Source organism: Rhinatrema bivittatum, chromosome 3 (assembly GCF_901001135.1).
Source record: "Rhinatrema bivittatum chromosome 3, aRhiBiv1.1, whole genome shotgun sequence".
In the NCBI taxonomy this organism is placed as follows: Eukaryota; Metazoa; Chordata; class Amphibia; order Gymnophiona; family Rhinatrematidae; genus Rhinatrema; species Rhinatrema bivittatum.
The window spans coordinates 318,501,405-318,765,700 of NC_042617.1; the positions used below are offsets into that span (position 1 = coordinate 318,501,405).

General features: G+C 47.4%; 1 protein-coding gene across 3 annotated transcripts; it reads left to right on the plus strand.

The window, feature by feature from the left end:
- Positions 1-9,827: 9,827 nt before the first annotated feature.
- LAMA4 (laminin subunit alpha 4) lies at positions 9,828-232,575 on the plus strand. 3 transcript variants are annotated; one of them, XM_029595241.1, is made up of 40 exons: positions 9,828-10,174; positions 61,645-61,749; positions 66,329-66,456; positions 70,228-70,308; positions 70,940-71,154; positions 72,059-72,159; positions 83,994-84,174; positions 89,068-89,163; positions 89,808-89,959; positions 99,214-99,324; positions 113,053-113,164; positions 113,830-113,994; positions 115,376-115,572; positions 124,414-124,530; positions 136,850-136,998; positions 138,377-138,518; positions 139,419-139,515; positions 140,038-140,154; positions 140,922-141,107; positions 144,647-144,786; positions 152,610-152,777; positions 153,528-153,673; positions 166,986-167,148; positions 181,866-181,999; positions 183,249-183,420; positions 184,403-184,534; positions 188,654-188,793; positions 191,042-191,177; positions 194,376-194,513; positions 197,991-198,124; positions 200,855-201,013; positions 202,634-202,787; positions 205,645-205,841; positions 209,676-209,865; positions 210,471-210,626; positions 218,410-218,569; positions 222,171-222,295; positions 222,750-222,843; positions 230,715-230,828; positions 232,153-232,575. In XM_029595241.1, the coding sequence occupies exons 1-40, from the start codon at positions 10,028-10,030 to the stop codon at positions 232,296-232,298; spliced, it is 5,697 nt and encodes a 1,898-aa protein (XP_029451101.1). In that variant the 5' UTR covers positions 9,828-10,027; the 3' UTR covers positions 232,299-232,575. The 3 variants fall into 3 exon arrangements, with proteins under 3 accessions (XP_029451101.1, XP_029451103.1, XP_029451102.1); XM_029595243.1 differs by having other exon boundaries at positions 89,068-89,142; XM_029595242.1 differs by having other exon boundaries at positions 61,648-61,749.
- The last annotated feature ends 31,721 nt before the right edge of the window (positions 232,576-264,296 follow it).

Here is a 264,296-nt window from a genome sequence, read left to right on the forward strand (position 1 = left end):
AGGACAGAAAACGCAGAGCACAGTTACCCCTCATAAGTGCAGGCAATGCACAAGGCCATGTGGAAAATCCATTTCAGATAAAGCAAGGGAGGAAGATGAGAAGTTGCCACACCCGCTCCTGATTTTCAAGGGTGAAAAACACCAGGGCAAAAGTGCAGTAATCTGCCCAGGAAACTGAATGGCCAAACCATAGTCCAAGAGACAGGGAGCGGGAGAAGGAGCCCGAGGGGGAGACCCCTTTCTGTGTCTACATTCTGGGGAAGGGGATGGCTTCCGGTTGCTGAATATCAGATTTAATCTTTCAACAGATTACAAGAGGCAAAGTGACAGAGAGGAAGGACACCATGTCCCCAGGCCTTCCTTACTATTGGTTTGGGCTCTGCTTGCACCTCTGGATCCCTGCTGAAGCCGGTCATCCTGCACTCTTCTGCTCACAGTGTGCTGGTTCTGCAGCCGCGGAGCAGCAGTGTTGGGAGACATGGCAGCAGGTGGCCGGGATGAGGAGCAGCCTGGAAGAGGAAGGCTTTATTGATAGTTTATGCACAAAGACCTCCGTATCTATGATTAAGAGTCAGCATGTCCAAATTCCTCTCAGATCAGCGGGACAAGCTGTCCTGTGCCATCTTGGGGCTGACAACGCAAAGAAAGACTACAAGATCCAGCATGCAATGGGGCAGAACCTGGCCTGGCCTCCTGCATACCTGGAGGTATCTGGGCCCATGACAGAGGCTGCTGTCTGAACGATGACATTCAGTTCCACTCCTTCTGCTCTTGCTCTAATCCCAGCCACCTCCCGTCCCATCTCAGTGCAAAGTTATTTAATGGTAATGATTGTGCATCCGAGGCACACGTCACGGGGGAGAGAGGAGCCCAGCAACTGCTCTGCCTTCAGGTCTCTTGGCTTAGGCCCAATGTCTGGGAAAAGGTTTCAGGGGGGAAGTGCGGGTCAGCTGCGGACAGTGTGCCCTGTGTGCATGCATTACACCGCCTGCCTTGTCTGCCTCTGCCTCACAAAGCCTCTCTCTTAAAGCTCCACAAGACGCCCTTTGTAGATAAAGTTTGCGGGTTTCACTCATGAGGTCACTCTTGGAAGGCGCCAGCGAAGCATATTCTGTTTGCTGAGGAGGATTTCCAGCTCGCCCCGTTAGTGCACTGGAAATTGTCTCAGGCCGGAGACCAGAGATTCAGGGGACTGCGGGAGCTGTGACACAGGAGGAGAGGCGGTCTCCATCTCCCAGGAACTTGTGCAGGAGGAAGGGACATTCAAGGAGGTGGACGGCATCTGTCCGGATGAGGCTAAGGGTTCCCCTCACCCAGTGCCGTGCATGCCGGGGCTCAGAGGGGAGTGTGTGGCGCTCTCCCGGTCTCCAGCACTCATTGTTAAGGACTACACGGCGTGCAGGGTGGCTCCCCTCGTCCTTATGTTAAACACCCTGAACTCCATATTCAAAAGCATCTAGCCGGATAACTCAGAAGTAATCCCACTAAATGAAGGCTTGGGTACTTCTCCGGTTAAATCCTAGCCAGACAATAAGTTAGGGTGTAGCCGGGAAGGGTTGACTATCTGGCTAACTCTGATGTTTAAAGTTAGCCGGCTAAGTCTGGACAAGCCAAAGTGCTGTCCTGAAGTTGGGCAGCTATAGTTATCTGGCTAACTTTAAAACAGCCAGCTATATTTAACGGTACGGCTGCACCACTGAATATCACTCCGAAGTTAGCTGGAGAAGTTTATCGGGCTAACTTTGCTCTGCGGACAGTGACTGAATAAGGACCTCCCTGTGATTAGTCTATCTGCCATAAATATATCTGATCCTTTCCTAAAAGCAATTAGTGTAGCGGGCTTTAAAGAAGGCTTGGACAAGTTCCTAGAGGAAAAGTCAGACAGCTAAGCTTGAGAAAGCCACTGCTTATTCCTGGTTATAAGCAAGAAGGACTGGGATTCTACTGAGTACCTGTGACCTGGATGGGCCAATGTCAGAAACCCAGTGCGCATTTCCTTATCTTTCTTATTTGCTTTCAATGACACGAGGTGAGTGGAACATTATTGACTAAGCAATTTATTCAGGCAGGACCTTTCGGCATGCATCTGACGAAGTGGGCTCTGTCCTGGAAAGCTCCTCCCTCAATTGCTTAGTCTCTAAGGTGCCAGCCGCCTGGTGTCCGTTACATGTGATGAAGTGGGCTCTGTCCTGGAAAGCTCCTCCCTCAATAAATTGCTTAGTCTCTAAGGTGCCAGCCGCCTGGTGTCCGTTACATGTGATGAAGTGGGCTCTGTCCTGGAAAGCTCCTCCCTCAATAAATTGCTTAGTCTCTAAGGTGCCAGCCGCCTGGTGTCCGTTACATGTGATGAAGTGGGCTCTGTCCTGGAAAGCTCCTCCCTCAATAAATTGCTTAGTCTCTAAGGTGCCACCTGCCTGGTGTGTGTTATATGTGATGAAGTGGGCTCTGTCTTGGAAAGCTCCTACCTCAATAAATTGCTGTATTTGTGTGGAAGGGACAGTTGTCCCTTTGTGTTTTGTGTGTGTGAAAGAAACTATGTGTCCATGTGGAGTGAGTATTGCTGTTGGATTTCGTGGACCCTTGAGCCGGCTAGGACAGGTGATGGCGCACTGTGTGAGGACCCTCAGTGGAGGTCGAAGAAGGGAGGCGGCACAGGGGAGGAGACCGGATGAATCTTCACCACTGGAAGCCCGAGGTCCCCCCGGGAGGAGCTGGGCCGCTTGGACTTACGTGCGGTCTCCTGTGGGTGAGTCTTGAAGAGGAATCCTGGAATCCTGAGGAGTATCGAAGCTGCAGCCAGGAGGCCAACTGGAACTTCACCACTGGAAGCCTGAGGTCCCCCAGGAGGAGCCCGTGAGGACCCGAGCCACTTGGACCTAGGCGGGGCCTCCTGGACGTCACGGACCAGGATACCAAGAGCAAGTAGAAGTCACGGACCAGGAACCGAAGCTGAAGTCAGAAGCCAGTGGACGAGCTGAAGTCAGAAGCCGAAGTCAGGAACCAGGAACAGCAACTAGCAACTCAGGAAGAGTGAACCTCATTGCAAGGCAAGAAGAAGATCTAGTTGCAGGGTTATATACCCTGAGAGCGTCTGACATCATCCCAGGGCAGTGCTGTAGTTTCCCGCGCTGGCCCCTTTAAATGTCGAGTCCATGCGTCCGCGCGCCTGCCTAGGGGGTAGGGCCAGCTGTGGAGCATCGGCGGCGTCTCCCTCAAGGAGGGAGCACTGCGGCAGGAGCCAAGCAGGCCCGTAAAGGCGTCGCAGAGGCCCGGACCGTCCCCGAGGTAGGTGGAGGGACCGGGGCATGGCCCGGGACCGCAACAAGTGCTTTGTGCATGTTGTGTACTGTGTTTGTGTGTGTGTGTGTGTGTGTGTGTGTGTATGAGAGGAGCTGTGTGTGGATGTCTGCATGCATGTGTAATGTGTGGCATGGGAGAGAGCCCTCTTAGGCTAACTTTCGAAGCCTACACCGACTGCTGGTGAACGCACTCTGAAGTGGGACTGGCTGAAGCTTCACTTATATCAGCCATTTCCCCCTCAGGTTGAGCCCTTGGGTTCTGGTGGCCAACAGATCTTAGATGGATGCCTAGGTTAGTAGTGTGAGCAAGAGTCCAAGAGCAGGTCAGGGTAAGGACACACAGCAGACTGGAGATACCGGGAAGCATGGGAGTGAGCACCAAGGTGGTGGCGTGGATTACAAACCGGTTGACGGATAGAAGACAGTGTGTGTGATGGTAAATGTAAATGAAACCTACTCTGAAGAGAGAGCCTTGTTAAGTGGACTGCTACAAGGATCGGTGTTGGGACCAGTTCTGTTCAATATCTTTGTGATCGACATTGCAGAAGGGATAGAAGGTAAAGTTTGTCTACTTGCAGATGATACTAAGATCTGTAACCGAGTGGACACGCTGGAAGGAGTAGAGAGAATGAAAAGTGATTTAAGAAAGTTTGAACAGTGGTCGAATATTTGGCAGCTGGGATTCAATGCCAAGAAGTGTAGAGTCATGCAGCTGGGTTGTGGCAATCCAAAAGAGCTGTATGTGATGGGGGTGTAAGACTGTTCTGCATGGACCAAGAGAGGGATGTGGGATGATAGTGTCTGGCGATCTGAAGGTGGCGAAGTAATGTCATCATCATCTGCTTTGTGTTCCTGCTTGTGTTGGCCATGTTACCAGCCCTCGGGCCTCTCTATTTGGAGTCGGGCTGCCTCTTGTTGCTTCCACTGTACCAGCTGTGCTCGGCGTGAGCTCCTCCCTCCCTCTTACCACAATTTCCAGGGGTGCTGAGCACTTAAGTGGACAGCAAATGCAGAAGGCACTTGTGCCAACAGTGCGTGCACCTTGTCACATGCACACCTTGTCACATGCACATAGAAAGAAGCTGGCCCCCCTGTGCACCAGTTCATGCATTATCTGAGTGCCCACTCTATCAGGCCAATACAGTACAGTGTTCTCGCCGAGCACACCGTTTAGCATGCGATTGGCCATGCATTTTCGATCCACGTCTATTACCCCTTATACAGTGAGGGGTTTAGTGCATTGAAAACGCGTGGCTAACCCCCCTCCCCCCCCTACCGAAAACTAATAGCCTCATCAACATGCATTTCCATGTGATGAGCTAGTCCCCGGGATACTGAAAGTAAAATGTGCGGCCAAGCTTTTCTGTACACCCTCCGACTTAATATCCTAGCGATATTAAGTTGGAGGAACCAAAACTTTAAAAAAAAAAAAAAAAGTAAAAAAAATCTGCCCGCTGGTCAGCAGTTAGCAAAATGGACACTCAGTTTTACCGGTGTCCATTTTCCTAACCCGTGGCTGTCAGCGGGTTCGGAAACTGACACCGGTAAAAGAGAGCACGGGTTGTTGGACCCGCTGACATTCATCCCTAACGCTAATAAGGAGACGCTAGGGATGCACTATTGTCCCTAGCACCTCCTTATTAAAGCACCACCTCATTTAAATACTGAATTGCGCGCCCAGGAGAGGTGGCAGTGGCGCACATCTGGAGAGTGGGTGCTCAACACGGAGCGCCCACTCTCCCGCATTTCTATCTGTATCAGCCTGTCTGTCTACATCCTCTCTGAAGATGGCTCTCACCTCAGATCCATCCTCTCTCACCGTTCCTATTATTGGACACGGATGCTGTGGTGCTGTTGTCGCCCTCAGAAGACTGTGCCGGACTGTATGCAGATCAGCTCTACTCCCTCTATCTCTACAATCTCCTCAGTTCATGGCTCTTACTACTGCGCTTACTGTGTTGCTATTTAATACTCAGGCAACCTGGAAGAAGACTCTTATCTTTGATTTACTTTCTTGACAACCAACTGATCTTCTCTGAATTGTGGAAACCTGGATACCAGACAGGGATGCACCTCTCCTCAAAAAATGCTGTTGTCCTGGCTATATTTTCATTTCCCAGCCACAGTTACTGAAATGGAGGTGGTTTGCTGCTCATTCATAAGGACTCTCTTCAATTTAAATTGCATCCTAATTCTAATTATTTCCATTTGAATTTTTGTTACTTATCTCTAATGACTTAAAGGTTTGCTTGGTCTATTTTCCTCCTGGTCCTGTTTAGTCCATAATATCTCCCCTTTCTTTGAATTTCTTCTTTCCCAGAATATTGATCTCTCCAAAACCATAATTTTGAGTGAGTTTAATGTTCATGTTTATGTTACACAATACTGGGAGACTTTTACGTGAAACTATGGAGACTAGATCCTTTCTGGCCCCACCCACAAGACAGATCATACTGTAAATTTGGTATTCATTAACCAACTTGTTTTCTCCGCCAATTTTTCTAATATTTATATTCAAGCTATCTCCTGGACTGATCATTATCTCCTCTTCTATGCATTCTCTTATTAGACCATACTCTATCTCTAGGAGTGGACATAGATATCCCTCCCACTTCAAAGACATGTTAGTACTCCTTCTGAAAATCTTGACCCGCTTATCACTGACTGGCAACATTCTATTTCACATGTCGCTGATACTCTGGCCCCCATTAAAGCTTGGTATCCTAAATGTACAAAACATACCCCTTGGTTTTCACAAAGATTAAAAAATCAGAAACGTCTGCTAAGCCAATTTGAGTCCTCTTGGTCGAAACATAAGATCGCATTCTGCCTTGCTCTCTTATAGACAATGTCTATGGTCTTATCATAATACTGTTAATTCTGCTAAGTGTCTAAACTATAATAAGAGAATCATGGCTTCTGTCAATAATTCCCGTGAGCTCTTCTATATATATTGTAAAGTCTCTCACTTTCAGTAGTTCATGCACTTCTTTTCCTAATCCATCTGATCCAAATCAAGCAACCAGATAGCTTTGCTCTCTTTTTTATATCTAAGACTGATACGCTTTGTTCTGCATTTGTCACTGCCACCCCTTTGCCCTCATCAGTTTCCTCTACGGTCTTATCCCTATGGGATACCTTTTCTGAATTTTCTCATCTTGAAATAAGGGCCCTGACTTTTTTGGTCTGGGGAACTGATAAGCATGGAGGTAACTTGCACAGAAGGCATGGGATTACTACTTTTAGCCAATAAGGCTTGATGCTTTTGATGGAGCTGCAACTTTGCTCTCTGCTTTGATGGCAATGGGGGGTGGAAGAGGAACTGGATTCAGACAACCAATACAGGTCCCATCTTTTATGATCTGGGGATAGTGATATGCAAACATAAGTGAAAAAGCACAGGACTGCTTCAACGGCCAAATTCATAAGCAAAGCTCATCAAGCAGCACCGTCTGAATTTTCAGGAAGGCTCAGCACCCAGTAAAAATGTAACTAGCAGTAATTTATTATAGGTTATCATAAGCCTTGGGGATAACTGAACGGAGCGGCAATCGCTACCCTTAAGAAAAAACATGGCGGTAACCTGCACAGTGCAGCAGATACTTCCATAAGAAGCTTGCTGGGCAGACTGGATGGGACATTTGGTACTTTTCTTCCATCATTACTATGTTACTAGGTGTGTCTGCATGCTGTGTGTGTGGTGGAGGGAGCAGTGCTGTGTGTGTGTTGTGTGTATATGTGTAGGGAACATTTCTTTGAATGTGTGTGTGTGTGTGTAGGCAGGAATGCTTTGTGCTTATTGTGTATGTTTGTGTGTGTGTGTGTGTGTGTGTGTGTGTGTGTGAAGGGAGCAATGCTTTGTGCATTTTGTGTTTTGTGTGTCTGTTTAGACATGCAGGGAGCAGTTCTTGGTGTGCATATGTTGTATATGTGGGTGTCTGTGTGCATGCAGAGAGCAGTTCTCATAAGAACATAAGAACATGCCATACTGGATCAGTCCAAGGGCCCATCAAGCCCAGCATCCTGTTTCCAACAGTGGCCAATCCAGGCCATAAGAACCTGGCAAGTACCCAAAAACTAAGTCTATTCCATGTTACCAATGCTAGTAATAGCAGTGGTTATTATCTAAGTCAACTTAATAGCAGGTAATGGACTTCTCCAAGAACTTATCCAATCCTTTTTTAAACACAGCTATACTAACTGCACTAACCACATCTTTTGGCAATAAATTCCAGAGTTTAATTGTGCATTGAGTGAAAAAGAACTTTCTCCGATTAGTTTTAAATGTGCCACATGCTAACTTCATGGAGTGCCCCCTAGTCTTTCTATTATCCGAAAGAGTAAAAAACCGATTCACATCTACCAGTTCTAGACCTCTCATGATTTTAAACACCTCTATCATATCCCCCCTCAGCCGTCTCTTCTCCAAGCTTAAAAGTCTTAACCGCTGTAGTCTTTCCTCCTAGGGGAGCTGTTCCATTCCCTTTATCATTTTGGTCGCCCTTCTCTGTACCTTCTCCATCGCAATTATATCTCTTCATGTTGTGTTTTGTGTATGTATGTGTGTGTGCACATGAAGTGAGCTCTATTTGTGTTGTGTTATGTTGTGTTTGTATTCGTTTGTGTGCATGCAAGTACCAATTCTCTCTTTGTGTTGTGTTGTGTGTGTGCATGCAAACAGGGAGCAGTTCTCTGTACATGTGGGGTTGTGTACATATGTGTGTGAATATGTGAGAATGTGTGTATGCAGAGAACATTTCTCTCTTCATGCTGTGTTATGTGCATCAGGATGTGTATTTATTTATTTATTTATTTAGACTTTTTCTATACCGACCTTCATGGTTAAATACCATATCAGAGCAGTTCTCTATTAATGTGTTATGTTGTGAGTATTGTGAGCTATTAATTGCATCAGTAGCATGGAATCTTCTTAGTGTTTGGGTAAATTGCCAGGTTCTTGTGGCCTGGTTTGGCCTCTGTTGGAAACAGGATGCTGGGTTTGATGGACCCTTGGTCTGACCCAGCATGGCAATTTCTTATGTTCTTATGTTCTTATGAGTATGCAAGCTTGTGTGCATGCAGGGAGTGCTCGCTTCATGTTGTGTTGTATGTAAATTAATACACACAGGGAGCAGTTCTCTGTGCATGTTGTGTTGTGTGTGGGTGTGAAGGAAGCAGTGCTCTGAATGTGTGTTTGTATGTGTTAAAGAAGCAATGTTTTGTATGTGTATATTGTGTGTGTTTGTGTGTGTATGTGTGAAGGAAGCAGTTATCTGTAGTGTATTGTCATGTGTGTGTGAAGTAAGCAGTGCTCTGTATGTGTTTTGTGTGTGTGTGAAGGAAGCAGTGTTCTGTAGGTGTATTGTGTGTGTATGTATGTGATTGTGAAAAAAGCAGTGCTCTGAGCATGTATATTGTGTGTGTGTGTGCATGCTCTGTACATGTGTGTGTGCATGTGTGTTTGTGACGGAAGCAGTGTTCTGTGCATGTATATTGTGTGTGTGTGTGTGTGTGTGTGTGTATGTGAAGGAAGCAGTGTTCTATAAGTGTACTGTGTGTCTGTGTGTGTATGCTGTGTACATGTATGTGTGTGTGTGTATGAAGGAAGCAGTGCTCTGTGCATGTATATTGTGTGTGTGACTGTGTGTGTATACTTTTCATGTGTGTGTGTGTGTGCTTGTGAAGTAAGCTGTGCTCTGTATGTGTTTTGTATGTGTATGTGTGTGTGAAGGAAGCAGTGTTCTGTAGGTGCACTGTGTGTCTGTGTGTGTATGCTCTGTAGATGTGTGTGTGTGCGCGTGATGTAAGCTGTGCTCTGTATGTGTGTGTGTGTGTGTGTGTGTGTGTGTGAAGGAAGCAGTGTTCTGTAGGTGCACTGTGTGTCTGTGTGTGTATGCTCTGTAGATGTGTGTGTGTGTGTGTGTGTGTGTGTGTGAAGGAAGCAGTGTTCGGTAGGTGCACTGTGTGTGTATGCTCTGTAGATGTGTGTGTGTGTGTGTGTGTGTGTGTGTGTGTGTGAAGGAAGCAGTGTTCGGTAGGTGCACTGTGTGTCTGTGTGTGTATGCTCTGTAGATGTGTGTGTGTGTGCGTCTCTGTGTGTGAAGGAAGCAGTGTTCGGTAGGTGCACTGTGTGTCTGTGTGTGTATGCTCTGTAGATGTGTGTGTGTGTGTGTGTGTGTGAAGGAAGCAGTGTTCGGTAGGTGCACTGTGTGTCTGTGTGTGTATGCTCTGTAGATGTGTGTGTGTGTGTGTGTGTGAAGGAAGCAGTGTTCGGTAGGTGCACTGTGTGTCTGTGTGTGTATGCTCTGTAGATGTGTGTGTGTGTGTGTGTGCGCGCGTGTCTGTGTGTGAAGGAAGCAGTGTTTGGTAGGGATGACGAGTGCGTGTGTGTGTGGAGGGAGCCTGAGCTGAGAGGAGAGCCGCAGCCTGTGTCCTGTATCCTGACAGATCCAGACTGGTGATAAGGCAGCTGGGGAGCTTCCTGCTCAGAGCGCACACTGCAGGCTCTCCCGCTGGGGGGGAGGAGGCCGGACAGGGGCTGGGTTTGGGCTGTGTTTTTTTTCCCATGCTTGAAGCTGCCTTGAAGTGTCACATCTGGAGTGAAAGCGAAGAGAAAGTTATTCGAGCCGAAGCGCCACCAGTCCCGAGGGAGGGGCCAGGCTTGGGGGAAGCAGATTCTGAAGGGGCTTGGAAGCCAGAAGACCAGCGCTGGGCACGAAGGCGAGCAAATGGCTCTGATCCCAGCCGGACCCTCGTTCCTCCTGTTTGTCGTCCTCTCGGGCCGGGTCTCCCTGGGCACTGCCTCCAGCGAGGGCAGTGCTGAGGACAGCGAGAGCGAGCAGCAGTGGCAGCAAACCCTGCTGCCCGTCCCCAAGGTAAGGCGTGCACATCTGCCCAGGACTCTGTAAATGTGATGGTTGCTCCGTGGCCGGAGACTTAGGGAGTGTCCGGAGCAGAAACCCCCATTCATTGCTCCTGCTGGACAGGGAGGCTCAGAGCTCGCAGGACCCTCTGGGCTGTCAGGACGGCAGCCTCTCTGCTGCTCTTGGCAGCCTTGTAACTGGACCGGCAGAAGGAATTAGGGCAGGGATGAAGCTGGGGGCTTAGGAGACCGTCACAAAGGAAAGGGAATTCTGCTGGCGAGGAGAGGGGACGGGAGGCTGACAGTCCCTCTCCCTTCTCTGCCCCCTTGCTGGTGGCGATGACAGCTTGCCAGCACCGCTCTTAATTCTGATCGGCAGCTGGACCGTTGCGCCCCAGGACCCCAGCAGACCACTAATTTTAATTCCAAAAATGAGTTCTAGCTTTTCCTGTCCATGACATTCGTCATGGAAAGGCTGAACAGGAAGGAAGAAAAAAAAGAACGAGGCAGTGTGAAGTCTGGAACAGAGGAAAAGGAGACCGTGAGGGGGAGGGAGAGGGAAGAAGAAGAGGAAGTGGGAAGGAAAGGAGGGAGAGAGAAAGAAAGAAAGGGGGAGAGGGAGGAGGAAGACAGAGGGGAGAAAGAAAAAGAGGGAAGAGAAAGGCAAAGAATGAGAGAAGAGAGACTGAAGAGAGGGGAGAAATGAGGAAGAAAAAGATGGAGGAGATAGAGAAAATGGGGATAAGGGAGGATGGGGAGGATGGGGAGGGAAAAGGGGGAAAGAAAGATTGAGAAGAAGGAAGAGAATGGAAAAGTGAGGGGGAGAGAAAGAAAGAATACTAGGGAGAAAGAGAAATAGGGAAGAGAAGAAGCAGAAGAGAAAAAAGAAAGATGGAGAGGGAGAAAAGAAAGGAGAACACAGAGAAAGAAAGAAGAGGAGGAGAAGTGGAAGAGAAATGAAGAGAAAGATGAGAAGGGGAAAGAAAAATGAACACTGAAGGAGAAAGAAAAAGAGGGGAAAGGAGGGGAAACTGAAGCAAAAGGAAGAGAGAAAGATGTAAAGCGGGAAGAGAAAGAAGAACAATAAGGGAGAAAGAAAAAAGGGAAGAGAAGAGGAAAAGGATGAGAAGGGGAGAGAGAAAGATGGTAGGAAGAGAGGTGGAAAGTGAGAGGGAAAGAAAGAAGACTGAGGGAGAAAGAAAAAGAGGGAGAAAGAGGGAGAGGCAGAAACAAAAGAGGGAGGGAGGGAAAGGGGAGGAGGCAGGAGAAGGAGGGAAGAGGGAGGTTGTGAAGAAGGCAGAGGGAGGAGGGAGAGAAATGGACAGTAACACAAAACACCAGAAAGACCTCACTCAGCTCCTATGTAACAAACCTATCCTACCAGCCCAGCACTAACACCCAGAACTCAAACTACAACCCAGCATTAACACCCGGAACTCAGACAACTGCAACCCAGCACTAACATCCAGAACTCAAACTACAACCCAGCACTAACACCCGGAACTCAAACTGCAACCCAGCACTAACACCCGGAACTCAGACAATTGCAACCCAGCACTAACATCCAGAACTCAAACTACAACCCAGCACTAACACCCAGAACTCAGACAACTGCAACCCAGCACTAACACCCGGAACTCAAACTGTAACCCAGCACTAACATCCAGAACTCAAACTGTAACCCAGCACTAACACCCAGAACTCAGACAACTGCAACCCAGCACTAACACCCGGAACTCAAACTGTAACCCAGCACTAACATCCAGAACTCAAACTGTAACCCAGCACTAACACCCAGAATTCAAACTGTAACCCAGCACTAACATCCAGAATTCAAACTGTAACCCAGCACTAACATCCGGAACTCAAACTGTAACCCAGCACTAACACCCGGAATTCAAACTGTAACCCAGCACTAACACCCAGAATTCAAACTGCAACCCAGCACTAACACCTGGAACTCAGACAACTGCAACCCAGCACTAACACCCGGAACTCAAACTGTAACCCAGCACTAACATCCAGAATTCAAACTGCAACCCAGCACTAACACCCGGAACTCAAACTGTAACCCAGCACTAACACCTGAAACTCAAACAACTGCAACCCAGCACTAACACCTGGAATTCAAACAACTGCAACCCAGCACCAACACCTGGAACTCAAACAACTGCAACCCAGCACTAACATCTAAAACTCAAACTGTAACCCAGCACTAACTGCTGGAAATCAAACAACTGTAACCCAGCACTAACACCCAGAACTCAAACTGCAACCCAGCACTAACACCTGGAACTCAAATACAACTCAGAACTAACACCTGGAACTCAAACTATAACCCAGCACTAACACCCAGAACTCAAAGAACTGTACCCCAGCACTAACACCCGGAACTCAAACTGTAACCCAGCACCATCACCTGGAACTCAAACAACTGAAACCCATCACTAACACCCGGAACTCAAACTACAACTCCACCCTATCACCCAGAACTCAAACTGCAACCCAGCACTAACACCTGGAACTCAAATAACTACAACTTAGCACTAACACCCAAAACTCAAACTATAACCCAGCACTATTACCTGGAACTCAAACTACACCCAGAACTAACACCTGGTACTCAAACAACTATAGCCCATCACTAACACCCAGAACTGAAACTACAATCCAGCATTAACACCCAGAACTCAAACAATTGCAACCCAGCACTAACACCCAGAACTCAAACAACTGCAACTCAATACTAATACCCAGAACTCAAACTACAACCTAGCACTAACACCCGGAGCTCAAACTGAAACCCAACACTAATACCTGGAACTCAAACAACTGTAAGCCAGCACTAACACCCAAAACTGAAACTGTAACCCAGCACTAACATCTGAAACTCAAGCAACTGCAACCCAGCACTAACATCCAAAACTCAAACTACAACCCAGCACTTACACCCGAAACCCAAACTACAACCCAGTATTTACACCCAAAACTCATAGCACAACCCAGCACTTACACCTGAAACTCAAACTACAACCCAGCAATAACACCCAGAACTCAAAAAACTGTAACCCAGCACTAACACCTGGAACTCAAACAACTGTAACCCAGCACTAACACCTGGAACTCAAACTACAACCCAGCAATAACACCCAGAACTCAAACAACTGTAACCCAGCACTAACACCTGGAACTCAAACTACAAACCAGCACTTACACCTGAAACTCAAACTACAACCCGACATACAAAAAGATGGCAATGCAAATATTGTAATCTTCCCAGAACACCAATACATCTCCTACTGAGAGGAACAAATTGGAAAACAAAACAAGTTGAACTGTTACAGATTCCTAACAGAAAATACACACCAGCAGAATATACCTCATCTCCGTCACATAGAAACATAACAGTAGAAACAGAGCATACTGTGTCTGTTCATTCACACAATTACTCAGCTCTACAATCTATTCCAACCCCTCAGAGAGCCCCTGTGCTTATGCCATTCTTTCTTAAGTCCAGATACTGCTTTTGTCTCCACCTCCTCCACTGGGAGGCTGTTCCACACATCCACTACCCTCTCTGTAAAGAAATATTTCCTAAGATTACTCCTGAGTCTACCCCCTTTCACTCTCATCCCATGACCCCTTGTGCTAGAGCCTCCTTTCCATTGAAAAAGACTCCCCTTCTGTGCATGGAAACCTTTGAGATATTTGAATGTCTCTATCATATCTTAAACCTTAGACCATTCATAAGAACATAAGAAATTGCCATGCTGGGTCAGACCAAGGATCCATCAAGCCCAGCATCCTGTTTCCAACAGAGGTCAAACCAGGCCACAAGAACCTGGCAAGTACCCAAACACCAAGAAGATCCCATGCTACTGATGCGATTAAAAGCAGTGGCTATTAGCTAAACTTGATTAATAGCAGTTAATGGACTTCTCCTGCAAGAACTTATCCAAACCTTTTTTGAACGCAGCTACACTAACTGCACTAACCACATCCTCTGGCACCCCCTTGCGCGCGCCGACCCCAGATTTTATAACATGTGCGTGGCTGGGCGCGCATGTTATAAAATCGGGCGTAGATTTGTTCGCTCCGGGTTGCGCAAACAAATCTACACCCGTGCATAAGTTTAAAAATCTGGCCCTATGTATAGTGCTCTGCCTTGATCCAACTCTCTGGTCACCCAATCAAAGAAATTGATCAGATTAATCTGATGAGATCTACTTTTGGTAAAACCCTGTTGCCTCAGATCTTGCAACCCATTGGATTCCAGAAGCAGCAGTATGTTCTGTTATATCAGCGACTCCATTAGTTTGCTCACCACAGAGGTCAGACTAACTGCCCTGTAGTTCCCAGCCTCCTCCTCACTTCCACTTTTATGAATAGAAACCACATCCGTCCTTTTCCAGATCTCTGGGACTACTCAAGACTCTAAGAAAGCATTGCAAAGGTCACCAGCAGAGCTGCCAGGACATCTCTAAGTTCCCTTTGTACCCTCGGATGTATCCCATCCGGCCCCATCGCCTTATCTACTTTAAGTTTAGTTAGCTTCTCATGAACACACTGCTCTGAGAATCGATGGAGGTTTACCTCACTGCCAGTCTTATTTGTGTTTGCCTTATGTGGTCCAGCTCCCCTGAAGAGAAATATTTGTTAAGCAATTTTGCTTTTTCCTCATCAGTCTCTACATATTCCTCCTCTTCACTTCTGAGTCTTACAATACCACATTTGCACTTCCTTCAATCCCTAATATATGTAAAAAAAAAGTCTTGTCCCCCAGTTTTACCATGTTTGCTATCTTTACTTCTATTTGAATTTTTGCATTCCTGACTACCTTCCCAGCTTCTCTTAGCTTTTCCAGATATCGTCGCCTGTCGTCCTCTGTTTGTGATCTCTTGTAGTTTATGAATGCAAACCTTTTCTCCCTTTCCTTTTCAGTGACTTCTTTAGAAAACCACAGCAGTCTCTATTTCCTCTTCCCTTTACTTTCCTAACAGAAAGGTTAGTTGCCCTTATATCATCTCCTTTTGGTTTTGCCCACTGCCCTTCTACTTCCCCTAGATTTTCTCATCCAGCTAACGACTCCTTGAGATACTCCGCCACTTTAACAAAGTTAGTTCTCCTGAAGTCTAGGACCCTCGCCTTAGAATTAATCTTCTTGTTTTGCATTCTAATATTGAACCACACCATCCGGTGATCACTCTTCCCCAGATGATCATGCACTGCAATATAAGAGATTCTGACCCTGTTGGTAAGCACCAGGCCCAGTATTGCCCAATCCTGTGTGGGTTTTGTTATCAGTTGACAGAAAAGTTCTCTTTGCAGAGTATCCAAGATCTCTCGGCTTCTCAAAGCACCACAGTTGTAATGTCCCAGTCAGCATCCAACAGATGTTGATTGGCACATCCCAAATAAAAAAAACCAGACAGACCCTCACCAAATGCAGGATAAGTGTAAGTGATCAGAGACCAGAAATAGAATGATGCAGATGAACTGGAAACCCCAAGAAGCCCGACTCTGCATGCAGTGCAACACCAGAGAAATAGAAACAGAAATGCATTTTCTCCTGTTCTGTGCAAAATACAAAGAGATCAGACATACACATTTCCCAGGGCTGAGACAGAAAATACAAGACTTCCCACAACAGAATGAGCGGGGAAAACTATTCATAATTCTGAGGAAAAAGGAACGCGCAGCGAGAGCAGCAAAATATGTCTTATCCTGCCAGCAATCTAGAGATGTAACCTGAGCAGGGACAATCTGGACCTGCACCAGAACCTGAAACCTGTCCCTGATATTGTACTTTATTAGAATTATGAGTGGTTTGTAATTATAATTCTGTATATTAATTTTAGAATGCCAGTAAAGTGATCAGAAACCTGAGAGAACGAGAATGCTGTTCTCAGAGGCAGATTGGCTTTTCGGGGATTTGGGCTTAAAAACATAAGAACATAAGAAAATGGCATACTAGGGTCAGACAAAGGGTCAATCAAGCCCAGCATCCTGTTTCCAACAGTGGCCAATTCAGGCCACAAGAACCTGGCAAGTACCCAAAAACTAAGTCTGTCCCCTGCTACTGTGGCTAGTGATAGCAGGGCCATTTTCTAAGCCAAATTGATTAATAGCAGTTAATAGTCTTCTCCTCAAGAACTTATCCAAACCTTTTTTAAACCCAGCTACACTAACTGTACTAACCACATCATCTGGCAACAAATTCCAGAGCTTAATTGTGCATTAAGTGAAATATTATTTTCTCCAATTAGTTTTAAATGTGTTACATACTAACTTCATGGAGTGCCCCCTAGTCCTTCTATTATCTGAAAGAGTAAATTATTACCTGGCAGCCCACCCATTCTCCTGCGCCTCCTGTGCCTGGCTCCCCCATCACCACCAATGTAAGCAAAAAATATCTTTTTTTAACTTATGTCAGTGAGTGACTGAACTGTGTGAGAGGGAGTGTATATGTGAGCTAGCATATGTACTTGTGACTGTGTGTAAAAGCAAGTGTGTATAAGAGTGTGTCAGTGTGCATGGGTATGAGCAAGTATGTATCTGTCAGCATTCGTGTGAGCATGTGTATGCATGAATGAGTGTGAGCAAGAATGTGTGTTAGCATGTGGGAGAGCGAGTGTATGTGAGAGTGTATTGTGCACAGGAGTGAGCAAGCACATGTGTTTCTATCAGAATGTCTGTGAACGTGTGCATGTTTTTCTGTAAGCATGTGTGAGAGCAAGTGTGTGAGAGACTGTCAGGGTGCATGTGTGAGAGCAAACATATGTGAGAGCATGTAAGTGTACATAGGTGTGAACAAGTGTGTTATGTCAGTGTGCATGGGTGTAATCAAGCACCTGTGTGCATGGGTGTGAGCATGTGAGTGTATATCTGTAAACTTGTGTGAGAGCGAGTGTAAGACTGTCATTGTGTGAGAGCATGTGTATGAGCAAGCGTGCGTGTGTCTATGTGTGTGTATGTGCATGAGCGAGAATGTGTGAGTGTGCGAGTGCACGACTATGAATGTCGCAGTGTGGATGGATGTGAGTGAGCATGTGTGTATCTGTGAATGTGCGTATGAGCACATGTGTCTGTGAGTGAGCATGTCAGCAAGAGTGTGTGTGTGTCTGTGAAAATGTGTGAGAGCAAATGAATATAATAATGTGTCACTGAGCATGGGTATGAGTGTGTCTGTGTCTCTGTTTGAATATAAGCGAGCGTGTGAAACTGAGTGTCCATGAACGATTGTGAGTGTGTGTCTGTAAGTGATCATGTGTGTCTGAGCGAGAGTGTGTTTGTGTCTTTGAATGACCATGTGAGTGAGAATGTATATATGGGTATCTGTGAGCATGTGTGAGAACAAGCATGTATGAAAAGGGTGTCAGTGTGCGTGAGTGTGAGCATGTGTGTGTGTGTGTGTGTGTGTTTGTGAGCGAGTGTGTGAGCAAGCATGTGTGTTTCTATGAGCATGCATGTGAGCAAGTGTATGTGTACAGGAGAGAGAGAAAAGGAAGTCTCTGCATTTCCCCTATCCCCGACTAATCCATGAGAATCTCAGGTTGTCTAGATTCAAAAGTTCCCAGGTACAGAGAGTAGGAATTTTTAATTCTTATTAATTTTAACTATTATTTGCTGTGTCTGCTGTTTGGAAATATTTATTGACATTTGGGAACTTTCAAAAATGTTTATGTGAGTTTTTATTTATTAGATATTGATATTATTCATCAGCTGTTTTGAGATATTTATTCTTTTTATTAGTATGGTTTTGCTATTATGATTGATATTTTATATTTCTTGATTTTATTATTTGATATTTTATGAGGAATGGTGATGTTTCTGTTTTTCCATTGTTGCACTGCATACAGTCTGGCATATTGTGGTTTTTGTCTGCACATTTCTGTTTTAATTTAAAAGTCTCTTTATTCTGTATTTGGTGCGGGTCTATGTGTTCTGCATGTGTGATATAGGTGCAGTATTCTGCTAGAGTGTAGTGTCTTTTTAGGGATCTGCACAATCTGGCTTATTCTCTTTTCCTGGTAGGAGGCATATTGGTGTTTTGGGGCCTGGTATAATATTTGCAGTGTTGCCTTTTCATAGGTATGGTTGTTACTGTTTGTGTACTAGCAGTTAGTGCTGTTTTGTTATGGGAGGTCAGTATATTGTAATTGTAATTCACATTACTCAAGGCTTTTTGAAGGCCTGTCCACACTCAGCTTGTGTTACAATAGGCCGAGAAGTGGAGGCAAGCTATTGTCACAGAAAGAGAGGGTCAGTTTGAGTATTTGGCACCTTAGGCAAACCTTCGGTCATACACCCTCACCCCCAGCTTACCTACTGGTGGGAGCTACAGTACAGCTCTCCCTCCTACCAAGAGCAGTGGCTCCAACACAGTGTTCCCTTCTTTGAGACAGCATCCCTCTGGGAACAGTGTTATCAAGATTTTGCTGCCCCCAAAACTTCGGCACTCTAGGTAACCACCTAGGTTGCCTAATGGAAGCACTGGCCCTGGAGTCAGGAGGTTGTGCCTCTGCAGTGTAAGTGAAGCTTCTGTCTCAGGTGGAGGGACTGAGCTCTGAGAGGAGCAGTTGCTTTGGAACCAGTGAGTCTGCTGGAGAGTGGGAATGGAAAAAGGAGGGGGCTGCTGCAGTCTGGGGAAGGGCTGGCTGTAAGCAAAACCTTTTACATAATGATGCAGCAGTGATGGAGTGGGGGCACTCATTGAGTGAGCACATGAGCAGCAGCACAACAGCAGAATGTGTATGTGTGTGTGCATGTGTGCGTCTGGCAGCTGGTTCGAGAGCTGATTGGCTGACAAGAGATTTTAAAACAAGGCCAGGAATCCAGGCTATATCTATATCTATATATGAGAGAATTAGCCAAATTTTTCGTAAGAGGGCCAATCAATTGAATGGATGGAAATAGAACTACAGCTCAGTTTTCTCACCTGAAGTCTAGAGTATTGTATTTAGTTATATAGGAAAAATGTGAAATTTATGTTGGAGATATTTTGGCTCAGTTCACTTTGGGCCGTATTTTAAATGCCCTGCGCGCCGGAGCGCCTATTTTGCATAGGCTGCCGGCGTGCGCAGAGCCCCGGGACGTGCGTAAGACCCGGGGCTTTGTAAAAGGGGCGTGTTGGGGGCGTGTCCTAAATGACTCGGCGTTGCGGGGGCGTGATGCGGCGTTGTGGGGGCGTGGCGCGACATTGCAGGGCGGGCCTGGGGGCGTGGTGCCGGGCCAGGGGCATGGTCAAGACCTCCGGACCAGCCCCCGGGTCGGGTGATGGCGCGCCAGCAGCTCGCTGGTGTGCGCAGATTTACGTCTGCTTTTAGCAGGCATAAATCGTGCAACCAAGGTAAGGGGGGGGGGTTTAGATAGGGCCAGGAGGGTGGGTTAGGTAGGGGAAGGGAGGGGAAGGTGGGGGGAGGGCGAAGGAAAGTTCCCTCCAAGGCCGCTCCGAAATCGAAGCGGCCTCGGAGGGAACAGGCAGCGCGCGCTGGGCTCGGCACGCGCAGGTTGCACAAATGTGCACCCCCTTGCGTGCGCCGACCCCGGATTTTATAAGATACGCGCGTATCTTATAAAATCCAGCATACTTTTGTTCGCGCCTGGTGCGCAAACAAAAGTATGTGCTCGCGCAAAATTATAAAATCTACCCCATTATGCACCTGTCAAAGTTTGGCTTGACGTGCTTTCCGGAGCTGTTGAAGCATATGCTACACAGAAAGTATATGAGGGAGCCAGACAGGTGATGTGTGGGCTGGTTTTTGAAAGTATCCTTGGGTTGATACTATCAACTTGATAGTTTTCTACAATCTGCCCCTGCTTCACACTCACACATACACACAACTTTGAAGTTAAGATTCAGTGCCAAAAAAGTGCACAGTCATTTACTTGAAAATATCTATGCGAGCGGTACATGTAAGGAGGTGAATAACTGATGGACACGGATCAGGAGATAGACCTGGGGTGAGAGTATCTGATGAGTTCAAGGCAATGAAGCAGTGTAACATGGTGGTGGCCGGAAGCAGAGAGATGCTGGGCTGCATACAGAGAGGCAATGCCCTCAAGGAAAAGGAAGGGATAATGCCTCTGCACCGGGCATTGATGAAATTTCACCTCCTAACCAGAAGCCATATTCAAAAAGGATAGAAAACAGCTAGATGCTTTTCAGAGAAAGGCAAAAAACTGCTGCAGGATCTGCATCACAAGCTCTATAAAAAAGAGAATGAAGGACAGGAGGGACTTTTAAATACCTGAAAGGTATTAAAAATACACTAGAAATAAACATTTTCCAATGGAAAGGAAGGTGTAGAACTAGAGGTCATGATATGAAGCTTCAAAAGGAAGACTCAGGAATAGCATCAGGAAATATTGTTTCACAGAGAGGATGGTAGATGCATGGAATACCCACCCAGAAGAGGTGGTGAGGATAAAAACAGTAACAAAATTCAGTAGGGCGTGGGATAAACACAAAGGATCCCTGGAGAGAGAAAAAATGAAAATTAAATACTGAAGTAAGATGTGGTAACATTTCTGTAAGGGATAACCTGCATGGAGCAGCAATTACAATCCTACACAGAAGGTGAGGGGTTAACCTGCATGGAGCGGCAGTTACAGCCCTAAACAGAAGCTGAGGGGGTGACCTGCATGGAGCAGCAGTTACAACCCTAAACAGAAGGTGAGGGGGTAACCTGCATGGAGCAGCAGTTACAACCCTAAACAGAAGGGGAGGGGGTGACCTGCATGGAGCAGCAGTTACAGCCCTAAACAGAAGGTGAGGGGGTAACCTCCATGGAGCAGCAGTTAGAATCCTAAACAGAAGGTGAGGGGGTAACCTGCATGGAGCGGCAGTTACAATCCTAAACAGAAGGGGAGGGAGTAACCTGCATGGAGCAACAGTTACAACCCTAAACAGAAGGTGAGGGGGTAACCTGCATGGAGCAGCAGTTAGAATCCTAAACAGAAGGTGAGGGGGTAACCTGCATGGAGCAGCAGTTAGAATCCTAAACAGAAGGTGAGGGGGTAACCTGCATGGAGCGGCAGTTACAATCCTAAATAGAAGGTGAGGGGGTGACCTGCATGGAGCAGCAGTTACAACCCTAAACAGAAGGTGAGGGGGTAACCTGCATGGAGCAGCAGTTACAACCCTAAACAGAAGGGGAGGGGGTAACCTGCATGGAGCAACAGTTACAATCCTAAACAGAAGGGGAGGGGGTAACCTGCATGGAGCGGCAGTTACAATCCTAAACAGAAGGGGAGGGGGTAACCTGCATGGAGCAGCAGTTACAACCCTAAACAGAAGGGGAGGGGGTAACCTGCATGGAGCAACAGTTACAACCCTAAACAGAAGGGGAGGGGGTGACCTGCATGGAGCAGCAGTTACAACCCTAAACAGAAGGGGAGGGGGTAACCTGCATGGAGCAACAGTTACAGCCCTAAACAGAAGGGGAGGGGGTGACCTGCATGGAGCAGCAGTTACAACCCTAAACAGAAGGGGAGGGGGTAACCTGCATGGAGCGGCAGTTACAGCCCTAAACAGAAGCTGAGGGGGTGACCTGCATGGAGCAGCAGTTAGAATCCTAAACAGAAGGTGAGGGGGTAACCTGCATGGAGCAGCAGTTACAACCCTAAACAGAAGGGGAGGGGGTAACCTGCATGGAGCAGCAGTTACAATCCTAAACAGAAGGGGAGGGGGTGACCTGCATGGAGCAGCAGTTACAACCCTAAACAGAAGGTGAGGGGGTAACCTGCATGGAGCAGCAGTTACAACCCTAAACAGAAGGGGAGGGGGTAACCTGCATGGAGCAACAGTTACAATCCTAAACAGAAGGTGAGGGGGTAACCTGCATGGAGCGGCAGTTACAATCCTAAACAGAAGGGGAGGGGGTAACCTGCATGGAGCAGCAGTTACAACCCTAAACAGAAGGGGAGGGGGTAACCTGCATGGAGCAACAGTTACAACCCTAAACAGAAGGGGAGGGGGTAACCTGCATGGAGCAACAGTTACAGCCCTAAACAGAAGGGGAGGGGGTAACCCTCAACACCTGCCTTCAGTTGTTATGCTCCAAATATCTGGAAGAAGGTAGTGCTACCTGTATGGCTCGAGCCATGTTATCTCACTTTCAGGAGAAAAGCTATGGTACGCCTCTTTCCCACACCTTCCCTTAGAGTCCACTCGGTGGCGACACGCAGTCTTTCAGACCTTTCTGCCTGAACTGTCAAGTAAGAACTGTAACTTAATATACACCCCTGGACTCTCAGTACTAAGCACTTTAAATTGAATTTAGTTGTGACTGAATGACCTTGCACCATTTTTCTGTAATTTGTTGAGTTAAAAACTTGATTGTAACCCAGCTTCAGACCACTCATGGAGGAAAGCGGGATATTAAGAGGTCCATATTCAATAGGCTGGGTAGTGGACGTTATCTGGCTAAAGTTAGGCAGATAACTTGTCCTGTATATTCAGCGGGATAAAGGTCAGGCTGAATATATTGGTATTAAGTTATTCGATTACTTATAGCTGGATATCTTAACAATGTATAACTGGCTAAGTCTGAGTGTACCCTTTTAGGTTGTTAAGTTATCCAGCTTTGTGTGCTACTTATCAGGATATCTTCAAGTAAGTAAATAGCACTGGGAAAGTCAATTAAATAAAAAAGTTACCTGATCCCCCCCCCCCCCCACACACACACACACACTCCACCACCAAATTTCACTGCTACGTCTTGCACAGCCTGTCTTAAATCTCAGAAATGATCCAAGGTCCGCTGCTGACTTTCCCCCAACCCAAGTCCCTTCCCCGGATTGAGATTAACTGCTGCCACCAGGCACGCCCAACCTCCATACCATCTGAATAAGCTTCCCTCATCCCCCACAACCCAAGAGATCCAAAGTTACCCGTGCCTGGGGATCTCCAGTGCAGCTTCTTCAATGCCGAGATGGAAACAAACGGTGCACACGGTTCATGCATCCAGTGCGGAGCCAGCGGCAAGTTCACAACGAAGCAGGTTTGGATTTACAGGCCGGAGTCCAGTGGGAACTGCCCTGCCGTGCTCTTAAACCTAGCACAAGTGGAAATTAGACGCAGTCCTCCTGCCCCCAGAGGATTTTGCCCTGGTGGTGAAGCTGAGAAGCCCTGGCTGGAGTATGGCGTGGTATTGTCCTCCTTCCGAGGGCCTAAACCCAAGCTGCGGAGCAGGACGCGCCAGGAGGTGAAGGAACTCTACTCAAGAAAGGTTAACTCGCACTGAAGTGTGTCCCAAGGTATCCTTCCCGGTGTCACGTCCGGGGAAAGCAGCATGGAAAGATGGCAATGGGGCTGCAGAAGAAAGAGATCCATGACCTCCCTGGGGTGTGAGCGGGGGTCAAGGGAAAAGTGCTGTCCTGGAATGAGGGCGATTGTGGATTTGTGTGTCCACAGGATAAGAATTTTGATATGGATATGCCTGAAGAGCAGAAACACCCAGTCCTCCCGTAGGGGTGAAGGAGAGAAACGGCAGTGAAGAGAAAATGGCAGGAGTTGAGTGGCACCTTAGAGACTTAAGTCATTTATTAAAGCATGAGCTTTTGAGGACAGATGCAGTGAAGAGGGGTAGCAAGGTGACCCTCAAAGTCAGCAGCGATGCTATATATTCACTCTTAGGAAGCCCATGATTTTTCAGCAGTTAAATGTAAATAAATATCTCATGCATATACATACGTTTTGAAGCTGGCTGGTTATACCAGGGAATAAAATTGCCGTTTGATATTATGAGGACAAGTTTAAAAGTGTTGCTCATGCAAAAATGCAACACGGGTTCAGTACGCACCTATATACCCATAGGCATGTGAAAAATAAGAAAGCAGAAGATGGGCAGGGCATGGGCGGAGCATGGGCGCTCCAGAGCGGGGCCAACAGTTACACACATAAGTCCATATTTTAAAACTGGAGGCCGCAGCGCACGTCGACTTGTTCTCCATGTAACTTCACTGCTGCTCCAGATGAGAAGCAAGTCTGTAGATCTCGAGCTGAAGGGCTTACAGGGCAGAGTGAGGGGACTGGGTTAACGGGGGGGCGTGTAGGATGAAGAACCAGAGGGGCCTGGAAGACCTCGATATTAACTGGGCAAGCTGGTGGACTCACTGGAAAAAAGAATTAAAGGGGCACAGGATAAGCACTGTGGATATCTACAGGCTAGAGCAGTGGTCCCCCAACCCTGTCCTGGGGGCCCACCAGCCAGTCGGGTTTTCAGGATATCCACAATGAATATGCATGAGAGAAGATTTGCATGTTATGGAGGCAGTGCATGCAAATTTTCTCTCATGCATATTCATTGTGGATATCCTGAAAACCCGACTGGCTGGTGGGCCCCCAGGACAGGGTTGGGGACCACTGTTGTAGAGGACGGAAATGAGATAAGCATGCAGGGGCACGGCGGCTACTGCCCTTACCCGAAGGCATGGAGATTACTGCCCTTAACCAATAAGCTATGAGGCTTTTAATGTGACTGCAACATTGCCCCCTGCTTAGACGGCAGGGGGAAGAGAGGAATTGGATTCAGACAACCGAGGGCCCTAACGTCTGTGGTCTGGGATACTGATACGCAGATATAAGGGGAAATCACAGGACTGTTTCTATGGCCAAGTCCTAAAGGAAACAAAGAAAGCGTGCCTGGGGGTAACTTGCTGGTGTGGCGGTTACTACCCTGAACCAAGAAGCCTTCATGCTTTTGATGCAATTCCAACATTTGTTTCGGCTTCAGTGGCAGGGGGATTGGATCTAGACAGCAACCAACGAGGGCCTCAACTTTTACAGTCTGGGGAACTGATGCTCATGGGGGTAACCTGCACAGAGCAGCAGTTACTACCCTTAACAGAAGGCATGGGATTACGACCCTTAACCAATAAGCCTTGATGCTTTTGATGCAACTGCAACATCGCTCTCTGCTTCAAAGGAGGAGGAGAAATTTGGATTCAGGGACAACCAACACGAGCCATGACTTTTTAACAGTCTGGGGTACTGATGCACAAGACATTAAGGAAAAAAACACAGGACTGCTTCTACGGCCAAGCCAGTAAGCAAAGCCTTGTCAAGGAAAACTGATTGATACATGGGGGTAACCTGCACAGCACGGCAGATGCTACCATGGGAAGCTTGCTGGGCAGATTAGATGGACCATCGGTCCTTTCTGCCGTCGTTTCTGTGTTTATGTTTATGTTTTAAAATCTGCCTAGGAATGCGGGCAAAAGCCAGCAAAGTCCTAGAAAAGATACACAACATATGTTTTCTCGAGCAGTTGCTTAAGATTAGGCGCATACTTACATTTAGTTTCTGTATTTTAAAATATGCGCGCACGATTTAAAACTGCACATATCGGCTCACAGCCGATATGTTCATTGTAAACCGGTACGATAAGACCTGGTCTTGAGCATAGGTATATTAAAAGAATTTAAATAAATAAATAAAATGTGCAGTTCTGGATAAACATGCACTTGTTTTAAAATGAGCCTGTATGTATGTGAGGATGCTGGCTGCAGTGTGGTCCTCCTGCCAGCAGGGGCGCTCTGGGGGCTATGTTCCATGCTGCCTCATGCCTGTGGCTTGGAGGTCCTGCTGGCAGCCATGTTGGCAATTACTCAGCACTTCCCCTCCCATTTTAAGCCTGACAGGCCCTCAGTCAGCACTCTGCCTCAGCTGAGTCCCTCTGCTCCTAGTTCTGGCCCTCCGTTGTTCCACTTGGGCATTTGGTCTTCTTGCTCTGTGTATTCAGGTTGCTTGTTCTTGTCTTATTATATTCTGCTTGGCTTGAGGCCTTAGTCTGTTGCTTCCTATTTCCTTAGTGTTTGTGTCTCCTTGGCTTGTGGGCTCCTTGTTCTCTTATATGTTGTTCCTGCAGTTAGCCGTGCTCCCAGGGCCATCTCTAGGCTAACTAGTGCCCTGTGTGAAAACTGAAATTAGCCATCACCACCACCACCAAAAACACAAGGGCTCTCAAGGCCAGCTCTAGGGCAATGGCGCCCTGGGTGAAAATCATCAATGGTTCCTCCTCCCCTGCAACTGATCCCTGCTCTTCGGGGAAGAGGGTAAGGTAGGCAGAGTGGGAGGGCGGAGGGAAAAGGGTGAACAACCCCCCCACCCACCACCACCACCATCTCATATTGACATGAATTAGCAGCAGTGGACACGCTTTCTCTCTCCCCCTGACCTCAGCACTCTCCCCACTACTCCAATGATGGCCTTAGAGATATAGGACTGCACATTCTCTACATACAGAAATGCTGCATCTTCAGAAAAAAAAGGAATTTTTTAAATTTTCTATCAATCACATACCCTGGATTGTAACCGTCTCTTTTTAGTCAGTAAGGAGGTCCAGACAACTGATCCGTAAAGATAGACTTTTATTGCCAGCAAGATGCAGCTAAGACAAAGGCTCAGTACAACTGCATGCCACGCCCCCTTAGGAGCAAACTTTTATGCACTTTACAACTCTTATCTTTCACACATGCGTTCTGGTTTTTGCTGAACAAACATTTCACAAATTGCTGAACAAGCATTAGCTAGCGTGGTCCTCTAGTAGGTGTAGCTTAAGATCAGACTATTGTTTCGTCATTTAATTGACGTGTTAGACATTTTACATTGTCATTCGTATTAATACAATACAAAGTATTATTCCAAAATGGAGTTACGTTATGTTACGCTAAAAATTAGTATGTCACTGCGTCACTACGCATTACGTATCATTTGCGTTGCAAATATTAGTATGTTCAAGATGGCTGTGCGTTTCACTGCTGGCATGATTAGTCGGAAGATGTTCAGTTGCTCTTTCGTACTTCAGGGGGGGTCCCGAAATTGAACCTCTTCATTCCCCCCTTTGATACTTCAACTTTGAAGAGAAGGCAGAAGTATCACTTTATATCTGAAGAGGAACTGAAACGACAATGAGAGTTAATACCAGTGACATTGAATGTGAGCCCTAATATGTTGTTAGGTCGTTGGTTTCTTCACGGGTTTGAGACGGGTGGACCATATTGGTGTCACCCCCCTTTGTAGCCCGACTTACCCCAACAACACGTTGGCTCCATTATGGCAATGCTTAGTGGTTAGAGTTTTTCAGACTTATAAGTTAGTAGTTAAGTACTCTTTATCAGAATCAGTATCTGAATCATTGGTAGTGTCGTAGTCAGAAGAATCAGATGAAGGAAATGTGGAGACAGACACATACTTATTAATCATCATGACGTGAGCAGCTGCTCGCCGATCAGCAATATGTTCAATCATGGATCGGAGATGCCTAAAAATAAGAGGGAGACAAATAGGAAACAGAATGCATGTAAAAACAAGAAGTATCAGAGGAAAGAGGAGTTCTTTAAGGCCAGGAATGGAAGTGAGCCAGTTGGGCAAAGACCCTGTCCAGTCAAGGATTCCAGTCCACGTCTGCACTGGTACATGGGCCAGGCGAATCATTCGATCAGTGATCTCCTCAATGATTTTACTCTTGTCATCTACCTGTAAACAACAGTTAGAAAGATTAAATTTGCCACATACACCACCTTCCTGGGCTAGGAGGTAGTCTAAAGCCAATCGGTTTTGGTAGACAGCTGTTAGAATTTTAGTGTTTTGCTTGGCTAAGATGTTGAGAGCCAAGGCAGAATCATTTGTCAGGAGTTCCAGTACAGCTTGGAGTCTTATAATTCGATTGAGCATATAGATAGGTGTTCTATATCCATAAGAACCATCCTCAGCCCAGGTGGCCGGACCATAGTATTGTACAATTCGTTCAGGAGGCCACTCTTGATCTTTCCAATCTCCTATGGATACTTTAGGAGTGCTGCGACGTTTGTTGGGTCTCATGGGACTGTATACTGGAACTCCTAAGGTTTCTCCAGCAGTAATGGGAAGTAGGAAGAAGCTTGGCCGAATTGTAGCCAAGAAGCAAGTTCCATACCAGTTTGTTGGTAACTGTTCATAAGCTCTTCGTCCACATACATAATAATAACCATCTGGAGCATTGAAAACGGTAGTAGCAACACCTGCAGCTGTCCATGTCTTGTTCAAAGTCGAGTCAGTCCAGATGGGAGTTGGCATGGTAGAATTTTCAGTCTGCCACCATGTCTGGGTGGTAAGGTTGGCAGTAAGAACTCCTGTGCATGGAGAATTTCCAACAGGCACGGTATAGATGCGTGAATGTTGTCGAGAGATACATAGTCTGCCAATAACATCAGTCTGTAGTGCCCACTCATATGGATGAGATTTACGGTTATAGGTTACAGTGGTATTCAAGGTGTTAAGATCGGATTGGAAGGTTTCCTTGGCTTCCCATGGCCATTGCTCTCCTGTATCTGTTCCTCCACATACAAAACAGTTCTTGACTTCGAGAGAGAGAGCTATGTTTTCCGCCAAATTGACAAACAGGTTTTTTACTTGTTGAGAAATTGTATGTTTCTTTAATCCCTCAGTGGCATGAGATATTTCATCGAAAAAGGATTGATAACCCACCACAGTAGTCTGGTGAATAATTGGACGAGGTTTGTCTTTTCGCTGAGTGATGGTAATGTAGGTCATGGGGTCTTTTCCAGTTCCGTCGATACCAAATCCCCAAGTATCTTGCCAAGGGATTCCTTCGCTTCTTAGAGGCCATTGTATCGATACTGTATTACCATTTACTGCAGTTAATCGTCCTATCCCGTGGCAGCCATGGTAACCTCCACCGGTGTAATCACAAACTAGAGCCCATCCTGACAATGTCAGGTCCCCTCCGCATGGCAGCCATCTGGATGGATTAGCTACCCGGTTGTATGGGCAGAGGTATTTGTGATTGTAGACATAGGAATTTCTCCAGGCTTGAGACCCACAGTGAAGTGCATTTGGGTGTTTATCAATGGCTTCGCAGGCATCGAACGTTATTGTGACAATCGTTTCACTTCCCATAAGAACCTTAGTGGAGTTGATGTAGTACAAGATGCCTTTTCCTTCTGGGACAATACTTGATGTGTAGCTCTTTGGTAGACCTACAGTGAGGGTGATGTTGTAGTACTTAGGAGTGGTTGGGGTATGACATATGACTTTGCCAGTTTCTAAACATCGATGGAAGGACTGATAGCCTTGAGTAGTATTCAGGGCGCAAGCAGGTAGTGTGGCACAGGAAGTTGGTGGTTGAGATTGGTGGATGATTGTTGAGACAACTTGAAATCCAGTTTGAGTGGTAGTACGAATTAGCTTGATACATTCAGTGCAATTCTTGCTCAAGGACAGGAAAACAGAGGTAGTCGGGTTACAGAAGAATATTAAGTGAATGCAGAAGATGGATGCAACGTAGATCTTGGAAGTCGTAATCTGTGACATTGCTTTATGACGTAGATGGTTGCATTCATAAGTAATGGATTCTGAAAGGAAGGAAAGAAATGGACACATTAATATTCAGTTGTAGTTACTGATACTTTTTTACTCAGGACTAGCACTGGGCCTGCCGCGGGTGAATCTTAATTTGTGGTCTCCAATCCTGGAAACCTGCCAGTTGGCTGAAGCTGGTTTGAGACGTGTCCAATGAATCCATGAAGAACATCCAAAAACTTTGACAGCTGTTGGAGTAGTTAGCAATACAGTGTACGGCCCTTTCCATCGGGGCTGGAGGGAATCAGACTCATCCCAGTCTTTTATCCACACCGAATTTCCTATCTGGTATGGATGAATCGGGTTTAGCAGGACCAATGGTTCAGTGTCACAGGTGTATTTTTGAATCGCAATAACTGTGTTATATAGTCCTTTGAGTTGGTTACTGAGAGACATTTCCCCTTGTATTTGCAGCGATTCAGGAAAAGATGGAAGAGGTGGAGGCCTTGCGTACATCATTTCATACGGAGTTAACCCCGACTTCCGTGGGGTACATCGGACGTGTAGTAGAGCTAATGGCAGGATGTCTGGCCATTTAGTCTTTGTTTCCTGACACAATTTAGCGAGCTGATTTTTTAGTGTCCTGTTAGCTCGTTCAACTGCTCCACTACTTTGAGGTCTCCAGGCGCAGTGCAGGTGCCATTGGATGCCCAGAATTTGACTTAGACGTCGCGTGACTTCACTGGTGAAGGCTGGTCCATTATCTGAATTTATCTGTCGAGGTAATCCGTATCGTGGTAAAATTTTGTGGAGAAGCAATGTTACTACTTCCTTGGCAGTCTCAGTTCGAGTGGGTATGGCTTCGATCCATCCGGTATAAGTACAGACAGCTACCAGCATTGCTTTGTATCTTTTTGAAGCAGTCATGTGGGTGAAGTCGATTTGGCAAACTTGAAACGGAGTTGTTCCTCGCAATATATGTCCAGGGGCTGGACCAGGTCCATTTCTGGGATTGTTCCTTGCACAGGTAACACATTGATTAACAGCATATTTAGTTAGTTGAAAGAGTCTATTAATGTAGTAAGTTTTTGCCAACAGTGTTGCTAATGCATCTCGGCCGAGATGGGTTTTATTATGGGCTTCCCTGACAACAGTCCATGCCAGGGCGTCGGGTATCCATACCCTATCTTCTTGTACAATCCACCACCCATCCTGCTGATGAAATTGTTCGGTTTGTGCCCAATCATTTTCTTCCGCTGAATAAATGGGGGTTTCATTCGTGAACTGTAGAAGTGGGCAAGTGGGAGTTGATGTATGTGGTGATTGCACACGTGCTGCTTCTTTCGCAGTCTTATCTGCCCATTGGTTTCCTTTGGCAATGGGATCAGTTCTCCCTGTATGGGCTTTACAATGCATGACAGCTACCTTCTTTGGTGCCCATACAGAGTCTAGCAATTGATGTATCTCCGATGCATTAGCTATTTGTTTCCCTTCCGCAGTTAGGAATCCTCGTTCCTTGTATAAAGCTCCATGCACTTGGATTGTAAGGAAAGCGTATTTTGAATCAGTATAAATATTTACAGTTTCTCCTTCTGCCAACTGCAGAGCCCTTGTGAGCGCAATTAGTTCAGCTTTTTGCGCTGATGTCCCTGGGGGCAGGGGTTCAGCTTCAACAATGTCGTCTTCGGAGACTACAGCATACCCAGCGACCCTGACTCCATTTATAACCTGGCTGCTTCCATCAGTGAATAAAGTCCATGCTCCTTGCCAGGGTTGGTCGCGTAAGTCGGGTCGGCTGGAATGTACTGTTGCCATAATTTCCCCACATTCATGAGAAACTGGAGTGGGGATTGGGAGTAGAGTTGCAGGATTCAAGTTTTTACTGTCCTGTATTTGAATCTCTGGAGTTTCACATAATAACGCTTGGTACTTTACAAGACGTGAATTTGTCATCCATTTTGGCCCATGGGTCTCTAGCAGTCCTTGGATAGTATGAGGAGTTGTTACTTGTAAAATCTGTCCAAATGTTAGCTTAACTGCTTCGGGTATCAGTAGACATGCAGCAGCAATGCTTCGGAGGCATCCCGGCCATCCTTTTGACACATTGTCCATTCCTTTTGACAGATATGCAACAGGTCGTTCCCATGAGCCTAAGGTTTGAGTCAATACCCCTATGGCCATGCCTTTTTTCTCGTCGACGAATAGATGGAATGGTTTCATCACATCTGGCAACCCCAAGGCAGGTGGTTCAATTAAGGCTTCTTTTAGTTGTCGTAAGCTTGCCAGTTCGTTTCCTTCCCATTGGAAGGGTTGAGATTCTGCCTCTTTACCCCGCAGCTTGTCGTACAGGGGTTGAGCAATAACTGCATAGTTAGCAATCCACAGCCTACAGTATCCTGCAGCTCCCAGGAACGCCCGGAGCTCTTTCTTACAAGTGGGTACAGGTTGATCTCTTATAGAACTGGTGCGAGAAATCCCCAGACATCGGGTTCCTCCACGTATTTGGAAGCCTAAATACTCTACTTCCAATTCACAGATTTGCGCTTTCTTTTTACTTGCACGATACCCTTTTGAGTACAACGTCTTTAGCAGCTGAAGAGTGGATACCGCACATTCGAGGTACGTCTCTCGAAACAACAGAAGATCATCCACGTATTGTATGACTGGCCCATACTTTACTTGATACATCTTTAAATCGTTTGCCAGTTGCTCACCGAACAGCGTAGGTGAGTGCCTATACCCTTGAGGCAACCTAGTCCATGTGTACTGCTGCTTTACTCCAGTATCTGCATTTTCCCATGTGAAAGCAAAAATCTTTTGACATTCCTCCGCCACCGGGACGGAGAAGAAGGCATCTTTGAGATCAATGACACTGTACCACTTTGATGCAGGAGAGACTTGAGCCAGGATTGAGTACGGATTTGGCACGAGGGCTACTAGATCTGCTACTTGACTATTCACTTTTCTTAAGTCTTGTACTGGTCGATAGTCATTTGATCCAGGCTTCTTTACTGGCAACAGAGGGGTGTTCCAAGCAGATCGGATTCGCCGGAGAATGCCCAAATCATACAATCTTTGCAGGTGTATCTGAATTCCTTGTCTGGCCATATAAGGAATGGGGTATTGAGATTGATTTATCACCTGTGCATTCTGTTTCATCTCGATCCAAATAGGGGTAGCGTTGATGGCTATTCCTCCTGGATTTTGTTCAGCCCATACTTTAGGTATACTGTCCATTAGCTGTCTGCGCTTTTCGTTGAGGACGGTGTTTTCTCCATATCGGTGCGTAGTGGTATGTTTGACTATGGGGAGATGTAATCTCCATTCTTCTTGGAGTGGACAGATGAGAGAGACTGGGTTATCAGCGAAGGATGCTCTTATTTCTCCTGTCGATTCGAATTGTAAGTTGGCTCTTAACTTACAAAGAAGGTCTCTCCCTATGAGGGGAACTGGGCATCCCGGGACGTAGAGAAACTGATGAGATACTAATTGTCCTCCCACCCGGACTTGTCGTTTCTGAAGAAAGGGAGCGATAAGTGGCTTTCCAGAGGCCCCTACAATAGAAATGTTTTTCGAAGTGGGTGTGGTAATAGCGGTAGTCATGACTGATCTTTGTGCCCCGGTATCTAACAATCCCTTAAATGTCTCAGTTCCTACTTTAATTTCTACTAAGGGATCGAATGGAAGAATTCCCTTCTCTAGTCATGCTTCACTGCTGTCTTCGCTAGAGGTTTCTCCGACAGTCATCTGCCATTCAGCTTCCTTTGGTTTGGACGGAGTATATCCTTCCTGCTTCATTTGCAGGGACTCTGGGCATTCAGACTTCCAGTGTCCTTCTTGTCTACAGAATGCACATTGATTGGCTCCCAACGGCACCCTTCCCCCCCTAAACGATCCTCCTCTGCTAGCTCGTCCTCTGGGCGGTCCCCTCGAGGGTGACCTGCCCCTTCCTCTCGGCCCAGGATATCCCTGATAGTGCCTAGCCGAGTTTCCGAAATTCGTTTCTTCCAGCGCTGCAGCTAACAAACTAACACTTTCTCTTAACTTTCTACTTTCTTTCTTTTCTTTCTTGTCTCCGTCCGGCTCTCGGTTTACATAAACTCTGTCAGCCATGGCTTTTAAGTGGCTAATAGTCATTCCCTCAAATCCTTCTGATTTCTGTAGCTTCCGGCGGATATCGGGACAGGATTGTCCGACAAAGCTCATTACTATGACGGACTGACTTTTGGGGTCCTCTGGGTCGAACGGACTGTATTGCCGATATGCATCCATCAATCTCTCCAAAAAGATTCCAGGAGTTTCGTCTTTTCCTTGCACCACGTCGCGGATCTTTCCCATATTCATGACTTTCTGCTTTCCTTTCTTTAAAGCTCCGAGAAAGGCGACTTGGTATGCAGCAATGCTGGCTCGCCCTGCAGCCGTCTGGAAATCCCAGTTGGGATCGGCGACAGGGGCATGCTCTCTCACTACTTCATCTGGATTACCGTCTGACCCGGCTCCCAGCCGAGCTGCTTCTTCCATGTTTAATTGTATTTGTCGGCGTTCTTCGGTGGTAAAAAGGATGGAGGCGAGGTGCCGAATGTCAGCCCAGTTGGGGTTATGGGCTGCAAAAATTCCTCGTAAAAAATCTAGCATCTGATCTGGATTATCAGCGTAAGAGGGGCCGAGCTGTTTCCAGTTAAAAAGATCGCTGGAAGTGAAAGGTATGTAAGTAAACAACTTTATAGTTTGCGTAGTATTATACTCGTTTTCTTCAGTAGGGACCACGGGAACTACGGTGGTTGTTTCTCTAATTGGTAGTTGTAAACTTGCGGCTTGGGTTTTACTGCGAGTGCCGCCGGATACGGACGACTCGCCGCCGTCCTCAACTTTTGCCGCCGCCGCTTCCGCTTCAAGCCGTACTTCGGGAATCGGCATTATTTCATGATCAACTTGGGCAGCGGCGGGAGCTGGGGGATCTGGTGGCGCATTATACGATTGAGGGCAGCTAGGGGCATAGGGTGGCGGCAGAAGATCTTCTGCGTCAGGCAGTACTGCAGGCGGCAGGGGTTTAACTTTTTTTTCTTGAGTCCGTGTGTTCCCTTGCACTACAAACATGGCCGCCGCAGATGACGCATGGTCCTTTATTCCTAAGATGGCCGCCCTTCCCTTTCTTTTCCGGTTTGAGGACTTCCGGTCACCCATTTTGTTTACTTGCGCCACCATTACGAGGGCGGCTCCCTCCACTAACTTCTTTGCCCACTTCGGAGGATTCTCGATAACTGCAATCCAAGCAGTTATGTATGGCTTATCCTCAGGGCAACCCGGATTTTCTTCTTTCTCAACTATTTTCAAGACCCTTGTGGCCGTTTGGAAATTGAAAGTTCCTTCCGGAGGCCAATTTACACACAAACCGGGCCACCTATGGGTGCATCGCTGAACCATTCCGGGCTTAGTACATTTACGTTTATCGAACACTTCACTATAGTGTTCTGTCATAACTTTTAGTGGAGTTGAATAGCCCCCTCCCATTAGGATAGAATTCACAGACAAAGGAGGGAAGGGAAGACGGATAGGTAAGGGGTCCGTACCCGTCAGACACAAAAGGGTCACAATCGCCTCGACTAGGACGCGGTCAGCCCGGCCTAGAACTGCGAGGCCATTCACTCTCTTTCACACAACAAGAAACCTATTCCCACTATCGTACGCGTTACTTCTTTTTCCTCTTTTTATGCGCGTGGTTTTCGGAATGCAATTCCTACCAAACCACCGCTTGGGGTGTGATCAAAGCCCCCTCGGTCCCCTCACGGATGGACCGGTTATTTGCTACTCTTTTAGCTATTCTTCTTTTTTTTCCATCATTCCCATAATACTCGCCTGCAGGATTCTTCCGATCGTCACGAAAGCCTTCTTTCCAGATCACCAGCCCAGAGGTCTCAGAAGAATTTCTGTGGAACGGTCCCCTCAGAAACCCGATCGCTGAACTCAGCGGTGGCCACTCACCAGGTGCGTCTGGGGGATCGCTCCGCCACCAAACTACCGGACCAACTGGGGGGCTAAAATAGCGTCCCCGGCACCTCCTGGCTGAGGCTCGCCAAATGTAACCGTCTCTTTTTAGTCAGTAAGGAGGTCCAGACAACTGATCCGTAAAGATAGACTTTTATTGCCAGCAAGATGCAGCTAAGACAAAGGCTCAGTACAACTGCATGCCACGCCCCCTTAGGAGCAAACTTTTATGCACTTTACAACTCTTATCTTTCACACATGCGTTCTGGTTTTTGCTGAACAAACATTTCACAAATTGCTGAACAAGCATTAGCTAGCGTGGTCCTCTAGTAGGTGTAGCTTAAGATCAGACTATTGTTTCGTCATTTAATTGACGTGTTAGACATTTTACATTGTCATTCGTATTAATACAATACAAAGTATTATTCCAAAATGGAGTTACGTTATGTTACGCTAAAAATTAGTATGTCACTGCGTCACTACGCATTACGTATCATTTGCGTTGCAAATATTAGTATGTTCAAGATGGCTGTGCGTTTCACTGCTGGCATGATTAGTCGGAAGATGTTCAGTTGCTCTTTCGTACTTCAGGGGGGGTCCCGAAATTGAACCTCTTCAGGATCACACATCACCAGCAGAACTGAGCCAAAAAATCTCCAATACTAATTTCAAATTTTGTCTAAATAACCAAGAAATAGAGCACATCCCTAGACAATGCATAGTGTGGCCTGACATTAACTGCATCTGGCAACTTGAATATAAGATATTACAAGAAGAAGTCCTAAGGGACCTATTTGAAATAAAGAAAGCCTTGGCCAGTTCTACCCACCCAGCAAAACTATTTTTACAGTCATTTGACAGCACTGAATCAACAATTTAAGAAAAAGATCTTATTCAGATGGTATTTAAGACCTGAGAGACTACACAAAATATACCCACAGGTGTCACTTAACTGTTGGAGTCAAATACAGAATAAAGAGATCATAAAGCATAATTAGAAATCTGCAGACAAAATCTGACTGGGAACCACAGCAAGTCAGACACTATGCAGAGCAACAATAATGGAAAAACAGAAGCATTACCATTGCTCATAAAATATCAAACAATAAAATCAAGAAATATAAATCAGGAATCATAATCATAAAACCATACTATTAAAAAGAATAAATATTTCAAAACATCTGATGAATACAACATCCAATAATTTAAATCATGTTATACATTTCCCAAAACACCAATAAAATATTTCAAAACAGCAAAAACATCAAACAGCACCTAATAATTAAAACTAAGGTTTTAAATATTCCCTGCTCTCCATACCTGGGATCTTTTGATTTCCAGTCACCTTTAGGTTGTCATGGATTGGAGGAGGCAGCTACACAAGCCTTATCCTCTCTTACACACACACACACAGACACTTTCATTCTCTCACATGCAGGCTCTTACACCCACACACAGGCTCTTACACACACACACACACACACACACACACATTATGTGTGTGTATGTGACAAATACACATACATGCTGTTTCTGTCTCACACCCTCTCTCTTACACACATATCCACACATATACACAATACATGTATGTCTGTGTGAGCCTATGTGCATATGTGTGTGTGTGTGAGAGAGAGCTTGTGTGTGATACATAGGATCACACACACACAGGCTCTCTCACACTCCCTCTCTCATTCACACAGCCATGCTCTCACACACACACTCCCTCTCTCTCCTTCACACACCCACACATTATGTGTGAGAGAGCCTACGTGTGTGTACATGCATGTGAGAGCCTATGTGTAACACATAGGTACTCATAAACATACAACACATGTGCAGGCTCTGTCCTTCATACATACACATGTTTTGTCTCGCCCACACACATAGGCTCTGTCTCTCGCACACACTCAGACTCACAGACATGCAAGCTCTGTCTCACACACAGACACACAGACATACACACATATGCAGAATCTGTCTCACACAAAAACACATATATACACACATGTAGACTCTGTCTCTCTCACACATACACGCAGGCTTTCCCTCTCTCACACAGACACACATATTCACACATGCAGATACTGTCTGTCATAGACACACACACACACACAGGCTCTGTCTCTATCATACAAACACATACAGGCTCTATCTCACACATGAGGGCTCTATCTCACATACACACACACATGTGCAGGCACTGTCTCTCACACACACACACACATGCTGTCTCCCACACACCTGCAAGTACTGTCTCTCTCACACACACGCAGGCAGGCTTTGTCTCTCACACATACATATATGCTCTCTCTCACACATGTACATGTACACAGGCTCAGTCTCACTCACACATGCATGCAAGCTCTGTCTCTCACAGACAATCATGCAAGCAAGCTCTGTTTCACACACATGCAGGCTGTCTCACACAAACACACAAGCACAGGCAGGCAGTCACACATGCAGGCAGGCTCTGTCTCTTTCACACACACACACACATACATACACATGTTGCAGGTCTGTCTCTCTCACACACGCGCGCACACACACACGCACACAAACTCACAAGTGTATGTACACGCAGGCTGAGGGCCTTCCTTTCTCCATTGGCCTCTTCATCAGCCACCAGCTAGATGGGCTCCACTAGCAGCCACAGGGTCCTTTGTTCTTTCTGCTGGCCTCCTTCCTTCAGCAGGATGTGCTCTGCTGGTGGTTGTCAGGTTGCGGCCCAGGTCCTTTTACTTTTTTTTTTAAGTGAGTAGTAAGTAGTAGCGGGAATTGTGTTTAATCAACATTATCTCCTGTTGCCATGGGGGTTGATCTCATGGCAATTACTGTAAGATCAGCCCCATGGCTGCAAGAGATGATGTTCCCTTAAACACAACTCCTGCTGCCAGCTTGGGGTGGTGGGAAGTGGATGGAAGCCAGTGATCACTCGGGGGATGGCTGCATCTAATCCAATCTATAAAATTTGCCCCCTATAGCGTCACTCCCTTAGACTCAGAGTCCTGTGCGGTTGCACGGGTCGCACACCGCTCTGCCTGCTCCCGTGGGTGTCCTTTTGCCTTTGTACTATCCAAGTCATGTCGGCCACCAGATCGCAAGGGTTCAACCCGAGAAGGAGGTGGCTGTTACAGGTGAAGACTCCCCCTGCCCTGTCCCTGAATACAGCCAGTCCGCCACTCCTGTCCTGGGGGTTACCCTTTTACCGGCCAGAGTGGTCCTAACAGTGTGTCAGTGTCCATCTTTGAGCCTGCATATGTCATGGATGTGGTCTGAGATCATGGAGTGGAGGGTGGGGTTGCCCTCCCTGCCTTAACAGAGTTGTGTTGTGGTGGGCTGCCTCCATCAGGTCAACTAGAGGAACCCACACAGAAGATGGGAGACATGACCCTTAAACAATAGGGAATTCACACACACACACACACCCCCCCCCCATCATTTTATGTACCTCAAAAGGGTATGTTTATTGAATCAAAATGTATGTTTATTGATGTCCATCATGAACACTGGAATGGTGAGCTTTAAATTATCTATATAAATAAAAATGTAAGCGTTTGTTTGTTCAAAATCTTAAATCTCCGAAAGTTCTTCACCGATTGCTTTCAAATTTTGACACAACGTTGCATTCCAATACGCGCGTGTTTTTATATCCCTAGATCATATATATGTCACACCCTTGACAGGTAAAAACATGCTTTTTGGGAAAAACAGCACCATCTATCTAGATAAATGAAGCTTGACCGAGGTGCCGCAAATGCGCAGTAGGGAGCAGCTCTACTGCGCATGCGCGGGCGGGAGAGCACGTTGGTCACAGCGGAGCCAAGATGGAGCTGGGAGGAGCAGCGGCGGCGAGATCGGGTGTAGCAGCGGCCGTATGGGAGTGTCGGGCGGCCGAGCTACAATAGCTGGGAGGAGTGACAGCGGCAATATTGGGAGGAAATGCAGCGGCAGGAAGGAGCAGCTGAGGTTCGCGACAGGGAGGGATCCCCAGAGACCTCCCGTCTCCGTGAGCGGGCCGCGCTGAACAGCACAAGAGGGAGAGGGAAGGGGGTGTGGATGAACTGGGAGGGTATTGAGAGAGGGAGGGGATGAGAGAGTGAGGGAATGGGATTGAGAGAGGATGGGGAGTGACTGAGGGAAGGGGAGGGAGAATGAGAGGGGAGGTGAGAGTGAGGGAAGGGGAGGGAGAATGAGGGGGAGGTGAGAGTGAAGGGAGGGGAGGAAGTGGGAGGGAGAATGAGGGGGGAGGGAGAATGAGGGGGAGGTGAGAGTGAGGGGAGGGAGAATGAGGGGGTGGTGAGAGTGAGGGGAGGGAGAATGAGGGGAGAGGTGAATGTGAGGGAAGGGAGTTTGAGTGGGGGCAGAGGAGGGAAGGGAGGGTGAGTGACCAAGGGGGAGGAGGATGAGTGACTGAAGTGAATGAGCAAGGGGAAGGTGGAGTGAGGGAAAAGAACCAGACTGAGTCACAGCAACGCGTGGCCAGGTACAGCTAATTGTAAATAAATGTCTTGCATGTAGCTGTGGAGTTTGTTTGTATACAGGTGCTAGGTTATAGTGTATATTTTGCAATTGTACTGTCTTGGATATAAATTTATTAAATTATATTCACTCTCCAGAATCCAAAACCAATGTGTGTGAGTGTGTGAGTATGAGTGTTTCGTGTTTGTGTGTGTGAGAGTTTAGTGTGTATGTGTGTGTGTGTGAGAGTTTCATGTGTGTGTGTGTGTGTGTGCATGGTGGCAGGAAGGATGAAAGGCTTGTGCACTTAATGGTCAGCACAGCTATTTACATACTCACCAAATAAATGTGTGTCTATCTTCTGTAGTTCCCACGTTTGCATGATGATGTTTTCTGTGATGTAATGACAGTCCAGATGGGACTGGGGCATCCCAGCCCTGAATTTGCTCCTGTTTATGCATTTATCTGAGATTCATAACCTGCCTCTTCCTCGGCCAGAGTTGAGGGTAACCTCAGTGGTGGAGGAAGTCTTCTCCCCTCTGATGTGGACGTCCCTTGGGGCCCCCACGTCAGCAGCTCCCCTTCCGGAACTAGTTTCATTGTGGTTGTCTGTTACATGATGTTTCTGAATATTCTGGTGCCTTTCGCTTTCCCACGGTGCTTGGCTTGAGCTCTGGCTGAGAAACGAGCCTCCCTAAATGCCGTGGAAGCCGCAGGATTGTGGCCTGAGAGGAATATCACTTAGAAACTGGCGCCCTACATTGGCCCCCAGCTGCCCCTCTCATTTTGGAGTGCGACTCCCTGTTTTACTTGCTGTAAATCTGGATAAAGTCTGTCTGCCTGCCTGCACAGGCCCAAGCCCAGGCTGCGCTCCATACTGTGCGCTCAGAGCAGAATCTATATATATGAGCAATACGAGTGATTTTATCCATCGCCTGTACCTAGTAATTTCATGCTGGCAGCCTTCCTAGCCTACTGACTTCCAAACGAGGCTGATTTTGTTATGATCGGTGAAGTGGACCCTTAGTCCAACGATGACTGATTAGGCCACCGTCGGTAGGCGAGGCCGGTCCTCGGAGTTGCAGGTAGAAACAATGAAGATCTGGATGCAGGCGCCCCCTGCAGGTCGTGTAATCCAGATGCTGGCGCCTCCAGCAGGTCGAGGAGCAAACCCCGAGGATCTCTTAAGGAAGTACAGTCCAATATTCAAGAGCCAGAGGTGTCCACAGCCAGGCCAAGGGTCGAAAGCCAGAAGGGTTCACAGCCAGTCCAGGTGTCAAGAGCCAGAGGTATCCGCAGCCAGTCCAAGGGTCGAAAGCCAGAAGGGTTAACAGCCAGTCCAGGGGTCAAGAGCCAGAGGTATCCGCAGCCAGTCCAAGGATCGAAAGCCAGAAGGGTTAACAGCCAGTCCAGGGGTCAAGAGCCAGAGAAGGTACGTTGCCAAGCCAGGGATCGAGGAACCAGAAGTAACGTTAGCCGGACCAGGAATCAGCGCAGACAGACGAACAGGAATCAGGAACCAAGCAACTCAGGAGCCAAGAAGTCAAGGCAAGGTCTGAGGGCACAGACCTTGCTTAAATAGTCCCAGCCAATCAGGAAGCCGCAGGAAGACGCTGACTCACATCCTGTGAGTATTCCTTTAAGGCAGAGCCAGAGCCGCCCGCGCGGCCCTAGCAGCAGGTCAGGGGGCGGAGCCAAGCCGCGCGGAGAAGACGCCGCGGCCATGTTGGGGAAGCTGCTGCTGACGAACCCCGTCAGCGTCGACGCTCCGTTCGGCCCCTGGGGACAGCGGTAGGTCCCGGTCGCGGCAAGCCGCGGCCGGTATTCATAACAGTACCCCCTCCTTTAGGCCTCCCCCTAGAAGGACTGGGCTTCTCCGGGTGGTCGGCGTGAAAAGCACGGAGAAGATCCTTGTCCAGAACATTAGCAGCAGGTTCCCAGGAGTTCTCCTCCGGCCCAAATCCGTCCCATGCCAGAAGGTACTCCCATCGGCGGCCACGTCTCCGAACATTGAGGACTTCCCGGACTTGATACGTCGCGTCGGGCTCCAGCTGGACGCGGGAGGACACAGGAACCTTCCGAGAAGGCCAGCTGAGGAGCAGCGGTTTCAACAGGGAGACATGAAATCTGTTGTGGATGCGAAGAGAAGGAGGTAAGCGGAGCTGGTAAGTGACGGGCCCAACTTGCTTAGTCACAGGAAAAGGACCGAGATACCGAGGTGCCAAGCGCATAGAAGGAACCTTCAAACGAATATGTCTGGTGCTAAGCCACACCTTATCGCCAGGACCAAAGTGAGGAGCCGGTCTCCGATGCCGATCCGCAAAGTCCTTAGCCTTCCGTGCAGCAGAGCAGAGCATGTGGCGAGTGCGGACCCATAGGCGTCGGAACTGGGAGGCGGTGAGCTGAGCCGCCGGGGAGGGTACCGCCAGGGGCAGAGGCACCGGCGGCGTGGGTTGATAGCCAAAAACAACTTGAAAAGGAGAGGATCCAGTGGAGGAGCAGGAATGGAAGTTATGGGAAAACTCCGCCCACGGCAACAAGGCGGCCCAGTCATCCTGGCGGGCATTGACATACGACCGTAGAAACTGCTTGAGAGAGCGATTGGTACGCTCAACCTGGCCATTGGCTTGAGGATGGAAGGCGGTGGTGAAATCCAGCGCGATACGAAATTTGGCACACAGACTCCGCCAATAACGAGCGGTGAATTGGGGACCGCGATCGGAGGCAATGTGCAGAGGTAGGCCATGAAGGCGGAAGATATGAGACATAAACAGCTGAGCCAGACGAGGAGCAGAGGGGAGGGCGGGCAGGGGTGTGAAATGAGCCATCTTAGAGAACCTATCAATCACCACCCAGATAACCGTGTGTCCATCAGAAGCAGGCAGGTCAACCACAAAGTCGGTGGAGAGATGAGTCCAAGGTTTGGTTGGTACTGGTAGCGGTTGTAGTTGTCCCCACGGCTTCCCCACATGACTTTTATGCTGGGCACAAACGGGACAGGAATCTACATATGCTCGAATGTCTTTGCACATCCCCGGCCACCAGTAAAAGCGTCGAAGGAGGTCCTGTGTTCTCTTACGGCCCGGATGTCCAGCAAATTGGGAATCATGACCCCATTTCAGTACCCGGTTGCGGAGTCTGCTGGGAACCACGGTTTTCCCCATTGGAACCGAAAAGGTAGCTGCAAGAACAATACGGGCCGGGTCGATGATATGCTGTAGGACGTCCTCTCCATCCTCACAGATGAAAGACCGGGATAGCGCGTCCGCCTTGATATTCTTGCTTGCAGGTCGATACCGGAGTTCAAAATCAAAGCGAGAAAAAAAAAGTGCCCAGCGAGCTTGTCGCGGGTTAAGACGTTGGGCTTGTTGTAGGTAAGTCAGATTCTTATGGTCCGTAAAGATAGTGGTTCTGTGCTGGGCCCCCTCCAGCCATTGTCGCCATTCTTCCAAAGCAAGTTTAATGGCTAGTAATTCTTTGTCGCCAATAGCATAGTTGCGCTCCGCAGAAGAGAATTTTCTAGAAAAATACGAGCAGGGATGAGACGTACCTTTGGCATCTGTCTGGCTTAAAACTGCTCCGACTCCCTCGGTGGAGGCATCGACTTCAACTGTAAATGAGCGACTTGGGTCAGGATGGCGAAGACAGGGTTGCCGTAAGAAGGAATCCTTAAGAGCCTGAAAAGCGTCTACTGCTGCAGTGGGCCAATTAGTGATATTAGCTCCTTTACGTGTGAGTGCAGTGAGTGGTGCAGATAATTGTGAAAAGTTCTTAATAAAATGACGGTAGTAATTGGCAAAACCAAGAAATCTCTGCAAGGCTTTAAGCCCCTTCGGTTGAGCCCAGTCCTGTATGCTTTTTATTTTTGTAGGGTCCATTTGGAAACCTCGGTTAGAAATAATGTAACCCAGGAACGGCAAAGACTTAGTTTCAAATGTACATTTTTCCAGTTTAGCATACAACTGATGGTCCCGGAGTCTTTGTAATACTTGCAGCACGTGTTGACGATGAGTAGGTAAGTCCTTGGAGAAAATCAAAATATCATCAAGATATACCACCACGCAAGTATGTAACAGGTCTCTGAAAATTTCATTAATAAAATTTTGAAAAACTGCAGGAGCATTAGTTAACCCAAACGGCATTACCAAATATTCATAATGTCCGTCTCTGGTGTTGAACGCGGTTTTCCATTCATCCCCTTCTAGTATTCGAACCAAATTGTACGCACCACGGAGATCCAGTTTGGAAAAAACTTGAGCTCCTTGCAGACGGTCAAATAATTCCGCAATGAGAGGCAAGGGATACCGATCTTTAATAGTAATAGCATTGAGACCCCTATAATCGATGCAAGGGCGTAAAGTCCCGTCTTTTTTTTCCACAAAGAAAAAACCAGCCCCCGCAGGCGAGGTGGATCGTCGAATAAATCCTTTTTGCAGATTGTCCTGAATATATTCAGTCATAGCTCGAGTTTCGGCAACAGACAGAGGATAGACGCGCCCACGCGGTGGGGTGGAACCAGGCACCAACTTGATTGCGCAGTCGAACGTCCGGTGAGGAGGCAAGGTATCGGCTGCCTTTTTAGAGAATACATCTGCAAATTGTTTATATGGAGGGGGCAGTTCCCCCAGAGTCGAGGCACAGATATAGTTGGAAGCGGAACTAGGGTCCTTCAAACAAGTCCCGGGACATTCAGGGCCCCATTGTGTTAGTCGTAAGGAAGTCCAATCAAATTGGGGATTGTGGCGTTGTAACCAAGGTATGCCTAATACCACAGGATGGATAGCTCTCTCCAAGACATAGAACGTGATTTGTTCAGAATGGTCCGGTGCAATGAAACAATCCATAGGCTCTGTTTGATGCGTAATCCTGCCGGGTAAAGGTTCCCCGTGAATGGAGGAAATGACTAGAGGCGTTTGACAAAGTCGGACTGGAATCCGGAGTTCATCCACCAGATTTTGCAGGATGAAATCTCCTCCGGCTCCAGAATCCACCAGAGCCAAGGTGGTAAATCCACGTCCGTTTATATGAAGCGTTACTGGTAGAGTGAGTGGGGGTTTTGGAGAGGAAATGCCCAGGGAAACGCCCCCCAAAGTCCCTAGGCCTTGAAGTTTCCCGGACGAATAGGGCAGGTAGCTAGACGATGTCCGGAACCACCACAGTACAGGCAGAGCCCGGATCTACGTCGTCTCAGACGTTCCTCCGGAGTCAACGGGCCCCTTCCGAGCTGCATAGGTTCGTCCCTGGGAACCTCACAGGTAGGAGTCTCTCGAGGAGTTGAAGTGTGGGGTGGCAGGGCCTGGGAAAATGTAGGCCGTCTTCTCCAGTTACCACCCTCACGTGCTCTTTCTTGAAGTCTACGGTCGATCCTCGTGGCCAATTCAATGGTGCTATTCAAAGAAGCCGGAAGTTCTCGGGCGGCCAACTCGTCTTTGATCTTAGCAGACAGTCCTTCTAAATAAATGGTCCGAAGAACACTCTCATCCCAATGGAGTTCATTGGCTAACGTGCGGAAATCAATATTGTAATCCGTGAGAGACTTCCCTCCTTGACGTAGATGGAGTAGATCAGTGGCGGCAGCAGCTTGTTTCCCAGGTTCCTCGAAGGTAGTCCGAAATAGCTCCATGAATTGAGGGTAATTCTGCAACACTGGATCTGATCGTTGCCATAAAGGAGAAGCCCAGGTGAGGGCCTTGCCTTCCAACAGGGACAGAATGTAAGTGGTCTTGGTGATATCATCCGGAAAGAAAGGTGACTGCAGTCGGAAATGCATCGTGCATTGGTCTAAAAACCCCAGACAAAGACGAGGATCTCCGGCGTATCTTGGAGGTGCAGGAAGTGGAAGGACTGGACGGAGGTTGCTCGGTACTGGAGGTGAAGCAGGTGTGACCCGTGAGGCTGTGGCGGATACACCAGGCTGGCTGGCCACCACCGCATCAAGCCGGGCGTTGAGCCGCTCCATGGAGGCAGCCATGGATTCGAGCATACTCTGTTGCTCCATAATTTTCTGAGCCAGGCCGGGAATGGCTCGTAAGGCTGAGGCCTCTGCCGGGTCCATGGCCTTGACTTACTGTTATGATCGGTGAAGTGGACCCTTAGTCCAACGATGACTGATTAGGCCACCGTCGGTAGGCGAGGCCGGTCCTCGGAGTTGCAGGTAGAAACAATGAAGATCTGGATGCAGGCGCCCCCTGCAGGTCGTGTAATCCAGATGCTGGCGCCTCCAGCAGGTCGAGGAGCAAACCCCGAGGATCTCTTAAGGAAGTACAGTCCAATATTCAAGAGCCAGAGGTGTCCACAGCCAGGCCAAGGGTCGAAAGCCAGAAGGGTTCACAGCCAGTCCAGGTGTCAAGAGCCAGAGGTATCCGCAGCCAGTCCAAGGGTCGAAAGCCAGAAGGGTTAACAGCCAGTCCAGGGGTCAAGAGCCAGAGGTATCCGCAGCCAGTCCAAGGATCGAAAGCCAGAAGGGTTAACAGCCAGTCCAGGGGTCAAGAGCCAGAGAAGGTACGTTGCCAAGCCAGGGATCGAGGAACCAGAAGTAACGTTAGCCGGACCAGGAATCAGCGCAGACAGACGAACAGGAATCAGGAACCAAGCAACTCAGGAGCCAAGAAGTCAAGGCAAGGTCTGAGGGCACAGACCTTGCTTAAATAGTCCCAGCCAATCAGGAAGCCGCAGGAAGACGCTGACTCACATCCTGTGAGTATTCCTTTAAGGCAGAGCCAGAGCCGCCCGCGCGGCCCTAGCAGCAGGTCAGGGGGCGGAGCCAAGCCGCGCGGAGAAGACGCCGCGGCCATGTTGGGGAAGCTGCTGCTGACGAACCCCGTCAGCGTCGACGCTCCGTTCGGCCCCTGGGGACAGCGGTAGGTCCCGGTCGCGGCAAGCCGCGGCCGGTATTCATAACAGATTTTGTCTTTTGTCAGAGGAAAAAGTTGAAACTTCATCCTAGTTATGTAATAATCTTGATATTTGTGAGTCTGGGGAGGTACATTAATGAGGGCAAGTTGCAGGATATTACGTGGAGAATGCTGGGAGCTTTCTTTCACATTTGTCAGGTTTTCACGTCTATTAGCAGAGAGGAAAGCTAAGCCAGATGTCCGAAATGTCGGTCTCACCAGATGTTTCAGGTCCAGGCCTAAGAGTTACTGCCGGTGCTAATGAGATTCAGCTGCCGGAAAGCCTGGGCCTGTGAGAAGCGGGAGGGAGGTCCATGGGATTGCGTTTAGCAGCTTAAGAGATGGGATTCTGCAGGAAGCAAAAGGCGACGGCCAGTTCCAGAGGAATGTTGCAGTGCACAAGGAGAGGCATAAACAGTAGAAAGAAATGGTTAATAACTCTGTACAGGTCTTCAGTGAGGCCGCACTCGGAGCTCTGCAGTCTTCCAAAGAGACAGAGAGAGAGAGAGAAGTACCAGACAGTGCAGGGCCTGCACCAAAAGTCTTAGGAGAGGAGAGTTAAGAGCCTAACTCTGTACAGCCGAGAAGAGGACAGGACACAGAAACGAGACTTTCAGATACCTCCAGTTATAAATAATGCACTGCCACATTTATTACATTTTATATTTTCATTTTTACACATTCACTTAAAAAGCCAATCAGGAAAACTTTGCAGAATATCCCCAGAGGAGACCACAGGAAGAGAAAGACGTAAATGCCAAGCCAAAATAAGGAAAAAGTAAGAAGGAAGGAAGGAAGGAAGAAAAAGCTGTCATGTGCGCTCTGATATCCCTTGTGTTTCCTCCCCAGAGAGCTCACTTCCTCTCTGCTGGCCTGCAGGCGCTGTTTTACCCCTGCAAGAGGCCAGCGATGCTGCCTTGGGCCAGGAGGAGGCTTGGGCAGCCTACACAACCCAGCAGCCCTGTGGAAAGTCAAGACTCAAACATTCTGCATTGCCATTGGCCAGAAAGCTGCTGGCAGTCAGGAGGCCATTGGTCAGGGAGCTCTTGTAAGTACTGTGTGCCCTGATTGGCCCTTCAGATGGAGGCCTGGCCATGGACAGTCTGGAACTTTCCGGTCTGGCCTGGGAGTACAGAGGGAGCAGATCTCTCTGCTGAGGTCCTCCTCAGTCCAGATGCACAGCCTTTTTCTTAATATCTCCAGGCACTAAATAAATAGGGGAAACTGTTGACTTAACTTTTCCTGTTTAATATTTGTTGTTTTACCTGTTCGGCTTTGCAGATTTAATCTTTTTTCCAATCATGCCTGTCTTGGACGTACCAACAATCCCGGAATTGGGTGTTTTTCAAGCAACTGTATGACCCAGCCCACGTGTTGTCTGGGGTCTCAGTGCCCCTAGAAACCAGTAGCGGATAGCTTGCAGGCAAAATTCTTGCCCACAGGTCAGTGGGACCCAGTTGGCAGGTGGGAGGTTACTAGTATAGGCGCATGTGCATAGATGCAGATGGGCCTGGGCAACGTTTGGCAGGACCTTCCAAATAGCCAACCCTGAGTAGGTGTTAGAGAGAGTCCTGAGGTGTTATGGGACAGTACTAAAGCATGGGAGTAGTAAAGACGATCTTTTACCCCTCATTCACCCTCAGCTAAGGATCCTCTGTGCTCCTCCCAGGCTTTACCCCTCACTCCCCCACAGCTAAGGATCCTCTGTGCTCCTCCCAGGCTTTACCCCTCACTCCCTCACAGCTAAGGATCCTCTGTGCTTCTCCCAGGTTTTACCCCTCACAGCTAAGGATCCTCTGTGCTCCTCCCAGGCTTTACCCCTCACTCCCCCACAGCTAAGGATCCTCTGTGCTTATCCCAGTCTTTATACCTCATTCCCCCATAGCTAAGGTTCCTCTGTGCTTCTCCCAGGTTTTACCCCTCACAGCTAAGGATCCTCTGTGCTCCTCCCAGGCTTTACCCCTCACTCACCCACAGCTAAGGATCCTCTGTGCTTATCCCAGGCTTTAACCCTCACTCCCCCGCAGCTAAGGATCCTCTGTGCTTATCCCAGGCTTTACCCCTCACTCCCCCACAGCTAAGGATCCTCTGTGCATATCCCAGGCTTTACCCCTCACTCCCCCACAGCTAAGGATCCTCTGTGCTTATCCCAGGCTTTACCCCTCACTCCCCCGCAGCTAAGGATCCTCTGTGCTTATCCCAGGCTTTACCCCTCACTCCCCCACAGCTAAGGATCCTCTGTGCTTATCCCAGGCTTTACCCCTCACTCCCCCACAGCTAAGGATCCTCTGTGCTTATCCCAGGCTTTACCCCTCACTCCCCCGCAGCTAAGGATCCTATGTGCATATCCCAGGCTTTACCCCTCACTCCCCCACAGCTAAGGATCCTATGTGCTTATCCCAGGCTTTACCCCTCACTCCCCCACAGCTAAGGATCCTCTGTGCTTATCCCAGGCTTTTTTGAATTCTGTTGGTGTCTTACTTCAGCAGCTGCCTGGGTGGCCGTTCCATTCATCCACCACCTTTTCTGTGGAGAAAGCTTAAATACAAAGTTGTTATAAAAGCAACAAAAGTCTGTTCCGCCTTGTCAGCTCTTAGATTAAATGTTCCCCTCTGAATTTTACTGATGCTCCTTGTGCGAGATAGAGAGCTGCTGTCCAGTGCAGCCCAGGTCAACGCCTGGCGGGTTACGAGTGGGAACCTGCCTTTAAAGCTCAGCTTTTTTCCTTGTCCATGTATGGAAAAATTGAGGCTGTGTTTTGTGGTGAGCGCCTCACTGGGAAGTGTTTATACTGGAACCGACCTCTGCTGACTGATGGAGAGGAATCTTGTTTTCCCGTTTGACTCAGGGTGGGGTTAGGAACGGTCTGCAAACATTTGCATCTGGAGAGAATTTCCGAAGTGAACACAATTACTGCTGTGTCACTCAGAGGATCAGAAATACCCTCACCCCAGAATGAAGGTCACAACTGTTAAGCAGTTGCTGTTTTGCGCAGTGTTCAGCCTGGGTTGGATCTGGTGCAATAATGAAGTGCAAACACTTTGCTAGATGCACACTTACGCACGCGGCCTCACAGCAGGTGACATATGTGTCTTGCGTTCTTGGTTCCAGAGCCCTTTCAGAGCTATGGGAGTTGTTAAGGTAACAGAGCTATCAGAGGGTGGAGCAGGCCTCAGGTGGTGTTTGTACCCACTGGGGCTTTCCTTGGTGATAAAGTTCATGCAGAACTGCCAGTGTGTCCTCAAGCCTGGCACAGCACACATAACTGGTGGTCCCAGTTTGGCTATCTTTTATTCACAGAATTCATGAAGAGGCTTTCATGATTCGCTTTCACTGGGGAAAAAAAGATCTTGGGCTACCTTCCCTGGCAGGTTCCCTAGAGCGGTGCTTCTTCTCTAAAAGAATGCTCTGGCCAGGGTCCAGCGCCTCCCCCGCTGAGTCCCGACTTTACCAACTCATGAACCTGGGGCTCCTATTTCAAGATGCTCCTGCCAGTGTGCATTCTCCTCCCCTTTGGCGCAGACACTCCTGATAGGGAATTACTTGGTTCTGAATCTCTGCATGCAGCGAGCAGGCTGAACCCAGACTGTAAAGACAGATTTGGATACTTTGGGTGCTGGGGCTGTGGATGGAACAGTAAAAAGAAAGAGAAGGCCTGTATCTATCCATGGCAGGAAATAGGATCCTAAGCGAGAAATTCACGTCTTATCATAAAACATTTAAACAAAGTGATGGGGTGGCAGAATGAAGCTGGAATGTCGACCCCAACAAATACAGGAAAAATGAACAAAAATCAGCTCAATAGCCCCCGGACCGCCGCCCCCGCCCCCGCCCCGCTGCCCAGCCCCTTTCCCAAAGCCCCGGGACATACGCGTGTCCCGGGGCTTGCTCGCCTATGCAAAATAGGTTCGGCGCGCGCAGGGGTAGGTTTTAAAGGGTTACACGCGTAACCCTTTGAAAATCTACCCCTCGGTGCATGGACGGGTTAAGGGCTCTGGGGAACAGACAGAGACCCACAGTATGAGAAGACTTAGGTTTAGGGATTGAGAGTGACAGTAAATTAAAGACCTGCTTTGTTTAGGAGTGGGACTTGCCTGATGTCAAGGTCAGCTGCCTGCATTGTTTGTTTTGCTTTGCACTATCCTGTGTTAATTGGGAGACACCTGAATTCCAAGGTGAGCTGCCCCTTTCATTTGTTTTGCTGTGCACTTGAATTGCATTTAAGGAACAACCAGCATCTGTCTCCTTTTTTCCTCTGGCAGTTCCTAAGCCACTACCAGTCAAGTATTCCCACCCCAGTTTTCAGAGAGATAAAGGTACCAAGCATTATTGGGGATATAAGGTGGTCCACATCACAATGAGGAATCCAAACAGCCTCTGATTTAATGCAATTAATATTAATTTATGATTGTGGAGCTAACTTGCAACATGATCAAGACTTATTAAATTCTGAAAGCAAAATCTAAGGTTTAGTAATCTGAATATCGTCTGAATAGAGTGAAGATTTAAAGCCTTAATCTTGAATCAAAGTTGATAAAGGTAAGAGAAAAATATTAACTAGAAGAGGGAACAGAATAAACCCCTGAGGACCACTACAGGATTAGAGAGCAGATTATTCCATTCATCCTGAAAAGAATGATCTTATAAGTAAGAATGGAAAGAGGTCAAGGTGAGAAAATTCAGAGCAATTTCCCTAAAATGCAGGTGGAGGAGTTCATGGCTGAAGGTGTCAAAGGCCATGCTCATGTCCAATAGGGTAATGAGTACATTCTTACCACCATTGGCTTAAATCCTGACATCATTAACTAGAGTCAGCAGAGCAGATTCTGTGCTATGTCCCCTCCAAAAGCCAGATCGTGAAGGATGCATCAAATTCGTTTTTGAGATAAAATCATGAGTTGATAAAAAAAAACTTTCAGTGGAAGAGTAGAAATGATTGATAAGTTAACTAAAACAGGGTTCATACATTTCTTTTTAATCAAGGGATGAATTCTTGCAATTTTAAGTTGATTAGGAATAATAGCATTTAACAGAGAGGAATTAACAATTACAGAAATGGACTTGGCTAAACCTAGGAATGAAGTCTTCAAAAATTGCAGAGGCATGGTGTCAATAGAAGACGTGGTAAGATGATGCAGCATGCTGAGTAAGACATTAATACCAGCAAGAGTGCGTGCATTTAAGGCAAACAAAGTACTCCTCGATAAAGGAGAAGCCGACACTTCACGAGTGAGTAGATGATGAAACAGACTCAAAGTCTTTATGAATATCACTGATCTTATAGAAACATAGAAATGACAGCAGAAAAAGATCTATCCATCCAGTCTGCCCAGCAAGCTCCCACACTTATTTTCCCATACTTATCTGTTTCACTGATCACCAAGTTCAGGGCCCTTATTGGTAACTGTTTGATTCGAATTTCCTGCCACCCTAAAGGCTTAACTGGTTTAGGGTAGTAACCAGTGCAATAAACAAGCTACCCCCATGCTTATTTGTTTACCCATACTGTGTAGTTTAGTCCTTGTTGGTTGTTGTCTGAATGCAAATCCTCTTTTCCACATTTCATCTTGCCTTGAAGCAGAGAGCAATGTTGGAGTTGCATTAACCATGTGAAGGCTTATTGAGTAAGGGTAGTAATGACCAGGTAGGAGCCACCATTCCAGCAAGCCACCCCATGGCTCTTCTCTTCATTCCCATCCTCTAGCCTTTATGGAACCATGGGGGTAGATTTTAAAAAACTGCACCCGCGCGTTCTTTTGTTCGCGCGACCGGCGCAAACAAAAGTACGCCGGATTTTAATAGATACGCTCATAGCCGCGCATATCTTTTAAAATCCGGGGTCGGTGCACGCAAGGCTGCGCAAAATCAGCAGCCTGCACATGCCGAGCCGTGCAGCCGTGCAGCCTGCCTCCGCTCCCTCCGAGGCCACTCCGAAATCGGAACTTTCCTTCCACCCCCCTGCACCTTCTCCTCCCTTCCCCTACCTAACCCACCCCCCAGCCCTATCTAACCCCCCCCCCTACCTTTGTTGGCAAAGTTACGCCCGCCTGTGAACTTAGAAAATCCAGCCCATAGATTGTTCAATAAGTCTCTAGAAGGTCTTGCAATGGGGCTTGTAAAGAGGCAGCATGAGCCCCTTTGGCTTGTGCCGGATCAAACAGGAGATAAAAACCCTACCCCCCAGAATGCCGCAGGAACACACAGAAACTAAATGCCAGCAGAAAACCTTACCTCAGTCACATTTGCAGAACATAGATGGACTGATACCAAAACCAGAATAAAATATAAACAGAAATGTGCAGACAAAAACTCAACTGGAAACTGAAAGAAGCCAGACTCTGTATGCAGTACAACAATGGAAAATGAGAAACACCATCATTCTTCATAAAACAATAATAAAATCAGAGATAGAGCAGCTTTTAAACTAAATCAAGGGGGAAAGCCCATAGACACTCAGCAGTGCATGGTTCAGAGGAAGGTATCCTTGAAGGAAACTAATGAAACAGGAGTGCTAGGGCATCCCAAAAGAGAGGTTCCAATAAAAGCAATGTAGTCCATGTGCCTATATGTAAAAAATCACCTGAGCTAAAGTCCAAATTATCCCTATCAGCTGAAAAGCAGGTTGTTAATACATACCATATCTACTGAAAAGCAGGTTGTTAATACAAACAAACACACTTTGAAATGTCTGTATGTCAATGCCAGACGTCTTAAGAAGTAAGGGGGTCATTTATCAAAGGTTTATCGCACGCGATATGGCCGTATTACATGCGATAAGCCTCTATCGCATGCGAAAAGGGCCTTTCCGCGTGTGATAGAATGCAAATTAGGGGGAGGGACAGAGTCGGCGGTGTCTTCACTGCCAGCGATAACATTACTAACATTGTCATCGGCAGTAGCGCGCCGAATAGCGCCACCTTTCATGGTGGCGCTATTCGGTGTGAAAGCCGGCAGCCGGTGCACCGCCGTGGTGCGAAGGCTGCGGGCTTTCGCAGGCCAGCCCCCACTTCTCCCCATCGCCCCCCATTTTCACAGGATTCATCATTCTGTGAGGAATGATGAATCCAAGCCTAAGATGTTAGAGTTAGAATATATAACAGTAAATAATGAGATATAATTGGCACACCAGAGACCTGGTGGAAAGAAGATAATCAATGGGACAATGCTATATCAGGGTACAAATTATACCACAACATTGGGAGGATCAACTTGGTGGGGGTGTAGCACTTTATGACCAGGAGGGTACAGAGTCCAACAGGATAAAGATCATGCAAGAGACTAAATGCTCAGTAGAATCTATATGGGTAGAAATCCCATGTGTGTTGGGTAAGAGTATAGTGATAGGAGTGTACTACCATCCACCTGGACAAAATGGTCAGAGAGATGATGAAATGCTAAAATAAATCAGGGAAGCTAATGTAAATAGTATAAATAAACAAAAAAGAATAGATGCCTTAATCTTTTCCAAATATTTATTAAAGTAGAGACGTATCCTTAAAAATGCCCGACTCAGGCAGAGCTTTGCAGCTCAACAGCCGCTGCCTCAGGGGCTTGAACAATCAAGAATCTCAGGTGAATTAGACTGATGTAAAACCATCAAAGGAGGTCAATGTGAACCCACGCTGAAAGATAACTTGTTAAAGGATTATAAGGGATCACTACACGTCCCCCCGAATAAAGTGGTACACAGATTAAACATCAGAGATCGAGCATTTTCAACAGCAGGTCCCTCCATCTGGAATGCCTTGCCCCCGGACCTCCGACAGGAAACCTGCCTTCTGACCTTTAAAAAAAAACTCAAGACATGGTTATTCGGTCGAGCCTTTCCGTGCGCCTAGACCAACATTTACATCACTGAACTTTAATGTACTGTTTCGTTACGCTTCACATAATCAATCATTAATTCACATAAATGTCATAATTTTCAGAAGTAATCTTAGAGATAGGCTATCCTAGCCACCCTCACTCTCTCTGTATATAGTATCCTATTGTATTTCCCCCCTCGTCTTTTCCAATACCCAGTTGCTCGCCCTTGTTACAATGTAACTTTTGCCTCCGCCAATATCTATCTCATATTAATTTGTTTGTTGGCTATGTTATTGTTAAAACTTTGTTCTATGTAAACTGAGTTGATTTGATCTGTAACAAGAAATTCGGTATAAAAAAAGCCTTAAATAAATAAAATAAATAAATAAATAAATAAATAAATGCTGTCATGTATTCAGTCTCTACTCGCAGACTGATTGTTCAAGCCCCTGAGGCAGCGGCTGTTGAGCTGCGAAACTCGGCCTGAGTCGGGCATTTTTATGGATACGTCTCTACTTTAATAAATATTTGGAAAAGATTAAGGCATCTATTCTTTTTTGTTTACCTGACAGTCAATATAGATCGCCTACCTCTTTGTTTTCTGGAATAGTATAAATAAATAAATAAATAAAAAATAGAATTACCTGGAAACAAGAAAAGCTGGGAACCAGTGTTGTTAAAAAAATATATATAAAGGGAAAGTAAAAGACTATAACAAAAGCATAATACTGTACTTACCTGAATACAAAGATGAGAAAAAATACTGGACCTATAAAAAAAAAAAAGAAAAGAAAAAGAAACACAAATAATCAATTTTCTTTTAGTCAGAAGAAACAACATATATGGAACATTAATGTTAATATTAAAGAAAGAAGAAGAAATTTAACTTTAGTACTTATCTAATAAGTAATTGAGTTAGAAGTATCTTGAACATTTTCTTTTGTAATTTCATGTTTATTTATAGTTGATAATCTGTTGTAGGAAAAAGGAAAAGGGAATATATATATTGAAGTTTATTAAGAGAATTGTTATTTTAATGTGCACAATAGGGATGTGAATCGTTTTTTGACGATTTAAAATATCGTCCGATATATTTTAAATCGTCAAAAATCGTTAGAGCTGCGATACAATAACAATTCCCCCGATTTATCGTCAAAAAATCATAAATCGGGGGAAGGGGGAGGGGAAGGGGGAGGGCGGGAAAATCGGCACACTAAAACAACCCTAAAACCCACCCCGACCCTTTAAAATAAATCCCGAACCCCCCCAAAATGCCTTAAATTACCTGGGGTCCAGAGGAAGGGTCCCGGTGTGATCTTTTACTCTCGGACCTCCGGTGCTTGTAGAAATGGCGCCGGCGCTACCTTTGGTTTTTCCGTACGGAAAAACGATTTGCGGCAGGAGATCGCTCCCGGACCCCCGCTGGACCCCCAGGGACTTTTGGCCAGCTTGGGGGGGCCTCCTGACCCCCACAAGACTTGCCAAAAGTCCAGCGGGGGTCCGGAACGACCTCCTGCAGTCGAATCGTGTTGTCTACGGCCGGCGCCATTTTGCGCAAAATGGCACCTGCCGTAGACAACACGATTCGACTGCAGGAGGTCATTCCGGACCCCCGCTGGACTTTTGGCAAGTCTTGTGGGGGTCAGGAGGCCCCCCCAAGCTGGCCAAAATTTCCTGGGGGTCCAGCGGGGGTCCGGGAGCGATCTCCTACGCTCCTGACCTCGGGGGACAAAAAACAAAATGGCGCCGGCACTACCTTTGACCTGTCATATGACAAGGCAAAGGTAGCGCCGGCGCCATTTCTACAAGCACCGGAGGTCCGAGAGTAAAAGATCACACCGGGACCCTTCCTCTGGACCCCAGGTAATTTAAGGCATTTTGGGGGGGGGTTCGGGAGGGTGGGGGATTTATTTTAAAGGGTCGGGGTGGGTTTTAGGGATGTTTTAGTTTGCCGGTTTTCGATTTTCACGATTTTCACGATATTTAAAAAACCCAAACGGCGATGATCCGATTCCCTCCCCCTCCCAGCCGAAATCGATCGTTAAGACGATCGATCACACGATTCACATCTCTAGTGCACAATAGTATTAAGAAATAGTACGAAGACTTTAAAGAAGTGTTTTAAAATAAAATTATAAAAATTTACAATATTATCTTATTTATCCTTGCCTCCCCTCTTTACCGGCAAGAGACTGCACTGGATGGGTGGTAGCAATTCGAATCCCTACGCACCCCATTCCTAAGGGAGACCTAGTAGGGAGGAAGGCCTTGTACTATACTCTCTTGTGGGCAACATCAGAGAATTTGCTGCCTAATTTGATGACTACATTTTTAATATCATTCACATCAATACCGGTCACGACGGTCTTCTTATCCCACGAGTGAGGCGGTTTACACTAACCAATTTGGCAGTGCAGTAATAATGGGAGATTTCAATAACCCAAGTATTGAATGGGTAAAAGTAACATCAGGACTTGCTAGAGACATAAAGTTCCTGGATGGAATAAATGACTGCTTCATGGAGCAATTGGTTCAGGAACCAACGAGAGAGGGAGCTATTTTAGATTTAATTCTTAGTGGAATGCAGGATTTGGTGAGAGAGGTAACGGTGGTGGGGCCACTTGGCAATGGTGATCATAACATGATCAAATTTAAACTAATAACTGGAAGGGGGACAATAAGTAAATCTATAGCTCTAACACTAAGGGGTAGATCTTAAAAAAGTACACGCGCGCGTACTTTTGTTTGCGCAACCGGCGCAAACAAAAGTAAGCCGGATTTTATGAGATACGCGCGTAGCCGCGCGTATCTTATAAAATCCGGGGTCGGTGCGCACAAGGCTGCGCAAAATCGGCAGCCTCCGATGCCGCTCCGAAATCAGAGCGGTCTCAGAGGGAACTTTCCTTCTGCGTCCTTCCATCTTCCCCTCCCTTCCCCTATCTAACCCACCCCCCAGCCCTACCTAAACCCCCCCTACCTTTGTTGTACAATTTACGCCTTCTTGAGGCAGGCGTAACTTGCGCGTGCCACCTCGCCATCCCCGGCACAGGCCGCAGTGCCGGGGGTCTCGGGACTGCCCTCCCAGCCCACCCCGAACCGTGGCCACTCCCCGGACCTACCTCGGACTGCCCCCTGACCCCGGACATGCCCCTGGACACACCCCAGGACTGCCCCCCCGGACACGCCCCCTCCCACCCCTTTTACGAAGCCCCAGGACTTACGCGCGTCCCGGGGCTTTGCGCACGCCAGAGGCCTATGCAAAATAGGCATGCCGGCGCGCAGGGCTTTTAAAATCTACCCCTAAAGTTTCAAAAGGGAAACTTTGATAAAATGAGGAAAATAGAAAAAAACTGAAAGGTGCAGCTGCAAAGGTTAAAAGTGTAAAACAGTTGTGGACACTGTTTAAAAATAGAATCTTAGATGCGCAGTCCAGAAGTATTCCACGCATTAAGAAAGGTGAGAGGAAGGCAAAATGATTACCGGCATCGTTAAAAGGTGAGGTGAAAAAGGCTATTGTATTCAAAAAAACATTCTTCAAAAATTTGAAAAAGGATCCATCTGAAGAAAACAGGAAAAACCATAAGCATTGTCAAGTTAAGTGTAAAACACTGATAAGGCAGGCTAAGAGAGAATTTAAAATTAAGTTGGCCATAGAGGAAAAAACTCATAATAACATCTTTTTAAAATATATCCGAAGCAAGAACCCTGTGAGGGAGTCGGTTGGACCATTAGATGACCGAGGGGTTAAAGGGACTCATAGGGAAGATAAGACCATTGCAGAAAGACTAAATTAATTCTTTCCTTCCGTATTTACTAATGAGGATGTTGGGGAGATACCAGTTCCGGAGATGGTTTTCAAGGGTGATGAGTCAGACGAACTGAACCAAATCACTGTGAACCTGGAAGAAGTAGTAGGCCAGATTGCCAAACTAAAGAGTAGCAGATCACCTGGACCGGATGGCTGAAGGAACTGAAAAATGAAATTTCACATTTATTATTAAAAATTTGTAACCCATCATTAAAATCATCCATTGTATCTGAAGACTGGAGGGTAGCCAATGTAACCCCAATATTTAAAAAGGGCTCCAGGGGTGATCCAGGAAACTATAGACCGGTGATCCTGATTTCAGTGCCAGTAAAAATAGTGGAAACAATTCTAAAGATCAAAATCACAGTGCATATAGAAAGACATGGTTTAATGGAACACAGACAGCATGGATTTACCCAAGGGAAGGCTTGCCTAACAAATCTGCTTCATTTTTTTGAAGGGATTAATAAACATGTGGATAAAGGATACTCACCCCAATTTTAGGCTGCTTAAAAAGCTGCTCCAGAGCTGCGGAAGCAAAATATCGAGACTACTGGTCATGGCTGCAAGCCAGTGTGGGCAAAAGCGCATGCCATGATTCAAGTCTTAAACACCCCCCCCCCCCCCCATACCAGTGAATGTGTTCACCCTCCAGTGCCACCCATGCCATGTTTCAAGTCTCACTTCTTCACTCTCTAAGCAGCGAAACCACCTGCTATCTGGTGTAACAAATGCATTTGAAACAGGCCCTGTCCACGTTAAGCACTTCCTGGCAAGCTCTCTGCCCTGCACAAAAGCAGAAATATAGTGCTGCAGAGTAGAGTTTCAGTAAGCTGCTGCTGCTGAGTGAGAGAGAAGCCTGGAGCCACCACCGGTAAGGATGAATAGTGCTGCAGAGTGAGGGAGCCTCAGTAAGCTGCTGCTGAGGGAGAGAGAGAAGCCTGGAGCCACCACTGCTAATGATGAATAGTGCTGCAGAGCAAGGGAGTCTACGTGAGCTGTGCTAAGGGAGAGGAGAAGCCTGGAGCCAGCACTGGTAAGGATGAATAGTGCAGCAGTGTGGGGGAGTCTCAATACGCTGCTGCTGAGGGAGAGGAGAAACCTGGAGCCAGTATCGGTAAGGATGAATAGTGCTGCAGAGTGAGGGAGCCTCAATACGCTGCTGCTGAGGGAGAGGAGAAACCTGGAGCCAGTATCGGTAAGGATGAATAGTGCTGCAGAGTGAGGGAGCCTCAATACGCTGCTGCTGAGGGAGAGGAGAAACCTGGAGCCAGTATCGGTAAGGATGAATAGTGCTGCAGAGTGAGGGAGCCTCAGTGAGCTGTGCTGAGGGAGAGAGAAGCCTGGAGCCAGCACCAATAAGGATGAATAGTGCTGCAGTGTGGGGGAGAGGGAGATTCTCAGCAGGGAAGGGGTGTGGAGAGAGTGGGACATTCTAGGCAGGGGATGGTGGTAGAGGTGAGGATGCTGCTGAGCATTTGGGTGAGAGAATCTGCCTAACGTTGTTCTATTGGCCTGGCTTCTGTCCACCAAAATAAACTCTGATATTTACCCAGAAACATAATGAGTCATTTTTTCCCTCTGATTTTCTCCTGTGCTTTTTCTCGTCATAATAAATCCCGATAAATTCCTGGGAAAAATTAAACAACAACAACAATGAAGGTCCTTCTGTACATAGCTTTCCAAATATTGCCTTTTTTTCTCTTATTTCCTTTTCTATACGAGTATTTAATGTTTTACTTACCTTAGGATTTTGTTCACCCATCCCCGATGATTCTAGATGGTCCGGGACATAGTGAAATGCGATCTTGACATGACTCCAGTACATTCAGATTCAAATTACTTCATTGGCATAACCATTTTACTTGTGTGTTTGTGTGTGTGTGTGTGTGTGTGTGTGTGTGTGTATATATATATGTATAGTGATTAAAATAATAAAAAGTAACATATTACAAAATGATGATAAGTCAAATAAAGGTACAGGTTACAGAAAGTACAGCATCAGGGACACTTCTCGGATTCTGGTGCCAGTCCAGATTGTCCCTGCTCAGGTTTCGCCTCCCGACTGCTGGCAGGATAAGACATATTTTGCTGCTCTGGCTGCAGCATTCCTCTTTCCTCAGGATTATGAATAGTTTTCCCTGCTCATTCTGTTGTGGGAAATCTTGGATATTCTCTCTCAGCTCTGTGAAATGTGTATATATGATCTCTTTGTATTTTACACAGCACAGGAGAAAATGCATTTCCGTTTCTAATCTCTGGTAATCCAGTGCATGCAAGTCGGGCTTCTTGGGGTTTTCAGTTTAGTTTTTGTCTGCATCTTTCTATTTCTGGTCTCTGATCACTTATCCTTTATTTGGTGAGGATCTGTCTTTTTTTTGCATTTGTCACTGAGGTTAGGTATCTGCTACCGTGAATTTTCTGTGTAGGGATCTGTAGCAGTCCAGCTTATGTATTTATTTATCTAATTTCTATACCACTTGTCAACATTTCCAAGCAGTGTACAGTAAAACATTCATATTAAATATACATAAAACATTACATAAAATAATAAAAGCAATACAAATAAAATAAAATCACATACAAACAAAATACATCAATAGTGCCCTCTGCTTTAAGAACACCGAAAAGTAAAACTACTACTTCTTCTGTTTTCCAATTTCCTCCTCCAATAGGAGGTATGCTGGTGTTCTAGGGCATGTTGCAATATTTGCATTTCTGCCTTTTCGTAGTTGTGTGAGTTCTGGGTGTTGGTGCTGGATTCATGTGCGAGGTTTACTATGTAGGTGGTGAGTGTTTTTTGCAGAGTTTTATGTACCAGTTTGAATTTCCTAGATCCTACCAGTGCTGGTGCCAGGTGAAGTACTGTCTATCTACTCTAGGAGGGAATTTTTACAGAAATATTGTGTCTTTCAAGCTGGATGAGAGATTGGCAGGGCTGTGGAGAATAGTCATTGCCAAGCAGTAGCCTTTTCAGAACTTTAGATAGCCATGGAGGGCTGGAACCCAGCAGCGCTTAACTGCACTTTTAAGACTTCTTATCAGACAGTATCTAAAGAATATTTATTTTTATGTTTTCTTATTTTTATCCTGCCCAATTACCAGACATCTGTTCAGAAGTCCAAATATGCACCAGGGCATGAGGCATACACAGGTCCTGACAGAGGTGGGGACCCAAGCTGGTGATGCCACTTAAATTCACATTTCTATTCTGTGTTTCCTCCCAGCAGAGATGCAGTGTGGGATATTTTTACTCCACATCTGGCAGATGCCTACCCTGTAACTGCAATGGAAATTCAGACAAATGCTTGGATGGCTCTGGAGCTTGTGTGGTAAGTTCAGCTCTACCTCCCCATCCTTTGACCCACACACACTGTACTTGTGCACTCACACACATACCCACAGTGCACTTGAATACTCACAGACACTACTGTGCATGCTCACATATATACTGCTTGTACACTCACAGACACTACATGTTCATACTCAAACTCTATACTTGTACACTCACAAGTACTGCATGTTCACATTCATACTGTGCTTATACATTCACAGGCATTGCATGTTTACACTCACTCTGTGCTTGTACACTCACAGGTACTTCATGCTCACACTCACTCTGTGCTTGTAGACTCATAGGTACTGCATGTTCACATTCATACTGCGCTTATATATTCACAGGCACTGCATGTACACACACTCTGTGCCTGTAAACTCAAAGGTACTTCATGTTCACATTTACACTGCACTTGTCAATCACAGGCACTGCTTGTTCGCATAGACTTTTAGACTGAGACACAGTTGTACATTCATGCACCATGATTATATATGAATTTTCACAAAGTGGTGTCCTTACTGGAAATAAATTACTATACTGGTGGGCTGCCACCTAACTCAATTCAACCCAAACAGGTTGATCCAGTCCTGGTTGGCCCTATTGCATGCTTGATGTTACAATTCTAATTTCCCTATGAAAAGCAGGGTCTGTTTTAGATCAGTTTCTGTCTAAAACCCCCTGGTGGTAGAATCAGAGCAGTACATCTGTAACTCAGTTCCTGTCAGAAGGACTCTGCTCCGATAGAACTTCTCTCCTTAGTATCCTCGCTGAACTGGGGTCCATGTTTAGTTTATGCCCCTCCTGGCTGAATGTCTTTGCATCTCTCTCTCTGTTTCTGTGGGCAGCCTTTTGCTATCCAAAGCTGATCTTAGCAATACTATTTTCCTGGGGGATTTTAATCTTCCTCTCCTTCTGCGATTTGTAGAGAGTTTCTATCTGTGATGCATTCTCCAGGGTGCTCCCAGCTCATTCACTCGCCCACGCACAGGAAAGGGCATACTCTGGACCTAGTTTTTATTGGTAGTAATTGGCTTTCTGTCAAGTCCTGTCCTCTTTCATGCACTGCAGTACCTTGGTTGGATCACTGTCTAGTTGCCTGCTCGACTTGGCAACCTAGGCTTTCCTTTCATGAAGCTGTTCCTCCCTCTCCGAACCTCAGGAGGCTGCCGAGCGAGGCTGATCAGTTACTCTCTCTGTGGCTTCCTGCTTTGGCCAGTGTTTCAATGCTTGTTGCTAGCGGTCAGGTGGAGAGCTGGCAAAGGTCACTGCATTCTTCCCTGCACTCTCTTGGCCCAGTAAAGCCACTCCTTGTGAGGCACCAAAAATCTGCTCCTTGGTATTCTTTGTTTGGCACACAGGACTCTAAAGCATTGTCTTCCAGCTGCCAAATGCGGTTGGCGCAGGAACAAATCCGAGGATAATTTTGCTAGCTATCAGTCTAAGCTAAAAATCTACAAAGAGTCTATTGATCAGACCAAGCATTCGTGGTCCTCTACCCCAATCGCTTCAGCAGCTTCTCGCCCTCAAGAGCTGTTTGGTGTAGTTCACGCTTTGAAAGTGCCTCCAGTTAGTCGTCCTTTAACGGCCTCACAGGCCTTGTGCGACTCCTCTTTGAAGAGGCAGCCTCTGTAGTCAAGTCTCTTTTGCCAGATTTGGCTGGTATCTCCTTCCCACCACACCCTGTCTCTCATGTTTGGCAAGCATTCACCCCCACAACATGCAGCAAAGTAGTCTCTCTTCTGAGCAAGATGAAAGACAATTTCTGTGGTTTTAATTCTTGTTCTTCAGATTAAGGTTCTGCGTGCGGACGTTGGTCCTTTTGTTACCTCGCTGACTGGAGGCTTACTGCCAGCTCCACTGAAAGTGGCAGCAGTATATCCTCTGCTTAAAAAGGCTAATCTAGACCCTTCAGATTTGCTAAACTATCGCCCTATATCTACCTTACCGCTCTTAACTAAGGTCATTGAGAAAATTGTCTTAGGCCAGCTACAAGGCTACCTAGAGGACAACAACTTTCTGGATGAGACCTTCATAGCACAGAATCATTGCTGCTTACAAGCTTTGATAGCATTCGTCTGGGATTTGACACGGGAAATAAATATTTTGTGGTTCTATTAGTCCTGTGGTCAGCTTTTGACACACTCAACCCTTAGATTTTACTTGGGCGGCTGGAAGATTTAGGTATTTCCTGTACTGTACTGTGTAGGTGTTCCTCTTTCCTCTCAGCTCGATCCTTTAAGGTCACGGCATCCCATAGGGTTCCTCACTATCTCCCACCTTGTTCAATCTCTATCTGGCCCCTTTACGCTCTGTTCATTCCCGTCTGGATGTCTTCCCCAAGTTGTTCGCAGATGACCTCCAGTTCTTTTTCCCGGTTTCCCTCACATTGGAATCTGCATTAGAAAAATGAAGGACCTGCTTATTCCGGATTGAGGAGTGGCTGTCCTGTAACTTGCTTGCCCTGAATATCAAGGAAGCTGAAATAGTCATGTTATCCAGACTGAAATGGTTAATGGCCCTGTATGATGGGCATGTTACATCTATTCTATCAAAGGCTCGCGACCTGGGGGTATTAATAGACTTCTCTCTTTCCATGCAATCCCATACTGATTCTTTAGTCCAGTCATCTTACTACAAGCTGCGGCTCCTGTTTATGCCTTCCTTATCTCACTCAGATTTTCAGACTGTAACTCAGTCATTTATTCTGTCTTCACTGGACTCCTGCAATGTTCTGTTCTTGGGGATCCCCAATACCTGTTTACAGGCATTCCAACTTATACAGAATTCTGCAGCGCATCTCATTTCAGGGACCAGAATGTATGGCCATATTTCTCGACTATAGCTTGTCTTCACTGGCTTCCGATAGCCTGGCGGGTGAAGTTTAAAGTCATAAGAACATAAGAAATTGCTATAATGGGTCAGACCAAGTGTCCATCAAGCCCACTAGCCCAGTATCCTGTTTTCAACAGTGGCCAATCCAGGCTATAAGTCTGGAAAATTCCCAGCAAATACCCAAACATTAAATAGATCACAAGCTACTATTGCTTATTAATTACTGTCATAGCAGTTTATGAATTTATCCTCTAGGAACTTATCCAAACCTTTTTTAAATCCAGTTTCACTAACTGCTGTAACCACATCCTCTGGCAATGAATTCCAGAGCTTAACTATGCGCTGAGTGAAAAAGAATTTTCTTTGATTTGTTTTAAATGAGCTACTTCCTAACTTCATGGAGTGCCTGCCCCCTGGTCCTTCTATTATCTGAGAGAATAAATAACTGAGTTACATTAACATGTTCAAATCCTTTCATGATTTTGTAGATCTCTATCATATCCCCCCCTCAGTCGTCTCTTCTCCAAGCTGAACAGCCCTAACCTCTCCAGCCTTTCCTCATAGGGGAGCCGTTCCATGCCCCTTTATCATTTTGGTCGCCCTTCTCTGCACTTTCTCCAGTGCAACTATATCCTTTTTGAGATGCGGTGATCCTTTTGATGCTTAAACCTCTCCACGGTCTGGCCCCTCCAGCCATTGTGGCTTCTATAAGCAGACACCGCCCCACCTGCTGCCTCCGCTCCTCATCTCAGCATTTGGTTGTGATTCCCTCGCTCTCCCATGCCCGATCTTTTGTATCACAGGCTCTGCTTTCTGGAACAGCCTTCCTGTAGCTCTTACAGCAGAGAGTGATCTTTCTCAGTTTAGGAAGAACTTAGATATCTCTCTTTTTTCTCGAGCCTTTCCAGGCTCACTCTTTTTAAGATATGTTTTTCCCCAAGAGAAGTATAGCAATGTTGCTTTTTAGTTGTTTTGGCATGTTTGTTTTGAGTTGTGTAAGGTTTTGTTCTGCATTACTGTGTATGCTGACTGTAATCCATGGAACAGAAATTGTGGAAATAAAACAAATAATTAAATAAACTAAGAAAAAAGGACCAATCGAAAGCAAGATTCAGTGTAAATTGCTATAACCTGCCTGTAAATCAGAAATGAGATACAGTGCACAGGGTGAAATATTACAGATTCAGAACAAAATCCGGGGAGCCAGGGGGTGAGCAGAGCACATCATTCAGTGCCCCCTGATTGGCGAAGGTGGCCACCGAGCCAGGAGACTCTGCGCCACAGGGCTGTACTCAGAGGCGGGAGCTCACTGCTGCTCCGAACAGGATCTCACAGTCTGGGAGGGAGGTAAAATGGGGGAAGGGAGCGGCTGCAGTTAGGATAAAGGGAAAAGGCCAAAATCTGCCTTTCCCCAACAAGCAAATGAACTGAAACTCTTAAGAAAAGCAAATAAAGGTGAGAACTAGGCCCCAGCGGAAACAGGTGAAATTGAAACGAGAGGTTTTGAAGCCAGAGTTTGGGAGCCTCTCGGGGTAGAGCTCCAGGCCTGGATTAGCCTGGATGGGATGGCCTCAATCCTGCATTGATCCTGAGGCCCACAAATGGCAGAGCGTCTGCAGGCACTTGGGCTGGAGAGGGGTGGCACAGGACAGAAGTTAGGCAGAGTGACCCTTGCGTGCTGTGGCAGGGGATTAGGGACGGCTTCACCCTGAAGTGCTGAGGACTCGCGACTCTCATTGCAGGAGTGCCGGCACAACACGATGGGGCAGCATTGTGAACGGTGTCCGGATGGCTACATTGGCGATGCCACCAGGGGAGTGCCCAGGTTCTGCCAGCCCTGCCCATGCCCCCTGCCTTTCAGCTCCAACAAGTAGGTGTCATGTCTTGTGATTTACAGTTAGGAACCTTCATTTTCAGTTTTTATTTTATTTTATTTTTCCTGAGAATTTCAATGTTAAAACCAAAAAAATATCAGAGGAAAAATGACTTTTCCACTAATGTTTCTCCTGATTTTTTTAAATTTATTTATAATTACATTGAAATTCCCAGGACAAATAAAATAAGAAGTGTAACCAAAGGACCCTATTTTATATTTATACTGCTTGTAAAGTCGTAAGAAACCAGACACATATTGAACTGTGCATGCATCTAATCATCAGTTCGTTAAATACACCCTGAGCCAGACCTCTCCACTATCTCTCATCCACTGTGGACACCCTGGGCCAGACCCCTCCCCTAACTCCTATCTATCAGAGACCCCCTGAGCTTGACCCCTCCTCTATCTCTCATCCACTGTGGACACCCTGATCTAGACCCTTCCCCTAACTCCTATCAGAGACACCCTGAGCCAGACCCCTCCCCTAACGTCTATCAGAGACCCCTGAGCCAGACCCTTTCCTTAACTCCTATCTATCAGAGACCCCCTGAGCCAGACCCTTCCTCTATCTCTCATCCACTGGGGACACCCTGAGCCAGACCCCTCCCCTAACTCCTATCTAACAGAGACCCCCCTGAGCTAGACCTCTCCTCTATCTCTCAACAATTGGAGACCCCCTGAGCCATAGCACCCCAGTCATCAAAATTAATCCATCATGAATCCAGAAATTGGGTCCAACAAAAGTTCATTTGCTAGATGATAGTTGATCGCAGATTTCATCATGTTGATGAATAAATCCGAGTTGAAAAAAGTTCATTGACAAATTAGTTGACATTCACTAAATAAGGAAGGGTACAAAACATCCATGCATACTTGCAATTCCTTGAATGATTGAAGACTTTTAATACCACCCAAAGTAATTTGGAAAGGGACACAACAGGGACACTATATATCTGCTCAGGCTTCTTCATGGGATCTTTATTGTCCCATAAGCCTCAAACTATGTCCAACTAGAATAAAACATAAATAATTATGAACACATACCATGTCATAAAAACATGAACTAATCCCAAATAAACCCAAAAAAAGAGCTTTCCCTTATAGAGACGACATTACAAACAAATGAAAGGTTCATCGATCTTAGTGTCATGTCTTCAAAGCCAGTTGTTGTGATGGCCTCGGTTCAAGGGTCCACATCGCAACACCAGTGTCTTGATCAATATCAACCAATCAAGAGATATTTTTATCAAATTTAACTAACTCAGCTGACACACTTTGAACCAATCATTCACTAGCTGACCTATGTTCTATTACACAGACATAGTCCATTCAACATTTACATTCAAACCATTTGGACTAACAGTATTTAATTCAACATTGTGGCCATGCTCTAACCAGTGCTGGGTCAATGGATCCTCTAAATAACCACTTTGGATGATCCATGCTTTTACTAAATGCATTGTCTTGTCCACATATAATAAACAACATGGCCATTGTATCACATGAATTACCTGACAGATTCATATGTAGAGACTGATCATAAAGGATAATATTTTCCAGTGACAGCATGCATAAAGTTTTTCAAATTCATAGAGTACAGACAAGCTGTACAATGGCCACCTCTATGATGTCTCTTCATGATGAAATTAACAGGAAAAAAAACTAATGGAGGCAAATGAGATGAGATCAAATTATCCTATAGATTGCATGAATAGTTGAAAGCAAGCTTTGGCAATTTCTCAAAAAATAGTATGATACCGTAAAAAAGACCAATGCTGTTTTATAATGCCCATCACCTTCCTAATATAAAATATATAAGGAAGGACACAAACCAAATGATCCTGTGTCTGCATATCCCTATTATGTAAAAGAAGAACTCAGTTTATATATAGCGCTCTTGTATATGCTCCACAGACCACAGATCTAGGATATCTCTGTGGTAAAATAACAATCCATCTTTACTATCAATTTTTTTTTTTAAATCCACCAATGAGAAACAAATCCAATGCAAGTAAAAAAAACTGCCCAAATAGATTGTTCTGTCTCATATGCCTTGGATGAAAACTCCCAAACCGAAGTGAACCCTTTCTGTCAGTGGGTTTCCTGAAGATGATACTCTCAAAACGACCATCTTCTAACCAAACCCACATATCAAGAAGGGAAACCCATTTACGATCCATGTCAAAAGCAAAACACGAATTGGGAACACAGGTATTCAAAAAATCAAGATCTTCAAAGGAATAGGCATGTTAGTCTTGTGTAGCAAAAATGACACACGGCAAATGGCACCTTAGAGACCAACCAATTTATTGAGGATTGAGCTTTCAAGGACAGAGTCCATGCATCTGAATATGTGGACTGTGTCCTCAAAAGCTCATGCCTCAATAAATTGCTTAGTCTATAAGGTGCACCCAGTTCTTGTCAAACAATGAAGAAACACACAAAAATTATCCTCCATGCTCTGCCAAATCAAGAAAATGTGTTCATTATACCTTACCAACTCAGGAAAGTCCAACTTGAACACTCAATCAAGGTAATCCACAAAACAGCCTTTAAACCTTATAACTTTTCTTCTTATAAGGCTTTATTCGTATTATGATAGAGGACTGTCATACAAATAGATGAATCATTTACAATGTACTGTATATTATATTCAACATATATAATCATAGATCCCACCTATTTTCAAATTTTTGAAAATTGCATTTAAATATTGCAAACATGAGTACTTCCCTTTACTTTTAAGCAGCCTGCCATGATGTCACGTTTCAAGATTGAAATTCTCTGCTTCAGGGGTACCTATTTTCTCAAAGTCACTCATGTACAATGAATGTGAACCTCGTCTCAGAGGAGGAGACACACAGGCAAGTGATATCAGGGGCCGTCGTGGCCCTCATCACTCTGCCCTTGATCTGCTGAAAGAATTCTTCACCAAACCGAAAATAGTTTCTAGTTGTTGCCAAATTAACCCAAAAAAGATGTCTCTGCCCTCGCCTGTCCTAAATGCACATCCAAACATTCCCAAACCGCCTCTATAGATTCTTTATGTGGAATATTCAAATACAACGACTCAGGGACCAAATGAGCCAACAAAACCTCTTCCAGTATAAATGAAGCATTATTCAAGCCCAAATCCTCACGTTTGCCCTGGGCAGCTGCTGCTGCTGAATCATAGGCCCAAGGGGTCCTGTGCGACTCGCCATTGTGGATCGGGCTTTTCGGCGCACGCAGGATCAGAAAGTCTGTAGGAAGTGTGCATGAGACCCTGGCAGCACATCCACCAGTGGGAAAGGCCTAGGAACAAGATAGCAGAGGAGGAAAGTAACACGGCACAGGAGTAGCAACTTACAACTGTTAAGGACCATTGGCCCCACCCATTTTGCCCAGTAGGTCCCAAACTACATTACTCTAGCTCTGGCCACCACCTAGCTCTTACCATCCCCCCCCCCCCCCCCCCCCCCGCACTAAGGAGATCTCCCAGTTTTCACCTGTACAAGCTTGACCACCTGCAGAATGTCGCTCCTTCTCCTTTTGTGCTTCGCTGGGGAGTTTAGCCAAGACAGTCCTACGTAACCTGCCATCTGTTCCCAAATATCCCTGAGAGCATCCCAAATCCTAAATCTGCTCTGTGTTAATGTTGTCGTTCCCCCCCCTGAGATCTTGATGCTCCTCAGCCCTCCAGCATTGTGGTAAGGAAAGACGCTGTGTGGAGGTGCCATCACTGCAGTCTCTGGTCCGTACTGATGTTTTCTGTTTAAATTGCAGTTTCGCCATCGCCTGTATCAGGAAAAGTGGCGCCGTACGCTGCGTTTGTAAAGAAAACTACGCAGGAACCAGCTGCGAAAGGTAAAGGGGGGGAGGGGTGGATTTACTGAGAGTGGTGCCTTCCCTACCGAAAGAGCCAGCTCCATCCTGGAAACCCGCCCGCCCCTACGGCTATCACAGAGGCTCAGACGAGAAGTCTCTTCCTGCTCGGTCAGCCGTAGCAGGGGCGCCCCCGATCTCTCACGGCAGTGACCCCCGAACTCCAGCAGGTGTGAGGCATGGGGAGCCGGTCAGGGGGATTAAACACCAGATAAGGCAGAAGTAGCTGGTTAATTCCATCCCTTTTCAGATCTCTATGAGCAGGGCTCTACTTGTCAGTGAGTTATTCCCCCCCACTGCCCTCCCCCTGCAACCCTGATCAATTTAACACATGGGATAACCCAACCAAAGTCACATCCTGCTGGAAAGGTTTGGACATAGAACATGAGATCGTGCAGAGGCTCCAGCTCCGCTCTGTCAGATGAAGCAGAGTTGGCTGTGGCTGAGCCGCTGGAGGGACGGCTCTTCTGACCATATCCTAAAATACAGGTCTTCTAGGGGGGGGCTCGTCTTTACTGAATCTCAGGTAAATCTCTTTGTTTTCTCCTGCCTGCCTCCTGTGCCGGGAAGATCCGCCGACGATAATCGTAACTCTGCCTGCTCCCCCTCTCAGGTGTGCTCCTGGTTATTACGGGAACCCCTTACTGACCGGCAGCACCTGCAGGAAGTGTGACTGCAGCGGCAACTCGGACCCTAACCTGATTTTTGAGGACTGCGACGAGGTGACGGGACAGTGCCGCAACTGCCTGCACAATACCACCGGCTTCAAGTGCGAGCGCTGCGCACCGGGCTACTACGGTGATGCCAGAGTCTCCAAGAACTGCACAGGTAATGTGAGAGGTGCACTGTAGAGTCCAGAGCTTGGCTGTGCGCTGCGCTGGAGGAGACGGGGGCTGTGGTTCATCAGACTGGCTGGGGGCCGGAGACGCTGCGGAGGTAGCACTCACGGTCCCCAGGGAGAAGTGAGTCCCAGCCACCGCTCAGCAGAGGCAGCTGCTGAGAAGGTTTTGAGTGCCCATCTGCCAGGTTCTCCTGGAAGCCACAGTCCGAATCCCCTGGCTCAGGACTGCCTACGAGGCAAGGGGGAGAATCCTCCAGGCAGCTACAAATGAAGGGCCGGGACATATGAGCTTTTGACCGCCCTCACCCCTGCCTATATCAGAAATGGCAGTGAGTGGGGCTGGGCCACGGGAATGGAGGAAGGAGAACTCGGCCAGCTGAGGAAGGAAATGGCTCACAGTAACAGTCACATGATTTTTGCAGAACCGGGCATGGCAGTGGCAGATTTAAGAGCCATACAATTTCCATCTTAAAAGCCTTTTTAGGAAGGGTGGTGGGGTGGGGTGAAGGTGGGGAGCGAGCTCCACTGAGCAAATGAATCATATGCATGGGTGGGGGGTCAGATATTGGTGTAGGGCCGGTGCTGGAACTCACAGGATAATCTATTCATTTATTTGAAATTGCTTTCACAGCGCTTATTTTGAAATAAATCAGTGCTAAGCAGTGCAGCAGAACAAGCAATTAAAAATATAAAGCCGGGCATAAACATTCAAGGTGCAGAGCTGCGGCTCAGGGCATGCATGGCATGCTCTGCGTGCTGAAGCTGCAGTACACCCTGGGTGCACTGAATGTTTGCTGACTGTTTAAAGCAAGGCTACTCCTCCTGCATCCCTGGGGTAGGCTTCCCCCTGTCCTTCTCCACCCTGATGCAGTGTTTTCTGTCTCCCTGCAGTGTGCCGGTGCGCGATGTGTGGCACGGAGGCGTGCGATGGCATCTCCGGACGCTGCCACTGCAAGGCAGGCGTAACTGGGCCTTTGTGCAGCCGCTGTGAGGTGAGCGCTGTGTCAGAGCAGAACCAGGGAGATGGGCCACAGAGAGGCCTGAGATTTGATGGGGAGATCATTTAGTTTAGTTTATTTGCTTGATTACCGTAATTGCTATTTCTTACATCAGCAAAACAAAGCAATGTACAGATATTACATATAAAACTAGAAATAATAAGAAATGGAATTTTCCAGTAATAAAATGAAATAAAGCATAAAATTCACAAAGTAGAATAAATGTTAAGTTAAACAACATAAAATACATAAAACCAAGAAAAAAATCAGCTTAAAAAGTAATCAGAACTATTAGTCGGAAAAGCTAAATCACAAATAACATGACCACAGGGAATATGAACAAGAAATTATAACCAAACGTGAATCAAAATAATACATAATCTATGTCAGATAAAAGGGTTAAATCAGGGGGAAAAACAACTTTCAACACTTTCCTGAGTTTTAGACAACTTTTTTTCCAGTCGTGAGACTCAAGTCAGAGAATTGACATGAGAAACAAGTTTCTCTTTTGATTTCAAACCTAATCTTTCTGTGATGGCACACTCCGTAATTCACGTAGGGAGGAAGGAATCATACAACTAGGACTACATGGTTTGAGAAGTTTAGCAGGATATAGAGCTGCACCCCATCTAAAGGCTTTAAATGTTGTAAGATACCACTGACTAGGCACCCCTGGCTCGCGATCCAGGTCCTCCAGCATGGCTCCCAGCATCTGCCTTCTGCTCTACATTCCCTTTCCTGGGGTGCTCAGTTACTTCCGGGTTTTATAGGCCTGACTTCCTGAGGCACTGGCCGATGATGTCAGCATTACTCCGGTGTATATGGAAGCCAATTCCATTCACCGGGTCCCTCAGCAACAGATCTTCTGACTGTTCCTTGTGACCTGGCCTTGTTCCTGACCTCGTGCTGCTCGCTGCCTGCCCTGACCTCACCTCCACCTTCTACCACAACACGATGCCTTGGGTCCTGCTCGTTAGCTGTGACCAGTGGGAGCCTACCTAAGCCTGTCAGAGATTGCCCTGTGATATGAACCTTCTCTGCAGCCCTAGACCCTCCCTCTACACACGTGATGGCTGTGACATACATGCTGACACCGGCAACCAGTGAACCTCATGAAGAAGAGAAGTCACATGATTATATAGCTTTTTTTTTTTACTGTGTTTTGTAATCTTCCATTTTGAATAAAGGACAGTCTATGAAAAAGAACATTACAATAATGTAATGTACTAAGAATGAGCAAATGAGTGAGAGTCTTCAAATAATTTTCATTAAAAATAGGTCTCAAATGTTGAATGAAGCGAAGAAAAATATAAGGTGTCTGTAGTAAGTAGGAACTGTGTGCCAAAAAGTTTAAAGAAGAACCTAACTGGCTCAAAGTGGTAACTGCCTCTTTTACTTACATGGATTTACCATCCATTCCTGGGGAAGGAAGTTATATCTACCAAGCACAAAGCTGCAGATTTACCAAGATTTGCTTTAAGTTTGAAGGCTTTTAATCATCATGCAATTTCTGTCAGACAATTATTGAAATGTGCAAGAGAAACAGAAGTTTTTGAGTCAAAAAACTGGCTATGACCTGACTGTTGTCAGCATGAAAATTGGAGTTGAAACTCATACTCTGTATGAAAGCTGCTAAAGAGGTAAATATTCAGTAAATTGAATAAGGTAGGGGACAAAACTGAGCCCTGTGGGACTCCACAATCGAGTTACCTATTCCAGAACACCTGCTATGCTCTGCCTCCAAGAAAGGTCTTAAACTTCGAAGCTGAAGGTTTGCTTGTAGAAATGTCCCTGTCCTTTGAGGATGATGGCAAGACGAGTCTGGGGTAGAATCTGAAACAAATTGGAGACGAATGCTTGAGTAAAATCATCAGTTGTTAAATCTTCGGTATCTAAAGTTAAAACATTGTTACATTTTAACCTATACTATCTTTTTAACCTATGTAACCATTGTTACATTTGATAGATCCTAAAACTTAAGGTTGCTCCTTGTTATACTCTAAATTATACTGTTATAGACTACACAAATTTACAATAAGAACATAAGAAATTGCCATGCTCGGTCAGACCAAGGGTCCATCAAGCCCAGCATCCTGTTTCCAACAGAGGCCAAACCAGGCCACAAGAACCTGGCAATTACCCAAACACTAAGAAGATCCCATGCCACTGATGCAATTAATAGCAGTGGCTATTCCCTAAGTAAATAGTCGTTAATGGATTTCTCCTCCAAGAACTTATCCAAACCTTTTTTGAACCCAGCTACACTAATTGCACTAACCACATCCTCTGGCAACAAATTCCAGAGCTTTATTGTGCGTTGAGAGAAAAAGAATTTTCTCCGATTAGTCTTAAATGTGTTACTTGCTAACTTCATGAAATGCCCCCTAGTCCTTCTATTATTCGAAAGTATAAATAACCGATTCACATCTACTCGTTCAATACCTCTCATGATCTTAAAGATCTCTATCATATCCCCCCTCAGCCATCTCTTCTCCAAGCTGAACAGCCCTAACCTCTTCAGCCTTTCCTCATAGGGGAGCTGTTCCATCCCCTTTATCATTTTGGTTGCCCTTCTCTGTACCTTCTCCATCGCAACTATATCTTTTTTGAGATGCGGCGACCAGAATTGTACACAGTATTCCAGGTGCGGTCTCACCATGCAGCGATATAGAGGCATTATGACATTTTCCGTTTTATTAACCATTCCCTTCCTAATAATTCCTAACATTCTGGTTGCTTTTTTGACTGCTGCAGCACACTGAGCCGATGATTTTAAAGTATTATCCACTATGATGCCTAGATCTTTTTCCTGGGTGGTAGCTCCTATTATAGAACCTTTTGTAATTAGTTTCATATCTCCAATTTGTTGTATTAGTTTCAGTTTTTTACAATTTGCCGTTTGATTTGTTTATTCTCTCTGTCTTCGCAATCCTGCACTTTTGTTGCCCTGTTGGCCTTGTTTCTCCCCTCCCCAGCTCCTTATTCTATTGTATTTTCCGCTCTTTTTGTTAAAATGTGAACCGGCATGATGTCTCGCACTAATGCCAGTATATAAAAGCTATTAAATAAATAAATAAATAAATAAATAAATAAATAACCTAACATTGTGTAACCACAGCAAGGGTTATTTTTCCCTATATGCAACACCTTGCACTTGTCCACATTAAATTTCATCTGCCATTTGGATGCCCAATCTTCCAGTCTTGCAAGGTCCTCCTATAATGTATCACAATCCGCTTGTGATTTAACTACTCTGAATAATTTTGTATCATCTGCAAATTTGATAACTTCACTCATCGTTTTCCTTTCCAAATCATTTATATATATATTGAAAAGCACCAGTCCAAGAACAGATCCCTGAGGCACTCCACTGTTTACCCTTATCCACTGAGAAAATTGACCATTTAATCCTACTTTTTGTTTCCTGTCTTTTAACCAGTTTGTAATCCACAAAAGGATATCGGCTCTTACCTCATGACTTTTTAGCTTTCTTAGACTCATGAGGGACTTTGTCAAACGCCTTCTGAAAATCCAAATACACTACATTTACCGGTTCACCTTTATCCACATGTTTATTAACCCCTTAAAAAAAATGAAGCAGATTTGTTAGGCAAGACTTCCCTTGGGTAAATCCATGTTGACTGTGTTCCATCAAACCAAGTCTTTCTATATGCTCTACGATTTTGATCTTGAGAATAGTTTCCACTATTTTTCCTGGCACTGAAGTCAGGCTCACTGGTCTACAGTTACCCGGATCGCCCCTGGAGCCTTTTTTAAATATTGGGGTTACATTGGCCTCCCTCCAGCCTTTCCCTTCTTAGAACCTCTGTTATACTGTGAACCGATGTGATATGCCTGATCGAACACTGGTATATAAAAATAAATAAATAAATAAAATCAGAAATTTAGGAATCATTTCCAGTCAGTTTGTGGCTTTATCAAGTATGTTTTTATCAGATAGTACTTGAATTGGTTTTTAAGCTTGAGCTTCTCTTCCAGTAACTTGTGTTTTTTGCCATTTCCTCTTAAGTTTTCCTATCTGCAATTTAAGGATTTTTAGGCCATGCTAATACCATAAAGGGCCATTTTTGATCTTGCTTATTGCTCTGCGGATTGGGGCCGCTAAGTCTAGAGTCGTACTAAGCTCTCTGTTCCAGGCCAAGATCATTTGGTCCACTTAAAATCAGATGGAAAATTTCTCTGCTGTACTAAATCTTCTGCTTGCAAGTGTTTTGTCTTCCTGATTTGAATTTCCTTTCTGACTGATGTGTGTGTCCTGAGGCACTGAGACACAGAAGGAAAGCAATCAAAGCATGGTCAGCCATGTAAAAGAAGGGTAAGTTACAGTGCTGATAACAGCTGTACCTTTTCACTGAACGTTTTGACTACCTAGCAAAGGAAGATGTGATGTTATCCAGCTAATGAGAGAGAAAAACCATTCAGGGAAGGGGAAAATCATCTGAGCTTTGCACAAATTCACACCTTCCTTTGCTTTGAGAATTGTGCTTTGAAATCTGCACAGGTTGTATGGTGCATGCGATCACTTGCACCAGATTCTTCTACAAGTACGCTTTGGGGCAAAAAAGTGTGCAGAGAGTTGAAAATACAATCTCTGCACATTCATTTCCTTCCCTGGACTGGAATGGGTGCCCTAGAACACCGTAGCTGCTTTAGCTGTCCTGAGGAAAGGCAGACAGCCAAGTTTCACCTGTGACTTCCTATTTACCTGTGTATGTGGCCTTGAAAGGTTTCCTCATGCTGGGGGATTTTAAAAGAAGTTGAATTATGAAAAATATCTTTTTCTATCTTGTCCTGCTCCACACGTGATGTTGATGGCTAAGAAGGATCTCACTCTGAGAGGGCTTAAAACAAGAATCTCGCCCATGGCTTCTAGGCAGAGACACTGGAGACCCTCAGCTGCATAAAGAGGCTCCTTGTTCTCTCCAAAACCAGTCCTCTGCCTCCATTCACAGATACCAAGCCTGGGTAGAACAAGCTTCAAAGGCATTTCCATGGGGAAAAGCAATTTACACATAGAAATGGCTTCCTCTCTGTGTGTTTGTGTGCAGTTTCAGTACAAGAGTACTTTTACATGCAGGGCGAGGAGGCATTCCTGAGGATGCAGATGGGGCAGGGTCTCTCCACTCTCTCTGTGCGTTTGTGTGCCGTGTGAGTACACGAGTACTTTTACATGCAGAGTGAGGAGGAGGTCCCGAGGGTGCAGATGGGGCAGGGTCTCTCCACTCTCTCTGTGTGTTTGTGCACAGTGTGAGTACATGAGTACTTTTACATGCAGAGTGAGGAGGAGGTCCCGAGGGTGCAGATGGGGCAGGGTCTCTCCACTCTCTCTGTGTGTTTGTGCACAGTGTGAGTACATGAGTACTTTTACATGCAGAGTGAGGAGGAGGTCCCGAGGGTGCAGATGGGGCAGGGTCTCTCCACTCTCTCTGTGTGCTTGAGTGCAGTGCCAGTACACGAGTACTTTTACATGCAGAGCGAGGAGACGTTCCTGAGGCAGCAGAGTGGGCACAGTCTGTCCACCCTCTCTGTGTGTTTGTGCATAGTGCAAGTACACAAGTACTTTTACATTTAGTGTGAGGAGGTGTTCACGAGGGTGCGGATGGGAAGGGGTCTCTCCACCCTCTCTGTGTGTTTGTGCGCAGTGCCAGTACATGAGTACTTTTACATGCAGTGTGAAGAGGCATTCTTGATGGTGCAGATGAGGAGGAGCACAACAATAAAGACAGGTAAAAAGAGAGTTATTCTGCAAGGCTAGGCCAAATTAGTTGCTGACATTCACACATCAACCAGGGCTAACTGGCCACACAGGAGGAAAAAACACAGGATCTTCTGCTTCTAATTCAGAGCATAACCCTTCAGAGCCAGTGAATGTGCAGGCTGACCGCCAGCTGCCAGTATAATGGAAAATACAGAAACTTCATGTAGAATTAAAGCACAAACATAGCATTAGCAAACAGAAACAGACAAAGCTGCTGTGGAAGCAGGACACCGAGAAAGCAATGTAACAGTGACCAAACAGAAAAGCAGCTGTGGAGACAGGACAGAGCGAGGAAGTGTTCTGGGGATGGAGCTGAGAGGAGTTCACCCTCTCTGGGTGTAAAAGTATCTATGTAGCATCTGTACTCGTGTGAGGAGGCTGGGGGAAGGGTTAGTGTACACGTGCGTTTTTCCTGATAAAGTCCCTGTACAAATAGCAGGGACAATTCTCTATGCACACTTTTTCCCAACCCAGTTCTCCCTTTGAAAATTGATGGAAAGGCTGTGCGTAAAAAGTGCCAGTACACTTTACACTTCTGCGCGCAGTCTGAAAGCTTCCTCCTTTAGGATTTGAGTGCAGGATGGTATCATCGGTGTCTTAGCATTTCTTTCCTGGATGCAAGCTCCAGTTTTCCTCAGCTGGAGTTCAGATTTTCAGAAGAAAAAGAAAAAAAAAAAGATTCTGTTGTTGGAGTTCATTACTCGCCTTTCCAAACGGTTAGGGTTCAGGTACTGCGTGCATTTCATAGCCCCCGAGGGCTTACAATGAAAGAGACTCTTTCACAAAGGCGCTGTAAATGACCCAACGCAAGGTATTTAAAATTCCTTGTGTTATTTAGTTCCTTGCGTCATGCAAATTAAAATGAGATGATTACCATGCAAATCCACCCTAATCAGCTCATCCATACCCTAAGCTAAGCAAATCAAATAGCGCAGCATGCCTGAAAAATTGCAAGCCTCTTTATTTATTTATTTATTTATTTATTTATTTAAGGCTTTTATATACCGAATTTCTTGATACAAATCAAATCAACTCGGTTTACATCGAACTAAGCAATTAACAGAAACAAGTAACAAGAGACAAAATTTGAGGAAGCAAAAAGTTACATTGTAACACAGGGCACGTAAACTGGGGAAAAGAAATAAAGAGGGGAGAACAAAGACAGTTTACTATATACAAATGAAGATGTAGGAGGGAGGTAGAGGATCTAGCCTCATTGTGATGTATTTGTATGCTTTAATATTTGTTCATTTACAGAGGCGGTGAGAATAATTCTGAGTTAAGCTGTAGGGCTAGGAATAGGGAAGGCTCGACCAAAAAGCCATGTTTTAAGTTTCTTTTTAAATGTTAGTAGACCTGTTTCCTGCCTGAGGTCCGGGGGCATGGCGTTCCAGATGGAGGGACCTGTTGTTGAGAATGCATGGTCTCTGATGTTTGCGTGGTGCACCGCTTTGATTATCTGAATGGTAGACAACTGCAACTGATGAACTGCATTAACTTCTCATTAAGACACTAATGCACGTCACGGTGCTCTCGGTGCCATGGTTTAAAGGGCTGCTGAACATCGACTCACCACCAAACCCCAGGGATTTGCATAGACCCCCTCTCCCAACTTAACCCCCCCTCCCCCCCCGCTCTACCACCTCTACAGGCAGCTGTAGTAAAAGAAATACAAATATTATTGTTAATGCTGTAGTCCAAGCCCTGCCCCTACCCCCAACCGCCAATTTCAGTAAAAACTAAGGACCCTGGAGACCCGCCCCACCCCGCCCTCCAACCCACACTTTGGACTTCCAAAGTAGCTATAAATTTTGCCCTGGTGGTCTCTTGTGCACCCCGAGCACCCCCTTAGCCTTCAGGAGCATTGGAAACCATTTTTCAAAATGGCGTCCACTGGCCCCATGTTGCTAACCTCCTCCTCCTCCTGCAAGCCAAACCAGCATGTTGGGGCTGCCAGAATGTACGGCAAAGAAGTTAATATGAAATGTTAGAAATCCTAGCACATGGGTGTCTGACACTGGTCCTCCAGAGCTGCAAACAGGCCAGGTTTTCAGGAAATCCGCAATGAATATATATGAGATTTGCATGCACTGCCGCCATTGTATGCAAACCTTTCTCATACATATTCATTGAGGATATCCTGTGAACCTGGTCTGTTTTTGCCTCTTGAGGACTAGAGTTGGCCATCCCTGGATTAGCAGTATCAAGGCATCCTGACCTTATGTCCATGTTATCTAACAGGCTACAATGGTAGTGCTGCGCTCGATGGACCACAGGTTTGTCCCGTGGCCCTCCGCTCTTACCTTCAGCCCAGACCTGTCCTGGCAGCCTCCCCACAGCACAACAATCCTTTCGGCTGAAATGTGGCTGCCCGCCGCAGTGCGGCTAGGCCAGCGCCAATGCTGTTGCGGATCTTTCTGCTGAGCTTCCCTAGGCGCGTGCACGTCTGACTTGCCAGGACTTAAAGGGTCAACAGCAGGAAATCCTCAACAGTGCCCTCTGATGACATCATGTGGCCTCCTATGTAAAAAGGCTGCCTGGACCCCCCTCCAACGCCTCGGCAATAGGTCAACTTCGTTGAAGAAGTGCTTTGCCTCTGCTTTCCTGCGTTCCTGGTTCCTGATTCCACTATGTGTCCTGTTCCTGGTTCCTGGCAGTCTGGTTTGTCTCCTGAGTTCCTGTCTTTGTGGTCAGTCTTCCCTTCATCTGTCTTCAGCATCTCATCTTGCTCCTGTGGCCGCTCATCCTCTCTTCTCCTCTTCATTCCTCATCTCATTGGATTGGACTTCTGGTTTTGATTTTGAATTGGAATTCTAGCTTGACCTTGGATTGGACCTCGACACTGCTTGACCTCCGCCTACCCCTGACCACTGCCTGAACCATGACACTGACTGAACTCTGCCTGCCATTGACCACAGCTTGAATCTGTCTCCGTTGCCTCCTGACTATTTCAACCACTGCTCGTCCTGACTCTGCTTTCTTCACTGTGCTGGCCCACAACCTCTTTTACATAATGGATCTTCACATCCACAGAGGCCCACACCAGCTTGCTGTGGCACCTGAGGGCTCAGCCTAAGGGGAATGAGGGTTGGTATTGGTGACGCTTCTGTTGGGCTTCTTCTCCAGCCAGCTCCTGGTGGGCACCTGCATGGCTCCTCTCTGTGGATTACACCAACTTCCCCTCAGCCTAAGGGTCCACTTCCGCAACAGGTAGATGAATTAGTGGCTGAGTCTGTCTGGCAGGCTATATGTTTATTTATTTATTTACTTATCTATTTATTTATTTATTTATTTATTTGAAAGTTTTTATATACCGCACCATGGGGTAGTAGTCTATCCGTCTAGGCAGTTTACATAATAAAACACACACAATATCTTAGCTTACATCATTTATAATACAATATAGTTACAGTACAATAATAACAGGTGCTAATGTTATAGAAATCAGAACTGAGAATTCATTGAGGTAGGTTGTATACGCATGTGAATAAATACGTTTTCAGTGCTTTTTTGAACTCGTTACGGTTTACTATTAAACGAATGTATTCTGGAATTGAGTTCCATAATATAGGGCCTGCAACTGAAAAGGCTCGTTTTCTTGTCAATGCCAAACTTGCAGATTTTATTGATGGGATTTCCAAAATGCATTTATGCATGGATCGGAGCTGTCTGGTAGGTTTGTATATTCTCAATAAAGAGCATAACCAGATTGAATTAGGATTATGTAATAGGTTATGGATCATGGACAAAACTTTATATGAGATACGGTACGATATTGGAAGCCAATGTAGGTGGTACAATATAGGTGTAATATGGTCTCTGTGCGATGCGTTGTATAGCATTCGAGCTGTGGCATTTTGCACAAGCTGCAGTGGTTGTATAGAAGAGAGAGGTAGTCCAAGATATATATACAGTAACCCAGCGTAGTGAGAATCAAGGCTTGGGTAACAACACGAAAATCATTTGGTAGTAATAACGGCTTAAGTTTCTTCAATATGTGTATTTTGAAAAAAGATTTTTTTACTACTTCTGAAATGTTATTAGATAATGATCGGGAATCTATGATCATTCCTAAGTTTTTTGCGTAAAATTTAATATGGATATGTTGATTTTCGAATATGAAAGATTGAGGTGGTTGGTGATTTGAATCTGGAACTGTAGATAAATAAACTAATTCTGTTTTGTTTGTGTTTAATTTTAATCTGTTATGGGATAACCATGTTTTTATTGTTGCTAAGTAGAGTTGTAGCAGGGAAAATGTTTTGGACCAAGAATCAGTAAATGGAGCTGTAAATTGTATGTCGTCCGCGTATATTTTGAAGTTTAGACTTAAGCCAGTGAGGAGACGGCATAAGGGTAATAGGTATATGTTAAATAATAATGCAGAAAGTGCTGAGAAGTCCTGGTGGAAATGCTAATGCTCATGGTCTGTCTGGCAGGTTACATGTTCTGTTTATAACAAGAAGTCCTGGTGGAAACGCAGACGCTCATGCAGCTGGGTCGTCTGGCAGGCTAGATGTTCTGTTAGTAACTGACTAACTGTCACTAGCTGTCGCTCCTTGTGATCTTGGGCAAGTCACTTTACCCTCCATTGTCTCAGGTACAAACTTAGGGGAGCTATCGCACAGCGATAACACCGATAGGTATTTGTATCCCTATGGTAGGCCCACCTAGTAACTCGAGGTGGGGTTTAGGTATGAGTGTAGGGGTTAGGGGCCACGTTGACATTCTACGTGACACCTACGAACAGAACAGTGGTCTCTTGTGAAGGCCTTCGGAGTGAGGAAACTCACTCCAAGATGAGATTTGGGCAACCTAGCTTGATGGAACATCAAAGTGGCCCCTAACCCCCTACACTCATACCTAATCCCCACCTCGAGTTATTAGGTGGGCCTACCATAGTGATACAAATACCTACCTATGGGCCATGATGTTATGGCTAGGTGCTCTCTCTCTCTTTCTCTCTCTCTCTCTCTCCCCCCTCTCCCCCTCCATTAACAATGGTCCCTGGTGGTTGAATGAAGGAAATACAACAGGGCAGCTAACTTAGCTCTTCGCACAGGTAATTAGCGCAAATTGCAAAAAATGCTATATTAGCATAAAACATGCCCTTTTTGCTATCTCATGCGGTACTTACTGCATTTTGATAAATCCACCCCTTAGATTGTAAGCCCTCTGGGGATAGGGAAATACCTATAGTACCTGAATGTAAACCGATGTGATATCTCAGATCGAATGTCGGTATATAAAAAAATAAATAAATAAATAATAAATAAATAACGAGAAGTCCTGGTGGAAATGCAGACGCTCATGCAGCCGGGTCTGTCTGGCAGGCTACATGTTCAGTTGATAACAAGAAGTCTTGGTAGAAATGCAGATGTTCATGCAGCCGGGTCTGTCTGTCTGGCAGGCTGTACATGGCACCTATGTCTGAGCAAGAACCACACACGTATTGCTGGCTACTGAGATTATTACAGAGCTTTGTGGTTAGGCATGGGAATGGATGGAGCTGGAGGGAACTAAGTGGGATTTTGAATGCACTTCTAATCAAGATGTAGAGTACAAAGGAAGAAAACAAAAATGCCAGTCCTGGGTAAGGAGAAATCTTGCAGGTGGCCACAATCTATAGCTGGCAGCTGGGATGTATCCTTAGTAATGTGGAGAGGATAACTGGGCGCACTCAATGGCCAGATGGCCTTTTCCTGCTGTGAGTAGTTTGAAAGCTCAGATCCCTTCCCCAGGTCAGTCCAGGGAGCAGAGACCTGCAAAGTGACTCACAGATGTACTGAGTCAGTCTCACTTACAGCCTGTTTCTTGTCCTTTCTTTCTACATTTTCAAGTGGACTGCCACAGAAACTGTAATAGGTTGGGGTGTGATGTGAACACCAGCTGTAAAAGACTGCCTATAAGTACCGAGTCCCCCAGATGAGGCTGTGATTTCACCTGTTAGTTTAGTCTTCCCCTGGCATCCCTGCACACGTGTTCTATAAGAGCAGGAGACCTGCGCTCCAGCACAGCTGACTCGGTCTCCTTTCTCTCTTTCCCCCAGGTTGGTTATTACGGATATGACTCCTGTGCCGGCTGCCAAAAGTGTGCGTGTGGTCTGGCCTCCCACGATGGCAGCTGTGACCCTGTAACCCAGCAGTGTCGGTGCCGGCTGGGGGCAGGCGGACTGAAATGTGAGCACTGCCAGCCTGGCTTCTGGAATTATGGGCCCTACGGCTGCCAAAGTAAGTGCTGGGACCACCAATGGCGCTACCATCTTACCATTTGCCAAAAACAGGGAGCTTCGCCATCCTGAAAGGAAAAGACCAAGCCAAGGGGGAATGCATGAGGGGAGAAGAGTCTTACCATCCAAGCAGAGACAGGCAGGGAGGGGCTGATATAATTACTGACTACCAAGGGCAACATGTGAACGTGCTAAATAATCACTTTCAACATACACTGGGTCCTGTGCATCAGAGAAGAGGAAAGACTTTGAAATCTGGATGATTACAACATCCAACCAGGGGAGGTGATAGAGGGCTAAACAGTAATAGAAAATTCAAGAAAGCCTGGGAGAAGCACAGAGGATCCTTAGCTGTGGGGGAGAGAGAGGTAAAGCCTGGGATAAGCACAGAGGATCCTTAGCTGTGGGTGAGTGAGGGGTAAAGCCTGGGATAAGCAAAGAGGATCCTTAGCTGTGGGGGGAGGGGTAAAGCCTGGGATAAGCACAGAGGATCCTTAGCTGTGGGGGGAGGGGTAAAGCCTGGGATAAGCAAAGAGGATCCTTAGCTGTCAGGGAGTGAGGGGTAAAGCCTGGGATAAGCACAGAGGATCCTTAGCTGTCAGGGAGTGAGGGGTAAAGCCTGGGATAAGCACAGAGGATCCTTAGCTGTAAGGGAGTGAGGGGAAAAGCCTGGGATAAGCACAGATGATCCTTAGCTGTGGGGGAGTGAGGGATAAAGCCTGGGATAAGCACAGAGGATCCTTAGCTGTGGGGGAGTGAGGGGTAAAGCCTGGGATGAGCACAGAGGATCCTTAGCTGTGGGGGAGTGAGGGATAAAGCCTGGGATAAGCACAGAGGATCCTTAGCTGTGGGGGAGTGAGGGGTAAAGCCTGGGATGAGCACAGAGGATCCTTAGCTGTGGGGGAGTGAGGGGTAAAGCCTGGGATAAGCACAGATGATCCTTAGCTATGGGGGAGTGAGGGATAAAGTTTGGGATAAGCACAGAGGATCATGCTCTCTCTCATAGACACACGCACTGTATCACAAACTCTTTCACACTCTTGCTCACACATATGCTCAGCTCACTGGCTCACTCATTCTCTCTTGCTCACTGGCTCATTCATTTTTGCTGTGCCACTGAATATGTCTATCTTTAGTTAGCAGGATAAGTATATCTGGCTAACTTTAGTACAGCCCTGTGATGCGACTACAGTTAGCTGCAGAACTTATTCGGCTAACTCTGCTCCTCTCCAAAATGTCTCCCGCCCACCCCAGGATGTCCTCTACTTAAGCGGCTAGATTTTAACATCGCCAGTTCACCATTTAGATGGAGAAATTTCAGTTATCTGTCTAAATGGCTTTTGAATATTGACCTCCTAATAATTTAAGAAGTCATATAAATTTCTTCTAATATTTCCCAAACACCAATAAAATATTTCAAAACAGCAGACACATCAAGTAACATGCCACAATTTAAAATAATAGATTAAAAAATCCTCAGCTGTCCATATCATAAAATAAATAAATAAATACCTGGGATCTTCTGATTTCCCAGAGATTGTTGTGGATTTGGAGGAAGTGGGCCACACTTTCTTTATCTTCTCTCTCTACCTTTCACACACACATAGGCATGTGCTCTCTCTCTCCCCATACACATGCAGGCTCTCCCACACACATGTAGGCTCTCTTGCTCTCATACGCACATGCAGGTGATCTCTCTCTCATAAGCATGTGGCTCTCACACATACACAGGCTCTCTCTCATGTAAACATACAGGCTCTCTCTCTCATATACATGCAGCCTCTCTCTCTCTCTCATACACTCAAGCATGTGCTCTCTCATACACATAAAGGCTCTCACATACAAATGAAGGCTCTCTGTCATATACACATCGAGACTCTTGCTTTCTCTAATATGTTCCTTGTAAACCGGTGCGATATGTATTCTTTACAGGAACATCAGTATATAAAAATTAAAAAGAAATAAAGAAATAAAGAAATATGCATACAGACACTTTTTCTCATTCATATGCAGGCACTCTCTCTCTCTCATACAAATGCAGGCATGCTGTCTCTCATGCACACATGAAGTCTCTTTATCTCATACACTCATGCATATACTCATGCATGCACTCTCTCTGATACATATACTTGCTCTAACATACACACAAAGGCTCTCTCTCATACACACACAGGCATGCTGTCTCTCTCATACACTCATGCAGACTCTCTCTCTCATACACTCATGCATGTGCTCTCTCTCTCTCATACACATACAGGCTCTCTCACACACATGAAGGCTCTCTGTCATATACACATTGAGACTCTTGCTTACTCTCTCATACACATGCAAGCACTCATGTACATATGCAGACTCTCATGCACTCATGCAGCTGCTCTCTCATATATACATGCAACTGTGCTATCTCTCATATACCATGCAGGTGATCTCTCTCTCATACACACATGCAGATTCTGCCTCTCTCATATATACATGCAGGCTCTCTTTCTCTCATATACATGCAGAGCTCTCTCTCATGCACACAGTCATATAGATGCTCTCTCTCATACAAAACACACTCACCTGTCAGGCCTCCTCCTTTCTTCTGGGCCTTGGCCGCTCTGCTCTTTATTTACTGCCAGAGAGGAGGTGGGAGAAGGCCATTGCTTCTGGACCTGCAACCTCCACATGCTTCCTTCCAGCCCCATAGGCATTTCTTCGGGCTGCAATGGGTTGGGTTCCACAGCGGCCCTGCCAAGACCACCTTTGGGCTGCCGAGACTTACTTCCATGGTGGCCCCTCTCAGCAGGAGCTGAGATGAAGTGCAACTGGCCCACCGGGGGATACCCAATCCCCTGATGGGTCAATCCACCCCTGGTAACAACTGCCACTCCATGCAGGCTACCCCCAAGCCTTTTGTTAAGGGCAGTAGCAACTGATGCTTCATGCAGGTTACCCCCAAGCCTTCTGTTAAGGGTAATAGTAACTGCCTCTCCATGCAGGCTACTCCCAAGCCTTCTGTTAAGGGTAATAGTAACTGCCTCTCCATGCAGGCTACTCCCAAGCCTTCTGTTAAGGGTAATAGTAACTGTCTCTCCATTCAGGCTACTCCCAAGCCTTCTGTTAAGGGTAATAGTAACTGTCTCTCCATTCAGGCTATCTCCAAGACTTCTGTTAAGGGCAGTGGAAACTGCTGCTTCGTGCAGGTTACCCCCAAGCCATCTGTTAAGGGCAGTAGCAACTGCCGCTCCATGCAGACTTCCCCCAAGCCTTATGTTAAGGTATAGTAGCACCTGCCGCTCCATACAGGTTACCCCCAAGCCTTCTGTTAAGGGTAATAGTAACTGCCTCTCCATGCAGGCTACTCCCAAGCCTTCTGTTAAGGGTAATAGTAACTGCCTCTCCATGCAGGCTACTCCCAAGCCTTCTGTTAAGGGTAATAGTAACTGCCTCTCCATGCAGGCTACTCCCAAGCCTTCTGTTAAGGGTAATAGTAACTGCCTCTCCATTCAGGCTATCCCCAAGACTTCTGTTAAGGGCAGTGGAAACTGCTGCTTCGTGCAGGTTACCCCCAAGCCATCTGTTAAGGGTAATAGTAAATGCCTCTCCATGCAGGCTACTCCCAAGCCTTCTGTTAAGGGTAGTAGCAACTGCTACTCCATGCAGGATACCCCTAGCCTTCTGTTAAGGGCAGTAGCAACTGCTGCTCCATGCAGGTTACCCCCAAGCCTTCTGTTATGGGCAGTAGCAACTGCCACTCCATGCAGACTTCCCCCAAGCCTTATGTTAAGGGCAGTACAACCACCATTCTGTGCAGGTGTAATAGAAAGGTTACTCCATTTCTTCATGTCCATTCTCAAACCAGCAGGGATCCTCTGTGTTTTCCCCATGCCCTTTTTTGATCCAGGAGGACATTTCTTGCCTCCACGACCTATTCCCAGCTCATATAAGCTTACTGATAACAACTTGTGATCAATGAGATCAAAGGCAGCACTGTTAACGATGAATACAAGTAAAACCTTCTTCCCTTTGTTCAAATTTAGTCTGTCTGCTTTCTGTACTGTAGTAGTCCCTTGTAAAACCAGACTGCCTTTTACCCTTTCAGTGAAGGACTGTTTGGATAATTTGCTTCTGCCTATGATTTTCTGCTATTTTGTGACCTGTGCTTTCCAGCCAGTGGCAGTTCTGCAGTCACTTGATTTTGAGTCACCAGGCCCATATCCCAGATTAGGGGAGGAGGCTACAGAAAGATGAGAGAAGGAGTGTCCTGGGTGGGGGTTGTGCTGTCCCATAGGGGACACTGGTGTTAGAGTCGGATATAGCAGCATCTCTGGTGATTTATTCTTATGGTTGCCGACCAGACAATATTCAGTCTGAACAGTTTTAGTGAAGGGAAGCTGGTGGTCAATGAGATCTTAAAAGTGAGAACTGAGCAATCCTCTGCCTGCTGCCTTCCTGAGAGCTGACACTCCCTCCTCCCGGATCAGCTCTCCTGGCAGCCGGATGGACTTGAGCACAGGTGGAGAGGTCCAGCAGGTGACGCGCTGACTCTTCTCAGAGAGTCTTCTTGGTGAGCGCAGGTCGAAGGTCCTTGAGGATGTCTGTGAGTGATGATGGATGAACTTCAGGAATACAGGCAGGGACCAATCTTTTTTTTTCTCTGTATTAAAGAAGGTTTTTTCTGCATCTCTTTCTTTCCATAATTCTTATGCTGGTGCAAAAAGCCATCCTGACATGCAGAGAAACCAGATTTATCTAGGACTGATAGGGCTGCCTTACCTCTGCACTAGGAAGAGTTCATAATCTGCTGACTATGCGTGCTGTTAGCAGACATAGGATCCTCCCCATGCAAGCCTTTCCTCTGTTTTCTGTAATTAGGAGGAGCAGTAATATGTTGGCATATCTTCTCTCCTAGGATGTAACTGTGAAGGAGGACCTTGTGACAGTCGATCTGGAGCATGTGTGGCAGAAGACCTAGATTCACCAGCAGGTACCCACTGCACCTTGATCAGTAAGTGCACTGCTCGGGGCTGCGGCCTTATCTAGACCATGTGTGCCTGCCACGCCCCCTGCGCAGACACTCGCTGGGTATCCTTGCCTCCTCCTGCCGTGCAGGCAGTCACAAGGTATCCCTGCCTCACAAAGCCAGCCCTGGAGCCTCAGTATCACGGCAGCGCAGCAGCTATAACCTGCTTCCTCATGAGATTAATGAATAGAAGCTTAAAGACATGCAAAATAGAATATTAAGGCATACCCTGTGTATCACGCAGGACTTTAAAAAGAACACACCACGCTTGCTGGTTTTCAATCCGAGGAATTTCTGTTTCTTCAACTTCGGTAGAGTTCATATTTTTAGCACTAGTTTTATTCTAAGATGCCAAATTGCAAAAGTGTACATGTACACAAAAACTCACACCAAACAAGACAATTTTCAATTACAAGGCACCCACACACACTGAATCTGGCCTAAAGGAATTCACAAAGCAACACGGGTGTAAAGTGAGTCTTGCTAGCAGAGTTTGAAAATGTTAGGATGTTGTGTAATGTAATCTGCAAAGCCTCCTACCCCTGCTTGCTGAGAACATTTAGTCAGACCTAGAATTATGCAGCTTATCCTGGTGCTAAAGGATTCCACCCTCTCTTGCTTTTTTCCAGCCTGTGATAAATGCATTTGGGATTTAATAGATGACCTCAGGTTATCGGGTGTGTCACTGGAGGAATCCCGGCTCAGTCTGCTGAGTGTTTCCACTGGAGTTGCTGCTCACAGACGCCTCAATGATGTGAACGCCACCATCTCTCTCCTTCTGGTACAGTCTTTCACTTGGACCCATATTACTGCTTCACTGTGTGCTTGCAGCAAGACGCAAGCTTAGAATCCCCAGGCAGCTCCCCTGGCGAGATCCATTCCTGCACAGACACAAGGTCAGTAGGCCCCAGGCAGCTCCCCTGGCGAGATCCATTCCCTCACAGACACAAGGTCAGTAGGCCCCAGGCAGCTCCCCTGGAGAAATCCATTCCCTCACAGACACAAGGTCAGTAGGCCCCAGGCAGCTTCCCTGGCAAGATCCATTCCCTCAGACACAAGGTCAGTAGGCCCCAGGCAGTTCCCCTGGAGAAATCCATTCCCTCACAGACACAAGGTCAGTAGGCCCCAGGCAGCTCCCCTGGAGAAATCCATTCCCTCACAGACACAAGGTCAGTAGGCCCCAGGCAGCTTCCCTGGCGAGATCCATTCCCTCACAGACACAAGGTCAGTAAGCCCCGGGCAGCTCCCCTGGCGAGATCCATCCCTCCCAGACAGAAGATCGGTAAGCAATGCCATACTTCCCTCTCTCTGTTGTCACAAGAGCCCAGAAGAGCACCATGGCTCGGTTGCTTCTAATTGTTCAGGATTGCAAAAAATATTGCCTCCCTCAGTTATACCCCACTTTCCCAGTTTTCAGAGACTGCATAAAGTTTTCTCAAAACAACTGGCTTTTCCATTATTCTGCACATCTGCTGTTTATCTCTTCCTTTCCCACCCTTGTTATATTCATGTGATCTGTGTCAATGTGAGAACCCTGACTTCATGAAGGCCTAGCCTCTGAGACATCCTCAGCCAGAGCAATTCCATTATAACCCATTTCATCATTCTTTGAAGGATGCTCCTTGCCCATCTTCCTGTTCCTCACCTCTCCTGTGTGGATGCTCCAAAGTCCACTGTTACACAAAGAAAACGAGGCAGGAACTGCACATCATCGTGTGTAGGAAGTGCAGGCAAGAGGGGAGATGCAGATCACTTTAGTGCAGGTGGTGCAGAAATGGATGGAACAGCAGGTCACTGTGTACAGGAAGTGTAGGCAGGAAGGGAGCTGCAGGTCACTGTGTGCAGAAAGCACAGGGGGATGAAGCTGCAGGTCACTTAGTTTAGGAAGCAAAGGAAGGAGTAAGTGAAAAAAATCTAGGGCAACATGGGTATTTAAATGAGCTTATTTGCATGAAAATATATGTAAATATATGCCAATCAGATCAATTATAGGAAAATGGTATGCAAATAAAATAAAGCAGCTTGCCTTTAAATTTGCAAGCTGTGTTATGAGATGAAAGTTAGCTAAACCTCAAAAGATGTAGCTATATTTCTCCCAGGACCATAAGAATGCTAACATGGGCCCGAATGCTCTTAGGGTCAGATCTTAAAGAGGCCATGAGGCCCAGGCCCATTCCCTGCTGGAGAAGTAAAATCTGAAACACAGTAACAATGGCATAAAAGGACCAAATGGTCCATCCAGTCTGCCCAGCAAGCTTCTTATATTAGTATCTGTTGCACCATGCAGGTTACCTCCATGTTTCTCATAAGGGGAGCGACTGGAGCTTCACCAATACCAGACCTCGTTCCCCGCAGGTTGAGCCCTTGAGAACTGGGGCCGGTTGGTCTTAGGCGGGCCTCCACATGGTTGATCATGAGAGAGATGTTCAAGGCAGGGAGCCAGGAAGCAACAGAGACACAGGGTCACAAGGAGCTGAGTTCAAGACAGGGCCTGGATCCAGAAGCCCGGACAGACTGAGGCATGCTAGAGAACAAGAATAGATTAAGTCCGGGCTTGTAAGTAGGCAAGAGCCTAAGAAAGGCCAAGTCCAAGCAGTCAGCTGGAGGCAAAGTCAGGTTCAAGCTGGATTAAAGGCAGGCGGCTGGAGACAAGGGTCAAAGCCAGGAATCCATCCAAAGCGTGGTCAGGAACAAGCGAGGGTCAAAGCCAGGAATCCGTCCAAAAGGTAATCAGGAACAAGCGAAGGTCAGGAACAGGAAATTGGTACTGGAATTCGGGAACTGGAACAGGAACACAGGACTGGAACAAACAAGCACAGGAACAGGAACACGAAGGAGTAGCAACTAAGTACACACAAGAAGCGTGGAGACCTATTGCCAAGGCAAAGACCGGATGGCAGGATCTGCCTTAAGTAGCAGGGCCTGGCAACATCATCATCCAGGGCCACGGGAAGGTTTCCCACCATGGCCCCTTTAGTGTAAAATAATTTTTATTCAGTCAACAACCCAGAGAGTGACATGTTCCTGAGACACTCTCTGAGATCAAACCAAACAATAGAAATGGAAGACTGCTACATATCAAACTTCCCCCCTCCCCCCCCCCCCCCCCCCCCATTACCTGAAACAAAAATTTGTCCATAAGAGCTGAAGTAAAAGCTGACCAGATTAAACAGTATGTGAATCGCCATCCGACGCACTGTCACTCATTAATGATCAAACTGCGGGAACGATGCGGAAGACGCTGGAGATATGCAAAGTTACTGGAACTACGTGGTGGTGGCGTCTTCCCTCTGCGCACGTGGGGATACCCGACTGGGACCAGAGGAAGCTGAGGAGCAGCCGGAGGAACCTGGAAAAATGGTAGGAACGCGAGCGCATAGGCGGCTGCCTACCGCTGCCAAAGAGGAAGGGCCAGGTCCGGGACCCGGGTGTCGGGGGTGAGTAGGGCCAGTCACGGGCCTGCCGTGGCTGGGACACTCATCAGTATCCCCCTTTACGCCCCTCTCTTGGAGGTCTGGGTTTGCCAGGATGGGCTTGGTGGAACCACTGAAGAAGCCCTTTATCCAAGATGTTACACGCTGGGTTCCAGGAGTTTTCTTCGGTGCCGTACTCCTCCCAAGAGAGGAGGTATTCCCAATAGCAGCTTCTCCTACGGATGTCTAGAACATCTTGAACTCAGTAAATTGTGTCAGTCTCCGAGATGACTTGAGAAGGATCAGGAGCCTTACACGAAGGCCAAGAGAGTACGAGAGGCTTGAGTAGCGAGAAGTGGAAGGAATTGTGTACTCCCAGCATAGGTGGCAGACTGAGCTGGTAGGTTACTGGGCCAATGCATCGAGTGACCGGGAAAGGCCCAATATACCTGGGAGTGAACCGCTCAAATGATTCTGGTGGGTGCTCAGCCATACTCTGTTACCAGGTTGAAATTCTGGGGCAGGTTTGTGAAGGGTGTCTGAGGATTTCTTGGCACATGTGGCTGCTTGGCGCAAACGTTGGTTAGTGCACGTCAAAAGGGCTTGGAGGGCGTCTGCAGTTGCCTGAGCTGCTGGAGAAGGCACTGAAAGAGGACTCAGCAAAGGAGGCCATGGCTGTCTGCCGTACACCAGAGAGAAAGGGGAGACTCCTGTGGCTGCCGCGATGTGCAAATTATGAGAAAAGTCGGCCCATGGAAGTAGTTGAGCCCAGTTGTCTTGCTGGTTGTTGGATTAAGCACGGAGAAAGCACTTGAGGGAGCGGTTCCTTTACTCAGCTTGGCTGTTGGCCTGGGGATGATAGGCAGTGGTCAGACTGATGGAAATCCTGAATTTTCTGCACAAAGAGCGCCAGTAGCGGGCGACAAACTGAGGCCCCCTATCGGAGGCCATGTCTATGGGTAACCCATGGAGGCGGAAAACATGGAGGAAGAACAGACGTGCGAGTTCAGGTGCTGAAGGTAAGGCGGGAAGTGACACAAAATGATCCATCTTGTAGAACCTGTCCATGATCATCCAGGTGACAGTGTTCCCCTTAGACACCGGAAGGTCCACCACGAAGTCGGTGGACAAGTGAGTCCAGGCTTCTTCAGGAGCAGGTAGAGGTTGTAGCAGGCCCCACAGTCGACCTACCGGAGGCTTTTGTTGGGTGCACGTAGGACAGGAGTCTAGGTACACATGCATATCAGAGGACATGGTGGGCCACCAATTGTAGCTCTGTAAGAGGGACAAAGTCCAAGCGCGTCCAGGATGGCCAGCTACTATGGAATCATGTGCCCACTGTAGCACCTTTTCACGAAGCTTGCAGAGCACCACCATTTTCCCTGCTGGTACAGTCATGATGGCGGACAGAGAAATATGAGCAGGATCGATTATGTGATGGGGCTCTTCTTGGGAGTCTTCGGGTTTGAAGGAACGAGACAGGGCATCAGCCTGGAGGTTCTTCTCGCAGGACGGTATCAAAAGTCGAAGTCAAATTGAGTGAAGAATAGCACCCAGCGGGCCTGGCAAGCATTTAAACGCTGGGCGTGCCAGAGATGCTCAAGGTTCTTGTGGTCAGTGAAGATTGTAAATCGATGTTGGGCGCCCTCCAGCCAAGGGCACCATTCTTCGAGAGCAAGCTTAATTGGAAGGAGTTCTCGATCCCCAATGCTATAATTTCGCTCTGCGGGGGAGAACTTGTGGGAGTAGAAGAAACAAGGACGCAGAACCCCTTTTGGGGAATGCTGACTCAGCACCGCCCTAGCTCCAATGGCAGACATCCACTTCAACAATGAAGGGGCGGTTCGGGTCCAGGTGACATAAGCAGGGCCCCAACAAGAAGGCATCTTTCAGGGCTTGCAAGGCTGTAATTGCCTCTGGAGTCCAATTCTTCGTATCGCTACCCTTACGGGTAAGGGCCATAAGAAGTGCAGCAACCAGGGAATAATTGGCTATGAAGTGGCAGTAGTAGTTGGTAAAACTAAGGAACTGCTGGAGTGCTTGAAGGCCCGTGGGTCGGGGCCAGTCTTGGATGCTTCGTAGGTTACTGGAATCCATGGAGAAGCCATGTTGGCAAACAATGTAGCCCAGGAAGGGTAGGATTTGCTTCTCAATTTAGCACTTATCGAGCTTGGCAAATAGGTGGCTCTCCCGCAGGCGCTGCAGTACCATGCGGACATCCAAACAATGGGTGGCAAGATCCTTTGAAAAAATAAGGATGTCATTACAAAGGCCAAATGGCATCTCAAGGTATTCATAATGTCCATCCCTGGTATTAAACGCTGTCTTCTAGACATCCTCGAAATGGATACGAACCAGATTGTAGGCACCTCGCAAGTCCAGCTTGGTAAAGATGGTCGCCCCTTAGAGGCAATCAAACAATTCATTAATCAAGAGCAGAGGGTACTTATCCTTGCAGGTGATGGCATTCAAGCCATGATAGTCTATGCATGGTTGTAATGACCCATCCTTCTTGGTGACAAAGAAGAAGCCTGCACCAGCAGGCGAGGTGGAGAGACAGATAAAACCTTTAGCCAAGTTTTCATGGATGTAGTCCAACATAGCTCAGGTCTCTGGTACAGACAAAGGGTACAAGGTACAAAGGGTACAAGACAAAGGGTACAAGATCCTTGGCACTCTTCCTCCTGAAAATGGACACTAGCATTTCCAGGTTAAAGCATAAGCTTTAACCCGTTAAATTAATCGTATCACTTTATATTTATTCTACCTGCCTTCATCTTCCTTCCAGCTTGTTTTAAGCTTCCAAGTTTATTCTATTCCTTGTTGATTGTAACTTTGACTTACTCCTTTTTCCATTGTTATCTATTGTTTACCAGAATTGTTACCTCAGTTTACCCTTGTTAAATGTAAACCGATCCGATATGGTTATTTACCATGAAGGTCGGTATAAAAAACTGTTAAATAAATAAATAAATAAATAGGTTCTGCCCCTAGGGGGTGTAGTACCCGGGAGAAGATCAATTGGGCAGTCGTACTCACGATGAGGTGGAAGGATATAAGCCTTCTGTTTCGAAAACACATCCCCAAAATCAGCATAGGGTGCAGGAAGGCCTGAGACAGTAACCTCTAGCGGTATCACTGAAGGCGGTTCTACTCTCCTGAGGCAAGTGCGATGACAAGCAGGGCTCCATTTGGCGAGTTGTAGGGTCTCCCAATCAAAGTGGGGTGAGTGGCGCTGAAGCCATAGTAACCCTAACACCACTGGATGGATGGATTTATCCAGGATGAAGAATTCTACTTCCTCCTCTTAGCAAAGTTCCAGTGAAGAGGTGGACAGGAATGGTAACTTGGGAAATTCTTCCTGGTAGAGGGTCACCATGGATGGAGGCAATAAGTAGTGGTTTCTTGACAGGATGAGTAGAAATGCCTAGGAGTTGGACCAAATCCTTCACAAGAAAGTTTCTGCCGGCTCCTGAATCAACCAAAGCCAAGGTAGGGAAGGAACAGGAATTCCAGGTCAAGGTAACAGGTAATGTTAACTGGGGGACGGAGTAGTAGCACCCAAGTTCAGGACCCCTACTGAACTTAGACCAGAGAGTTTCTTGGACGGACAGGACAAGATGACAGGCGGTGACCTGCAGCTCCGCAATACAAGCACAGACCCGAATGCCTCCACCTAAGGTGCTCCTCGGGGGGTAAGGCACCCACACCCCAGCTGCATGGGTCTTCCAACTTGGTGGACAATGGGACTCCATTGGATGCGGGGTTCGCCGCAGGTGGAGATCGAGAAGAGTCATCAGTGGGATGCCGGGGTACCCGGACCTCCCGGTGGCGCACCTGGAGGCAATGGTCTATGCGACCTGTAAGGTCGATGAGGTCCTCGAGAGAGGATAGTTCACAGGCTGCAAGTTCATCTTTGAGTTGAGGTGACAGGCCATCTAGGTAAATGGCTCAGAGGCAGTTCTCCTGCCAGCCTAACTCTGTAGCGAGAGTCTGGAATTCTGTGGGTATTCATTGAGTGCTCGGTGAACTTGCCGCAAACGTAGAAGATTCGAATTAGCCGTAGCCTGCCTCCCTGGATCATCAAAAGTCCAATGAAAGGACTTTCATCTATCACAAAGCGTGACTTTCAACTATCACAAAGCGTGATATTTCTTGGAGAAGAGAGTCCGCACGCTCCCACAAGGGAGATGCCCATGCTAACGCCTTGCCCTCTAGGCGTGAAAGGGTGAATGCTACCTTTGTCAGGTTGTCCTGGAAGATGGAGGGCTGCAGAGCATAATGCATGTAGCATTGATTGATGAAGCTTCTGCAGAGCTTCGGGTCCCCATTGAAACGGGGTGGAGCGGGCAGGGCGAGCAGAGCTCTGGTTGGAGTAGTCGGTGCCTGAGAACTGAGTGGTGTGGTTGTAGAAGCCACGGAACCAGCATGAGAGTCCAAACGGGCATTGAGGCATTCAATGGAAGTAGCCAATGCCTCCAAGAACCGCTGCTGTTCCTGGATCTTCAAGTGTGAAAAAACAAAGCAAGACCGGAGCCTTGGAAAGAAGAAGATTTATTGATTGATTATATATGGCCCGACTCTGGCCCCAAAGTTTCGCCTTTTAAGGCTGCATCAGGGGCTCTAGGAATAAAAATGTTTTAATATTAGAAATAGATAATAATAAATATAAAAACAAAACCCAATATGGAATAACAATTAAGAGGTGATTTATACATCAATAGGTTAAATAAAATGAAATACAGTTAAAAATAATGAGCAGAGAGGCTGACAGGTTATTTAGTAAAGTCATGAACAGAGAAAAGACCTTATGTATATAAAAGTTACCTTAATTCAAGCTAGATGAAGACTACATCTCCAGGCACCATATATAAATATGGAAATGTTTACTATAAAAATAAGAGAGTTAAAATATACAATAAGGGATAAAAATAAAAAACTTAAAATACAATTTAAAAAATTTCTAAAAAAGAATGATCTTTGTTTTGATGTGATTTACAGTGACTACAAAGATAATCTTGAAAAATTCACAAAAGACTTGAAACGTATGGAATTAGAGAAATTCAAAAGAGATAAATTAGACTACAAAAAAATAATGTGTATACTTGGAATCAACAATCAAGACAGTCATTTAATTATAAAAAAACAGAAAAGTAATTCAACAAATAACACCAAACATGAGGCAAAACAAAGAAGGCACAATGCAGAAGAAGTAAAAAGCCCAGTAACTGAAAGAAATATCAAACGTATGAGACAAGCGTCAGGACATATACCTGACCCATCACTATCCTTATTTACATCACCACCAAATAACACACAACAACCCAATATGTTTCCAAAAAACAAGCGAGTGATACAACTAGGGAAATTATGGAGAAGAGATCTCTCCTTTCATCCATTTGCACCCCTCTCTCTCTCCTTCAACATTTTCTCACTCTTCTCCCCTTCTCTCCCCCTTCTACCCCCCCCCCCCCCCTCTAAGCATTCTTTCCCTCTATCCCCATCTCCCCTCCTTTTTGGCATTCTTTCCTCCCTCTCTCAAGGCATTCCCTCCCCCTCCATCCTGCCCGTCCAGGTCCAGGTGCTCCACACCTCACCCAAGCTGTATGTGACTTGGATTGGCCACTGTTGGAAACAGGATGCTGGGCTTGATGGACCCTTGGTCTGACCCAGTATGGCATGTTCTTATGTTCTTAACGGTTTTTGTTGGGGCACCTTTTGCCCTAGAGTTCGTGCTTTGGTGTCATTTCCAAAAATGTTGCTGGCCAGCCTCATGTGCCCCTTTGCCCCTGGTTGGGGGGGGGGGGGGAGGGAGGGGCTTCAGGACTTGGGAGTGCAGTTAACACTGTTTTATATTTTCTGAACACCTGACTGCTTCAGGGTGCAGTAGCGAGAGAGGGACAGGGAATCTGACTGGACGCCCAGTGATTTCGGCTCTTTGGCCGGAGGACTGTCTGGGGGCCACATGGCCCCTGTAAAAGATGGGATGGTGCCCTTGCATTGCTGCTGTATTTTTCCTTGAGGGGGGGATTTATTGACTGCAGGTTAGTGATTCCTGTGACATTTTTCCCTCCGGGAAAAGCACCGCGGCTTAGTAAATCTTTCCTAGAACTTGAAGTTAGATAAAAGGAGACATTATTAGCGGCACAGGACTGGATTTAGGGCTCAGGCCACATATATCTCCCTCAGAAGGAAAGAGGAAAAACCCTGACAATCTTTGGGAGTCGGAATGTGCTGGACGGATACGAGCATCCTGGGAAATGTAGTTCATGTTTCCTGGGATGTGTGGTTTTGAATTTACCCTTCCAATGATGATTTTCCTTCCTTCCTGCTGAAGGAGCTTCTCAGTGGCTTCCCCCAGAGAAGGGAAAATTTGTCACAAAGTGCCTGACAGGCTAAAACTTTTCTCCAATTCTGTGCTTATGGGGAAAATGCTGGGTGCATCCAATCCCATCTTTTATATTGGGTATTCAAACAATTTAAAATATTGCCCATCCCTTTCAAACAAGTCCATCCTGTCAATCAACACACAAGCACACGCATGCACCTGCAGCTCTACCCTTTCCCTGAAGGTCTAGGGCTGATGCATACATACCCCCTAATGCAATATTGTGTTTTACAGATGAAGCTTACAGAGAAACAGCATCACCTGGCACAGAGCAGACTTGAGATCGCAAACGCAGAGACCAAAGTCAGCAGTGTGCGGGCAGAGGTGGATACAGTGCAACAAAAGGTCAGTGCTGCAGTGAGAGTGTGGACAGAGATGGACGCAGCATGGGGTGAGGCTAGTACTACAGTGAGAGTGTGGACAGAGATGGACATAGTGTGAGGTCAGGCCTGTACTGCAATGAGAGGGTGGACAGAAATGGACGCAGTGTGGGGTCAGGCCAGTATTGCAGTGAGAGTGTGGACAGAGATGGATGCAGCGTGGGATCAGGCCATTGCTGCAGTGAGAGTGTGGGCAGAGATGGACTCAGTGTGGGGGTCAAGCCAATACTGCAGTGAGAGTGTGGACAGAGATGAAAGCACGTGGGGTCAGGCCAGTACTTCAGTAAGAGCGTGGACAGAGCTGGATTCAGCATGGGGGTCAAGCCAGTACTGCAGTGAGAGTGTGGACAGAGATGGACACACGTGGGGTCAGGCCAGAACTGCAGTGAGCAGTGTGTGGTCATCAGAGGACGCTGTGTGGGGTCTGGTTAGTATTGTATTGAGCAGTGTGTGGACAAGTTTAGATGCTGAATGGCTTAAAGATCTCTGAAACTGTAGTCCACTGTATCTCACTCACATACGGATACAGTCATAGTCACCTGCACACAGAATGGTACATTCCTTATCATCCCTCCAGACGAGTTTTGCTCCCAATCAGCAGATGGAGGTAGAGAAAAAACACTGCAGATGTCATCGATCACAGGGAAGTATTCCCCTGCAGTTTCTCAGTATTTCTCTGTCTCCAGCTGAGGGTAGCGGTGCAGTTCTCCAGTTGGTCATGTGCTTATACTAAATTGCTCCTAGAAAGGTGTGAGCTTTGCCACTTCTGTCCTGGTAGTACTGCTACTACTTAACACTTATATAGCGCTACCCAATGTATGCAGCAAATTGCAAAAACATATAAGAGACAGTTCCTTCTCGGTAGAACTTACAATCTAATCAAGACAAACATACAGGGCAAAAGAGACTTGTGGAATTTCATTTATTAAGACAATGGTTAAAAATTAATGAGGCTGTAAGTGGGGCAATGAGGGGTTAAGATTTAAAAGCAGCTTCAGGTAGGTGGGTTTTTAGATGGGATTTAAATAAGGTGAAAGAGGGAAAATGGTGCACCAGCTCAGGAAGTCTATTCTAAGCACACGGTGTAGCCAGATAGAAAGCACAGAGTTTGGAATTGGCAGTAGAGGAGAAGGGCATAGGTGGAAGTGATTTGATTGATGAGCGGAGTGCACAAGGAGGGGTTTAGAGAGAGAGAAATAAGAGAGGAGAGGTAGCGAGGAACTGAAGAGTGAAAGCTTGTTTAGGTAAGTAAGAGGAGTGTAAAATAGTGGCCCTACAATCCTTCTTTAACCTGTGTGGGATCAGGCATCTGACCTATTCCACCTTAAAAGCCATAGAGAGAAAACTGTGTGGGCAGGTCCCCTGGAAGGAGGAATAAGAATGTGAGCTCATCTGGGAACAGGAGGACCTGTGTCTCCAGGAGAAGGCAGGTCCTGAAACATCTCTGTTCTGAAGTGAAGCTGTGAGTACACTGCTGGAGATAAGCAGTCTACAGATTGTGAATGCTGGTGTGATTAATAAAGTGGAATCTTTAAGAAAGAAGACTGGAGTCAGTGTGGTACATGCTTCCAGCCTGAGAGATTTACTTGGCTGTCCTACATATGGTGTCAGTATGGGGATTTCTGCACTATGTGACTGCACAGGCTGAACACCAAGTCTCCAGGGTGTAACACCAACAGGGAACGTGGACCCTTGTCACTGTGGTGTGGTTGACTCAGCCTAATGAGCGAACCTGCTAAGCCCACACCGGCAGCAGGAGAAAAAGCCCATAGGTGGGACCAACTTGAGCTTCGCCTGTACCAGCCACCTCCCCCACAGGTTGAGACCTTGGGTCTTGGTGGCCGGCAGGACTTAGGTGGCTCCCTGGGGCTATCCAGATTGAGTGTCCAATCTAATCAAGGGCCGTGGAAGACAGCAGACAACAGAGCAGATACAAGGAAGAGATTGTGTGTTTTCTAAGGCAGGCCCAAAACTCTCTCTCTAGCTGAGAGATTACGTTTGATACCATATAGAAAGAGATTTAAAAGTGAGCTAAAAACTTGGCTTTTCAAAAATGCATACAACCTAACCTAAAGACATCAAAAAGTAAGAAAACCAAAAAAAAGCAAGAAGGATTGAAGCAAAAGGAATACAATTTAATGCAAGAATCTCAATACAGTGTACTGACAGTTATGAGATATTGTTGTAGTATTTTCCTGAGCAACTCACCTTATGTTGGAGATCTTTAGAAAGTGGTTTAAGATGTACTGGAACATTTCATTTGATTTATGTTAACTCCCTCTGAACACTACCTCTGTAAAATGTCAATATTTGTTGATTTATAGTTATGAATGTTACTTTTGTAAACCATTGTGATCTTTATTTGGAACGACAGTATATAAAATGTCTAAATAAAATAAATAAATAAAATACCAAACTTGAGGTCAGGGTAGGCAGCAGACAGGAAAGGTCAGGAACCAAACCAAGATCAGAATCCAGAGAATCAATCTGAGATGAACATGACAGACAAGACAAACAAGTCAACCAGGACTAAAGAGAAAAGCAAGGTAGGGCACAGGCAGGGACAGGAAACCAGAACCAAATGGGTGAGGAGCAGGGCAATGAGAAGACAACCAAGGATACAGGGAAACAAGACAGGAACAGATAAGGCCCGATTAAAGCACAAAACATAACTAGCAAATACGCACTGGGAACAAGAGCACCAGGGGACCTGTTGCTGAGGCACTGGCTGGTTGCAAAGGACTTCCTTATTTACTCATGGAGGATGCGATGTCATCAGCTAGTGCCACAGGAAGTCCCGGTTAGGGGACCTATAAAAGGAAGCCCAATGTTACAGGAAATTCTATTCCAGATCCTTGGAACAACATGCTGCCAGAGTCGCTTTGGATCAGAGGTGAGGGGCGTGACATTGTTGTGTCCGTCGCTGTCCAACGTCTCTGTTCCGCCCACCTTACCTCGTGACTCCCTCCGGGGTTGATGGATGGCTAGCTGCTGCGTGTCTCCAAGCTGTCCACCTCCAGCGTTCCCGGACTGGCTCAACGCTGCAAGCCGCCATGTTGACCAGATTCCTAAGGGCGCGCACCCTTAGGCATCTGGTCAACATGGCGGCTTGCAGCATCGAGCCGGTCCGGGAATGCTAGAGGAGGACGGCATGGAGACGCCGCAACAGCTAACCTTCCATCAACCCCAAAGGGAGTCGCCAACAATATAAGGTGGGCGGAGCAGAGATGTCGGACAGCGACGGACACAACACATTCAGTCATAAAAGATGTTTACACTTTAGAATTTTCAAGGAGACTGCCAGATGCCTTTATGATTTCCCCTTATCATTTGTTAGTAAAGGAGGCGTAAAGATTATACTGATCGTCTTCTTCAGTTAGAGGCCACAGTTACAGTTCGGAAGCAAGAGTAGGCTCAAAGAAGATATTCCATGTTCTTCATGGTTCCCAAAAAGGAGGATTCCTTTAGACCTATTATGACCTGAAGCAGTAAACAAGGCTCTAAGAGTGTCTCACTTCTAGATGGAAACTCTCTGTTCAGTGATTGCAGCAGTCAGAAAGGGAGAATTTCTCTCTTCACTAGATCTGTCCAAGGCCTATCTCCATATTCCCATTCACCAGGAGCATCAAATGTTTTTCAGATTTGCAGTCCTGGGAGGTCATTTTCAGTTTTGAGTGCTCCCATTCAATCTAGCAACTGCTCCAAGGACGTTTTTCAAAGCAATGGTGCTAGTTGAGGCTACTCATTGCAAGGAAGGAGTGTTCGTTCATCCCTATCTGGACAATTGGTTGATTCGAGTAAAATCAGCAGAGGAATGCCAATTGGCAATCTCCAGGGTGGTTCAGGTCTTACAAAACCTGTGATGGGTGACCAGCCATAGAAAGATCAAGCTGGAACCCTTGCAAGAGATAAATTATCTAGGAGCACACTTCAATATGCAGATGGACAAGGTTTTTATGACCTTTGAGAGGATACACAAGATGCAGGGTCAGGTGTGCCCTGTGCAGGGATCTGTATCCAGTGTAGTAGAATGACTAGGAGACATGCAATGAATGTTGAGCGCCCTGTCTGCACCCGGCCCACACACAGGCCTGCTCACCTCGCTAGCTCCTCTGCAGGTCATGGGTCGGCCTCCCCAGCAGCAGCCATGAGCTCCTCCAGGCTTCGGCATCCTGCGGTGACGGTCACCTGCACACCAGGCCTCACGCCAGAGTTTGTTTATTTATTTATTTATAACTTTTTATATACCGAGGTTCAATTAACAAGATTAATTATCACTTCGGTTTACAATACAACCAGCAAAAAATAACAGAGACAAAGTCTTGTTTTACAATGAACAGGGTAGAAGTAACCTGGATAAACATAAAATGGGTGAAGCAAGTATAGAGAATTGGGTCTGTATAACTTGGGCGAAAAGCAGGGACATTAAATAGGGGAGGACTATGAAGGCCTCAAGTTGGATAGAGTACTCATGATGCGGATAAGAACCAAGGCTGAAGTGAGTAGTTATGGGAAGGCTTGTTCGAATAACAAAGTCTTAAGTCTCTTCTTAAAGGTGATTGGACATCGTTCCAGCCTCAGTTCAGGAGGGAGCAGGTTCCATTGCTTGGGGCCCGAGGCGGATATAGCTCTCTTACTGAGGGAGGTCTTGATGGAGGGTGCTTGAAGAGTGCCTCTCTGGGCCAGTCTAATTGGATGGACCGAGGTGTGGAGTTGCAAAGGTATTGTAAGATCCAGAGGAGTAATGTTGTGTATGGCTTTGTGAGTGATTGTTAATAGTTTATGAAGGATTGTTAATAGTTTATGAAGTTTGGTGTCCCCAGTGGCATTGGCCACGCCCTTAAGCGTGTGGGCGCGGACTGCCCAGCCTCTTGTAGGGCCAGGGGCAGGTCCTAGCTCCGCAGCGCATCCTGATTGAACGTACGATATAAGGAAGTCCCTGCCTGCACTTCCTTGCCTTGGCAATCCGGTAGGCACTATATGTAAACTAGTTTGCCTCCGCGTTCACAGTCTTGTTCCAGTCTTGTTCCAGTCTTGTTCCAGCCTTGTTCCAGCATCCTACTGTTCCAACCTTGTCCAGCGTCCTTCTGTTCCAGCGTCCTTCTGTTCTAGCATCTGTCTTTCCTGTCTCCCCAGGTGGTACCCTCGGACTGTCTCTCCAGTACTGACCTAGGCTTGCTCCTTGGCCATTCTGTTCGCTGCCTGGATCCTGACCTCTGCCTGCCTTGTGACCTCGTCTGACCTCTGGAACCTGACCCCTGCTTCGTTGACTACTCCTCGGACTGATCCTTGGATTCTAACCTCGGCTGCCTTGACCACGTCTCCTGATTCTGGCTTTCTCCCTTGCCTTGTCATCGCCTACGCTGTACTGGCCTTCCTTGTCCTCCAGACCTACAGCCTAGAGACCAACCACACTCCCTTGCTGCTCATGGGCACACCTCTCTACTACCTCTCTGGGAGACCCTGCGAGGCCCACCTAAGTCCAAGCAGCCCGGGTCCCTAGGGGCTCCACCCGGGCGGGACCGCGGGCTTCCAGTGGTGAAGCTCATCCTAGCCTCTGTCTCCTCCTGTGCTCCACCCCCTGGGGGCAGGTGCTTCCTGGTCCCTACCAGTGATCCGTTCTCCACTGCTCCAGGACAAGGGTCCACCTCCAAGCGCATCAGGTTGCCAAGGCCATGAACTCAACGGAGTCTCCCGCCTCCAGGCCCTACCGGGTTTGGCCTCTACAGTCCAAGAACATCGCAGGGCTTTGGAATCGCTCGCCTCTTCGATGGAAGAGTTTCATTCCCAGCTGTGAGATACAGCTCTGGCCAATCCCCTGGACCTAGCGGCCTCTATGCTACCAAAAGCATCGTTGTCGCTCCCTGCACCTACACTATACAACGGGGACCCATGCTCCTGTTGTGGTTTCCTCAACCAGTGCTTCATACAATTCGCACTGCAGCCCTCCTTGTTTCCGGAAGGAAACAACCAAAGTGACCTTCATTCTTTCCCGCCTGGATGGGAAGGCTCTTGCATGGGCCTCTTCATTGTGGGAGTGCTCCAATCCCATGCTTTCCAAGCTATCCGAGTTTGTTGCTCTCTTCAAGCAGACCTTCGGAGACCCAGGCCGCCAAGCTGTAGCCAGCCATAATCTACTCCACCTCCGTCAAGGGTCACGGACCCTCTCTGAGTATATATTGGAGTTCAGGACCCTGGCTACTGATCTCAAGTGGCAAGAAGATTGTCTGCAAGCCATCTTCCTAGATGGACTCTCCAGCACTCTCAAAGATGAACTCTCCGTCCGTAAGGCTCCCTCACCGGGAAGATCGACCATCGTCTTCAGCAAAGGCACCTAGAAGTAAAGGCTTCCCGCTCTCCTACACCGCGTCCCATGCATGTTTAGAGTCCTCCAGCCAAGACTCCATCACCACCACCTCCTCCCGTGGTGGAACATATGGAGGTGAACCATGGGTGACTGTCTCCGACCAAACGTCTCCGTCGGAAGAAGGAGGGTCTTTGCCTTTACTGTGCCACTTTCGGACATCTTCGGCAGTCCTTTCCAGTCCGTCCAGAAAACTGCAACGCTTGAGCCCGGCAGGGTCCTGAGCTTAGGCGCTACAGTCACCGGCCCCCAACTCCTGCTTCCAGTCTCTCTGGACATCGAGGCCCACTTATTCACCACCACTGCTCTTGTTGATACAGGAGCAAGCGGCAGCTTCATCATGAATGACATTGACAAGCTTCTGAACATTCCTCTTCAGCCATTAGATGTGAGCATCCGCATCACCTCCATTCAAGGAGAACATCTTCCAGGGCTCATCACCCATCGAACAGTGGCTGTCCATCTTACCATGGGCACTCATCACGAGGAGGAGATGTCCTATGTGTTAAAACATTCTACATATCCAGTCATCCTGGGGCTGCCCTGGCTCCAGGTCCAAAAACCTCAGTTCGATTGGCATTCCCCTCAGTTGGTGCAGTGGGGTTCCAAATGCCAGAAGACATGTCTACGTCAAGTATCTCCAGTAGTCTCTGTCTTGAAGTCTACCACTCTATCTGGTTTGCCTACTCAGAATGTTGAGTTCGAAGACGTCTTCTCGAAGCAGAAGGCGGATACCTTACCTCCGTTACGCAAGTTCAATTGCTCCATAGAACTTCTGCCGGGCACGACGCCTCCCAAGAACAGAATGTATCCATTGTCTCATCCAGAAACCCTAGCCATGTCTTAGAAAAAGGGTTCATTTGTCCCTCTGATTCTCCCGCTGGACGGCAGTTTTCGCCCTTGTATTGACTACAGAGGGCTCAATGCCATAACCCACAAAGATCAGTACCCCCTGCCCCTTATCAGCGAGCTGTTTGACTGCCTTCAAGGGGCACGGATCTTCACCAAGTTGGATCTGAGGGGTGCGTACAATATGGTACGCATCCAACCTGAAGTTATCTAGAAAACCGCATTCAACATGAGGGATGGTCACTATGAATATACTGTGATGCCCTTTGGGCTATGCAATGCCCCAGCGGTCTTTCAACGCCTTATGAATGAAATACTCCGAGACTTCGACATCCTGATCTTTTCCAAAGACCTTGAATCCCATCGAGATCATGTTAGGATCGTCCTCCAATGTGTAAGAGAAAATCATCTTTATGCCAAATTAGAAAAGTGCCTCTTCGAGCGAAATCGCTTACCCTTCCTAGGGTACATCATATCTGATCGAGGTTTCTCCATGGATCCAGATAAAGTCCAGGGGATCCGAGACTGGCCCCAGCCAGTAGGCCTACGAGCCTTACAATGTTTCATTGGCTTTACTAATTATTACAGGAGCTTCATTGCCAATTATTCTACCCTAGCTGCTCTGCTCATCGCCATGACCAAGAAAGGGGCTAACACTCGTGTGTGGACACCCAAAGCACAAGCCGCCTTTCAGACGCTAAAAGAAGCTTTCTGCTCTGGTCCTTGTCTTCAGCATCCAGACCGAAGATGCCCATTTGTCGTCGAAGTCGACGCCTCTGCAATTGGAGCAGGAGTCGTCTTAAGTCAGTTTTCTCTAAAGGGTAAATTGTTACCTTCTTCATTCTCCTACAGAGCAGCAGTACACCATTGGTGACCGAGAACTTTTCGCCGACAAGTTGGCGCTCCAAGAGTGGCGCCCCTGGTTGGAAGGAGCGCAACTTAAATTTACCATTTTCACCAACCATAAGAATCTTGAGCACCTTAAAGAAGCTCAACTCTTGAATCCTAGACAAGCCTGATGGGTGCTCTTCTTTGAACGGTTCAATTTCATTCTATGCTATCGACCAGCTTCCAAGAACTGATGTGCTGATGCACTATCAAGATCCTTCGAACCAGAGGATGTTCCTGATGTTCCCAGACACATCATAGATCCTGCCTACGTATCCCTTGCCATGACCACTACAGTTTCAGTTGGGAAAACCGTCGTTCCACGTAGATTACATGAACGAGTTCTGAAATGGGCCCATGATTCCAAGTTGGCAGGACACCCAGGTCATACCAGGACCCTAGAGATGTTGCGGAGATATTACTGGTGGCTCAACATGGTGCAAGACTCTCGTAACTATGTAGATTCATGTCCCGTGTGCGCCCAACAAAAGCCACCTACTGGACGGCCTTGGGGCCTACTCCAACCGCTTCCAGCTACTACCGAGCCATGGTCCAGCATCTCAACGGACTTCATCACAGACCTGCCCCTGTCCCAGAACAATACCGTAATCTGGGTCACTATCGACCATTTTCGAAAATGGGTCACTTCATTCCCCTGCCAGGCCTCCCATTGGCCCCAGAACTAGCCAAGTTGTTTCTGAAACACATTTTCCGTCTCCATGGACTCTCAAAGGAAATTATATCCAACCGAGGACCACAGTTTGCCACCAGGTACTGGCGCTCTCTATGCAAAAAGTTCAAAATTGTCTTGAATTTCATGTCGGCCTATCACCTACAGGCCAATGGTCAAGCTGAAAGGACCAACCGGACCTTGAAAACATTCCTTCATTCCTACATGGACAACTGGTCCGATTTGTTACCCTGGGCTGAGTTGTCGCATAAAACCCACGTCGCTGCTGCCACCAATGTCTCTCCATTCTCCGTGGTATTTGGACGACAACCTCGGCTGCCTCTTCCAGTTCCTCTGACTGTTCCTTCTCCAGCTCTGCAATTCATGGCCCACACCATTCACCAGGTGTGGAATCAAGTCAAAGAACGCGTTACCCAGGCCGCTGAGCGCTCCAAGCGCACTTCCGATGCCCATAGACGTCCCGCTCCACTCTTCCGTCCTGGTCAGAAAATGTGGTTAAGCACCCGACACATAAGGTTGAGACTCCCTTCTCATCGCCTGGCTCCCAAGTACATTGGCCCATTTCCAGTGCTTCGAAGAGTGGGAGCAGTGTCTTATCAACTTCAGCTACCTCGTGATATGGGCATCCACAACACATTCCATGTCTCTCTGTTGAAGCCTTTGATCCTCTCCTGGCCTTCTCGTAGAGATCCTTCACCTCCGCGGATCTCTACCGAACCAGATTCATCACTCTAGGTAAGAGAGGTCCTCGACGTCCGTCAGTGTCGAAGCAGATGGGAATACCTCTTAGCCTGGGAGGGTTATGGGGCCGAGGAGAACTCATGGGAACCTTCCCACAACATTCTCGACAAAGAGCTCCTCAGGACTTTCCAGCCACGGCCGCGTAGAGGGAGGCCTAGAAGGGGGGGTACTGTTGCGCGCCCCGTCCGCGCCCGGCCCACGCACAGGCCTGCTTTCCTCGCTAGCTCCTCTGCAGGTCATGGGTTGGCCTCCCCAGCAGCAACCGCAAGCTCCTCCAGGCCTCGGAGTCCCGCAGCGGCAGTTGCCAGGCCTTCCACTGCCCACCAGGCCTCATGCCGGAGTTCGGCGTCCCCAGTGGCATTGGCTACGCCCCTATGCGTGCGTTTGTGGACCGCCCGGTCTCTTGTAGAGCCAGGGGCGAGTCCTAGCTCCACGGCGCGTCCTGATTGAACGTACGATATAAGGAAGTCCCTGCCTGCACTTCCTTGCCTTGGCAATCAGGTAGGCACTATATGTGTACTAGTTTGCCTCCGCGTTCACAGTCTTGTTCCAGTCTTGTTCCAGTCTTGTTCCAGCCTTATTCCAGCATCCTACTGTTCCAGTCTTGTCCAGCGTCCTTCTGTTCCAGCGTCCTTCTATTCTAGCGTCTGTCTGTCCTGTCTCCCCAGGTGGTACCCTCAGACTGTCTCTCTGGTACTGACCTCGGCTTGCTCCTTGACCATTCTGTTTGCTGCCTGGATCCTGACCTCTGCCTGTCTTGTGACCTCGTCTGACCACTGTAACCTGACCTCTGCTTCGTTGACTACTCCTCAGACTGATCCTCGGATTCTGACCTCGGCTGCCTTGACCACGTCTCCTGATTCTGGCTTTGTCTCTTGCCTTGTCATCACCTACGCTGTACTGGCCTTCCTTGCTCCTCCAGACCTACAGCCTAGAGTCCGACCACGCTCCCTTGCTGCTCGTGGGCACACCTCTCTACTACCTCTCCGGGAGAGTGGGCACGCCTCTCTACTACCTCTCCGGGAGACCCTGCAAGACCCCAATTGCAGAGTTTCCACCCGGGAAGACCGCGGGCTTCCAGTGGTGAAGCTCATCCTAGCCTCTGTCTCCTCCTGAGCTCCGCCCCCTGGGGGCAGATGCTTCCTGGTCTCTACCAGGGAGCCGTTCTCCACTGCTCCAGGACAAGGGTCCACCTCCAAATGCAGCAATGAAGTTCTTAGTAGATTTAAAACAAATAGAATATATTTTTTACTCAATGCATAAATGAGCTCTGGAATTCATTGCCAGATGACGTGGTAAAAGCTGTTAGTGTACCTGTGATTTAAAAAGGTTTAGATAAGTTCCTGGAGGAAAAGTCCATAAACCATTATTAAGGTGGATTTGGGGAAATCCACTGCTTATCCCTGGGATAAGCAGCATGGAATCTATCGACCTTTTGAGATCCTACCATATACTTGTGACCCGGATTGGCCACTGCTGGAAACAAGATACTGGGTTTGATGGACTTTTGGTCTGACCCAGTATGGCAAATCTAATATTCTTATATCTGCAAGTGCTAGGTTCAATGGCACCAATTTTGGATCTTGTGTTTTGGGCTGGAGTGCATATGTGTCCCCTTCAGAGTGCTCTCCTGTCCCCTTTCGCAGGATTATGAAAGGATATTGTTGCTTACAAGGTTAGAAGCAGTCTGGATTGGTGTTTGCCAATGTAGCATCTGGTCAGAGGGATGGACTTAGAATCCCCAGATTGGATCATGGTAACCACCGAGGCCAGTCTCGGAGGATGAAGGGTGCTAGAGATCTACGGAGGCAACGTGGTCCGTCAACTACTAGAGACCAGGGCAAAAAGGAGAGCCCTCCAGGAATTCCTGCTATTGCTCAAAGGGAATTCAGTAAGGATGTTTTCAGACAACAGAATGACAGTAGCCTTTGTAAAAGGTCAAGGGAGAACCAAAAGTCAAGTAAAATCCCAGTAAATGAATCTGCTGTTCAAATGGACAGAGCATCGTCTTCAGGCTCCCTCAGTGTCTCAAGTTGCAGGGTCAACAATGTACAATCAGATTTTCTGAGCCATCATATCCTGGATCCCCATAGAGTGGAAATTAGCGGAGTCTTCCTTCAAGATGATTCAGGATAGGTGGGGAATGCCTGTCATGGATCTCTTGGCAACAAGAAAAAATGCCAAAGTGCCTAAAGGAGAAAGATAGGAGCCGAGAGTAATTCAGAAAATAGAACAACATCAGGGAATGGTGTTCCTGGTCATCCCAGTCTGGCTCAGGTGTCCCTGGTATACAGATCTCATGAGGTACAAATGGGATGCACCACTAAGTTTCACACTGACTTACAGGCTTTTCAACAGGCCAGTTGTGATGAAGGACATGGTCTCCTTTTATCTCGTGGTCTGACTCTTGAAAGGAAAAGGTTAAGAAGCAAAGGTTATTTGGAGGAGGTGATAGCAACTCTTCTTCAGGCATGTAAGAAATCTGCTTCACAGAGCCTATATCAGAGCCTGGAAAGTTTTTGAGGGATGGGGCGAGCAGACAAAGGTTCCTCCTCTCAAGGCTCCGGTTCTGTTGGTTCTTTCTTTTCTGCAGAAGGGATTTGAGAAGGGGCTGGCATTGAATTCCCTCAAGGTGCAAGTGGAAGCCATTTCCTGTTATTGAGGTAAGGTATAGGGTGTTTCCCTGTCAGGTCACCTGGATGTTTTGTGTTTTTTAAAGGGAGTGAAGCATCTTTATCCGCCATCTCATAATGCCTTTCCATTTTGGGACCTGGACCTGTTCTTGCCTTCTTTATGTAAGCCTCTCTTTGAACCCATAAGGGCCTGTATAGTGAAGGACTTGACTCTTAAAGCAGTATTTTTGGGAGCAATCTGTTTGATGAGATGGATTTCAGAACTACAGGTATTATCTTATTGGTAACCCTTTTTGAAGTTTTTGGAGGTGGGGGTTTTGATTCATATAGTCCTGTCTTTTTTGCCAAAGATAGTTTTGCCTTTCCATTTGGATCAGTTATTAGAACTGCCTTCCTTCAGAAAGTCAAGTTTGGGAGAGTTGCATCGCCTAGAAGTTCATAGAGTCCTTCTCAGATATTTGAAGGTTATCAATTCTTTTGTAAGTCTGATCATTTGTTCATCCTTTTTCTGGTACAAAGGAAGGGAGAAGTGAATTCCAAGGCCACTTTGTCTAGATGGGTCAAAGAAGCTATTGCGACAGCGTGTCTCCTGAAGGGATTGTCTGTTCTCAAGGGGCTTAACGTGCCTTCTACCAGGGCGTAAGCTGCCTCTTGAGTGAAACTTCATTGGGTCCATCCAGAAGAGATTTGCAAGGCAGCAACTTGCGTCACCTGACACTTCTTTTCCAAACATTACAGACATCCTAAAGCCCACCCTCCAGGCACAGCGGCCATTTGCTGCTGTGCCAGGGATCGCGTGCCGGCAGTTGGCCGGCGCGCGCAACTTACTTCAGCCCCAGGGCTGAAGTAAGTTTTGAAATAAAAGAAAATTCGGCAAAAAGGTAGGGGGGAAAGGGCGAGGGAGGTAGGGGAAGGGAAGGGAATGTGGGGTGATGGGGAAGGGAAGTTCCCTCCAAGACCCTCCGATTTTGGAGCGGCCTGGGAGGGAATGGGGAAAGGCCGCGCGACTCGGCACAGGCTCGGCGTGCGCAAGGTGCACAACTGTGCACCCCCTTGCACGCACCGACTCCTGATTTTATAACTTGCCTCTGACCTCGCCATGCCCCCTCCCCACCCCTTTTTGCAAGCCCTGGGACTTACACGTGTCCCGGGGCTTTACGCGCGTCGCCGGGCCTTTTTTAAATAGGCCCAGCGCGTGTAACCTCTTGAAAATCTGCCCCTATATGCGCTATGGTATTTTGTTTTTAATGATTAAGTACGTTTCATTGTACCCTGCTCCGAACTATTAGGAGGGACGGGTAACAAACACTTTTAAATAAATAAATATTCATCAGCACTTTTATCCAGAAAATTCCCCGGCTCAGAGGGTTTTGAATACTGCTGTAATTCAGCAACTAAATTTAGGGACTCTGCTGTTTTTTTATTTTTTTAACCTTGTCCTCACGATGACAGACAGAGACAGACTGACACACAGACACACGCAGACACAATGAAAACTTCTAATCGTGTGTCCCTGATTTCTCCTAGGGAGATGAGTTAAGTAGCCAAGGACTGCAAGTTCAGCGGCGAACCCTAGAAAACCTGGAGCGTGCCAAGGATACTACGAGACTGGTCGATGATGTGTGGGACAGCATCCAAGGTAAGGAGCTCTTAGGCCCTGGGGATGCTGCCAGGGCTGCCAATCCTCGTGAAAAAAAGCAGACAAACAATGGGAAATGGCTGTAAGGCCAGTACAAAGTATTTCATGTCTATAAAAGAGAGGCCTGGTGTCCTGCTGTCTCGTACTTTTATACTCTGAGCACATAGTAAGAAACGATGGCCGCTCTGCCTTCAACAAGCTGATGTTTATACACTGTGCAGAAAGAGCAGGGGATCTAGCAGTGAGATGGGCTGCAGAGCAGCATCAGGTGCTTTTATGTTACTTAATGGTGCATCCACAAAGGGGCTAGGCCAGCAGTAAGAATCTGGCAAAAAAAGATTTTCATGAGCCAGCAGCCTTGGATGTTACTGACCGAGCTGCGGGAGAAGTCCCCGCAGGACAGCAGGGAACAGTAAGTGGGGACATGGTCTGCTTTCCTTAGAAAAGGAGAAAATCAGGATAAGATCAGGGCTGGCAAATCTTATCCCCCTGAACACGGATCTGCATGGTCACCCTACTTAAATATGACCTTGGGCTGACCTTCTGCTTGGCTGCGAGCTTGACCGGGTGGGAGGAGGAGGAGGGGGCAGAAACACTGAGGTCACCCAGCACACAAATAAGTCTGGGTATTCAGCTTTAGTGAAGTCCCAGCTTTTTCTTCTCAGAGACCCTGGACAAGCTACAATACTATGAGACCCTGGAAGAGGTGAGCCCGGGAGACATCCTGCCCAAGCTGGCCCAAGCACAGCAGATTCTAGAAGAGATGAAAGCACTTGAGCTCACATACCAGGGGAAGCTCGCACAGGAGGAGGCTGATCAAGCACAAGAGTGTAAGTAATACCTGGGCCACTCCCACATTTCTTGAAGCTGCTAATGCCTCTCAATTCTCACTCTCAAGGCACGTGGGATCCTGAGGCTCCTAATGCTGCTCATCTCTTACTCTCATTGCACGTGGGATCCTGAGGCTCCTAATGCTGCTCATCTTTCACTCTCACTGCACGTGGGATCCTGAGGCTCCTAATGCTGCTCATCTTTCACTCTCACTGCACGTGGGATCCTGAGGCTCCTAATGCTGCTCCCTCCTGCTCTCACTGCACGTGGGATCCTGAGACTCCTAATGCTGCTCATCTCTTACTCTCATTGCACGTGGGATCCTGAGACTCCTAATGCTGCTCATCTCTTACTCTCATTGCACATGGGATCCTGAGGCTCCTAATGCTGCTCATCTCTTACTCTCATTGCACTTGAGATCCTGAGGCTTCTATTGCTCCTCATCTCTTACTCTCATTGCACGTGGGATCCTGAGACTCCTAATGCTGCTCATCTCTTACTCTCATTGCACGTGGGATCCTGAGGCTCCTAATGCTGCTCATCTTTCACTCTCACTGCACGTGGGATCCTGAGGCTTCTAATGCTCCTCATCTCTTACTCTCATTGCACGTGGGATCCTGAGGCTTCTAATGCTCCTCATCTCTTACTCTCACTGCACGTGGGATCCTGAAGCTCCTAATGCTGCTCATTTCTTACTCTCACTGCATGTTGGATCCTGAGGCTCCTAATGCTGCTCATCTCTGACTTTCACTGCACATGGGATCCTGAGGCTCCTAATGCTGCTCATTTCTCACTCTCACTGCACGTGGGATCCTGAGGCTCCTATGCTGCTCATCTCTTACTCTCACTGCATGTGGGATCCTAAGGCTTCTAATGCCACTCCTTCTTCTCACTTGCCAGATTCTTATGGCCTGGATTGGCCACTGTTGGAAACAGGATGCTGGGCTTGATGGACCCAGTATGGCATGGTCTTATGTTCATGTGTTATCCTGGAGCTTCCAATGCAAGTCCCTCTCTCACTACACATGGGATGCTGTGGCTCATAATGCCACTCCTTCTCTCACTGTATGTGGGTGTCTGTGGCTTCTATTGACCCTCCCTTTCTTTCTCTCATTGCACGTAGGATTCTGAGACTCATATTGGTGCTCCCACTCTCTCTGTAGGCAGGATTTTGAGATTGCTAGTGCTACTCTGTCCCTGCACCTGCGAGTGTGATCTTCTAATCTTTTTGCCTCTGTCTGTGGTCTGTGGCTCTTGCTACTCCCTCTTACATTAGGTGGAAGCCCATGGCTCCTAATGCCTTTAACACCCTGTCTTATCTGTCTCTCTGTGTGCTGCCCTGGCCTTACATGTACCTGGTATTTGTTTTTATGCTTCCAGTATTACTTCGTGTGTCAGAGGATTTTCAGCTGGTGCAGAACGAAACGCTGGCTTTTTTCCCACTGATTCAGGAGGAATTTGACAAACTGAGTGCCAAACTGAGGGATCTGCAGGATGCCTTGGAGCAGGCGCTGACTCGTATTGAGGAGACCCAGGAGAAGAATCTGGAAAATGCCGGCATACTGGAGGAGATGGAGGTGCATGCAGGGTGCGAGGGAGGCAGTGCAGGAGGAACATGCTTAGATTGCAGTCATACCACAAAATAGCCATCCACAGATCTTTATTTTCCCCAGATCCCGCTAACCCATTTCAGTCATATCTTGTGATGTAAAAGACCCTGTCCCCGGAAGGTACTCAGAAAGTGCTGCCTCCTATCCCTACATTCTTCTGTATCTAAGAACTGCATCTGTACCATTTCAGAAGTGGGCCTATTGTGGGCTTATCCATCTTCAGCCTAGTTACGTGCTCTCCCTCTCCGTACATTGTTCCTGCCATGGGTACCTGCAGTCCTTTTCCTTCTGGACATTGGGGTCCCTCATGGAAGAGCTTTGGGTTTCAGAGAGGGGAATGAAAAGCAGCAGCTCATGGGTTGTGTATGCCAGCCAGCAGATGGAGACAGAGATTTACAGGCTCAGTGATGTCCTTCCTCACACAGCCCTGTGCTGACGCCAGCCCGCCAGGTGCTGTACATGCTGAATGCATGCTCTGGCAGTTTTTGAGGCCTAGCTGAGCTTAGAAAGTGGGCGCCTGAGGTGACAGACTGGACCTCACTCCTTCAGTCGAAGGTTGGGTAGCTTTGACCCTGGCACCTTTAGCGTACCAAAGGTGACATTTGATGTTCTCTCCCTCTGCGGTAAGAAATCTTGTTAGGACAGGCAAGGTAAGGTACCTTTGACACTTTCTTCCCTCTCCTAACCTTGTGGCTGGAGACAATATTTGACTTCTCGCTTTCATAGGCCTCCCTTCTTGAGGCAATATAATTCCTGAAGGGATGAAGTTAAGGGAATAATAAAGTTTCACAAAAAAAAAATAAACAATAAGGAGAGAGCTTTGGGTGGGAAAGTATAACATAATAGCATAGTAATGATGGCAGAAAAAGATCAGATGGTCCATCCAGTCTGCCCAGCAAGCTTCTTATGGTAGTAACTGCCGCTCCACGCAGGTTGCCCCCATGTTTCTCTTAAAGGTAGTAACTGCTGCTCCATGCATGTTACGTCTATGTTTCTGTTAAGGGTAGTAACTGTCTCTCTGTACAGGTTACTCCCATGAGTCTGTTAAGGGTAGTAACTGCCATTCCATGCAGGTTACCCCATGTTTCTGTAAAGGATAGTAACTGCCGCTCTATGCAGGTTGCCCCCATGCTTCTGTTAAGGGTAATAACTGCCGCTCCGTGCAGGTTGCCCTCATGTTTCTGTTAAGGGTAGTAACTGCCACTCCATGCAGGTTACTCCCATGCTTTCTGTTAAAGATAGTAACTGCCGCTCCATGCAGGTTACCCCTATGTTTCTGTTAAGGGTAGTAAATGCTGCTCCATGCAGGTTACCCCATATTTACAATCAAAATTAAGCAACTGTTAAACCTAAAACAAAATAACTGCTTGCATAATTTTCATGGAGTGAGCAGCCTTCCTGAAAATTCAGACAATGCTGATGCTTGACGAGCTTTGCTTTTGGACTTGGCCATAGAAGCAGTCCTGTTCTTTTTCCCTAATGTCTGAATATCAATACTTTGGACCCAAAAGTCGGGACCCAACATGGGCTATCATCTGAATCCAGTCCCCCTTCCCTCCCCCTCCTGCAGTGAAAGCAGAGAGCGATGTTGCGTTTGTATCACAAGAATCAAGGCTTATTGGTTAAGGGTAGTAATCCCCGTGCCTTCTGTGAAGGGTGGTACTTTAACTGCTGCAGGTTATCCTCCCGATGGCCCAGGGGCAGTGAGAGCCAGCCAGTGTGGTAGGTACAGGAGAGGCCCCTTTTCGGCTGTGTCAGCCCTGAGAAGTGAGGGTGGAACAGCAGACAAGCACTGGATGAGTGCAAAGGTATTTATTTTCTTTATCCTGCAGCCGAAGGGGAAGTTTCCAACCAGGAATTCTTGCAGGCCGGGAGCTCCGGGTAATCATCGTAGGTTCCTTCCCCTATCAGAGAGCAGGGTCTTGATGAAACAGACAGCAGCCAGAGGAGAGAGGTGGGTCCTCATCTCCTCATCCCTGAACCCAGTCAGGAGTCTGGGAGTACCTTCCTTCCCATGAACTTGCTAGGACCATTGGCCCAGGAGATGGATGGCTCGTCCCTTTCCTGGGTAGAGTTTTCTAGGGGGCTACAGACCTTTTGCATAGAACAGGGCTCTACCAAGGCTCCAAATTCCTCAGCCCCTCAGGGTGCCCATAAGGGCAATCAGGTTAGCCGGGAACTGGTAAAACAGTCTCACCAGAAGGTGGAGCCAGATGATGTTGGAGAGGATCCTTATTTGTCAGGAGATTCTTGGATGAGGGGTTCGAGCCTCTGGAAGAGGGGGAGATTCCTCCTGATAGGGAGTCCACAGGACTATGCTGAGGCTTTTTCTCAGGGAAGAGTTACCTGCTTTAATTGCCCAATTCTTGCATACTTTGCAGTTGGATGAGGACACAGGGGTGGGCATTAAGCCCAGAAGAACCCTTATTATGGTCAGTCTCTGGAAATATTCCTTTTTCTTGCCCTTTCATGAGACAGTGCAGGACTTAGTGGACTTGGAATGGAGTTTGCCGGAAGCTAACTTTAAAGGGGGAAGCCAGGAATGGTTACTATTTAGAGAAGAACTGGAGAAAATGGCTAAGGTATGGGGTGACTTCAAGTTTCTAGGCTACTGGAAGATAGGAGCAGGCCTGATAATCATTTGTTTATCTTTTGGGCTGGGCATATGATACCAAGTGGTTTCGTCAGCTCCGAGATTTTTCAGGGTAGAAACCTCATACCTTTTTGCGTTACCAGTCCTTTCATACTAAGAACATCAAGGAAGGTTCATTGGAGGCTGCCATCTCCAGATCCACACAATGGGATTTTGGGGGCCCTCCTGCTGATATCGGAGATAGGTGGACATCTTTCACTATTTTATCAAGGCTGGACCTACGTCACCACGGACCGGAGGATCCTCAAATTTGTGCAACAGGGTTATGCTCTGGAAATTCAAGCATTTCATTTCCGATGCTTTTATAGTTTCTCCGTGTCGATCCCCCGAGAAGAAGGCCATGGTATTGGACACTATTTGCAGGCTGATGGTGTTAAAGGCGGTAGTGCCAGTACTGGAAGACCAGAAAGATCTATGCTGCTAATCCAAATACTTTGTAGTTCCCAAGAAAGATTGTAGCTCCCAAGAAAGAAGGTTCTTTTGTCCTATCCTGGATCTCAAGGCAGTAAATAAGTTCATAAAGACCTTGCACTCAGTGATCATGGCAATGCAAAAGGGAGAATTCCTTACTTCATTAGACTTGACAGAAGCATATCTCCATACCCCTATTTGAGATGAACATTGATGGTATCTTCATTTTGCAGTGCTTGGGTCATCATTTTCAGTTTCAAGCACTGCTGTTCGAATTGGTGACAGTACCACAAACTTTCTCCAAGTTGATGATAGTGGTAGCGGCAGCCTTGTGGTGAGAAGAAATCCTGGTACACCCATACCTGGATGTACAAACTAAATTTGGTTCTATCATTTTTGGTGGGTCCTCAAGTTGTTCCGCTCAAGGGGATATCTGTCACGGAAAGTGTGCTCTTGGTTGTAGCATGGTTGACACAACCTGGCAGGCGAACTTACTAGGCTCACGTCGATAGCAGGTGGACACACTCTAACTGACCCCATTCCTCGCAGGTTGAGTCCTTGGGCTACAGGGGCCAGCAGGGGGTCACATAGAGAGCAGGTGTTGATGCAACAATGTTGAGGTCCAGGTAGTGGTCAGGGCAGGCAGGGATCAAGTAACATAGTCAGAATCCAAGGCCAAGATCTGAACCGTGAGTCATTCTGGAGGAGAGACAAAGCACAGATGGGACTAGCAGATGGGGATAGAGTGGGAACAAGTAGGTGGAGAGCTAGGCAAGGGGCTGGAATGTAAAGGAAAGATAAGGCTCACTGGAATTAGTAGTTGAGGAGAGGGTGGAGGATGACCTAGGATTGGCTCTCCGACCAACCCTAGGCTCAAAAGTTTCCTGCCTTTTCAGGACAATGGGTGGTGAAGTGCCCCTAACCAGCACAATATAGGCAGAGGTGAAGCCAGTGACATCTCTGGTTTTCCTCTTCAGTGGGTCAGGCTCTTCTGAGCTGCATGGGCTTTTCAGTAGTAGAAGGGAGTATAGGTTCTTTAGTGGGGGTTACCAGTGGGCGCTGAAACTTAGGTACAAACTTTAGCTCCCATCAAGAGACTTCCCTCTCTCTAGTCCACTCATAAAATCTGATATTGATTCGGATAGAGAGGTCATGGAAATCCTTGAGACCAACAGAGAGGTCTCTACCAGCCAATTCATCTTTAATTCTCTCTGCAAGATGTTGCCAAATGATGGGGACCGAACTATCCTCATTCTAGAGCAACTCAGGGCCAAGATCCAGAAGTGGATAGCATAGTCCCGAACTGTTCTTGTGCCTTGCTTGAAGTGGAGTAACTTGCTACTTGCTGAGAAGGCCCAGCCTGGCTCGTGAAATATACTCCGAAAGGACTTCAGGAACTCTAGATTCCCCTTGAGAGGGTCATTCCTCTCCCACAGGGTTGAGGCCCAGGATAAGCCTGAACCAGTCATCAGATAGAGTATATGTTATCTTGGTTTGATCCAAAGAAAGTAGGCAGTCTGCAGTTCAAAATGCATTAAGCATTGGTTGATGAAGCCTCTACAGGTTTCAGGATTTCCGTCGTAAGAACATAAGAACATAAGAAATTGGCATACTGAGTCAGACCTAGAGTCCATCAAGCCCAGCAACCTGTTTCCAACAGTGGCCAATCCAGGCAATAAGTACCTGGCATGTACCCCAACATTAAGTAGATCCCATGATACCGCTGCCAGCAATAGCAGTGTCTATTCCATAGGTCTACCCAATCAATAGCAGTCAATGGACCTCTCCTCCAATAACTTAATCAAACCTTTTTTAAACCCAGCCAAACTACCTGCACTAACCACAACCTCTGGCAAAAAATTTCAGAGCTCAATTGTGCGTTGAGTGAAAACTAATTTTCTCCGCTTAGTTTTAAATGTGCTACCGCATAACTTCATGGAGTGCCCCCTAGTCCTTCTATTATCCGAAAGTAAATAATTGATTTACATCTACCCGTTCTAGACCTCTCATGATTTTAAAGACCTCTATCATATCCTCCCTCAGCTAACTCTTCTCCAAGCTGAACAGTCCTAACCTCTTTAGTCTTTCCTCATAGGTGAGCTGTTCCCAGTGGCGGAATCTCGATGTCGGACCGGCCCGGGTATTTGCCGCCCAGGCCGGCCCAGGACACGTCTCGTGGTCTGCCGAGCGTGGCTCTGTCACGGCCGCGCATGGCAGACCACGTGACTGGAGCGATCGGCCCACCGGGGGATGCCTGATCCCCGGATAGGCCAATCCGCCCCTGGCTGTTGCATCCCCTTTATTATTTTGGTTGCCCTTCTCAGTACCTTCTCCATCGCAACTATTTCTTTTTTGAGATGCAGTGAACAGAATTGTACACATTATTCAAGGTGCAGTCTCACCATGAGCGATACAGAGGCATTATGACATTTTCCTTTCTATTCACTATTCCCTTCCTAATAATTCCTAACATTCTGTTTGCTTTTTTGACTGCTGCAGCAACTGAGCCGATGATTTCAAAGTATTATCCACTATGATGCCTAGATCTTTTTCCTGGGTGGTAGCTCCTAATATGGAACCTAATGTCGTGTAACTACAGCATGGATTATTTTTCCCTATATGCAACACCTTTCACTTGTCCACATCAAATTTTATCTGCCAGTCTCACAAGATCCTCCTGCAATTTATCACAATCCGCTTGTGATTTAACTACTTTGAATAATTTTGTATCATCTGCAAATTTGATTTCCTCATTCGTCATATTGCATTCCATATCATTTATAAATAAATTGAAAAGCACAGGACCTAGTATAGATCCCTGAGGCACTCCATGTTTACCCTTTTCCTGTCTTTTAACCAGTTTGTAATCCACGAAAGGACATCACCTCCTATCCCATGACTTTTTAGTTTTCTTAGAAGCTTCTCATGAGGGACTTTGTCAAACATCTTCTGAAAACCCAAATACTCTACATCTACTGGTTCACCTTTATCCACATGTTTATTAACCCCTTCAAAAAAATGAAGCAGTTTTGTTAGGCAAGTCTTCCCTTGGGTAAATTCATGTTGACTTGGTTCCATTAAACCATGTCTTTCTATATGCTTTGTGATTTTGATCTTTAGAATAGTTTCCACTATTTTTCCTGGCACTGAAGTCAGGCTCACTGGTCTATAGTTTCCCAGATCACCCCTGGAGCACTTTTTAAATATTGGGGTTATATTATAATGTAATTATCCACCCTCCAGTTTTCAGGTACAATGGATGATTTTAATGATAGGTTACAAATTTTAAATAATAGATCAGAAATTTCATTTTTTTTAGTTCCTTCAGAACCCTGGGATGCATTCCATCCAGTTCAGGTGATTTGCTATTCTTTAGTTTGTCAGTCTGGCCTACTACATCTTATAGGTTCACAGTGATTTGGTTCAGTTCATCTGACTCATCACCCTTGAAAACCATCTCCAGAACTGGTATCTCCCCAACATCCTCATTAGTAAACACAGAAGCAAAGAATTCATTTAGTCTTTCTGCAATGGCCTTATCTTCCTAAGAGCCCCTTTAACCCCTCGGTCATCTAATGGTCCAACTGACTCCCTCACAGGTTTCTTGCTTCAGATATATTTTTTAAAGTTTTTATTATGAGTTTTTGCCTCTATGGCCAACTTCATTTCAAATTCTCCCTTAGCCTGCCTTATCAATGTTTTACACTTAACTTGGCAATGCTGATTCTTTTTCCTATTTTCTTCTGATGAATCCTTCTTCCAGTTTTTGAAGGTTGTTTTTTGGCTAAAATAGCCTCTTTCACCTCACCTTTTAACCATGCCAGTAATCGTTTTGCCTTCCTTCCACCTTTCTTAATGCATGGAATACATCTGGACTGCACATCTAGGATTGTATTTTTAAACACTTTTAACCTTTGCAGCTGTACCTTTCAGTTTTTTTCTAACTATTTTCCTCATTTTATCAAAGTTTCCCTTTTGAAAATTTAGTGTTAGAGCTTTAGATTTACATATTGTCCCCCTTCAGTCATTTCTTCAATTTTGATCATGTTATGATCACTATTGCTAAGTGGCACCACCACCGTCACCTTTCTCACCAAATCCTGCATTCCACTAAGAATTAACTCTAAAATAGCTCCCTCTCTCATTGGTTCCTGAACCAATTGCTCCATGAAGCAGTCATTTATTCCATCCAGGAACTTTATGTCTCTAGCATGTCCTGATGTTACATTTACCCAGTCAATATTGGGGTAATTGAAATCTCCCATTATTACTGCACTGCCAAATTGGTTCGCTTCCCTGATCTCTCTTAGCATTTCATCATCTGTCTGACCATTTTGACCAGGTGGATGGTACTATACTCCTATCACTATACTCTTACCCAACACACAAGGGACTTCTACCCATATAGATTCTACTTAGCATTTAGTCTCTTGTATGATCTTTATCCTGTTGGAATCTATACCTGTTTCATTAGTATCCTTCAAAGATACATTCCTCCAAACCATGCACTGCTGAGTGACTGTCAGCTTTCCCCTAAATTTGGGTTCCAGAATCTCTCTCCCACATTTTCATACCTAGGTGGGAACTGCAGGTGTGGTAAGGGTCAGTGAACATGGGTTGGCGCTGCTGGAGGTGGTGCCACAGATACTGGAGAAGATAGTCAGACTGCCTTCTGTCCATATATATGGAAAGGCCCTGCAGCAACCCAGCTATTTGATAAAACTGCTACTGCTGCTGTTGGACTCAGTGGGCCAGGCCACGTATGGCCCACCGAGCTCATGGACTCAGCAGTCTGTAGGAGTAATTTTAGTAATGGGTCCTGTATTATAGAACTCTTCTCTGTTGAATATTAGGCTTGAGCCCAATGATTTTTCCTTTAGAAAGAGAGTGAAAGCTTGGCTATTTCCAGTGGGGGGGCTGCGAATATCAGTGACAGATATTGGTCGTGTTTATCCCTCCAAGCTATGAAATGGGGTATAAAGATGTGCTGATTTATTTTACTGTTTTAATAGTTCGCTAGTTTAAGATGATGCTCTTGTACTTATGTATTGTGTATCTTGATTTGTGGTTGTGCACCGTTCTGGTCAGCATTTGCTGTGTGCATTGTAAATAAATCAATCTGTCACAGAAAGTGAGCTCTTGGCTGTGGCGTGGTTGATGCAGCCTGGCAGGTGAACCCATTAGATCCACGCCGGCAGGCAGGTGCACATGATCCAACTGAGGCAGGTCTAGGCTTCACCTGCAGCATCTCTGCTCCCCGTACGTTGAGCCCTTGGGTTCCAGGGGCCGGCAGGGCTTAGGCAAGTGGCAGGACCGTAAGAGAAAGGAACAGGCAGGGGACAAGGTTTCAGTATATTGTCCACAGTTAGCTTTTGCAGTAAAAGTGGCAGGCTGGCAGCAGCGCGAGGCTACATCAGGAGTGACATCAGTGAGCCTGTAAATCTCTGTCTCCATCTGCTGGTAGGCGTACACAACCCATTTGTGATCACCTAGCCTGACTTCCCTAGAGGAAAGGAGATTACCAGGTAAGTAGTAATTTTTGTCTAAATCAGAGATTGGAACACCAGGGGTATATCCAGGAGACTTCCCCTCCATATCAGTCCTAAGACCTTAAGAAGCTCCCCCAAACCCAAGTCCTGAGCACCCAGAAGATTCCCTAATTCCAGCCCTGAATCCAGGGAAATCCCAACTCGTAAACTTCAAATAGGGATGCTGAATATGTTCTCATTTTTTTTCTCCTGCAGATTCAACAAGAAAATTTAGAAGAAGAGCTAGAAACATTTAATGAGACTCTGCTAATGGCCCAGGCCACAGTGATGGACTTGCATCTGGCCATTGATGAGATAAATTATGTTATTAAGGTAGGTGCTTTCAGTTTGTGGCTGTACAGGAGGGCTGTGTTGGACCATTTCAGTCCCTATGAAACTCTTGAGGCCAGCCTAGTGCAGTGCCCCAGGCATGTGCAGATGGATTTAGGGATTTCATGCTGCTTCAGTTCAGCTCAGGATATGAAAAGAGGAAAGGTGAGTTCTTGAGGCCAGTGATTACGGAAGATGCTAAGATATTGCCAAGCCAAGGATGACTGATAGAAGTAAAGTTTGATGGAAGATGGAAGAGCTCAGGAAAGAAGAACCAGCAAGTGGCAAGAATGATGGTTCTCAGCCTTTGGGCTCCTAAGCTTATCTGACTAGCAAGTCCTGTCAAAGCTTGCCCCCAAGCTGCCGGTCAAAGCTTGCCCCCAACTCCCTCCAGCTGCTCTGCTTCTGTTCTCGCCCACCCAAATGGAAAGTCCAGGTGGGGGGATGGCTCCATGATCCTCTGGAGATGTTTTTATTCAAACTGAAAGTTAGAACAGGCAGGCAGCACCATTTTCTGCTCTTTTGTCTTTGGATTTTGAGCTTTGAAGCTAAGGAAAAAAGTGAGAAAATATTGGTATTAGGAGAAGAGAAAAATAAGGTGGGCTGTAGCCCTGCTGCTTCCTTTGCTCAGACACACACACACACACTCACACACACATACACACTTTCATACTAAATAGCAGGTCTAAACTAGAGAGGTAAGCTTTATCCGGCTAAGCAGTAATTCCTCCAGGGATATTCAGCTTCTATCTTTTGCATATGTACAGTAGGTGTTTCGCAGTGATACAGCAATAACTGGAGCAGTACCAAAGCAGAGCAGAAGGAACACGCACTGTACTGACACTGAGATTTTTCAAGTATAGAACTGTTGGTGTTCTGTACTGACTAGCAAACAGCACAAACGAGCCAGGCATGACTTTCTGCTTCTCTGAGTCTTATCTCACAGTGGGAAAGTGTGTAAACTTTGTGGATGTGGTGGTGTGCTAATTTTCCACAAACTATTTCTTTATCTGTGGAAAACAAAGCAGCGAGATATTTATTCAGTCACTGTCTGCATATTTATGCAGCCAACTTTTGAGCTATATTCAGTGGTACAGCCACACTATACACCCAGCTTAGCAGGAATAGTGCTACAGTAATGGGAGTTCACTCACACTATATACATAGCTTAGCAGGAATAGTGCTATAGTAACGGGAGCTTGGCAACACTATACACAGCATACCAAGAATAGTGCTACAGTAACAGGAGCTCAGCCACACTATACACACAGCTTAGTAGGAAGGAACAGTGCTACAGTAACAGGGGCTCAGCTACACTATACACACAGCTTAGCAGGAACAGTGCTACACTAACAGGAGCTCAGCCACACTGTACACACAGCTTAGTGGGAATAGTGCTACACTAATGGGAGGGTTAGCCACAATATACACACAGCTTAGCTAGAACAGTACTATAGTAAAAGGAGGTCAGCCACACTATACACAGAGCTTAACAGAAACAGTGCTACACTAACAGGAGCTCAGCCACACTATACACACAGCTTAACAGGAACTGTGCTACAGTAACGGGAGCTCAGCCACACTATACACATAGCTTAGCAGAATCAGTGCTATAGTAACGGGAGCTCAGCCACACTATACACAGAGCTTAACAGAAACAGTGCTACAATAATGGGAGGTCAGCCACACTATACACACAGCTTAGCAGGATCAGTGCTATAGTAACGGGAGCTCAGCCACACTATACACAGAGCTTAACAGAAACAGTGCTACAATAATGGGAGGTCAGCCACACTATACACATAGCTTAGCAGGATCAGTGCTACAATAATGGGAGCTCACTCACACTATACACACAGCTTAGCAGGAACAGTGCTACACTAACAGGAGCTCAGCCACACTGAACTCACAGCTTAGAAGTAACAGTGCTACAGTTACGGGAGCTCAGCCACACTATAAACACAGCTTAGCATGAACAGTGTTACAGTAATAGGAGCTCAGCTACACTATACACACAACTTAGTAGGAAGGAACAGTGCTACAGTCACAGGGGCTCAGCTACACTATACACACAGCTTAACAGGAACAGTGCTACAGTAACGGGAGCTCAGCCACACTATAAACACAGCTTAGCAGGAACAGTGCTACAATAATGAGAGCTCAGTCACACTATACACACAGCTTAGCAGGAACAGTGCTACACTAACAGGAGCTCAGTCACACTATACACACAGCTTAGCAGGAACAGTGCTACAGTAACGGGAGCTCAGCCACACTATAAACACAGCTTAGCAGGAACAGTGCTACACTAACAGGAGCTCAGCCACACTATACACACAGCTTAGCAGGAACAGTGCTACAGTAACAGGAGCTCAGCCACACTGAACTCACAGCTTAGAAGTAACAGTGCTACAGTTACGGGAGCTCAGCCACACTATAAACACAGCTTAGCAGGAACAGTGCTACAGTAACAGGAGCTCAGCCACACTGTACTCACAGCTTAGAAGTAACAGTGCTACAGTTACGGGAGCTCAGCCACACTATAAACACAGCTTAGCATGAACAGTGTTACAGTAATAGGAGCTCAGCCACACTATACACACAACTTAGTAGGAAGGAACTGTGCTACAGTCACAGGGGCTCAGCTACACTATACACACAGCTTAGCAGGAACAGTGCTACAGTAAGAGGAGTGTCAGTCACACTGTATGCGCAGCTTAGCAGGGACAGTGCTACAGTAACGGGAGTTCAGCACACTATACACACAGCTTAGCAGGAATAGTGCTACAGTAACAGGAGCTCAGCACACTATACACACAGCTTAGCAGGGACAGTGCTACAGTAACGGGAGCTCCACCACACTATACATACAGCTTAGCAGGAACAGTGCTACAGTAAGAGGAGGATCAGCCATACTATACATACAGCTTAGCAGGAATAGTGCTATAGTAACGGGAGCTTGGCAACACTATACACAGCATACCAAGAATAGTTCTACAGTAACGGGAGCTCAGCCACACTATACACTCAGCTTAGCAGAAACATTGCTACAGATCCAGGAGATCCATATTCAGTCAATGTCCAGATAGCAAAGATAGCCAGATATTCTTATCCCACTAACCTTGGAGGTATATTCAATGGTGCAGATACTGAAGATAGTCAGCCTTCTTTAAGTTAGCAAACTAATTTTATCTGGCTAACTTTAGGATAGGTCTCTGCAGAGCTGTTGCGTGCCTAAGGCCAATATGGCCACAGCAATCTGCACCGCTACGAGAATGCACGATATGCCTTTAAGAACAGTGCGGCCTGCCGCCAGCAGATTCTCAGCAAAAGAAAAACAGCACAGCCCCATCACAATTGTTGCTGTGGTAAGCATGGCCCCACTGGCAACGCTGCTGATTCTGGCAGGGGCACACTGCTTTTCCATTTACTAAGGCTATGCTTATCACACTGTCAATTTCAGCTGGGCTTTGCTGCTTTGGAGGAGGAGGATAGTCCCTGCCGGAAGTAGTCAAATGCTAGAACTGGCTCGGCCCTGTGACTAGAAGTTGTTCCCTTGGCCACAGGGGCTGAAGAAGGAGATTTCTGCTGCCTGCTATGTCAGGGAGGAAGTGACTAATAGAGAGCATGTGTGCAGGAGAGTGAGAGTAAGCATGTGTGTATGTATGTGGAGGAGTGACAGAGAGCATGTGTGTAAGAGAAGGAGCTGTGTGTGCACAACTATTCCAGTTACTCTCTGCCTGCTAATCCATGACAATTTCAGGGCATCTGGAAATCAAAAGTTCTAAGGTATGGATAATGGGGAATTTTTTGAAATCCCTATTTTAATTGTTGGGTGTGACTTGATGTGTCTGTTTTGAAATATGTTATTGTTGTTTGGAAGATTTATATATGAGTTTTTAATTATTGAATATTATTCTATCCATTAGTTGTTTTTTAATTATTGTTTTTATTGGTATGGTTTTACTAATTTTGTTTTATGAGCAATGGTAATGTTTCTGTTTTTTACATTTTTGCAGTGCATACAGAATTTGGCTTGTTGCTGATTCCAGTTCAGTTTTTGTCTGTATGTTTCTATTTATACTGTATGGTCTCTTTATTCTGTATTTGAGGGTCTGTCTGTGTTTTGCCTGCATGACTGAAGTGAGTTATTCCATTAGTGTGTAGTTTCAATGTAGGGTCCTATAGCAGCTTGGTTGGTTCTGTTTTCCTAATAGGGGGTGTATTACTATTTTAGGCCTGGTGTAATATTTGCAGTTTTAACTTTCATGGGTAGGGTTGTTGCTGTTTGAGTGCTGGCAGTTAGTGCTGTTTTTATATAGAAATTCTTTTCTCGTGGCTCTCTGAGGGTCATGCTCGTGCCCAAGACGCATTACAGCAGGCCTAATACCATATGGATTCCAAGTGTCTCTTGCTTTTTTGCAGGGTTTTCTGGTTGGCACCTCAGCAGTGCATGTAAATATAGTAAACATACTGTAAGTGATATTTTTACCTCAGAAGACTGTGCTTTGAATGTTCTTTGTCATGTAAAATCTGTTAAAATAAATGATTAATTTTTAATTGGGTGTGATGCGGTGGTGGGTGTGAGGCTATAAAGATTTCCTAGGGCCTTGCACTGGCCGTGGGCATTTCTGTACAAGCATTTAACAGAGTTTCCCAACTCGTGGTGTCATCTGTTGTGTAAGGGAGGAGGGCACAGTTTTTCATTTTGCCATAGGTGCCAAACTGCCTGGCTACAGCTCTTGTTTCTCTGTCCTGACCAGGCTTAGCTGGCTAACTTTGATATATTGGAATTAGCCAGAAAACGTAGCCAGCTAACTCAGCATCTCCCAGTTATGCCCTAGAATGCATCTAACTTAGCCAACTAAATTCTAGACTCCAAACTTATTAGCTGGCTAAAATATAGCCAGATAGGAGCCCAAATATTCATTTAGCTGGCTAACTTTTGAGTTATCCAGCTAAATGTTTTTGAATTTGGACTTCAGTGAAAAACTCAAACCCAAAACCACACAGTTTCCCTAAATGCTTCAATATATGCAAAAAGATTTTGTTCACAAACTTCATAAAAAATGGAAGTGAAAAAAGCTAGCTCATAAGATACTTTGAAAATGGCTGCAAGAGGCAGGCCCACACTGTTGAGCTGGAGGTGGACCCTTGGCCTGGTGTGTAGTTGGTATCGTTCTCTGGTCAGACCCAGAGAGCACCTGCCACCAGGAGGCGGAGCACAGGAGGACACAGAGGCTCGCTGGAGCTTCACCAATAGCAACCTGGGGTTCCCTTAGGTTGAGCCCTCAGTTACCTGGACCACCTGGGCGTAGGTGGGCCTCGTGGAGTCTCCCAGAGAGGTAGCAGAGAGGTGTGCCCACCAGGAGTAAGGGTGCTTGGTCACAGCGGAAGCGATAGGTAGCACCCGGGATGGATTCCAGGTGAGGTGGTCCTGAGGCCACAGGGGGCCAGAAGAGGGTGTCCGAGTGGATAGCAAGGGTCAGTGCCAGAGTATCAGTTCTAGGATTGTCAGCCAAAGCAAGGGTCAAGCCGCAGGTCAGTCCAAGCGTGGTCAGGCAAGCAGAGGTCAGTTCCAGGCGGCAGTCAGTAGAATGGTCAGGCAGGCAGAGGTCAGTTCCAGGTGACACTCAGTAGAATGGTCAGGCAGGCAGAGGTCAGTTCCAGGCGGCAGTCAGTAGAATGGTCAGGCAGGCAGAGGTCAGTTCCAGGTGGCAGTCAGTAGAATGGTCAGGCAGGCAGAGGTCAGTTCCAGGTGACACTCAGTAGAATGGTCAGGCAAGCAGAGGTCAGTTCCAGGCGGCAGTCAGTAGAATGGTCAGGCAGGCAGAGGTCAGTTCCAGGTGACACTCAGTAGAATGGTCAGGCAGGCAGAGGTCAGTTCCAGGCGGCAGTCAGTAGAATGGTCAGGCAGGCAGAGGTCAGTTCCAGGCGGCAGTCAGTAGAATGGTCAGGCAGGCAGAGGTCAGTTCCAGGTGACACTCAGTAGAATGGTCAGGCAAGCAGAGGTCAGTTCCAGGCGGCAGTCAGTAGAATGGTCAGGCAGGCAGAGGTCAGTTCCAGGCGGCAGACAGTAGAATGGTCAGGCAGGCAGAGGTCAGTTCCAGGTGACACTCAGTAGAATGGTCAGGCAAGCAGAGGTCAGTTCCAGGTGACACTCAGTAGAATGGTCAGGCAGGCAGAGGTCAGTTCCAGGCGGCAGTCAGTAGAATGGTCAGGCAGGCAGAGGTCAGTTCCAGGCGGCAGACAGTAGAATGGTCAGGCAGGCAGAGGTCAGTTCCAGGCGGCAGACAGTAGAATGGTCAGGCAGGCAGAGGTCAGTTCCAGGCGGCAGACAGTAGAATGGTCAGGCAGGCAGAGGTCAGTTCCAGGCGGCAGTCAGTAGAATGGTCAGGCAGGCAGAGGTCAGTTCCAGGCGGCAGACAGTAGAATGGTCAGGCAGGCGGAGGTTAGCAACAGAGGTCAGTCCAGGGGTGTTACCTGAGGAGGTACACTGGAACAAGGAGACACTGGAACAAGGAGAACGCTGGAACAAGGAGAACGCTGAGGCAAGCTTACCGCACACTAGGTGTCGACCCGTTTGCCAAGGCGATTTGCTAGCGGCTGAGCCCTGCTCTAAATACAGGGCTCAAGTGACGTCAGAATCGGGCGCCGCCCGTGCTTTCCCTTTAAAGACGGGAGAGCTCCGCGCATGCGCTAGAGGGCGGGGCCAACGCCGAGCCCCGGCGCGAGGAGCGCTGCGAGGTGGAAGGCCCCGATGGGCCTGGGGTCACTCGTGGATGCCATGGGTGAGCAGTGCTGGGATTGAGAGAGCTTGTAGATGGGCGCGCCAGGTGAGCAGGCCCAGTCGCGGCACCAGCACAGCCAGGAAGCGCAACACACGCTCTAATCCTGGCTAACAAAACCCTTTCCACAGCATCTGCAATCACATTAATAAAGTTAGACTTTTGAACAATATGTGCAACTTTCTTTGTAAATCCCCAGCACAGGACCCTTGTTTCACACTTAACGGGCTTCATCAGGGGGAAGATGTAACTTGTGCACAAAGTGCTTTCACAGTAGGAGCATGGATGAACATCACAGGTCATATAACAATGCCACTTATCTGTAAAAATGCAAACTCCAAACCTCCTGAATCCTCTCAGCATGTTTTAACCAACTCCCTAACTGCACACTTGATAATCACTCCTTGCTGTTTAGAACAGCCTATGAAAAAATAGCTAAATTATTCAGTGAAACAAAAAAAGAAACATTTTGGAAAAAACTTTAGAATGTCCTGCCTCACTCCACACTTGAGCAAACCATATCTTACTGCTTCAGTGGCTTCAGTTCGTAGCGGTGTCTATGAAACTGCCTGAACGAATGGAGATTGTGAAGAGAAAACCCCCTCCCATTTGTTGGCATCTGCTAATTACAATTAATACAGGGAGCTTTTTGAAAAACAAAAGCTAATCAACAGATTTGCCAGCAAATTAAAGGGACCATGAGCTCCCTCAATCACATGCCTATACATGGAAGCATTTGGGGAATGAAACTGGCAGCTGGATCTGTCTGGCAGGTTGCATGTTCTGTTAATAGCGAAAAGTCCTGGTGGAAACGCAGATGCTCATTCAGCTGGGTCTGTCTGGCAGGTTGCATGTTCTGTTAATAGCGAAAAGTCCTGGTGGAAACGCAGATGCTCATTCAGCTGGGTCTGTCTGCCAGGCTACAAGTTCTGTTAATAACAGGAAGTCCTGGTGGAAACACAAACGCTCATGTAGCCAGGTCTGTCTGGCAGGCTACATGTTCTGTTAATAACGAGAAGTCCTGGTGGAAACACAAACGCTCATGCTTTTGGGTCTGTCTGGCAGGCTACATGTTCTGTTAATAACAAGAAGACCTGTTGGAAATGCAGACGCTCATGCAGTCAGGGCTGTCTGTCTGGCAGACTGTGCAGGGGATCTATGTCTGAGCAAGAACCACACACGTATTGCTGGCTACTGAGATTATTACAGAGCTTTGGGGTTAGGCTGTTGCGCCCGTCGGTTGCAGGCAGCTGCGACCTCTTGCGCTTACCTCTCTTCTTTTTTCATCTCTGAGTCTGGGACAGAGGGCGGCCTCTGCTTCCCCATGACGACCTCCTTGGTGTGCCCGGGATAGCGAGGGCGCTCCTGGCAGGCATCTTGCATCCAGGTTCCTCTAGGCATGTGCGCACGCCTGAACCACCTTTAAAGACGTCATGGCAGGAACCTCGGGGGTGTCCCCACTGCATGACGTCATCCGCATATCATATATATACACCAGCTGATTCCTTTGCTAAAAGAGTTAGCAAGGATTCCTTCCTGCTAGTTCCAGGTACCCGCTCCTCAGGGGCCTTCTCGGCACGCTAGGCTATCCGCTTCTCGGAGGGCCATTCTCTTGCCTTGTTTATTCCAGTGAGCCATCGCATCGTTGGAGGACCTCACCACTTCAGCTCTGGTTCTCCCTGAACGCTTTCAGCTACATACGCTCTGGACAAGTGTGAGTACTGCACCCATCTCTACCTTTGTGGCACGGTTCCCCGGGTCATCCCGCTTGTGGGCCTCCACCGGAACCACTTGGCTTGTGCCTTGTTCTTCGACACAAGTCCCGCCTAGATAAGGTATCATCTGCTCCACTCTGTGGATCTACTTGGGTCATCTTCACTGCCCCATCTACTTACAGGATTCTACATTGACTGATAAGACTGTTTGTTCCTATTTTTGTTCTCTACTAAGGTTTCGCCTGTCCTGGCAAGTACCTTCAGGGCTCTTCCCTGTGGGTGGAGCTACACTCGCCACGACCCAAGGATTCACTACTCTCCAAATCAGACAGAACATAACATAGGCATGGGAAAGGAGGGAGCTGGAGGGAACTAAGTGGGATTTTGTATGGTCTTCTAATCAAGATGTAGAGTACAAAAGAAGAAACAAAAACGCCAGTCCTGGGTAAGGAAAAATCTTGCAGGTGGCCACCATCTATAGCTGGCAGCTGGGATGTATCCTTAGTAATGTGGACAGGATAATTGCACAGACAGTGCATACACTGACCCAGACATGCCCACGGGAATGTCTCTGTGCAAACCCAAATAACTTGTTCTATAGCTGGGTAAACGGCATTGAAAATTGTCCATGATTAGCATCAATCTAGTGATTAGCAGTGTTGTGTTAGTGTCCCAGTGGCAGTACATTCCTTCCAAGTATGTGCATACTCTGTTTTTGCAGTACTGATACAGGGAGAGGGGGCAATATTCAGACATTTTTCCTGGGGTAAACTTGCCTTTTCCCAAATAAAAATGTGGTCAAATGATTGCCCCCCACCCTCTTAAAAGCATAGACACATTCACAGCATGTGCACTTTTAACTGCCGAGAGGAAGAGGCAGAGTTATTTATTTATTTATTTATTTATTTAACATTTTTATATACCGACCTTCATGAAAGAAATTCATATCAGATCGGTTTACAAATAACATGAGGGGAATAACAAAGTCAACCATATAACAAGAAATGAAAGTTACATATAACAAGTTATGCTGGGGAGGGACCTACATGCAGAGGTAGCAAACTACTATAAACCAGGTTCCTGCCCCCATGAACTTATCATGTGTTGGAGCCTTAAAATATGGATCAAGCTGCGACTGGATCTGAGTGATGTGTTTTGGACCTATCAAAAAGGAGTTTTCAATCCTGCAGAGACTGTAAGCCATCACAGTCAAGGTGAACACATATAAAAATACATCAAACCCCCTATGTGCTCATCTGTGAATGACAAATGTTCTACAAGAACCAGCATCCAGCACTTACAATGTTAACAAGTTGGGAAAAGGACTGTAGTGTTTAGCCTGACCAGAGAACAATACTACATAGCCAGCAGAGTAGGAAGCCAAAGGAATCCTGGGAAACCATTTAAGGAAAAATGGCACAATTTGGCTGGTGCTTTCTGTGAGGGGGGGGGGGGGGCAGGGATGGCCAGGAGTTGGAGTCATGAGCCAGAAAGAGAGGAATGCATCTGGCAGCCCTACAATCAGTTCTTTTCCTAAAGAGCTTATTATCAAGGAGAGACAGAAATCTGCGCTGTGAGGAAATTAGGGATGTGAATCGTTTTTCTGACGGATGAAAATATCGTATGATATTTTCTCATCTGTCAGGAATCAGGGGGTCCCCGAAAGCGAGAAGAAAGGGCACACACAAAAACAACCCCCAAACCCACCCCCAACCCTTTAAATTTCATTATTTAGAATCCCCCACCTTCCTGATGCCCCCAAAATGTTTCTAAAGTACCTGGTGGTCCAACGGGAGTCCCAGGAGCGATCTCACGCTCTCGGGCCCTCGGCTGCCACTAATCAAATTGGCACCGATAGCCCTTTGCCCTTACCATGTGACAGGGGCTATCGGTGCCATTGGCCAGCCCCGTCACATGGTAAGAGCAATGATGGCCCGCAACATTTTTAAAGATGGTGCCGGCCGTCCATTGCTCCTACCATGTGACAGGGGCCGGCCAATGGCATCGATGGCCCCTGTCACATGGTAAGGGCAAAGGGCCATCAGTGCCATTTTGTTTATTGGCATCCGATGGCCCGAGAGTGAGAGATCGCTCCTGGGACTCCCGCTGGACCACCAGGTATTTTAAAAAGGTTTTGGGGGGGTCAGGAGAGTGAGGGATTCTAAATAATGAGATTTAAAGGGTTGGGTGGGTTGGGTTTTTTTCGGCTCGGTACAGCAGAAAAACAAAAAGCGGTCCCGCAGGAATTGAAGATTTCCCCCGGTTCTAGTACTAACACGATTCCGGAAACTATTCCAGAAATGATTCACATCTCTAGAGGAAACAGAGAGACAGAAAGCTGTTTTTGCTTCTTAGCCGAGCTACATGTAAAATCCCAACAAGGGACAGAGGAGCCAAGAACTGAGAAACTGAGAGACTTCCTTTCAAGAGATATCCAGACCCAGGAGCACATGACTGGATCATTTTCCTAAGAGACTGAGTTAAGTAATCTAAACTTTGCACAGAGAGTATTTCAGCAGAAGAGGGAGAAGGTTTATTTCCTTGCCTTTTGTCACAAATTCAGTATCTCATCTTAACTGCTTCAGCCTTTCAGCCAAAGTCAAGCATAAACCCTTGCCATATGGAGGACCATGGTCTTTCTATAAGAGACTGAAACCAGGCCAGCTTTCTGTTTAGTACTAAGTAAACCATTTGGGGAAGCTTCCTAGGAGAGAGAGACCTTCCACACACTGCAGTGCTCATCTATTTGGTTTGTCATCGAGCCATCTCCACCATCAAGAGGGACTTTTCATTTTCTTGATTGTTTTTTTTCCATCCACTTTTGGGTTTGGGACAGGGTGCACCCCTTATAAACTGGTAACATTGGGGTGGATCCTTCCCTCCCCCTTTTTGAGTACTCAGGGGTAAAGCCAATTTTTGAAAGTTGTGTACTTTACTGCTTCCGCCCCCCCCCCCCCCCCACACACACACACACATACACACCTTTCTCTATTAGTGTTCTTTATTTATTTTTTTATTATCCATATGTGTTTGTTGGTTGCCCTGGCTAACAGGCCATACCCAGAGTTATTTTTGCATTGCTTGATTTAAAATAAGAAAACTGCAAGATTATATTATATTTCACTACTGTACTTTTCCCATTTAATGTTCTGGTTGGATTTACTGTCTACTTACACAATACTAGTAAAAGGGTTAATTACTGTTTTATTCTGGTGTGATGATTTTCTCTGGTCTGTGGTGCCACAAGTGAGAGGTTGTTTGGGAAGGGCACAGAACTGTAATATTGGGGTGACCAGGATCCTGTCTCATCCTTCACTTAGGCTATGAACCCAAAGATAAATCATTTTGGTAAATATAATTTCTCATGTGGTACTCCCCACCCCAAGCTTCGGGGTAATTCATAGGGTGGACCAAAGTGAGGCCTCACAGAGATTGGATAAGCAAATCTCCCCTGCTTCAATGTGCACTGTTGGGATTTCCAAAGAGAAACTCTGCAAGGTCTTTCCCTTGGAAAATGAGCTTGCAGTCTCAGGGGGAGCTCATTATTGCCCTCATAATGTCGAAATGTTAGTAGGAAAGCACATACGCCTACATTGGACACATCAGCACACACGGAATCAGCATAGATTTGGAGCATGCAAAGGACCATGTCATTTGTGAGAGGAAAGGCCGTGATGATTGGCAGAGCTGTTCACTAGTATCAAACCTTTACTAATGCTCCCATTTTACTCCAGCAGGGAAAGAGATGGCATTGTTTGCATTCTTACTCCCATGCCTGCAGATTTCCCTTTCTAACCGTTACATCTCTCCTTTGCTTAGAACGGGTCGGAGTTGTATGCAGAGATTGATGGTGCAAAGAAGGAGCTGCAAGAGAGCCAGGTGAACATGTCACAGTACGATGACGAACTGGTCCGGCGGGCTGCAGAGCATGCAAAGGAGCTGCAGAGACAGGTGGAGGAGCTGCAAAGGTAGGGCAGCTCAAATTCAGCCGAGATGCAAACACCTGCATGAACCTGAGATGCATGGATTCAAATCCCACCATGGCCGACCTAACCCATTATCCTTCTTGAGAAGATAAAATGATCAGAGTTGAGGGACATGGCTTGTAGGCGAGGCTTCTTCAGAAGGTGGGCAGCAAGGAGCTGATATTTGTATGAGCGAGCTTCTGGTAGATTCCAGTTCCTCAGGAAAGGGCCAGAACCTTCAGATCTTGAGCAATGAAAGGACTGCCTCCTAGATAATCATTTGGTTTTAATTTTAATCGGCTCCACGTCCCATGACATCTCCCTGGGACCCAGTTGAAGTCAAGGCCCTTGTCTCAGTCTTGCATTTACATTTTTTGATTGGGAAAGACAAAGTAACAATTTTAAGACAAGTTCAGTCTTAGATATATAGCTGTGTTTAAAAAAGGATTGGATAAGTTCTTGGAGGAGAAGTCCATTACCTGCTATTAAGTTCACTTAGAGAATAGCCACTGCCATTAGCAATGGTAACATGGAATAGACTTAGATTTTGGGTACTTGCCAGGTTCTTATGACCTGGATTGGCCACTATTGGAAACAGGATGCTGGGCTTGATGGACCCTTGGTCTGACCCAGTATGGCATTTTCTTATGTTCTTATGTTCTTAGATTAAAAATCTCTGAAGTAAAACATGAGTTAAAAATGTAACACCCCCCACCAGTACCAAGAGTTGCTGATTAGCGATAAGGAAGGTGCTAGGAGCCTTTCTGAGAGGAACAGTTCACCCTGGCACAGGATAAGAGGGGGACTCCATCTGGAATGTCTTAGCAGACAACTCGGATTTGGGCTCCTCGACCTGACCTTTTACTCTCAGCGATTTCTTCCTGCTCCTCTGGACTTCCAACTCAGAGTCAGGCCTGGCATCTCCCCAGGGTATTTAACATTCCCTCCCTCCTCACTTAGCCCAATCAGCGTAGCCACAGTCCTTGGCCTGTGGCCATGCACATCTTCCACATTTTGTACACAGATTGTTAGAAATAATGTCCCTTGAAAAAATTTGAAAAAATAGGCAAACGTGGCCTGGTGGCTCTTTCAGTGGTTTGGAGGTTTTTCCTGCTGGATAACCCATTATCCAGTTTGGTGTTGGTTGCTGGGGGAGGGGTGGGGGGAGATCCTTACAAACCACAGAAGATGTCTTTCCGCTAAGTGCGGTGCAGTGCTGCCACATTTCCAGGCTAGTGATCCTTGGCCAGCAGTGGACCAAATGCTGTGTGACTTTCTTGTGACCCATGGCACGGTTACGGCTCTGCGGAGCAGTGTTGTGGCGCGCTGAAGTGTACACAATACGAGGCTGGATTCATGTTTTCTTGTCCCCTGCAAACAGAATTCTGGAGAGCAAGGACACCAACGGACTGGTGATGAAGGCATTGAATGCCTCAAATGTGCACGAAAATATTGTAAAGTTTGTGGAGGAGGCGAATGAGACTTCGGGAGAAGCCCTGAGCACTGCGTACCGAGTCAGTGATGTGAGTACAGCACATGAGTGAGAGGGGTGCAGATACAACGCACGGACTGAGCCATTCCAAGCTTTGCCCCATGACATGCATGGACTCATACTCCCGATCTCTCTAAGAAAAGCAAGAGCAGAAACTAGGACTGCAGCAGCCTATTTGGGTGAAGCTGGGCACCTTGACATGCCTAATGGCATTATCTAGCACTGTCCTTGACCCATCAGGCCAGCTCTGCTTCAGGGTCCTTGTACGCTTATAATACCGGGGCGGAATCCCATAGGCTGACTGCTTTAGAAAACAGGAAAAGTCCATTGGTTCTAGCAATCATAGCTTCTCTTCCATACTCTGATACTTTGTGCCTGATTTCTCAGAGGTTTACACCCATTCTGGGACTATGGGCAAAGCATTTCAGAAACAGGGTCCTATGTGTGCCAAGTTTATAATTTTTTACAGTTTTGATGATTTATAAATGACCTCTGGGTCAGGTGCTTCCTGTCTGTTAATGACATTTTGGTAGGACCAGATGACTTCAGGTCTTTAAAGGAGGGCCAGACCAGTCCTGCTGTTACCCCCAGGCAGTCCCAATTTATTTAGGATAAACAAAAACTACAAATCTAGAGATGTGATGGGGCAGAACCAAGACTGGAGTCATCGGGTAACCTAGCCTGTTGGGTTAAGGACTCTCAGCTTTGCCTCAGGCCCTCAGCTGCTCTAGAGAACTCGTACCAATCTTGAAATAGCTCTCACCATGTAGCAGAGTAACCCAAAGAAAGCCCAGGATTCCAGGAATTGGCCTTCTGCTGTACCACAATAAAAGTACTTTATTTTGTATTGTGTTTCTGGCTAACAGAAGGAGAGAAGTTTCTGAGTACATTTTTTGTTACTATTACTAATATTTTTTACATGAACTTCTAGGCTGTAGAAGGAATCAACACACAAATCAGTTATCATCAAGAAAGGAGTGACCAGCTGTTGCAGGATGCCATATATTTGCAAAAGACCCTCAATGGCAGTGAGTGTCTGGGTATTGCTCAAGTCTAATAACTCTTTATGAGCTTTTCTTCCAGGATCCTGTCGAAACCCTTTGTAAATGCCGCTATGCTAGATAACCTTGACCACATCCTCTGGCAACAAATCCTATAGCTTGAGTGAGCATTGAGTGAAAAGGCTTTCTCCGGTTCCCATTCTCTCTTCCCAATGAAGCATCTCTGCTTGTGTTGTAGTGTCTCTGTGCCCTTACACTTACTAAACCTGACCTGCAGAAAGCCCAGGTAGAGCGTCTTCCTTGGCTCGTAGAGTTGAGGAAAGCAGTCAGCTCCGGGATTTTCTCCCCAAAGGGTGAGCAGATCGAAATTTTCCCCCCAGAGAAGAGAAACCGGATCCATGCAGATCCCTGCTGCGTGGTTCCTTTCCTCTCATTTATCAGGGAGAGATGGGGAGACAGTGAAGTGGGATCATGTGAGAAGGGGACCCTGGCATGTAGTGATGGCTGCTCTTATGCCTCCTGTCCTGTTCCCTTCCTTCCCTTATCCAGGTGAAGACTTAGGTGTCAATGAGACTCACCAGTGGCTCACCACAGTCCTCCTCAGAAAGAATTCTCTCCAGGATCAGCTGAAGAGCGCCATGAAGAAGCTGAGAATGATCGACCAAGGTAGGCAAGAACAGACGAAGGAAACCCATTTGTGTTCATGAGGATGCCTTAAGAGACAATAACTTTCATTACGGGTAACACGGGGATAGCTGAGGACAGCTGGCACGGCTTATGTCTCAGAGTAAATGAGCCTGCCTTCTATAGGCTTGTGTGGGGGTGGGGGATCCCAGTAGAGGGGGAGTGCTGGGGACAGTGATTCAGGGAGGGGGGGTGTGTGGAGGAAGGAACCCCAGTACTGAGATTTTCCTCTGAAGCATCAACCTGTATGGCTATGGGGGAATCTCAGAACAGAGACTTTCCTCTGAGGCATCACAGTAGTGGGGGCAGCCAGGAGAGTGATTTATCTCCGAGGTATCGCAATGGTGCGGGTAGGGAGGCCCCAGGATACAGCCTTACTTCCAAGGTATCACCGAAGTCGGTGCAGTCTCTGCTTCTCATCACCAGGCGCTCTGTTTTACAGTGTGCATAGTGTAACGCCACTGATGCTTCCTTTCCATTTACCCACTGGAAGCAATGCCAGTGTGTGAGACGACTGGACTGAGTGTGAGCTAACAGGTACCAGACGTCGCTGTACAAATACGCTGCTTGTGCTATCAGAAATGGGATAACACTCAGTGGCAATACAAGTAAGGCTTTGTCATTCTGGCCACTGCAAGAGACTGGAACACCAGATCTAGGTCCCTTGCTTTGTACAACAAATTCGCTATGACATGACATATCTATGACATCATTTACCTCCTAATACTTCCTGTCTGTTTCTGTGGCAGGTGGCACTGGCGGACGAATGGAGCAGGTCAAGCTGATGGCTGAGGAAGCCCTGAACACCACCACAATGATAACAGAGGTCACAGACCCAATGTCTCAGAACATAAACAGCTGGAAAGACAGTCTGAAGAGTCCAGAATACGACAAATCTGCTTATAATCGCGTGCTCAGCACAGCTGGAGATGCAGGTACAATACCCTATCACATAAGAACATAAGAAATTGCCATACTGGGGCAGACCAAGGGTCCATCAAGCCCAGCATCCTGTTTCCAACAGTGGCCAAAACCAGGCCACAAGAACCTGGCAATTACCCAAACACTAAGAAGATCCCATGCTACTGATGCAATTTATAGCAGTGGCTATTCCCTAAGTAAACTTGATTAATAGCTATTAATGGACTTCTCTTCCAAGAACTTATCGAAACCTTTTTTGAACCCAGCTACACTAACTGCACTAACCACATCCTCTGGCAACAAATTCCAGAGCTTTATTGTGCGTTGAGTGAAAAAGAATTTTCTCCGATTAGTCTTAAATGTGCTACTTGCTAACTTCATGTAATGCCCCCTAGTCCTTCTATTATTCGAAAGTGTAAATAACCGAGTCACATCTACTCGTTCAAGACCTCTCATGATCTTAAAGACCTCTATCATATCCCCCCTCAGCCATGAAGGGGAAATCACTATTTGAAAGTTAGAACATATCAGGTAGATTTTAAAAGCGTTGTTTGCGCAAAAACGGCTCCATACACGCGAATGGGGGTTGCGTGCTTGCAAAGTGAATTTTAAGAGAGCGGGAAGTACGTGCGTCAAGAATAAGGAGGAAGAGTGTTAGAGAAACAATCTGATACTCTATATATCTCCCACTGTAAGAGGGGCACTTACAAGTCAGGGTGAGTTTTCGGGGGAGGGTGATGGTGTTACATTGATTTGCCTAGGGCACAAGGGTCTGTAGACCCCCTCCCCCTGAAACCTGATACAGGCACACTGAGTCAGACCGAGGGTCCATCAAGCCTAGCATCCTCTGTCCAACAGTGGCCAATCCAATTCACAAGTACCTGGCAAGTACCCAAACATTAAATTAATAGATCCCAAACTACTCAACGCACAATTAAACTCTGGAATTTGTTGCCAGAGGATGTGGTTAGTGCAGTTAGTGTAGCTGTGTTTAAAAAAGGATTGGATAAGTTCTTGGAGAAGTCCATTACCTGCTATTAATTAAGGTGACTTAGGGAATAGCCACTGCTATTATTAGCAACAGTAGCATGGGATAGACTTAGTTTTTGGATACTTGCCAGGTTCTTATGGCCTGGATTGGCCACTGTTGGAAACAGGATGCTGGGCTTGATGGACCCTTGGTCTGACCCAGTATGGCGTGTTCTTATATTCTTATGTACTGTTCCTTATTGATTAACAGCAGTTTATGGACTTTTCCAAACCTTTCTTAAACCCAGTTACACTTAATTATGCGTTGAGTGAAAAAGAATTTTCTCCGATTTGTTTTAAATGAGTTACTTGCTAACTTCATGGAGTGCCCCCCTATTCTAAGGCAGTGATGGCGAACTCCAGTCCTTGAGTGACAGAAAGGGGCCAGGTTTTCAGGATATCCACAATAAATATGCATAAGCTGGATTTGCATACAATGGAGGCAGTGCAAGCAAACTTTTTTTTGAGTTTATCGGCGGCCATTTTCATAATTGGCAGACGGCCGGTTATGAAAACCGACGCCGAGTTTACCGGTGTCGATCTTCATAACTAGGCGATCTGCCGAGTTATTTTGTTTTATTTTTTTTACTTTAAAAAAGAAGTACAGAAAAGCAGTTTTTTTCTGCTTTTCTGTAATTCTTTTCAATGCACTCAGCTATTAACGCCTGCTCTGAGACGCACCTTTATCTTTTTGCCTTTGGAGTGAATGAGTAATAGCCTCATTCGCATGCATTTGCTTGTGATGAGCGCTAACTCATTCACTCCATGTGGGACGCGCGTTAAATAGGCGCTAATCCCCCTATTGCAATAGGGGGTGGATTAGCTCCTATTTAACCCGCGTCCAACAACTGGTTAAATAGGGTGCTCGGCTGAGCGCACTGTATTGCATCGGCCCGAAGGACTGGAGTTCGCCATCACCGGTCTAAGGGTTTCATTTAAAAATGTGTTACTTATTGAATGGGAAACTGAGCACAAAACCTAAGCCTCTTCTACATCAGTGTTCGGTGTGGATCATTTGAGAATCTTTTCCATGGGCTCTGCTGAGTTTTGCTGATGCATGGGGTGGTTGGTGAGGGTTCTGGGGTGGTAAATTATTCTAAATTACCTGACCCTGTTTCTTACCTCAATGCGTTGGTGATTTTGCATTGTTACACTGCTATTGATGGTTCAATAAAGCTTAAATTATTTTAAAAAGAATGCATGGTCACTAAGGGGTAAATTTTATTATGTGCAAGCGCGCATCCATGCATGCATGCTTCCCAGCGCCGGCGCACGCATGTTATAAAATCCGTGGGCCTCGCGCACATGTGCACCAGATTTTATAATCCGCACATGTATGTGCAGGCGGCGTGCACGGGGGGGGGACCTTTGCAATTTCCATGCGGCGACACATTCCGTTCTTCCCCCTACCTAACCTCCCTTCCCTCTCCTCCCACTAAACCCTATACCTTTTTCTTTTCTTTTTTTTTTGCTTCACAACTTATTTCAGCTTCTGAGCTGAGGTAAGTGGCGTGCGCCGGCAGCCGGGTCTTTAGGACAGCAATCAATGGCGCTGTCCCGCTCCGCCCCCCCCGGCTTGCCCCTTCGAAGTAGTCCGGCACTTGTCCGCGTGCCGGGCTTTACGCACATGGCCAGGCCCCTTCGAAAATTCGTGGGTAAAGCCCGAATTTTACGTGCACAGAGCTTTTAAAATCCGGGCGTTAACCTCTACCATTATATTCAATGGTGGGTGCTCATAGCCAGCTGTGAGTGTCGCTATAAGTGGGACCTCTAGCAGTGGATGCCAGAGAATTATATAGGGCGCTGCTGGCAGGGGAATCGACCTGAGCCACCCAAGGGCCAAAGCGCCGTCAGAGCCCTCTCCTTTTCCTGTTGGAGGGTGCTCGGAGGGGAGAAAGGCCCTGGAGACCGAAGACGTTTTTTCCTCTAAAGGGACTTTAGTCGGAGAGTATTCTGTGGGGCTTGTGACAGCGTTCCTACTTTCACAAGGAATATGTAGAGAGAATGAGCAAAGGAAAAAAAGGTTTTTCCCTGTTCGGCAGGAGAGATGCAGCCCTCACCTCTAGGCCAGGTCCACTACAACCATCTGCTCAAACAGTTTCCTTATTTCACCCCACTGAGAGACTGATGCTTAGGTCACAAACAGGCATCAGACGCTCTCTCGTTTTATGCCTCCCGAAAGGAAGAGAAGAAAAATCCCCAAGTTTTAGGCGACAAAATCTTGCAAATGAACGCTCAGAGCCTAGAAGTTGGCACAGTTCATAATTACAAAGTGGGAGAGAATCAGGAGATACGAGAGCAGCCCCGGCATCCCATTCTTCAGAGCTGCATGGCTGAAAGCAGGGCGCAACTGTGCCAGAGTCAGGGTCTGGAGTCACAGAGCACCCCCCCCCCCCCCTCCCATAACCAGCTCCTCCACAATGCAGCTGTGAGGCAGAGGCAGGAGCTGATAAGTATTTCATTCCCTGCTCCATGCCTCCTCGGCCTGTGAGTGCTAAGTCATGTTTGTCCTTTCTGCTTGCAGTGAGGAACCTGACGGAGGTCGTCCCTCGGCTCCTGAGTAAGCTGCACACCGTTGAGATGAAGCAGCCAGCAGCCAACGTTTCCGCCAGCATCCAACGAATCCGAGAAATGATTGCGCAGACGAGAAGCGTGGCGAGCAAGGTAAATCCTGCCACCCCTGGACAACTGACGCCTGTATCCGTGGACTGGCGCTGCTGATCAGCACCAGCCAAAGATCACAATATTAAAGTTGTTGACCAATCAAGTACAGCGGAATATAAAAAAATTAAATTTAAATAAATGAATGAGCACTGGGGCAGAATTTTCCAGAATGCTTTGAAGGGGGATTTGAAAATCAGAACTGAATATAAGAAATGCCGGGTCAGACCAAGGTCTATCAATCCCAGCATCCTGTCTTGCACAGCGACTAGTTTGGGTCACAAGTACTTGGCAAATCCCTAAGAGTTGATCTATTTCTTGTAGCTCGTTTAATTTTCCCAAGTCTAAATAGCTCTCTATAAACCTTTCCTCCAGCATCTTGTCCAAGCCTCTAAAAATCATGCTATGCAAGTCACCTTATCACATCCTTCATCTACAGAATCACCTCTGCTTTATAAGCCAGAGCCGAGGGGCCACCCTTTAGATCAAATAGGTTAAGGAACTAGATTTAACTGCCTCAAAACACATACATACATGAGCACACATACAGATATCTACACAAACTCTCTCTCTCACACACACACACATTAATGTATAAATATACTTTCACACGCACACACACATGCAAATATCTATATACACATACACACTAATAGAGTCATACACTCGCACATGCATGAACACACAAATATCTACACACACACACATATACACACTAATATATATATACACTGTCACACGCATGAACACACACAAATATCTACTCACATACTAATATAAATTTTTCTAGAGTGTAGCCAGATGGACTCAGGACTAATGGGTTATGATCCCCTGCTAACAGATGGAACGGAGTCAGATTTCAAAGCTAACATCCCCCTAGATACACCCTTGCAGTGACCTCAACCCTTCAGTATTTCTCCATCTCCAGCAAATGGTGGACGTGCCTCTCCCTGTGGGGATTGCTGTACTTTTTGGGAGGAGAAATTCTACATTTAAACTGGAGAAAAAAATTGAGCCCGCTCTCTGCAGTGATACCTAAAGGTCCCTCTCCCAGTTGAGAATTCTTGAGGCAATTTCTGAGATCTTTTAGTGGTGTGCCTTGGTCCAGTAGCCAGTTCCCAGCATGGACTTTGCTGCTTAAGCAGCTGAAAGGCGGCAAGTGCAGGAAGCCGAGCATGGCAGTGATGGCCAAAGCCCTCTCTCCCCACAGCCAGAGACCGTCTCTGAACCAAAGAAGAATCCCATTCTGATTTCCCTACAGAAACCTCTTGCTACGTTCCAGTACTTGGAAGCCATCCAAGAGTTGATTGACCTGCGATGGGATGCCCCAGAAAATGTTTTAAAGGAGGACGAGCATTAGAAGCTCTATATCCACTGGATCCGGTAGTGAGAGAGCATTTGCGTTTCTCTAAAGTGGATGCACTGTTCTGTGCCAACTCTAAAACAACTATCCCAGTGGAAGGAGGAGAGGCCTTAAAGAATGTGCACGATAGACAAATGGAGTCCATCCTTAAACAGGCCTTTCAGATTGCTTCTTGTTATGCCCTGGTAGCTCATTCATGCCTACTCGTCTCTCAGGAGGTGGATGACTCAGGGGTGAATTCCAGAGCAGTTGTGGAACCCGCCACCGCCTTTTTAGCTGATGCAGACTCGGATCTAGTCCGTACTTTGGCCATAGGAATGGCCTCAGTGGTGGCGGCCAGAAGACAGCTATAGCTGCAGAATTGGTCAACAGATGCAACCTCCAAAGCAAATCTTACAAAGTTGCCCTTTAAAGGATCCCTCTTTTCGGAAGTGAATTGGAAAAGCTGGAGAGTAAATGGAGCGAATCTGCATTCCCTGGCTACCAGAAGATAAGAGAAAGCAGTTACAGCACCCCTTGCCTATGAGGGGTCAATCCAGCGGCTCCCAATGCTTTCGCCCCTACAGAAACTCGACATTTCAGAGGTCTCGGCCCTTTGCGAGGTCTCAGTCATATCGTAGTCGACAGCCCAAGAAAGGGGCAGGTTTGGATTCAGCTTCGTCCCAAACCCCCCAATGAAATTTTGCTGACCCACCCTTGGAATGAGGAGATAGGGGGCTGACTGTCCCAATTCTACCAGAGTGAGTCGAGATCACTTCAGACAAATGGGTACTGGAGATAATACAAGAAAGATGTGCACTGGAATTTCACAGCACTCTTCGGGCCATATCCTTGATGTCTCCTTGCCAGTCCCAGCACAAGAAGCAGGCAGTGGAGACTACTTTCTTAAGGCTCCTCAGGATGAGGGCTATAATCCCAGTACCTGCGCCCAAGGAAAATACGAGGCGTTATTCCATCTATTTCATCATACCCAAGAAGGAAGGATCCTTTTGTCCCATCCTGGACCTTAAGAGCGTCAACCAACATCTACGAGTGAATCATTTCCGCATGGAAATCCTACGCTCTGTGATAATGGCCATAAAATGGGGAGAGTTCTTAATCTCCCTGAACCTATCTGAGGCCTACCTACATTTTCCAATCCGTCAGGAACACCAATGTTTCCTGCCCTTTGAGGTACTGGTTCACCATTATCAGTTCCGGGCACTACCCTTTGGCCTAGCCACCACCCTCAGAACATTTTCCAAGATTATGGTGGTCATAGCAGCAGCACTGAGAAAAGAGGGAATCCTGGTGCACCCATAATTGGATGACTAATTGATCCGAGCCAAGTCCATGGAAGACAGTCTCCGGGTGACCAACAGGTGACCTCCTTGCTTCAGGAACTCGTTTGGGTTTTAAACCTGGACAAAAGCAGTCTCAAGCCCTCCCAGTCCTTGGAATATCTTGGATTCTGGTTCGACACCAAGCAGGGCAAGGTCTTCCTTCTGACCATGTGGATAAGGAAGTTGATGTCCCAAGTGCATCAGTTGATGAGCATGATTTGCCCGACGGAGTTGAGCCAACTCCAAGTTCTCAGTTTGATGGTGGCAACCCTGGAGGTAGTGCGATTGGCGAAGGCACACATTTGACCACTTCAACACTTACTACAGTCACACTGGAACCCACAGTCTCAAGACTATTTGATTCATCTCCACTTACTAATAGGAGTATGCTCTTGGCTCCAGTAGTGGCTGAGGAAGCTAATCTGAGCAGGGGTGTACCCCCGTCCTCTCTGAACTGGCTGGTCCTCACAACAGACATGAGCCTCCGGGGCTGGGGAGCTCACTTTCAGGAACTGACGGCCCAGGGACATTGGACCAAGGAAGAGGCCCTCTGGAACATCAACTGCTTGTTTACAATTCAGCCACAGACTCCAGGCTCAATCGGTCCGTGTAATGTTGGACAATGCAATGATGGTAACCTACATCAACTGCCAGTTTGGAACCAAGAGCCAGGAAGTGTCACAGGAGATAGATCTCCTTATGGAATGGGCGTAAATAAATCTACAGATGATTTCAGCCTCCCACATCACAGGAAAAGACAACGTCAGAGCAGACTGTTTAAGCAGGGAGAGTCTGGATCCAGGAGAGTGGGCGATGTCAGCCAAAGCCTTTCAGCTGATAGTAAATCACTGGGGTCTCCCATCCATCAACCTGCTGTTCACATCTCACAATGCAAAGGTTCCCTAATTCATCAGTCACAGAAGAGCTTAGTGGTCCTTGGGGATCGATTCTCTCATTCAGACCTGGCCAGAAGAGGAGTTGCTATACACCTTCCCTCCATGGCGCGTGCTGGGCAGGATCATTTGCAGAATCGACCACCACAGGGGATTAGACCTACTATTAGATCCAGATTGGCCCAGGTGTCCGTGGTATGTGGACAAGCGTAGACTCCTGGTGGAGACCCCCCTGTGCCTCCCACCATACAGGGACCTGCTACAACAGAGACTGGTCCTTCATGAGGATCCAACTCAATTCTATCTTATGGTCTGGCCCTTGAGAGGGCTCGCCTGATGAAGCGAGGATATTCTGCGGCAGTAATTGCCAATTCACTCCGAGCACGGAGGTTCTCTGCATCCCTAGCTTATGTGAGGGTCTGGAGAGTATTTGAGGCCTGGTGTGAGGAACGTAGTGCCCCCCTCAGGCAGTCAAAATCCCACTAATTCTGGATTTTTTGTAGGATGTCTTAAATAGAAGTTTGGCCCTTATCGCTTGAAGGTCCAGGTAGCGGCTCTCTCCTGTTTCAGGGGCAAGGTGAACGGAACCCACCTGTCAGCTCATCTGGACATGGCCTGTTTTCTGAAAGGGGTGAAGCACCTTCAGCCACCCCTACAGTGGACGGTTCCCTTGTTGAAGCTTAAACTAGTATTAGAATTTTTGGCAGGGCTCTACTTTTGGCCACTACACAGTCTTTCCTTGTGTTTATTAATCTTGAAAATGATGTTCTTGGTGGCTAGATGTTTGGCACATTGCATCTCTGAACTACAGGCATTGTCATGTCAGGAACCGTTCCTCCAGACGACTCCAGGAGCATTACAGCTTTGTATGTTCCATCCTACTTACCAAATTTAGTCTCGGAGTTTCATTTGAATCAGTTCATTTCATTGCCATCCCTAGATAAGCACAAGAATACAGAAGAATACCGCCTCCTCTGTCATTTGAATGTCAGTAAACTTTGGTGCAGTATCTGGAAGTTTCAGGACCGATCCGAAATACAAACCGCCTGTTTGTCCTTCACAGTGAAAAGAAGCAGGGTGAACCAGCTTTGCGAGCTAGAATAGCTCGCTGGATTAAGGAGTTGGTCATGGGAGCCTATGTGGAGACAGGAAAGCCATTACCATCTCAGATTAAAGCTCATTCCACTAGGGCTGAGGCGGACTCATGGGCAGAAGCTAGACTGCTGTGTCCCATCAATATCTGCCAAGCCTCAACGTGGTTGTTACCCGTCAGCGGCGCAGGTCCGGACCCCCTCTCAGTAGCGTGGCATGGCAGCCTCTGTTGGCGGCAGCACGGGCCAACTTTTAGTGCATCCAGGCTCCACCCTCTCTATGACGCGTTGACAGCAGGACCAGAAGTTCCCGCATTTGTGCGGGAACTTTGGCCATTTAAACCCCTGAGCCCAGCACAGCATTGCCTTAGCTACAGGCTTGCTTGTGCTGGTGCTCCCCCTGCATTCTGGTTTCCTTTGCCTGTTGTGACCTCGGCCTGATTTGGATCTTCCCTGTCTGCTGTCTGTATCGACCCCGGATCGGACCTTGGACCTTGTTTGCCCGCTGCCTGCATCAACTCCGGACTGGATTTTGGACCTTGTTTGCCCCCTGACTGCATTGACCCCTGGAGATGAGTATCCAGTTTCAGTGATAGTTACAAGCAGATCATCTCAGGAAGGGGTTTTCCTTGGAGACAGCGGACTGGTTAGTGCTCTTGACAGATGCGAGTCTTCTGGGTTGGGGGGACTCACTATCAAGTTGGTAGTGCAAGGTCATTGGAATGCCAAGGAGTGGCAGTGGACCATCAATGGGTTGGAAGCGCATGCATTTCATCTGGCATGCTTGCAGTTTGCTGAGTGGCTGGAAGCTTGTGCGGTAAGGATAATTTCAGACAATGCCACAACAGTGGCCTACATCAATCATCAAGGTGGAACCAGAAGCCAACAGGTGTCAGTGGAGGTAGATGCACTGAGGGTGTGAGCAACATCTTGAGGACATAGCCTTCCATATTACCAGGAAGGACAATGTACAAACTGACTTCCTCAGCAGACATGTCTTGAACCCAGGAGAGTGGGAGTTGGCAGACAAGGCCTTTCAACTCATAGTGATGCATAGGGGCCAGCCGTACCTGGATTTGATGGTGAGCTCCAACAACACAAAGGTACCACGGTTCTTTAGTCACAGAAGAGATCCAAGAGCGCTGGGAATCAATGCTGTCATTCAGGTTTGGCTGTGGAGCGGGGTGTTATATGCCTTCCTACCATAGCCAATGATAGGCAGGATCATTCAGAAAATTGCAAGTCAGACAGAAACCATACTTCTGGTAGCTCTGGATTAGCCTTGGAGGCTGTGGTATGCCAGTCTTCATAGGCTTCTGGTGGATAGTCCTCTCATTCAGGAGGGATCTGTTGCATCAGGGGCCCATGCTGCTCGACGATCTGGATCAGTTTTGTTTTCCAGTTTGGCCTTTGAGAGGGCTCAGTTGCTGAAGCATGGTTATTCTTCTGCAGTGACTTCCACTTTGCTCCAGGCCAGGAATTTTTCTACATTTCTACTTTATGTTAAGGTTTGGAGAATGTTTGAGAGCTGGTGTGAGGGGCGAGGTTCTCACCCTCTTAAAGTTGAAATTCCACTGATACTGGAATTTTTGAAGGAAGGTTTGGTTAAAGGCTTGGCCTTAAATACTCTGAAGATGCAGGTAGCAGCACTTGCTTGCTATAGGGGGCAAGTCAATGGTGGACCCTTGTCTTCCCTTCCAGATATGTCAGGTTTTTGAAGGGAGTTAGGCATTTACATCCTCCCTTGAGGCTACCGGTACCTCTTTGGAACCTTAATTTGATCTTTCATTTTTTGGTGGATCCTACACTCCGGCCACTGTGTGGTCTCTCTTTGCAGCTGCTCACCTTGAAAATAATTTTTCTGGTAGCAATCTGTTCAGCATGACAGATATCTGAGCTGTAAGCTCTTTCTTGCTGTGAGCCATTTCTTCAAATTACTTTGGAGGCACTACAACTTAGAATGGTGCCGTCCTTTTTGCCAAAAGTAGTTTCGGAGTTTCATTTCTCTCAGTCTGTTTCTCTGCCCACGCTGGACAGGGATGAACGTGATTATCATCTGTTGCATGCCTTAGATATCAAGCAGCATCTGCTGTGATACTTGAAGATTACTCGCTCTTTCAGAAAGTCTGATTGACAGTTTGTACTCCATGGTGGAGGTAAACAAGGAGAACCGATGACGCAGGTGACTATAGCCCGTAGCATGAAAGAAGTCATTACAGCTGCTTATGTAGATGTTGATGTCCCATTGCCTAGACAGTTAGGGTACATTCCACTGGAGCTCAGGCAGTATCACGGGTGGAGCTTTGGTTGTTGTCTCCCATTGAGATTTGCCGATCAGTGACATGGTCCTCCTTACACACTTTCTCCAAGCATTACCACATGGACGTTAGGGCTCAGAAGGATGCAGCTATCATGCATGCAGTGTTGACGGGACTGCCGGTAGCCTCCCACCCTTTTCGGGAGTAGCTTAGTAGATCCCACTGGTGTGGATTGGCTTGCCTGAGTGCAGAGGAAGGAGAAATTACTGCTTACCTGATAATTTCCTTTCCTGTAAGGAAGGCAGGCCAATCCATAACCCACCCTAGGCTGCCTATTTGCTTTTAGTTCATCCTTTATAAGTGGATGATGAAGAGTGTTATTTCAGTTAATTTGTTTAAAGGACTGGAAAGTGACATAACTAGCCCCTAAGATTAGTTGATGTTAACTTTTTTGCTGAGCTCAGTGTTTCCCAGTTGGTTGGAAGCATGAGTGGTCGACTGTTAAGTCATGTTCAAGTATAATCAGTTTGTCCAAAGTTTGGCTTTTTTAGAGAATATTGGCGGGCTGATGTCGGGGCAGGGCTATATATCAGTGACATCAGCGAGTCAGTTTTACTCCGTCTCAATCTGCATAACCCACTGGTGTGGATTGGCATCACTTCCTTAGTAATTTCTCCATCAAGTTGTCTCACAGTGAGGATGTATTTATGACTCTGTTTCTTACCAACCTAGAATGACAAATGGGATATAAGTTTTGATAAATAAATAAATATAGACTGAACTCCAAAATTGGTTTTCAGACATGGCTACATGCTTGTTAAGTCTGACAGTTGAAATGTGTGCTGAGATACTGTTTGTATAGAAGCTAACTTATAAACATGGCACCTTTCCATTTCCAGGTTCAAGTCTCAATGACGTTTGAAGGTCAGTCAGCTGTTGAAGTGAATCCCAAGATTGACCTTTCTGAGCTGAAGGCTTTCTCATCTATGAGCCTGTTCATGAAGCTGCCTCCAAAGGATCCTGGGCAGGGGAAGGATCGCTTTATCATGTACCTGGGCAGCAGGAAAGTGAGTGACTCCTGACAGGGTCTGATATTAAATGAAGATCTGATAGGGAGAGGGGTAGCAATCCCCCCCCCCCCACACACACACACACACACACACATTGCACCCTCCAGATCAGTGACAGGTGGGAGAAGGTAAAGCCCAGCATTAACATAGAAAAACTGTGCAAAGTGAGGGAGAAAGTCTTGGATGAGCACAGAGAATCTTTAGCTGTGTGGGAGGGAGGGATAAAGCCTGGGATAAGCACAGATTATCCTTAGTTGTGGGGGAGTGAGGGGTAAAGCCTGGGATAAGCTCAGAGGATCCTTAGCTGTGGGGGAGTGAGGGGTAAAGCCTGGGATAAGCACAGAGGATCCTTAGTTGTGGGGGAGTGAGGGGTAAAGCCTGGGATAAGCACAGAGGATCCTTAGCTGTGAGGGAGTGAGGGATAAAGCCTGGGATAAGCACAGAGGATTCTTAACTGTGAGGGGAGTGAGGGGTAAAGCCTGGGATAAGCACAGAGGATTCTTAGCTGTGGGGGGGTGGGGGTGAGAGGTAATACCTGGGATAAGCATAGGATCATTAGCTCTGGGAATAAGGGATCTTCTGGGGCCTGTTGCATTGTACCAGGAAGTAAATCTGGCAGACTGGTGAGTTTTGTGCTCTTTATCTGCTGTTATAGTCTATTTTTCTGTCTCAAATTAACCCTTTCCCATGTATCTCTTAGTTGTCTTACCTGCTCTGCATGATTTTACTTTTCTCTTACTCTTTCAGGCTGGAGGAGATTATATGGGGTTGGCCATCAAGGCTGATAATCTGGTTTATGTCTATAATCTTGGGAGCGAGCATGTGGAGATCCCACTGGATTCTAAGCCTGTCAGCTCATGGCCTGCGTACTTCAGCCTTGTGAAGATTGAGAGGTGAGGACTTCTGTATCCAGAGTCATGAGGGGCCCTAGGGCAGAATCATGGCAGCCACTGGGGAAGAACTGCCTGTTTGTAATGATGAAAAAGAGTTCCTGTTCATACCCCAGATTAATCCAGACAGGTGGGATTTGCATCCCTACCCGCAGATGGAGTCAGATAATACATTTTTTCAGGCACAGCTACATAACTGACAGTGCTACCTGCAGTCCCTCAGTATTTCTATGTCTCCAGCAGATGGTAGAGGTGCAAACTGTTGAAATTGTGGACCCTTGGGCCGAGCTGAGGTTAGCACTACCCACGGGGAGGAGCCCTGCAGGTCCTCACTGTCAGTAGGCTTTGCTGGTAACTGCAAAGGCCCAACTGGAGTTTCACCACTACCAGCCCACGTTCTCCACAGGCTGAGCCCTTGGCTGCTGGGGCCGGCTGGACTTAGGCATGGGCCTCTGGGTGGTGAAGAATCTGACGTAGAGGAAAAAGGCCAGCAAGGAGAAGACAATCCGTTCAGATCGGGGTCAGGGCAGGCAGCAGATAGCAAGATTGAGAGGAGGTCCGAGGTCAGCCAAGAATCCAACGACAACAAAATCAGGAGGCGAGCCAAGGTTTAGAGCTGGCCAAATGCAACACAAATCTGCAGTCTGAGAGAAATTAAAAAAAAAAAAAAAAAGTAATGAGAGAGAACTTATCGGAAGAGCTGCTCCCTGAGGTGTTAGGCACCTTCGTGGGCCATCCCTCAGGTGCAGCTGGGCGAGCAGGGGGTTGGTGATCCCTGTCTGGTCTCTGCCTGCTGCATCTGGAGGGAGTGATAGCCAGGGGACTGGCTCCCTCGCTCCTTCCATGGTTTCCTCCCTGGTTCTTCGTCCAGATTCAGGGAAGTATACCTTTTAGTGAGGTTTTTTTCTCTTGAAAGGGAGCTGTACCTTTAATTTGTAAAGAAAAAAAAAAAGAGGTCTAGTCTTGCCGGCAAGGTGGGAGGCTTCAGCGGTAGCACCGTGGAGAGTGAGATTTTCAGGCCCCCGTCAGCCCCGGCATCTGGAGCAGTTTGAAGAGGGTGGATCATGCCGGCGGCAGAATTCCTGCAATCACACATCTCAGTGGGCCTCATTAACCATACAGTGCTGCAATTGGGCCACATACGCACAGAAAATGGCGCCAGCTTTTCTCCACGGGGCATCCTGTAAGGAGTGCAGCTCATGGTGCGGCTGGCTTAATTCATCCGCAATGTGTTCAGACTGTACCTCGGGGGGGAGGGAACCTCCTCTGAGCCACACAAAAACGTTTCTAGCTCAGCGGGACCTGCTGCACAGGTCCCTGGGGGATTGGAGATGCAGCTATTGTAATTGAGGCTCGCAGTAGGAAGCAAGTGGCTTCCAGGACACCTAGAGGCCCCCACCCCCCATCTCTGATGGTTCAAGCAGCAGATAATCAGTAACAGGTGGGAGAGTCTCATGGCAGCATACAGGCCGAGGATTCTGCTGAGATGGAAGACTTCTCAGCAGATTTTGTTCTGCTCCTTCACAAGGCCTATTTGTCAAGGAAGGGGGCAGGGAGGAAGCAATCCTGGACCAGCAGCCGTGAAGATGGCCCCAGTGGGGGGGGGAGGGGGTTCTGGAGGCTTGGGGTCTGAGGTCTTGGTCAGACGTCTGGGTCTGGGGTGTGCTGCAATTCAGGATGAGGACCAGTCTGATGACCTACAGGAGGATCCAGCAAATGTTCTGGAGGACAGTGGTTCTGTGGATGGTAGTCCACAAGGGGATCCAGATGCTAATCCTGATGCTAATCCAGACACTGACAAAGATGCCCAGGATCCAGATGAAGTGCTGGTGGTGGAAGGAGATAACCTTAGGGTTGTCCAATTGTTCAGGAAGGAGGAGGTGTGGCCTCTTATTCTGCAAGTCCTGGAGGAGTTAGGAATTAAGGTTGCCCAAGAGGAGTTGGATAATGAAGAGGTGCACCCAGTTCTATATGGACTGCATGGCCTTCCTAGGGCTTTTCCGGTGCCCAAAAAGGTGAAGAAGTTGGTGAATCGGGAGTGGAATTCTCCTGAGGTGGGCCTCAAGGTCGGTAAGGCAATGACTAAGTTATATCCACTAATGGAGGAGACCACAGACCTGTTGATGATTCCTAAAGTGGATGCTTCGGTCTTGGATGTGATCAAGAAGATGACTATTCCAGTGGTGCGGTTGGCCGTACTGAGGGATGCCAGGACCGCAAACTGGAGATTCAGTTAAAATGGATGTTTGAGATCTCCGCCTTGAATGGTAGTCTCATGCAGAGAGCCTGTTTATGCTGGGTACAGAAGGATCAGAAGAAGGATTCCTCCCAGGCATCCAATTCAAGGCAGTCGGCCTGGTTGGAAGCTGGGGTAGCCTACATGGTGGACACGCTGTATGATCTGGAGCATACGTCAGCTAGGAGTATGGTCTCAGTGTTAATGGCATGTCGAATTTTGTGGTTGCGAAACTGGTCAGCAGATATGTGGTCCAAGACTCAGCTCTGAAATCTTCCCTTTATGGGGAAGCTGCTGTTCAGTGAAGATCTTGATAAGCCAATGAAGCAGCTGGGGGAATCGAAAGGAAACAGGTTGCCGGAGGATAAGAAGAGTAGTAAGAAGAATTTTCCTCCTCATCCCCGTTTTTGGGATACGAGGAGGTTTCGTTCTGGCAAGAGTGCCTCAGGCTCTAACAAAAGCAGATCTCAGGAAGGCAGACCCTCTAGGGACTCTCCGGTCAGGGGACTGGAGGAGGAGAGTCCTCGCAATGAGGCCAGGGGGTCCACACATTCGTAGAGGCTGTAGTGGGGGGGACATTTTTCTGTTTGTACGGGGAGTGGACCAAGATCACATCAGACCAATGAGTCCTTGAGGTGGTAAAGGACAGTAACACTTTAGACTTTTCGAACCCAGTCAGAGAAGCTTTCTGGAGTCTTATTGCTCATCTCAAAGCAAGCAAGAGGTGGTTTGGGACACGCTTCTTCGGCTGCAAAGGCTGGATGCTATTGTTCCATGGGCTAGGTACTTGATTTATTTCATGGTTCCCAAGAAGGAAGGCTCATTTTGGCCTATTCTGTATCTTCAGAAGGTCATTCTATTGTTGCAGGTTCTGCGCTTTCATATGGAAACATTGCGGATGGTGACAGCAGCAGTCCGCTGGGGAGAGTTTCTGGCTTCATTAGACCTGGCAGAAGCCTACCTACATATCCCTATATGAGCAGAACATCAGAAGCTTCTGAGGTTCATGGTATTAGGGCAGCACTTACAGTTCTGGCTTCTCCCTTTTGGGCTGGCAACAACCCGAAAGGTAATGGTGGTGGTGGTGGCGGATCTCAGAAGGAAGGGGATTCTAGTCCATCCTTACCTGGACGACTGGCTCATTCGAGCAAAGTCTGAGGAAGAAGGCTGTCAGTCGGTTCAACGGGTCATGGAAATGTTGCAATCACTGGGTTGGGTTATAAACCTGACAGAGAGCCATCTAGTGCCCATCCAGTCCTTGGAATACCTGGGTGTGTGATTTGACACCTGGATTGGCCAGGTGTTCCTGACTTCAGACAGTATTGTGATGTTGCAGGCACAAGTAACTCATCTATTACGTCTTGCAGTGTCCAGAGTCTGGGATTATTTACAGGTGTGGGCTCCATTGTATCCACACTATATTTGGTGCTGTGGGTGTTTGCTCTTATGCGTCCTCTACAGAGGGTGCTTTTATCCTGCTGGGATTCATTGTCAGAGGAGTATCATCTTCCCTTAACTCTACAGGAGGAATCCAGATCCAGTCTCTCATGGTGGCTGTCTCACCACAATTTGGAAAAGGGAGTGGACCTGGAGATTCCAGACTGGGTGGTGGTGACCACCAATGCCAGCCTCAAAGGTTGAGGAGTAATCTGTCAGGGGAGGATGGCGCAAGATTGGTGGGCACCAGTAGAAGTGGTCTGGTCTATCAATCACCTGGAAACGAGAGTGGTGCACAGAGTGTTGCTGTCGTTCCTTCCTCTGTTTCGTGAGGCAGATGGTGAGGATCTTCTCAGGCCATGCAACAACAGTGGCATACATCAATCTTCAGGGAGTGGCGAAGAGTCATGTGGTAGCCCAGAAGGCTCAGGAGCTGTTTGCCTAGGTGGAGCTTCATATGGAAGGAATAACAGCATTGCATGTTGCAGGAGTCAACAATGTGCAGGCAGACTACCTTAGCAGACAACAGCTAGTCTCGGGGAAACGAGAGTTATCCTCAGAGACCTTTGACCTCATAGGGCAACCCGCTGTTGGATCTAATGGTGTCGCGCAACAATGCCAAGGTGGCTTGGTTCTTCAGTTGCATGCGAGAGTGGGTATGAATGCTCTAGCTCTGCCTTGGCCGAAAGGGATCCTGTTCTATGTGTTTCCTCCCTGGCCTCTAATAGGGCACGTCCTGTATCAAATAGAGTGTCTCCTAGGAAGAGTGATTCTGGTGGCTCCGAGGTGGCCACACCATCCATGGTTCACAGAACTGGATCATCTCACAGTAGACAGCCCTCTCAGGTTGGCTCATTTTCAAGGGTTGCTTCGACAAGGACCCATCTTTTTGGATCGGGCAGATCACTTTTGTCTCATAGCTTGGCTTTTGAGAGGCAGCACTTGCAGCTGGAAGGATATTCTGAGCTGGTTATTGCCACCTTGCTGCAAGCTAGGAGGCCTGCTACTTCCCTAGCATATTCCAGGGTTTTTAAGCCTGGTGCTTGGAGGAAGATCTGGATTTGTTGCAGGTGGACCTCCCTCATATCTTAGCCTTTTTGCAATGGTGGTTGTCAAAGGACTTGGCCTATAATTCACTTTGGGCTCAGGTAGCAGCCTTGGGTTGCTTTAGAGGTAAGTTGCGGGAGAGATTTTTGGCTTCTCATCTGGATGTCATTCGCTTTCTGAAGGAGGTCAAGCATTTGCAGCCTCCATTATGGAAATTATGTGCGGAATGGAATCTTAGCTTGGTCCGTCGAGTGCTGTGTGGTCCTCCTTTTGAGTCTCTCTGGGGGGGCATCGGTGAAGGATCTCACTTTGAAGATGGTGTTTTTGGTGGTAATTTGTTTGGCCAGACGGATTTCAGAGCTTCAGGCTCTGTCATGTAGAGATCCTTTCTTGAGGATTGCAGATGATGGTGTTACACTGGTTACAGTTCCCTCCTTTTTACCAAAGGTAATTTCCTCTTTCCTTGTGAACCAGATGGTGGAGCTTCCCGCTTTTCCGAATTGGTCACGGGAAATGCTGCCGGTGAGAGAACTTAATTTGTTAGATGTTCATCGGATTCTGTTGTGGTATCTTAAGATCACAAACAGTTTTTGTTACTCAGATCATCTCTTTGTTCTGTTCAGTGGTTTGAAGAAAGTATGTCAGGCATCTAAAGCCATGATCTCTCATTGGTTAAAGGAGACAATTTTTTCTGCCTATCTTTGTAAAGGCTATGTGCGCCCAGTAGGGTTGCGAGCACATTCTACTGGGGCACAAGCAGCTTTCTGGGTGGAGTATCAGTTGGTGTTGCCTCAGGAGATCTGTAGAGCTACAACATGGTCTACGTGTTACACTTTCACCAGACATTACCGACTGGATGTTTGGGCGCTGGAGGATGCAGCATTTGGTGAAAGTGTCTTGAGAGCAGGTCTTTCGGGATCCTGCCCAGAGTAAGGGAGCTTTGGTACATCCCACTTGTCTGGATTAACCTGGGGTATGATCAGGAAAGGAAAATTGGTTCTTACCTGCTAATTTTCATTTCTGGAATACCTCAGATCAGTCCAGAGGCCCATCCCCTTAGTTCCAAAAGACTGTTGTAGCTGCAATTACAATTGAATTCAGAGTTTCTGCATGTATATATGTTAAACTGAGAGAGCTAGTCGGTTGTCAGTTCCTTTTTTCGGGTGTGAAGGCTCCAGTTCAGGGGGCGCCAACCCTGGGTTCTCTGTTTGCTCTAAAAGGGAAAATTTGATTGAGTTGGGGAATTTTTTCCTCTACATTGGTTTGAGTACAGGTCAATAGTGAGGGACTGCAGGTGGCACTCTCTGGTATGTAGCAGTGCCTGAAAAATGTATATTCTCTGCCTTCATTTGCTGGTAGGGGTGCAAAACCCACTTGTCTGGACTGATCTGTAGTATTCCAGGAACGAAAATTAGCAGATAAGAACCAATTTTCCTATCCTGGATATGTTGGTGGGATGTAGTAAGATATTTATTTAGTGCCAAAACCTTTTGATGGAATAGTGTTTAACACGTTTGGAGAAAAAGATTTGTAATTCAGTGGTAAGAGGTTCAGTTTCTGGTAGTGCTGCTTCACTGGGCTGAATCGGGAGGGACAGTGCTAACCAGAAAGAGATCATTTAACAGAGCATCATAGGTTCGCCCACTGAGAAAGCGGCAGCCGTATGCAGGATCTTTTTCAGCTTTACAAAAAGGCAGTTCTAATGAAGATCTGCCTAGCTTGACTCCCTTTGCTGTGTTTTTGCACTTCTCCACTTCTCCTTTGGTATTTACCCAAGGAGGAAGTGCAATAGTTAACTCTGACCCTGGAGTAGCTTATGGCCGAGCTCAGGCACTCACCAGGAAATCATATAGCTTTCCTAGAGTGTAGCCAGGTGGACTCAGGACCATTTGGGTTATGATCCCCTGCCAGCAGATGGAGACAGAATCAGGTTTCAAAGCTGACATCACCCTAGATACATCCCTGCAGTGACTGCAGCCCTTCAGTATTTCTCTGTCTCCAGGAGATGGTGGACGTGCCTCTCCCTATAGAGATTGCTGCACTTTTTGGAAGGAGAAATTTTACATTTACATTGGAGAAAAAATTGAGCCTCGCTCTCCTGTGGTGATACCTAAAGGTCCCTCTCCTAGTTGAGAATTCCTGAGGCGATTTCCGAGATCCTTCAGAGGCGTACCTTGGGCTAGTAGCCGGTTCCCAGCGAGGACTTTGCTGCTTAAGCTGCTGAAAGGCAGCAGATGCAGGCAGCCGGAGATGATCTCTGTACTCAGCCAGTAAGCTGAGCCCAGGTAAGTAAAAAAAAAAAAAAAAAGAGAAGATTTACCTCCCGATTCAGAGATGTTTGGAGGGATTTCAGTAAGACTTCCTCCGGTCTCCTTGCTCGGTGCGCCGTACCAATGTCGTTTCCAATCCCATTAGGGTAAGGGGAAGTGAGCTTCCAAGTGGGTTTAGTGGCCCCCTGGTGGGCTAGGCCCTGCTTTAGGCTTGGTCAGCATACCATGTGGTAGGCCACAGTGGTGGCATCTTGCACGCATCTTTGTGCATGTTGTATTGCCCTCCATAGAAAGTAGGTAAGCGCAGTGCATCAGCTCTGCACACATGCTGCATGCATAAACATGCACACATACATACGTGCACAGCCTACTAAGTGCAGAATACAGGTAAAGCTAGGCACAAGGGCTGTGTGTGCACCTCACAGCGTCCCGCCTAGGTGCCCAAAATCTGTGTGCATAAAATTTTAAGTACGAGCCAACAGAACACACAGTTACCGTCGCCAATGGCTCCGGCAGCCAAGAAACATAAGCGCTTTTCTCTGTGCACTGCTTATCATATTAGGGCTTTGCAGTCTGACCTGGATTCCAACGTATGTAGGCACTGTGAAGAAGCTCAGGGAAAGTTGGCCTTCCTGGACTTTGCTAAGCCCAACTCCTCCCATTCAGAGGATGGGTCAGCCACAGCCTTAACTGGAAGTATCCCAGATCTGAGTAACCCTGTGACTGGGTCATCCATGGGAGAGGGAAATTTAGTAGCACCTACACAAGTACTTCCTGGGCTAGGCATGGACTTGGCTGCCTTCTCTTGGGTGGAATTTTTCCAGGCCTTCAAGCCTTGATACAGACACACTAGCCCCTGTCCGGACAGAACCTCAGCTGGTAAGCCTTCCCTCTCCTAGTCCTATTGGCAGACCTCAAGGCATGCCTCACCTCACCAAGGGAATCCCTGGCAGGGACTGGACAGCACGGATGAAGAGGAAGATACAGATTCCTTGGAAGATGGGGAAATCCCCCCTGGTTTAGAACCATATTGGACCATGTTACATTTTTTCCATAGAGACGAATTGCCGGCCCTGGTTTCTCAGACCCTGAAGATGCTGGGAGTTCCTGGGGCGGACTGTATGACAGAACCAAAGAAGAATCCCATTCTGATTTCCCTACGGAAAGCCTCTTGCTACTTTCCAGTACTAGAAGCCATCCAGGAATTGATTGACAGGGAATGGGATGCCCCAGAAGCAAGTTTTAAAGGGGGACGAGCGTTAGAAGTCTATACCCACTGGATCTGGCAATGAGAGAACATTTGCATTTCCCTAAAGTAGATGTGCTGGTCTGTGCTGTCTCTAAGTGAACAACCATCCCAGTGGAGGGAGGAGTGGCCCTAAAGGATGCGCATTCTAGACGGATGGAGTCCATCCTTAAAAAGGCCTTTGACACAGTAGCAATGACCTTACAGATTGCTTTTTGTTGTGCCCTGGTAGCTCGTTTATGCCTCCACCTCTCTCAGGACGTAGATGACTTGGGGGTGAATTCCAGAGCGATTATGGAACCCAACGCCACCTTTTTAGCTGACACAGGCTTGGATCTAGTCTGTACTTCAGTCAGAGGAGTGGCCTCAGTGGTGGTGACCAGAAGACAGCTAAGGCTGCAGAATTGGTTGGCAGACACAACCTCCAAAGCAAATCTTACAAAGATGCCCTTTAAAGGATCACTCCTTTTCAGAAGCGAATTAGAAAAGCTGGCCAGTAAATGGGGCAAATCTCCAGTTCCCTGGCTACCAGAAGATAAGAGAAAGCAGTTACAGTGCCCCTCGCCTATGAGGGGTCAATCCAGGGGCTCCCAACGCTTTCACCCCAAAGAAACTAGACAATGCAGAGGTCTCAGCACTTTGGGAGGTCTCAGTACTTTCATAGTCGACAGCCCAAGAGAGCAGCAGGCTCAGGTTCAGGTTCATCCCAAACCCTCCAATGAAATTTTGCTGACCCACCTTCAGAACATGAGGATAGGGGCCTGCCCCTCTTGTACCAGTGGTGGGTCAAGATCACTTCAGACAAATGGGTACTGGAAGTCATACAAGAAGCATATTTGCTGGAATTTAACAGCACTCCTCAGGACATATTCATGATGTCTCCTTGCACACTCCCAGTACAAGAAGCAGGCAGTGGAGACTACCCTGTTAAGGCCCCTCAGGATGAGGTCTATAATCCCAGTACCTGCGCACAAGGAAAATGCAGGGCGGTATTCCATTTCATCGTACCCATCGGAAGGTTTCTTTTGTGCCATCCTGAACCTCAAGAGCGTTAACCGACATCTACGAGTAAATTGTTTCCACATGAAACCCTATTCTCCGTGATAATGGCCGCACAATTGGGAGAGTTCTTAACCTCCCTGGACCTATCCAAACCTATCCAAACCTTAACCTCCCTGGACCTATTCCAAACTGTCAAGAACACCAATGTTTCCTAAGCTTTGCGGTACCGGCTCACCATTATCAGTTCCGGGCACTGCCCTTTGGCCTAGCCACTGCCCCCTGAACATTTTCCAAGATTATGGTGGTTGTAGTGGCAGCATTGAGAAAAGATGGAATCCTGGTGCACTTGGACGACTGGTTGATCCGGGCCAAGCTGCAGGAACTCAGCTGGGTCATAAACCTGGACAAAAGCAGTCTCAAGCCCTCCCAGTCCTTGGAATATCTGGGAGTCTGATTCAACACCAAGCAGGGCAAGGTCTTGCTTCCAACCATGCAGATAAGGAAATTGATATCCCAAGTGCGTCAGCTGATGAGCATGATACGCCCAATCGTGTGGAGCTATCTCGAAGTTCTCGGGTTGATGGCAGCAACCCTGGAAGTAGTGCCGTGGGCGAGAGCACACATGTGACCATCACTACTATCACATTGGAACCCGCAGTCTCAAAACTATTCGATTCGCCTCCACTTACCAATGGGAGTAAGCTCTCGGCTTCAGTGGTGGCTGCAGGAAGCTTATCTGAGCAGGGGTATACCCCTGTCCTCCCTGAATTGGCTGGTCCTCACAACAGATGTGAGCCTCCGGGGCTGGGGATTTCACTGTCAGGAACTGATGGCCCAGGGACGTTGGACTGAAGAAGAGGCCCTCTGGAACATTAACTACCTGGAAGCCTGGGCAGTCAGATTGGCCTGTCTACAATTCAGCCACAGACTGCAGGGTCAAGCGGACCGCTTAATGTCAGACAACTGTTGGGTTCGTGGACCCTTGGGCCGGTCGGAACCAAAAGGTGTACCGCTGGGTGAGGTGGCAGCGGTGGTCCCGTCCGGGAGGCAGCAAGGACGGAGTTTGTGGATGGCCGGAGGAAGACCCTAGGAAGCCCTATGCGACCAAGGGCTTTGGCAAGGAAGAATGCAACGGTGGAACTGGCACAGTGGTGAGAAGGTCTTCGCCCTGGAAGCCGATCCTCCCCCGAGAGGAGCTCATAGGAGTTCGGCCACTGGGACTTAGGAGATTCACCCTGGAAGCCGGAGTCCCCCCAGGAGGAGCCCGTAGGGACCCGGCCGCTGGGACTTAGGAGGGCCCGTGGGGGCTGAGTCAGACGGAGTCCAAGGTCGAGTGCCAGAGGGTCGTCGCTCACCAGTCCAGAGTCGTGTACCAGAGGATCATCGCTTGCCAGTCCAGAATCAGAAACCAAGGGATCACCGTAAGCCGAACCGGGGTCAGAAGCCAGAGAATCGTCGTAAGCCAGTCCGGGGTCAGAAGCCAGAGAAACACCGTAAGCCAGTCCGGGATCAGGAACCAGAGAAACACCGTAAGCCAGTCCGGGATCAGTAACCAATGGAGACCGAGACGACACAGGAACGCAGCAACTGGAGACAGGAAAAACCTGGGAACCTCGTTGCAAGGCAAAGTGCTTCTGGACTGCAGGGCTTAAATAGCCCTGCAGCGTCTGACGTCATCCCCAGGGAGGAACTGGCTTTTCCCGCGCTGGGCCCTTTAAGAGCAGGGCAGGAACGTGCGCGCGCGCCTAGGGGGGTGGAGCCAGCCGCGGGGAACGCCGGCAGAGCAAAGGAGGCTGAAGCGCGGTGCCTGAGGGCCCTGCAGGCCCGGGAGAGGTGACTACGCGCCGGGGACGCTGCGGCCAGGATCCCTGCAGCCCCGGGGACCGGGAAACAGAACCGGGACCGCGGCGGGGTGAGTGCCGATCCCGGGGCCGTCCCGGGATCGCAACAGTAACACAATGATGGTAGCCTATATCAACTGCCAGGAACCAAGAGCCAGCAAGTGTCAAAGGAGATAAATCTCCTTATGAAATGGGCAGAAATACATCTTCAGATGATCTCAGCCTCCCACATTGCAGGAAAAGATGTCAGAGCAGACTTTCTAAGCAGGGAGTGTCTGGATCCAGGAGAGTGAGCGTTGTCGACCAAAGCCTTTCAACTGATAGTAGATCGCTGGGGTCTCCCATCCATTGACCTGCTGACCGCATCCCACAATGCAAAAGTTCCCTAATTCTTCAGTCGCAGAAGAGATCAGTGGTCCCTGGTGTTCGGTACTCTCATTCAGACCTGGCAGGAAGAAGAGTTGCTATATGCCTTTCCTCCATGGCTCCTGCTGGGCAGGGTCATTTACAGAATCGAGCACCACAGGGGTTTATGCCTACTAATAGCTCCAGATTGGCCCAGGCATCCGTGGTATGTGGACATGAGGAGACTCCTGGTGGAGAACCCCTGTGCCTCCCATCGCACATAGCCTGCTTCAACAGGGACCAGTCCTTCATAAGGATGTTACTCGATTCTGTCTTATGGTCTGGCCCTTGAGAGGACTTCCCTGATATTCTGCGGCAGTAATTGCCACCTTACTCCACGCTCTGAAGTTTTCTATGCCCCTAGTGTATGTGCGGGTCTGGAGAGTATTTGAGGCCTGGTGCGAAGAATGCTGTGTCCCCCCTCGGGCAGTCAAAATCCCATTAATTCTGGAATTTTTGCAGTACTGATTGAATAAAGGTTTGACGCTTAACTCCTTGAAGGTCCAAGTAGTGACTCTCTCCTGTTTCAGGGGTGAGGTGAACGGGACCTGCCTGTCGGCTCATCCAGATGTGGCCCGTTTTCTGAAAGGGGTGAAGCACCTCCAGCCACCCCTTCAAGTGGCCAGTTTCCTTGTGGAATCTTAATCTAGTGTTGGAATTTTTGGCAGGACCCTCCTTTCAGCCACTGCACAGTCTTTCCTTGCATTTAGTAACACTGAAAACAGTGTTCCTGGTGGCTATATGCTTGGCATGTTGCATCTCTGAACTGCAGCCACTGTCGTGTTGGGAACCATTCCTCCGGATGACTTCAGTAGTCTTGGAGTTTCATTTGAATCAGTCCATTTCATTGCCACCCCTAGATAAGCACAAGGATGTGGAAGAATACCGTCTCCTCCGTCATTTGAATGTCAGTAGACTTTTGGTGTGGTATCTGGAAGTTTCAGAAAGGGTCAAAAGAATGGACCACCTGTTTGTCCTTCACGGTGAAAGGAAGAAGGGCGAACATGCTTCATGGGCTACCATAGCTTGCTGGATTAAGGAGGTGGTCACAGGAGCCTATGCTGAGGCAGGAAAGCTCAGGTTAAAGCTCATTCCACTACGGCTCAGGCAGTCTCATGGGCGGAAGCTAGACTGCTGTCTCCTGTTGATATCTGCTGAGCAGTGATGTGGTCCTCCTTGCACACCTTCTCCAGGTTCTATCACCTGGATGTACAAGCCCGAGAGGACACAGCCTTTGCAAGGGACCACGGCAGCCTCCTGCCCCAATTAGGAGTAGCTTTTGTACATCCCATTGGTCTTGAGTCCATCTTTCTACATGGTAGGAAATGGAGAAATTACTTACCTGATAATTTTGTTTTCCTTAGTGTAGACAGATGGGCTCAGCATCCCGCCCATGGCTGCCTAAGAACTGTGCCAAAGATTTGCCCATGGAGTGGATATTGATTCCAAGAGATTACGGATAAGCCGTCATCCAGTCCCTAGATCAGGGCATCTATATTCTTACTGGGGTTTAGTGTTTGGTTGAGTACAATTAACGGTTATCTGTTTTTAATCAAGTTTTTTCAATAGTATGTCTATAGAGGCTTTTGAAGAGAATACTGAAGGGCTGAGATCACTGCAGTTGTATATCTAGGGTGACATTAGCTTTGAAACATGACTCTGACTCCATCTGCTGGCAGGAGAGCATAACCCATTGGTCCTGAGTCCATCTGTCTACACTAAGGAAAACGAAGTAATCAGATAAGTAATTTCTTCATTAGCTGGGGTACCGGGGCAGGCTCATACCTGGAGACTTCTATGATTTCACTTGGCTCCTTTATTCCTTACACAGGGTGGGACGGCATGGAAAGGTGCTCCTGACTGTGCCAAGTCCAAGCAGCACAGCAGAAGAAAAGTTCATTAAAAAGGGGGAAGTGCCCGGCAACGACTCCTTACTGGACTTGGACCCAGAGGACTCAGTTTTCTATGTGGGTGGAGTACCTGAGGATTTTCAGGTGCGTACCATGGCAACAGGTACCAGGACAGGTATGGCTGCCATCAAGCCATCTTTAACCTGTAGCCTCCAGGTTTTAATCATCCTTCTCTGGATTCTGGTTTGAGGGCTTCCAGTATCTCCCTACTGCTAGCATGGCACTTCTCTGCTCTGGCAGAGGTTGTTTCAACAGGGCATCACTGGTACAGAGTTCATGGTGGGTAGGAAATGCCTTTCTTCTAGGCACCACCTACTCCTGCCAGTTCCCATAGGGGCGGATTTTAAGAGCCCTGCTCGCGTAAATCCGCCCGGATTTACGCGAGCAGGGCCCTGCGCGCCAGTGCGCCTATGTTCAATAGGCCTACCGGCACGCGCAGAGCCCCGGGACTCGCATAAGTCCCGGGGTTTTCAGAGGGGGCGTGTCGGGGGCATGTCGGGGGCGGGGCCGAGCGGTGCGCCATTTTCGGGGCGGGACGTGGCGTTTCGGGGGCGGGCCCGGGGGCGTGGTTTTGGCCCGGGGCGGTCCGGGGGCGTGGCCGCGCCCTCCGGAACTGCCCCTGGGTTGCGTCTAGGCGCGCCAGCGGCCCGCTGGCGCACGGGGATTTACTTCTCCCTCTGGGAGGCGTAAATCCCCCAACAAATGTAGGGGGGGGGGTTAGGTAGAGGAAGGGAGGGGAAGGTGAGGGGAGGGCGTTAGCGAATTCCCTCTGAGGCCGCTCCGATTTCGGAGCGGCCTTGGAGGGAATGGAGGTAGGCTGCGCGGCTCGGCGCGCGCCGACTACACGGAATCGGTAGCCTTGCGCGCGCCGATCCAGGATTTTAGCGGCTACGCGCATATCTACTAAAATCCCACGTACTTTTGTTGGCGCCTGGAGCGCCAACAAAAGTACGCCAACACGCCATTTTTGAAAATCTACCCCATAGTCAATAATTTAGGGCAGGTACATGACAGGACCAGTGCAGAGTGGGAGTGAATGGGAGTAGTCCAGTCACTACTGATACAGCTCCTTCCCCCACTGTCACCATACAAAGACCTTCCACTTCAGACCTCTCCTCTTGCTGCCAATGCATCAGTCTGCCCCCTTCCTCTGGGAGCCGGCCCATGGGATCAGCCCCTTCTTCCTGCCTGGTGACCCAGCTCCTTTCTCCGGTGATCAACCTTCTGTCACTGGCCCAGCTGACCAAATGCAAAGAGGGGGGTATAATACCTTGACAGGAAACCAAACATATCTGCCATTAGTCTGGGAGTCTTATGGTACTTCTTGTATAAGTTAATTTACCAGGAAAAGTACTGGATGTAACTCTGGAAAACTATTCTTCCTTGTACCTGAAAGATATGTTTATTTAATTTGTTTATTTGATTTATATTCCACCTTTCAGCCATTTCAAAGTGGATTACTTTCAGGTACTGTGATAAGACAAATTGACAAACTAAATGTTATGGGAGTCTCTGTTTAGTGGACCCTTGGGCCGACCTGCTGGAGACTGGGAAAGGTGGTCAGTGTCTCTGAAGAATAGCAGGCCAGGAGGCAGATGTTCAGGCAGGACGTAGATGCTCTTCACCCTGGAAGCTGGTACTCCCCCGAGAGGAGCCCGTAAGAGCCCAACCGCTGGGACTTAGGTGGCTTCACCCTTGGAAGCCGAAGCCCCCCCGGGAGGAGCCCGTCGGGGCCCAGTCGCTGGGACTTAAGCGGGTTGTGGATCAGGACAGGTAACTGGAACCAGACTAGGACAGTAGCAATACTGTAACTGGGCTCGGGTTCTGGAACCAGGCAAGAACTGTAGGAAGACTCGGGTACTGGAACCAGGCAAGAACTGTAGCAGGATTCGGGTACTGGACCCAAGCAGGTACTGTAGCAGGCAGGCAGGAACCAGGCAGGTACTGTAGCAGGAACGGAGCGATGAAACCAAGCGAGTCACTCCGGGGCACAGTGCAACAGGAAACCGGGAGGCTAACCCTTTGCAAGGCAAAGACTGGATGGCCGTGGCCGGCTTATCAAGGCCGCGGCGTCTGATGTCAGGAGTTGGGCGAAGTCACCACTAGCGGGAAACAGCCTAGAAAAGCGCCCAAGTGGCGCGCGCGTGCACTTAGGAGCCGGGCGTCCATGGGAGACCTCACAGCGGCGCAGCCCCAGTGGGGATGCCACCAAACAGGCCGCAAACCAGGCCTCAGGAAGCGGGAGCAGGTCCGGGAGCTCAGAGGTAAGGGCCTGGCCGCAGTGCTCGCGGCCAGAACCACAACACTAAAGAGTTGCAAATCGCCAGGACCAGATGGTATCCATCAAAGGAAAAAGAGGCAATAGTACCACAATAGTATCACAATGAACAAGCAGAGTGGTACAAACAAACAAATATCCTACAAAACGGCCACTATTTCTACTACAAAATATTTCTATAGCGCTACACGACATACATAGTGCTGTACAAACATTAAAAAAAAAAAAAAAGCTCAATAGTGCTTGTGATCTAATAAGACAAAAATGCAGGACAAGAGACTTGGGGCACTGTAGATATGGTTTTTGCTTTTAACAATATTTATTTATTTATTTTTTATTTATGAATTTCAATTATAATTACAAGAATATTCTTGTTATTCACAATTTACAGAACAAATTTATACAATATTTGAAATCTCGAACAAACAAATTACCATTGAACCTAGAAATAATATTTGTTCTGACTTAAATATAAGGTAAATTTAAGAGACTCCTCTCTAGGAAAAAATTGAACAAATACAATTAGGCACCTATCTAATAATATTCAGAAAAAGTGTTTAGGATACCCCTATATTCATACTTTAACTGGTTACCTATAGACCAAGAAGATTTCTAAGCTGGTCTGGTTCCAAAAAGGAGTAATCTTTCTCCCCAAGTTTGACAATACACCTACAAGGGTATTTTAAGAGGAAAAAACCTCCCTTATCCACCACATCCTTTCTTAAAGCTAGGAATTCCCTTCTGCGTAATTGAGTTGTTCTAATTAAATCAGGGAACATCCAAATTTCTTGCCCATAAAAGGTACTCAATCTATTACGGAAAACTGTTTCAATAAATTGTCTTTATCAGTTATAAATGCAAATTGTATTAGTAATGTACCTCTATTTTTTATTTCTAATTCTTCTTGTGATTTCTGCAGTAAATCAGAGATATTTAAGGACACTTGTGTGTTATCTATTTCCTCCTGTTACTTTTTCCTTATCTCCACATAGAAAGCTCTAACTATCACCGGACAACACTGTTCAGACATTTTAATAACATGCAAAACATATGATTTAAATAATTCAGTTGGCCCTAGATGTTTTATAATAGGAAAATTAGTTACTCTTATATTTAAGGACCTAACAGTGTTTTCAAGATTCTCTAACCTTTTTTGAACTTCAAGGTCAACTTTAATCTGTTGTCCTTGTATCTTTTCAAATTGTACCACAACCTGTTTTCTATGTCATTTATCTTTTTATTTTGAACTTCTAAATTCGCATTGTTTTCCTTAACTGAATTGTTAGTTTCCCTAACTTCCTTGGTTAATTTTGCTATAGATCTATCTAACTTTACCATGTAATTCCATAGAGTCTCTAATGTAATATTGCCAGGTTTCAAAGCAACAGGTTTAATCACTTCAATTTTATTGAGTCCAATTGATTCATTCTCTAGGAATAATTTGAAAATTTCCACTTTGTATAACTTCCGATGTTTTTGTAGATAATTGAGTTTCCATAATGATTACTTCTGTATATTCTTCCAGGGTTCCCCCTGTAAGATTTAATTCATTAGAAACTCCTCTGGTGACTCCAGGCATTCCCGAAGAGGAACACTCTTCAATGCCTGGTGGTGGTGGTGTCTCTGGCACCCCCGGACTCAAAGATGTTTCAGTGACCATAAGGAGGGGGTTTGCTCTAAATCTTCCCCTAAAGCGGTCTGCCCCTCGGGGGTAATTAAAGGGGATCCAAGCCGATCTGATCCAAGCCTTCCTCAGCTCCGCCCCTTCCATGGGCGTGGTCGGACAGCCTTTCCCGTCGGGGCTGGAGTGCTCTCCTACCCCCGGTAGACTTGGCTTTGCAGGTAATGTAAGAGCGAAATGGAAAAACAAACTCACAAATGCTTCCCCCATACAGCTGTTTTATATCTACAGTGGTCCTTTTTCTGGCACATTTGTTTGTACTGTACCACTTCATCAGACGGTGTACATCCCAGAGTGCTGAAAGAAATGAGAAATGAAACTGCGGATGTGCTACTGGAAATTTGTAAACTATCAGTAATATCATCTATGGTACCTAAAGACTGGAGGGTTGCCAATCTAATGCTGTTTTGGTTTTTTTTTAACGGTTCAAGGAGTGATCCAGGAAATTACAGACCAGTGAGTCTAATGTCCTTGCGAGGCAAAATGGTAGAAACTATCATAAAAAATAAAATTGCTGAACATATAGATAGGGATAGTTTAATGGGCAAAGCCAACATGGATTTAGTCAAGGGAAGTCTTGCCTCACCAATCTGCTCTGTTTTTTGAAGATATAGATAGATAAACATCTGGATACAGGTGAGCTATCTGAATTTCCAGAAAGTATTTGACAAAGTCCCTCATGAGAGACTTCTTAGGAAATTAAAAAATCATGGGATGGGGGTGGTGTCCTATTGTGGATTGCCAACTGGTTAAAAGATGGAAAACAGAGTGTAGGGCTAAATGTTAATTCCTGTTCATACCCCAGATCAGTTCAGACAAGTGGGTTTATGCATCTCTACCAGCAGCTGGAGACAGAGAACAACATTTTGAGGCACTGCTATCTAACTGAGAGTGCCACCTGCAGTCCCTTAGTATTGACCTGTACCCAAGCCAAGATGTCTCCCTTAACAAACCCCAACAAACCTGGGGTGAACAGAGACTTAAAGGTTGGAGCCCCCTGAAAACTAGGCCCTCTTAACCTAACAAAACGCACATCTCAAACTATGTACACTTCCCATTACTCTGAATGTAACACATATCAGCTCAGCAATATCCAGAAGTGAGGAAGTCTTTTGAAAGATGGAGATGGGTCTCTGGATTTAGCAGGTAAGAACCAATTTCCCTTTCCTGTTCGTACCCCGAATTAGTCCAGAGAAGTGGGATATACCCAGGCCCCTCTATTCTGGAACTTGAAAGACCCAAGCACAACACACTATCCCCAAAAGATGTCTTCATCCAAGTGGTAATGTTTGGATAAAAGTGTGAAGCGAAGACGATGTCGACACACGACAAATCTCCTGCAGAGAAAACAGTTGACACTCTGCCTACGAGGTTGCTTGCACCCTAGTGGAATACCCTCATAACCCCTCCGGCACCCACCGGCCCTTACAGATGCAAGCCGAAGCTATCGTCTCTTTCAGCCATAATGCAATAGTGCCCTTGGACAAAAAGATGATCAGATCTCAAAAGGCATTTGTCGCTAAAGAATTCTGCGCCCATCCAGCAAGTGACGCTCCCTCACCATAGGAGCAGCCGCAGACAAATATGGCAAGGCTAGTTACTCGATCACCTGGACAAAATTTCTGAATGGAAGGATGCAAACATTTTGCCCCTTTGAGGAAATGAACCACATCTAAATGAGTCGCCAACAGTCTTCAATGAATCCTATCTCAAAGGGAACCTAAGGCTGCCACCTGAACCCAAAGGGAATTATAGACCAAACTGTTAATCAAATCGCTTTGCAAGAAGGCTAGAATCTGCGGAATGTCCACCTTCAAAGGCTGTACCTTATTCTGCAAACTTCAGGATTCAAAGACTCTCCACACTCAGACATAAGCCAAAGATGTGGAAAGCCGCCTTGCCTGAAGCAAAGTTGCAATCACAGGCTCTAAATAACCTTACAAGTGGAGCTATCGCCTCTCAAAGGCCAAGCCATTAGACAGAATTGATCCTCCAGGTGTGAAATTACGGGCCTCTGTCATAATAGCCCTGACAGATGGGCCAAGCGAATGGGAATGTCCACCACCAGATGAAGAAGGTCCTTAAACCACGGTCAGCACAGCCACTCAGGGGCCACTAGAATCACCCTGCCCAGATGAAGCTCGATGAGCCACAGTCCTCGACCTAAGAGAGGAAACACATACAACAACAGGTGTGTTGGCCACAGGAGAACAACACCGTCGATACCCTCTGATCCGACCTCCTTTCTGCGACTGAAAAACTGATCTGTCTTCCCATTTCCTGAAGTCACCATGATAGAGGTCTTTAAAATCATGAGAGGTCTAGAACGGGTAAATGTGAATTGGTTATTTATTCTTTCAGATAATAGAAGGACTAGGGGGCACTCCATGAAGTTAGCATGTGGCACATTTAAAACTAATCTGAGAAAGTTCTTTGTCACTCAACACACAATTAAACTCTGGAATTTGTTGCCAGGGGATGTGGTTAGTGCAGTTAGTGTAGCTGGGTTTAAAAAAGGTTTGGATAAGTTCTTAGAAAGGAAGTCCATTAACTGCCATTAATCAAGTTGACTTGGGGAATAGCCACTAGAGGTGTGAATCGTGTGATCGATCGTCTTAACGATCGATTTTGGCTGGGGGGGAGGGAAATCGGATCGTCGTGTTTTGTTTTGTTTTGAAATCGTTAAAAATCGTAAATCAGGGGAGGGCGGGAAAACCAGCACACCAAAAAAACCCTAAAACCCACCCTGAACCTTTAAAACAAACCCCCACCCTCCCGAACCCCCCCAAAATGTTTTAAATGACCTGGGGTCCACTGGGAGGGTCCCGGCGCGATCCCGGCGCGATGTCCCGCTCTCTGGCCACACCAAAAAAAACCGTAACACCCACCCCGAACCTTTAAAACAAACCCCCACCCTCCCGAACCCCTCCAAAATGTTTTAAATGACCTGGGGTCCACTGGGAGGGTCCCGGCGCGATCCCGGCGCGATGTCCCGCTCCTGCTGTGAAGAGAAATGGCGCCGGTGGCCCTTTGCCCTTATCATGGGACAGGGCAAAGGTAGCACTGGCGCCATTTTGATTCCTAGCTCCCGACGTCACGCGTCCAGGAGATCACTCCCGGACCCCCGCTGGACCCCAGGGACTTTTGGCCAGCTTGGGGGGAGCCACCTGACCCCCACAAGACTTGCCAAAAGTCCAGCGGGGGTCCGGGAGCAACCTCCTGCACGCGGGCCGTATTGCCAATCTTCAAAATGGCGCCGGCGCTACCTTTGCCCTCACGACAAGTCTTGGGGGGTCAGGAGCCCCCCCCCAAGCTGGCCAAAATTCCCTGGGGTCCAGCGGGGGTCCGGGAGCGATCTCCTGGATGCGTGACGTCAGGAGCTAGGAATCAAAATGGCGCCGGCGGTACCTTTGCCCTGTCACATGATAAGGGCAAAGGGCCACCGGCGCCATTTCTCTTCACAGCAGGAGCGGGACATCGCGCCGGGATCGCACCGGGACCCTCCCACTGGACCCCAGGTCATTTAAAACATTTGGGGGGGTTCGGGAGGGTGGGGCTTTGTTTTAAAGGTTCGGGGTGGGTGTTAGGGTTTTTTTGGTGTGGCCAGAGAGCGGGACATCGTGCCGGGACCCTCCCACTGGACCCCAGGTCATTTAAAACATTTTGGGGAGGTTCGGGAGGGTGGAGGTTTGTCTTAAAGGTTCGGGGTGGGTGTTAGGGTTTTTTTGGTGTGCCAGTTTTCCCGCCCCCTATTTAACGATACAATACAAATGCCCCTGACGATAAATCGTGGGCATTTGTATTGTATCGTGCACTCTAACGATTTTGGACGATTTTAAAATTATCTGACGATAATTTTAATCGTTCAAAAACGATTCACATCCCTAGCTATTACTGGCATCAGTAGCATGGGATCTAGTTAGTGCTTGGGTATTTGCCAGGTACTTGTAAATTGGATTGGCCACTGTTGGAAATAGGATGCTGGGCTTAATGGACCCTTGGTCTGACCCAGTAAAGCAATTTCTTATGTTCTTATGCTGGTGCTCCTGCGTGATTGGGTTATATAGGTACAGCTCTGTGAGGTCTCTTGATGCCAGGAACTCTCCTTTGTGAATTGCCATCTTGACCGAATGCAGTGTCTCCATCGAAACCATGGTATCTTGAGAGCTGCATTGACCTTCTTTAAATCCAAAATCAGTCTGAAGGTCCCTTCCTTTTTCGGGACCACGAAATACATGGAATGCCGATCTTTTCCCCGTTCTTCTAAGGGACCAGCACCATCACTCTTAGCTGTTACCATTAGTCCACCGTGTCGTGAACCACTACCTTTATGGCCGAGTAGCGCAAGGGGAGACGATGAAGGCTTCCCACACCGGACACATAAAATCTAATGTGTAGCCATTATTTAATTACTCCCAAGACCCACTGGTCCATTGTGATTCTTGTCCACTCACTGTAAAAGTGGGCCAACTGCCCCCTGATGGGCTGGAAGAGAAGAGGGAACTGGCCTCATTTCATTGTGAAGACTTAGCTCCCCTGGTTCCTTGACCAGGGGTATATCAAGTCAGCTTTTGCCCATCTTGAAAGGGCAGAGTTCTGCCCGAGTTTGCCTCTATACTGCTGAAAGGCCTCTGTTCTGCCAACTAAAACTGTTAAGGATTTCAAAGGGGCATGGGATAAACACTGTGGATCCCTAAAAGGCTAGAAGATGGGAATAAATAAAAAAGCTTAACCGGCATAGAGCAGCAGTTACTACCCTTAAGAGAAACATGGGGGTAACCTGCATGGAGCAGCAGTTACTACCCTTAAGAGAAACATGGGGGTAACCTGCACGGAGCGGCAGTTACTACCCTTAAGAGAAACATATGGGTAACCTGCACAGAGCGGCAGTTACTGCCCTTAAGAGAAACGTGGGGGTAACTTGCATGGAACGGCAGTTACTACATTGGGAAGCTTGCTGGGCAGACTAGATGGACCATTTTGGTCTTTTTCTGCCGTCATTACTATGTTACTATGTAATATCATCTATAGTCTCTAAAACGTGAATGGGTGGGAAACAGGGGCGGACTGGCCTATTGGGGGATCCGGCATCCCCCGGTGGGCCAGTCACTCTGGTCATGTGGTCTGCTGAGCGCGGCCGCAACAGAACCTCATTCAGCAGACCACAGGGTATCTTCTGGGCCAGTTTTGGGGAAAATCCCCGGGCCGATCTTTACCCGGAATCCGCCCCTGGTGGGAAAGGATTACTTTCCCCACTCTGGCTTGTCCTCTGGTTATATATGTCCCTTGGACTCTCCCAGATACTTTACCAGTTGCACTAAATCCTCCCTGAACATGTCTGATCGGGAGGGCCTCCGCTGAGACTTTGATCAAACATCTGCAGACCAGTTTAACCAGAAAAGCTGCCTGATCAAAACTGTGGACATCATAAATCTGGAGGATGCCCTAATCAAGTTATACAAGGCATCCGCCATATAGGCCACTGCTGCCTCCAAGCACTCCACCTGATGATGATGACGCCTCTTTCGCCTGCAACTGCTGAACCCAGCGCAAACAAGTTCTCTGCATAAAACTGATGCATACCGCAACCCGGATACTCAAAGCAGAAACCTCAAAAATCCTCTTGAGGTGAACTTCCAGCTTCCAGTCCTGCACATCTTTCAGTTCGGCGGACCCTATTACCAGAGTGTGGTTTTCTTCGTCACCCGTGAGACTGAAGCATCTACCTTCGAAAGCATCAAAAGTTCAAGTGTCTCCTCCTGTATCGTGTACAACCTCACCACGGTCTCAGGAGTGACCCACTCCCTGACAACCAGCTGCTTTACTGACTTATGGAATGAAAAGGCCTTAGCTGGATCTCTCAAGCCGACCATGATGGGGTACAATTCCTGTTACGGAGGTGGATCCTTAGCCCAAGGCAGAGTTGATGCTACCCGTGGGGAAGCCCCCAAGTGTCCCCACCATTGGAAGGCAGAGCAGAACAGGAAGCGGAGGCCAACTGGAGCTTTGCCAATACCAGTCCTCGTTCCCCGCAGATTGAGTCCTTGGCTACCAGGGCTGGTTAGTCTTAGGCGTGCCTCCTGGTGGTTGATCCCATGGAGGGTGCTCAAGGCAGGAAGCCAAGAAGCAATGGAGATACAGGGTCCAATGAAGCTGGGCTCAAGACAGGGCCTGGATCCAGAAGCCCAGACAGGCTGAAGCAGACTAGGAGTCAGGAACACGTCCGGGCTTGTAAATAGGCAAGAGCTTAAGAAAGGCCAAGTCCAAGTAGTCAGCTGGAGGCAAAGTCAGGTTCAAGCTGGAGTCAGGGAAGGCGGCTGGAGACAAGGATCAAAGCCAGAAATCCATCCATAAGCATGGTCAGGAACAAGCAAGGGTCAAAGCCAGGAATCCATCCAAAGCACGGTCAGCAACAAGCGAGGGTCAAGCCAGAAAATCTGTCCAAAGCATGGTAAGGAACAAGCGAGGGTTGAGCCAGAGAATCCACCCAAAGCGTGGTCAAGAGCAAGCGAAGGTCGAGCCAGAGAATCGGTCCAAAGGGTAATCAGGAACAATCGAGAGTCAGAAACAGGAAACTGGAACTGAAGCGCAAGGACAGGAACAAGAACAGGAACACGGATGAGCAGCAACTAAGCACATGACTGGAAGCGTGGAGACCTGTTGCCAAGGCAAATACCGGATGGCGGAGCCTGCCTTAAGTAGCAAGGCCCGGAGACATCATCATATGGAGCCGCGGGAAGGTTTCCCACCACGGCCCCTTTAAAGTCTGGGAAGGCGCGCGCGCACACGCCTAATGCAGCCAGACTGGAACTACGTGATGGCAGCGTTACCCCTCAACGTACATGGGGAGACCCAATCGGGACCGGAGGAGACCACGGAGCTGCCGGAGGAACCTGGGAGCGTAGCAGGAGCATGAGCTCATAGGCAACTGCCTACCATTGCCAAAGAGGAAGGGCCAGATCCGGGACCTGGGCGCTGGGGGTGAGTAGAGCCAGTCGCGGGCCTGCTGTGGCTGGGATACGCAATAGTACCCCCCCCCCCCCTTTATGCCCCCCACTTGGAGGTCTGGGTTTGCCCAGATGGGCTTGGTGGATCTGCTGAAAAAGCCCTTTATCCAAGATGTTACAAGCTTCATATAGAGGAGGTCGGCAAAGATTTAGTTGATCATGCATTGGAACACTGCAGGGGCATTGCAAAGGCCAAATGGCATCACAAGGTATTCGTAATGTCCATTCCTGGTATTAAACGCTGTCTTCCAGACATCTTCAGGACATATACGAACCAGTTGTAGGCTCCTCGCAAGTCCAGCTTGGTAAAGATGGTCACCCCTTGGAAGCGATCGAACAACTCATTAATCAAGAGTAGAGGGAACTTATCCTTGTGAGTGATGGCATTCAAGTCGCGATACTATATGCATGGTCATAATGACCCATCCTTCTTGGTTACAAAGAAGAAGCCTGCACCGGCAGGCGACGTGGAGGGTCGGATAAAGCCTTTAGCCAAGTTTTCATGGATATAGTCCGACATAGCTCGGGTCTCTGAGACAGACAAAGGATAGGTTCTGCCCCTAGGGGGTGTGGTACCCGGCAATAGATCAATTGCATTCGAACCCATGGTGTAGAGGAAGGATATCAGCCTTCTGTTTTGAGAGCACATCCCAAAAGTCAGCATATGGCGCAGGAAGGCCTGAGACAGTAACCACTAGCGGGATCACTGAAGGCGGTTCTACTCTCCTGAGGCAAGTGCGATGACATGCAGAACTCCATTCAGTGAGTTGTAGGGTCTCCCAATCAAAGTGGGGTGAGTAGCGCTGAAGCCATGGTAACCCTAACACCACTGGATGGATGGATTTATCCAGGATGAAGAATACTACCTCCTCCTCGTGCAGAGTTCCAGTGAGGAGGTGGACAGGAATGGTGACCTGAGAGATTCTTCCTGGTAGAGGGTCGCCGTGGATGGAGGCAATAAGTAGTGGTTTCTCAACGGGATGGGAAGAAAATGTTGGAATCGTGGACCCTTGGGCCAGCTAGGACAGCTGGTGGCTCACTGAGGAGATACCCAGTGGGTGTCGAAGCCTGGAGGTGACACAGACGGGAGACCAAGAGAGGATCCGGGCCGCTTGGACTTACAAGTGGTCTCCTGTGAGGCGGTATCCAGGGAGTGGAGACGAAGAGCTGGAGCCAGGAAGCTAACTGGAACTTCATCACTGGAAGCTCACGGTCCCCCCGAGAGGAGCTCGTGAGGACCCGAGCCGCTTGGACTTAGGCGAGGCCTCCTGGACGAAGCCGAAGTCAGAAGCCAAAGGACGAAGCTGGAACAGAAGTCTGTGGACGGAAGCCAGAGTCAGAAGCCAGGAGTCAGAAGCTGAATCAGAAGTCTGTGAACGGAAGCCAGAGTCAGAAGCTGAAGTCAGAAGCTGAATCAGAAGTCTGTGGACGGAAGCCAGAGTCAGAAGCTGAAGTCAGAAGCTGAATCAGAAGTCTGTGGACGGAAGCCAGAGTCAGAAGCCAGGAGTCAGAAGCCGAAGATCCGAAGCAGCAACTAGCAACTCTTACCAGAGTGAACCTCGTTGCAAGGCAAAGGCCCAGGCCTAGCTGCAGGGTTTAAATACCCCTGCAGCTTCTGACGTCATCTGGAGGTGATACAGATGATAATAAACAAGCCGATACACAGGTCGATACAGTAAGGCCGCGGTAGAAACAGTGCGGCAGTGTCAGGCGCACCCTTCCTCCCCGCACGCACAGTTCTTTTCACTAACTCCCCGATACTCTCCTCTAATCGCATGCAAATGCATGCCGCGGCTTTAAAGCGGTAGGGAAGGGTTATGCCCGCGTAACCCATTTTACTGTATAGGCGCTTAATACAGCGCCTATACAGTAACCTGGGTGCGCTGGTACCTGTCATTTCAAATGTCATTTCAAATGACATTTGAAATGACAGGCACCAGGAAGTGTAAAAAAAAAACCAAAAAAACCAAAAATATGTAAAAACCTGAGTGTTATAAAAAAAATTTTTTTAAATACCTGTCACTTTCATGCGGTCATCCAGGCAGCGGCATGGGTCCAGGAGGCCGGCGGGCGGCGGCAGCAGGAGCCGGGTGTTCAATCGAGGCCGCGGGCGGGTAGGCGCGTGTTCGATTGGGCGGGCGCGGCAGCGGGATCCGGGGGGCGGGTGGGCGCGTGTTCAAACGAGGCCGGGTCGCACAGGCGCGCATTAATTCAGGCGGAGGGAGCCGGCGGCGAAAGTGGCCTCCGGCAACCCCCACCGGCAGTGAATTAATGCGCGCCTGTGCGACCCGGCCGGGTCGCACAGGCGCGCATTAATTCAGGCGGAGGGAGCCGGGTGGTCGTGCATTCATCCACGCAGAGGGAAGCGTGGGCCGTTTTCGCCACCGGTTCCCTCTGCCTGGATGAATGGCCGTGCGATTTCAGCGCTGAAGGCAGTCACATGCCGTGACGTCACGACGTCACGGCATGTGACTGCCTTCAGCGCTGAAATCGCACGGCCATTCCTTCACTGCCGGTGGCCGTGCATTCATCCAGGCAGAGGGAACCGTGGGCCGTTTTCGCCACCGGTTCCCTCTGCCTGGATGAATGGCCGTGCGAAATCGGGAGGAAGGGAGAAGGGACTGCCATAGTAGGCCCGAGCCTTGCTACTTTTTCGTTTTTTGGTTTTTTTTGCTTCGGGAGGAGGGGACCGGACGGGCTGCAGGAGACCGAACTGGGGCTACACCGGAGACCGGACGGGCTGGACCGGAGACCGGACGGGACCAGGGCGGGTAAGCAATGTTTTTTACACTACACTACACTAACTCCTACTAGGGGGAGGCGGTAAACTAACACGTTAAGGCCGCGGCAAAACAGCAGGTTACTGAGGAGATAGTATCAGCGCCCGTTACAGTATCGGAGGGGAATAGCTAATTCCTTCATTATACAGCTTTTTCGTTCATTTACATGCTGGGTGCGGAAAGGGTTATGCGTCTGTTTTAGGAAGCGCTAGGGACGCGTGAAACTGGAGACTGTATCGCTGAATCGCCTTACTCGTCTGTATTGTGCGCTCCCAGCACGTTACAGACGGGGAATCTTTAACTGCACGTTACTGTATCGACCTGTCAGTACAGTGCTCTCCGTCGGAGCGCACTGTACTGTATCGGCTTGTTTATTATTTAAACTTTATAACAGAAACAAAATGAACAATCTTATCTGAAGTGTGGCAGAGGCTTTTCCCAGTCCTCCCGGAGGTGAGGGAACTGGACCACCAGCTTTCACCTCAGGCACGATCCAGTGAGCAACCTAGGGTATCCAACCCCTGCTCGTCCACCTCTACAACCAGGGGGATGATCCCACCAACACCTGCCAACCTCCTAGGAGAGAAAACTCTGCTCAATTGAAACTCTTCTTATTGTATTTATTTTTTCAGGTACAGAACTGCAGGTTTGCACCTCCTCAATCTGCTGGAGACAGAGAAATACTGAGGGACTGCAGGTGGCACACTGGGTTATGAACAGTGTCAGTGAGGCTCACTCTGTCTCCCATCTGCTGGAAGGGAGGCAAAACCCAGGAGTCTGGACTGATCTGGTTACATTCAGGGAAACTGGGGTTGATGGGCCCTTGCTCTGACCCAGAGTGGCAAGCCTTATGTTCTTATGTCCTTAGCTTGTGTGAATAGATTAAGAACTGCATCTTGCCATTCTCTGGCTCTACCCCAAAGTTTAGAAGGCCACAAGTGGTGGAAGGCCGAGGAATGGATATATGCAAAGATTTTGAATGTGGCTTTCATTTCTGTGTGGTCCTAGCTCTATGTGGCCTGAGACTGGCTTACACGCTTCCTTCTTCTCCATAGCTTCCAGCCAGTCTGAACCTGCCTGGCTTCCAAGGCTGCCTGGAACTAGCCACCCTGAATGATGATGTCATCAGTCTCTACAACTTCAGAGACATCTACAACATTGATACAGTCACAGTGCCCCCATGTGCCAGGTACAGGAAACCTTCAATGGGCCAAATCACAAATCTTTTCATATCCCCATGTCTGCAGCTGAGTCCCTCTACCGTGTCAGAGGCTGACCCTGCTTTCTACCCTTCTCCCCCCGTGTGCCAGGTACAGGAAGCTCTCACCAACCAAAAATGAAGGTCTTCCCCGGTCACCATGCGATGAATAAGCTGACCCATCCTCTACCACTCTCCCCCCCCCCTTTTCAGGAATAATTGACCCTGCTCTCTGCCCCTCTCCCTCTCCTTCATATCAGGAATAAGCTCACCCTGCTCTCTGCCCTCTCTCTCCCTCATGTCAGGAATAAGCTCACCCTGCTCTCTGCCCCTCTCCCTCTCCTTCATATCAGGAATAAGCTCACCCTGCTCTCTGCCCTCTCTCTCCCTCATGTCAGGAATAAGCTCACCCTGCTCTCTGCCCCTCTCCCTCTCCTTCATATCAGGAATAAGCTCACCCTGCTCTCTGCCCCTCTCCCTCTCCTTCATATCAGGAATAAGCTCACCCTGCTCTCTGCCCTCTCTCTCCCTCATCTCAGGAATAAGGTCACCCTGCTCTATGCCCCTCTCTCCCTCTCCCTCATGTCAGGAATAAACTGACCCTGCTCTCTGCCCCTCTCTTCCCCTCATGTCAGGAATAAACTCACCCTGCTCTCTGCCCCTCTCGCCCTCTCCCTCATGTCAGGAATAAGCTGACCCTGCTCTCTGCCCTCCTCTCCCTCATATCAGGAATAAGCTCAACCTGCTCTCTGCCCCTCTCTCTCTCATGTCAGGAATAAGCTGACCCTGCTCTCTGCCCCTCTCTCTCTCATGTCAGGAATAAGCTGACCCTGCTCTCTGCCCCTCTCCCTCTCCTTCATATCAGGAATAAGCTCACCCTGCTCTCTGCCCCTCTCACCCTCTCCCTCATGTCAGGAATAAACTGACCCTGCTCTCTGCCCCTCTCTCTCCCTCATGTCAGGAATAAGCTCACCCTGCTCTCTGCCCCTCTCCCTCTCCCTCATGTCAGGAATAAGCTCACCCTGCTCTCTGCCCCTCTCTCTCCCTCATGTCAGGAATAAGCTCACCCTGCTCTCTGCCCCTCTCCCTCTCCCTCATGTCAGGAATAAGCTGACCCTGCTCTCTGCCCCTCTCCCTCTCCCTCATGTCAGAATAAGCTGACCCTGCTCTCTGCCACTATCTCCCCCTCATGTCAGGAATCAGCTGACCTTGCTCTCTTCCTCCCTCCTTGCCATGGCAGGAATAAGCTGGTGTTTACGCAGAGCCGGGCTGTAAGTTACTTTTTCGATGGCTCTGGATATGGGGCTGTGAAGAATCTGGAGAGACGAGGGCGCTTCAGCCAAGTTACGCGTTTTGACGTGGAGGTTCGCACCCCTGCAGAAAATGCACTCGTGTTTCTGATGGTGAACGGGGTAAGTAGGGAATCCTGATCAAGGCACTCTGCCTGGGCTGCTCTCTGCCACGGTCTCACATTGTTCGTCTCTTTCAGATTTAAATAACTCTCTTGGCCTGAGCACTTGGACATTTCCTGTAAAATTAAGAATTGATGAAGGGAATTTAGAAAACACTGACAGGATTAAAGCAGCGCCTGCTTGATTCACAATCACATCCTGCACTCTCTTCTGTTACCCACATAAAAAAGAAGCTTTCCGGGCATTGTACACTTCCCAGAGGAAACTCCCCATTCACACTAGCAGCTGTAAATGTGTGCTGAGGCATTTCCAAGGGTAACAAAGCAAAAGTGCAGTTCCCTCTAAGAATGAGTGCCAGGCACATGGGCAAAACCTACCCCTGGACCTTCACTTGTGTGGATGGTCTTAAAATTACTCCCAGAGGGGGCAATAATCAAAGAATTTTATCCAAAAAAGGGGGTGGGTTAGTGCAGGGAAGAGAAGCTATGGAGGAGGAAGGAGCAGGGTTAGGTTGGGGAGGGAAACTGTGGAGGAGGAAGGGGCAGGGTTAGGTTGGGGAGGGAAACTGTGGAGGAGGAAGGGGCAGGGTTAGGTTGGGGAGGAAGGGGCAGGGTTAGGCTGGGAGATGGAAGCTGTGGAGGAGGAAGGGGCAGGGCTAGATAGGGGAAGGGAAGCTCTGGAGGAGGGAGGGGAAAGGCTTGGTTGGGGGAGGGAAGTTGTGGAGGAGGAAGGGGGCAGGGTTAGGTTGAGGGAGGGATCGGGGATGCCATCTTGAATTGCTTGTGCATGCTTTCAGATGTGCACTCCATACCTGATTCAGAGTGCCCACAGTCCCTGCCAGCTCCAGTTTCGAGAAGAATCTCCCCAAGGATTTTCCTTTGGAATGAGCTTGCCGGCCCGGGTTCATGTGCAGTCAAACCTGGCGGGTCATGCTCTTTCATGGCCTCTTCTGGCTTGATTCTAATGTTCCACTTCTTTGCAGAGTAAGTTCTTCAGTCTGGAGATCCAGGACGGCTTCCTGCGTCTGCTCTATGACTTTGGCTTCAGTAAAGGCCCAGTACTCCTGGAGGATTCCCTAAAGAAGGCTCTGATCAGCGATGCCAGGTCCCACGAGGTATACAACAGTTCAATTAAATTATCTCGGAATAGGAGGTGATGCCCTTTCTTGGACTGCAAACTGGTTAAAAGACAGGAAACAGAGAGTAGGATTAAATGGACAATTTTCTCAGTGGAAAAGGGTAAACAGTGGAGTGCCTCAGGGATCTGTACTTGGACCAGTGCATTTCAATATATTTATAAATGATCTGGAAAAGAATACAATGAGTGAGATAATCAAATTTGCAGATGATACAAAATTATTAAGAGTAGTTAAATCTCAAGCGAATTGTGATAAATTGCAGGAGAACCTTGCAAGACTGGAAGATCGGTCGTCCAGATGGCAGATGAAATATATTGTGGATAAGTGCAAAGTGATGCATATAGGGAAAAATAACCCTTGCTGTAGTTACACGATGTTAGGTTCCATATTAGGAGCTATCACCCAAGAAAAAGATCTAGGCTTCAGAGTGGATAACACATTGAAATCCTCAGCTCAGAGAGCGCAGGGGTCAAAAAAGCAAACAGTGGGTCTGATTTACTAAGGCTCTTCTACTATTCTGTCTCGATTGGAAAAATGCTTAATAGATAAGGCCCAAGGTTAGAAATTATTAGGAAAGGAATGGAGAATAAAATGTAAATGTCACAACAGAGAGAGTGGAGGAAAGAGTAGAGGAGTAGCTAAGTGATTCCTGTTCATACCCCAGATCAGTCCAGAGATGCATGGATTGTGCCTCCCTACCAGCAGATGGAGACGGAGAAGAAAAGCTTTACTGACGCTGCACTACTTAGGTTAGCATGCTACCTGCAGTCCCTCGGTATTTCTCTGTCTTCAGCAGATGGTAGAGGTGCAAAACCTACAGTGTGGATAATTAAAGGAAAAAAAAAAGATGACGATTGAAGACAAATTTGCTCCTAGAGGTGTAAGATATCTGGCAGGACCATCCCCCTGATATATTAGGGTGACCCCGAAGTCGCTCAACCCGGTGTCAGTGGGGGACTGAAAGTCAGTGGTCTAGCTTCCTTGTCTTCCCATGGACCTTCCTAGCTCGTTTGGGGCTCAGTCATGGCAGCATAGCAGCATAAAGGAAGTATCCTTATTAATTTATTTATTTATTGCTCTGCTTGCTGGCTGGCTCTAAAAAAAAAAAAAAGAGAGAAACAGGAACATGCAGCTCATGAGAGCCGTAGGAGGGAGAAGGGTCTGGGATTATTTCAGGTCCTGGGTTTTATAATGTCTATGCTAGAGCTAATAACTTGGGCATTTGCACACCTGAGACCGGTTCAGAAGGCACTTTTGTCCCACTGGAACCCACAGTCAGAGGACTTCCAGTTCTTGCTCCCTACCTATAATTAAAAACTCACCTGAGCTAAAAGATTCCAATTTATCCCCGACAACTGAAAAGCAGGTTGTTAATACAAACAAAAAACACACTTTGCAATGTCTGTATGCCATTGCCTGAAATCTAAGAAGTAAGATGAGAGAGTTAGAGTGTATAGCAGTAAATGATGAGATTGACATAATTGGCATCTCAGAGTCCTGGTGGAAGGAGGATAACCAATGGGACAGTGCTATTTCAGGATACAAATTATAACGCAATGATAGGGAGGAACAACTTGGTGGGGGTGTGACTAAGTCTGGGAGGGCATAGAATCCAACAGGATAAAGATCATACACGAGACTAAAAACTCAGTAGAATCATCCGCTGATTAGGAAAACCGACACTGAGTTTATCGGTGTCGGTTTCCCTAAACAGTGCTCAGCCAGTGGGTTCGGGAAATGGATGCTTCTCAATTGAGCATCCGTTTCCTGCACCCGACTGCTGGCGGTTTTTTTAACTTTTTTTTTTTTTTTTGTTAAATTAGTTTACTTTTTCCTCCTATTTAATGTCACACCGATATTAAGTAAGAGGAAGTACAGAAAAGCAATTTTTTCTGCTTTTCTTTACTGGTTTAAGGAGTGCTCAGCAATTAACGCCTGCTCTAGGCAGGCGTTAATTTCTGATCCCTAAATGTGCGTCCTAGACGCACATCTTTCTTTTTTTTTTTGCATCGGGAGTGAATGCCTAATAGCCTCAATCACGTGCATTTGCATGTGATGAGCACTATTGGATTCACTCCGCGTTGGATGTGCCTTGTAGAGGCGCTAAACCCCTTATTGCATAAGGGGATTAATTGGCGCCTATACAACCCACATCTAACTGCGGGTTATACAGTGCGCTTATGTTGCTCACATTGTTAAATATACAGAGCAGGTTGATTCTGCAATTTAGGCTTAGTTTATTGGATGGCTATGGTTGGCCTTGTTACTCAAGTTGATTTCCCTTGGGAGGGGACGTTTGAATTGTGATTTCACATGGAAGCCCCTGGTTAGTAGGGGATAGGGAGTGTTGACTTTTCTTTAGCTTGTTACATTGAATACTGGCAGGTGAGGCAATATGGGATCCTTTAAGTGATGATATCAGTAAACCTGTTCTCTGTCTCCATTTGCTGGTAGGGGAATATAAATCCATGCGTGTGGACTGGTCTGGCTGGACTCTATTGCTCCATGGTGCAATCGCATCTAGAGTACTGTGTGCAATTCTGGTTGCCGCACGTCAAAAAAGCTATAGCATAACTAGAAAAGGTACAGGGAAGGGTGACCAAAATGATAAAGGGGATGGAACAGCTCCCCTATGAGGAAAGGCTAAAAAGGTTAGGGCTGTTCAGCTTGGAGAGACGGCTGAGGGAGGATATGATAGAGGTCTATAAAATCATGAGAGGTCTAAAACGGCTGGATCGTGAATCAGTTGTTTACGCTTTCAAAAAATAAAAAAGATTTGAGGAACACTCCATGAAGTTACTAAGTAGCACATTTAAAACAAATTGTAGAAACTATTTTTTTTACGCGACACTCAGTTAAGCTATGGAATTCATTGCAGGAGGATGTGGTAAAGGCCGTTAGTGTAATCAGGTTTGAAAAAGGTTTGGACAAGTTCCTGGAGAAGTCTATGACCTGTTAGTAACCAAGAAGATTTGGGAAAGCCACTAATTATCCCTATACTTTAGCAGCATGAGACCTATCTACTGTTAGGGGATCCTGCTAGGTACTTGTAGCCTGGATTGACCACTGTTGGAAACAGGATACTGGGATTGATGGACCCTTGGTCTGACCCAGTATGGCATGTTCTTATGGTCTTAGGGCCCAATATTAAAAAATATCCGGTTATGTAAGTGATCCGGATATTACTTAGAAGGGATACTCAGTTGCACAGCTGTGTTACTGAATGTAACCGGAAAAGTTCTAGTTATTCAGATAAGTTATATCCGGATAACTTTAGAACTGATATTGAGCAGGTCTAACTTATTTGGTTAATTGAACCGGATAAGGGTAAATATAGATATTTATCTAGTTAAGATAACTGGATAGGCAGCGCCCATTCCACACCCATTCACTATTCGGTTATCTATTTAGCCAGATAAGTGACTTATCCGGTTAAGTGGTGGCCGCTGAACAAAACGGCGTGGCGCTTAACACTGGATATTCAGCGGCCACCGCTTAGCTGGATACGTCCTAGTTATCCAGCTCACTAGCGCTAAATGCACTTTCAGTGCTGAGCCCTTAATGTACAGCTTCTCTCCTTGGTGTCTCCTCAGGGAATTGTTGTGCACAGCTTCCCTCTTCAGTGTCTCATCTGGGAACCATCATGCATGGGCTTCCTTCCAGGATCTCACTCTGCCCTACCAAAATATTAATTCCAGGGACCTCGTTACTGGACCCTCAAGGTCCAGTAACGAGGACCTTGAGGGGTTTAGCGCCCTCTCAGGCTCCCCCCCCCCCCCCCCCCCCCCATCAATATAAAAACCCTAGAGGAGCCCCTCAAACCCCTGCATACTTATAAACCCCAGGGGATCTTATCTAAAGCTCGTCTATGCTAACACTGGACAGATCCTTTGAGAGCATCCTCCAGCCAGCTTCTTCCGGACTTCCCAGTAGTGTGAGAATGGAGGGAGTCTGAGAGCTGCTCTGAGCCAGCTACATACACACACATAGTTAAGTTCTTTAGTGTGGTGCCCATTCTGACCTTGTACCCTAGCTGTCCTGAAGCTACCGCTCTCATCTGATTGGCTGATGCCAGTGCTGGCTTTCTCCTTCCAGGTTTCCGTGATTTACCACAATTTTAAGAAGATGATCCTAGTGGTGGACAGAAGACATGTGAAGACTGTTGAGAATGATAAGATGTCGATGCCTTTCAGTGACATCTACATAGGAGGAGCACCATCTGAACTCCTGTACAGGTCAGTGGCCCTGCATTGGTAAAGTGCTGCAGTGTTTATGGACCAGTGTGTAGGCGTGTACAGTACAGGGTAAACCTGTAACACTATATCACCTTTCACAAGGTGTCGTACGGCACATCGCTCACTTTGTAACTCCACATCACGTTTTATAAGTTGCCATGCAGTATCGCACTTGCCTTGTAGCAATATATCACATTTTATAAGGTGTCATTCAGTTCCTTGTTCTCCTTGTAGCACATTTTACAAGGTGTCATACAGCACATTGCTCCCACTGTAGCACTATATCACTTTATAATATGTCATTCAGGACCTCGCTCACCTTGTAACATAAGAACATAAGAAATTACCATACTGGGTCAGACTGAGGGTCTATCAAGCCCAGCATCCTGTTTTCAACAGTGGCCAATGTGCATTACAAAGTACCTGGCAAGTACCCAAACATTAAATAGATCCCAAGCTACTAATGCCAATAATAGTAGTGGCTATTTCCTAAGTCACTATATCATATTTTATAAGGTGTCATAAGGTACCTCGCTTACCCTCTAGCACTATATCACATTTTATAGGCTGTCAATTGGTGCCTCGTTCAACCTGTAGTATTATAACACTTTTTATAAGATGTCCTAGGCACCTCGCTCTATCTATAGCACTATATCATGTTTTACAAGGTGTCATACAGTATCTTGCTCATCCTATAGCACTATATCTTGTTTTATAAGGTGTCATTTGGTGCCTCACTCACCCTGTAGCACTACCACATTTTATAAGTTATCATACGGCACCTCCATCACGCTGTAACACTATATCATGTTTTATAAAACATCATATAGCATCTCGCTCAGTTTCTAACCCTATATTACATTTTTCAAGTGCCATATGGTACCTTGCTCACTCCATAGCACTATATCATGTTTTATAAGGTGTCATACGGCACCTCACTCGCCCTGTAGCACTATATCATGTTTCATAAGGTGTCACTTGCCCTGTAGTATTATATCATATTTTATAAAGTATCATATGGTGCCTCATTCGCCCTGTAGCACTATATCATGTTTTATAAAGTATCATACAGCACCTCGCTTGCCCTATAACACTATATTGAAATTTATGTTTCTCATTTTGAAATGTCTGTAAACCGTTGTGACAGCTAGTCCAAACATCGGTATATAAAAGCCTAACAAATAATTAAATAAAATAAATAAATAAAATATCATGTTTTGTAAAGCATCATACAGCATCTCGCTCAGTTTCTAACACTATATTACATTGTTCAAGGTGCCATGTGGTACCTTGCTCACCCCGTAGCACTATATCATGTTTTATGAGATGTCATACAGTACCTCACTCACCCTGTAGCACTATATCATGCTTTATAAGGTGTCATACGGTACCTCACTTGCCCTGTAGCATTATATCATGTTTGTAAGGTGTCAAACGGCACCTCGCTCACCCTTTAATACTTTATCATGTTTTATAAGGTGTCATACAGCACCTCACTTGCCCTGTAGCACTGTATCATATTTTATAAGGTGTCATACGACACCTCACTCCCCCAAAACACTATATCGTGTTTTATAAGGTGTCATTCGGACCCTTGTTCACCCTGTAGCACTGTATTGTGTTTTATAAGGTGTCATACAGCGCCTCGCTAGCCCTGTACTGTATCGTGTTTTATAGTGTCATACAGCCCTCGCTTACCCTGTAGCACTATATCATGTTTTATAAGGTATCATACGGCACTTCACTCGCCCTGTAGCACTATCTCATGTTTCACAGGGCACACTCCTACATTTCCTTCGCAACTTGCTGCAGGTACAAAGTGCTCATGACCACTTCGCCCTGCTTTTTTGTATGGAAAGTAACGTGCTGAGAGCTGAAAATGGAAATACAGTTCTTTCTCTTCTCACCCTGATCTGCATCTCTCCCGTGCTGACTGCGGGTGAAAGGGGGCAAGGTTAATTCTGGGGGGGGGGGGGGAAGAACCTGCTTTCCTTACCTGCAAGTTCCACGCCCATTCTCAAAATTGCTGCCAGAAGGAGAGGAGAGAAGGGGGGGGGAGGGGAATCTGCTAGAAACATTTGCATTTCCGCAGAAAAGGGAATTGCAGGAGAAGGGCGCATGCGAGGAAGCTGCAGGAAGGAGAGGAGAATGGAGGGTGTGGGGGCTCTGCTGGTGCAATAGGTAGTGGGTGCCAGGGGGGCCTGGTTAGGCTCTGAATGCTCCATCCATCTCCCCTGCTTCTCCGCAGTGTCCGCTCACACCTGGCTGTGAATGTCAACTTTAAGGGCTGCATGAAGAGTTTCCAGTTCCAGAAGAAGGATTTTAACCTGCTGGAGGAGCCGGGGTCGCTGGGAATCAGTTACGGCTGCCTGGAGGAGTCCCTGGTAAGCAGTGAGATGTCTCCACTTGCAGGGCGGCTCCGGTAAGCTCTGCGGGACAGGAGGCCCCCGCTCACTGCCTCCTCTTCTAAAGGAAAAACAGTGTTATTGTGTAACTGCTTTACTGCAGGGGTTAAAGCTGGACCAACGCTTGATAATATGCAAATAGATGTTAGTTAATAACAGCCAGAATAATGAGAGCAGTAGTGAAGGCACATTACATCAGAGTTTCCCGTCCAGGGTGTCTGATGCCCAGATCCAGACCAGCACCATTGGCTCTTACAGGAAAGGTGTAGGAGCTTTGCCGGACAGCTGTAAATCATGCACGCCGCCTCTTCCTAGCTACAGCATGAGACCCGAGTGTGGGGCAACCGCACAGAGAGCTGGGTGCCAGCACATACGGTGTGGTGCACAGAGCACTCCCCCCTCCTCCTCCTCTCGGCCCTTCCAGCCTCTGCCTTATCCCCAGCCTGAGGGACAGGGAGAGCGGGCACTGAGCACACTCACAGTGTTGGGAGCAGCTTTTTCTGCCCCAGAGGCAGAGATGCAGAATTACACCCCCTACCTCACCTCGTCACTTACCGGTGTCTGCTCTGACACAACTCTTTCTCCTTTAGCAGCAAAAGCACCCCCCCCCCCTGCCCGCTCTCTCTCTCTCCTCCTACCCAGCATCCTCTTCTTTTTCTTCCCCTATCCCATGCCCAGCAATCCCTCTCTCCTCCCCTCTTTCTCTGATATCCCCCTCCCCGTCCCCCTCTTTGTCCTCCTACTCCTTGCCCTATATTCCACTACCACTTGCCCTAGGTCTTCCTCTCTCTCCCCACTTTCCACTACTTGTCTTGCATCCCCCTGTGGGAACGAGCAGCGATTCCCACAGGCCTGGAGACAAACTAGACTGACTCCGGCCTCCTTAAAACAGTAACTATAATAACCCCTCACAGGCACATCCATAGACTCTCTTCTCCTCAGACAGGGTACTCTCTTCCTTACAGTGTGTTGCTTCGTCTCAGCTCAGGGTTTGGCCAGTGTTATATTGCAGGAGCTTCCTTCCTCCCAGGGACCTGGGCCTGGTCTCGTTATCCCCATCTGGATCCCAGCTCTTATTCCCCAGCCTCTGGTTATGCCCTCTGAGCCCCACCTACCCCGCAGGATCCCGCCCATAGAGCATACACTCCTTAAGGCATTGAAGGTGGACCAGACGGCACAGATAAATAGGGGAACAGGAGGGGCACTGCCTCACACCCCCTTGCACACTCACCCATCCCCTACCCAGCAGCAGGAATCCCCCTCTCTCTTCTTGCCCCCACCACTCTACTGCACAGCATCCGCCCCTTCTTTGGCTCCCCTCTTTACCCCAAGCAGCAGCTTCCTCCCCTCTCCCTCTCTCTCTCCCATGCTCCTCTGGCTGCAGTGCGTAGATCTTTCTGCAAGAGCTGAGGAAAGGTGAAATCAGCTCAGGCCCTGTGAACCTTGAGGCAGCCCCCAGCTTTCTCCTACACAAGCTTATTCATTACAGTATCCTGAAAACATGCTTGACTGGGGTCCCCCAGAACAGATTGTGTCCCTTCCTCAATTAATTTTCAGTCTCACAGGCTCCCCCTACGTTTTTATAATTAAACTCAATACAACCCTTCCCAGAGGAATCCTGTAGAATCACAGAACTGGACATCAGACTTTTAAATATGAAACTCTGTTTTGCAGAATCTGTGTTTCTGAAATCATGTCACAGAGCCTGAACGTGTCCTCTGATTTTTGGAAACAAATGGCAAACCCCCCCCCCATTCACAAGAAATATCTAATTTTATGAATTAAAAGCTATTCCTACTCCGTTGGCTGAAGGTAACCTCTGAATGACTGCTGGGCTGAAGCGGAATCTTTTCTCTTTACTACCCACCATAGAAAAAACATTCAATTTACGCTGTCACTTCAGTAACAGTGACACAAAGTCCTTTGATTATCTGGTACTTTGTGATGTAACACAAAATCCTGCAAAAAGCCACTCAGAACCTAAATAGCAAGCCTGCCATACCAAGACAGCATTAACTCCCCGAACTCAGACAGCAACATCCCTGCACGAAAAGGCAACGCTGCTCATATTCCATCTGGCCCTAAAACCCCAATACACCTTCTAATGGGAAAACAGAACAAGCTGGACTACTGCAGATCCCTACTCAGAAACTATACGCTAGCAGAGCACTCCACCTCCATCACACATCAGACAGACCCTCCCCAAATACAGAATAAGGGATCACAAATTAGAAATACAAATATGCAGATAGAAACTGAATTAGTCTTCCTTCTGCTGTCCTCTCAAGTCCCCCTTGCCCCGCTGCTTTCTGTACCCTGCAGATAGGAGGTGAGGGGGGGGGGAACAACCAGAGAGGAGAGGGGCTCGACTAGGAAGGTTCTTTGCTTTGCACTGGGCTCCATCTACATCAGACTCACATCCACCCCCATCCAGTTCCTTGCATGCTGACTGGAAGGGGAGGGGCTGGACTAGGAGGCAGAGGGCTGATCTCTGCTACCTGAGATTTTGGGCATTGGCCAATACAATCATCTGGACAGAGCCTTGCCTGCGTATGCCTATAGGTAAAGCAGCCTTGCCGATGGTGCCCCCTTGGGTTTGACACCCAGGGCAGCTGCCCCTCTCGCCCCCCTAGTCCCAGCTCTGCTTAAAGATCTGTATACCCCAGAGGAAAGGCAAGATAGGGGAGATATGATAGAGACATTCAAATATCTCCAAGGTTTCCATGCACAGGAGATTAGCCCTTTTCAATGGAAAGGAGGTTCTAGAATGAGGGGGTCATGAGATGAGGTGGAAAGGGGGTAGACTCAGAAGTAATCTTCGGAAATATTTCTTTACAGAGAGGGTGGTGGATGCATGAAAAGGCCTCCCAGTGGAGACAGTATCTGAATTCAAGAATGCATGGGACACGCACAGGGGATCTCTGATGGAGAGGAAGAATCAAAAAAGCTGAGCAGGGGTTGTGCATGGGCAGACTGGATAGTCTGCATGCTCTTTATCTGTCGTCATGTTCTGTTTCTAATATACGATTTGTTAGCTTTAAGTATTGAGCTGTATCATTGGAGCATTTTGTGTCATTCCATTTCATTTTCAATGAAAACTTTTGGCAAATGTTGATTTTGCTGCGAGTGGGTGTGTTCCCCATTGTCTAACCCCTTTGTGATCTCTTTGTTCCTCAGATGTCCCGCAGAGCCTTCTTCAATGGGGAGAGCTTCATCGCTTCCAGCCAGAAACTCTCACTTTCCAATGCCTTTGAGGTTGGCTTCAGCTTCAGAAGCCTGGTCCCCACCGGGCTGCTCCTATACCATGCCGAGAAGGTGCGTGAACCTCCTGCACACAAGCTGAGGACAGACAGGGAGGAAGGGCTGTAATTAACATGGGGGACCAGGAGAGGAAGCAAGTGGAGCCACCAGCTGGTTCAGGAAGGTGGCACTCGAAATCAGAAGATAATGTCAGGACACGCTGCAGAAGGGACGCTCCTAGTATTGGGTGGATCATGGTAAAGAGTGCCACGGTTTTCACTTAGCTGGGACCAAAAGAGGAGCCAGTGAATGCTGCAAAGCCGAGCTGAGACTCTCTCTCCAGATCTAAAGGGATCTGCTCCCAGAAACCCCTTTGTCTCAATCCCGATCTTAGAGTGCAGTCCCCAGGGGGAGAGACTTTACATTAATGTCAAATTTGATAGTCTGCTTCCTATGCAAAAAAACACCCCGATGCATATAATTCAAATTCCCTGCACGTACCCGGATCAGTTCAGACTCCTGGGTTTTGCCTCCCCTACAGCAGATGGAGACAGAGTTTTGACTGACTCTGCCCTATACCCTGAGGTGCCACCTAAAGTTTGTCAGTATTACACTGTATCCAAGTAGATGGTGGAGGTGCAAAATCCTACAGTCTGTAGTTAAAAAAAAAAAAAAGTGGGGGGGGATTTTAGATTCTGAGCATAGTTTAGGCTTAGTGTCTCCTTTTAAAAAAAAGAAAAGGACTTGTTTCAGCCTGCCAGGGGGAGTCGGCAGGTCCTGCGGGGACCATTCCCCTGGTATTAGAGGCTACTGGAGAGAGGGGTCGAGGACCCTGCTGCCCAGCTTTGCTCCAGCACTGGGATGATACTGGGGAGCCTGGCTCTCTCACCCCAGGAGGGACAGGACCCACGCTGCTCGGCTCAGGTTTGAAAAAAAAAAAAAGTTGGAAACAAACTTCCTTTCTTGGTCCGGGCCTGAATTTCTGTTCCCTCCCATCGCTGCATTTGAAAAGCCGCTGCTATTTCTCCTCTCTGTTTCGGTCGGTCCCCCGGAGTCTCCTCACGATGCCGCGTGGTGCGGTCTGCCGCGCATGTGGGGTCGCACGCAATGGGCTGTGTTCTTCCAACCCATTCTCGATTTGAAGAAGGCCATCCAATGCCTTCGAGTCCCGCGGTTTCGTATGGAGACCCTATGGTCGTTCATTGCTTCAATGCACAAGGGAGAATTCCTAGCTTCTCTGGATCTCACTGAAGCGCACTCACACATCGGAATCCGTGCCGATCATCAGAAATTCCTGAGGTTTTCCATCCTGTGAGAGCATTTTCAGTTCTGCGCGCTGCCTTTCAGGCTTGCCACGCTGCCCAGAACCTTTACCAAGGTAATGATTGTGGTGGCAGCAGAACTCCAGAAGGAAGGATTCTTAGTTTATCCGTACCTGGAAGACTGGCTGATCCGAGCAAAGTCGGAGTCTCTCTGTTAGGGGGTAAGGAGCTCACTCTCCACAGGTTGCGCCAACACAACCTCGGGCCAAGGGTCCACAAACCCTAACACTCAAGAGCTGTTTCGCTGGACGGAGCATCACTTGATAGCCCTGGCAGCTTCTCATGTGTTTGGGGGGGGGGAGGGGGAGACTTACAAGCAGACTTTCTCAGCAGGCATATGTATAACCTCAGAGAACAAGAACTATTAGACATGGTGATGGCTCTCATTTACTTCAGGTGGGGCATTCTCCAGCTAGACTTAATGGCATCAAAGCAAAAAGTCAAAGCATGTTACTATCTCAGTGACAGATGAGAGATCAAAGCAGAGGGTCTTGATGCTTTTGTTTGTCTGGGGCCAGACGGGATTCTACTGTACATGTTTCCTTCTTGGCCCCTGATAGGCAGGATTCTAAGGCATATTGAGGCAAATCCGGGGAAGGTGATCCTAGTAGCTTCAGAAGGGCTATGACACTCGTAGTTGGCAGATCTGAGAAATCTGCTAGTGTCTGGTCGTCTATGGCTCGAATATCTAGTCATTATAACTTTGCCTCAGGCCAAGAAGCCTTCAGCTTTCTTGACTTATGTCTGGATGTGGAAGATATTTGAGTCGTGGTGTCTTGGGGAGAGGATTGCTCCTCTTTGCGCATTGATTTCTCAAATCCTTGCCTTTTTGAAGGGCACATGGCAGAAGAGGCTCCCATTCAGTTCTCTGTGAGTGCAGGGGGCAGCCTTGGGATGTTTTAGAGGTAAAGTGTAGGAGTTGTCCCTAGCCTCACATCCAGATGTAGTTTGATTCCTTAGAGGAATGAAACATCTATGGCCTCCGGTGAGGCGGGTGTTTCCTTCATGGAACCTGAATAATGTGTTACATACTCTCTGTGGTTCTCCTTTTGAATCGTTGAAGAAAACGTCATTGAAGGACCTTACACGGAAGATGGTAGTCCTAGTGGCGATAGTTCAGCTAGGTGGATTTCAGAATGTCAAGTGTTGTCTTGTGGGAACTCTTTTCTGTAGATTTCAGAAGATGGGGCATCAAAGCACACTGTGCCTTCCTTTTTACCAAAGGTGGCAACTTTTTTTTCACCTTAGTCGGACGGTGGAACTTCCTGCTTTTCAAAATATGGACTCTTCTGTTCCAGAAGCAAAGATCCTTCATTTGTTTGATGTGCATCAGGTCCTCTGGCACTATTTGAAGATCACCAACAGTTTTCGGAGGTCCAATCACCTCTTCGTTCTGTTTAGCAGAACAAGTAAACTGAATAAAGCTTCTAAAGTTACCATTGACGGTGCCTAAAGGAAGGTATTGTATTGATTTATGTTTTCAAAGAACATTCATTCCCCAAGGGACTATGTGCCCATTCTACTAGGGAACAGCTAGCATCCTAGACTGACTTAATAGGTTTCCCCACAGGAGATCTGGTGGGCAGCAACCTGGTCTTCTCTACACTGGAGGCATTATTGACTGGATGTTAGGGCGCTGGAAGCGACTGGTTTTGGGAAGAGTGTGCTATGAGCGGGTCTTTCAGATTCCTCCCAGTTTAGGGGAGCTTGGGTATATCCCATGCGTCTGGACTGATCTGGAGTATGAACAGGAAAGAAAAATTGGTTCTTACCTGCTAATTTTCATTCCTGTAATACTGCAATTGAATCCAGAGCCCCACTCTCTCTGGAAAGACCACTCTTTTTCTGTGTGTAAATAGTAAAGAATTTGTTTTCGATTTGGGAGTTTTAATTCCCTCTATAGATGAAAGGGCTCCAATTTGAGGGCTTGACCTTCCACCTGCTTGGTTTGGAGAGGAGGAGTTGTTTTTGGATTAATCTCTTCTTGGCTTGGGTACTGCTCATACTGAGGGACTGCAGGTGGCACACTATCTTAAGTAGCAATGTGTCAATAAAGCTTTTCTTCTCTGCCTCCATCTGCTGATTGGGATGCAAAACCCACTTGTCTGGACTGATCTGTGGTATTCTAGGAACAAATATTAGCAGGTAAGAACCAATTTTCCTATTTGAAGCAGTCAGAATTGGTGAGCTGTACAGACCTTCCCCTCACATGTCTCCTCTCTCTCCCCAGGATGAGAACTTCACCATTGCCCTGGAGGAGGGCTCTGTGGTCCTCTCTGTGACAGGCACCAGGGTTCAGTCCACAGGCCGGCACTACAATGATGGTCATAATCATTTTGTTGTCACCTCAGTAGCACCAACAGGGTAATGTCTTCATCAACCTAACCTCCATCATTCAAATACCTATCAGCAGTATGCAAGCCAATAAATCAAAGCCTGCAGCATACACGATAATACATTAAAGCCTGCAGCATACACACTAATACATCAAAGTCTGCACTATATGCTAATATATCAAATTCTACAGCACCCATATCACACACTAACACATCCAGACCTACCGCATTCATATTCCATGTTAATACATCAAAGTCTATAGCATTTTTACCACATGCTAACTCATCAAAGCATGCACTACCCGAACTGCATGCACTACCTGAACTGCATGTTTATATCACACGCTGTAAGTAGAGATGTGCCGAGTCAAAAAGTTTATTTTGGTTTGTTCATTTGTTTCATGGGTCAGTCATTTGTGAGATTCATCTTAAATGAAAAAAAATGTTTGTGTCAATCGTTTTTTATTTTACATTGGAGTCAATGGGGTACGCAATCCACAGGCCCCATTGACTTCATTGTGAAAGGGAAAAAGGGGCCTGGCCTGATGTCAAGGCCTGTTGCTGAGCCCCGGGCCTAGCCCTAGGCCCAATAGCAGGACATGGACAGGTCTTGTTGCTGAGGGCCAGGCTTAGGTCCACACCCCAACACCAAGCCCCAGCTCGAAACTGGGCCGATTGCTGAGGCTCGGGCCTAGAAGAAGTCCCAGACCCAAACACAATACTGGGGTCTGACCCTAGGCCATGTTTCATCACTGAGGCCTAGGCCCAGGCTCAAGACTGGGTCCAATTGCTGAGACCTGAGCCTAGGCCTTGACGCAATGCCATGGCTGGGTCCCATTGCTAAGGCCCAGGCCTAGGCTGGGTCTGTCACCTAGGCCCAGGCCTAATACCGGGGCCCAGCCTGAGGCTAGGTCCTAATGCTAAGGCCAGGATATGGGTCTAAGCCAAGGCCCAAAGGTGGAGCTGGGCCCAAGGGTGGGTCCTGACATCAAGGCTCAAGTCTGGAGGGCCAAGAGCAAGCCTTCCATCATCTTCTATCTTCTGTCAACTAAAAATAATACCATCCTTCCGAAGGACTGTGGTGCTTTTCTCCCATGTGAACAGCGTCATTTTGATGTACATCAAAATGGAACCATCTTCTTGGAAGGAAGGTGCTGCACTAGTGTCACCATGGTGCATCCTTCAGACAGACAGTGTCATTTTTAGTTGAAGGAAAAAGAAAGAAGACAGCAGAAAATCTGGGCCTAGGCCTAGTTCTGACCTTTGGCAATGGGACCCTGCCACAGCCAGGCCGCAGCATCTGGGCTGGACCTTAGCAACAGACCCAGCATCGGACCTGGGTCTGGGCCCCAGCATCAGGACCTGGCCTCGGGCTGGGGCCTGGCATTGGCCTGGGCCTAGGCCCAGGTAGGTGACAGGGTTTAAGTGATGAAACCTGGCTTCTGGGCTGGGCCTAGTCATGGACTTTGGCAATAGGACCCAGCCTCTGTCCTGGCCCAGTGTTGGGTCTGGGCCCAGACCTCTACAACAGGACCTGGCCTTGAGCTAGGCCTTGACATGGGGCCTAGATCTGGGTCTCTATGACAGGACTTGGCGTTGGGCCTTGGTCTAAGCCTGGGTCTCAGCAACGGCACCCAGTCTCAGGCCAGGACTCTGCATCAGGCCTAGTTCTCAGGATTCAGCCTCAGGCTAGGCTCCTGCATTGGGCCTAGATCTCAGTGAGGCCCCCTTTTTTTTTAATATTAGCTGAATATGAAAATACCTCACACTTTTCTGGTATTTTTGTCAGAAGCTATTTTCAGTTTGTCTCTTTCAGGCATAACTAAAAATGACTTAATTCGTCACGTTGAACTCATTTGTTTAAAAACAAATGTATATAACTAACCGGCAGCACTCATACCACATGCTAATACATCAAAGCATGCAGCACCCTTACCACATGCTAATACATCAACATTTACAACACTCATATCACATGCTAACATGTCCATATTGGTAGTGCTCATATCACACGCTAATACATCAAAGCATGCAGCACCAGTACCACATAAAAACACATACCACAAGCTTTCACATCCATGTCTGCACTTATATAACCGCACATTGTTTAGTACCAATGTGAGGAATGCACCCCACAGGGTCTTTGTGCATAGAGGGTGTGGTAGTTTTATATTCATGTGCATTGGGCATAGCCCTTTATTAAGGTAAGTAGTCTATTTTAATGCTGTTAAGGACATCAGTTCCTATTTTATTTATTTATTTATTTAGGATTTTTATATACCGGCAATCATGAAAACATATCTTGCTGGTTTACATAGAACAGGAGTGCATTATATACAAAAACTAGAACTGTGGTGACGGAAGGTACAGTTACATTTAACAAGGGAAGCCGAACTTGGAGAAGGAAGAGAAGGAGAGAAGAGAAATAGTTAAACAATATACAAATTAAATATAGTATACAAACTAATATACAAAATAGATGTTAAATACAAGAGAATGGTGTTTTTATAAATTTTATAAATTGTTTACAATGAGATCCTACAAGAGAAGACTGGGAGGCCTCGGTGTTGAGCTGAAAGAGTCATTTTGGTGGAGAATGTGGGGGAAACTGACCAGCAGAGAGAGAAGCTGGTCACATTGTACTGCAGGAAGGGTGACAAGCTCCAAAGCTGTGCCCGGGACACAGAGGGATGCTATCAATGTGAGTTTTATCCTCTAGCGCTCGGAGAGGTGGGTGATGACGATTTCTATTCCACAGATATGAGCTGCTCGTGGATGAAGAACGCAAAACCAGTCCAGCAAGAGAGCATCTGAACCCCACACCCATGAACGCCATGAAGTTTTATTTTGGCGGCGCACTCGCAGGCGTTCCCTACACTAACTTCACCGGATGCATTAGTAATGCCTATTTCACCAGGTACTGGAAGTCACTCCGTCACGTCAGGTTCAGTTTTATATTTCCAAGCAGACAATCATGGTTTGCCTTTACCGCTGGTAACTCTCTGACTCCGGTATTTGTTACTACATTTCTTTTATTTGCATTTCAATATATTAGGTACAAGCATAACTTGACAGGAAAAAAACTGTACATAACACCACAAAAAAAAAACAAAAACCTAAAACAGCCAAAACAGCTAAATAAATCAATGAAAATAAATGGGTAAAAAATATTCAGATGTGACCTCAAAACGTGGTTATTTCCAAATGCCTACAATCTCACTTAACCTTTCTGACATCACTACGTGCTCCTACACCAACAAACCCTTGATGAATATACCCTCAAGATCCCTTATCACTTTTTTCCAACCCGACACAAATAAATGTACCTGAAATATCACCGCTCAACATCCCCGCCTTCACTTCCCTCCAGCACCTAGTGCTAAAAACGCTATCCCTTCCCTACAACCTCCAACCCTATATCTCTCCCCTCTCCATCCGCCTAAGTCAACGAACATATCTTTTGCTTTAATTTATGATGTATGAACAAATCACGTGCTTGTAATTGGCTACCAATAACATTTATAGTCATGATGTAAACCGTTCTGATCTTAACTTGGAACGATGGCATCTAAAACGGCCAAATAAATAAATAATACTGTACATGAGAGTAATATATATGAGGGAGACCAAGGGTAAAGCCTCGGACTGGCTTCACAAGAAACAAAAGTTGCAAGAAATCTGAAAAAGAAATTACTGCTTCTGCTGATGCATTGCAGGCAAGATGACATTTTTAAATTCTACATTCTGTAAACTCGGAATGTGGGTTAGAAGATGCTAGAACGGGAAATGCACCAACCAAGAGATAGATCTCACAAGATAGAGAAAGAAAGTGACAAGGTGGTGCCAAGAGTCACAGGGATGACAAATACATAAGGAGGAGCATAACCATCACAATAAAGAGGTCCCTGGTGAGACCACATCTGGAGTAGAGAGTCCAGTTCTAGGATGAGCACAGAGGATCCTTAGCTGTGAGGGAGTGAGGGGTAAAGCCTGGGATAAGCACAGAGGATCCTTAGCTGTGGGGGAGTGAGGGGTAAAGCCTGGGATAAGAACAGAGGATCCTTAGCTGAGGGGGAGTGAGGGGTAAAGCTTGGGATAAGCACAGAGGATCCTTAGCTGTGGGGGAGTGAGGGGTAAAGCTTGGGATAAGCACAGAGGATCCTTAGATGTGGGGGAGTGAGGGGTAAAGCTTGGGATAAGCACAGAGGATCCTTAGATGTGGGGGAGTGAGGGGTAAAGCTTGAGATAAGCACAGAGGATCCTTAGCTGTGGGGGAGTGAGGGGTAAAGCCTGGGATAAGTACAGAGGATCCTTAGCTGTGGGGAAGTGAGGGGTAAAGCCTGGGATAAGCAAAGAGGATCCTTAGCTATGGGGGACAGAGAGAGGGGTAAAGCCTGGGAGAAGCACGGGGGATCCAGTGCATGGTCTTGAGACCCTTAGCTTCTTTCATATTCTTTTTCCCTGCTCACCAGGACAAATTTGCGCAGACCGAAAGAAGGCATTTTTATAGATGTCTCACCTTAGCTTTGTGTCATAGGATGGACAGAGATGTGGATGTAGAAGATTTTCAGCGCTATACAGAGAAGGTTCAAGCAAACCTGGATGGCTGCCCTGTGGAGCCTCCCCCCCTCGCTCTCCTTGACAAAGATGGACAGAAAATTTCCAAAGCCAAAGGACGCCTCAATAAAGGGGTAAAGCTTTTCCAGGAAAATACTTAACTGCTGGAGTAAGAGGGTGTTGCTGCTTTCTGTGTGTGGGTATGTAACTGCAGGAGGGTGTTGCAGCTCTGTGTGTAACTGCAGGAGCGTGAGTTTCACTACTCCATTGTAATTGGTGGAGGGTGTGGCCACTCTGTGGTGTGTCTGTAACTGCAGGAGGGTGTCACTGCTCTATGTGTAACTGCAGGAGGGTGTCACTGCTCTACATGTAACTGCTGGATGGTATTTCTGCTCTGTGTGTAACTTCAGGAGTGTGCGTGCCACTGCTCTATGTGTAACTGCAGGAGGGTGTCACTGCTCTACATGTAACTGCTGGATGGTATTTCTGCTCTGTGTGTAACTTCAGGAGTGTGAGTGCCACTGCTCTATGTGTAACTGCAGGAGGGTGTCACTGCTCTACATGTAACTGCTGGATGGTATTTCTGCTCTGTGTGTAACTTCAGGAGTGTGCGTGCCACTGCTCTATGTGTAACTGCAGGAGGGTGTCACTGCTCTACATGTAACTGCTGGATGGTATTTCTGCTCTGTGTGTAACTTCAGGAGTGTGCGTGCCACTGCTCTATGTGTAACTGCAGGAGGGTGTCACTGCTCTACATGTAACTGCTGGATGGTATTTCTGCTCTGTGTGTAACTTCAGGAGTGTGCGTGCCACTGCTCTATGTGTAACTGCAGAAGGGTGTCACTGCTCTACATGTAACTGCTGGATGGTATTTCTGCTCTCTGTGTAACTTCAGGAGTGTGCGTGCCACTGCTCTATGTGTAACTGCAGGAGGGTGTCACTGCTCTACATGTAACTGCTGGATGGTATTTCTACTCTGTGTGTAACTTCAGGAGTGTGCGTGTCACTGCTCTATGTGTAACTGCTGGAGGGTGTCGTTCCTCTGTGTGTGTGTATGTAACAGCAGGAGGGTGAGTTTCACTACTGCATGTGTAATTGCTGGAGGGAGTAGCCACTCTGTGGTGTGTGTGTAACTTCAGGAGGGTGGGTGTCACTGCTCTATATATAACTTCAGAAGGGTGGGGATCACTGCTCTATATGTAACTGCATGAGGGTGTGTGTCACTGCTGTTTGTGTAATTGCAGGAGAGTGGGTGTCTCTGCTCTATGTTTAACTGTTAGTGGGTGTTGATACTCTGTGTTTGGTTGTGTGTGTGTATGTAACTGCAGGGGGACAGTGTCACTTCTCTATGTGTAACTGCAAGAAGTTTGTATCATTCCTATATGTGTAACTGCTGGAGGGTGTCACTGCTCTGTGTGTGGGTATGTAACTGTAGGAGCGTAGGTGTCACTTCTCTATATGTAACTGCAGGAGGGAGTGTGTCACTGCTGTATATGTAACTGCCAGAGAGTGTCACTGCTCTGTGTGTGGGTATGTAACTGCAGGAGCGTAGGTGTCACTTCTCTATATGTAACTGCAGGAGGGAGTGTGTCACTGCTGTATATGTAACTGCCAGAGAGTGTCACTGCTCTGTGTGTGGGTATGTAACTGCAGGAGCGTAGGTGTCACTTCTCTATATGTAACTGCAGGAGGGAGTGTGTCACTGCTGTATGTGTAACTGCTGGAGGGTGTCACTGCTCTGTGTGTGGGTATGTAACTGCAGGAGCGTAGGTGTCACTTCTCTATGTGTAACTGCAGGAGGGAATGTGTCACTGTTCTATGTGTAACTCCAGGAGGGAGTGTGTCACTGCTGTATGTGTAACTGCAAAGGGGGGTGTGTCACTGCTCTGTGTAACTGCAGGAGGATGTGTGTCTCGGCTCTATGTTTAACTATTAGAGGATGTCAATACTCTGTGTTTGGTTGTGTGTGTGTATATAACTGCAGGGGGGTGGTGTCACCGTTCTATGTGTAACTGTAGGAAGGTTGTATCATTCCTATATGTGTAACTGCTGGAGGGTGTCACTGCTCTGTGTGTGGGTATGTAACTGCAGGAGTGTAGAAGTCACTGCTCTTTGTGTAACTGCAGGAGGGAGTGTGTCACTGCTCTTTGTGTAACTGCTGGAGGGTGTTGCTGTCTGTGTGTGTGTGTGTATGTGTGGGTGGGTGTGTTAGGGGGGGCAGTGTTTGGATTTTCTTCTTGAAACCCCATGTTTGTTTACACAAGAGAGACCCTGGGAATGGAAACGCTTTGCTGTTCATCACTGCAAGGAGTTATTTCTGCTTCAATGTCAGTGTGAAAAGAATAACGATAAGATAAAAGGCAGAGAAGGGAAATTGTGCCGCACTTCCCATGATGTTGTGCACGCCGCAGGGTAGGAGCCTGATCTTCTCTGGCTCAGCATCTCAGTCTTTGGCAAGGAGCTACTCCTGTTTCAGGGGGGTAGCAGCTTTCCCGCAGGTTTGCTTTAGGCTGCAAGCACAGCCGCTCTTGTGAGAGTGTAAACTCCAGTAAAATTTTAAAAGGAGCACACCTAAACATATTTGATTTTATATTGAGCATGCAAGTATGTGTTGGAACCTTTACTCACGAGAGAGAGAGAGAGAGATCTGACACCCTCTATATATCGAGGGGCACTTTCAGCTCTGGGTGGGTTTTTTTGGGGGGGGGGAGGCACAGTGTTACAAGGGTCTACAGACCCTTCAGCCGTGGCTGAATCCTGCTTTCTTTCAATCCTGCTTAAAGGCAGCAGAATTTTGTTTCTATGTAAGAAAAAATTGATCTATAATAAAAAGAAATACATATCTATTTATATAAAATGCTGGCTTTTAACTGTCCTAAGTTTTTAAGAGGATCTCTCACTCATTTTTCAATGCCCAAATAGCACCCTCTAATAACCTTCCCTGCCATCCCGAGCTTCATTGCCCACTTCTCTTTATTTTCTTATACGAAGAGGAGGAAGGACCAGGAAAGCGCTGCCCCACTTCTAACAACAGGGTACAGATCGGAGCAGCGGAAAATGAAGTCACACACAGACCCTGCCTGCTATTTGCCCAGCAAGCCCAAGGCTACGGAGAATGCGTGGCAGTACGGAGGCATCGCCAACAGCCGCCAGGAATACCCGCACATCCCAGCGAACTTCACCGAGAGGTAAGGCGCTGCACCCCGGGCTGGGCTCACATCTTCGTGCCCGGCATGCTGGGCCATATACTGGATCCCGGGACAGGAGGATGGGGCGGGATTCTGCTCACCGGGACTGTAGTGCATAGGTCGTCGTGCTTTTACAGTGCTGACAGTGTACACAGAGCTTGTACAAGGTAAACAGGAGTACATCGTTACCGAGCTTCCTGTAGGAATGGTGTACTGGTAGTTTGCAGAGGTCTTATGAAGAGTAATTGCCAGTCTCTTGTGAAGCTTGCAAAGAACCACTTGGGAGTACAGTGCATAGAAAGCTTGCAAATGGTCCTCTCCAGGACCTGCTGCCCCTCTGTGCAGGTCAGCCCTCACTATTTGCTATCCCACTCCTGTACCCGCCGGCTTGGCAAGGCCCTCTCCCCTCAGATGATTTTTCCCTACCCATCGCTTGTCTCTAGCATTCTTCCCCATGTCAGTCCCCCCAGGCACGCTTTCTCCCCCTCCCCTGAAGGTGCAGCTCAAGAAAGAGTGCCATTAGCTCCTGAGAGAGCAGGAGAGGCTTATGAGCTGTGGCAGGACTGAAGACGGAAGAAATAGAGGAACCTGTTCCTTTGCTGAGAGCATTTCAGAGAGGCAGTTTGGGAAAAGGAAGTACGAACAAAGGAGACTGGGAGGTTGGTGGTACCATTAGAGGTCATGAGACTGGGAGGATGGTGGTATCATTAGAGGTCATGAGACTGGGAGGTTGGTGGTACCATTAGAGGTCATGAGACTGTGAGGGTGGTGGTGTTATCTGAGGTCACAGGGCTGGAAGACTGGGAGGATGGTAGTACCATTAGAGGTCATGAGACTGGGAAGAAGGTGGTGCCATTAGAGGTCATGAGACTGTGAGGATGGTGGTGTTATCTGAGGTCACAGGCCTGAAAGACTGGGAGGATGGTGAGGTCTTAGCATTTTAAACTGTTCACCTTAGGATGATATTGTATTTTCTGTACTCTGACAAGAGATACACTAAGTATTAGAGGCAGGTCTTATATACTCTATAATTCCCTGTACATACCCAAAGTAGTCCAGACTCCTGGGTTTTTCCTCCCTGCCAGGAGATGGAGACAGAGAAAGTTTCGCTGACACTGTACATAACCCATTGTGCCACCTGCAGTCCCTCAGTATTTCTCTGTCTCCAGCAGATGGTAGATGGTGTAAACCTGCAGTTTGGAGAGAGAGGGAAAAAAAACATTAAAAGACAACATTTCTGGATCCTCCCAGGGGGTTGGGAGGTCCTGGTGAGGCCACCCCACCCCCACCCCTGGTTTGAGGCGGACTAGCAGGGGGGTTGGTGACCCTTGACGGCAGCTCGCTCCGAGATTCCTTGGAGATGTATATCTAGTGGTCCAGATCCCTCGTCCCCCATGAACAGTGTTGGTTCCAGTGGCAGCTCTGCAATTCGGGTCCCGTATGATTGGAGAAGTATTGAATTTCTGTTCCGGGGCTAGTTACAGCAGTGGATGTAGTTTTAAAATTTTTTTAAAAAAAGGAAGAGAGACCGGGAGGCAGTGGAATCATTGCGCCGGTCACTCGGTGGCCTTGATCGCTGCTGCAGAGCTGGTCACCCGGGGGTTTCCTGAGGTTCAGATAAACAGGGTGGGGCTAGTGACGCGCTGCTCAGGCCACGTGGCAGTGGCACACGGCAGACAGTGCCGTTCGTGTGCAGACTCGTGGTCGTTCCTAAATTCGGACGGCTTTTATTCTGTGTGCACCCTTGGTGGGGAAGGCACTTCGGGGGAGACCAGCACTAGTCCAATAGCTAAAAGAGCCTGGTGAGTGATGGGGTCTAGTGCAGAGACTTTCCCCCATCAGCATGGGAATGGTGGCCATTTTCAATTACTTAGCAATCTTGGCAAGAGAGGAAGGGGAATCCTTTCTCAACTATCGCCAGCGGTTCCCTGTCCTGAATAGGTGCAGAGAGGCACTGTCACCAAGGAGGAGTCTCTAGTTCTGGTTGAGATCTTCTGCCGGTGTAATTTGCTTATGCGCAAAGCTTGTTTAGTGGAACAGGCAGCAGGGGATGCTGGCTTTCGGCCCCAGTCTCCAGGGATTATCAGCCAATCAAGAGACCTGAGCTGCTGGGAAGCTCTTTGGGCCTTCGATGATTTTCAGTGCCGGATGTTGAATGGATCTGGGCCTAAACGTGCTGAAGGTGCAGGCAGGCTTTACTTAGCCGCATGGTAGGCTGTGTCGGTGGTTCCCTTCCCACGCTCGTAGGTGTGTGCACGCATTCTCGCTGCAAGGCAGTTGCATGCACAGAGACCTTTGTGCATAAGGCTGCGGCCTAGATTTGAGCGTGTACATTTGTAACCTAGACATGAGCACGTATTTGCACAGGTGCTTGCGTGCGCAAGACTGCTACATAGACTGGAGCACATATTTGCACGGGTACTTGTGCGCAGAACAACGAGAACCTAAAACTTGATCACATATTTATGCAAGTAAGACTGCCGCTATTTTCTATACTCTGACAAGAGATACAGTAAGAATTAGAGGCAGGTCTTACGTAAACCATAAATAATGGGGTGGATTTTAAAAGTGGTGCATGCATCGGCGTGCACAGGTTATAAAATAGGATTCCTGTGCGCACATGCACGCTGGATTTTAATATCTGCATGCATATGTAAGAGTGGGTGGCCTCCTCCTCCATGTGCAGGAGGGGTAATTTTTTACATTACGCACGACAATGCGAATAGGGCTTCCCCAGTTATCTCCCAGTCTGCTCCAATAAAGGAGTGGATTGGGAGGGAACTTCCCTACCTCTAACCCTAGTCTTCCTCCTTCTTCCCCTCTCCTCCCAGACCCCTTAACTACCCTACCTATCCCCAATTTTTTTTATTTTTATACTTAATGCTCCTCTGGAGCAGAAGTAAACTCCACGTACCAGCCGGCTGCCGGCATGTACTTCCCCAGGGCAGCGTCTGCCCCGCCCCCTCCCCACCCAGACCCCGCCCCCAGCCCACCCTTTTTCAATCACCCTGCACTTCTGCGTGTACTGGGGGTTACATGCGTGGCCCGGCCCTTTTGAAAATGCGCTCGGCGCACACAGGACCCAGCCACGTGCATAACCCCCGGTTTTACCGCACGCAGGGCTTTTAAAATTCAGCTGAATATGTTTAGGTGCAGAGGTGTCTGTCTGGGGGCTAGCAGTTCTAATGGCTTGTCCAGGGAGGATAGAGGCTCAGGCATTGACTTCTAGCCTACAGAGCTGGATGATAGCAGGGGATCGGCAGTACAGGTCAGACCAGCCCATACAGATTCAGCAAATGGCAGAGACAGCAGAGTTGGCCCATGTCGGCCAGAGGAAGGACACAGCAGTAGTGAAAGGAAGGGGTAAATGGGGCAATAGCATGGTTGGGCTGTGGTAATAAGTGCTGCAGTCAGGCAAGAAGGGGAGTGGGTTTGTATACAACTATTCATATGCTGCAAATATTTTGTGGCTATTATCTGGTGTATTTTGTAAATTTTTTAATGTTTTGTGCTGTCATCTGGTGTATTTATTAAATTTTATAATATTTTGAGCTATCTGGTGTATTTTTAAAATTGTATAATATTTTATGGCTGTCAGCTGGTGTATTTTATACATTTTATAATGTTTTGTGTCTGTCAGCTGTGTATGTATTAAATTTTATAATATTTTGTATCTGTCTGCTGATGTATTTTATACATTTTAGAATATTTTGTGCTGTCATCTGGTGTATTTATTACATTTTATAATATTTTGTGGCTGTCAGCTGGTGTATTTTATAAAGCCCTTTTGTCCTGAACCTTGAATGAACAATCTTTGATGGGTTTCTTCCCCAGGGCTCATCTGTCTCTCAGTCTGAGAACTCACTTGTCCAGTGGGATGATCTTCTATGTCTCAGACAAGGAAGAGGAGAACTTTCTGACCCTCTTTCTAGCCCAAGGGAAGTTGAACTTTGTGTTTAATGTGGGCCCCAAGAAGCTGAAAATCAAGAGCCAGGAGAAGTACAGTGATGGACTATGGCACAATGTAAGGGGACGGGGGGCTGGTTTGACTCTGGCACATTGTGAGGGGCTGTGGTTGGTCGGACTCCAGTACATTGTGACAGGTGGGATGATTGAAGGCATGGGGCAAAGGTCTGGGACTCAGCACTGTACCAAGTGCTTGCTCCCCCTGGAAGGTGAATGCTGCACCATGTGTTTAATCCCCTCTCCTCGCCATGCAGAGAGTGCTGCGCTGTGTGCTTTTCCTCACCGGAGGCAGAGTGCTGCACCATGTGCTTGATATCCCTGAAGGAAGAATATGCTGCACTCTGTGGGTTGATTGATGTCCCCAGAGGAGAAAGTGCTGTACCTTGTGGTTTATGACCTGGAGGAAGAGGAGGCTACACCATGTGCTGAATAGATGGCCCCAGGAGGAGAGAGCTGCAGTGTTCTGGACGCCCCTGGGAGGAGAGAATGATGGAAGGAGGGGGGTGCTGTAGCATGTACTGGATGCCCCCAGGGGTGGTTGGGAGGAGACGTTCTGCACTAAGTGTTGAGTGGCAGTTGCTCCTGGAACAGGTGGATATAGCTCCTGGGATGGATGTAGGAGATACAGTGAAACATACTGACCAGTATTCTCTGCCAACTCAGGTGATATTCACCCGGGAGAGGAACAAAGGACGTCTGATAATTGATGGCCTGCGCATGCAAGAGAAGATATTTCCCATCTCTGCCTTCCCTTGGCACATCCAAGGACCTCTTTACTTAGGAGGTGTGGCTCCAGGAAAAGCTTCAAAGCATATTCAGGTAAATCGTACGTCTACTACACACAGGGCCAGATTTTAAAAAGGTTGCGCGCGTAAATCCTCCGGAGACGCAAAGGTAAAATAAAGGTTGGGGGGGTTAGAACAGGGCTAGGTGGGGGAAAAGTTAGGGGAAGGGGTGGGAAGGTCAGGCTAGGGGGGAGGGAATGGGGGAAGGCAGCACGGTTCGGCGCGCGCATGGTGCACAATTGTGCACCCCCTTGTGTGCGCCGACCCAGGATTTTTAACATGCGCGCGCCTGCGCGCACATGTTATAAAATCGGGCGTACATGTGTGCGCGCCGGGTAGCACGCGCAAATGTACGCCCATGTGCAACCTTTTAAAATCTACCCCAAAGTGTCTCACACAGGATCCTACACTTCACACAGTGGGGTAGATTTTAAAAGAACTGTGCGTGGCCTATATGTGTGTGTACGCTACCCGGCGCATGCACATATAGGCCCGATTTTATATCTGCGCGCGCATGTTATAAAATCCGGGGTCGGCGCACGCAAGGGGGTGCACAATTGTGCACCTTGTGTGCGCCGAGCCGCGCTGGCTTCCTCTGTTCCCTTCCCCCTAGCCTGACCTTCCCCCCCCTTCCCCTAACCTTTCCCCCCTCAGCCCTACTCTAACCCCCCCCCCCCCCACGATCTTTATTTTACCTTTTGCGCCTGCCTTCAGGCAGGCGCAAGATGTGCGCGCCGGCCGATTGCCGGCACACGATCTCTGACACAGCGGCAAATGGCCACTCTGCCAGGAGCCACTGATCCCGCCCCTCCCCCAGACCGCCCGGGACCACCCACGCCCCGCTCCCTTTTAAAGCCCCGGGACTTACACGCATCCCAGGGCTTTATGCGCGCCGCCGGGCCTTTTGAAAATAGGCCCGGTGCGCGTAACCCATTTACGCACGTAGATCTTTGAAAATCTGCCCCAGTGTCTCACACACAGAGCCTCTTCTAAACAGGAAACCAGGAGGGAATAATGACAGAACTGCACAGGACAGGACTTGAGTGCTATTACCAAGTGTTGTTATATGCAAGGAGCCTGTACCTGGACAAAGCCCTGTGACAGACTATCTGGGTACCAAATCCAGACAGTGAGAGGAAAGTGGCAAAAAGCACAATATCTTATAGCATTGTGAGAGGAACCTGACTGAACCAATACCCCAGCTTGTCTGCACCTCTCCCACTCATTGCTGGGGGTCAGCCTCTCCACACCAGCTGGCCTACATCCCCTTCTCTCATTATCAGGGTTCAGCTGGACCACACCAGCACATCTGCACCTCTCCCACTCATCACTATGGATCAGCCTGACAATACTAACTGTTCCATATCCCTCCCCCTCACTTCTGGGATTCAGCTCGACCACAGCATCACACAAAGCATGCCCTACCCCTCTCCTTCATTCTTGGAGGGTCAGCTTGACCATACCAGCAGGCCCATACCCATCATCTCATTACTAAGGGTCAGCCTAACCACAGCATCACACGAGTATGCCCTTCCTCTCCCCCTTCATTACCAGTAGCCAGCTTGACCATAACAGCAGGTCCATACCCCTTCCCCTCATTATTTGGGGTGAGCCAGCAAACCCTTCCCCTCCCCCTCTTAACCAGGGTACAGCTTGGCCACAGCATCACTTAAGCATGCTCTTCTCCTCCCCATCATCACCCGGGATCAGCGTGACCACAGCTGGCATCTGTTAAGGAAGAGGAATTTGATTATTCACTTGCCAATGCTGAATGGCCTTCTTTCATTATTCCTGGAATTTGTGGTATAGTCCTGTGTCCCACTCCTCAGAACTAGTATCTAGAAACAAGAATAGAGACTGAGAAGGGCATATGTGTTATAGCGAGGCGAGATTTTCCCTGATAGCAGAGGCTTATTAAGCATAGTCTCTTCTCCTTGAAGAGATTGAGCAGGAACTTGATTACAGCTTACAAAGCCATTAAAACTTGTGCTGGGATGGCAGAAGATCTGATTACCCTCATGTCACATAACATCTTTGCACTTCCAATAACACCCACCAGGGCTTGAACCTATGGCCACCTGGTAGACACTGTTGGGCCTCGCTTGTGCCTGTTGCATGACCTCATTTGGAAACCACACATCCACCAACTGGGGTTTTACTTGCTTTTGAACTAGTACCCTGCCTACAAAGCTATTCCCTGAGGGTTTCTTCTGGGTACACTGTGACTTCTCAAACCTGGAGTCCCATAGTTCCCACAGAAGTGGTCACAGACCACACATGCAAGACACCAGAATCACTCAACTTCTCACCTGGGATTTCAGATCAGTCTCAAGCACAGTGAAAATAAACTAAAGAGTTTATTATTAAAAAAGAGAAACAGTGAACAAAAAAGAAATTACATAAAAATTGTGTTGCAGCAAGCAAGGAAAAAGGAAAAGGGATTACATAACATCATTTACTTCTTTTTGAAATTAACTGCAGACTAAGCTCTGTTCTGTCTTAGATAACAATGACAATTCTGTTAACTTTGGCAGTCCGGCCCTGTATGTCTCTCTTTTGCTTCCAGCTTCTGCCAACTAACTGTCACTTTCCACAGACCATTTCTAGCTGACTCTCTATTTAGACAGCAGCAGGGACATCATCAGCTGACTTTGCTGAGATTAACCCCTTCAGTGCCAGCTGCTGGTGACTGTGGAACACTGCCACCTTCTCTCCTGCAAAATGAATTTTAAATGTCAAACAAACAATATAATTTATCATCAAACTACTATTTTGTCACACCCCAGAATGCTCTAACACACAGGAACTATAGGGCTCACTATCTCCAGATAAAAAAAATGTTTTATCCTGATTGATAAAACTAGAGCTCCCAGAGGAGTTTCTATCCTGAGAGGGGGAAAAGCTGTGAAGGGTGTCCCTAGAGGAGGGAGTTTTTATCCTAAGAGGCAAAGCTGTGGAAGGCGCTCCCAGAGAAAGGAGTATTAACCCTGAGAGGAGCTACTTTGGATTTAAGTGGTGTTTGTAGACAGTGGAGGGCAGTGGATACTGATCTACTTTGGTTTGGGGTGCTGTTCTCGGATCACGAAACTGTGAATGTGTCTCTTTCTTTTCATCCTGCTACACCAGTCCAGACTTGTGGGTTATCTCTTCCTACTAGCAGATGGAGACAAAGGACACACTTTTTTCCGTGACTTCATCACTGGTAGTTACCATTGGTACACTCCAGCAGATGGCAAGACACGGTGGTCTGGTGTGGCAGGAACCTGACTCCCAGACTTCAGCCTTTGCTTGGCCTGGTGGAGAATTTTGGGCAGTTCTGTGCTCGACAGCCTTTTCTGCTTTATTGACAGTGAACGGCATGCCAGGCTTCTGGTGCCTCCCAGTTACGTGAGCCCTGTGTAAGGCTTCCAGCCCCAGAGGGGATTTGGTAGAACATAGAGAGCAGAAACTTGCTTTTGGCTCAGGAGGAGCTTCAACATGAAATTGTTCCTGGAGGATGCCTTATACAAGCTTATTGGGATCTCTTCCAATTCTGTAACCTTCTTGGTTGCAACAGTAACTCTGTTGTGGCTACGGTATTTGGCAGCAGATGCTTCCTGCAAAGCCCATCTAAGCAGACTTATTCTCAAGTGGGAAACTGCTTTGTTGATGAGGACTTAAACAAGCTAGAAAAGGACCCAGGGGAAGCAAAACTTCAGGGATGTGGACTTCCCAGTCAGTCGGTTTTAGAAGAAATCAGTCCTTTCAAATGGTCATAAGACCAAGAGGTGAATCATCTGGTTCATCTGTGTCCAGCTCTTCCAACCAAAGAAGATTGATGGTTTCCCTCCTTCGGCATGCTTGTAGACATGCACTTTCAGCAGTTTTACCAGGAATGGTCCCACATATCTTCACAGCTGCACTCTAGTTCTTGCCACTTCAATTCCCAATGCCTATATGGTCTCTCCAGACATTTTTCTCGCTGGGAGGGTGGCTGTTCTTTTTATTAATGCAGAGGTCAAGCGATGATCTGTCAGGGAAGATGTGTGATCTGCCTCCTGGGTTCATTTTTGCCATTCCAGATGGACAGCCTGAGAAGAGACTCAGCCTGGCAGTAATTGGGCTGGATGCATACTGCCAGCAGAGTCATTTGCATAGACCATCACGGGCTCAGAGCAAGGATGGAGATTCTGGAGGAAAGCACAGCTCTAAGTATCGCGTGACACTGCAGCAAATAGATGAGGCACTGGTCATGCTGCAGCTTTGGAAAGACATGGATGTTTTGTTCCTGGACATTTGGCAGGAGCTTAGCCAGCATGTCTCTGCTGTGAGTAAGGCACTAGCACAACATCCCTATAAGAAGCACGCAAAAATCCAGGCATTCTTATGCACCACAGATGGTAGCTGGTCCAGTTGTATACAAGGAAAGAAAGATGGCACAGGACTGCAGCAGGTATGGAAGAGACAAATACAACAGTTTAAGAGAGTAAGCCCTGCAATGGCAGCTGTTGTACCCTCTGCTTACCCTTCTCCGCACCTCCTGCTACAGGTCAGACTCTTCCCATTCATTTCCTACCAAGATCTCTGCAGCTGAGGAACAGGGGAATAATTGTATCAGAAAAAGACCAGAAAAACCTTGTGTGACACGAGTAGAATAATAAAGAGAGGAATGTGAGCAACAACACTGATACAGTTCTCCTGCTACTCAAATAATGGTGCTTCTCCTTTATCTTAGGGACAGAGTTCCTGGTGTGGACTCAGAAGATTGTAGATCCAGTCAAAATGTTTAAGAAATTATCAAAAACACATCTTTTCTAGCTTGCGTTCCCCAATAATTGATCTCTATGAAGATGCCTTTGCTTGCACCCCCAGCCGTCATGTGTGTGCTTACTTCTGCAATATATCTGCACCTATAACCCAAACATGTCACTAAAGCATACAACATTATCATTATATATCATCTCATATAGACATTAGATTGTATATATTCTATGTTATTTTGTTATAACAATTATGTATGTTTTAGTGTACCCAACCCCAAACAGTTTAGGAGGAGCAAATAATAAATACTTTTAAATAAATAAATACTACTTTTGAGTAGCTTTCTCACTTACAAGCAGTGGTTCTAGTTCCATGTGAAGCACAGGGACATGGTCAATACTCTATTTGGTGATCCTAAACAAGGACTGTGCCTACAGACCCATCCTTGATTTGAAAGGGGCAAACGGCATGATGGAAACCCTCCAATCCATATTAGTGATTATGCGGCAGGGCAAGTTTCGCTCTTCTCGGAATCTTACCGAGACTTATTCCCATATTCCCGTCTGGGAGGATCATCATGATTTCCTCCATCTTTTTTTGCATCCTGAAAAAGCACTTTTAGTTCACGGCACTCCCATTTTGATCTCGCTATGGTTCTGAGAATAATTCCAAGGTAATGGTAGTAGTGGCAGCTTTCACAAGAAAGGAATGGATTATGGTTTGTCTATACCTCGGTGACTGCATAACAGGACCAAATCCCACCAGGAAAACTTTTACGGTGTTCGAAAGAGTTTTTCAAGTTTAGAAAGCTTGGGCTGAGTAATCAGTTTTGTTAAAGCAAACTGTTTCTTCCCAGTCTCTGGAGTACCTGGGAGCTCTCTTATGCCAAAGCAGTCCAAACCTATCTGACTCAGGAAAGACTGGCTTATGTGAACAGACAGACACCCAGAGTCTTAGAGGGTCTCCAAAGAAATGAGCCTACTATTTTGCAATGGGCAGAGCAGAATCTTTTGCAATTTCCATCACTCATATTGCAGGACTGAGAAATATCCAGTCTGTTTCTCTCATCAGAGATGTGTTGGTTCCCAGAGAGTGGAAGCTCAGCTGGGAGACTTTTAGAAGATCAAGACAGGACCATCTTTGGAGGTTCCTATTGCTCCACTGTCAGCTTGCAAGAACGCGAAGGCCCTCTGGTTCTTCAGTTATCACTTGAATTACAGCTCCAAAGGGATAGACATTCTGGTTCAGCCGTGGTGGGAGGGACAGCTGTCCTGTGTGTTTCCTCTCTGGCTTTTGAGAGATAGTACCTTGAGAAAGATAGTGAAACAGGTTTTGCAGGTCACTGTAAGGATTCTCGATTGATCAAACTGTCCTTGGGATGCAGATTTTGTGAGATTATAGGTTGATTCTCCGATACGATTCCTAGCGGATCAAGGTCTCTATAATCTTTTATCTTACAGCTTGGTCACGATTCCACAGAAAGGGATATTTCTGCTCGGTAACATTTACCCTGTTGGAGGCCCACAAGAATGCCATTTCAATTGCTTATGTGTGAGTCTAGCGTCTGTTGGAAGCATGCTGCAGGGAGTAATCACTGTGGTGATCGGAAACTTCCAACATTTTGGCCTTCTTTCAGAGAGGGTTGCATCCCAGATTTCGCTGAATTTTCAACTGGCTGCTATCTCCTGTTATAGAACTGTTACAGTTCAGGGGATTTTGTCATTTTTTCACCCAGATTTATTCTCGTTTTCCTTCAAGGGTTGTAATGTCTCGTTTTAAGTCCTTGGTTCCTCAATGGCACTTTAAGTTGGTTCATGGAGCTTCAGTGGGCTCGCCGTACAAGCCTCTTAACACTGCTTTTCTGTAGATTTTATCACTGAAGATGATTTTTCTTGTGCCCATTTGTTCAGCCAGAGGCATGTCTGAATTACAGGTCTTGACTTACAGAAATCCTTTTCTGGTTTTCTCATTGTTTTCAGTGTCTTGTAGACCAGTTTTTTTTACTTAAACTGGTTTCTGTATTCCACTTAAATCAGACACTTTCTTTACTGGTGTTTACAAAAGGGGAATGTCCTGGTAAAGAGAGGACACTGGTTATTGGAGCTCCAAGTTTTTCTTAGATTTTAGTAGTTTCTAATTTTTTTTTTTTAATCTGACAGATTGCTTTAATTGCTGGGTTGTGTAAGATTGACACAGCTATTAAAACCTCATTGGTTAGATACTTTAACAGAAAAAAAAAGCAATTGATTCAACTTATTTATTGAAATGACGGTAGCCTCTGGAGGTCCTTCGGGCAAACTCAGTGAAAGCTTAAATTTCTTCTTGGTTAGAGTGCCCACTCTTGCCCTGGAGGATATTTATAAGGCAGTCACTTGGTCTTCCTTACATCCTTTCACTAAACATTTCAATATGGATGTTCATGCAAAAGAGAATGCAGCCTTTGGAGCCCTATCTTTCTCGCTCCTAGATTAATTTGGCTTGTATACTTCCCACACATCTGGACTGGTGTAGCAGGCTGAAAAGGAAGGAGCAATTTAGCTTTGCCTGATGATTTCCTTTCCTTGAATCCTACTATATACCCTCCAGGGAAGTTGGACCTATGCAATCTTTGTAATAGGGAACCTCCGGTTAGAGAAATTATAAGGCAATTAAAGGTTTACTTTTCACTTCCTCTTTTCCTTTTTCTATGTTTTCATTTATTCAAGAAAAGTTTGGAAGGCTCATCTTGTTTGATAATCTTTTGATTAGTGTTTCAAATTATGTACATGTTATTTAAGAGTTTAAATCTGTTGTTAGTTTTTTCTTCCATGGCTTTGACATAAAAATACTTGTTTTTTGCTGGAGCTGCACCATGGTACCCACCAGCAATGTCAGAGATAAAGCTGTGTTCTCTGTATTCATCTTCTAGTAGGGGGAGAAAACCTACACATCTGGACTGGTTTAGCAGGATTCAAGGAGAGGAAATTACCAGGTAAGACTAAATTTTTCCTTTTGCCTTTCTGTGGTTCCCCAGCAAAGCATTACTGACTGTGCAAGTAGAATCCCAAATATTCAGCTGAATGCTTTTCTTTCCTCAGAGTACCTCCATGGACAGCTTCACTGGCTGCTTAAGCAGATTGCACGTCAATGAACAGGTTATCCCTGCAGCATCTCGCACCTTCAGTGTGACTCCTTGTTTCGAAGGTCCCACCGAGGTGGGGACATACTTTTCAGCAGAGGGAGGATATGTGGTTCTGGGTGCGTATAGAGCTATCCCCCACTTCCTGTATAGCCTGAGACAGCCAAATCATTTCCTTCAATGTCTGCTTCATTGGAATAGTCAGTCAAAATGGTGCAAGCCTTCTCACATCTTCAAATCCAAAAGGGTGTAATTTGAAAGACATGAGAAAACAGAAAATGTGAGCACATGAAACGAAGAAATCTTATTTCTAAGGGCGATCCATGGAAGTTTGCGGTGGGGGCAAACTATGTGGGTAAGAGGTTGGCACCCTTAGAATAAGCATGTAGTCCCCTAGCAGAGGGTAGGTTGGCAGGATTGGAAGGTATATTCACACTTTCTATCTTGGAGAGCAAATATATAGTCTATAATTGATACACAGTAAGTGAACACTTAGAATAGTACAGTACAATGCATGTGGCTCAGCCAGTATTCAGACAATACTTGTGGAACATAAGAACATAAGAAATTGCCATACTGGGTCAGACAAAGGGTCCATCAAGCCCAGCATCCTGTTTCCAACAGCGGCCAAACTAGTCTACAAGTATCTGGCAAGTACCCAAATCTAAGTAGATCCCATGCTACTGATAACAGTAGTAATGGACTTCTCCAAGAGCTTATCCAATCCTTTTTTAAACCCAGCTACACTAACTGCACTAACCACATCCCCTGGCAACAAATTCCAGAGTTTAATTGTGCGTTGAGTGAAAAAGAACTTTCTCCGATTAGTTTTAAATGTGCTACATGTCAATGTCATGGAGTGCCCTCTAGTCCTTCTATTATCTGAAAGAGTAAATAACCGATTCACATTTACCCATTCTAGACCCCTCATGATTTTAAAGACCTCTATCATATCCCCCCTCAGCCGTCTCTTCTCCAAGCTGAACAGTCCTAACCTCTTTAGTCTTTCCTTATAAGGGAGTTGTTCCATCGCCTTTATCATTTTGTTCGCCCTTCTCTGTACCTTCTCTATCGCAACTATATCTTTTTTGAGATGCGGCAACCAGAATTGTACACAGTATTCAAGTTGCGGTCCCTCTCCGTCTTCACTGCTATAGACTTAATTGGCATCTCAGACTAGCTTATGACTAGCAAGATTGTTACAGATTGAGCAGCCTTCTTCATAATTCTGACAATGCTGCTCGAATATACTTTGCTTTTGGACTTCACTGTAGAAGGAAGTCCTATGCCTTTTCCCATATGTCTGCCTATCAGTACTCAAGCCCTTAAAAGGCGGGACCCATATTGGTTGTCATCTGAATTTAATTCCATTTTTCCCCTCCGCCATCAAAATGGAGAGCAATGCTGCAGTTGCATCAAAAGCATCAAGGCTTATTGGTTAATTGTAGCAATCACCGTGCCCTCTGTTAATGGTAATAACTGTTGCACTGAGGATTACCCCCTTGCACCCTTTTCTTCATTTCCATCCTCTAGCCTTTAGGGATTTAAGTATTTATCCCATGCTCCTTTGAATTCTTTCACTGTTTTTGTCTTCACCACCTCCTCCGGATGGGCATTCCAGGTATCCACCACCCTCTCCATGAAGAAATATCTCCTGATGTTGGCTCCAAATTGGCCCCCCTGGAGTTTCATTTCATGACCCCTAGGTTCTACTGTTTCCTTTCCAACGGAAAGCTTTGAAGTTCATGCATCATTACATTTTTTTCAGAAATCTGAAGGTCTGTATCATGTCTCCCCTGCACCTCCTCTCCTCCAGAGTATACATATTCAGATACTTCAGTCTCTCCTCATGTCTTCCGATGGAGACCCCACCCCATTTTTGTCACCCTTCTCTGGACCACCTCCATCCTGTCTCTATCCTTTTTGAGATACAGTCTCCAGAACTGAACACAGTACTCCAGGTGAGGCCTCACCAAGGACCTGTACAAAGAGATTATCACCTCCTTTTTCTTACTGGTTATTCCTCTCTCTATGCAGCCCAGCATTCTTTAGCTATTGCCTTGTCAAAGTGCTTTGCTGTCTTCAGATCGCCAGACACTGTTGCCCCAAGCTGGAGAGTCTAGCTTGCTTAGCCTCTCCTCATAGGGGAGTTGTTTCATATTCTTTATTTTTGTCACCCTCCTCTGCATTTTTTCAAGTTACGCTATGTATTATTTGAGATGGGTCAACCAGAACTGCACACAGTACTCGCGATGCAGTTGCACCATGGATCAATAGAGGCATTATAATATTCTTCTTCATCCATTCAGGCTAGTCCACACATGTGAGTTATGCACACCAAACAGCTGTTGGAGATGAAGATCACTGATTTGCTGATCTCACGATCATATAGCCCTGCAATGACATCAGCCTGCCAGTATTCTCCATCTCCAACAGATGGTGGACTTGCTTCCCATGTTGGAAGCTCGGTCCTGGATACAGTCTCACTCCCTCAGTTGAGTGTAGCCCTTGGCTGTTTTTGGCCTGCAAGGATGTAAACTTTTGTTGAAAGAAAAGCTGGCTCCTGAGGTGATAGACCTGTGATTCCTCCCTCGGTGGAGCAGGTAGGAACAAGGGGCTTTCAGGGGGTTCTGACTCTTTGGCTCTTCTATGTTTTCCCCTTCTTCCACCCCTGCTCTCTTTTTGGCTTAGGGTTGCCTTTGTGTGATAAAGTTAAAAAAAAAAAAATGAAGAGTCATTGCTTGTGAGGTTATTCCTGCTCAGCGGCTGAGTAACATGGTAGGCTGAAGGCTGGATTTCAGTAGGAGGGATGTTAAACAAGGGCCATACCTGAGAGAGTCACAGGAATGTGCAGAGTGGCCTAGTGATTAGAGCAGCAGGCCTTGAATCAGGGAATTTCAGCCCCGGCTCTGCGCATATTTAAATGAGCTGATTAGCATGCACATGCATGCTAATCAGCTTATAAATACCCTAAAGTTCGATGCAGATCCAATAACACGGTCTATGGAGACCTTGTGGTTTTTGAGTTTTCTTTAATGTCCTCCCTCTAGTGACTATTTCAAATTTGATTATATTAGAATCATTATTGTAAAACAGCCTCACCTTGCACCAAGTCCCATGTTCACTGAAAACTAGATCAGAAAGCCTGCAGACATGTCACACTGTGTGCCAGGTGTACAGCTAAAGAAAAGAGTATACTAGGTGTCTGCAACTCTCCTCCAGGGGCCAAGCCTGTTCATGTTACTTCCCCAGACAAGGAATGTTTCCTTCTCTGATTTAAATTGCAGAGCCAGTAACAATACCAAATGTTGCATCTGACGAAGTGGACTCTGTCCTGGAAAGCTCATGGTTAGTCTGGTGCCATCCGCCTCTTCTCATTTTTACAATACCAAATGTTGACACCTTAGAAATCATTGCACCTCTTGAATGCAAACCATTTTCAGGTACTAAAAGCACTGCAGCATTTGTGAATATAGAGAAAAGAAACAGAGTGCCATATTTGCTAAAAATCTTGCTGTTAATCCAATAAGCAAAAGACTGAAGCAATAGTGTAGGAAGCCATTGTAGAATCACACGATCATGAGCTAGGCTGTGACACAGACACTGCCCCATGTAGAAATGACCAAGAGTGCTGACATGTTGAAAGCTAGGTCTGCAAGGCCTCACGGGTGTTTACTGATCTGTTTGTCTCCTATGCTCACATTCCTTTTCTCTCTCTAGATGAATCCATTACTCTGGGTCAGAAGTTGGAACTGGAAGTGCGTCCCCGCAGCAGATCAGGGGTCTTGGTGCATGCACACAGCATGAATGGCGAGTACCTGAGCGTGTACATGAGGGAAGGACAGGTAAGATGTGCAGTGAAGACTCCCAGAGTATAATTACTGGGGTTACTAACACACACATCGTATAAGCACAAGTTCATGGGTGTGAACAAAATGGAGCCTACAGTATTCTCCTGATCCCTCTTCTTGTCAGCATAACTCTGATTCTTTCATCTCTTCCCATTCCCTTAACTCCCACCCTCACTGCCCCAATTCCTGATCTCCCCCATCGCTCACTATACTCTATGGTCCCCTATTTCCTGATTCCTCCCTATTTCAGTTTGGTCCTATGACACTCCACAGTGTGGCCAAGCTTCTTACGTCAGTCTTGTATGCGATCGTTCATTGGCATGATGGTAAACTGCTGGGGAAGCGTGCAGGGTAGGGGTCTGTTAGGACTGCACCATTGTATTGTAAAGTATGGGATAGGAGATCCTCTAATGGAACACACAGAACACAATGTATATTTTATCTCCAGATAATCATCCACGCAAATATTGCCAATGGGGAGTTTTCGACCTCCGTGACACCAAAGCAAAGCCTGTGTGATGGCCAGTGGCACCGAATTACAGGTGAGCAAGTTGTACACTAGGCCAATGCCTCTGAAGGAGAGGGGTGAGCGCTGAGAGGGGCCTATCCCTAGAAGAAGAGAAACAGAGAGCTTAGGTGCAAGGTTGGTGCAAGGGTATTAGGTGCCCTAGGTGAACCTTACAACCTTGCACTTCCTGCCACAGCCCTCTCCACAATTAAAAATTATGCATTTATAATAGATTTTACATGAAATAGGACATTCAAACTACAGTCTTCTGAGGTAAAATTATCACTTATAAAATCATGTATATTATATTTACATGCACTGCTGTGGTGCCAATCAGAAATCCTCACCAAATAGACAAATGGATCCCATATGGTATTAGGCCTATTGTAATACACATTAGGTGTTGGTTTAGCCTTCAGAAAGCCATGAGTAACCTGTATTACAATTATAACATAGTAAAACTTCCACACCAAAACACCACTCATTGCCAGCACTCAAACAGCAACAACTCTGCCTCTGAAAAAGTAACATAGCAAACATTACACCAGGCCCTAAAACACCAATACACCTTCTATTAGGAAAACTGAACAAGTCAGTCTGCTATAGATCTCTACACAGCAGCTTTATGCCAGAAGAATACCTTACCTTGGTCACACATGCAGAATATATAGGCCCTCAGCAAATCTAGAATAAAGAGACTATAACATATAAATAGAAACAACAAGCCAGACTCTGTATGCAATGCAACAATGGAAAAGAAGAAAATTATTCCTTACCTGCTAATTTTCGTTCCTGTAGTACCACAGATCAGTCCAGACAGTGGCTTATGTCCCCCTTCCAGCAGATGGAGTCAGAGAAAACTTCGAAGGGTGCTCCCATATAAGCTAGTGCACCCTCTGTCATCCTTCAGTATTAAGAATATCAAAGCCTGAAGAGACAAGATGGATGATGGATCAAGGTATAAAACCCTTTCAACTTGAACAACTGTACAGTGTGTACTAAACTATAAAAGGCAACTAAACTTGCAAAATGAACCATGAAACAGCCACTAAACACGTGGTATATGGAAAACAATTTGAGCAGAGAGACAATCCCAATCCCATAAATCCTTAGGGTGGTGTCTGGACTGATCCGTGGTACTACAGGAACGAAAATTAGCAGGTAAGGAATAATTTTCTTTTCCCTGTACTTACCCGGATCAGTCCAGACAGTGGGATATACCAAAGCTTCCCTACTTAGGGTGGGCCCCGGATAGCCCTGGTCGAATGACCCGATTGCCAAAGGAGCCGAAAACCGGTGTCTGTAGATTCAAACGATAGTGCCGAGCAAAGGTATGTAAAGACTTCCAGGTGACTGCTTGGTATATCTCCTGAGGCGAAACAGATTGACTCTCCGCCCAGGAAGCCACGTGAGCTTGGAGGGAATGGGCCTTGATGCCCACTGGAGGCTGTCAACCGGCACCAATATATGCTGAGGTGATGGCCTCTTTCAGCCAGTGAGCAATGGTGGGTTTCGAAGCCTTGGCCCCCTTCTTTGGGTCACTCCGAAGTACATAAAGATGATCTGACAAGCGAAAGTCATTTGTGGCCTCCAAATAGTGAATGAGGATGCGCTTAACATCAAGCTTGCGTAGCTCACGGGAATCTTCAGTTGAGAAAGATGGGAATTCCACCGTCTGATTCATATGGAACGCGGAAACAACCTTGGGCAGGAAAGAGGGCACCGTGCACAAGGAAACTCCTGAATCCATGAAACGGAGATAGGGCTCCCTGTACGATAGCACCTGAAGCTCCGAAATCCTGCGGGCAAAGCAAATAGCCACCAGGAAGACTCTCTTGAGCGTAAGATCCTTGAGGGTAGCGGCTTGTAGTGGTTTGAAAGGTGGGTCGCCTAGAATTCGAAGAACTAAGTTGAGGCTCCATGAGGGACACAGAGCATATACTGGAGGCTTAACGTGTTTCACTCCCTTGAGAAATCAGACGATGTCTGGGTGAGAGGAAAGGGGGGTTCCCTCCCGGTGCAGGATCAGGGAACCGAGGGCAGCCACCTGCACCCTCAGGGAATTGTAGGCCAATCCCTTTTCCAGGCCCTGTTGCAGGAACGACAGTATCTGAGCCACTGAGGCGCTCCGGAGCCACACCAGGTCTCGAAGACCTTCCAAACTCGGACAGAGGCAATGGACGTAGAGGTCTTCCTAGCCTTGAGGAGGGTCAAGATCACGGCCTCCGGGTACCCTCGTCTTCTCAGCCGGCGCCTCTCAAAAGCCAGGCCACAAGACAGAAGCGATCTGCCTGGTCGAAAAATACTGGACCTTGGCGCAGTAAGCGTGGTAGATGTCCCACTAGGCCGTCCACTGCGAGGTTGACCAAGTCAGCGAACCACGGCCGACGTGGCCATTCTGGCGCCACCAGAATTACTGGACCGTGGTGACTCTCTACTCTTTGGATTATCTTTCCCACCAGGGGCCATGGCGGAAACATGTAGAAGAGAATGTGCTGCGGCCAGGGAAGGACTAAAGCATCCACTCCCTCCGCGCTGTGCTCTCTTCTGCGGCTGAAGAATCGCAGAGCTTTGGCATTCCATAGAGTGGCCATCAGGTCCAGGTGGGGAGACCCCCACCGACTAAATAGAAGTGCCACTGCTTCCTCGGAGAGTTCCCACTCTCCGGGATCTATACGTTGACGACTCAAGAAGTCGGCTTGAACATTGTCCAATCCTGCGATGTGACAGGCCGCTAGGCAGGAAAGGAGGACCTCCACCCAGGCCAGCAACTTGTCCGTCTCCCGAGAAACATGACGACTCTTTGTTCCCCCTTGACGATTGATGTACGCTACTGTTGTTTCATTCTCTGACAGAATCCGAATCACCCGACGCTGGACTAGGGGGAGAAAACGTTTCAACGCCAGGCGTACCGCTCTGGTCTCCAAGCGATTGATCGGCCAGGATGCTTGCAACTCCGTCCACGTTCCCTGTGCCGATTTCGTCTGACAGACTGCTCCCCAACCGGAGAGACTGGCGTCTGTGGTGACAATCTCCCACTGAGGGACTGCCAAGATTACTCCCTTTAACAAATGATCCAGGTTGAGCCACCAGGCCAGACTGTCCTTGGTCCTCTCTGGCAGAGGGAGGATGGCCTGAAACTCCCGAGAAACGGTTTCCAGCGGGAGAGCAAGGCTCTCTGCAGAGGACGCATATGCGCAAAAGCCCAAGGTACCAGATCGATAGTCTGGGAGCCATAGTGCCCAGAACCTGAAGATAATCCCAGGCTGTGGGAAGAGAGAGCGGAATGAATCACTGTATCTGGGAGATGAGAGCCCAGGCCCAATCTGGATGCAACAGTACTTTGCCCACAGCTGCATTGAAGTGTGCTCCTAGGAAGTCCAGGGACTGAGATGGAGTAAGGCTGCTCTTGGAGAAATTGACCACCCATCCGAGGGACTGAAAGATGGACCAGGGACTTTGCCCGGATGAGCCAATCGTCCAAATAGGGGTGGACCAGGATTCCCTCCCTCCTGAGGGCTGCCACCAATACTACCAGTCCAAAGGGCAGGGCTTGGAATTGAAAATGCTGTCCCAGAATCTTGAAGCGAAGGAAGCTCCGATGCGCCTTCAGGATGGGAATGTGGAGATAAGCCTCTGTCAGATCTAAGGAGGCCAGAAATTCTCTGCTGTGTACCGACGCTATCACTGAACGTAAAGTCTCCATCCTGAAGTGTGGGACCCTGAGGGCTTTGTTGACCATCTTGAGATCCAGGATCAGACGGAAGGAGCCCTCCTTTTTGGGGACTACAAAGTAGACGGAGTAATGGCTGGCTCCCACTTCCGTCGGAGGAACCGGGCGAATTGCTCCGAGGGTCAGGAGCCTGTCGAGTGTCTGGCGTACTATGAGTTGTTTCTGTGGTGGTCCGCAGGGAGAGAAGAGGAACCTGTCTCTTAGAGGACAAGCAAAATCTAAAGCGTAACCATGCTTTAGAATATTCAGGACCCACTGATCCGAGGTAATCTTCATCCACTCCTCTTGGAAGAGGAGAGACGGCCCCCTATCCTGGGGACCGAGGAGTGGGCCGGCACAGCCTCATTGTAAAGATTTGGGAGGTGCCCCCTGAGGAAGATTATCCCGGACCGGTCTTCGGCCACGAAAGGAATGAGACCAGGACTGGGAACGCGAAGAGGGTGGATGAGAGGCAGCTGTTCTTGGTTGACGGAAACGTCTTTGGCTCTGGAAACTGCTTCTAGTGGAACCGAAGGTCCTAGAGCCCGCGGCCAATCCTCTGGCAGCTTGTGGACCTTAATCTCGCCGAGTGACATGATGATCTGGTCCAGATCATCTCCAAAGAGTAATTTCCCTTTGAAGGGTAGGGAGCCCAACTGGGTCTTGGAGGAGGAATCCGCCGACCAGTTGCGGAGCAACAGGAGGCATCTGGCCAAGACTGCTGAAACCATAGACCTGGCCAGAACTCGGAGCAGGTCATATAGCGCATCTGCCCCATACGCTATCATGGCCTCCAGGCGGTCAGCCTACTGCTCTTCGGCAGGAGACAGCTCTTGTATACTGAGGAGCTGTTGGACTCATCGGACTCCTGCCCGTTGCGTGAGGGAACTACAGATCGCCGCTCTGACACCCAGAGCCGACACCTCGAATACTCTCTTGAGATACACCTCGAGCTTTCTATCCTGCATATCCCGTAGGGCAGCACCTCCCGTCACCGGAATGGTAGTTTGTTTCGTCACTGCTGATACCGCCACGTCCACTTTGGGAACCTTGAGGAGCTCCAGAAAATCATCTGGGAGGGGGTATAACTTATCCATAGCTCTACCCACCTTGAGGGAGGCTTCAGGGGAATCCCATTCCCGGGACAGCAATTACAGTAGCGTAGGATGGGAAGGAAAAGACCTCGACGGTGGACGTAGACCTAAGAGCACCGGTTCCCCCTTCTGAGCTGGTGGAGAGGACCCTGGAGGGTCTTGTGGATCCTCAATATCCAATTCCTGCACGACATATGGGATGAGCGGATCCAACTCATCCCTCTGGAAGAGACGCAGTACCCGGGGATCATACCCTTCCATCTGAGCCATCAGAGAGGGTTCATCCAGGTCTGGGTCCGGGAGAGGGCTTTGAAGAAGAGGAGCCAAGCCCCCCGTAGGATGATGGACCACGTGGACTCTGGAGGCACCTTGATGAACCCCAGGTTCTGAGGCCCCCACTCCCTGAGGGCATCCCGGAGGCCCCGGGGGATCAGCCATCCTGCTTACCTTAGGAGGAGGAGACCCTGTTAGATCTTGCTGCTGTCCCATTCTGGCCAGGTAGGCATTGTGCATTAAAAGCACAAAATCCACCGAAAATGGAGGTGGTCCAGAAGAAGGCACAGAGGGTGGGGTCTCCTGTGGGTGGGCAAGGATGGACAAGGGTCCAGGGGGTTGACAGGGGTCAGAATCGGCGGCAGCACTGAAGAACTGGCGTCCAAATCATCCCCTGGCTGCTCTGGAGCAGTCGGCTCAGAATCAAAAATGGCCGCCGTTGCCGCACTGGGCGGGATCGGGGCCGGCCTCCGTGCATCGAGGCGCGTGAACCTGCTCATACCACCGGCCGCAAGGAACCCTCCCCACCAGGGAGGCATCTCGCACAGATCCCCTCGCGGGAGAGCCGGGAACTGGGCTCTCCGCACGCACAGCACCTCGAGGACCGTGGCATGGGACTGTGAGCTGAGCCCCCGATGAATCGCTGGTTGAGTGGCTGCGAGGAGCAGGGAAAAACCCCGTCTGCAGCACTACTCCTTCTCCCCGACCTGCCTGAATTGCTATTTACACCACACAGAGGAATGTCGCGTCTCTGTGGAGGCTGCCCCGAGGCAAAACGACTTCTCAGGGCAGCGGGTCTGCTTGGAGGAAAAGGGGGAGAGGTTGGACCACCAGCTTGCAGCCCGGGGCTTACAAATCTAACCTGCAAGTAAGAAAGGTACAAAAACTTACCCTCACAAAGCAAATACAGCAATGGAGACTGAAAAACAGCTCTTCCTGCAAGTTAGATTGCTGGGCCCTAGACAAGGGTCTGAGCTTTCCCTGTCTCTTTTTTTTTTTTTTACTATCCTCTGTTAACCTTGATCCATCTTAAGATAGGAAGGAAGCTAAGAAATAGAGAAAAGAGCACTAAATGTAGCTTTTCAGAAGTCTTAGTGGGGAACGACAATTCAGTCACTCTCATCTGCTGGAGTCAGAAGAATACTGAAGGATGACAGCTTATATGGGAGCACCCTTCGAAGATTTCTCTGACTCCGTCTGCTGGAAGGGGGACATAACCCACTGTCTGGACTGATCCGGGTACATACAGAGAATGTTCTATTTCCTGTTGATGTTCTGTTTGATTCCAAACTAAATCCATGGTGAATCATGCTTCACTTGTTGGCAAACCAGCTTCCCATATTATTGTTAAAGTAAAATTATTAACTTTTTAGGATTTTAAGTACTCTTTGCACATCTTTCCCTCTTAACCAGTCTGTGCACGTACCATTGATCAAGCTATGAAATAAACACCTCCTCATCAATACCCCCTGAGCCCTTCCTGGCCTCCATGCTTCCCTCTCAGTGGCACACAGCAAGCCCCTACCTGCCTCCTGCACAGCCCCTTCCCATCCCCTCACTCCTCCCTTTCAGCAACAAACCCAAAGTTCCTTCCTGCCCACTCCCCAGCAGCACACCCTAAGCCTCGTCCCACCTCCATGCTTCCCCTCAGCAGCACACACTGAACCATTTCCCCCATATAAGCCCCTTCCTGCTCGTGCTCTTCTCACTTTGTAGCACATCAGCTTCACCTGCTCTTCCATATTTTCACTTTTTAATAGCACAGAGCACTACTGCATTACCCAACCCTGTTCTGTGCTTTCTCCTTCCACCTGCATTCATAGTAACATAGTAATGATGGCAGATAGACCAAATGATCCATCCACTCTGCCCAGCAAGTTGCTCACGGTAATAACTGCTGCTCCTTGCAGGTTACCCCCAAGCCTTCTGTTAAAGGTAGTAACTGCCGATCCATGCAGGATACCCCCAAGCCTTATGTTAAGGGTAGTAATTGCCATTCTGTGTAGGTTACCCCCAAGCCTTATGTTAAGGGTAGTAATTGCCGCTCTGTGCAGATTACCCCTAAGCCTTCTGTTAAGGATAGTAACTGCCGATCCATGGATACTGCTACTCCATGCACCCCTTTCTTCATTTCCAACATATAGCCTCTACAGACCCACTGGGGTAGATTTGCAAAGAGTTACGCGTGTAAGATACACACATAACCTCTGAAAATCTACCCCTGCGTGCGCCGAGCCTATTTTGCATAGGCTCAGTGGCGAGTGTATGTCCCGGGGCTTCGAAAAATGGGCGGTCCGGGTTGGGGCCATGGGCGGGGCCACGGTCCAGGGGGTGTCTGGGGGGGGCGTGATGGTGGTCCGGGGTGGGGCCGAGTGCCCCAACACAGCGGCCTGTGTTGGGGCCTGGCACGCCGGCAGTGAGCTGGTGCACGCAAGTTGGCAGGCGTAACTCTACAAAACAAGGTAGGGGGAGGGATTTAGGTAGGACTGGGGGGTGGGTTAGATAGGGGAAGGGAGGGAAAGGGAGGGAAAGGTGGGGGGGACCAAAAAAAAGTTCCCTCCAAGGCCACTCCGATTTCAGAGCGGCCTTGGAGGGAACGGGGAAGCCATCTGGCCTCCCCTAGGGCTCAGCGCACGCAAGGTGCACAAGTGTGCACCCCCTTGCACGCGCCGACCCCGGATTTTATAACATGCGCACGGCAGCGCATGCATGTTATAAAATCGGGTGTACATTTGTGCGCGTCGGATAGCGCACACAAATGTACCCCGCGCGTGCAAAATTTAAAATCGGCCCCACAGTGTTTACCCCATGCCCTTTACTTTACAGTGATCAGAGACTCCAACGTGGTGCAATTGGGCGTGGATTCGGAGATGAGCCACGTGGTGGGTCCAACCAGCAGCATGAACCTGACAGAGCCTCTGTTTGTTGGCAGTGTGCCAGGTAAGTGTCCGGTCTTATGCTGGGAACATCTCATGCAAATGCTGGCACAGAGTGAAAACTTTAATGCCAGGAGAACCAGTCACTGTCCTAGAAGCTGCCCATGCTGCCCTGCACCCGTCTGCTGCAGCGACCAGGTGCTGACTCACAGACATTGTAATTGGTTTCCACCCTTTCAGAGGCTGAGCAGGGAAGCACAGTTGCAGACTCATCCAGTCCTGTACAGGTGCTTATAAACCCACATGGGAGGCTGAGGACGAGTGGCTATTGAGGGCACCCTGTGAGATTCTGGCTGGATATAGAGAGACAGTGATGGCTCAGCCTTGGCAGATGGGAACCTAGGATCACCCAGAGCCACTAGGAAGAGAGGGGTAAGAGTGAGAGACAGCATAAAAATGTACTCTCTCCTAGAGTGTGGCTTGCTTGACTTACATGGGTAAGAGAACCCCTAAACTGTTCACATGCCCTTGTTAGTTGTTCCACTGCTGTGCACTGAATGCTGAGGACCCGCTTGGGGTGGGGGGGGGGGGGGCCCTGGGGAGTCACTGATTGCCTTGAGCACTGCCAAAATGGAAAGGCAGTTTTAAATAAAAATGATGATGGCCTCCGTGTGTCTGTAATTTACAAGAAGATCAATTCCAGCCCCAAGCCTGAAAAACCTTCCAGTGGAATTTGCAAGAAGTGGGCCAGAATAAATCGTTGTGGTTCTCAGAAACCTTTCCTGAAAATTCCTGATGCCTCTTTGGATAATAAGAACTAGAAGTATTTTAGGAAATCTCAATTGCACCAATTTGTAAAACTGAGGTGAATACTCCCCAGAGAGGAGTGGAAAACTCTAGGTGACTGAGGAACAAGGCATCATTGGGCTGTAAGGACTGCCCTCAGTCAGCTCACCTCTTCCTGCAGGAGATGTAATTCTCTCATTGCCTATGGTGGTCCCATCCCTGGGGTGAGGGTCCCTCTGTTTCTCACACAGTCAATTTCAGTTTGCTAATTAAGCAGAAGGTGAGCCCCTTTCCCACCCCAGGGGAAAATTATGTACAAGAGCAGAGAAACATCCAACATCCGGCTCAGAAAGGTTAAAGATGGGAGCTTCCAGGACCTCCACCGGTACCTGTAAGAGGATCCTTGCCTGATAAGGATATTATCTCTGCACAACTCATGCTGGGTTTTCTTTCATCTAAAAAGCTCAATCTAAATCCATGATTCACTGATCCACATATCTAGAAAGGGCAACCCCCCTCCATATTAATGATCCTAATGGCAGCTTATAGAATCTCTTGCCAGAGTCTGAGGAGCTCTCACACTTTCTGTCTCTTGTCCCCAGAGTCTCTGCTGTCAGCCAACTTCAAGGCACCTGGCATCTTCATCGGCTGCATGCGCAGCTTAATGATCGACCATAGAGTGGTGAGTTTCAGCAGGGCAGCGCTAGTGAGTGGAGCTGTGAGCATTGCATCCTGTCCTGCAGCCTAATGCTGTGTCGTTGGAGCTCTTCAGGACAGCGCTGCAGAAATCCAACCACTGACAACTACCAGCTCTGTGCACCACTCAGCTACCAGCTCTAACGGAAGTCACTCACTGGAACAGCTGAAAACTACCAGTCACTAATTGTATTTGAAAGATCCTAATGTAGAGTGATTTCAGATATCCAAAGACAGAAGCCTGTCTTCTAGTCCAGTCTCTCACTTGTAGATGGTTTGCTAAATGCATAAATGAATAAAGATTATACACTTAACTGTGTCAACCATGACATCTGTCTCACTTTCTGTATAATTGTGAGTTGACCAGTAGGTGTTGCTGGTGTGTGATGGCTGGCACACCCTTTCTCACTGGGGCTGTGAGTGCAGTCTCCACTGCATCCCTACTTCCTGCCAACCCAAGGGTCTGGAAATGGAATCTGGGTCTCCAGTGGAGGAGCACCAGGTTGGCCTACAATTTTGCAGAGCTGATTCTGGCTGATCTTTGCTTTCAGCTGTAATAGAACAATGCCCAAATATTTAAATGTTTGTGTGCAAGATGCAATGGAAGTTTGTTTATTTTTCTCAAATGTATCTGCTTTCTAACCTGTAAGCTGAAAGTAACATACAATCAGTAATAATAACCAATATAACCATAGTCATCAATAAATAACAATACAGAAAAGCAATACATCATACATCAGATAAAACAATAAAATGGTTCCCCTTTCCCCCATGAAAGCATCTTCTTTGATCTAGTTTAATGTATGGGTATCATTTTATCTGGTCTTCCAAGATGGCATTTTTAAACAATGTTCATGCCTCGTGCAAACTTTTAACCTTTGCAACCATTCCTTTTAGTTCTTTTCTAAATTATTTCCTCAGTCTATCATAGTCTCCCTTTTTAAAGTTATATGTTCCTGTTCATACCCCAGATCAGTCCAGACAAGTGGGTTTTGCATCCCTGCTAGGAGATGGAGGCAAGAACAATGCTTTGAGGCACTGCTACATAACCGAGAGTGCCACCTGCAGTCTCTCAGTATTGTATTTCTCTGTCTCCAGCAGATGGTAGAGGTGCAAACCTGCAGTCTGATAGTTAATAAAAAAAAAAAAAAAATTAAAAATATTTAGTTAGTGTTAGAAAGAAGACAGAATAATTGAAGATGGTGCACCAAGAGGTGTTAGGTTCCTTCGCAGGCCATCCTTCTGGTTGAGCAGGGGTTGGAAATCCCTGGCCAGGCTCAACCCTTGATTCCAGGGGGAGGGAAAGCCAGGGGTCCTGGTTCTCTCGCTCCCCCTGAGGCCCTCTCATCCAGTGGCCAGCTGCAGCATCCAGGAGCACCCAGAAACTGGAAAGTATGCCTTTCTTTTAGTTGTTTTCTGGGTTGCTCAGGTGCTGTCTCTTTAAGGGTTTGTAAAAAAAAAAAAAAAGAGAAGAAAGCAGAAAGAGTCTTTGGCGGTGTCGGGGGGGGGGAACAGGGAACTGCATGGCTCATGCTGTGTTCAGCACCCAGAGTTCGGACAATGGCAGCAGCAGTGGCAGCGTTTTTCTTTTTCCTGCTCCGATTTATTTTTAGCCACGGGTCATGAATCAATTGCAATGCCATTTCCTGCTGAGCATGGGAAAGCCTGTTGGGCCTGTGGGGAGAGGCGATCCCGCCTCAATTCGGCCCTACTCTGCCTTGCCTCTGGGGGCGAGGGAGCCTCGGCACAGGGATCAAGGGGCAGGCGCTGGTCACGTGCTACAGGCACTGTGCAGGAGGCCCCAAGGAGGAAGAAAGGCATGGTGGCCATCTTAGCTCCACGTGGCAGGAGTCCTGCCATAGATGGGGAAAGCAGGGACTCCCCTCCCTCGTTCTCTCCTGTGCTCCAGGAGTCTGGAGAAGGGGGAGACATCTCAGCGGAGGACCCAGCACCCGCGGAACAGGGAGACCACAATAGGTTTTCCACAGATTTTGTTTTATTACTACATGAGGCCTGTCTCGCTAAGAGGGAGCTGATGGGTAAGCGGCTAGCCTTATAGACTTCCCGAGGCAAGGCTAAGAGGTTTCGGACTGGAGCACCTCCAAGGAAGGGGGGCATTTTGCGACTGTTGGACCTGTATCAGGCACGAGGGTAGGAGGATTCCTCTGAGGATTCGGATGGCGCTGATCTGCATGGTGATGATCCGCAAGGGGTCCCACAAGTGGACCAGGGTGCTGATCAGCGCGTGGACCTGGTGGCTGGTCCGATGGGTGACTTGGATGCAGATGAGGTCCCTCTGGCAGAAGGGGATGACCCAAGGGTGGGCAGGTTATTCCGTAAGGAGGAGTTGCAGCCTCTCGTTCCTTAGGTTTTGGAGGAGCTGGGGATTAAATTTGCACAGAAGGAGTCCAACAACGGGTGGATAAACCTGGTGTTGGAAGGGCTGCATGGACTGCTGAAGGCATTCCCTCTGCCAAAGCAGATGAAGAAGCTGATCGACCGGGAGTGGGATATCCCAGAAACAGGGTTGAAGGTGGCCAGGGCTATGGCCAGGTTGTATTCCCTGCCAGAGGATACCTTAGAACTTTGTAAGCTTCCAAAAATGGATGCAGCAGTGCTGATGGTGACGAAGAAGATGACCATCCCTGTGGCAGGGTTGGTGGCGTTGAAAGATGTCCAAGACCGGAAGCTAGAGATCCCGTTAAAGAGGATGTTTGAGGTCTCGGCTCTGAGCCTTAGAGCTGCAGTCTGCGCTAGTCTAATGCAGAGGGCTTGTTTCTGCTGGGTGCAAAAGGCGCAGGAGAAGGCCGTGGGGACCTCTGCTGATTCTGGCCAGGATGCTCGGTTGGAAGTGGGGGTGACCTACATGGCGGATTTACTCTATGATAAGCTTTGCACTTCAGCTAGGAACTTAGGGGTAGATTTTCAGACGAGCGCGAACAGCCTACTTTTGTTTGCGCTCCAGGCGCAAACAAAAGTACGCTGGATTTTAGTAGATACGCGCGTAGTCGCGCGTATCTACTAAAATCCTGGATCGGCGCGCGCAAGGCTATCGATTTCGTATAGCCTGCGCGCGCCGAGCCGCGCAGCCTACCCCCGTTCCCTCCTAGGCCGCTCCGAAATCGGAGCGGCCTAGAAGGGAACTTTCCTTTGCCCTCCCCTCACCTTCCCCTCCCTTCCCCTACCTAACCCACCCGCCCGGCCCTGTCTAAACCCCCATCCTACCTTTGTCGGGGGATTTACGCCTCCCGGAGGGAGACGTAAATCCCCGCGCGCCAGCGGGCCTCCTGCGCGCCGGGCCGCGACCTGGGGGCGGGTACGGAGGGCGCGGCCACGCCCCGGGCCGTAGCCACGCCCCCGTACCCGCCCCCAAAACGCTGCCGACACGCCCCCGCAACGCCGCGCGCTCCGGCCCCGCCCCCCGACACGCCTCCCGACACGCCCACTCCGAAAACCCCGGGACTTACGCGAGTCCCGGGGTTCTGCGCGCGCCGGGAGGCCTATGTAAAATAGGCTTCCCGGCGCGCAGGGCCCTGCTCGCGTAAATCCGCCCGGTTTTGGGCGGATTTACGCGAGCAGGGCTCTGAAAATCCGCCCCATAGTGTCCACAGTAGCCACACAAATTCTGGGAGAATTCTGGAAGATTCATGTGGTTACATAATTGGTCGACAGATGTTTGGTCAAAGGTGCAGCTTTGTAATCTCCCCTTCAAAGGAAAGTTGTTGTTTGGGGAGTACCTGGAGAAGCTGATGAAGCATCTGGAAGATTCTAAAGGGAATAGACTGCTCTAGGATAAGAAGGGAAATAGGAAGAGCTTCCCGTCTCGCTCTCGCTTCTGGGAGATGAGGAGATTTCACTCCAACAGAAGTTCTTCCAGTTCTACACAGAAGCAGGGTTCAGGAAGACAGCAGTCCTTTCGAGGTGCCCAGATGTCGGCCAGGGATAGCTCTGGTTAGTCCTTCAGATGTGCAAAGATTGTCCAATGAAGGCAGGCTGGTCCACTCCTCCCTGGCGACTGTTGGAGGAAGGTTATCCCGGTTTTACGAAGAGTGAACCAGAATCACTTCTGACTAGTGGGTTCTGGAAAAAATAAGGGATAACTACGCCTTAGAATTTTCTCGACCCCTCAAAAAGTGGTGTGCCATTACACTTCATCCACCAAGCATATGGCAGTGCGGGACACTCTTCTTTGGCTACAGAAATTGGAAGCCATCATCCCGGTGCCGCAAGAGAAGTTTGGTTGGGGAAGGTATTCAATGTACTTCGTGGTTCCCAAGAAAGACGGCTCGTTTCAGCCCATTCTAGATCTGCAATAGGTCAATGCGATCTTGCGAGTGCCATGCTTTCGGATGGAAACATTGCGGATGGTGATTGCAGTGGTGTGCAAGGGGGAGTTTCTGGCCTCCTTGGATCTTACGGAGACATATTGCCACATTCCTATCAGAGCAGACCATCAGACATTTCTTCGCTTCACGGTGCTAGGAGAGCATTTTCAGTTTCAAGCAGCTCTTCCCTTCGGGCTGGCTACTGCTCCAAGAAGATTCATGAAGGTGGCTGTGGTCATGGCGGCAGCAGGGTGAAACAAAGAGTCACATGGTGGCTCAGGAGGTTCACAAGCTCTTTGCCTTGGCGAAATTTCATCTAGCAGCACTTGCAGCACTCACGTGGCAGGTGTGAACAATGTGCAGGCGGATTATCTCAGCAGATAACAGCTGGACCTGGGAGAATGGGAGCTGTCAGTGGAGGCCTTTGCGATCATTTGGTGCAGGTGGGGTGAGCCCCAGTTCGATCTTATGGCGACAAGGAAAAATGCCAAGATGGCCATTTTTTTCAGCCGCCAGAGGGAGTTTGGCTCCAAAGGGATTAACGCCCTAGTTCATTCGTGGCCAGAGAGGCTCCTACTATATGGCTTCCCCCCATGGCTGCTCGTAGGTTGCGTACTGCGTTGCATCGAGCAGCATCAAGGACGAGTGATCCTGGTAGCACCGGAGTGGCTGCGCTATCCGTGGTTTATGGATCGAATTCAACTAGTAGTAGATGGGCCCATTCAGTTAAGCCACCAGAGGGGAGTGCTACATCAAGGACCCATCTTGTCAGAACAGACGGATCTCTTCTGTCTAGCGGCTTGGCTTTTGAGAAGCGACATTTCAGCTTAAAGGGGTTTTCTGATTGCTACTCTTCTTCAGGCTAGAAGATTCTCCACTTCTTTGGTATACATCAGAGTGTGGAGGGTGTTTGAGTCCGGGTGTGGGGTACATGGCAATGATCCCTTATAGGTGAACATTGCCGAGATCTTGGCCTTTTTGCAAGAGGGCTTGTCAAAGGGTTTAGCCTAGAATTTTCTCCAAGTTCAGGTCACAGCTTTGGGTTCCTTCACGAGAAGGTTGCAGGGAAGACCCTTAGCATCTCATCCAGACATGGTATATTTGCTTAAGGGAGTGAAGCATTTGCATCCTTCATTCCGTAGGATTTGTCCGAGCTGGAATATTAATTTGGTTCTTCGAGTGATGTGTGGCCCTCTTTCTGAACCTCTGAGAACTGCTTATTTGCGGGACCTTACTCTGAAGATGGTGTTCTTGGTGGCCATTTCCTTGGCGAGACAAATTTCTGAACTCCAGCTTTGTCATGCAGAGAGCCTTTTTTGTGACTTTCCGATGATGGGGTTTTGTTGCGTGCGGTTTCTTTCTTTTTGCCCAAGGTAGTATTGGCTTTTCATCTTAGCTAGTCGGTGGAGTTGCCAAGGTTTTCACACTTGACGTCCTATTCTCCTCACGGAAGGGAACTTCATCTTTTGGATGTGCATCAGGTTCTCTTAAGATATCTCAAGGTGATGAATGGACCATCTATTTGTGTTATTCGGTGGACCAAAGAAGGGTTGCAAAGCGACTAAGAGTATGATTGCTCATTGGTTAAAGGAGGTGATAGTTCTGGCCTATATTTTTAAAGGTTAGTTGATCCCTGAGAGGTTGCGGGTGCATTCCACTAGGGCTCAGGCAGCCTCCTGGGCAGAGTATCAGTTAGTGTCACTCTAGGAGATTTGTCGGGCAGTAACTTGGACCTCTTTGCACACTTTCACTAGACATTAACATTTGGATGTTAGGGCCCCAGAGGAGGGCTCTTTTGGTGAGAGTATTCTGTGGGTAGGTAGAGGGGCTTGGGTACATCCCATTTGTCTGGACTGATCTGGAGTATGAACAAGAAAGGAAAATTGGTTCTTACCTGCTAACTTTCATTCCTGGAATACCACAGATGAGTCCAGACTCCTGTCCCAATATGATTATTTTCTAAAGACCTCTCCTGGATGCTAGATTCTAGATGCTGCTGATGATGCAGAATTTAAGTTTTGTGCTGCAGAATAAAATTGTATATATTCTCAGTTGGTTGAGACTTGAAATTCCTGTTATCTTGGCCCTATTTCAGGGATCAGTTTGGTTGGGCGTTCCAACTTGTTCCCCATCTCCCTTTAGAGAGAGAAATTCTTGAGGTTTGAGGTTAGACAACTTGGCTTGGATACAGGTCAATACTGAGGGCCTGCAGGTGGCACTCTCGGTTATGTAGCAGTGCCTCAGAGCTTTGTTCTCTGCCTCCATCTGCTGGTAGGGATGCAAAACCCACTTGTCTGGACTGATCTGTGGTATTCTAGGAACAAACATTAGGAGATAAGAACCAGTTTTCTTCTACCACACTAGTTTTACTTAATGTCCTCCCTCTAGTGAGTATTTCAAATTTGTTTATAAGTGGCTCTTTGCACCAGTCCTGCATTGCTCTGAGGACTAGATCTAAAGTATCTGTCCCTCTTGTCGTTTCAAGGACAAGCTGCTCCATGAAAATCATTTATAGCATCCAGCAGCTTAACCTTTCTAGCATGTCCTGATGAGACATAGACTCAATCAATATTAGGGAAACTGAAGTCTCCCCTTATTATTCTGTTGTGAAATGTATTTGTGCCTAATTTCCGCTACCACTTCATAGTCTGTTTCTTTATCTTGGCCGGGTGGACGGTAGTATACACCCACTGCTATAATGTTATCCATCACACATGAAATGTCTATCCATAAGGATTCCACAGTGCATTTTGTTTCCTGCAGGAAAAGCACATGCAAGTCTCAAAAACGTTTGATATAAGAAAAAATGTTAGCAAGCCAGTCAGTGTTTAGTACATGTATCCACCATCCATTCACCTGAAATTGAATGAAAGGTATCCAAACATAAAAAACTGAAAAATGATATTTTTTTGTTTTTTTCAATTGTATTAAAAACTTTACAAGTGTCTTGTCAAATGTTAATGAGTAAGACAGGCAAAAAGACTGTATCCATACAAGCAAGACAAGAGAAACCCTGACATCAGCTGATGTTTCATTCTTCACTGCTTCAGGAAGATAATTTAGCTAAAAGCTTATCTGAAACTTTGTGCGCTTTCCTGTGCTGCTCACATTTTTATAATGGCTAAAACAAAAAGATTTTCTGGAGTGTCCTCAGAGTGTTTGCCCATTCTGATGGGAGGAAATCTCTTTCTTACAAGCAATCTATCCATGCTCCTATGAATTTGATTTTCTGGAAGGGAATTAGAATCGATTTTTCAAAATTCACCCGGAATCCTAATGACTGTAGGTGTTGAATTGACTTCTGCAGAAAGGTGAGAACACCTTCCTGAGAAGTCGGCAACACTAGCCAATCATTTAGGTAAGAGAAGACCCAGATGCCCTGACAACGAAGCTATGCTGCTACTGCAGCTAGGCATTTGGTAAAAATATTCTGTGCCACTGATAGTACGAAAGGGTAGTGCCTCGATTCTCTGCCAGATTTCTTTATTTATTTACCGTGTTTTGTATACCGTCATTCGGTTTCGCCATCAGAATGGTTTACAGTGCTCGTGAAATAAACTTGGTTACAAAACGCAACAAAATGTCAAAAAGAACGAAGATTTTGGGGTTTGATTGTTAGTTGATTACATATAAAATAATTATTACATATTAACGGTCTAATATTGGAGCAATGTTCATACATTTGGTAATGTTGATACATATAAAAAGAAAATGTTGTTACATAAAGGCTAGGGGTAGTGAGTGAGGTCAGTTACACCTTGACTTAGGTGTTCAAATGGTGGGAATTATTTAATTGATTGAGGGACGGAGCGTTTTTCTTGGTGTTGGGTTGCGTGGTTGGATGGTGGTCTTGATGATCGAGTGAGTTTGAGTAGGCTCTGGTGAAAAGCCAGGTTTTTAGGTCTATTTTGAAAATGTTGATATTTGGTTGATTTCTTATTTCCATTAGTACTGAGTTCCATAGCGTGTGCTGGCGATGAATATGGCTCTTTCGCGGGTTATGTTTAGTTTTGTGGTTCTGGCGTGAGGTATTTTGAGGAGGCCTTTGTTCGTAGGTTCCGTTTTGGAGCATGGATTACGATGGATTTGCTTAGCGAGTTGTTTTGGTGTCCTTGGATTATTTTAGGATTAGCAGCCAGATGTCCAAATAATATCCTTTATTGGGTAGTAACACGAGTAAATGAACAATGCCCAACTCTGGCCGAGTTTCGCCCTCTTACATTGGGGCTACGTCAGGGGCTCAGCTTGAATCGTGTTATGATGAAAATCCAAGTCTTAAAAAAGACTATACAACAAAGGTTATTAGTATGGCTGATTGAACTCTTAATGGCAGCAGTACCTCAGTTTCTCATTTCATAATCAATGCAAGGGTTGCAAATATGCCGGTATTCTTTGATTCAACAAGGGAAAGCCATACTGCCGCCCGTGTTCGCTGTCATAACTACATCAAAGAATACCGGCATATTTGCAACCCTTGCATTGATTATGAAATGAGAAAATGAGGTACTGCTGCCATTAAGAGTTCAATCAGCCATACTAATAACCTTTGTAGTATAGTCTTTTTTAAGACTTGGATTTTCATCATAACACGATTCAAGCTGAGCCCCTGACGTAGCCCCAATGTAAGAGGGCGAAACTCGGCCAGAGTTGGGTATTGTTCATTTACTCGTGTTACTACCCAATAAAGGATATTATTTGGACATCTGGCTGCTAATCCTGTTTTGTCGCCCTCACGGCTTTTTTAGACAGCCTTCCTTGCTGTTTCTTCAGTCCTTGGATTATTTTATGCAGGATTGTAAGTACTTTGTATTTGTTTCCTGTATTTGATACCAGCTTGCGCAACCCCGCTCCCCAGGGTTGCTTTCGTCATTACTGCAGAGATTCACCTGGGCTTCCCCGCTCCGTGGGTTAGCTTACGTCACCACGCCAGAGCCTCTTTTGCTGCGCAGCCCCGCTCCTCGGGTCTCTCTCCACTGTGGACCTCCAGATGTTCTTGTCTCGCGCTCCCCAGGGCCTGCCCAGCGCTTCTCTCTCTCGAGGACCCTGCTCTGGTACATGCCTCTCTAGTCCAGCGAGTATACTGTGGGTTCTCCTTGAACTCTCTCACCTCGCTCCTCGGGATCCCCCACAGTACTCCCTTTACTGCACCTACGATCACATGGCTGTGACGCAGGATGCTCCATTCCTTTATACTACTGAATCTCCTACCACAGCTGACCTCACCTCCCGACGGTGGGGACCTGTGGGGCTCCTCCCAACAGGTGGTTCAACCCTCACCTCGGGCCAAGGGCCACAAACCCATAAATTCTAACAGCCGCTATTGGCTGAAGAAAGGAAGAACTTCAGTTTTTGCATGCAATCATGTAAGAATTGAACTATGTAGAACTGGTGAGCAGATATTTGTGCATTAAGCATAGAGCTCTTGAACACCTTTTACCAAAGTTGTCTAGAAACCTAGGATCATTTCTCTTTTAAGAGTTGACTCCACACAACTGATTGATAAAGATAAGGAAGTTGCACTAATACAAAACCTGGGGATTTCTATGCTCTATACTTGAGGTCTAATTTCCTTGTTACTAGAGATGTGATTCGGCTGAACCTTTTCAGTTCAGGCTTCGTTATCGGCCCACCGTGGGAAATATCATTTTCCCGTGGTTTGGACCGATTTTATTTCGGATGCCCACGAACCTGTTAGTGTTTGAGATAGTTGTGGGTGGATCCTTGGGCCAGTGGCAGATGACCATGCCCCCGGGGGAAGATCCTGAGAGGGACCTCCGGTCAGGCTCAGAGTTTGGAGACAGACACACACTAGTTCTTTTATTAAACAATATATTGAACCACCAGAGGTGGCAGTAGTGAGCTGGAAGTGCCCGGCTGGGCTGTAGTCCCTCAGATACTGGAACAGTGATCCTGGATAACTGAGCTGTAGAGAAACTGAATATAGTGAGTAGGCAGGGTATGCAGAGTTCAGGAACAGAACCTTGATGGTAACACTCACATAATAGTCTCTTAGAAGCAGCCCAGGAGCTGGAAATGAATTAGGCCCTCGAGGAGTGAGTACCTGGTTTCAGGGAACACTCTGAGAGAGATGGTAACTCACTGGTGTTGTAGGCAGTGAAGACTTCCTGGCAGAAGTGGTATTCAGTAGCAAGTCCGGGAACTTGGGTCCTCAAGGAGCGAGTACTAGTTCCAGACTGCGACCTGAAAAACAAGAGAGAGCGAGGTATCAGAGGAGCGGATACCTCTGATAAAGTCCAAGGAGGCAGAGTAGCAAGGTATGCGGAGAGCGAATCCCATCCACAGCGATACCTGGAGGAAGCTAGGTAACCTTTCCTTTGCGTTGCTAACTCGATTAGTTAGTGAATTCAGAGACCTTAAGTATCCGGTGAGGATGACGTCATCTCAGGGGGACGCCCCTGAGGTTCGTGCCACTGCTGGTATTTGAGTCGGGGCCGCACCGCGCGCGTGCGCCCTTAGGCTTCTGGGAAACATGGCAGATTGCAGCGTCTAGCCGGTCCGAGGATGACACCACGGCGGCCAAACTTATATCAAGCAAAGAGGGAGTCGCCAAAGAGATAAGGTGGGCGTAGTGGAGACGTCGGGCAATGACGGTCACAACAGAACCGAAGCCCGAAACCCGCCCCAACCCTTCAAATTCAATTATTACAACGGGGGGTTGTAAACAAACAAAAACAAAAAACCCCCACCCCAAACCCACCCAACCCTTCAAATTTAATTAATTGCAACCCCCCACCCTCCCGACCCCCCCCCCCCCAAACTTGCCAAAATTCTCTGGTGGTCCAACTGGGTCCAGGAGCGATCTCCCACTCTCGGGCCGTCGGCTGCCAGTAATCAAAATGGCGCTGATGGCCATTACCATGTGACAAGGGCTATCGGTGCCATTGGCCGGCCCCTGTCACATGGTAGGAGCAATGGACAGCTGGTGTCATCTTAAAAAATGGCGCAGGCCATCCATTGCTCCTACCATGTGATAGGTGCCGACCAATGCCACCGATAGCCCCGGTCACACGGTAAGGGCAAAGGGCCATTGGCGCCATTTTGATTAGTGGCAGCTGATGGCCCGAAAGGGGGAGATCGCTCCCGGGACCCCGCTGGACCACCAGGGACTTTTGGTAAGCCTTGGAGGGGGGGGGTCGGGCAAGTCTTGGGGGGTCGAGAGGGTGGGGGGTTGCAATTAATTAAATTTGAAAGGTTGGGGTGGGTTTGGGGTTTTTTGTTTTTTTTAATGTACCCTTTCTCCCCCCTCCCCCCGAAAACGATAAGAAAACCAATTGAAATTTCATGGGTTTTCTTATCGTTTTGTCGCCCCCTCGAAACGCGACGAAATAGGAAATATTGTCTCTATTTCCTATTTCACAGCAAACGAATGCACATCCCTACTTGTTACTGGTTTTCCCCACATTCTTATGTGTAACTCTTGCATAATATTACAGATTGGCATGCATTCTTGTTTGTAACTCTTGCACAATATCACACATTGGCTACAGTCTTCAGAATCTGAAGAAGGCCGAAGACCTTTGCATGAGGATCTTTGTCCTTATGAACATTGATTCCAAGCACTGTACCCAACTTGTCCAAACTTCTGGAGTAAGAGAGGTCTTCAGGTGGAGAAGATTGTTACAGAGGCTCAGGCAGAGGATCAGAGGATATTCCTATCAAACCCTGTTCTGATCCTAAAGGGGAGGGTACACCAATCCAGGACCCCAGTGATGAATTAGGCAACTGAGGAGGGGTCCTCAGTTGCCTTGGAGAGGTGTATCCCTGCTATACAGTACATTCAGAAATTATTCAGATCCCTTCACTTTTTCCACATTTTGTTATGTTACAGCCTTATTCTAAAATGGATAATATGCATTTTTCCCTCCTCAATCTACACACAATACCCTACAATACCCAGCCCAAAGAATGCAACATCCTCATGACCCACTGAACTGACTGATGACACTCCAACTCTGCTAGAGTGAGCCAGTTGTCCAAGTAAGGGTGAAAGGAAAATTGGATCTTATCTGCTAATTTTCATTCCTGTAATACCACAGATCAGGCCAGGCAAGTGGGTTTTACATCCCTACCAGTAGATGGAGGCAGAGAAAAAAACATTTGACGCACTGTTACATATTCAACAGTGCCACCTGAAGTCCCTCAGTATTGACTATCCAAACATATAACGTTGAAACATAGAAATGACGGCAGAAGAAGACCAAACGGCCCATCCAGTCTGCCCAGCAAGCTTTCACAGTTATTTTTCTCATACCTATCTGTTACTTTGACCGCTGAGGTTAGGGCCCTTATTGGTAACTTTTTTGGTTCTAATTTCCTTCCACCCCTGCCATTGATGTAGAGAGCAGTGCTGGAGCTGCATAAAAGTGAAGTATCAAGCCTAATTGGTTAGGGGTAGTAACCACCGCAATAAGCAAGCTACTCCCATCCTTGCTTATCCAGCCGGTGCAATTTAGTCCTTGTTGGTAGTTGTCTGAATGTATTTATTTATATTTATTTTTAATTTTTATATACCGAAGTTCTTGTAGGGACTACAAATCAATCCGGTTTACATAAAACGAAGAACTGCTCAACAGAGAGCGGAGCTTTACATGGAACCGAGGAACATATGGAACAGTATAACTGATTGACAATTTAACATAGTGCTAAATAAAGTAATAATAGTTTAACTGGAAATAAATAAAGCAATATAATATTTTATAAAGACAGTTTAACTGTTTAACGTATCAATAAATATAAATATAAGCAATGCCAAATATATATATAAAATATAGTAAATTTTTGAGCTTAACGGTAATTGTCCAGTAGCAGATTCTAAAATTAGTACTTGATGCCGTGTTCATAATTAGGGTAATTAGGATACTTAGGAATTGTGAAGTCTGTTCGTCACCGTAAAATTAATCGTCTGGGAAAGCTTGTTGGAAGAGAAATGTCTTCAATCTTTTTTTGAATTCTTGATGACTGGGTTCTAGTCTAAGATCTGGGGGAAGCATATTCCACTGGTGAGGGCCTGCTGAAGATAGCGCTCGTAAATCTTCTTATCTTCATTCCCCCCTGCCATTGAAGCAGTGAGCTGCGCTATATATGTATTCAAAGTGAAGTATCAGGCTTAATTGCTTTGGGGTAGTAACCGCCGCAACAAGCAAGCTGCTACTCCCACGCTTATTTGAGAATGCAAATCCTTTGTCCCACATTTCCTCTTGCCGTTGAAGCATAGAACAATGTTGGAGTCGCATTAACCGTGTGTATGTTTATTAAATAAGGGTATTAATCACCAGGTAGTAGCCATCATTCCTGCAAGCCACCCCCATGCCTCTTCTCTTCATTCACATCTTCAAGACTTTATGGATCCACAGTGTTTATCCCACTCCCCTTTGAAATCCTTCATAGTTTTAGTCTTCACCACTTCCTCCAAAAGGGCATTCCAGGCATCCACCACCCACTCCGTGAAGAAATACTTCCTGACATTGGTTCTGAGTCTTCCTCCCTGGAGTTTTAAATCATGACCCCTGGTTCTGTTGATTTTTTTGCAATGGAAAAGGTTTGTCGTTGACTTTGGATCATTAAAACCTTTCAAGTATCTGAAGGTCTGTATCATATCACCCCTGCTCCTCCTTTCCTCCAGGGTATACATGTGTAGACAAAATTTTCTTCCTCTTTGAGACCCAGAAGACGGAGAATACCCCAGACCTCCTTTAAGGGTCCACTTTCCACATCTTGGGCATTCGATGGGAACTCTGGAGTTGGGCACACTTGCCCCCTGCCGCCCTCTTGGCTAGATATGTGCTATGGAAGAGCAGGACAAAATCCATGGAAAAAGCCTCCGAGTTACTGGAGCCAGTTTCCAACAAATCAGCCTCAGCCTCCCCAGTGCTCTCCTGGTCACTGGTAGAGCCTCGGACCATCATGGATAATGGGCGTGGGGAATCCCTGTCCTCCCCTGAAACTGTCTGCTGCTTCCAATGTGGAGACAAAATGGCTGCCGTTCTACACCGCCAGAAAAAGCCTCCTTGCAGGCTCCCAATGATCAGGTCGCATGCCTGCTTTCCACTGCCTCTGCGGAGCTTCCTTCCCCCTTGGAAGCACACCTGGCACATAGTGCTGCGATCGCTTCTCCTCACAGGCCCAACAGCTTTTCCTGTGCTCTGTAGCTGCAGCCATGTTGCACTCTCCCCCTGCACATGCTGCCAAACTGCCGCAAATTACCACCCAGTTAGCTGCCTTAGACCTCCGGGCGTAAATCGTGCCTTTGCCACCCTTCTCTTTCCTCCCACAGCTCTACATATGCTGCACTGACCTCCAACTTCTGCTTCTTCATTGACTTTTTTTTTTCTTTTAAAGAGACAGCATCTCTGCTGTGTCAGAAACAAGTAAAAGAATACTTTCCTGTGCTCAGTCAGTGTCCAGTGGTAGGGAGCGGAAGAGAGTACCTTATAGGAAAAGAGGGAGCCACAATCCCTGGCTTTCAATCCCCCCAGATGCTATGGGCCAAGGCAGACCTGGGATACCAACCCCCCTGCTCGCTCTGCTCCACCCAAGGGATGGCCTCCCAAGAAACCTAACACCTCAGGAAGCAAGTCTTTCTTCTTCTAATTGACTTCCCTCTATCCTTTTTTTTTCTTTTCATAGCTCCAGACTATAGGTTTACACCTCTATCGTCTGCTGGAGACAAAAAAAATACTGAGGTACTTCAGGTGCACTCTAGGTTATGTAGCAGTGTCTGAAAAGTTTTTTATTCTCTGCCTCCATCTGCTGGTAGGGATGCAAAACTCACTTGTCTGAACTGATCTGGGGTCTGGGGTGTAAACAGGAACAGAAAATATCATATTGCCTATGTATCAAGCCATGGCTCAACTGCACCTTGAGTACTGTATGCAGTTCAGATCACCCCATCTCAAGAAAGACATAGTGAAGTCCATTTTCAGCCACTGTGCAGCTCGGCTTGTTAGCTGGATAAATATATCTGACACCACCTTAGGCAGGACCTAGGATGTATGTGCAAGACCACCCTATAATGGAAAAACTTAGTTTAACGTGGCTAAATCACTTAGGCCTGAAGCTCACTGATCCTGCAAGCTGAAGTTACTGCCACCAAAAATATGACCTTCAGGATCAGGTACTTCATGTCACAGGAGCACAGAGGCTTGAAAGGAGATTTAATCAGCTGAGCTAAAACCACGTTGAGGTCCCAGGACACAGTGGGAGGCCTCAGGGGAGGCTTCAACTAAAGTAGACCTCGCATGAACCGTACAACTATAGGCTGTACAGAGATGGGCTTACCTTCTACACCAAGGTGATATGCGCCAATCATACTCAGGTGAACCCTATTGGAGTTAGTCTTGAGACCAATCTCTGAAAGGTGTAGAAGATAGTCAAGCAGTTTTTGTGTGGAGCAGGAGATGGGATCTAAGACCTTTTGCTCTCACCACACAGAAAACCTCCTCCACTTCAGTACAAAGGACTTTCTAGTGGAAGGCTTTCTGGAAGCTACCAGGACTCAAGACACACCTTCCAAGAGGTCGAGCTGTTGTAGGATCACCTCTCAATATCCAGGCTGTGAGCAACTGGGCCTGGAGCTTGCTATGCTGCAACCTGCCTCAATCTTGGGTGATGAGAGATAGGGAAGTCCCCAGCCTGATTGGTTTCCTGATGAACATCTCCCGGATGAGTAGAAACCAGACTTGCCTTGGGCAATGAGGGGCTTTGAGGATTATAGTCCCTGTCTCCTCTCAAAGTTTCAACAAAGTCTTCGTCAGCAGTGAAGATGGAGGATATACGTACAGGATGTCTTCGCCCCAATGGTGAATGAAGGCATCTGAGGCTGGTAGGTCATGAGACTTGTACAGGGAACAGAACTGAAGAACCTTCCTGTTCCAAGGTGCAGCAAACAGATCCACCTCTAAGCTTCCCCACAGGTGGAAGATACTATTTGCTACCCCTTGGTCCAGAGACCATTCATGGGGTTTGAAGCAATGACTCAGCCTGTCAGCTATTCCATTCTCTGTTCCGGTCAGCTATATGGCCCTAAGCACCATCCCTTGGAAGAGGGCCCATGACCAAATCTGAATTGCTTCCCAACACCAGGAGGTAAGAGCCAGTACTTCACTGCTTGTTAACCAATACCACATTGCCACTGGTTGTCAGTTTGTAGCAACACAATTTTTTTGGACAGCTAATCTCTGAAAGTCCACAGAGTGTACCTAATCACCTGTAGCTCCAGGAAGTTGGTTTGACACAGCTGTTCCTGGGCGTACCAGAGACCTTGGGTGCTGAGCCCACTGACATGAGCTCCCCAGCCCAGGATGGATAAGAACATAACATAAGAACATAAGAAATTGCCATACTGGGTCAGACCAAGGGTCCATCAAGCCCAGCATCCTGTTTCCAACAGAGGCCAAACCAGGCCACAAAAACCTAGCAATTACCCAAACACTAAGAAGATCCCATGCTACTGATACAATTAATAGCAGTGGTTATTCCCTAAGTAAACCTGATTAATAGCCGTTAATGGACTTCTCCTCCAAGAACTTTTCCAAACCTTTTTTGAACTCAGCTACACTAACTGCACTAACCACATCCTCTGGCAACAAATTCCAGAGCTTTATTGTGCGTTGAGTGTAAAAGAATTTTCTCCGATTAGTCTTAAATGTGCTACTTGCTAACTTCATGGAATGCCCCCTAGTTCTTCTATTATTCGAAAGTGTAAATAACCGCTTCACATCTACTCGTTCAAGACCTCTCATGATTTTAAAGACCTCTATCATATCCCCCCTCAACCGTCTCTTCTCCAAGCTGAACAGTCCTAACCTCTTCAGCCTTTCCTCATAGGGTGTTATGGCCACCGGCTGTGGCAAGCTGCGACCAGGGCTGACTGTCATGGCCGCCGGCCGTGGTGATCCGCGGCCGGGACCAGGTACTCACCCGCAACGTTGTGTGGGCCCGGAGGCTCCTGCAGGAGCAGGGAGCCTCCTCCGGCGTTCTTCCCATGGCCTTGGCCACTGCCCAGGCCAGCCGTGGAGCCCAGCGGGGCTGAGCTGATTCCTCCCTCTTCCTGGCTGCATAGACCCGCGCGCATGGCTGAAGAATAAATTTAAAGGGGCCACGACAGGAAATGTCGTGGCTCCCTCCTGAGGCTCCTCCCTCTTTCCAGGTATTTAAGGCAAGGTCTGCTCCTCAGACCTTGCCTTGGGATTGAGGCTCTGGTCCTGGATCCTGTGCTGGTGTTACTGGTCTCCGTTCCTGATCTTCGTCCTGCTTCTGTTCTCCTTCCTTGTTGGACTGATTCTTGGCTCCTGACCCTTGGACCGGCTTTCGTTCTTCTCTCGGCTTGACCTTGGACTGGCTGCGGACCCTTCTCCTGGATAGCGTTTGGACTGGCTGCGGACCCTTCTTCTGGCTTCGACCCACGGAACGGCCTTCGACTACTCTTCAGCTTCTACTCCTGGACTGACTCGACTTGCTGGAGCCGCCAGCCGTTTGGAACCTATGACCTACAAGAGGCGCCTGCATCCAGACCAATCTTCAGTCTTGAGGGAGTCTCCTAAGTCCCAGCGGCCGGGTTCCTATGGGCTCGTCCTGGGGGAACCGTGAGCTTCCAGGGCGATCTTTACTCGACGGGTGAACATTCAAGCCTTGCCCTCCGATGGTAGGGACCAGAGAGGGTTAACTCCCTCTTTGGCAGCACCTTGGAACAGGGGTCCACTTCCGGATCCATAACATAGGAGAGCTGTTCCATCCCCTTTATCATTTTGGTTGCCCTTCTCTGTACCTTCTCCATCGCAATTATAACTTTCTTGAAATGCGGCGACCAGAATTGTACACAGTGTTCAAGGTGTGGTCTCACCATGGAGCGATATAGAGGCATTATGACATTTTATGTTTTATTAACCATTCCCTTCCTAATAATTCCTAATATTCTGTTAGCTTTTTTGACTGCCAAAGCACACTGAGCCGACGATTTTAAAGTATTATCCACTATGATGCCTAGATCTTTTTCCTGGGTGGTAGCTCCTAATATGGAACCTAACATCATGTAACTACAGCAAGAGTTATTTTTCCCTATATGCATCCATTGTCAATACAATTGGGACCCGAGAATTCTGGCAGGAGATGCCCCTTCCAGACTGGAATCCTCCAGCCACCAGAACAAGAAATTCTTGAGGGATGGCATTACTTGGATGTAATCCCAAAGTCCCTGAGTGGCCTGATGCCACTGTGACCAAAACATCCATTGGGCTCTCTGCATGTGTAAGTGTGCCCAGGGAGTGACATGTACTGTTGCGGACATGTGGCCCAACAGTTTCAACATGTGCCATGCTGTGATCTGCTGGCTCGCTTGAATCTCTGCCGCAATAGACATCAAAGAGATGGCCCTCTGCTGTGACAGGAAGGCTTTGGCTTGAGTTATGTCTAGCAGGGCTCTTATGAAGTCCAATTGCGGTGACGGGCTAAGATGAGACTTGGGGTAGTTGATGACGAACCCTAGTGACTCAGCACCCTAATGGTTGAGCGCATAGACTCTTCGGCTCCTGCCCGAGAGATGCTCTTGACCAGCCAATCGTCCAAACAAGGGAAAATGTGAACTCCCAGTCTGCAAAGATGAGCTGCCACATTGGCCAGGCATTTTGAGAAGACACATGGGGCTAATGCTAGCCCACATGGCAAACAAATGATGCTGGAAGTGATACTGTCCCATCATAAATATGAGATACTTCCGGTGACTGTGGAAAGTACAAATCCTTCAGATCGAGGAAGCATACCAGTCCCCTTTTTGCATCAAAGGGATCAAAATACTCAGGGAAACCATCTTGAACTTTTTTCTTCTGAGAAATCTGTTCAAGGCCCTTAGGTCAAGGATGGCACAAAGTTCTCCTGTTTTCTTTTGAATTAGGAAGTACCAGCAGTAAAATCCTCACTCTCTTTGCCCCGGTGGAAGAGGCTAAACCACCCTGGCTATTAAGAGGGAGGAGAGCTCCGCTAAGAGGGCTTCCTGATATGCTACCAGTCCCCAATGCGGACTCAGAGAACGATAATTACAACTGGCTAAACCCACCCTTCCTCCCTCGTACCTCCACAAGACCCACCCGTTCCTCTCTCCGTGGAACCCTTATTCCCCCTTCCATAAAATCTACAAGACTCATCTCCACCACCAACAGGGCCCTCTCCCTCGCAGGCCCTTCCCTTTGGAACTCCATGCCCCTTGACCTACGCTCTGAAACATCAACACCCACTTTCAAAAAGAAACTCAAAACCTGGCTCTTCCTCCAAGCATACCCTCAATCATCATCATCCCCTACTAACACCTTAACCAGACCACCACCCCCCACCAACACCCCCCCACAGGACCTACACACAACACCCACCCCCTCCTAGGAATCACAAACATAAAATGTTACTTAGTACAACCACACACATTATCCCACCTCAATCATTGTTGTCCTGCGATTATACTATTTTGTATATAACCTCTGTACATATCATTTGTTCCTCGAACCCCTGTACTTAGCTTTTCCCTATGTATCCTCTCTCACCCTCCCCCCCCCCCCCTCCTGTGTCTCGCCTACCCCTACCCCTCCCTCCCTTACTTATTTATCTAGTTAATTGCCTTATTACTGCGTTTTTTGTTACACACTGTTCCTTGTAAAGGCTTTGCCTATATATTCTTTGGTTGTAAGTTCTTTGTAAACCGGCACGATGTGCAAACGGTTGCCGGTATATAAAATAAAATAAATAAATAAATAAATAAATAAATAAATAAATTTTGTGGGGTACTCAAAAGGTTCAGTTTGCTTCCTCCGCAGATGATGGACAAGACCCACTGGTCGGAGGATACACTGGGCCACTACCTCGTGTAGAATTGTAGTCTCTCCCCAACTGGGGGATCCATCATCTTGGATATAGCGGACTTGACTATTTTCCCAATGATCCAGTCAAAACCCTGTCCCGGGTACTGACTGGCTTGCCAGCTGGGGCTTTGGGGCCCCTTTCTGCCCTGGGTGGCTGAAAGGGCCCTGCTGCATGCACCTCTCCAGCTCCTCCTTGAAAAGTGCTGATGCCAATACCGACTGGGATTCAGGAGGTGTAACCACATCCTCTTCAGAGCCAATAGGATTGATGGCAGGTTTTGGAACCGGTGCAGACTGTTGTGAACCCCAGGTATTGATGGAGGACTGGTTTTACTCACCATGGAGACACTTCTGGTTTGTCACAGAAGCTGGTGTATACCTGAGCCCAACCCCATGAATCAACGAAGACCGATGCTTCTGCTTCTTCAGCTTCCCTCAATACTCAGATCGGTACTTCCCCAGTGCTGAGGCTGAAGACGATGAACCCAATTTCTCTGACCAGGGGAGGCAGACAATGGCCTGTCTCCAATATCCCTAGCAACCACCAACACTGATGGAACAGACGGTTCCTCTGATGTTGATGGTTCGGTGTTCATCAGTGCAGCTCTGTGGTTCCTCAATGCTGATTATCTCTGATGTCGATGGGCTGGTCTTCTCTGACCCAAAGAATCACTCCTTCTTGTTGAGCTGGAACTTACACCCTTTAGGGGGTCATCTGAGCACCCTTGCTGCAACCCTGGATATTGTGTGATGCTCCCAGGCAGAGGTACATCAATCATGGGGGTCCCGTGATCGACATAGTCCTCGAGCACCAGGGGCACGGCTTAAACCTGAATGTGGACATATTGACTTGAAATAAATGGGATGCAAAATTGAACTTGATGATGGTAGTCTACAATGACCGGTGGGCACCGACAGCACCACCACCCGGGGGAAATGACTGCAAAAGAAAACTTACCTGAAACGCTGAAAAACCTGGCTAAGATGATAAGGGTAGACCCTGGAGGGACCCCGTGCAGATCACGATCTCTGAAAAACGCGAAAAGACAAATTCTTAAAAAGTTATAGAAAGAGAGAGAGAGAAACTCAATCTTGCTGTGACACATAAGACTCTGCAGAAAAAAAGAGGCCGAGGGACTCTGCATGGTCAAAGAGTCTCAGTCAAAGTTCTAGAAACTTTGACATAGGTTTTCTGTGCAGGGCTCCCTCCAATGATGTCACCCATGTGTGAGGACTAACATCCTCCTGTCCTTGGAGAAACGTTCATAACACATTATTAGCCAGGTAAAGAAAGCTTCTGCTATCTCTGAGAGTAAGTGACAGGAATTAGATCTACTTTATGGGATCTGTTAGGTACTTGAGACCTGGGCTGGTGACTGTCAAGAGACAGAATACTGATGGACCTTGGTCTGACCTGGCATGGCAATTCTTATGTTTTTATTATATCTCAGCCCTCTTCCTATGTCCCCTCTGCAGTCCATTGCCCCACCATATATCTCATGCTTCACCTCCTCCTACACTGACTTCTTGCTAGACCTCCCATCTCTGTCACTGCTGTGATTCCTGGCATTGATCCTTCCCCGTCTTAAAACCCACACATCAAAAAATAGCCTTTAAGGAGGCTCCCTTTTTCCCCCCAGTGCCATAACCCTCACAGACCTTTCAGTCTTCATAACCCTACCCCCACCTCTGTGTCTTTTCTACGGATCTCCACCAACTCACACTAAGCCCTTTGGGAAAGGAAGTTGCCACACACTATACCCTTCTGCTTTTGTGTTCTGCCTGTAACTGTGTGCTTTACATACAACTTGTTTCCACTATGGACATCATAACACTTAATAAATGATATTCTATAGCTATGAGAGAATGGTCCTTTATATTGTATGCAATGTGGAAATGCTGATACTCCTAACATGTAGCTGAGCATGGCCTTGGCACTGAAGGGAAGCTGACTCATCTCTCTGCACCTGCAGCAAGAAATTGATAAATGCAACACTTTTAGAGCTTTGCTCCACCCTCGATCGCTGCACAGACAACAGGATGACCCGTCTATGACCATGAAACAAGCTGAACATTTTATTAGCTGCACAGTCACCAGGACATGACTGGCAGCAGAGTCCCATTACGCAGACCAAGCTGAATCCTGCCAAACAATTGTGAAGTTCTCAGCTTCTGCCTAACTGTGCGAGGAGGACTTAAGATGCGTCATCACGATGCGTCAAGCTAGGAGGTTTCCTCATCATCTCGTACAGGTCAATGGGCACAGCCGTGATAGTCAGACAGTGACTGCCGGGACATCTCCGCAGCTGCCTAAGGAAAGGAAACAAAACCCAGTACCAGACAGGACGTAAGAGCAAAGGTGACCACCTCAACAGCCCAAACTGAATGCATGAGCGGCACCGGAGCCGCAGCTCAGTTATTTGAAAAGAAAGCTGCAGCCTTGGTGTAAGGTGAACAGGCAGCAAGTCCTGATAAATGATGCTGCGTCATAAAGAGTGAAATTCTGAAAGCAGGATCCCACTGGCCCATACTGGCAATGACGACATCACAGCACACACAGGGCAAGATTTGTGATGCTGCTTGAAAAACAGGGCTGCCTCCAGGAATGCTGGAGACATGCAGGGCAACAGCTTGAACAATTTCAAAACTACAAATTCAGCAGTAAATCAGATTTTATTACTAGTGGATGTCTTTCCTTGCTGTGTCACTGTCTGGCATGCTAGGCAGTACACAAAGGCTGTGGCTTTCTTTTAAAACAGTAGGGCCTTACTCTCACTACAACAGAAAAAAAAAATCTTTACTTAAGGTCTACCCACCGACTTACAAAACAAATTTAGGGAACCACTTTAGATCAACCCATCTCCACTATTTCTTTAATGCAACATCTGCAGCATTAAAGCAAAAGGACTACAAAATGGAGATGTTTTAGATTTATATGTGGCAGGAGTGAACAATTCTCTCAAGAGCTGTGACATCAGCAAACGGCACCTCCTACTGACATCACAGCCCCTGAATGATTCCCTCAGGAATTATTACAACCTTAGCGTCTCCTACTGATATCACAGCCTCTGAATGATTCCCTCAGGAGCTGTGACATCCTTAGACAGCACCTCCTACTGACATCACAGTCCCCAAATGATTTCCTCAGGAACTATTACATCCTTAGCATCTCCTACTGATATCACAGCCCCTGAATGATTCCCTCAGGAATTATTACATCCTTAGCATCTCCTACTGATATCACAGCCCCTGAATGATTCCCTCAGGAATTATTACATCCTTAGCATCTCCTTCTGATATCACAGCCCCTGAATGATTCCCTCAGGACCTATTACATCTTTAGAAGCACCTCCTACTGCCTCACAACCTCTGAATGATTCCCTCAGGAATTATTACATCCTTAGCATCTCCTACTGCCTCACAACCTCTGAATGATTCCCTCAGGACCTATTACATCTTTAGAAGCACCTCCTACTGCTTCACAACCTCTGAATGATTCCCTCAGGACCTATTACATCTTTAGAAGCACCTCCTACTGCCTCACAACCTCTGAATGATTCCCTCAGGAACTATTACATCATTAGACAGTGCCTCCTACTGCCTCACAGCCCCCGAAGGATTCCCTCAGGAACTATTACATCCTTGGACCAGTGGCGTAGCCAGAATTGATTTTTTGGGTACAAGGTTAACATGGGTGGGCTGTAGGCATGCAGGTCTGAGACCTACTAGTTGTTTTCTTATTGATAAACAGTGCCATATCCTGCACCCTAGAATGGCTTTCTAAGTAATTTGCAACAGCTATTATGCATCATGCATGAAACTTTAAAACATTTTACCTCAATTATGTCAAGCACTTACCAGCATTAAAAACTTCCTACAGGGGTACTTTTTTTTGTGGGGGGTGGGGGGGGGCAGCGTTGCTGCTATGCCTAGGGCCGGTGCAAGTGTATTAGGCACCTTAGGCAAACCTTACAGCCTGGCACCCTCTCCCCACCTCCCCATGCATAGTTTTAAATTATGCATTTATAACATATTTTACATGAAAAGTGACATTCTGAGGTAAAATTAATATATGTGTTGTTGCGCTTCCCCTCTCTTCCCAGTGCCCGGCGCCTACCTCCATGTCAGGAAACGCCGCACTCTGCGGTCTCCGGGTCCCAGGGACGCGCATAGGCCCATGTGGCATCCGCCATTTCCCTGTCTCTCTCGCAGTGGCCTCGCGCGTGCGCGAGTACGGCCACTTTGTGCATCTAGAACCCGGAAGTCTGGCTCCGCCCGCGCTGATGACGTCACTCTCCACCCAGATATAACCGGCACCCGGACCTTTCCTCATCGCCTTGCAACGAGGTTCACTACAGTCCTGTAGCTCTGAGTTGCGTGTCTACTCGCCGTGTTCCTGCCTGCCTTGACTTCGGTTCGTCCTGACTACGCTCTGCCTGCTGCCTGCCTTGACTTCGCTTCGTCCTGACTACTCTCTGCCAGCTGCCTGCCTCGACTTCGGCTCGTCTCTGTTCCTGCGTCAGCTTCCAGTCCTGCCTTCTCTTGGTGCCTGCGGACCCCGCTCCAGGTTCTACTTGCATCCACCTACGCCTGCTCTATAGAGTCTCTCCCGCTGCTACTCAAGTCCCAAGGTGCCAGAACCCTACGGGCTCCTCCTGGGGGGTTCTGGGTACCCGGGTGAAGATCTTGCACTGGACTCTATCCTCTCTGGTCTGCTTAGTTCTCTGTTGCTGGACTCTCTCGCTGGTACTCAAGTCCCAAGGTGCCAGAACCCTACGGGCTCCTCCTGGGGGATCCTGTGTACCCGGGTGAAGACCTTGTACCAGACTCTATTACTATTGGACTTCCTAGCTCTCTGAGTCTTGGCTCCGCCTCCCAACCTACCCCGCCTCTCGTAGTAGGTTGGCCCAAGGGTCCACTATTCTACCGCAGAACCCGGCTGCAACAGGTGTTGTGATAATTTCATGCACTGTTGTGATGCCAACAAGAAAACTTTGCATCTTGGAATTCATATGGCAACATACCTATTGTGATATATTTCGGCATGGTCCTCCCGTATCAACACAGTACTATCTGCCAACACTCAAAGAATAACAATCCTACCTATGAAAAAGAATACCAAATATATTACACCAGAATCTAAAATATCAATACACCTCCTATCAGGAAAACAGAACAGGCCAAGCTACTACAGATCCCTACAGAGAAACCACATGCTAAAAGAATGCTTCATCTCAGTCTTTGCATGCAGAACACAAACCCTCACCAAATACAGAATAAAGCCACATAAAGTATAAATAGAAATGTGCAGACAACAACTGAACTGTAAAATGATTCATGCCAGACTCTATACAGTGTAACAATGGAAAAACAAAAATTTCACCATTCCTCATGAAACAATCAATAAAATCAAGATATATAAATAATTAATCACAATTATAAAATCATACTAATAAAATAATTTCAAAACAGCTGATGAATAGAATATCCAATAATTAAAGAGTCATGCAAATTTTGAAAGCTTTACCAAACACCAATAAAATATTTCAAACAGCGGACTCATCACATACTACCCAATAATTAAAATGGTAGTCAATCAAGAAAAATGAACTTAAAAAGCCACCTTTACTTACCCTCTCCAGCAGTTCTCCTACTCCTTTCCCTTGCAGGCCACACCAGAAGCAGCAGTAGCTGCTGAAGTTGTCCTCACGGTCCTGTTCCTTAGGGACCACAACCAGTGTCTTCTCTCTCTCACACACACAGACCAGTCATACACTCAGGACCAGTTTCTGTCTCTCACATACCCCTCATCTACCCAACCAGTCTCTCTCTCTCACACACACACACACACACAAGCACACACATACCAGTAATCTCCCTGATAGTTTCTCACACACATACACACGTCACCTCTCTGGCTAGTCTCTCTCAATCACACAATGCTCTTGTGCTCTCTCTTACTTACACACAGGCTTTCAAATCACACACATGCTTTCTCTATTTCACTTACACACAAGCTCTCAATCACATACATGTTCTATCTCACTTACAAACAGGCTCAATCACACACATGCCCTCTCTCTCATAGCCACAAGCCAGCCAAAAACATGCTCCATCTCTCTCTCACACACACATTGACACACACAAGTACCCTCCCTGACTCACATATGCACCACACACATACAGAAGCACCCTCCCTGTCTCACACACAGAAGCACCATTCCTTTCTCACATACACACTACATACACACACACAGAAGCTCCATTCCTTTCTCACATACACAGATAAAGAAGCACCCTTCCGATCTCAAATATATATACACACAAAGACCCCCATCTGAACATCTCATCTCTGGCGGCGGCTAGCAGCGCCGGTCTTCTTTTCTTCGACCCCACCCAGCCTGGTCTCCGGCTGCGTTGATCTTCTTTTCTTTGGCCCCGCCGGCCTGGTCTCCAGCAGCACTGATCTTCTTTTCTTCGGCCCCCATCGGCCTGGTCTCCGGCAGCACTGATCTTCTTTTCTTCGGCCCCCATCGCCCTGGTCTCCGGCTGCGCCGATCTTAATTTCTTCGGCCCCCGTCGGCCTGGTCTCCAGCAGTGTTGATCTTCTTTTCTTTGGCCTCCGCCGGCCTGGTCTCTGGCAGCGGCTGGCAGCGATGCCTCGTGCTGCAGGGCTCATCACAGCCACGTGGCACCCTCAATGTGAGCAGGAGCAGAGGAGGCCACGTGATCAGCTAGACCGGCCCACTGGGGGAAGCCCAATCCCCCGATAGGCCAATCCATCCCTGGATCCCGTGACAGCCTTGCAGGTCCGGTGCTCCACTTCTGGTTCCAGTTGGGTGGGCCTGGGTACAAATTGGGTGGGCAGCTGCCCACCCAGGCCCACCTGTGACACCACTGCCTTAGACAGTGCTTCCTACTGACCTCACAGCCCCTGAATGATTGCCTCTGTATCTATTACATCCTTAAGAACATAAGAACATGCCTTACTGGGTCAGACCAAGGGTCCATCAAGCCCAGCATCGTGTCTGCAACAGTGGCTGATTCAGGATATAAGAACCTGGCAAGTACCCAAAAACTGTCTATCCCATGTTACTGTTGCTAGTATTAGCAGTGGCTATTTTCTAAATCAACTTAATTAATAGCAGGTAATCAACTTAATTAATAGCAGGTAATGGACTTCTCCTCCAAGAACTTATCCAAACCTTTTTTAAATCCAGCTACACTAATTGCACTAACAACATCCCCTGGCAACAAATTCCAGAGTTTAATTGTGCGTTTAGTGAAAAAGAAATTCCAGAGTTTTAAATGTGCTACATGTCAACTTCATGGAGTGCCCCCTAGTCCTTTTATCCGAAAAAGTAAATAACCGATTCACATTTACCCATTCTAGACCCCATCATAATATTAAAGACCTCTATCATATCCCCCCTCAGCCGTCTCTTCTCCAAGCTGAACAGTCCTAACCTCTTTAGTCTTTCCTCATAGGGGAGCTGTTCCATCCCCTTTATCATTTTGGTCACCCTTCTCTGTACCTTCTCCATCGCAACTATATCTTTTCTGAGATGCGGCGACCAGAATTGTACACAGTATTCAAGGTGCGGTCTCACCATGGAGGGATACAGAGGCATTATATCATTTTCCATGACATAATGGTGAATAAAATGGTTTTATTCACCATTCCCTTTCTAATAATTCCTAACATTGTTTGCTTTTTTGACTGCTGCAGCACACTGAGCTGACGATTTCAATGTGTTATCCACTATGACTCCTAGACCTCTTTCTTGGGTGGTAGCTCCTAATATGGAACCTTACATTGTGTAACTATAGCATCGGTTATTTTTCCCTATATGCATCACCTTGCACTTATCCTTAGACAGCTTCTCCTACTGAGATCTCAGCCCCTGAATGATTCCTTCAGGAACTATTACATCATTAGACAGTGCCTCCTACTGCCTTACATCCTCTAAATGGTTCCCTCAGGAGCTGACGTCCTCAGACAGCACCTCCTACTGACATCACATCCCATGAATGATTCCCTCAGGAGCTGTAACATCATAAGACAGCGCCTTCTACTGACATTACAGCCCCCGAATGATACCCTTCTGCTTACATTACTATCATGGGGAGCTGTGCTGTGAACATGGAATACCCCCTCAGGAGCAGTGCAGGACTGCATAGCTGGAGCTTGGAGTTTCTTCTGCCTAACCAATCCCCTCCCCCGCAGGTTGAGCCCTTGGCTTCTGTGTCTGTACATATTAGAAGCTGGAGCAGGCTGGACTAGAGTGGTACAAGGCTAGAAGCTTGGAACAAGCTGGACTGAATTCTACAGGGCTGGAGGCTGGACACAGGCTGGGCTGGTCTGGAACACAGCTGGGTAAGAAGGAGCAAAGCTGGCCTGAGCTGTACAAGGCTGGAGGCTGGAAACAGGCAGGGCTGGTCTGGAGCACAGCTGGGTAAGCAGGAGCAAGGCTGGGCTGGGATGGGCTGAAGCAAGGCTAGTTCTTGAGGCAAGGTTAGGACAAACATTAAGACAAGATACAGACACAGATGGGGTCCAGATAAGCTAAAGGCAAGACAGGGACTGGGACAGCACAACAAGACCAGACAGGACTAGGCAAGGCAGACAAGATTGGACAGGGGATGCACAAGACAACACTGAACAAGGAACCTTGAGGTCTGAAGGCCACTAGACATGGAAAGGCCTCAGTAGGCCACAGAGCTAGGAACAGCAGGCTCGGAGGCCACAAGGCTTAGAAACTGAGATAGAAGCCAGGTCAAGGAGCCAAGAGTGACTCTATGAAACGGCAAGGTGGTTCTGGCAAGGCAGGGCTAAAAGGGTCCGGAACCATGGTGTTATGCGAGCAGCAACGAGCAGCTTTGGTAATGCTGGTATTTAAGCTCGCTGAGGCCCCCTGGTGGAGAGGAGGACGCACCACAGGCTGAATTGGGTAGCCAGCACGAAGACAACTCGGGCAGCTGGGGGCAGAGCTCACTGGAGACCTCTGCTGGTGGGAAGGTGTTACAGCAGACTGGAACAGGGCATGGTGAGGCTGCACAGCAGGTGAAATCATGATAGTTACAGCCTCTGAATGTTTCCCTCAGAAGCTGGGCATCATCAGACAGCACCTCCTGCTGACATCACAGTCTCTGAACATTTCCCTCAGAAGCTGTGACATCATTAGCCAGCACCTCCTGCTGACATCACAGCCTCTGAACATTTCCCTCAGAAGCTGTGACATCATTAGACAGCAACTCCTGCCGATGTCACAGCCTCAGAACAATCCCCTCAGGATCTATGACATCATTAGATAGCACCTCCTGCCAACGTCATAGCTTCTGAATGATCCCCTCGGGACCTGTAACATTATTAGCAGCTCCTGCTGATGTCACAGCATCTGAACAATCCCCTCGGGAGCTGTGACATCATTAGACAGTGCCTCCTACTGATGTCACAGTCCCCCAAGGATTCCCTCAGTAGCTGTAACATCATTAGACAATGCCTCCTGCTAATGTCACAGCCTCTGACATTATGAGACACACAGTGCCTTTGCCTGATGTCATATCTTCCAAAAGTAATACCTTGAGCTTTGCACTCCACTGTAATGACTTCTTTTGTCAGGGAGACAATTTAAAATAATTGGCCAACTCCAATTGTGTCAGCTGCCCTCAGAGAGCTGTAACCTGACAACAATTACAGCTTCAGGTAATCAGGACTAGGCTGAGCCAGTCCTGGTTTCATGCTCTGATGATCTAAAGGCAATGTAATTCCATCTAGCAGGGGAATGGGACAGAGACTGATAATCAATGCCCTGAACCTGAAGGAAAAGTTTCTGTTTAGCTCTGGAGGTTCTAACCAAGGGCTGACCTTGAGAACGCTCAATGACATCATAATTCAGCTTCAGCAGCATGATGAGAATCTTTAATTGTTGATCAGGAAAGTCAAATTCAGACAAACGTCTTCTTTTCAACTGGAGACACAGGAAGATAGTGGCAAACAGAGAGCCAGTGCCAGAGCTGGGATTAGAGCTCAGGTACAGGGAGGTAAAGTGACTAAACCAGGGTCACACAGAGCCAGTGGCAGAGCAGGGATTAGAGCTCAGGCACAGGGGAATACAGTGACTAAGCTAGAGAAACACAGAGTCTGGCAGAACTGGGATTAGAACTAACATAACAGTGACCCGCGCAGGGTCACACAGTCTGTGGCAGAAGTGAGCCTTGATACCATATCCTAGGACTTCTGAATTAGAGTACAATGCTCTAAATTATGAGGTAACCTGCCAAACTCCATCCATTAGAAAAAAAAATCAAATACAGTGTCAAAACAATGAAAACAGTTTTAACATGAGAGTTTGTCAAACCTGTGTCTCCTCTGTGGCTCGTTAGTTCTAAATCCTACACTCCTGGGTCTCTCCATTGCTTCCTTCACTGACTCATCAACCTTTTCTGTCTTATCCATAGCCAAACGCAGTTTGTGAATTCTCGATATTGTCGCCTCTCTTATTTCTTCATCGTTCTTAAGCTTGTCCTCTGTAGGCCTTACCAGTAACCTAAGGATGTGCTCCTGCCTCAAGCACTGATGTTGTCACACTCCTGCTGCATTGTCAGGTGTTGTCACACCCAGGTTCCCATGTCACAGAGACACTGAGGCTCTGCAGGCAGTCTCCCCTCTCACCTGTATCCACAATCATATTCAGGGAACTTTTGGGCCTGACCATGTGCACCTGTATGCTGAAGCAATACCGGAAGTGGTTAAAATAGGAGGGAAAAAACACATGCTAGTAACCCAACGGGGAAATTACAGTCTACAGAAAGATGCTGGTCGTACTGTTCCCGGTCAGGGTTCATTCCCGCATCATTTGCTCTTCTAGCTGCTGCTTCTTCTCTTTCCTCCAGGATTAGACAGAGTTTGTGGGAAGTGTGATTTTTCTCTGTCAGCGTTGGGAAATGTGCCTCTCTAATGTCTTTGCATTTTGTACTTTACAGGAAGACATACATTTCTCTAGCTTCATGGGGTGTCCAGCTCAGTGTTTGTATGTTTCTCTTTCTAGCCTGTGGTCCCTGATTCTGTATTTGGTGTGGATCTGTGTTCTACATGCCTGAGCACCTCTCTTATGAGATCCCCTCCACCCCTTCTCCTCCTGCCGCATTCTCACTCTATTCTGTTCTTAAACTTTTACTATGCTCAGCACCCCCGTCCCCGCCCCTATCTCAAAACAGCTTACAATACCACAATATAAAATAATGCAAGTACAACAATAAAATATTACAAAAACCTTTCGATGGTATAGAAAGCTATGAGGACATCAGAGCATCAAGGGAATTGGTATACAGTGAGAAGAGAAGAGGCCCAGGATGGAGCATTAAGGCACTCCAATTGATAGTGGGATGGCAGTGGAGGAGGATCCACTAGAGGAAACTCTAGAAGTGACTATGGGAGAGGTAAAAAGAGAACCAGGATAGGACAGAGACCTGAAATCCAAGTGAGGACAGAGGATCAAGGAGTAGGTGGTGTTGCGTTCGTGCCTGTTCTCACCCTCGCTCCACCCTCTCTACCTTAGTGGCGACTCCCTTCGGGTCTGACGGACAGATGCTGCCGTGGCTTCTCCTCGCCGTACTTCCTGGAATCCACGGGCTGGCCTGACGCTGCGGATCCGCCATGTTCCTGATGACGTAAGGGCGCGTGCGCGCGCTCCAGAGTTTGTACCAACAAGGGCGCGAACCTCGGGGGCGTCCCCCCATAGTGACGTCATCCACTTTCAGCTTAAAAGGTCTTTGCAACTACGAATCGAGTTAGCATGGGGGTTTGATAGCAGGGATTATTCCGACCCGCTTCATCCTCCGCTGCTCTGCCTCCACCAC

Excerpts from the sequence above, each read along its gene's own strand:
- LAMA4 (XM_029595241.1), top strand. The coding sequence starts at position 10,028 with ATGGCTCTGATCCCAGCCGGACCCTCGTTCCTCCTGTTTGTCGTCCTC. Across the intron at positions 153,674-166,985 it reads AGCCTTGTGAAGATTGAGAG|GGTGGGACGGCATGGAAAGG; the intron begins GTGAGGACTTCT and ends TTCCTTACACAG. Across the intron at positions 209,866-210,470 it reads GTGATGGACTATGGCACAAT|GTGATATTCACCCGGGAGAG; the intron begins GTAAGGGGACGG and ends CTGCCAACTCAG.